This window comes from Mesoplodon mirus (assembly GCF_964341445.2).
Source record: "Mesoplodon mirus genome assembly, chromosome: 17".
NCBI lineage: Eukaryota > Metazoa > Chordata > Mammalia > Artiodactyla > Ziphiidae > Mesoplodon > Mesoplodon mirus.
Genome location: NC_138993.1, coordinates 17,426,786 through 17,715,143, shown reverse-complemented (window position 1 = coordinate 17,715,143; position 288,358 = coordinate 17,426,786). Strand labels below are relative to the sequence as shown.

At 39.5% G+C, this 288,358-nt stretch overlaps 3 protein-coding genes and 4 long non-coding RNA genes across 12 annotated transcripts; 4 read left to right on the top strand and 3 right to left on the bottom strand.

Annotated features, from left to right (window-relative positions):
• Positions 1-4,669: 4,669 nt before the first annotated feature.
• Positions 4,670-56,854, bottom strand: SPRYD7 (SPRY domain containing 7). Of its 2 annotated transcripts, XR_014291795.1 has the most exons (14): positions 56,507-56,854; positions 51,283-51,399; positions 48,941-49,107; positions 44,291-44,393; positions 40,227-40,965; positions 38,638-38,848; positions 37,467-37,564; positions 35,659-35,749; positions 32,223-32,345; positions 22,602-24,114; positions 15,416-15,551; positions 13,874-13,986; positions 10,049-12,019; positions 4,670-4,796 (listed from the first exon to the last, which is right to left on the bottom strand). XR_014291795.1 is itself a non-coding variant. In XM_082602654.1 (5 exons), exons 1-5 carry the CDS (start codon positions 56,610-56,612, stop codon positions 40,868-40,870), a joined length of 591 nt encoding a protein of 196 aa, XP_082458780.1. In that variant the 5' UTR covers positions 56,613-56,854; the 3' UTR covers positions 40,069-40,867. The 2 variants fall into 2 exon arrangements, 1 of the variants encoding a protein (XP_082458780.1); XM_082602654.1 differs by lacking the exons at positions 4,670-4,796; positions 10,049-12,019; positions 13,874-13,986; ... (4 more) ...; positions 37,467-37,564; positions 38,638-38,848 and having other exon boundaries at positions 40,069-40,965.
• A 37,824-nt stretch (positions 56,855-94,678) lies between these two features.
• On the bottom strand, positions 94,679-123,247 carry LOC309792808. The gene is made up of 5 exons (XR_014291802.1): positions 123,048-123,247; positions 121,763-121,821; positions 120,340-120,406; positions 97,120-97,319; positions 94,679-95,692 (listed from the first exon to the last, which is right to left on the bottom strand). It is a non-coding gene; the product is annotated as an uncharacterized lncRNA (long non-coding RNA).
• TRIM13 (tripartite motif containing 13) lies at positions 97,596-108,978 on the top strand. The gene is made up of 2 exons (XM_082602647.1): positions 97,596-97,707; positions 107,372-108,978. Exon 2 carries the CDS (start codon positions 107,380-107,382, stop codon positions 108,601-108,603), a length of 1,224 nt encoding a protein of 407 aa, XP_082458773.1. The 5' UTR covers positions 97,596-97,707; positions 107,372-107,379; the 3' UTR covers positions 108,604-108,978.
• Positions 123,248-137,370: 14,123 nt separating the features above from the next.
• LOC309792806 lies at positions 137,371-207,279 on the bottom strand. 4 transcript variants are annotated; one of them, XR_014291796.1, is made up of 6 exons: positions 207,040-207,279; positions 161,988-162,082; positions 154,656-154,721; positions 142,299-142,380; positions 139,500-139,593; positions 137,371-139,142 (listed from the first exon to the last, which is right to left on the bottom strand). It is a non-coding gene; the product is annotated as an uncharacterized lncRNA (long non-coding RNA). The 4 variants fall into 4 exon arrangements; XR_014291797.1 differs by lacking the exon at positions 207,040-207,279 and adding an exon at positions 168,042-168,277; XR_014291799.1 differs by lacking the exon at positions 207,040-207,279 and adding an exon at positions 167,463-167,754.
• LOC309792807 lies at positions 168,403-196,238 on the top strand. 2 transcript variants are annotated; one of them, XR_014291800.1, is made up of 6 exons: positions 168,403-168,774; positions 182,422-182,545; positions 188,274-188,314; positions 191,081-191,168; positions 192,752-192,847; positions 193,538-196,238. It is a non-coding gene; the product is annotated as an uncharacterized lncRNA (long non-coding RNA). The 2 variants fall into 2 exon arrangements; XR_014291801.1 differs by lacking the exon at positions 188,274-188,314 and having other exon boundaries at positions 168,409-168,774.
• A 539-nt stretch (positions 207,280-207,818) lies between the features above and the next one.
• Positions 207,819-260,631, top strand: LOC309792676. Its single transcript, XR_014291757.1, has 5 exons — positions 207,819-208,111; positions 219,916-219,987; positions 220,301-220,406; positions 253,395-253,488; positions 260,589-260,631. It is a non-coding gene; the product is annotated as an uncharacterized lncRNA (long non-coding RNA).
• On the top strand, positions 211,306-212,953 carry LOC309792467 (uncharacterized protein; the record flags this gene model as incomplete). Its single annotated transcript, XM_082602135.1, has 2 exons — positions 211,306-211,746; positions 212,516-212,953. The coding sequence occupies 2 exons, from the start codon at positions 211,306-211,308 to the stop codon at positions 212,594-212,596; spliced, it is 522 nt and encodes a 173-aa protein (XP_082458261.1). The 3' UTR covers positions 212,597-212,953.
• Positions 260,632-288,358: the final 27,727 nt, after the last annotated feature.

The window sequence follows — 288,358 nt, the reverse complement described above, 5'->3', positions numbered from 1 at the left end:
AAGGCCCGGTGTAACCTAATTAATTAATTAATTAATTTAAAAAAGAAAGAAAGAAAGAAATGAATTGCAAGACATCCCTGGTGGCGCAGTGGTTAAAAATTCACCTACCAATTCAGGGGACACGAGTTCTATCCTTGGTCCGGGAAGATCCCACATGCCAAGGAGCTACTAAGCCCGAGTGCCACAACTACTGAGCCTGTGCTTTAGAGCCTGCAAACCACAACTACTGAGCCTATGTGCCACAACTACTGAAGCCTCCGTGCTTAGAGCCCGTGCTCCACAACAAGAGAAGCCACCACTTGCCACAACTAGAGAAAGCCTGTGCGCAGCAGTGAAGACCCAACACAGCCAAAAATAAATAAACAGGGAGTGGGGGTGGGGAGGGGGAGGGGGAGGGGTGGGGGGAGGGGAGGGGAGGGTGGGGGTGGGGGTGGGGGTGGGGGTGGGGGTGGGGGGGCCTAGCCACCCTACCTGGAATCTGCCTGCACCTAATATCCACTTCCCCCCACTTTCCCATCCTATTTCACGTCAGAACTACCAGCCTTCCTACCAGGGAGCCCTCCCCCTCACATCTTCATTCCACCCCACTTTTCCCCAACCTTTGACTGCCTCAGCCTCTCCGCAGGGAACACAAAGGTCAATAGCTTAAAGGAAATTCATGATAATTGAAAACAATGATGGGGACTTCCCTGGTGGTCCAGTGGTTAAGACATTGAGCTTCCACAGCAGGGGGCACAGGTTTAATCCCTGATGGGGGGGGGAACTAAGATCCCAGACGCCCTGCACAGCCAAAAAAATATAAAATTAAAAAAAATAAAATTGAAAACCATGATCACTTTGATACAGGTAAGATTGAGACAAATCTCTCCTTTAGTGGAACACATTTAATTCCCCACCTGGCCCTTTGCCTTGGGCGTAAGTACCTATAGCCTCCAAAACTATAAGGAGGTAGGGAGGGGGGACGAGGGGACCCTGACACTCAGCCTAATGTTTCATGTCAAATACAAGGAGAGCATATTCCTTCACCAGAGCTATCTCCTTGAGCCTCTTATAATCAAAAAATTGATTCTATGGTTGCTAATCAAACATTTTTGCCCTTAAAGTATCACCCACAAATCTAATGCAAGACAGTGCACTATATGAAGTCACGTTTGGGAAGAGTCCCTGACCTCAGTTTCCTAGTCTGAAACCAAGCAGGACCCTGTTGGGCTCCCAGGTACAAATCCTATCTGTGCCTGAGTTCCAAAGGGTAGGTTCAAACAGTTGCTAGTCAGGGAAAGGAGGGGATGCAGAAACAAGGGAGGAACGGTCAGGAAACAATACTGCAGCCTTGGGGCAGAGTCCTGGTGCCTCCTCAAGGAGCTTACATAACAACATCGTTGAGTTCTCCTGCAAGAACTACGGCCCCATCCCAGTGGAGGATGGTAACTTGATGCTGAGCACAGTTCCTGGAGCACAGCCCTGTTGCCTCACCACTAGCCAATCATTAGAAACTCATACAGGGACTTCCCTGGCGGCCCAGTGGTTAAGAATCCACCTTCCAGTGCAGGGAATGCGGGTTTGATTCCTGGTTGGGGAACTAAGATCCCACAGGCTGCGGGGCAACTAAGCCCGTGTGCTCTAGAGCCCATGTTCGGCAACTACTGAGCCCATCTTCTCTAGAGCCTGCACACCACAACCACAACTAGAGAGAAATCCATGTGCCGCAATGAAGATCCATCCTGTGTGCCACAGCTAAGACCCAATGCTGCCAAATAAATAAATACCAAAAAAAAAAGAGAAGAAAGCCATACACCCTGCAGCTCTCACCCCAGACTCTGCCTATAAAAACTTTTCCCCCAAAACCATCAGGAGGTTCAGGGTTTTTGAGCATGAGCCACCTGTTCTCCTTGCTTGGCCCTGAAATAAACCTTTCTCTGCTCCAAACTCAGATGTTTTGGTTTATTTGGCCTCACTGTGCCCTGGGGACACGAACTTTGTTTGGTAACAAGTCGATCCAGAAAATGCAATTATTTCGAGCCACAAAAACCTTTAGACAAATCTACCTGAATGGATGTGGACCCATCCCCTAGTCATATTAGGTGAGAAACAGAGTATTTATTATGTTACCATTTGTGTAAAAGAAACAAAGGAAAAAAAAAGGAGGGCACAGAACTTTTCTGAATCTGTGACAGATTGGTATAGAGAAAGGAGACATATTTCACTATATACCTTTTTGTTGTTTTGCAATTATTAGAACGTACACAAATCATCTATTCAAAAACTAATTTAAAAAAAACTAAAGAAAGCACTTAGGAAATCAATACTATTCATGTGATTGATTGATCTTGGCCTTCCAAGGGGGACTTGTAGTTGAGAATTGAAGAAGGGAGTGCTTTTAGAGGGATACATTGATCTCCTAGGGAAAGGTTTTAAAGTTGGGGGCAGGCTTGGGATAAGGAGAGTGGAAAAGGTGTCAACACACACCCAGAGACAGTTGCACTTGAAAGAACTTGTGAAGTACTTAAGCTCTCAGACACTTAGGAAACTACACCCTAGCTGTGATACCATTATAGAGGTGAGAAAGAGCTAATTTAGAAAGCCTAGGGCAGTTACCTCCAGTTCTGAAGATTGTCCAAGGAGTCTCCTCTGCAGTCTTGGAAGGGTTGTGTCAACTTCGTGCACATCTTCAAAAAAGGCTGTTTGTCTTTTCCTGAAGGGGAATGGGGAGAATGCACAGAGGTTCAGAGCCCAGGCAAAGAGAGGAGGAGTTGGAGGTTTTAGATCCCCAAGTCTGTGACATCTCATCTCCAGTACTTGCCATCTTGGTGAGGAGTGGGAAATAGAGAGGAACTTGGTTTATTCTTTGGGAAATATCCTGGGGCTGACCCACAGCGTCAGGTCAGCCTGAATTTGGGAGTTAATCCAAATAAAATCTTATTCTGGGAAGTAACCTGAATCTAGTTGTTACTTTCTGGTTGTTCGTTTTAGAATTGTTTTAATCATGTTAAAACCAAGCTGTCCATTAGCTTTGAGTGGAGAAAGAGAGGTAAAGAGAAAAGGAGGGAAAGATATTAGTTAAAACCAAATCACTGATGGTTTATGGATTGCCCTTCAATTTACCCCTCCTATCAATAGCATTTCTAGTGACCTGGATGGGGTTACTGAGTGGGAAAGACCCAGGTTAGCATCCCAACTCTATTATTAGTCCAACAACTCTGGGCAAATTGAACCAGTGTCCTCCTTGGTAAAGGGAGATACTAATGACTGCTTCAGTCTTATAATCAGATGAGAACCTTTGTGCAACTTTTTAAAAAAAATATACATTTATTTATTTATGGCTGTGTTGGGTCTTTGTTGCTGTGTGCGGGTTTTCTCTAGTTGTGGTGAGCAAGGGCTACTCTTTGTTGCGGTGCACGGGCTTCTCATTGCAGTGGCTTCTTGTGTTGCGGAGCACGGGTTCTAGGCTCACGGGCTCAGTAGTTGTGGCACATGGGCTCCAGAGCACAGGCTCAGTAGTTGTGGCACCCGGGCTTAGTTGCTCCGCGGCATGTGGGATCTTCCTGGACCAGGGCTTGAACCCGTGACCCCTGCATTGGCAGGTGGATTCTTAACCACTGTGTCACCAGGGAAGCCCCCTTTGTGCAACTTAATCAGCATCTTTTTTTAGCAACTATCATGTGATGGGAAGAGGGATAAAGCTAAAGTGTAGGCTAGGTTAGGGGGGCTCCCCGGAAAAAGAGAAGCAGGAATGGTTTTCTTGACATAAGAGAGCCCATTTTGGCCTAAGCCATTTTGTGATCTAAGCCTGGCCACAATGCTTGCCCTTGAACAGGTCTCAGTAATTAATGATCTTAAGGGAGGGGATGAACAAATAAGGAAACAATAGTGCAGCCTTGGGGCAGGGTCCTGGTTCAAGGAATATACATAACAAAAAATCTTCAAGTTCTGCAAGAATTAAGGCCCCCACCCAGGTGGAGGATGGAATGGTGTTGACCCTTCCGAATCAATCAACTAAAGCTTGGACTCTGTCAACCTTTGCCCCAATTCTATGCTGAATTCTCTGCTCAAGCTCCCTCGTGAATATGCACGTACCCTTAGCTTAAAACTTCTGCAATTTTGCGGTTGGGGAGGCAGTGTTGGGAAAGTGTTCTCCTTCCTCGCTGCAAGTAATAAATCCTTCCCTCTCCTGCTCTTTGGCTTGGTTGTGTGTATTGGCTCAACACCCACCAAGAGGTAAACCCAGTTTTCTGATAACAAAAGGGTCTCAGTGACAATCTGAGAGGTAAGTGCTAAGCTGTGGATTGATCAAGGGAAAGAGAGAAGGGTGTAGATTTGCAGAAAAAAAAAAAAAGGTCTGTTACAGCAGTTAAAGCAGATTTCCCCCACCCCTGGAACTCTCCACCACATTGCTCTCCTTTATCTTCTTAGCATTTGTCAGTGTTTTGTTTCCATGTTACAGCCAATCCCCCTCCTCTAGAATGCAATCGATCTGCTACAGAGCCCGACCTCTGCCTTGTTTCCTGCTAGGTCTCCCGAGCCTAGAGGTCTTCTCTTCCTTCCTTTCCTGCTTCTTTTTTTCAGGGGTGGAGGGGTTAGTATATTGATTGGATTTTAAGATTATGGTAACCTCATACATGTTTTAGAGACTTTTAGTTTTTTTTTTCCCCTATGGCCTGGAATAAGGATACCTGATCCCTGGGAATCTTCGGGAGAATTGGTTCCAGGACCCACCATGGTTACCGAAATCCACGGTTGCTCAAGTCCCACGTCAGTCGTTTGAAATCCGCGGTTCCGCATCCACAGATTTAAGCAACCTTGAATCATGTAATACAGTATGAATTTATTTTTAAAAATCCACCTATAACTGCACCCCACTCTTAGTTGCAGTTCAAACCCGTGTTGTTCAAGGGTTAACTGTAGTTTAAACAACACATCAATTATCTTTTTGTTAAAGCAGTGCTACCCAAAACGTGATCTGCAGGCACGAAAACGCAAATCAACTTTGTCACTAAATGTACAGTTTATAGTTCAGCCTATTTTTTTGTGTGCCAGACAAAATGATATTATTTATGAAGCCATTGCAACAGTTCTAGAAGAGTTAATGAGGAGGGGGTACTGGAACGGTCATAATGGATGTTCTCCACTATGCTATTTATAATATGTAAAAGTTTAAGGGACTTCCCTGGTGGTCCAGTGGTTAAGACTCTGTGCTTCCACTCCACGGGGCACAGATTCGATCCCTGGTTGCGGGGAAGTAAGATCCCGCATGCCGAGCTGTGCGGTCCAAAAAAAATAAAATAAAATAACCAAGACATTCAAATTATTGACATGGAACTGATTTTTAAATTATGATACATCCAACCAATAGAATATAATTCAATCATTATAAATAATGTATATCTATAACTGATATGGGAGGTCTTTCACATTTTTAAGTGAAAAAAGCAGATTGCAAAATAGTCTGTGTAGTATTTAATTTGGGGGAGAATAACCCTGCCTCATGTCGGCTCATGTACATTTACACGTGAGAATTTTCTCCAAGTATATATCCCAAAATACTAATAGTGCTTAATTCTGAGTGGCTAGATGAAAGTTGTTCTTAAAAACTACCTTTACCCCCCAACCTATAACAACATCAATACAAAGTACAAAACTGCTGTATATACCAATCTCATCAGCTTAGAATATAACAAGGCCTTAACACATTTAATATTCAAATGAATATGCCTATATTCATTTGAAAATATATATCCCAATATACAAAACATTCATTTTGCTCCAGAGGTTCTCTTCTCTGATATTTCCTGGGACCCCCAGGTTGACTTACTCAATTCAAAGGGGTCATTTCAGGACACCATTAATAAAATCAGTTGTTTGTTTTTAGCAAGACTTTCTTGACAAGTAGTATGTTGATGTATGTTCTGGCATAAGCTCCTTATCTCTTTGCAGGACAGTAACAATTTCATCACTGGCTACTTGCAGTAACACTGCATCAAACGGTAGATAGAACCCAGATCTACTGGCCCACTGCTTTTTCAAAGGTTAGATTGAAATCACTCCTCTAATCTCTTCCACGAGTTTTGACTGGTGTAGATGTTCTTATTTTGGGGGGGATCAATTTTGGTAAGTTATAGTTTACTAGGAAGCCATTGATTTTTCTCTATATTTTCAAATATATTGCTGGAGTGTTACACAGATTTTCTTATAGTTCTCTGTATCTCTTCCATATCACTTTTGATTCCTAATTGAGCAGATGGAAGAGCAGGCAGTAAAAGAGATTGAGAAGAAAGGGTCAAAAAGATTAAGGTTGAACCAGGAGAGTTGAATATTATGCTAGGCACTGCAGGTACAACGATATGCCAAAAAGTCCCCCAAAAAACAAAAAGCAAAACAAAAGATATGCCAAGCCTCACGCGGCTTCATATGCTGTCTCTTCCCATTATCCTGAATTACTTCATCACTAATCGCTATTTGAAGAAGTAGCTATTACTCTGCTTCTTCTGCTTATGGGAAATCTAGATAGAGGCTTGGCCAAGGGTTTTTTACTTTTTTTTTTTAAATAAAAAAAAATTTTTAAGAAAGAACACAAACAAGGAACTGCCCTTTGCATTCAAAGCCTGACCTTAAGATTTATACAGTAAAGTCAGTACTTATATATTACTCACTAGTATTAATAATATTAAAGTTTATTTACTTTACTTGCTTTGGACTTAAAGAACAATTCATCAGTTAATCAAAATATTACAATTACTCATAAAATAAATTGGTTCAATTTATATTTGTAAACATCTTGTCTTTTTTTTTTTTAAGAATACATCTATCATTGTATTACAAAACCATTCTTTTGGCATTAGTTGGTAACAGCAAGATACTGTGAGTGTGGCAGAGCAGCTCACATATCCTTTACATACAAGTTGCTTGCAATTATTAACGCTGCAAATCCTGACACATATACCATTTAGGGAGGAGTTGATGCTAAGGGGTTAGAGTAAATGTTGAAAGGCTTCAAAAGTTCCTTTATGGGACTTCCTATTTCTCCTCCCTCCCTCTAATTACCCTGCTTAAAAAGAATCAAATTACTTAGAACTAGTCTGAATAGCAGAAGCTTGTCAGTCTTTTACCCACTGTTTCCATAACATATTCCTTGGCAAGTCTAGCCTGAAGTGCTCTCTCTCCCTCCACCGAACTTTCAGAACTATAATCCCTATCATTTATTTGTCAATTAATTGTATATTGTACTGGGACATCTCTTTCTTTTTGACTTGTTCTGTTTCTCTTCTTTCTTTTTTTAAAATTTTATTTATTATTTATTTTTGGCTCCATTGGGTCTTCGTTGCTGCACGCGGGCTTTCTCTAGCCGTGGTGAGCAGGAGATACTCTTCCTTGCAGTGCGTGGGCTTCTCACTGCGGTGGCTTCTCTTGTTGCGGAGCATGGGCTCTAGGCGTGCAGGCTTCAGTAGTTGTGGCACATGGGCTCAGTAGGTGTGGCTTGCAGGCTCTAGAGCACAGGCTCAGTAGTTGTGGCATGAGGGCTCAGTAGTTGTGGCACATGGGCTTAGTTGCTCCGTGCCATGTGGGATCTTCCCGGACCAGGGCTCGAACCCATGTCCCCTGCATTGGCAGGTGGATTCTTAACCACTGCGCCAGCAGGGAAGTCCCTGTTTTTAAACTTTTAAAATAACCTTTATTTTTTAGGCAGTTTTAGATTTACAGAAAAACTACAAACATAGTACAGACTTCCCATATAACTCCTATCTGGTTTGCCCTGTGACTAACATCTCACATAACATGGCATATTTGTTACATTTAATGAACCAATATTGGTATATTATTATTAACTAACGTCTATACTTTATTCATATTTCCTTAGTTTTTGCTTAATGTCCTTTTTCTGTTCCAGGATTCTGTCTAGAATACCACATTACATTTAGTCATCGTGTCTCCTTAGGCTCCTCTTGGCTGTAACAGTTTCTTAGACTTTCCTGATTTTTGATGACATTGGAAAGTACTGAGAAATACTGGTCAGGTATTTTGTAGAATGGCTCTCTAATGGGATTTGTCTGATTTTTTTTCTTGTAATTAGACTGGGGTTATGAGTTTGGGGGAATAAGATCACAGATGCAAAGTGCTATTTTCATCACATCACATCAAGGGTACATACTATCTACATGATTTTTGACTACTGATGCTGTCCTTGGTCATCTGGCTGAGGTGCTGTTTGTCAGGTGTCTCCACAATAAAGTTACTCTCCCTATCCCCCCTCCTTTCCATACTGTACTCTTTGGAAGAAAGTCCCTATGCACAGCCCACACTTAGGAGTGGGGAGTTATGTTCCACATTGTTTTTTGTTTTTGATGTGGACCATTTTAAAGTCTTTATTGAATTTGTTACAATATTGCTTCTGTTTTATGTTTTTTTGTTTTGGCCACGAGGCATGTGGGATCTTAGCTCCCTGACCAGGCATTGAACCCACACCCCCTGCATTGGAAGGCGAAGTCTTAACTACTGGACCGCGAGGGAAGTCCATGTTCCACATTCTTGAGGGTGGAGTATCTACATAGATTATTTGGATTTCTACATGGGAAGTTTGTCTCCTATCCCCCATTTATTTACTCAATCACGTGTCCTTCTATTTTTTATCAGATAACATGAAAACAGTGTCCAGTTATTGGCCACATGCTTCTAGCCCTCTGCTGGAAGATGGGCATCCTCCGTGGTCTGCATCGTCCTGACCCACAGAGCCAGCCCTGCGGTTGGAACAAGTAGGAGTCCTACACAAACTTTAGCAAAGGGTATCCCAAGAAAAAGGACACTTGAAAGGAAAGTGAGTTTCCAATATCTAAACTGGAGACTGATGACGAGAAAAATTAGGATGGTGATTTGAATCCATGTAACCCAATAAGCTAAGGACTGTATCATCATCATCATCCTTATTTTAACTTGGTATTCAGGAGAATAAGTCCTTTACCCAAAATCCCCCAAAGCCTCTGCCTCCAAATGTTGTGCTCTTTTGCAATCTGTCCAAATTATATCCACTCATCATTGATTTTTTGTTGTTGTTGTTGTTTTTCCTCCTTGGCAGCAGTTAGCAGAACTGAGTTATCTATTGCTTCTGCTTTTGGTCTGTCACTGCCTCTTCGTGTGCCTTCCTGCTCCCTTCCTGTACTGTGGGGAGTTTCCTCATGTTGGAAAGTCTACCTCTGAAGTTCCTTTTCCTTTTTCCTGGACATCTATAACATCCAGAAGAGCTGTACTGCAATAGAAAATTATGCTGTTGTCACTAGGAAAACATTTATAGAGTAACATTAATTTTCAGGCCCTCAGCTTACCCATCGTCACCTTTTCATTGATAGTACCTCCTAAATCTCCCTCAAACTCTATTTCTCAGTACTCTGGAGCCCCTTCATCTCTTATAAGCCATCCTCCATGGGACCATTATTATATGACATATTCACCAGGGTATAAACAGGCACTCTTACAAATTTGTTAACTCAGTAATATTTATTCCATAAGACCTTCTATGTATAAACAGTTGTGCTAGATAACTATTAGATAAAAACTTCAATGTACCATTTTTTCTTATTAAATTTGCATAAACAGGAGTCAAGACCTTTTGGAAAAAAAATACTGAAGGTAGAATTTTAGGTAGCAAACAATGAATGAGAAAAGATTCTAGAGGGTAACAACCTTCCCAGTTTCCCTGAAATTATACTGATCTCTTTTTGAGCATGCCTGGATGAAGGGCTCTGGATGCTACACCTTGATGTGTCTGTTTTGCTCCTGTTGAGACAGTACCCTAAGGTCAAGACCTGCTCATTAATATAAAGTCAATTAGTTGTTTAGTTTGTAAACATTAATATTCAGCATTATGTTCTTGAGTCCACTCAGGTATAAGAAGTACACCACTTTAGGTTCTCATCCTAATTCTGCTTTTCATCACTGAGTGATTCTGGGCAAGTTACTCAAGCTCTCTGATCCTCATAAACCACAGCTGCAAAACTGAGGGCTTGCTCTAGATAACAATAGCTCAGATCTATCAAGTGCTTACCATATGCTAAATACTGACCTAAGTGCTTTTCGTGAATTATTTCATTTTATCCCTATGAGGTAGGTACTATTATTTCTTCCATTTTACAGATGAGGAAACTGAGGCCCAGAGAAACTATAACTTGCTGAAATTTCCTATGAAAAACACAGAATCTAAGTCAAGGCCAAAAGCTAATGCTCTTGGGAGGTACAATTCCAGGGCAACGAGAGTGGGGGGAAAGAGAAGTGAGGCAGAGAAAGTCGAGAAGCAAATGCCAGGTGATGTGTTACCACACTGGCTACTACTTTACCATGAGCCATGAAGCAATTCAACTTGTCTTGCAGCAGGAGCAGCTGCTTGGGCTCCTGGAATGACCTCCACACTGGCTGCATGGAAAAACCACAATGCAAAGGGTCCAGTGGAAGGACAAGAGGAGAGCATTTGCTGTCAGCTCTCCCCTGTCTTTCTCCTACTGACTCAAATTTGCCCCATGGGGAGTCAATAACCCCACACTTCTGGGGTGTCACCTGGCCCCTTTAGCAGTCACTGGGGAAGCTAGATCCTAGCTTTGTGGGTTGGTACTTTATCAAAGCCTGGAAATGGTGGGAGGAACCATAACTCTAGTTATGTAGCAGGTGGTAGATTTGTGTGGGCCATGTATGGCAGCTGAGGCAAAACAAGAGGCTGAAGAGACAAGTGAGGCTGGGAGATGCATCTGATATACACAAACAGTATGAGATGGAGAGATGATCTCAATCCAGCCACTTTGACTCTAGGACTAGAGCACCAAAGATCAGTATGCTACAGATCTCTGAGAGGACTTAAGTGTATTCATTTTTATGTTCAGGTATATATAGGTCGAATGCTTGTCCTCTCAGTGTTCAAGTCTTAGATGACAATATCCCTTCTCTTACCCTTTTTTTTTTTTTTTTTTTTTTTTTGGCTGCACCATGCAGCAGGGACCAGGGATTGAACCCATGCCCCCTGCGGTGGAAGCACAGAGTCTTAACCACTGGACCCTCCAGGTAAGTCCCTCTTCTCTCGTATCTTTCAAGCAAAATCATATGCATTTCTCAAATCCTATTTGGGTAACAATTTTTCTCCTTCTGATTCAATCACTCCCTCCTCTAAATTGTTTTGTGCCTTGTATATATTTCTATTACTGCATATTTGGCATTTACTGGTACATACCTGCATCATACCAGGCTGTGTGTTTACTGAGGGCAGGAATCTGTTGTGTTTTCAGATCCTATAGCCCAGGTCTGCCTAGACAGGGCATTCAATAAATGCCTGTAGAACTAACTGATACACAGTTTTACACTTGAGCAGCCCTTATATTTAATTTTTAAAATTTGGAAGTGTTTCAGATTTACAGAAATATTCTAAAGATAGTACAAGGAGCTCCCACATGACCTGTGCCTAGTGTCCTTTATTATTAATATCTAACATTAATATGGTATTTTGGGGCTTCCCTGGTGGTGCAGTGGTTAAGAATCTGCCTGCCAATGCAGGGGACATGGGTTCGAGCCCTGGTCCGAAGATCCCACATGCCACGGAGCAACTAAGCCCGTGCGCCACAACTACTGAGCCTGCGCTCTAGAGTCCGCAAGCCACAACTACTGAGCCCACGTGTCACAACCACTGAAGCCTGCACACCTAGAGCCCGTGCTCCACAACAAGAGAAGCCACCGCAATGAGAAGCCCGTGCACTGCAACAAAGAGTAGACCCCACTCGCCGTAACTAGAGAAAGCCCGCGTACAGCAACAAAGACCCAACACAGCCAAAAATAAATAAATTAAAAAAAAAAAAAAAAAAAAGGCAGGACTTCCCTGGTGGCGCAGTGGTTGAGAGTCTGCCTGCCGATGCAGGGGACACAGGTTCGTGCCCAAGTCCGGGAGGATCCCACATGCCGCAGAGCGGCTAGGCCCGTGAGCTATGGCCACTGAGCCTGCGCATCCGGAGCCTGTGCTCTGCAACGGGAGAGGCCACAACAGTGAGAGGCCCACGTACTGCAAAAAAAAAAAAAAAGCATGATCCAACTATATGTTATCTACAAGAGACTCACTTTAGATCCAAAGACATAAATATATTGAAGGTGACAAGATGGAAAAAGATATTCCATGCAAATAACCAAAAGAAAGCAGGGGTGGCTATACTAATATCAGAAAAAATATACTTTAAATTTTAAAAGGTTAAAAGAGACAAAGAATGATATTGTATATTAATAAAGCTTTCAATATATCAAGATAAAATAATATAAACATTTACATACTAATGACTGGCCATCAAAATATATGAAGCAAAAACTGATAGAAGTGAAGGGAGCAACAGGTTCTATGACAATAGTTGAAGACTTCAGTGCCTCACTCTCAATAATGGATAGAACAACTAGACAGAAGATAACTGACGATATGGAAGAGTTAAAAAACAATAAGTGAACTAGACCTAACAGACATACAATTCATCCAACAACAACAAATACATATTCCTCTCAAGGGCATGTGGGACATTTTTCAGAATAGATCATATGTTAGACACCCACACATAGATTTTCAAAGACAAATATTATACAAAGTGTCTTCTATGATCAGAATGGAGTACAGTTAAAAATCAATAGCAGAGAAGGAAAATTGGAAAATTCACAAATTCGTTGAAATTAAACAACATTTTTAAACACTAATGGATCAATAAGAAATCACAAGGAAAATTATACTTAGAGACAAATGTAAACTAAACCACAATGTACCAAAACTTATGGGACATGGCACCAGCAGTAATATGGGGGAAATTTATAATAAGAGCTTACATTAAAAACAAGGCAGCTCTCAAACCAACAGCCTAACTTTAAAACTTAAGGGCCTAGAAAAAGAAAAAACTAAACTCAATCATATGTTTAATAAGGGATTAATATCCAGAGTGTACAGAGAACTGAAATTCAACAATAACAACAAAAACCTGATTTTAAAATGGGCAAACGACATGAATAGACATTTCTCTAAAGAAGGCATACAAATGGCCAAGAAGCACATGAACAGATGCTCAACATCACTAGTCATTAGGGAAATGCAAATCAAAACTACAATGAGGTACCACTTCGCACCCATTAGGATGGCTATAGTCAAGAAAAAATTGCTGGAGACGTGGAGTAATTGAAACACGTGTGCAACGTTGATAGGAATTTAAAATGGTACTGCTGCTGTGGAAAACAGTTTGGAGTACCTCACAAAATTAAAAATAAATCCCTATGATCCAGCAATTTAATTTCTGAGTATATATCCAAAAGTACTGAAAGCAGGGTCTAATAGAGGTATTTGTACCCTCATGTTCAGAGCAGCATTATTCACAACAGCTAACACACAGAAGCAACCCCAGAGTCCATTGATGAATCAGTGTATAAGCAAAATGTGGTATATACATACAATGGAATATTATTCAGTCTTAAAAAGGAAGGAAATTCTGTAAAATGCCACAACATGCGTGAACCTTGAGGACACTATGCTAAGTGAAATAACAAATCAGAAAAATGCACACTGTAGGATTCCACTTACATGCACTACTTAGAGTTGTCAAAATCATAGAGACAGAAAGTAGATGGTGGTTGCCAGGGGTTGGGGGGAGAGAGCAATGAGGAATTGCTTAATGGGTAAGACTTTCAGTTTTACAAGATATAAAGAGTTCTGGAGATGCTGGTGGTGATGGCTGCACAACAGTGTGAATGTACTTAACACCACTGAACTGTACACTTTAAAATGGTTAAGATGGTATATTTATGTTACATGTGATTTTGCCACAATAAAAAAATTGGAAAAAAAATGAAAAGGAGAGAATAGGGGGGAAAAAAAAGAATCAACAGTGGTACTAACCCCAATTGAGTCACAGCATTTGAAAAAGGTTGTTTTAGCCTTTTAAAGATTCCATATCCAGCCTTGTCCCGCAATTCCAAATGCTGTCATTGAAGGACTGCCCCCACTGGAGACTGAGGAGGGAAAAGGGTGATGCCTCACAGAAGGGCATGAGGGTGCCAGCTATCAGCCCAGGATCCCGACGGGCATAAACAGTGTTTGTTTGTTTGTAATCCTAGTTAATGGCCTACATTTATAAGTCAGGAGTTTTGCAAGCAAAATCGAATTTCTGGTTTCTTTAGATAAGTGGAAACTCTTTCAACCCTGGGCCTGCAATCTCATGTGACAATGGCAGAAGCTGGCCAGTGGTGGCCCCTTAACCTGAACACATGCTCTCCTCTTGGACACAGCCCCTGTCTGTGGACGCCTGGTCACTCATGTTCCACTGGCTCCAGTAGGCACTGGAGATAAGGAGATGAGAGGGCATGTCCAAACACAGAGGTGGCCCCAAGAACAGACCAAAGGACCCAAGCACTCAGCACTCTCTCTCATACACACACCCTTGCACCCTAAACTCCAGCCATAATGAAATCCTTTAGTTCCTTCCACTTTTTCTCCTCCCAACCTTTGTTCAAATTGTTTTCTTGCCTGAAATGCCCTCCCTCACCCTCTCCCATTCACTTGGCCAATTCCTACACATCCTTCATGATGTCAGTTCCTTTAGGGAGCCTCCTGGGCCTCCAGTAACTGGGTTCAATTAGTAGACATACAGGTTCAGATGGATGCCAGCGAGGCCCCTAATAACTTTGATTTTTAAAAGGCAGATGTTTATTCTCTTTTCTGGGAGGGTCCTGTCTGGCGTGGCCCTCCCCAGTACCCTGGCTCTTCTCTCCAACTGCTCCACCATCCAGGGCTGACGTACCCATTGGGTGGCGCAGCAGGCAGTGCCCAAGTCCTGTGATATTTTTAGGGGTCCATAAAAATGTTTAATTTTAATTTGGTTTAGAATCAGAAGAAAAACATGAGTATTATAATAATGAATATATAAAAATGAATCCAGCCTGGATTACATGTGCCATTATATCGATGCAGTTGTAAAATATAACTTTTAATACTTTTTTATGGAGGAAGGGGTCCACAAAGGCAAAGATGTTTAAGGCTCCCCAAATTCAGAGTGGCCCAGCCGCCATCCTGGGGGCAGTTATGATTGTCTGTATGTCTACTGTGTCTCAGCAGTGCGCTGAAGGGAGAGAAGAAGGAGGGGATGTGACACTTCTCTTTAAAGGGCATAACCTGGGAGTCGCACATATTATTTTTGCAACCACTGTCCAAATCTCAATCCCATGGCCACACCCAGCCATAAAGGAGGCTGAAGATGCAGTCTTTATTTTGGGCTGCCCGGTGCCTAGATAAAAAGTCTCTTGTGAGACAGGAGAGATGCTAGTGGGAGAACCAGCTCCCTCTGCTGCAGTGACCTTTGTAGGTGTTTCCCTGGTCCTCATCCAGCACATGCTGCCCACTGCCATAGCGTCCCCCTTGTAGCCACCTCACTTGTGTACATACCTGATCAGGCCGTTGGCGTTGAGTTTCCCACCTCTGGGCTAAAGAGATTACAGTGTGTCCAAGGGCAGACAAGAAGGTCGGGATGAGCTCTCTGTTACAACTCCAGTACTCAGCATAGAGTCTGACTCACAGGTGACTGAAAAAGAGTTCGGATCGATGCTTCTTTCCTAACATTTAATTTTAAAACTTGGTAGCCATGCACATTTATAGCACTCATTCAGCCTCTGATGGCTCAAGAACCAACAGCCTAAGTTTTCTGCCCTTTCTTTGCACCATATTTCTTCTTAGCCTGATTTCTTTGGTTTTGATTCTAATTTTTGTTTTATGAGACCAGACATGAAGTCTTCTAATATTCAACATTAAAGTTTAAGTTATACCATACTAGATAGGTAATTTTCCACTTGGTTCACAATATTACAATACTGACTCATTTTAAAAAAACTTTTTATCAGGAAAACTTCAAACATATCCAAAAATTTAAAAATTTTAAAGGGAGAGAGAATAGAGTAGTGAATTCCCCTACACATCTATCATCTAGCTTCAACAATTATTAACTGACAGCCAATCTTCTTCAAACATACCTCCACCAACTTTTCCCTACCATCAGATGGTTTTTAAGTCAATCCAAGACAATATATCATTTTATCCATAAATATTTCAGTATGTTTGCCTGTATCAGTTATTCATCACCGTTATAACAAGCCACCCCAAAACATAGTGGCCTATAACAACGATTTATTTGCTCACACTTCTTCAATTTAGGTTGGGCTCAGCTGGGTGATTCTTCTAATGGTCTCCCCTGGGTGATTCATGCAGCTGTGGTCATCTAGTGGCTTGAGTGGGGTGGGCAGGTCTAGGATGGCCTCCCTCACTGTCAGGGGTCTTGGTGCTGGCTTGTCAGTGGTGGCTCTCTCTCCACGTCATCTCTCATCATGCAAAAGTCTGGCTTCGTTTCGTGGCAATGGCAGCATTTTAAGAGCATCTAAGTGGAAACTATGAGACCCCTGGAGGTCTGGGCTTCCGAACTCACATGGCATCACTTCCACTTCATTCCATCAGTCTAAACAAATCAAAACGTCAGCCCAGACACACGCGGTGGGAAAGTGGATGTCTTCCCTTGATGGGAGGAACTGCAAAGTACTGTGGCCAGTTTTTTCAATCTACCACAGTGTCTCCAAGACAAATCCTCTGGTTTTGTAACAACCACGATTACACTGTCAAATCTAAAAAAATTTAACAATATAGTATAATCATTTATTATTGATTTGTAACTTCAGAATTATGAAACAAAAATGGTGTTAATACAAACATAATGGTGTTCTGGGTTACTGTTTTTTTTTTCTTGGTAGATATTATTAATGTGGATTTGAACCTGAAGAGAAAAACAGTGATGTAAATCTCCAAGATTTAAAATTTAATGTGTCTAACTGGCTCCTTGAAAAAGCAATGTAAAAAACAGTAAATGTTTCATGATTAGAAGAATAGGGAGCCTCTTCTGAGAAATTACGTATTTAGTTCACTGCAATTTGATTTCTAATTTGCTGAAAAATAATGCAAATGGACTATGTTTATTCATGTTGTAATTTCTGAGAGTTTAGAGAGACAAAGAGAAACTAACTGGGGCGGAATCCCCAGCCTCCTCAACAATAATCCTAAATGTGCCTTTGTGATAAGCCATGGCAGCTGCGGACCACAATGACTGCCAGGCTATAAGTGGCCCACAAATCCAGAATGCCAGGAAGCCGGCCAGGTGCGGGCTCTGTCCAGCGGACAGGGCTTCCTCCAATGTCATTTTTAATTGTAGAGTCACTCTATTAACAGTCGAGGCCATAATTACATAACTGGTCTTATCAACAGCAAAAAGGATTCAAAACTAATTTACAAAAAAATAGAGAATTTACCCCCCCCCCAAAAAAGTCTAAGGCAACTATGAGCTCTTCAGAGGGCAAGAATTCTCAAGGAACTTGAGAGGCAGCACTGAATAGCAGGAGTCATAAGGTTTAAGAGCCCTGGCTTTTATAGTCAGAGGTGGCTTGGCTCCCTGTTACTGTATGGCCTTAAACAAGTTACTTAACCTCTCTGAACTTCAATTTCCTCATAGTATTGCTTTGACAGTTATATGAGACGATGTGTATAAAGTACTTAATGGCAAGCCTGGCACATTTGATCATGAGATACATAATGGCTATTATTGGGAAACAGGTATCACTCATCTTTATATTCCTAAGATCCTGTCAAAGTGCTCAGGGCAATGTAGATGGTCAGTTAATGCTTGGTCAATTAACACTAATGAACTGACTGAATGTCGTTGTGCTAAAGATGCACATTATTTCCTGAGCGGCACCATTTCTTTCTTGGAAAATTTGCCCCTGCTCCTCCCTTAACCCATCAGGTCTCACTGCGGCTATCTGGCCAAAATTGATTTGCCAACAGTGGACACCAGCCTCAGACGTAGCCCATCAGATGGTACTGGGCCCTGGAGCTGCGATGTCCTGAAGACCCAGAGGTAGGCAATCCATGACTGTGGAGTCAAATACAGCTCACTGCCTGACTTTGTAAATAAAATTTTATTAGCACACGGCCACACCCATTCACTTAGGTATTGTCCATGGCTGCTTGTGCACTACAAAGGCAGAGTCAAGTTGAAGAGTTGCAACAGAAAGCACAGGACCTGCAAAGCCTAATTATTTACTACCTGGCCCTTTACAGAAAAAAGTTGGCCCCATGATGTAGACCAACAACTGGCAATGATGTTTTGCCATTTGTATGTTAAAAGGTAAGCAGAAAAGGTCATCTGCAGAGAGAAGTGGGTGAATGGTACGGACAACAGAGTATTTGGCCACAGAAAGCAGGAGAGCAGAGAAAGGAGTGGCAGAGACAAGAGAGGCTTGAGGAGGACTGGAGGGTCCACTTCCAAGGGGGCTGCTCTCGAGGTTGGCAAGTAGTGGACGGGAGGCCTTTGTTCCTCCCCAAGTGGACCTCTCCCGGGAACTCCTAAGTGTCCTCGGGAGATGGCAGCTGGCTTCCCCTGGGGCAAGTGACCTAAGACAGTGTCTTTTATGATCTAACTTCAGAAGCCACACATACACTGTTGTTTCCACAATCCTGTTGGTTACTCACAGGTCAGGCCTGTTCAGTGTAGGGGGCCTGTGCACCAGGGCAGGAATACAGGGAGGGGAGAATGAATCACTGGAGGCCACCTGCTGACCTTCCATTTGCTGAGGCCCCTCTGAACTCCCCACTGGGATTCAGTGAGACTCTGCTTATAAGAGCTGTCTCCCTCTTTTTCACTTGAAATGACAAGTACATTTCTATATCCTTGCAATAAATGAACCCTAAGAAAGTGATGAAGAATGAAAAAGACATATTATTTGTCCCATCACCTCTTATCAAATGAAGGGGTCTCTGAGGTCTTGGCCTTCCAGGGCCCTTCTTGGTAACCTCTGTCTCTTCCTGGCATGCGGCACTCCAGCCTAGACCTTATTTATGCAACAAGAGTGACTGTCAGGCCCTGGGAAGACGGCCACAGACAAAACAGAAAAAGACCCTGCTCCCTGGAGCTTACATTCCAGTGTGGGGAGACCAACACTAAAGAAATAGAAAACATACCAGGTGGAGATAAGCATTATAAAAATAATTAAAGAGTGAGTGTGTGTGTGTGCGTGTGTGTGTGTGTGTGATTTTATAAAGGGTGGTCAGAGAAGGTCTCTCCACTGAAGCGACATTTGAGCAAAGACCTAAATAAAGAGAGAGTGAGCCATGAGAATACTGGAGGAAAGGGGACCTGGGTGATTTGCTGGGAAGCCAAAAAGTGGGCAGTAGGAGTGGGATGTGGGATCAGGGAAGAGTCTTTTAAGCTGGAACTAGAACATGTCCAGTAGCCAAGGAGCATCTCATGATTCAGGGATGGAGGAGAGAGAGGGATGAAATCCAGAGGCTAATGAAGGGCAATGGCCTCCAGCAGAGCTGGGACCCTTCTCTCATTGTAATGGGAGGGAAGATGGGATGTGGAAGCAGGTTGAAGATGTGATGGGAAGATGAATTCAGTATGACTGCTTCTGGGATTCTCAATGAAGTGTGAGGCTGAGTGACGGGCCACAGGGAGTCAGAAGGTTTGAGGAGAAAGAGAAAGATGATGAATGAATTTCTGGTGATCCAGAAAGCAAACCACTAGGACAGCGCTTCTGAACATTTAATGCGGAAATTAATTACCTGGGGACTTTGTGAAAATGCAGATCCTGATTCAGTAGGTCTGGGTGGGGTCTGAGCTTCTGCATGTGCAAAAACTCCCTGGTGATGTCTGTGCCGTTGGTCCAGGACCACCGCTTAAGTAGGAAGGGAAATATATAGTATTTGTGGGCAGTATGTAGGGACTTTTATGGTCTGTGGCCATGAATTAAAGTGAGAACACTCACCCCAGCTGGTGTTCTTTTTTGGGTGATTGGGTATAGGAATAGCGTAGGGGACAGCTGAGAGTTAGTGGTATTTACAAGGAAGTGCTTTTAAAAATATGCCATTTAACCTAAGCTATGATGGGTGATGAAAAAATGATAAGGCCAATGAATCATGGGCCTTGATGAAGTCAGAGAATTGCTGGGATGCGAGCATTAGAACCAATAAGCCAGAAGGAGAGGAAGAGGTGGTCAGAAGTGAGGGGCTTCACAACCTAAGTGTCCATTGACAGATGAATGGATAAAGAAGATGTGGCACATATATACAATGGAATACTACTCAGCCATAAAAAGAAATGAAACTGAGTTATTTGTAGTGAGGTGGATGGACGTAGAGTCTGTCATACAGAGTGAAGGAAGTCAGAAAGAGAAAAACAAATACTGTATGCTAACACATATATGGAATCTTTAAAAAAAAAATGGTTCTGATGAACCTAGGGGCAGGACGGGAATAAAGACCAGACATACAGAATGGACTTGAGGAGATGGGGAGCGGGAAGGGTAAACTGGGACGAAGTGAAAGAGTGGCATGGACGTATATACACTACCAAATGTAAAATAGAGAGCTAGTGGGAAGCAGCTGCATAGTACAGGGAAATCAGCTCGGTGCTTTGTGTCCAGCTAGAGGGGTGGGAGAGGGAGGGTGGGAGGGAGACGCAAGAGGGAGGGGATATGGAGATATATGTATACGTATAGCTGATTCACTTTGTTATACAGCAGAAACTAACAACATTGTAAAGCAATTATACTCCGATAAAGATGTTAAAAAAAAAAAAAAGAAATGAGGGGCTTCAAATTGGGACTTAGAAGTGACGACAAGGTCAAGCATATGAGCCCCAGGATGGAAAGCTACAGATCACTCAAGGTGAGGTCAGGAACGCAGAGGCCAAAGTGTTAGATGGATCATTCCCCACATAGTGACAGAAGTGGTTGGTGAAAATGAAGATAGTGAGCTCAGTACTCAAGTCCTTAAGGAACAAGGAGGTTGTAGATGAAGGCAATCGGAGGGTGGCATGAACTTTGAAGGAGCTTTGTGCCAGCACAAAGGGATACAAGACAGACACAGTTCCCTTTCTAAGTGCAATGAGAAGCCATGAAGGGTTTTAGACAAGTGCTATAGACCAAATGTTTGTGTCCCCCCTAGATTTGTATGTGGAAATCCTAACACTTAATGTGACAGTACTGGGAGGTGGGGCCCTTGGGAGGTGATGAGGCTCCACCCTCATTAATGGGATTAGTGCCCTTACAAAAGAGCTCCCTCGCCCCTTCCACCATGTGAGGACAAGAGAAAAGACAGCCATCTGTGAACAACGGAGTGGGCCCTTACTAGACACAGAATCTGCTGGCACCTCGATCGTGAATTTCTCAGTCTTGAGAATTGTGAGAAATAAATTTCTGTTGTTTATACGCAACCCAGTCTATGGTATTTTGTTATAGTAGCCTGAACAGACTAAGACAGCAAGGAAGTGATATGATCCAACTGAGATTTTGCAAAGATCTCTCGGACTGCTATGCAGAGAAAGAACTGGAGGGAAGTTCAGTGGCATGTGGAGGCTATTACAGTTATTTGGTTGTCAAAGTGTGGACTCCAGCAGCATCAGAAATGCTCATTCTCAGGCCCCATCCCAGACCCACTGAATCAGAAACTCTGGGGGTGGGGCCCTGCAATCTGAGTTTTAAGAAAAGCTCTCCCAGGGATTAGACACAAGTTGAAGTCAGACAAAAGAAAGTGGTTTGGATTAGAGCAGTGGAGAGAGAGAGCATGGAGCTCTATTTCACTGGAGGAAGGACCAGGACAGAGGAAGGACCAGCACAGAGTACGGGATGTGTGGATGAGGGGCAGGTTTCTAGGAGAAAGAAAAGGACAGATGCAGTGCTGTGCACCGGAAAGGGGAGGATGGAGGAGAAGCCAACTTGCTGGGCAAGATCAAAAGTTCACTTCTGTCCATGGTATGGGGCAAATATGTTCTGGAGAAGTTGCTGGAAGTAAAGTTGCTGGGAAGTAAAGTTGTGGGTAAAAACCACACTAGTTCCCAGCAGGAAGTTGGCGATGTGCTCCTGCAGGAAAGCTGCACTGGCCACTGTGGGACACAATGTGATATGTCATCCGTGGCTCTCTAACAGTCTGGCCAAGTGTCAATATTTCACACTTGTAGTTGGGGGCATGGTGGAAAGAGCACTGAGTTTGGAATCCAGAGGAGTCAAGCCCCTGGGCTCAAGTCACTTCCTAGCAAGTCATCTCACTTCTGTGAGCTCCAACCTCCACATCCCTGCAATGGACATACTATATCTGTCCTGTCTAAAGGGGCACTCTGAGAGTCAAATAAGAATTCAATGATAATTCTAAATCATTTTACAAATGTAAGGGAAGCAGTATTCTACTCTCATCATTATTACGAGATTCTAGTCTCAGAACAGGTCTCTGTTCAGTAGCTGCCCCCTTGCTGGGATACGATGACAGTGGAAAGATGACCAACCCCTCCAAATACATTTTCCTTCCTGGTTATGACCTGCAATCTACTGTACAAGGTCATTCCTTTGACTGGAATTTGTGCCCTGGCAAAATACAGGTACCTCGGGGGAGAAAACACTCTTTACAAAAATGATTTACCACATACCACATGCTTGTGTTTTACACCCATCACTTCTTGTGCCCAGCAGGAATTCTGTGCACTGGACATTACTATCCTCATTTTACAGACAAGGACGCTGGGCCTGGAGACCAGGCGACTCACCCACATGGACAGAGCTCCTGATGGGCGGAGCCAGCCCCTGCCTCTTGTGCTGCCTCCTTCTGGACACTTTGCTCTTCCTGCTCCTGCAGCTTTGGATGGATGGGTGAGGACGCTGGGCACCAGGCTGGGGAAGGGTGCTCGGCCACGCATGGGGAGAAGGAAAGGGTGCTGAGGCCTGAAGATTCAATTCATCAGCACTACCCAAGGCACCGGCATCGTTCTGTAGACTTTCTGCTCTTCTATTATGACTTTCATTCACTAGCACCTTTCAAGTGTCTTTGTTCTCCATGACATCCAGTCACATTTACTTAGATATTGGTGATGGCACGTTTGAACAGGGGCTAGGGAGGGTCTCAGAGGCAGGCAGGCCTCCCTGAGGCCACTAACTTATAGAACAAATGCACAGCAGGGGGTGGGGGGCAGGAAGGCTGTCTCGGCCCTGGAGTCTTTTTTCCAGGGATCTCAATACAGTTCACCTTGCATACAGCATTATGCTTGTGAACTTTAGTGTGGGCAGGAGAGATGTTAAAGTTGTTTCAAAGCTGTAGCAGTTGATGACGCCAGCTTGCAACACTTCTTGCGGAGCACGGGCTTTAGGCGCGCGGGCTTCAGTAGTTGTGGCACATGGGCTCAGTTGTTGTGGCTCACGGGCTCTAGAGTGCAGGTTCAGTAGTTGTGGCACATGGCCTTAGTTGCTCCGCGGCATGTGGGATCTTCCAGGACCCGGGTTCGAACCCGTGTCCCCTGCATTGGCAGGTGGATTCTTAACCACTGCACCACCAGGGGAGTCCCAACACCAGCTTGTGACATGAGAGACCAGCAGAGTCAGAAAGGAGCCTGTGTTCCTTGTTTTACAAACACAGAAGCCAAGGGCCTTGTCCACAGGCTCAATCTGGGGTTGGTGAGTGCAATAGAGAGGACCAGAATTCCAGCCTCCAGCTGCTCCTGTAATCACTCCTATACTCTTAAAAAGAATTGCTACAAGACCAAACAACAAAACGTCCAGAAAGAATTGGCATCTTTTTCATGAGTATGTCCTGCATTAAAGAGTGTTTTCTGAATATGCACTTGGTGCCAGTTCTCCCGTCAGCGCTGCCCTGCTGGATCACAACTGCAGATACCTAGCAAGGTACACTCCTCCATGGTTTGCATGTTGTGGGCCCTGAACTATTGGCAGGATGGATGGGTGGGTGGGTGGATGGATGATTGCAGGAAGGAGCTGGAGAATATCACCTGGACAGCCACAGAGTACAAATTTAGTGACACAGAACATCAAATTAACAGCAGTTATTTTTTCTGGCACAGGAGACCATGTCTTGGAGGAAAAACTCTGCCGTTGGCCAGCAGTGTAGACATCAGGAGTCAATTACATGTAGTTACTACTGTTGTTTTTTAATGTGTCTTGACTCCTTCAATGGAGAGGCAATAAAAAAAACACTTGCTCCTACACTGTCCTATATACTCCTTTGAAGTGACCTATACTCCTTTGAAGTGACCGTGAAAATCAGCCATCCTGAGGGATAGAGAACAGGAGAAAAGAAGGAAAAGGAATTAACCCTCAACATCTTCACTTTCAGAATTACGGCGGTAAAAAACAGATAAATAAATAATAATAAAAAAAATCATCAGTGGATGCAAAGAGAGACAGACATACCTGGGGCTGCAGAAGCAGCAGCAGGCTCTGAGGAGAAAAGGCAAGTATTAATAAAAGCTGTTTTGGCCCTCTTGTCCCTGGGGTCTTCTGCTGGGCCCATGACTAGGCCTGCAAGTCACTTGGCCCCCTCTGGAGAGCTGGACACTTGGGGCTTCTTCTGGCCACAAAAGTGTTGTGGTGCTTTTGGAGTCAGGCAGAGCTGGGTTCTATTCCACTAGCTGTGTGCTCTCTGCCAGGTACTTAACCTCTCTGAGCCTTAACTTACTCATTTGTGAGAAAAGAACAGGACTGTCCAGAGTAAGTGATGTAGCACACTGGGCATCAGGGCGCGCTCAGCGAAGCCCTGGAACGTGAGCGTTTCCGCTTTCCCGAGTCACTGTGAGCAAACTGCCATGGGGAGGAAGGGGGACAGCTGGAGGCGCGCCCTCTGCCGGGCCTCAGATCCGCTCTCCGCGTTCCCTCCGCCCGAGGGGCGAGTCCAGGCCCGAGCTCTGAAGACAGCGCGCCCCCTAGAGGCCGTCCTCGGGAGCAAGGGTTGCTTGCTACACCGGGTTGAAGAGAAAGCTTAGGGGCTCCCTAGGCCAAGGCACAGGGTGGAAAGGGGTTGCCCAGAGCCGGCAAGGCCTTTCACTGTTTTCTGAGGGCCTAGGGCGGATCCTGTCGGTAGCAGGCTGCATCCCCAGGGGGCCGAGCTGACCACAGTCGGGTAAGCTGAGCGAGCTACTTGGTTTATTCAAGCAGGAAAGGCTCAGACTCAGCTAGCAATTTACTGAGCACTTACTGTGTTCCAATGTGGGTGCTGGGTGCTCTTCATTTACCTTATCTCGTTTAAACTTCTCAGCAACCCTGCGAGGGAGGGTTAATCCTCTGTTTTCCTGATAAGGTAATTGAAGCACCCTAAGAGAAGTTATTTGCATAGTTGAAGCATGGCTACATCGGAATTTGTATTATTTTGAGGGGGCTGCTATAACAAAGTACCCAAAACTGGGTGGCTTAAACAACATAAATTTATTGTCTCACAGTTCTGGAGGCTAGAAGTCTGAAATAAGCTGGTGTTGGTTCCTCCCGAGAGGACTGTGAGGGAGGGATCTTTTCCAGGCCTTTCTCTTTGGCTTGTAGATGGCTGTCTTCACTCTCTGTATGCATGTCTGTCTCCAAATTTCCTCTTTTTTAAGGACACCAGTCATATTGGCCCACCCTAGTGAACTCATTTCAACTTGATTACCGCTGTAAAGATCCTATCTCCAGATAAAGTCATATTCTAGGGAACTGGGGGTTAGAATTTCAACATAGGAATTTGGGGGGACACAATTCAACCCATAATGGGATTTTTTTTTTTTTTTTTTTGCGGTACACAGGCCTCTCACTGTTGTGGCCTCTCCCACTGCGGAGCACAGGCTCCGGACGCGCAGGCTCAGCGGCCATGGCTCACGGGCCCAGCCGCTCCGCAGCACGTGGGATCTTCCCGGACCAGGGCACGAACCCGTGTCCCCTGCATCAGCAGACGGACTCTCAACCACTGCGCCACCAGAGAAGCCCAAATATATAAATAATTACAGCAAATATACATGAACTAAATTAATCAGTTTAAGAAAAAGATTGACAATTTCGATTTTTATAAAAATCCAAGCATGGGGACTTCCCTGGTGGTGCAGTGGTTAAGGATCCGCCTGCTAATGCAGGGGACACAGGTTTGAGCCCTGGTCCAGGAAGATCCCACATGCCACGGAGCAACTAAGCCCGTGCACCACAACTACTGAGCCCATGTGCCACAACTACTGAGCCTAGAGCCTGTGCTCCGCAACAAGAGAAGCCACCGCAATCAGAAGCCCACGCACCACAATGAAGAACAGCCCCCACTAGCCGCAACTAGAGAAAGCCCACACGCAGCAATGAAGACGCAACGCAGCCAAAAATAAATAAAATAAAACATAAATTTATAAAAAAAAAATCCAAGTATGTGCTGCTAACATGAGACAAACCTAAAGCATAGGGAAAATGCAAAGGCTGTACATAAATGAATGCAAAATGATACATCAGGAAAATACTAATCAAAATAAAGTTGGTTTATCTATAGTAGTATTAGATAAAATGGATCTAAAGCCAACAGCAAAAAGATGCATAGCATCTATGTATGTAATAAACAAAGGGATGCCAAATTCATGAAACAAAAATGATGGAAGGACAGACAGAAATGGGTAAATTCACCACTGTAATGGGAGATTTCAACAACCTTCTCTTGATTATTGGTAGATTGAACAGACATCCCCCCAAAATATATTTAAAATTCATTGTAGAAAATTAAAGATAGACACAGTTAAGACGTTGGTATAGGGAAAGATATTATAAAGAAGACACAAAAAATATTGACCATAAAAGACTGATAAATATTACTATATAAAATTAAGAACTTTTGTTCATCAAAGTTACCTTAGAGAAAGTGAAAAGTTATATATATAAGATATTCAAAATACATAAAACTGGCAAAGGATTGGTATGAATATGCAAAGAACTCCTACAGATCAGTAAAAGAAAAAAAAAACGCATAAGTAGCCCAACAGGAAAAGAAAAAAAGAAGAAATATAAGGGCAATGAATATATGGAGAAATGTTTACCATAATTATTAGTTTGGAAGTATAAACCCAGACTGCAATGACATACCATTTTACACGCATCACGTTGGTAAAAATTTAAATAGTCTGATAATACCAAGTTTTTTCAATGCTGGTGGGAGTGTACATTTTTTAACTACTTTGGGAAATGGTTTGGCATTTTCTTCTAAATTTGGACACTTATATACTGTTATAGGTTGAACTGCAACCCCCAAAAAGTATGTTGAAGTTCTGACTGCTGAAACCTTATTTGGACTTTGCAGATGTAATTCCCTAAGATGACATCATACGTGAGTAGGGTGGACCTTAAATCCAAAATGACTGATGTCTTCATAAGAGAAGAGACAGAGAAACACACAGAGGAGAAGGCCATGTGAAGACAGAGACAGAGATTGGTCATATTTTTGTATTTCTACCATCCAGAACTAGTAAAGGATAAATTTCTGTTGTTCTAAGTGACATAATTTGTCAAGGTCTTAATTTTTGCTTTAGATGGTGAGTTCATGGGTGCTTATCTATATTTACATCTATATTTATATCTATACCAATATATCATATCTACTGGAAGAGGCCACCTAAGGACCACTGAGGAAAGTTATGTCATAAATAGGATTATGATTAATCCTAATCCATAACTGTATACCTGAGGCTATCTACTTCCCAAAATAGTTGGGCTTGTCCAGATTGGCTCATGTTTCTACAAACTGGTGCTTCTAACTCACTTTGATTTTCCCAAAGGTCTGGAAGTTGGAACAGTTCTTCCAGGCTAACTACGACTAGCAGTATGGTTAATCAAACATGCAGGTCTGGCTTGCAGGTCTGGCTTGCTTAGGAGTTAGTGTGCCAATTTAGTTAGAAAGCTCCATTGATTAAAATAAAGGAATCCAGGGACTGAAAGTTCATTGAGTTCAAGTGCAATCAACATAGTAGATGGGAAAAGGAAAAGGAAGGGCATAAGTTGACGGGACCCTCTTAGATATATAGATACTACATAGCTTTGGCAGGAAGTGGCAGCCAAAAACCACGAAACCACATCCCTGAGAAAATAAGTATTAATCAGAGGGTACAGCAGGGATAAGAACCAAAACCCAGGTGGAAAAGAACAGGAAAATGGAATCTTCACTGCCCATAGATCAGAATGTAATGTTTCAGGTATGTTCTTCTCGGCAAATATTCCTATCATTTGCTTTTGAAATGATGGAGCTGGTTTAAAAACAATATATGTCAGGCACCTCAAGGACCCTACGTTCTGTAGGCAAAAGTGAAGACAGAGTTAACAGAGCACAAATCTGTTTCATCTGACTGTATGAGTTTTACGTTTCTCCTTTAAAGGCCTGGCTACTGTGTGGTTCAGAAGCAGTATGACACAGGGATCTGGGAGGCTTCAGGGGATACCCACACCCAGAGAGAAGTTTGCCAGTCAAGGAGCACTGAATTGTCATGGTGTAAATTTGCAAAACTTGACAGCTTTAGTGATATGGCATTGGTCTTGAAATTCAGTGCACGGTAATTTTATTTGATGGTAAGGAAAAGGATATGAGAAAAGAGAAGGTAGTATACGTATGTTTTTCAAATTTCTCCCCTCTTCTACCCTATAAATAAAAGGGCAAAGATATTACTGAGCAAATGTTCTTTACAAAAATTTGATGTATTCTCATGCTTAGAAATTTTGCTATAGGAAAGTCACTGCTACTGTTTACATGAGACATTCCTACTCTGAAATCTAAACTCTGAAGTATTTACTATGCTTAGATAAATCACATATTTTTCCTTGTGAGTACAGCCTGTTCAGGTTTATACATACCACTGTGTAATTCCCCAAGCACTGTTCCCAGTTTAAAGCGTGATGTTGGATGCATTTGTGGAAACTGATGTGAAAGGTATTTGCTCTTTAAAATACTTGCTAACTGGCCAGTTAAAAGCATGCCTTTGAATCTGAGACTGAATTGAAACTGAATTTGGCTTTGGTCAGTAGAGGCTCCAGGAAAATTGATAAAATAGGAGAAAGAGAAATCAGCTTCTTTTTTAACTTTTTTTTTTGGCCGCGCCATGCAGCTTGTGGGATCCTAGTTCCCCCAGCAGGGAGCGAACCCGTGCCCCCTGCAGTGGAAGCGCAGAGTCCCAACCACTGGACCACCAGGAAATTCTCTCAGCTTCTTCTTCAAGAATGTGAATGGAGAGATCCAAGACTGAGGATGGGAATTTTGTCATAATGATGGCAAATTTTTAAAAAGAAGAGACACACATGAATGCAGCTGAGGAATCCAGAAACTTTCCTGGTTTCTGGCTCTCCTGAGGCTTTGATTCATGAAATACCCTAATATCTTTCTGTAATCTTCTGCCATGTTCTAAAATGTCTGCAAAATCTAAAAAGCCCATATTATTAGGAAAAAATTATTCAATTGTGAACAGAGCCCAGAAGATGGTAAAAAATATTTCTTTACTGTTCTCATCACATCATTGCTCATTCCTGACCCCCAAGCTATGCTCTATGACAAGGCCCAGAGCACATCTCCTTCACTAAAGCACTGAGAATTGGATTCATGAGTGGAGCCCCTGCAAGCTCTCTCAAAGGAGAGCTCTGTGGTTGCTTTCCTTGGTAAGCCAGGTAAAAGGTACTACCACTGATACGGTCTTTCCAATTCTAATGGGGATAATGGATCTCAGAGTGGCAGAGGTAGTGGCAGCACTTAGTCACCAAAGACAAATTGGATGCATCTACTGTGAGGGGTAATCAGAATGCCTAGGCCTGCAGAGATCTTTGATGGTGGTTAATTTATCATGCTATTCCTAGGAATAAAATAGGTAGACAGTCTATTAGAGTATTGCTTGATCTATATGAGAGGGGAAAACTTCAGGTCTGGTAGCCAAACACCTGACTTGAGTCACCACCGTGGACAGTCATGGCATCTTATCCAGTTTCCAAATGTAAGTCAATTCACAGACCCAAAGCTCCTTGATTAAAGAGGAGGCAGGTGTCCCTTGGGGAAGAACCCTGCTGTCTCCGGAACATAACCGGAACACATGGTCCAGAATGAAGGGGTGAAAGTAGGAGTGGCTCTTCTTACTGTTATACCCAATAACTCACTCAGAGGTGATTTTCGCTTCTCATCCTGATGAGAACTCTGCTGGCTAGGAGGTCTTCGTCCCCAAAGAGAAAATCTTTCCACCAGCGGAAATAACAGTGGTTCTATTAGATTGGATGGTGAGGCTTCCACCTGGCCATTTTGGGCTCCTCATGCCATTGAACCAACAGGCAGAAAAAGGGTTACTCTAATGACTAAAGTGATTGACCTTAATTACCAAAGGGAAAGTGAGTTGCTGCTACACCATGGGGACAAGGAGGACTACATCCGGAACACGGGGGATTTTCTGGGGTGTCTAAGATTTCCATGACCAACGTTAAGGGTTAATGGAAACCATAGAAACAAACAAACTGAAAAACAAGATAATTGACTACTGGGTTCTTTTGGGAATGAAGGTTTGGGTTATTCAAGTAGAAACCCCACCAACTGAGCATCTGACTGAAGGAAATATAGAATGATTCTAGTCTACTTGTTACCGTGACATATTTTCACTGTAATGCTAGATAAAACAAGTCTGTGTCAATTTCCTTCTGTTCCTGCTGGTGGAGCATACATGTTATGGAGCCATAAGCATGGTCATGTGCTTCCTTCAAGGTGAAGACTGCCTTACTCATCTTTCCATCTAGCCCAGCCTTGTGCTTGGCACATAGTAGATACTGAAAAATATTTGTTGAATGAATAAGTGCAGTCTTCCCAAAAGAATCAAAAAGAAAATTTACTGTATCATGTTGAGATTTCAAGAGCTTATTTGGGTTCTACCACCATTTCTGAGAAGAGTTATGATAATATATAAGTTATGCCAGTAAGTATGACAATCTTATTTTCCAAAATCCTTAACAAATAGGCAGGAACTGTTTTATAACTAGTGTGACAATTGCTTACAGGAAGATATATGTATGCTTCTAAAATGTGGAAACATTGTTCTTGTGATGAGTTTAAACATTTTCCCTGTAATTTAACTTCTATTATTATATTTGCTTTAAAGTATCCTTCAAAAAAAAATTTTTTTTTTTGGCCATGTCACGCTGCTTGCGGGATCTTCATTCCCCGACCAGGGATTGAATCTGGGCCCCGGCAGTGAAAGCACCGGATTCTAACCACTGGACCACCAAGGAATTCCCCAAACATTGTTTTAAAAAGATGGGCTTCATTGTTTGAATCTTCATAAAGTCTGAATCTGTAAAGTCCAGCAAATACTGAGCCTTTTCTAAAAATGAGTTTAATGGGAGGAACAAGGTCCAGGAAAAAATTCAGGAATGCCAACAGAAGACACGTTGTAGTAAAATTCATTATTATTATTATTTTTTTAATTAACCGCACACGGCACGTGCGGTCCTGTTTCCCCAACTAGGGATCAAACCCTCACCCCCTGCAGTGGAAGCATGGAGTCCTAACCACTAGACCACCGGGAAGCCCCTTTAGTTTAAAGTATTGTAAATTTCTAAGCCTCAGTGTACATAGTCCAATCTAATTACAACAATATAACACAAGGCCAAAAAACACATTTTCTCATTAATTGTCTTTGAGGCCACACCTCCATGTCTGCACATGACCCAGGAATGACAGTCAGTGAATCATTAACTGCTGTTTATTTATGCAAATGGAGAGCTGTCACACAGATAATCCCGAAAGGCAGACATTTATTTCATCATTTTTGGCACCTTTACAAGAACCAGCCACTGAATAAGGGTAATCAAATGTGAATCTATCTAATAGTCTATCCTGGCCTTTGTTCAGTCTCGGACAGTTGTATTAGTATGTGTTTTGTAGGACTGCTAAACTATCTTTCAGGTTCTCAGCTTTAAAACAGATATACTCCTAAATTCCTAGCTTCTATCAAAAACTCTTTAGAAACCTTTCCTTTAGAAATTGTTAACGGATTTGTCTAATCACATGACAGTGTAGAATGAACTTTATACAGTGCCTGAAGGAGTAAGTGCTTATATTTATTTAATGAATATTGAATTACCTGGATTTTACTGTATCACCTTGCCAAAGACACCTAATCTCTCTTGGGCCGCTTTCCCCATGGGGGGAGTGAGGATTTGGACAAATGGTCTCCAAGATGCCTTCTCGTTTAACAATTCAGTTTCAAAACGACATCTCCCTATACCACGTCGCAATCCTGTTTCTTACACAGCATGAAGATAATATGGAGCTTTTTGCCTCTAAATATTCTTTTCCTTAAGTTTCAAGGGTTGCTGCCTTAATTTTTAGTGTTCTGGAATTTGACAGCAAGTCCAAGTTCACCACACCCATCCACACTCACCATGATTTTATAGATCGGGATAACGTTCCTCCTCAGCCTTGACTTCCAGACTGAAGACTGTTGTGTCTCGTGTGCCTTCTCTGGGTCACTCGTGCTCTTCTTCCTTGAGCTTCGTCAACTCACCTTTTCACCAGAAACGCAATAAATGAACCAAACATAGGTCAGGAAGGACAAGTTTTGTGTCTTGTTTCTTATCATGGTTGATAAGATTCTCTGCTTAATTTTCAAAACGCTTTCTGATAATAGCATTTTACATATGCTTTTGATTGTGACCACACACTAGACTGGTACTTCAGAGATCTTTGTGTGACCTTAAATAAGACCTAGGAGACCATCATACAATTTATCCCCAAATATACAATCTCAGTTTCTTGTTCATCACTGGTAAGTCACTTCTGTCTCCTCACAAAACTGTGTGAAACCTCTTATTTACCAAGTTGAACTAGCACTACATTCCTCAATAAACTACAGTATCACCTCCCCTTTTCAGAATCAACACAAATTTTTTTTGCAATATATCATTTTATATTTTATTTATTTATTTATTTATTTTTCCTTGGTTCTTTGCTGTACTTTTTTTTTTTAACATCTTCATTGGAGTATAGTTGCTTTACAATGTTGTATTAGTTTCTGCTGTATAACAAAGTGAATCAGCTATACGTATACATAACACAGTATGCCCTCCCTCTTGTGTCTCCCTCCCACCCTCCCTATCCCACCCCTCTAGGTGGTCACAAAGCACCGAGCTGATCTCCCTGTGCTAGGCAACTGCTTCCCACTAGCTATCTATTTTACATTTGGTAGTCCATGCCACTCCCTCACTTTGTCACAGCTTACCCCTCCCCCTCCCCATATCCTCAAGTCCAATCTCTAGTAGGTCTGTGTCTTTATTCCTGACTTGCCCTTAGGTTCTTCATGACCTTTTTTTTTTCTTAGATTCCATATATGTATGTTAGCATATGGTATTTGTTTTTCTCTTTCTGACTTACTTCACTCTGTATGACAGACTCTAGGTCCATCCACCTCACTACAAATAACTCAATTTCTTTTTATGGCTGGGTAATATTCCATTGTATATATGTGCCACATTTTCTTTATCCATTCATCTGTCGATGGACACCTAGGTTGCTTCCATGTCCTGGCTATTGTAAATAGTGCTGCAGTGAACACTGTGGTACTTGACTCTTTTTGAATTATGGTTTTCTCAGGGTATATGCTCAGTAGTGGGATTGCTGGGTCATAAGGTAGTTCTATTTTTAGTTTTTTAAGGAACCTCCATACTGTTCTCCATAGTGGCTGTATCAATTTACATTCCCACCAACAGTGCAAGAGGGTTCCCTTTTCTCCACACCCCCTCCAGCATTTATTGTTTGTAGATTTTTTGATGATGGCCATTCTGACTGGTGTGAGGTGATACCTCATTATAGTTTTGATGTGCATTTCTCTAATGATTAGTGATGTTGAGCATCCTTTCATGTGTTTGTTGGCAGTCTGTGTATCTTCTTTGGAGAAATGTCTATTTAGGTCTTCTGCCCATTTTTGGATTGGGCTGTTTTTTTGATACTGAGCTGCATGAGCTGCTTGTACATTTTGAAGATTAGTCCTTTGTCAGCTGCTTTATTTGCAAATATTTTCTCCCATTCTGAGGGTTGTCTTTTCATCTTGTTTATGGTTTCCTTTGCTGTGCAAAAGCTTTTAAGTTTCATTAGGTCCCATTTGTTTATTTTTGTTTTTATTTCCCTTTCTATAGGAGGTGGGTCAAAAAGGATCTTGCTGTGAATTTATGTCAGAGTGTTCTTCCTATGTTTTCCTCTAAGAGTTTTATAGTGTCTGGCCTTCCATTTAGGTCTTTAATCCATTTTGAGTTTATTTTTGTGTATGGTGTTAGGGAGTGTTCTAATTTCATTCTTTTACATGTAGTTGTCCAGTTTTCCCAGCACCACTTATTGTCTTTTCTCCATTGTATACTCTTGCCTCCATCAAAGATAAGGTGACCATATGTGCATGGGTTTATCTCTAGGCTTTCTTTTTTTTTTATTTTATTTATTTTATTTTTGGCTGCGTTGGGTCTTTGTTGCTGTGCAGGCTTTCTCTAGTTTCAGTGAGCAGGGGCTACTCTTTTTTTTTTTTTTTTTTTTTTTTTTTCTTTTTGCGGTATGCGGGCCTCTCACTGTTGTGGCCTCTCCCGTTGCGGAGCACAGGCTCCGGATGCGCAGGCCCAGCGGCCATGGCTCACGGGCCCAGCCGCTCCGCGGCATATGGGATCCTCCCAGACCGGGGCACGAACCCGTATCCCCTGCATCGGCAGGCAGACTCTCAACCACTGCGCCACCAGGGAGGCCCGGGGCTACTCTTCATTGCGGTGCGCAGGCTTCTCATTGCAGTGGCTTCTCTTGTTGCGAAGCACAGGCTCTAGGAGCACGGGCTTCAGTAGCTGTGGCTCTCGGGTCCTAAAGCGCAGTTTCAGTAGTTTGGCACGTGGGCTTAGTTGCTCCGTGGCATGTGGGATCTTCCTGGATCAGGGCTCGAACCCGTGTCTCCTGCATTGGCAGGAGGATTCTTAACCACTGTGCCACCAGGGAAGCCCTCTCTGGGCTTTCTATCCTGTTCCATTGTAGCACAAATTTTAATGTGACAAATCCTTGTATAAATCTCTGGAGATCCTGCATCTCCTATTTCCTTGTTTTCAATTTAACTTATTTGGAGACTCGGCAATAGTCTGAATGAACTGGATCACAGAGTTTTAGAAAACATCTAGTTTGGTCTATAACCCAGCGGGAACCATATTTATGAGATCTCTGGGATAGTCATCTAGCCTGTGTATTGATTATATTTTCTTATTTTCTGTATTCTTTTTTTTTTTTTGCAGTACACAGGCCTCTCCTCACTACTCTGGCCTCTCCCGTTGCGGAGCACAGGCTCCGGACACGCAGGCTCAGCGGCCATGGCTCATGGGCCTAGCCGCTCCGTGGCACGTGGGATCTTTCCGGACCAGGGCACGAACCCTGCATTGGCAGGCGGACTCTCAACCACTGCACCACCAGGGAAGCCCTATTTTCTGTATTCTTGATGCTTTACTGGGGCCTTATTGTCAGAGGAGGGACTGCTTCACCCACGGTTAGCTAATTCCTAAGGAAGGCAAACCACTCGCCCCAAGGAGCCTGCCTTTCATTTGCAAACCGACCAATCCAGAGCCCCCCACCTTCCTTACCTGGCTCTTACATTCCGTGTCAATCAATATTTCCCTGTCCTACTCACCCCAGAGCCAGGTACCAGACAATTTGGGACAGCCCCTGTACCCCAGAGCCTGCTGAAACTATTCAAACTAGCCAATCCTGAGTATGCTTACCCTGCCTTGCACATGGAACCACAGGAAGGGCTCACACCCATGCCTTCCCCTTGCTCCTTCTGCCTCCTGACCAACCCTGATGCTTACCTGTGAGTCACTGTGTGGCAAGGTGTGCCCTCTCCTCTTGGGAATTGTAACACTATCTTTTTCAACGGCAGTAGTTTCCTGCTCACCATACCTGAATAAGAACAAAACCTACATTTTAAAAACAACTGTTAAAACAATTCCAGGGACCAGAAGTTCATTTCTTTGCAAGGCAGCAATTTCAGTAGTGAACTAAGTAGGAAAGTTCTTTTCCATCTTAAACTAAAATCTGCTTCACTGTACCTTCTAACAATTCTTCCTCCTGGGCAATAGAGAATAAATCTACCCATTTTTTTTCAAGTGATGAACCATCAAATATCTGAAACACATCTATGACTGTCTTTCCTGAAATACATTTGTGAGAATCACACACATGAATCTACAGATTTTTTTTTTTTTGGCTTTATTTCTAGTCAACTTCTTCAAATGATTAGCATTTCACAAGTCATACCAGCTTCAATAGCCCAGTGGATTGAATACATTCTTCCAACATTCCCAGTGTCAAGGACCATTCATTCATTCATGCATGATTAAGCAGCTGCTCAGCAGCCTGGTAGCCTTTGCTGGTTTATCACTGCCCTTGATTTCAAGTGCAGTGTCTGCTGGAACTGGTCTACTCCACATGTGACTTCACTAGCACTTACTTGCCTGGGTCTGGGGACCCGGTTTGTAGTGGTGCCAGGCATGGCATAGACTAAAATTTCTGAATCCTTTAAGATGAATTGCCATGAAACACTTTTTATCCTGTACTTAATTGTGTTGTGATTCTACTGCAGCCTTTTAGATTTCTAAGTGTGAATGTAAAATTCCCCCATTCTCTAGTGTACAGGGCTTCCTCCAGAATCACGTTCTTTCCTCTTGTTTAAAATTCTTTTCCCCAAAATAGTATGTTTATTGTAAAAAAAATTATCAGATAAATTTGCAATGAAAGAGCTAGATCCCTGTAATCTTATTCCCAAGATATGGTATTTTTGATGTATATATTACATCATATTTTTCCTATACATAAGGCTCTAGTTTTTGGGTTTTTGTTTTTTTTTGGTTGTGCCATGCTTGTGGGACCAGGGATTGAACCCCAGCCCTGGCAGTGAAAGCACTGGGTCCTACCCACTGGACCATGAATCAGATTATACATACATTTCACAACTTTTTTTTCATTTATCAATATATCTTGGGTATTGTAAAGCCATACTTATGAATGAATTACTATTAACAGAGTTCCTTGAGGCCAGGGACTATTGTGTTTAAGTATTTATGAAACACAGCACATAAATGATTCAATTTTTGAATGACTACATTGTAATGATTCCTACGGAACTACAGATTACACATTTCAGCCAATACTGGGACAATTTTTCCTTTAAATTTCTATAGAAGTCTTGGGTGGTGTGTGATTCATTTATATTGCTAATTCTATCTAACGTTGTGTTTATACTCATTATTTCAATAATTTGGTCTCAGTTTTTTTTAAAAGAGCAAGTTGAAAGGGAGTCTCATATCCTATTGCACGTGTTTAATTGATTCTATTGTTTCCACTCATTCACGTGCAGTCCAGTTAGCTCCCAAAAGTATTTCCCTGCCAGGTTGCATAAATAATGCAAATTAATGTAAGTGGTAGTTGATTATATTCCATTTATGAGTACTATGTACAGGGAAACTCCACAGTTTTGATTATAAATTTTCCACTCACAATATCTAGTGTTTTTACATTATGTAAAATAAATTATTGATTTAATGTAATTTATCAAGATTAGTCTAAGATTTCACTTCCATTTCCAGCTATGTTTTTGCTGGTCCATATCTAGACTTACATTAAGAAGTAAACATACAGGGACTTCCCTGGCAGTCCAGTGGTTAAGATTCCTCGCTTCCAATGCAAAGGGCATGGGTTCCATCCCTGGTCAGGGAACTAACATCCCACATGGCGTGTGGTGCGACCGAAAAAGTATTAAAAAAAAAAAAAAAGTTTGGTTAAAAAAGTAAACATACAGTAAAAAAAAAAAGAGATGTGAGCAACACTGTCATACATGTGTCTGTTTTTGTTAATGATTTTAAAAAGCCTTAAATTATATTTTGTACCATTCTTAAATTATAATAGTTTGTAATCCAAGTTGAAAATATATTCAAATAATCTTAACTGATGAGCCAAACGCAGTTAAAAGCCAAATTCTCTTTTTCTGGTTTTTAATAATGTAAATTTTTTATGAGATTTTCATCGTTTCACATATCTAACATTGCAAATCCCTTGCAATGTTTAAATCACTGAAATAATAATATGGATAATAAATCACTGATTAATTTTCAATGTGAGTATAAAAAGCTACACCAGTGGGCTTCCCTGGTGGCGCAGTGGTTGAGAGTCTGCCTGCCAATGCAGGGGACACGGGTTTGTGCCCCAGTCTGGGAAGATCCCACATGCCGCGGAGCGGCTGGGCCCGTGAGCCATGGCCGCTGAGCCTGCGTGTCCTCAGCCTGTGCTCCGCAACGGGAGAGGCCACAACAGTGAGAGGCCCGCGTACCGCAAAAAAAAAAAAAAAAGCTACACCACTGTGAACAAATGGATTTTTGCAACAAACAGAATCAAGACAGTGGACAGTCTCTTCAGCCAGGAACAAATGCAGGTTTTTGTGTGTTAAAATACAAGAATGTTTTATGTCCCATCCATGTCTACATTTAGGTATCACTGAATACTTAGGCTATAGGTATATATCATACTAATGGTCTACTGGCTTCAAGAAAGGCTTTATTTTTAAATTTCCCCTAGCTCAACATAGTTTCTTAAATAGACTTCATTTTTGTAGAACGGTTTAGATTTACAGAAAACTGGAGACAATAGTACAGAGTCCTATGTAACCCCTCTCCCAGTTTCTCCTGTTGTTAACATCTTACATTATTATGGTTCATCTGCTAGAATTAATAAACATATGGATACATTATTATTAACTAAAGTCCATGGTTTATTCAGATTTCCTTAGTGTTTACCTAATGTCCTTTTTCTGTTCCTGGTTCGCACATTACATTGACTTGTTGTGTTCCCTTAGGCTCCCCGGGGTGTGACAGTGTCTCTGACTTTCCTTGTTTTTGATGACCTTGACAGTTCGGAGTACTGCTCAAGTATTTTGTAGGACGCCCCCCTACTGGAATTTGTCTGATGATTTTCCTCAAGATTAGACTGAGGTTATAGGTAATTTTCCTAAGAGAAATTAGATACCTAGAAATTAAAAACACACCTAGACTTCATCAAACTGTTGCCATGGACATAACTCATGTCCCATTTTTAGTATTGTACCTATTCTGTATGATTCGAGGTAGCAAAGATAGTCTTAAGAATATGATGATTAAAAAAAAAGTTTGGCTTTTAAAAAAATAAATAAGAGGTAGATACCATTATAAAGAGAGCAAAGAGTAGTTATATTAATTCTCTTTCCGAAGTAAGCATATTCTTTATGAATTAAAACTACTAGGCCAGAAAGTCAGATAAAAATGCATAAACAATATAGTTAGTTCAATTCTATATAACTACAGAGGTAAATTTGGGATTTATGTAAATAGATGTTACTCAAGTATATACATGTTTTCAAAACACATTGTCACGTTTGTGTCTATCAATTGAACAATAAATAAATATTGTGCAGGATTCTTTTGTCTATGGGTCAAAAATAGTCTTAAATCCTTAGAAAATTTAGAGTAGGCAATCATTCTCAAAGAATTCTCTCCTGAGCAGTGGTTCTCAATCTTTTGCGTGGATCAGAATCACCCGAAGGGCTTGTTCAAACACAGATTCCTGGGTGCTATCCCCAGCAGTTTCTGATTCAGTGGGTCGGGGGTGGGGCCTGAGTGTCCATTTCTAACAAGTTCTCAAGTGAGGCCGAGGCTGACGGTCTGAAGGCCACACTATGAAAACCACTGAGCAGAGTCAACAAAGAAGCTACGTTCATTAATTGCCTACGATGACGAAGGTGTTTTATGTATATAATATTATTTAACTAGTTACAGAATCTCATCAAGGGTATGATTATCCCTTTTATAAATGAGGAACCTGAGCTCAGAAAGACTGAGGAACTTGCCTGAAGAGATAATGGGATCAGGTGGCAAAACTACAATTCAGATCTCCTTCAATTCTAAAGCCCTCTTTTTCTAGTACAACATATTGCTCCACGTTGGTAAAGGAGTGAAACGCATGCATCCTTTGCATGCCCATCTTGAAAGGAGACTGCACCAGATATAGAAAGAGATTTGTTCAGCTTAGTAGGGTGTTATCTAAAGGTCAGGGATTCTTCCTGAAAACTAGGCAAAGGCTCAGGGTCGTGGAGAGAATTCACTTATCTCCAAACTTCTGAAATAATCAAGGGTGAAGTGAATTACTGTATAATTAACAAAACAGGAAGAACATGTATTTAATATGGTACTGAATAGTCCTTAATTACTAATATTTTATTATTCCTTACAGAAAAATGCACATTTAAACAAAAGTCCTTAAAAGAATAATCTCATTTCCACTTAAGTTGAAAGCATGATACTATTCTAAATGTCTGCTGTGTACACTACATCACCAAACAACCACTACTTACTCAGGTGTTGAAGTAACACAGCATGATGGTCTTCAACAAAATACTCTGACAGCTACTACGACACTTATCTCCTTTCACAAAGAAAATCAAAAGCAATGACATACAAACAAAATAAGCAATTTAAATTTTAAGAAAAGTGGTACATTTTATAGTAAATAAATCGCCAAAAATGAAGTTGCCAAAAACATAAATTTGTCACTTTGTTATACTCTATATAAAAGACACTGAGACACAAAATTATTGGACTGCAGACTTAAAATAGTTAATGAGGTCTACACTTCAGAATGACAAAAACCTCCACCCAACTCTGTATCTCTATCAAAACAAATATTTTGCATTAAGAAAGATTCCCTTTTAAATATCTATATACGTATTTCCATTTAATACTGTTAATCAAACCCACAGTCATATTTATTTAAATAAGAATTAAATAAACTGCCCCAAGTGCTGATTTCATTATCACAAAACCTAAGTATTTTAAATCACAACTTCAGGATGGTATATTGTATACATTGGTTCCTTAGATAACATTAACGAGCATATTTTTAAGGATATATTGTCATCTGTAGGTCAGGTAAAGCTTTATTAAATGGTAAACACTTTTAACAGTGCAGAAATACAAGTTTCAAAAACAAATACATTCAGAAGATCTGCTGTTCAAATAATATCTTTTCAAAACCAGGTGGAGGAGTATGATAAAATTCACTGAACTGGCAATCCAAAATTGCACTGTCATCAACTAGAGATAGAAAAAAAGAAAATAAATTAGAAGCAAACACCTTAATTTGAATGAATACATAAATTATAAACTGTTTTCCTAATGCCATAGTATTAATAGGCAGGAAGAATAAACTCATATGCTATCCAGGTTACAAAACATGATCCTATTGGGTAAAAATAACCACAATGAAGAATAAAATCTATCAAGAACACTGAAAGGAAATACATCAAAATATTATTAATAATTATTTCTAGATGATGTAAATATTGGTAATTTGAGTTTTTCCTTACTTACCTACCTGTCTCTTCTCAATTTTATACATTAAGATAAATTACTTCTTAAAAAATATTTTATTAAAAAAATTATAGATTCACAAAGAGTAGCAAAAATAATACAGAAAGTCCTGTGTACCCTTCACTCAGCTTCCCCTAGTGGTAACATCTTACACAACTACAGTATAATATCCAAACCAGAAAACTAACACTGTTCATTAGACTGCAGGCCTTACTTAGCTTCTACACATTTTTACCAGCATTTACTCAAGAGAAATGAATGCATATATCCACACAAAGCCTTGTACATGAATGTTCACAGAACCTTTATTTATAATGTCCAAAAACTGGAAACAACTAAATACCCATTAACAGGTGAAGGGAAAAAACAACTGTGATATATCCACACAATGAACAATACTACTTGCTAATAAAAATCAGTGAATTGTTGATACATGCTACAACATGGATAAATCTTAAAATAATTATGCTGAGTAAAAGCCAGACAAAAAAAGAATACAAATTGTATGATTCTATTTATATAATACTCTAAAAATGCAAGATAATTTGTAGTGACAGAAAGCAGATAGTGGCTGCATGGGGTGGGTGGGGAGAGGTGAGCAGAAAGCATTAAAAGGGGGCAGGAGGAAACTTAAGGGTGATGAATATGTTCATTATCCTGACTATAGTGACGATATGGGTGTTCACTTTATAGCTACTTGTTAAACTGCACATATATGTTTAATACACATTAGTATTTTATACTTCATAATAAATGCAGAAAAAAAGTTAAGTACTGGATTTGACATTCATGAAGTCACTAGTGATTTTAACAAGGGTGGCTTCAGTGAAGTGGTGGTAAAGGCAGCCACACCGGTTGAAGAACAGGTGAACGATACAATATAAACAGTGATGGAAGCTATTCTATAAGAAATGCAGCCATATAAGAAGGGTAAACAGAGGACTGGTGAGGTTATGAGTTTAAGGGAGGGTATTTTGGAATGAGAATGATTCAGAATGTTCAACAGACATTGAAGAGAGAGGTTGATGACATGAGACAGAGACGAAATAATGACAGTAAAGTCCCAGAGTTGGGGAGTTTGAAATCTCGACCAGAGACTGAGTTTTTTGAACATGAAGGGCACCACTTCCTCTAAGATGGGATGGGAAGAAGGCAAGACTGGAGTAGATCCAGAAAAGCTTCAGGAGGATGGGGAGGAAAGCTGGAGTTTACCACTGATGGTCTGTTTCTCTATAAAGTGGAAGGGAAGGTCAATCTATGGAGAATGAATAGGGAATTGAAGAACTACAATGAAAGTCTGGAACGTGCAGAGATGTAACAACACTTTTCTTTAGTGTTACGCAGTGTTGCCTCTCCGTAGGTTGAATGCAAGAACTGACAAAATGAATGACTGGATGGATCTAGGATTAGGGATGGGATAGAAGACAAAGGGTAAGGGAATTTGAATTTTACTTTTATCTTTGATAGTATCTGGCTAAAATATTTGATTTAATTGGACTGATTTATCAATTTCAATTTATAAAATATATTACTATATATAATTTACTACCTTTAACTTTATTACATTTAAAATAATGCCAAATCAAAGAAACTATTGAGAATAAAAATCTCATTTGCTATATTCATTTATAACTCAGTCATTCTACTGGTATTTATTTCATTTCTCAGACTAAACTATTTTGAATATTAAGCTACATTCCCATGTATTTAAGTAAATACATTTCTTTTAGGGTTACCCAATATTGCAAATAAACTAACCTATATCAAGTTTAAAAATACACCTTTACATGCAAAGATATGCAAAGATACAGAAGGCAAAAATCACTGAAAAGTAATAATTTAGGAAAAAAGAAGATAAACGAAAACCTTAAAATAAAGCACAGGCTATGACTGTTATTATCAAATTATTAAATATTTTTATTTGTTACTGTATATTTTTCTGCCACCCCGAACAAACACTGCTACCTTTCTAGTAAGTTACTACAAAAAAGTTAACAATTAGTTTTTATTATGGCTCAAATCCTTAGATTAATTGATTAAAGTAATTAAATGAGAAAATGTTTTTAGAGCAACTAAAACCACAGGCAGAAAAATCATATACCTGTTGATTTAAAGTTGATAACATAAAAAATGAAGAATAGAGTGATAAAGGCACAGTGTTTATGTATATTTTTTATAAAGAGAGACACCTTATTTTTTAGAGATACCAATAAAATAGTTAAGAATAAAATGGTATAATGTCTGGCATTTGCCTCAAAATACTACAAGGAGGGGGAGATGAAGAACGGGAGGACTGCAGGGAGGGGATGAAACGTGACTGGCTACTAGTTGATAACTGTTTGAAGCTGAGTGGTGGGTACATGAAAGTTCATTATTCTATTCTCTTTACTTCTATATATGTTTGAAATTTTCTGTAATAAAATTAAAGTAACTGGTACAGAGTCATCTCTAAGTAACCCAATTCTTGGAGGGATACACTTGTACAGAAACTATAGTACTTACACATACATGGCTATCAAAAGCAAAACAATCAATATGAAACCATTCTAAGTCAATATTTCTCTCAGAGGAGTTTTAACATTTAGGTAATTTTATAAAGGTAACCAATGCTCAATCTACTACATTTAGGTAATTTTATAAAGGTAACCAATGCTCAATCTACATGAAATTCCCATCCCTATTTCCAAAATATTCTTTACAATTACATTTCCTGGCCATCTGACCCTCTCCAACAACTGGCAGAAATATCTTTTTGTAAATTCCATAAAGCTTTTTGGAACTTTCTAGAATATAAGACTATATGATATAAAAGGGAATATGGTTATTGCATATTTAAGCATAATCATTGTACTTAGCAAGTTTATTTTTTAAATATATGGGGAATAAAAACTTTCCTTAGTCTTGCCAAGTGGGATTGTGATAACCTACGGAGTACACTACAGAGGTCCTTATTAACTCGTCCAGCCTTCTGAATGAGTTATAAAGTTAATGAAAATGCCAAGCAAAAGTTAACATATATCTAATAATGTTTAGCAATATTTTAGCTTACCATAAACAACTGGATACACTGTCCCTCGTATACCAGATGCTGGACAATGCATGTTTTTTCCATTCAAATATACATTTAATTCTACATGGTCATATGTAATACCCTAGGAAGCAAAGTAAATATTAAAAAGGGTAAAAATATACATGTTCCATAAAAACCTGAACAGTCAGAAAGCACTGATTGGGGAGCATGGAAACACAAAAAATTAAGCAAAAGGTCACAATAGCTTGTATTAAGGTTTACAATTAGGTAGAATTCACTTGAACTGAGCTAAAAAAAATTAGTGGTGATTATGTGGGGGGAAAAAGGTAAAATCCCAAGAGTCCACATTAAAGGTAAAACTAAATCTTAGTATTATATTCAGATAATCTGGATTTTATATTTTGAATATTAAGATGATATAATTACTATATACTGTAAACAGAAAGACCTTTTAAACTCATATAGAAAACACTGCTCTTTATATATAGAATTTGATCTCAAGGGGGGAAAACAGTGAAGTTTTCACCATTAGGGATTATTATCTGTCACTGCTTTCAATTGTGATGAATTGCCTTTATACAACTTATTTCCAAAAAGAAATGATATATTTCTGTATCTCTTTACCTTGGCTTCAAATATGTCAAGTGTATTACCAAGGTAAAGTGGGTATTTACAACTGCATAAAATTGGTAATTAGTATCAAGTTGAAAAATGGAAAAAACAGCTCAAAAGACTTTAAAAAGACAATAGAATAAAAATATATTACTTAGTACATTATTAATGGTACACAAATCACAATAACAATTATTATTATGAAAATGCTGGAAAACAAATAATCTGTATTATGTACCAAACACTATTCTAGGCACTTCAAATTTACTCATTTAATCCTCGTAAGATAGGTATTTTTATTATCCCCATTTTACTGATGAGGTAGCTAAAGCACAGAGAGGTTAAATAATTTACCTGAGTTTGCACAGTTAGGAAGTGGCAGAGCTGGGACTTAACCTCATGCAGCATGGCTTCGGAAAACTTAATTGCCACGCAATTCAAAACTTCAAAACTTTTAAGAACTTTTATACTTTTAAAACTCCAAGACTTTGTACAATATTTACTCATTGATGACAAAAAGAGAGCTTTACTTTGAAGAATTAAGAATAGACAGTGGAGACCTTTCAATAGAAACCATCACAGACCAAGAAGCAACCACTTCAAGGATTTCTGACTGTGGATAAATTATATGAACCTACAAGCTTTTAAAAGTAGAAAAAGATCTTACAGATGATCTAGTCTTAACTTCCTCACTCTCCAGTTAAGACAGCAAAGGCCCAGATGAGTCAATGTGTTAAGTGCTATAAAAGATTCTCAAATCTTAGCAAAGCCAGGGTTAGACTAAACACAGAAAGATAAACGTTGCTTTTGTTTCATTTCAGTTTACGTACTTATATAATAAAGCTAAGTGATGGGTAGGATTAGCTTTTTTAATGAAGTCGTCTGTTTTCATTTAGAAAACATGATTACAAAAATAAATAAATAACATGATTCCACAAAAAGCAGTGTGTCTCTCCCTTTACAGGATTACCGGGAATCCAGCAGTTCAGATCAGCAGGCTGTAGTCTGGGCACCCTTCCCCACCTGGTGGCGGCATCACCTACTGCAAGCAAGCAAATTTTCAACCCCGCCCTCCAGCACCAATACGCAGCACCCGAGAGAGAGAAGCGAGGATGTGAGAACCCTTGCCCTCCAGCAGCAGAGTTTAAGTTCAAGTATTTTCTAACTTAATCTGTCCTTTTTTTTTTTTTTTTTGGCTGTGCCACGTGCATGAGGGATTTTAGTTCCCCGACCAGGGCTCGAACCCATGGCCCCTGCAGTGGAAGCGCTGAGTCCTAACCACTGGGCCTCCAGGGAATTCCCTTAATCCGTCCTTTTATATGCTCTAGAAACTAGGTTTGATTCTCTCATAATGATACCGAGAAATGTGATGTGTTCTAAGGATTTATCAGTAATTATTTGCAGGTTTGGTGAAGCAACTCTGAAATTAGACTGCCTGAGATCACTCCAAATAAGAAGTTATTACTTAACTTCTAATCTGTAAAATGGTGATTACAGTGCCACCTATTCCACAGGGTCATTAAGAGGATTAAACAATTTAATCCCTGCCAGGCACTTAAAGCCGTTCTGGCCCACGACAGACGCTAGAGAAGTGTTTGCTATTATTATTATTGTTACACGGAATGTTTACGAAACGTCTCTGAAATTAAGCTGAAGCCTGCAATTTTAACATGTAATCTGCGCTTTTCAAAACTATATATAAAAGGAAAAATAAGCATAAGCTGTTTCAGGAATGCCTCCCTGGTGCTGTAGTAGACCCTGTTGGTACTATATGATTACTGTATAAATACAATCATCTGGTTGGATGTTGAAAGCTTGTTTTTCTAGATTCTCCTGAGAGAATGGTATATGACTGAAATTCTACACATATGAGAATGTTTTTCCTGTCTTATAATTCATTCCTCTTTTCCTATGCTATTGTCAGTAATTTAGTGAAATTTGTTCTCAAATGTTTAAACTAGGAAGATAAAGTTAATAGAGTAGGATAATGTTTTACTCTTTCAGGATTCTGCTTATAGTTCATCTTTTTGAGTCCTTTTATCAGAATGGGCATAAAAACTCAAAGTCTAATTTACCTATTTATTTTAATTTTTGGCTGCATTGGGTCTTCATTGTTCTGTGTGGGCTTTCTCTAGTTGTGGCGAGCAGGGGCTACTCTTCGTTGCAGTGTGTGGGCTTCTCACTGCAGTGGCTTCTCTTGTTGTGGAGCACGGGCTCTAGGCGCACAGGCTTCAGTAGCTGCAGCACGTGAGCTCAGCAGTTGTGTCTCGCGGGCTCTAGAGCGCAGGCTCAGTAGTTGTGGTGCACGGGCTCAGTTGCTCCGCAGCATGTGGGATCTTCCTGGACAAGGGATCGAACCCGTGTCCTCTGCATTGGCAGGCGGATTCTTTTTTTTGTTTTGTTTTGTTTTTGCGGTACGCGGGCCTCTCACTGTTGTGGCCTCTCCCGTTGTGGAGCACAGGCTCTGGACACGCAGGCCCAGCGGCCATGGCTCACGGGCCCAGCCATTCCATGGCATGTGGGATCTTCCTGGACCGGGGCACGAACCCATGTCCTCTGCATCGGCAGGCGCACTCTCAACCACTGCGCCACCAGGGAAGCCCTGGCAGGCGGATTCTTAACCACTGCGCCATCAGGGAAGTCCCTCAAAGTCTAATTTAATAATGCTGACAGACTAAAAATGACATTCTTAAATCTGTCAATTTGAGGTATCAGTCACCTCAGGGAATGAGACAGGAAGGCAAGAATAACACACAGTAGAAGTTCAGTACATCAACAAAGAAAAACATTTGTTACTGATTAACCTTTCTTATGTTTGAATTTCATTTTTTAGTGTAAACAGGTTGACGGCACCAACCTGACTTCAAGATTCTCTTCCACGAAATAACCATTTGAATAAGGGTGTTCTACATTATGGGCATCTGGCAATGACCTACAAACAGAGAACCAACTATTCGAAAGGAAAAACAAGGAAAAGCAGATTTTAAAAATGGTTTATGCCTTTAGTTTCCTTTAGTTAATTTAGGAAAAACATACTTTCAATAATTTACCTATTTGAAGACTCTTCTTCACATTTTTTAAATTGCATAAAAGATCAGACCATAATTAAAAATCATTTCCACATCTTCCTTCACTCTCTTCAAAATACTGTCTACTTCTTTAATTCAATAACCTGGATTTACCTTGTTTGTTTTATCTTATTATTAGAAACTCTCTCTAATTATTTACAGATTCCTTTCAACTTGGTATGAGAGCCAGGAACCCAAGGCTCTGCGTAAGGAGACCCAAGAACTCTGTTCTCAGTCAATAGCTAATGGCCTGAACTCAGTGTATAAAAGGTTCTTGGACAACACTGTTTGAGAGGAAGTATCTGGAAAAAGGCAGAAAGGGATCTTTGGATTACATTTTCAATAGGGTGGCTTTGGTAGAGACTTAAATATATCTAGTTGGGAATAAAAACAGAGAAGTCAATAATATGTAACTCCTTCTATCCCCTGCTTTCTAAAAAAAGTTTTCTACAATCAAGCCTTAGAATATTGAGTCAGTTTTTTGAAGAGTTCTGAAAGTGAAGCAAGTTTAATAGGGTTATGTTTAACGAGGACCAACGCTCCTGATAAAATGCTGAACTTCTTTAACAGAAGTTCATGACAAATTAAGCAATAAATGTCAAATTTTTCTCGAGATCTCCAGCTGCAAAAATACCTAATATTTTCTAATATAAGGGTTAGCAAACTTTTAAAATTGTGGGCCAAGATTTCTTTTATGTGAGAGAAGCAGGAAATGATCAGCAGCCAACCTGTCATCAACTCTCCCTTAAATGGAAATAAGGGTTCACACTTATTTTCCTGGCCAGTGGCAGCTCTAGAAAGGACAAGGCAGTTAGGTAAGGCAGCAGCATCTGCATCAAGTGCTCTCTTTGGAAAATGTACTACCTCATTAGATCCAATTCTGGTGCTTTGGAATTCAAACCACAAACTCAGAGGCAAAACTAGAAATACTAAAAGCAGTTCAAGTTTAATAATTAACAGTGGAAAACAACTCCACAAGAAAACTCACCACCACGTCTCCCTCCTGTGGAAGGCTGTTTGCTGGCAGCCTATTTTTCTCCTCGTTGTTGTGATATAGGGCTCCATCATTTCTCATCACCAGACTGTGCACATCTCGGCCAAGAGGGATCTGATTCAAGTTAACTTTCTGAGTTGCAACGCCAATACCCCAGATTCCTAAAAATATAATAATTTAAATGCTCCCCAAATCTGCAGTATACAAATATGAAAGGAGTTGTTTTTAAAGAAAGTGGCGTATTATCACTAAACTATTTTTTTGTTAATCTTTAAAAAAATTCTTTTCAAAGTAGTTTGCAAACTATACCATGTTCTCTTGCAGATGCAGTACAGCCTGGGAGATAAGCGAGTGGGCCCTGGAGTTGCACTGCCTAGGTTTCAATTCTGACTTTGCTATGTCATCTTGGGCACGTTACTTAACCTCCCTCTGCTTCCTCACCTGTGAACTGTGGATTCTAACAGTACTATCCTCTTAAAGTTATTAGAAGATACAGCGAGATAATCCAAGTGAAGCACTTGGAACAGTGTAAGTATTAAAAAAAAAAATGGGTAAGTAAAGCACAGAGGAAGTATTTTTAAAAGATACTAGCTATTGTCATTATTATTATTATTATTATTATTATTCTCTAAAAATATTATAAAGCTACACAATGAATTTAAATGGCCTGGGGTTCTATTTCAAGCACCACCTCTGAGAAGCAGGAATTTACTGTCTTTACTTTTTGCATCTATAATATGTGACAAATAATCTATGACCTGGTCAGTATCATGGAGAGGAGAAAAATAATGATAAAGTGTAAAATCATTTTCTTATCCAATACCTAAGTCCATGAGTTTAAAACCTTTTGGTCTAAATTGATTTTAAAGCAAGCAGCTCTCTTCTTAATCTAACAGAATACCTACAGCTCCTGGTTACATCTCAAAGGGTTTCCTTCTCAGTTTTTATCAAAATCAGTTAGGAGAAATTCTATAGATCGAAGAATGTTTGAAGACCATGTTGTCAATCAATTAATTTTCCTGGATTGAGTGAGACCATCAGAAAGCTACATGTCTGGACTTCACTGTCTTGGCCTCCTAAATAATTTGATTATATAATTTATCCTCCAAGGTGGGACAACAGTGACAACAGGTGATAATACTAATTTCATGGGACAACAATTCTAGACAGGGTTACAGAGTCCCCTTACTCCTAAAGAACTGTGCACACTGTGATACACTTGGGCACAACTGCCTGAAGCTTTTACTAAGGGAACAATGCTACAAACTCCAATAATGCACTTATTCTAGAGATATTATTGAGGATAGCACCCTTTATAGAAAATCCACATAAAAATTTGTATTACATTTCAGGCTCAAGGAACTATTCGCTTCTCTTGAGAAAAGGTATGTTATACTTGAGAAGATTACAGTAACCAGAGACATTATACAGCCAGTGAGTTAACTTACAAAAGAATGGAATGGAGGACAGATTCAAATTTATTTCACACACTTAAGAAAAATCAGTATTTAAAATGAGTTTAAAAAACAAGCCCCAGAGGAATATTTTATGTCATTCAAGTAAGAGTAAGAGCAGAATTAATTTACTCCACTCTAGATTTCCTATTCTGTACGTATATTACTCATGCCATGTTTCACTAGACATTTCTTTATAATAAAGCCTTAAAAAATTTCCCCATATTCAACACTGCCACAAGTTAACTAATTAATAACTATCATAATACTCATGTAGAATTGCTATACAACTCAAGAAACTTCAGAATTAAAAAAAATTTTTTTAATTTTTAATTAAAGTATAGTTGATTTACAGATTCATAAATTTTTAAAGAGACTTTAGACTTCTATCAGAATTCTAAACCTGCCAATTGCTTCAGAAGACATTGAATCAGGGAATCTTAATAAGAGTTAAGGGAAAAACTCAGGATCATAAGATTAATTTTATCCTAAGATAAAACAGCAAGAGTCTACACCTTATATGCTTGACCAAATGAAATGGTTCATCTAGCTGCCACTAATAATTAACCATATTAATAATAATGCTTGTGCCTTAAACTGAACCAGTATGTCGTGTCTTTAAAACACTTTCATACATGCAGCTCATGTGAAGCAGGAAGGGCAGCTCCTGTAATCCATTTTATAGATGAGAAAACTGAACCTAATATAACGAAATTGACTAATTAAACCAGGATCACACAATAAGATGTGGAAGAAAAAGGTCTTCTAAGTAAGAGTTGAGTGTTTTTTTAATTACCTCATTAATCTTTTTCATATATTGAAAATTACTCCTCATATTTAGAATAATTAGGACTTTTAATAGTCAAGTACCATTATACCAACCTGTGGACTGGATTTTGAATTCAAAGTAGCTTTTGTTTTGATGTAAAGGTGCACTGGCTAAACAACCTCCTGTTCCACATATTCTTCTTCCATTTTTTACAATGACAACATCCGTTCCTAAACAAAAGAATATAGACACTGTGTAAAGTTTTATATTCTCTTATCCAACAATCAAGGTTAATTTCTGTTTCACTTTTAACCCTTGGTCTCCAAAAAATAGGGAGACTATATACACTTTGAAATATAAAAATACTGATAAATTATTTAAAATATTTAATTTACTTTTTTCCTGGGAGAACATTAATATTAATTTGTGGCTAGAAATCTTGTTTAATTAGGCAGTTTCAAATAAATAGTAATTCTGAATTATACTGAATATTTTAAACACTTTTAAGGTAGAAGTAGATTTTTTTTTTTTTTGGCTGCGCCACGTGGCTTGTGGGATCTCAGTTCCCCGAACCCTGGACCACGGCAGTGAAAGCCCAGAATCCTAACCACTAGACCACCAGGGAACTCCCAGAAACAGACTTTCTTAAATTTTAGCCAATGAATCAATTTGATGATTTCATAAATATCTTGATTTAAATAAAAACATAAACACTTAAAAGAAACTGGCAAATTAGTACCATTTTCAGTTCAATCTAAGCAAATCAATCTGCTAAAAACTGACTGAATGTCTACTAGGTACAAGGTCCTATGCTAGTGCATTTTGGTCAAGTAAGAATTGAAGATGAATGGAACACGGAAAGGAACATACATCTATATTCTTGAAATAACTGACACGGGGCTTCCCTGGTGGCGCAGTGGTTAAGAATCTGCCTGGCAATGCAGGAGACAAGGGTTCAATCCCTGGTCCAGGAAGATCCCACATGCCGCGGAGCAACTAAGCCTGTGCACCACAACTACAGAGCGTGCACTCTAGAGCCCAAAAGCCACAACTACTGAAGCCCACGCACCTAGAGTCCGTGCTCCGCAACAAGAGAAGCCACCACAATGAGAAGCCCGCGCACCACAACAAAGAGCAGCCCCTGCTCACTGCAACTAGAGGAAGCCTGCGTGCAGCAACGAACACCCAACAAAGCCAAAAGAGAAAAAAAAATGGGGCTTCCCTGGTGGCGCAGTGGTTAAGAATCCGCCTGCCAATGCACGGGACACAGGTTGGAGCCCTAGTCCAGGAAGATCCCACATGCCGCGGAGCAGCTAAGCCCGTGAGCCACAACTACTGAGCCTGCACTCTAGAATCCGTGAGTCACAGCTACTGAGCCTGCGTGCCTAGAGCCCGTGCTCCACAACAAGAGAAGCCACTGCAATGAGAAGCCCGCGCACCACAACGAAGAGTAGCCCCCGCTCGCCACAACTAAAGAAAGCCCGCGCCCAGCAATGAAGACCGAACGCAGCCAAAAATAAATTAAAAAAAAAGAAATAGCTGTCATGGAAAAATGCTAATTTTAGGATTTTTAAAATATTTGTAAGCAGTCATATTGTAAATACGTAAACAAGATTTTAACATCAATGCATTGTATTTTCATGGAAAATTTTAGTTCAAATAACATTTGATAGATGAGAGTGAGAAAAAGTCTCTTGATAATGTGACTCCAATACCAATTCTTTTCCAAATATTGATTTAGGAAAGCTTATCAGAGAGCATGAAGAAAGTTAACAAAATTCTAATACATAAGAAATATCCCGTAACATCGAGGCATGTGATTCCCAAGATCTGTAACCAGTATGACTTTTCTGGTAATAAGTGTACAAGCCAAGCAGATCTGGCTGTGAGAACTGTAGGGAACTCCTCCAGAGGGGGTTAAATAAAACTAGAACATAGTAACAAAAGGTATTGACAGGGAGGCAGGTCTCTCATTAACTCACTGTTGAATTCATACCTAAAAAATTATTTGGGACAAATACATAAGAGAAATACCAAATTTTCAGATTTTATCACAATTCTAAACTGGTTGATTTAAGAAAGACACTCTGTTATTTAAGATAAAACTAAGATCTTATCATATGATTATTAAAAACTTATTAGCATCCTTTTTTTTTTTTTCTAATTACAAATGTTAAACCGCAAATTCTGGGAAAGTGTCTTTATACATAATTTACATCTGGCTGCCCCATATACCTCAGCAGTTTCAACTGGAGAACATCCAGGGCCCAGCTCCTCCTTGATGGCAAAGACCATGGAGTGCTTGGCATCCAGCAGACGCTGGACAAATAACTGATACAGAAATGAATGAATATGCTCTGCTAAGTACTGTGTAGTGGACATGTAGCATCTGTTTTCCCTTTCCCAACAGACTTTGCTCTGGAGATCAAAACAGTTCCAAGGAAGCTGACTCAATCTCTGGTTTCAGGGGTACAGCTTTGACCTAGGTTAAGTCAATCAGTACATTCCACATTTCCTGGCCACAGTGACTGAGTGAAAAATGGTTATATGACCTAAGCCACTACCATCAGAGATAGTCTCAGGACTTTTGCAGAGAGAATGAAGGGATAAAGATTCCCTCAGTCTTGCTGGATCTGAATGAGGAAGCCTACAGCCCAGGGAGAGGCTGCAAGTTATCATGGATGCCAGCCTTCAGGAATAAGCAGCAGAAGACAGAGGAAAGAGATGAAAAGAAGCTCAGTCCTTAGCAGCACTGAGTCTTCCTGAAGACAGTGCTGCTTTTGTACTTTTTAAATTTACATGAACCAATAAATTTCCTTCATTGTTTCAACTGTTTTGAGTTGCAGGTTTTACAGCTTGTAACTGAAAGCATCCTAAGTGAAAAACATTTCAAAGAACTATGCAAATAAATGTTTTTTTTTTCATACCCAGCAATACTTTTTGGTTCTCATACATAACTCTGAGTTGGAACCACAGAACCAACTCTGAATATACTATTATTCTCTTACTTCAATTTCATTTCTTATCTCCAAGGCATTCTGCTAGGTACTGAGATGTTTTATACAGAAAGATGGATATATTCACAGAACATTTTATAGTGTTTGTGAATCACTGGGGAATTATCTTAAGCTTATTCCATTTCTCTTTTTTAAGTACAAAGATATCCTATATTTGGATCTATGTGATTTGTACAGTTTCATTAATTATTAAGATTGCTTAGAAAGCCAAGGCAAATTTGAGTATAGCCAGAACACATATAAACATAGCCAAAGTGTATTTTTTAAAAAACGTTAGACATTTCCAAATGAATGGCATCCCTTTCAAAGTAGCTACCTTGGAAGACATTGATTTCTAAAAAGTCAATTCACAATTAAATACGGAGGTTGTGGTAAAAATGAAGATATTTATAAAAACTACTCCACAGAAAATCCCAAGAGGAATTCCAAATCGTTTTAAGTGATGCAGCATCACCAAAATAAGTGACAACTTTGAAAGAGACAACATTCATTTGCATATGACATGCATAGACTATTTTCTTAACAAAAAACGGCAATCACATTCTTTAGGTGACCTAATACAGCCTTTCACATATCCAAATACATGCATACTCACTCAGTGTGCTTCTCATATTTCAACTTAAGATCAATAGATGCTTGAAACCTGTTCCTAACTTGATGAACCTCTCCTCTTATATTATTTGCTTTCTAAAATCATGCTGCTTCTGTGATTGAAGAATTTGAATTTACTGGAAGACAGGTTAAGAAAAGTTTCCACGCAGAAGGTAATGGGGGATGACATTACTCTACTGAAAGATGCTGGGCAGCTTTGGAAAAAGGAGAACATAGTGGAATGAGTACAAGTGACTGGTTCTTCGTAGAAGAAGAGACCAGAGAAAAGGAATACTTTAAAGAGCAGATTGTAGTAATTCAGGAGTTTGGAAGTAGAGATAGAAAGAGCTAAAGCTGACCATACGCTCCAGGAACTACGTGTGATTTTCCTTTACTGTGTTCCTAGCATCTAAAACAATGCCTACCACATAACATCAGTCAATAAATATCAGTTGGGTTAACGAGTAAGTGAAATGGAAACATTTTCTGAGGGAAATTATAGAATTTGAACATGTCTATAAATGATGATGAATAAGAAATAAACAGATATACATACATATATATTTATGTATCAGGGTTCTAGTTACACTTGGGATATCTAAGAATTAAAATACCCACGTACAAAGTGGTAAACAATTATCACATTTGTGATTTAGTACATGCTACAGACATATAATGAGCAGAGTATTTCCAGATTTATAAAGAATCTGGGCCGGAGAGGGTTTTGCTATAAATATTAAGAATTCCCTTTGTTATTTCAACGCACTGTCCTTCAGCCAAAGAGATGTGGGAAAAACTGAAAGTGCAGATGTATACTTTGAAGAGAATAATCCGCAAAACAAACAGTACTCTGAAATAATTATAGTGGGAAATCTCTCCTTCTAGAACCATATTCCAGAAGCATGGAACTACATGGGACAAGTCTAAGAACAGAAATAATAAGGTGGTGAAAGAGGGTACAGAGGGGAGGAGAAGAACGTTAGGAGACAAGCTGTAAGCTCATTTGACATTGGAAGGAAAAAACATAAGATGCGAAGAAGCAAAGCGCTGTTTTATTTCTGCAATAGCCTGACCTGCTGGGAAGAGGCCGGTCAGGAGAAATGACAACACCTCTAAGCGTGACTAACAGGGGTCGGACAGTGGGAGGTTTTCGTTGAAATGACAGGTTCTGACCTGAGCAGTGGCTTCAGGCTTCTGCAACTTGCCTTGTTTTGACTTTAGGAGATGAGAGGAAAATCATTTCCAATAAAACAACCGATAAATGATGGGCTAAGAGAAAGCTGTCAGGGCAGAGGAAGGAGCCGAGGACAGCTAAAGCTTTCTGAAAATGTGTGGCACTGGACTGGGGCTCGGCAGTGGAGCACTGTAGGAGGAGCACAGAGTCCTCCCCACTCCCCTCGAAGGTGACGTCTTATAAGAGTCCCAGGAGGCGGCAGACGGGAGGACACTGCTGTGGAAACGGGTAGGTCCACACACCCATCTTCCCAAGACAGGAGCTGACAGGGCTGCGCAGCTCTGAACGCAGAGCCGGGCCGAGGTGGGGTCGGCCGGAGTCTGGAGGAGAACCGCGAGGCCAAACCGGGTCGAAGGCAGCGTCACAGGGTGAGGGACAGGGGGCGGAGCCCGGGGGGCCCCGGCAGCGTGCGGTCCTCGTGACTCTAGGCTGACCCCGACCAGCCGCGCCCGACCCGGGGTGGGGCGTTGGGTCTGGGGAAGGGAGAGCCCTTACCCATGTGCTGCGTGTCCAGCTGCACGGCCGGCATCTCCTTCAGAGGGATGTGGCCCGTCCCGCCATCTCTGCAGCACCGCAGGCAGCAGAACACCGAGGCGGCCATAGCTCAGGGACCTCCGACGCCGCCGCCACCGCCTACCGCGCCTAGACCGCGACGACACCACCTCTCACCCCTCTGCTCCGCCTCCCGCCCCCTCCCGAGCGCCGGAGGGCGTCTGAGTGGAGCGCGGAGGCCGGTACCGCGACGCCGCAGGCCGAGAAGGCGCAGCACAGGCTGAGGCGAAGCCCGCCGGGGCAGAAAATACGGAGCACCGGCTAGAGGAGGGGGGCCGAGCCGCGGGGCGGGGCTAGTGGAGGCGAGGCGGAGCGCGTGCCGGACGGGCGGGGAACGGCGTGCGCCTGCGCGCGGGAGACTTTTCCTTTCGGGCCGACCAGTCTGTGTGCAGATACTGACGGCTGCGCGAGCTTGTCTGGTCTCTACAGAAGCTCAGGGGTCTTCGGGTGCTGTATTCTTAAAACTGTGTCCCCCACTTCGACGTTATCTTTAGGGATGAGTTGACAGAGGCAATTCTGCCTGGGGGAGTGGGAGCTGATTTAGAAGAGCCCCACGGTTTCCCCCGCGCGCCCAGCAGTGAGAGAACTTTGCCTCCTGGGAGAGCCTCCGCCACACACCCCCATCACGCCCCCCCTACCGTGGCGGGTTTCTGAAGAGTTTTCTCAAGTCCTAAACAGACGCACAGGGCCCGGGAGTAATGGCTGTTAGTGACTGCACCGTGGATATGCACCCAGCGCTCTAAGTTGTCGGTCCTGCTGCATTTTAGGTGCAGAGATGGGCGTTCCGTGACCTTTGGTGCCGCGCGGTCGCGGGAGCCCAGGAAGCCACCCCGGGAGGGGACCCCTGAGGGGGGGCGGGGCGGGAGAGCGATTCTTGACCGGCCTTCCAGGCTTACCCTGTTCGTGGACAGAGGATTCGGATTCTCATGAGCGTGATGGGAACTCGGAGGCAGCGGGAAGGCTGCGGGGCCTCCAAGGGAAGTACTCAGTTCCTACCGCGTGGTCTTTCTTGCGTCCACGTGGGATCCTCCCGTGGCGAGCGCCTGTCATCTCCGTGCTTACTTAGATCATCCGCCCCTGATCCATTTTTGCATCTTATGATATCATTTGGCGTCTGGAGATGGTCTGGGACAACCTCTAGAATTAACCTGGCTCAAACCTCTGTTCCCAAATAAGGTTTCCATCCTGAAGTCTTCCCCAGGGTTCAAGTCTTGGGAAACCGGATGCGAAATGCCCCCTTAGTATGTAATGGGTTCCTCTACACAACTTTTTAGTGACCTGAGTACAAATATCCTTTATGGAGAATTTTTCTCCTCAGAATAGGAGAATTTTTTCAGGGTCCTGGGTCTCTTTGATGTTTATACAAATGGTGTTTTCATTACAATACTTATGAAAACCTCCAAGTTTTGTACTTTGAGATTTAGTTATCATAGGATTGGTAACCAAGGTGATTACTGAACCCCTCACTGCCTATAAAGTACTTTCTTGGTAATCATTTTACACATGAAATTTTATTTTACTGAAAACCTTGACCAATATTCTGAGAAGTGTTAACGTTCCAGTTTTTTCCATTGGGAAGGAGTGGGGAGTTGAATAGAATGCTGCAGAAACAAAAATTTTCTGCCTGTGTGTGAGGTAGGCACTCATTCACATCCGTATCTAATTGAATTCTTGAAAGGTTTGAGAGTGAATATTGTCTCTACTTACAGATGAAGAAATGGCTTGGAGGGATTAAATAATTTGTGTAGCCTCAGATGACTAGGAAATAAACAAGGTAGGATTCAAAACCCATCAATCTGACTCCTAAGCCTGTATTGGCTCCCCCAGATCATGCTGCCTCAAATTCTGAAGTTCTAACTCTTGCAATTAATGCTACAATCCTCTTAAATGTGCTCTCAGTTCAAAATGCAGATGTGCACTTTATTTTTGTATGCTTCATTAATCTCTAAACTGGCCATAAACTTCCATAACTCATGTGTTTAGACAATAAAATAAAATCAGTTGTTATAAGGTAAAATATTCAGAAATATTATTAAAAGTAGTTAGTACATGTATTAAATATATAATAAACATTCAAGCCATCCAGGTTAGTCACATCTTCAGTGAAAAGCCAGAGTCTTAGATGGCTGTGAATTGTCCATTCCTGTAGAGGCAGAATTGCCCTAGCCTTTCCTGGCTAGAAAAGTAATTTGCTGGGGCACTGCCCAGTGAACTTTGCCCCCATTATAGCAACTCAAGTGTACTCAGCAGTATGAAGCAAGCAAAACTGGTCAACTCCTGAGACAGACTTCCCTGTCTTGGCAGATGAATGCCATCCATGAGCTCGCAGACCTTATTCCTTCTTATATCTGGGATTCTATTATCCTTTCATTATTATTTTCAAAGAAATTAGCCTTTCTTTTTGAAAAGCACAATGTTGGAGCTATTTTGACAGTCTTTCACATCTATCACTTTAAATAACCATCACAAATAAACCCTACAAAAAGTTTCCTAATAGTTAGGAGGTCGTTTATCTATGTCAAAAGCAATAACAGAGAATGACTACTTGAAAAAAAAGTCTGTCTGCTTCAGCGACACATGCCAGGAACTCAAGAACTGATAGGACAATAATGTAAGGCATGTGCTTCTGAGTGCTCAGGGTTTTCTTTAATCGTTTTTTCGCCAGCCAGACAGCTCCTGTTAGTCAATTCTACTCCCTGTACTGGGTCATACAAAATGGTTTCTTTCTTAAACACTCATTTATCAGTGTATTAAGCCAAACTTTTTTTCTTGGAGTAATCCAAGCCACATTTGTGATCTTTTAAAAATCACAAACATTACAAAAACTCAGACTCCTAAAAACTAACAATGTTACTAGAGCCTTGATCTATTCATTATTATAATTTTGAGTAATAGTAACTGACATTTATGTGGTGCTTACTGTTGCCAGGCACTGTTCTAAGTACTTTTTATAAACTAATTTAATCCTTGTAGCAACCCCATGATGTCAAGCTGTCTTCCACTTTACAGATGCAGAAGCTGAGGCAAAGAAAAGATAAGAAATGTGCCCAAAGTCACATAGGCAATAAGGGAAGTTGGACTCAAACCCAGGCAAGTCTGGCTCTAGAGTCTGTGTTCTTAGCTGCTATGCAAACTGCCTCCCTAGGGTGCTACATTCAAGAATAAATACCCAATTTTCTTTTTGTTTCCTTCTCTCCCTTACTTCAGAAGTTGATATTTGATATTTCAATTTACCAGGCAGGGACTTCCTTGGCAGTCCAGTGGTTAAGACTCCTCACTCCCAATGTAGGGTTTGATCTCTGGTCAGGGAAGATCCTGCATCCCACGTGGCACAGCCAATAAAATGAAATGAAACGAAATGAAATGAAATAAAATAAATTTACTTGGCATTAGTTGCACTCACTTAATCTGGGTTTGCTAAATTATGAGGTATATTGCCGATATTCAACAACCAAAAATAAGGCAAATAGCATTGAGACACTTTTTCTTACAACAGATTGACATTAGTCATCTTGCAGCTTTGCTGTCAGCAGCAGCATAGAACATTTTCCAGCAGTGTCCTTCATCGGGTGTCTCTAGATGGCCCAAAGAAAAGGATATTTAGTACTTTCAATTGTTAAGACACTTAAGCCAGGTTGAGATGGAAAATACAGAGATCTGGCATTAGGAAAGAAAAAGAAGATGGGGTAAAATAAAGGAATTTGATAGAGGTACAGAAAAATAAGAATAATAGAGGGTAAAGCAGAACACTTTTTTAATATTAAAAAGGAAGAAAAAGAAGCCAATAGCAAGAGCTCTATAAGTAAGGGGCCAGGGAGTAAAAAATGTGATTTACCAAAAACTTTAGACCTGGAAGAAGTGTACCTTCATCTCCTTCCCTTCTGTGGATGATAAAGCAGGCTATCTTTAGCATGAAGTGCCTGTTCAAGTCTTTGCCTTTTTAAAAAAACTGAACCGTTGTTTATTCATATTGATTTGTAGGAGTTTTTTTTTTTAATGTATTCTGGATAAAAGTCTTCTGTCAGGTATAACATTTTATGAACATCTTTGAAACCGAGCAGGACCCTGTGGGGCCCTCCTGGGAACAAAAGCCTTTCTGTGTCCTCCGTTTTTATATTTGCAGGAAAAAGGCTTCTGTCTCCTCCTAGACAGACCTTCGTGAATACCAAAAAGCAGATTCAAACAGTTGCTGATCAGGGAAGTAAGGGGATGCGGAAACAAAGGAGGAACAATCAAAAAACTATAGTGCAGGATCCTGGTTCCTCCTCAAGGGATACACGTGTAACAATACCCTTGAGTTCGGCAGGAACTAAGGTCCCCACCCAGGTAGAGGATGATAACTTCAGGCTGAGCTGCAAGATTCCTGGAGCACTGCCCTGTTACCTCACCACCAACCAATCAGAAGAAAGTCTCACACCCTGCAGCCCTCACCCCAAATTTTGCCTGTATAAGCTTTTCCCCCCAGACCAGGGGAGTTCAGGGTTTTAGAGCACAAGCCACCCATTCTCCTTGCATGGCCCTGCAATAAACCTTTCTCTGCTCCAAACTCCAATGTTTTGGTTTGTCTGGCCTCACTGTGTGTTGGGCACACCAACTTGTGAACTTGTGTTTGGTAACATTTTCTCCCAGTCTGTGGCTTGCCTTTTTGCTCTTTTAGTAGTGTCTTTTGATGAAGTTCTTAATTATAATTAGATCCAATTTATCAATTTTTTTCCTTTATAGTGAGTGCCTTTTGCATCTGTTCAAGAAATCTTTCCCTACCTATGAGTTTACTCTTAATTTTTAAAAGTCAGCATTGATCACCCCATTCATTGATTTATGGAATCTCTCACTAGGATTTTTGGCTAATAAGCTTTGTTGATAAACAGTGCGGGCTCAGTAGTTGTGATTCACGGGCTCTAGAGCACAGGCTCAGTAGCTGTGGTGCACAGGTTTAGTTGCTCTGCGGCATGTGGGATCTTCCTGGACCAGGGATCAAACCCCTGGTCCCCTGCATTGGCAGGTGGATTCTTTTTTTTTTTTTTTTTTTTTTCTTTTTGTGGTATGCGGGCCTCTCACTGCTGTGGCCCCCCCCGCTGCGGAGCACAGGCTCCGGACGCGCAGGCCCAGCGGCCATGGCCCACGGGCCCAGCCGCTCCGCGGCATATGGGATCCCCCCAGACCGGGGCACGAACCCGCATCCCCCGCATCGGCAGGCGGACTCTCAACCACCGCGCCACCAGGGAGGCCCGGCAGGTGGATTCTTAACCACTGCGCCACCAGGGAAGTCCCTGGTGTTACATTTTAGGTTAGCTGTAAATCCTAAATTTTGATTGCTGATCAGAGTAGCTTAGTATTTCATTTGTTGCACACTCAATAACATTGGGAAAGAGTATACTTTTTCTATGAAATAATTTTTAAGGGTTCACTATTTGACAAACCCTATATGTCTATTGTCAATAAGTTTTAAAATAACATTTTTTTTTATATATATAGGCAGTAAAACCTCATAGTCACATAGGTTATGTTTGTATACTTGTATATTAACTATAATTCATCATACAAGTTATTTTTGACATCTTAATGATTTATTTCAAAGCTGTATCATTGCTTAATGGAATAGGAGAAATTATTTCATGTGAATTTCCTTTAATTATCGTACCAATAATTTATTTTCATATAAATTCTTCTCCAACATTATGTGGCTCTTCCCATTTTGTGATTGTGCCATTCTGTAAGGAACAAGACTTTTACCCTTTTAATTAAAAGATTGAAAAAAATTCCAATCAGAGTATGACGGTTTTCTAACATTTCCTTTAAATATTAGAAATATTATATATTTTGCCAACTTTATCAATATTTCTCTGTAAAATGTACACTTAATCTTGATGGTTTCATTGCTTCACTAGAAAGGCATATTGGCACAATGGGTACTTTATCTGTGAGCAGAGTTATGGAACACAACTTCAAATAGCTAACTGAATGTTACCATCTCTTTTTTTAATATTAGACATTTTGAAATAAGAGCAAAATAAGAATGTTCATATATGTATATATTTACCATATATATATGTATATAAGGATCTTCATCTCAGCAGTTCTCACGACAATGAAAAAATGGAAACTATTCTGGCTAATGCAATTGGATGGGTGTTAATACTAATCACCAAGACACCAAGGTTTCTCATTTGTTGTCTTATTAAACCTTCACAACGGCACTGTAGAAATTGTGATCCACATTTACAAGATGTGGAAATGGAGATTGAGAAAGATTAAGTATCTTAACCAGAGGCATAACTAATAAGTGCTAGAACCAGAAATCAGGACTACTTACTTCTTAAGCAGGTGTTCTTTCAGTGTTATCTTTCGGCATTTGAGGGTATATAGAGTAGAGCTTAGATTAGTCAGACTAAGGCCATGACTATACGTTATGACTAAAATCTTAGATGGATTAGTTGTGGGGGAATTTCTTAGTTACATTAAATGGAGGTGATTATTAGACTTGGAAATTAAGTAACAAAATTTCTGCCCTTAGATTTAATTTAATAAACTCACACATGATGGAGATTAGCTTCCCAGGAGAAGTAAATCAAAAGACCATATATGACCAAAGAACACTCAGGTGAGATGTTCTTGATAAAATCCCACAGAGACCAAACTGGACTGAGTTGAGGAAGAACGGCAAAGGTGGGAATTCCCTGGTGGTCCAGTGGTTAGAACTCCCTGCTTTCACTGCCGAGGGCATGGGTTCAATCCCTGGTCAGGGAACTAAGATCCCATAAGCCGCGTGGTGTAGCCAATTAAAGTTGTTCTGTGTGTAGATCAGTAAATAAAGCTACAATTGGAAAAAAAAAAAAAGAATAGCAAAGGTGCCTGAGAAGAGGCCAGTGAGATAGGATGAGAAGCAGGAGAGATTCTTATGTCAAAAACCAAATGAAGAAAGGGTTTCAAGAAGGAGGGAGTGAACAATTGTGTCAAATGACACTGAGAGGGGCTTCCCTGGTGGTGCAGTGGTTGAGAGTCCGCCTGCCGATGCAGGGGACGCGGGTTCGTGCCCCGGCCCGGGAAGATCCCACATGCCGCGGAGCGGCTGGGCCCGTGAGGCCCCATGAGCCATGGCCGCTGAGCCTGCGCGTCCGGAGCCTGTGCTCCGCAACGGGAGAGGCCACAACAGTGAGAGGCCCACGTACCGCAAAAAAAAAAAAAAAAAGAAAAAAAAAAGCCACTGAGAGGATGGATAAAATGAGGACTGAGAATGGCTGCCTAGATTTAAGAACATGGAGGACCTTGGTGGACTTGATGAGAGCTGTTACTGTAGGGTACAAAAGCCTGACTAGAGTGGGTTCAGTAGTAAATGGGAAGAGAGGAAGTGGACATAACAGGAATAAACAAATTCTGAGTTTTGGGTTTTTTTTTTTTTTTTTTACTGTAAAAGAGAGCAGAGAAATGGCCTGGTAGCTGGATAGAGATGTGTGAGCCCAAAACATTGTGGGGTCTAGAAGTTTTGTTTTAAAGAAGGGAGACACTACTGTTTGTTTGAATGCCGATGGGGAGGGATCCAGTAGTGAAGGGAAGATTCCTGATTCAAGAGAAAGAATTGCAGGAACCATATCCTTGAGCAAGTGAAGCGGTGGGACCTAAAGCATAAGTGGTGGAGTTGACCTTCAGTAAGAGCACGGATGATTCATCCTTAGTAAGAAAAGGGAAGGCAGAGCACAGAGGTCTATACAGTTGAAGTAGCTTTTGATACAGCCACTTAATAACCTCCTTGTCAATCATTTGGTTTCTCAGGAATTCTGATACCAGGAGGAAGGTACCTAGCACAGCAGAAATGGGATATTTATGTTACTGGAAGGGAATATTACATGTTGTAAATTAATAAATCGACATTCTGGTTGGTTAGTGAGTGGCTTTGAGTCCTGACAAAGTACTGCAAAGCAATTTAGACAGCTGACAAACTGAACACAGTCTTGCAATGAATTTTCAAGGAGTTAATACTCTAATATTTAAAGAGCTCCTAAAAATTGAGAGGAAAGAGACTAACAATTCTTAGAAAAATAGGGAACAGACATGAACAGTCAGTCCACAGATACAGAAAAGCCAATGGTCTTAAACATGTGAAAAGATACTTAACCTTACTTATAATAAGAGAAATGCAAATTAAAGTTACTTGGAGGAAATACTATGTTTCATATTAATGATATTTTATACTTAAAACAGTTTTCAGAATAGCTTACAAAAAAAGAAAAATAAATCAATATGCCATTTCTTAACAACTAGATTGTCAAAAGCCCAAAACTTCGATGATACACTCTGTTGGAGAAGCAGTTACTCTCATACACTGCTGAGGTATTGATAAATGCAGAATGATATAATTACTAAGGAAGAGAATTTGGCCAAATCTAGCAAACGTAAATATTCATTTACCCTTTAACTCAGCAATCCCACTTGTGGGAATCTAGCCCAAAGGTACACCAGCAAAAATGAAAATGATGTTTATATAAAACTCTTTGTTGTGACTTTTGGGTTTTTTTTGGCCGCTCTGCGTGGCATGCGGCATCTTAGTTCCCCAACCAGGGATCGAACCCATGCCCCCTGCAGTGGAAGCGCTGGAGTCCTAACCACTGGACGGCCAGGAAATTCCCTGTTGTGGCATTATTTGTAAGAGTAAAAAAGTAGAAACAACCCACATGTCCATCAATAAGGGAATTGATTGAATAAACCATGATATGTTTACATAATGAAATGCTATGCAACTCTAAAAAGGAGTGAGAAACATTCCTATATATTGAAATGAAGTAAACTCCGGGATATATTGTTAAGAGAAAAAAATCAAGCTGAAGGATAACAAAGCATGCTGCCTTTGGTGTAAGAAATAGCAGATGAGAATAAGAATATATATGTATATGACTGCATTTTTTGAAGGAAATAATGAAAGGATAAACAAAAAAACAATAAAAATAATTACTTATAGCAGGAGGGAAGAAACAGGGTGGAGGGGATGACATGGAAGAAAGTGAGGCTTCTGTGAATGTGCCTTAGTATATAGTTTTGACTTGGGGACCATGTAAATATTTTACACATTTAAAAACAAAATTAAAACAAAAGAAAAAAAAGTAATCCCTAAACAAAACAAAACAAAAGCTTGAAACTAATGAACCCAAGTTTATGACCAAACCATGTCCCATTCTGGGTTTGGGGCACCTCACCTGGTTGGCCCTGCTAACCCTGGCTGGTTCCAGGTACCAGAGAGAGACTTAGAAAAGTTGGAAGAAGGAACTCCAAAGTGTGAGGTTCCCTGAAACAAGGGACCCAGAGAAGAAGCTTAAAGGGATGGACTGATTTTAGGGCAACCAGTCAATGATAGAAAGTTCTCCCTTACCGAAGAATCACAGAGGGTAAATGGAAGAAGAATGATACCATTTAAATGTTACCCTTAAAAAAAACACAAATGAGGGCCTCCCTGGTGGCGCAGTGGTTGAGAGTCCGCCTGCCGATGCAGGGGATACGGGTTCGTGCCCCGGTCTGGGAGGATCCCATATGCCGCGGAGCGGCTGGGCCCGTGAGCCATGGCCGCTGAGCCTGTGCGTCCGGAGCCTGTGCTCCGCAACGGGAGAGGCCACAACAGTGAGAGGCCCGCATACAGCAAAAAAAAAAAAAAAAAAAACACAAATGAAATAAAGGATCAGGGCAATGATCATCAATGAATGCTAAAGTTATTAGACGAAATGCTGATGGAGAACTTTATACTGTACTGAAAGCAACTGAATCCACTGGATAGGCTGAGCATCACTAAAACTGGAAAACCTGATGTTATGTCTCCTAACGTGGTGTAATAAAAAGGACACATCACCAATGCAAAATGTTTCTGCCTTAAAAGCTGAGCTTGAATCTGATGAAATGTCTAGATTTGGCTTGCAATTTATAGGCGTAGAGAACAAGTTAAATGACTCCACTAGAGCACCATCAGCCAAATCCAAATATAGGACTGTCAGGATCTGTGCAAGGCCTTGGATTGTACCCTGCTTACAAGCGGTCCTGTTTTGTGGATGCTGGCCGAAGACCCAAAATTCCTGAGTCACAGACAAAGGACTTTATTGCTCACAGCAAAAGTAGTATTCAAAGCTTTATGTTGATTTGTGTTGGTTCTCCATGTCCCACAAGCCCCACAAAGGTGACACAAAGGGTCCATGATGGATGTCTGGGAATGCAGTGGGTTGTACTAGAGGAAAGAATCATGGAGCTGGGGAGATTCTCTGTATAGTAAGTGAAAGCCAGCCTGCTCTTTGTCTGGGAGAGACATTACCCCTTCTTCAAGGTTGCTTGCTACAAATACAACTCTGAAAAATGGCCCCAGGAAAGAAAGGTCAGAGGTTTGCATTCATGGCATACCCAGCAGGAACATGCAGAGACACCCAGGGCCCATGGCAGATTCCTCTCCACCCCTCAGCCTGGAACAATGCAGTCTTGGCTGAACTTGAGTTTTTACTCAAAGTGTGCCACTCCACCAGCTACTCTGATTAATCTGACCACAGAGGCTAGGAGCAAATTCATTTAATTTGTCTCATTCAACATTTAATCAAAACTACTATCAACAGGACTCCAAGCAGCAGGATGGGGCCATCTTGCAGTCTTTACCTCAGTCATATTCTTCCCCACCAAGGGTGCAGACTCAGCCAACTATGAGTAAGTCCCATAGGGGATCAGTAGGTCTTATTTCAGACAGCCAGGATGAGGTCCAAGGTGAAGCTATAATCCATTATGATCCACACAAGGGGGTTTAGACTGACCTTCTGGTCTACAGTGTCATTGCAATAATTACAGAGTGCAATAGTTGGGCCAAAAAGCAATCCCATCTCCAATAGAGAGATTGTGGCCCACACTTTCCCACATACAAAAATATAACCTGAGCACTCCACTTTGAGATTTGTTGCTCAATGTGGTTTGTATTACCATTACTTTGGTTAAGCTACAAAACCAGTGTCACTAAGGAGTTATAGTCTTTTTTTTTTTTTTTTTTTTTTTTTTTTGCGGTACACAGGCCTCTCACTGTTGTGGCCTCTCCCATTGCGGAGCACAGGCTGCGGACGTGCAGGCTCAGCAGCCATGGCTCACGGGCCCAGCCGCTCCGCAGCATGTGGGATCTTCCCAGACCGGGGCATGAACCCGTGTCCCCTGCATCGGCAGGCAGACTCTCAACCACTGCGCCACCAGGGAAGCCCCCATCTTAACCATTTTTAAGTGTATAGTACAGTAGTGTTAACTATCTGCACTTTGTGATGTAACAGATCTCTAGAAGGTTTTCATCTTGTAAAACTGAAACTCTATATCCACTGAAAAACAACTCCCCTTTTCCCCTCCCCCAGCCCCTAGCAATCACCATTCTACTTTCTGTTTCCAAGAGTTTGACTGTTTTAGATACCTTATGTAAGTGGAATCATGCACTATTTGTCTTTTTGTGACTGGCTTATTTCACTTAGTGTAATGTCCTCAAGGTTATCCATGTTGTAGCATACAACAGGATTTCCTTCTTTTTTAAGGCTAAATAGTATATATATGAATAATTATACATATACATATATTCATATATATACATATCTATATATACACACACACACACACACACACACATATATATATATATACACACACACACACATTTACTTTATTCATTCATCCATTGATGTACATTTAGGTTGCTTCCACCTCTTGGCTACTGAGAATGCTCCAGTGAACATGGGTGTGCAAATATCTCTTTGAGATCATGCTTTAATTCTTTTGGAATATATATACTCAGAAAGGAATTGCTGAATCGTATGGTAATACTACATTTAATTTTTTGAGGAAACTCCATATTGTTTTCTATAGTACTTGCACCATTTTAATTTCCCACCAATAGGGCACAAGGGTTCCAATTTCTCTGCATCCTCACCAACACTTATTCTGTTTCTTTGATAGTGGCCATCCTAATGGGTGTAAGTTGATAACTCATTGTTTTGATTTGCTTGCCATTTGTATATCTTCTTTGGAGAACTATCTGTTCAGATCCATTGCCCATTTTGTAATCTTTTTTTTTTTTTGCTGTTGTTGAGTTGTAGGAGTTCTTTATATATTCTGAATATTAATCCCTTATTAGATATATGGTTTGCAAGTATTTTCTCCCATTCTTAGGTTGCCTCTTTACTCTGTTGACAGTTTCTTTTACTGTACGGAAGTTTTAAAGTTTGATGCAGTCCCATTTGCCTATTCTTGCTCTTGTTGTCTGTGTTTTTGGTGTCATAGCCAATAAATCACTGCCAAACCCAACATCATAAAGCTTTCCTTCTAAGAGTTCCATAGTTTCATACCTCATACTGCATACAAAAATTAACTCAGATGGATCACAGACCTAAATATAAAATGCAAAACTGTAAGACTTGTAGGAAAAAAAAATGAGACCTTGGATCTGGTAATTAGTTTTTAGACATGACATCAAAAACACAATCATAAAAGAAAAAGTTGAAAAATTGAATTTTATCAAAATTAAAAACTTTTCTTCTGCAAAAGAATCAATTAAGAGAATGAAATGACAAGCCATAGGTGGGGATAAAATATTTGTAAATCACATATCCAATAAAGAACGTGTATCCAGAATACATAAAGAACTTTTACTCAATAAAACAAATAACCCAATTTTAAAATGGGCAAAATATGTGAAAAGAAACTTCGCCAAAGAAGATATATGGATGACAAATAAACATATGGAATGGTGCTTAACATCGTTAGTCATTAGGGATGTGTAAATTAAAATCACAATGGGAGGAACTTCCCTGATGGCGCAGTGGTTAGCCTGCCAGCGCAGGGGTACGGGTTCAATCCCTGGTCTGGAAAGATCCCATACATGCTGCAGAGCTACTAAACCCGTGCACCACAACTACTGAGCCCATGCGCCCTAGAGTCCGTGCACCAAAACTACTGAGTCCGTGTGCTACAACTACTGAAGCCTGTGGGCCTACAGCCTGTGCTCTGCAACAAGAGAAGCCACCGCAGTGAGAAGCCCGTGCACCACAATGAAGAGTAGCCCCTGCTTGCCACAACTAGAGAGAAAGTCTGCATGCAGCAACGAAGACCCAATACAGCCAAAAAGAAATAAAAAATAAAATAAACAAATAAATTGTAAAAAATCACAATGGGAACTGCTACACACCTATTAGAATGGCTAAAATTAAAAAAAAATAATAAAGAACTGAATACAAAATGCTGCCCATGATGTAGAGCAACAGGAACTTTCATTCATAGCTGCTGGAAATGCAAAATGGTTCAGACAGTTTAGGAAAAAAAATTGGCAGTTTCTTATAAAGTTAAGCATGTATTTATCATATGACTCAGCAGCAATCCCACTGTTAGGTATTTACCCAAGTAAAATGAAAACTTATGTTCACACAAAAACCTGTATGTGAATATTTATTCTTAATTGCCCCAAAACAAGCAATCAAGGTGGAATGAATAAACTGTGGTAACCCATACAATGGAATACTGCTCAGCAATAAAAAGGAACAGACTACTGATTCATGCAACAACATGTGTGAATTTTTAATACATTTTACTGAGAAGATAATTGTTGGTGCTGGTTGATGGGTACATGGAGATTCATTATTATTCTCTCTATTTTTGTGTATGATTGAAAATTTCCATAATAAAATTTTAAAGGACGTTTTAATGACATCATAATGTCCAGGTATTACACAGATGTGGCTAAAGGTTCATATTCTGATGCCATAAGCTGCATCTGAAATGTTGTGCAGCAAACTGCAAGTTAAATGAAGATCAAATCCGGTAATGTAAATAATTATATTTTATTATCTTAAGACATATAATAAGAAGCTTTTTGAATGGTTTTCAACACACAATTTTGAGGGGAAATAAGACATACTGGCTTATTGGTTTTAAGAATTTAATCTGTCTGAGTATTAGAGAAAGTGCAGAAAGCCACCCAGCATAGTCTGGACCATAGCAATGAGACTCAGGCCGTCTGAGCTCCAGGACACAGGCTGGGGATGTGAACTAGCTCTTTTCCTTCTGTGTGTGTGTCAGCGGAGGATGTGAAAGTAGAAAGGTTTGCTACAAGCTGTATGTTTATGTTGGTCTTTTCCTTAACTTGAAGCTGTCTGAAGTTTGAGAATAGCAAGTAATCAATGATTCTCATGGATCTCATTACTGGAGATCATTTCTGAAGGTGATGCTCACAGAGTTCCATTTACTCTTGATATAGGAACACCACTAAGTTTTTTTTTTTATTTTAGAATTTCATTTATTTTTTTATACAGCAGCTTCTTATTAGTTATCCATTTTATACATATTAGTGTATATATGTCAATCCCAATCTCCCAATTCATCACACCACCACTGCCGCTACTTTCCCCCCTTGGTGTAGGACCACCACTAAGTTTTTTCTAGCTATTTTAAGCTGTAATCAGACCACACTGAAGTGCCAACACTTCTATCATCCTCCCCTCACCAAAAAACCCCACAAAAAACAAAAAACCAAAACAAACAACAACAACAAAAAAAACTCTTAAAGATTATGAGAAGTGTCTCAGGGGACAGTAGTGTTTTATATATTAAGAGGGATTTGGGTTATGAAGGTGTAAGCATTTGTTAAAACTGGAGAATTTACACTTATGATTTTGTACTTCATTGTATATAAATTTAATTCAAAACTTAAAAAAAATCAGCAAATCTTTAGCTCTAGTTAATGATATGCATGCTGAACTATTTAGGATAGTTTTTAATGCATAAAAAATAAGAAGGATTGATGATTAGATAGAGAAATGAATAGACATGTGATAAACCAAGTATAGTATAATATTAATGGTAGAATCCAGATGGTAATTACACAGTATTCACTACAAAATTCTCTCAACTTTACTGTATATTGTAAAATTTCATAATAAAATGTTTGAAAAAAATATCTAGAAATTTAATCCCATCCTAGTTCAGCAGGAAATGCAAAAGAGCCCACTGCCATGATTAGACCTGTATTCTGATTTCCAGGTTCTATAGCCTTTTAGATGGAATCTAATTTTCAGGATTCTGATCTTTCAGGGTTTTTATTACTTAAAACTAGTTACTTCATCATCCTTCTATTTTGATTTTCTGGTTTATCTTTTTGTTTATTCATTTTCAAATACTTATCTTCACCTACTGTGAACCAGGCCCTGTTAGGTGCTGGGGATATGGTTTTGTCCCTGTTCCCCTGGAGCTTCCATCCATGGCTTATTTCCAGCAAACAGTACCTTCGGTCTCTTAATTCTATCAGGAAGGCTGGTTCTTTCATCTCTGGCTGAGGCTAAAGCCGACAGAACCATTCTATCCATTGAATACTACAGACTCCATGCCTAGGGCCTAGAAGGTTTTTTTTTTTTTTTTTGGTGGGGTGGTCATATCTCCAATTTACAAAAAAGAAACTGCAAAATCTTCTATACTGCCTAGGCGGCAGAAACAATTCTTAGTCCCCTTGATTCTCCTTTTTTCACAACTCTGGATCCCAAAGGACTGTCAGCCAGCATTTTTGGTCCCAGTGACAAATCCAGCTCTAATGTAGATGCTGTAGGGGAATAAGATATTCCAACAGTAAGATGGGCTATCACAGCCTTATGCCACTGTAGCTTTATGCCTCAGACTCACTTGGGCTGATTCCTTGTTCACCAGGCTACCTTCTAATTCCCATGTAGGTCTGAAGAGAGAATGGAGTATTTCTTTGAGTATTTCTGGTCCTTGTGACAGTGATTTCTCAGGCAAACCAGAAAAGTAGCTTTTGATTAAGAGTTGTCACATCACATGTGTAGAATTCAGGGAGAAAATACACCAATCATTCCTTCATTATCATCATCATCATCATTATTTTGGTTGCTTGTGGGCATAAATTCCTCAGTGTAAATTAAATTGGTAATATAGTGACTAAAAAAGGGGGATGGGGAATATTCTGACCCACCTTGTCATCCAGAGCCTTAGTTTTCAACTGTTCTGGTTGATTCAGTTCTCATAAAGCCTTGCTTTATCTTTTTCTCAACTTCCAGGTTCTAATCACTACTGTTATCCCACTGTTGACTTTACTTGCCCTCTGACCTCATGCAAGGCCCATCTTATCAGCTGAGATCTTAGCTTCTGTTTCTCTACTTTTAGCTGTGTTATTTCAGGGCCCCTTTGGAAAGGCCCAGCCTATCCAGGCCCTTGGGCCACAAGGATGCTCCAGTGGCTGGTGCACACTGCACACCCAGAGCTGGGACCTGTCTGGGCAGCTTTTTGCACATAAAATTCCATGATTATAAAGATTTCCACCTAGTGCATGTTGACAAATAAAGGATATTGGTTTTAAAGACTTTGTTTTAACCAAAACAAACAATAGAACAATGACTTATAAACCAATATCTAGTGAAAACTGAGAGTATATGGAATATTTTATTTTTATTGGTTGGCAATTATGCCTGAATGATTCACAAAATTATTACAACATTCTTGATTTTATGGTTCCCCCAGGAAATCCTTCCCTATTTTAAATAAAGTGCATTTTATCTGTTGAATGCATTTGATACCTCTATCCTGTTATACAATTACAACACTGTAAATAAATATAAAGAGCTATGTGGTTTGACTACTTCAACTATATAGAATTAGCTCCCTAGGGAGAACGGTTTTTTTATCCTTTTCCCTTTAGAGTCAAAAGGCGTCTGATGACAGCTCTTTGAAAGGATGATGCTGAGACGACTGAATCTTCTCAAGCCTTCATATCTCTATTGTGTTGTGTTAATTTGGATAACTATGAACTGACTGAAATCTATATCTCTGCTAGGGAGCCCAAAGAGCTCACTGCATAGGACCTACCCCAGCTTGGCTTTATATTTTCTGCATTTTTCTTCTGTTGCTGTTCAGAAAAGCTATGGGGTTAAAAAAAAAAAAAAGTGTGTGTTTGTGTGTGTGTATGTGTGAGAAACCATTTCAGTTACCATGTGTTTTAGTATTTAGTATTATTCAAATATATTCATCTAACATTAGGACTGCTCTAACTGGCACACAATTTTTATATATACTTATATACAGCCTCATAGCATACAGTTGAAGACTACTTAGCACCTCTGATGTGAAAGGCACTGGGCAATCTTAAATCTCTTGTGCAACAAAGTAGGGTATAAATCAACCAACTAACAAACTATACAGAGATACAATCTGGGCAATGCGATGAGAACTGTTCTAGTCCTAACCTTGCTAGAACGTGGTAGATATTTTAGTTAAAGGCCAAACTCATACTTTAATAATTCATAAAGAATTATTATATAAGGGATTATTACTAAAATAACAACTAGAGCTCTTTTTATAACTGTATGAAAGAGAATCTATGTTTACTATAAATATCTATCATTCATTATTTCTTACATAAATAGTATTTATCATTGTTTCTATAATAGGTAAAGTACTATATGTTACCCATTCTTCAGGATTAACTATTTTATGTTAAAGCTATATGGGAAAATGCTATTTGAACCTCTCTACAGGATGTGTGAAATTCTAACATACCTGTGGAAATTCAACATTTTCATTTATCACCAGGCACACAACATTAGCCTAACACCTTCTCCTCTCCATCCTCATCCTCATTCCCACGGCCACCTCCTGTGAATTAGGACAGAGGAGAGAGATACTGTATAAATACAACACAACTGGGTGAATCTTCCGGTCTGCTTTTATTACCAAACACCAGCTGACCCAGGTCCAGAGAGTGACATTTGTATATTTGTTGTACACACTTTCACTCAGTTTACTTCACAAAGCTTAATGTGCTCTGTTCAAATTCGCTACAGGTACATTCTTAACATTTCAGGCATGCATAAAAATAGAGGTTTTGTTTTTTGCCAATTAAATCAAATAGGGAGGTGGCTGTTGTTTTTGGCAATAGGTCTCACATTTGCTGAGAATTAGGTGAGGATTTTTAGGGGTGGGAAGCCTGTGTATGGCCTTCCTGTGAAGCCATTAGCTGAAAACCTTTGGTTTAAACCACAGTGTCCAAGGCTGGCCTCCAGCAGGTCAGCGTGCAGCCACTGTCTCAGGGTCACACAGCCTCCCACCTGTCCTCACCCCCTTGCACCTCTCCCACCCCTATTAGTGGCTATGCGCTGAGGGCGGGGAAGAGGCTTTCACTTCTACATTATGCTCTCTGCACTGTCCGCATTTTCACATATTTACTGTGTGTGTGTGTGTGTGTGTGTGTGTGTGTGTGAGAGAGAGAGAGAGAGAGAGAGAGAGAGAGAGAGAGAGAATACTGAAGTTCTACTTTCTTTGCCTGCTTTTTTACAAAGCCACGCATTTCTTACACTGAATTACAAATGTGAGGCGCTCACCCTGGTGCAGCCCGCCACCCACACTTGCCCCTTCCTCTCCGCCTCCCACCTCCTCCTCTCTCCCTTCTCACCTTTTGCTTTTTCTCTGCTCTCATGAGCTTCCACTTTTGTCTTTCTTCTTTTGCATAGATTTTTCTGAACTGCACTCTTTGCAGGAACCGTTTTAGAGATTCTTCCAAGGTCCTTATTTGTAATTACATCCACCTTTGGTTGCCATGATGGCTGTCCTTTAGGACCTGATTCCAAGACACTTGTCAGAGTGACTCCTGCGTCAAGTGGCATATTTCTCCGCTTCTTATATTTTTTTCCCCTCATATATTTTGAAAAGAATTTTGAAAAATATGTTCTTCCTCTTCCTTTAAGTCCTTTTTCCTCCTGGCTTGTAGAGCATGTTTTGTTACCGGCAGAACTTTCTCTAAAGTGAAAGGAGACAGAGAGTTAACTAAAAGACACAATGAATTGCTGGGTGTGTCCAGAGTCTGATTAGGTTTGAGAAGAGGAACAGAAAGAATTTTTGTGTTTTAGTAATTGAGGAGGCCTCCTGGCCTAGCGTGAAAAACTCAAACAGATAAAATCCTATTTTAAAAAATCCAGGGCTTCCCTGGTGGCGCAGTGGTTGAGAGTCCGGCTGCTGATGCAGAGGACACGGGTTCGTGCCCCGGTCCGGGAAGATCCCACATGCCGCGGAGCGGCTGGGCCCGTGAGCCATGGCCGCTGAGCCTGCGCGTCCGGAGCCTGTGCTCCGCAACGGGAGAGGCCACAGCAGTGAGAGGCCCGTGTACCGCAAAAGAAAAAAAAAAAAAAAAGGCTTCCCTGGTGGCGCAGTGGTTGAGAGTCCACCTGCCGATGCAGAGGACACAGGTTCGTGCCCCGGCCCGGGAAGATCCCACATGCCGCGGAGCGGCTGGGCCCGTGAGCCATGGCCTCTGGGGCCTGTGAGCCATGGCCGCTGAGCCTGCGCATCTGGGGCCTGTGCTCCTCAACGGGAGAGGCCACAACAGTGAGAGACCCGCATACGGCAAAAAAAAAAAAAAAAAAAAAAAAAGAAATCCAACAAAGTCTAGTTGGGAAGCTAAGTTAGCATCTTGTTACTAAAAGCATCAGAGGTCTTGGTTATATATTTTTAATGCACTTGTTACTTATTAATTTAATATCCAAATGCTTAGATCTCCTCCCGGCCCCGTTCTTAACCTCTGTTCTTTCCCTGTTAAATCGTGACCTTCCCTTGCAGCCCCTCACTCTGAAGAGCCGGCTTTCAGGACTACTCCCACGTAGCCTGGGGCTTCAGGAGAGCACCGATTAGACTTGTCGCTCCCGTGCAGGCCATAGTTTCTGCTCACAGAGAAAGTGCTGGGGTGAGTCATAGTTCTCCTTTCCTAACAAAAGGGCATTGTACTGTGCTGTTTGGTTCAGGCTTTTCCGTGCCACTTGTGGTTGCAAACGTATGGGACAGGAGGCTGGTTCCAGAGACGCACCGCTCAAGTTGTATTCTAGTGCGCTGCTTTGGGCGTGCCCCGATAGACCGTGAGATCCTTTAAGGCTGCGACGCTTTGATTTATCTTCGATCCCCAGCCCTAAATGCACTTGTGCCTAGCTCAGGGAGTGCTAAGCAAGTGTGGCTTGGTTGGAACCCTGCAGGAGAAGGGGAAGGGAGAAAGTTTGCTCTGTGCCCCAGGAGCAGGAGTGGCGCCCTTAGGAAGCCAGCTCACCTGCACATAGCCGGCAGGGGGCGCAATTGCATCAGTACTAGATAGAACGTGTTTCTTCGGCCCCACTTGTTAACTTAAGCCCTACCTGTTTGGTGAACCCAAAGACCTGAGTCCCTAGAAATTTAAACTTAAACCTGCACATACGCATCAGAATATCATCTGTTGTACAGAACAAACCCGCATTATATTTAGTCCAAAAGGCACAGGAATAGTCCAGAGTTAGCTTACAGAATACTGAGTCAGGACATCTCACAGAGTCAGATATAAAGAGGAAAAGTACCTGGTCAGTCTTCCAGGAAATTTCAATAATTTTGAAGTTGGAGTCTTCTTACACTCACTTGCCATCTCATTTCTCAGATGAGAAGCCGAGGTTTATGAAACCAGTTATCTAGGCTCCTCAAGAAGATGTAGCTACAGAAAAATTATACAGTATTTTACTGGGTTTTAGGCATGTGTTGAAAACATGCAGAAAGGTGGCCATTTGGAAAAATTGCACCTACAATCCTCCTTTCTCTCTCTCTCTCTCTCTCTCATATTTACATATGTACATACATGTACATGTATAAAACATGTAACATTTATGCACAAAAATGTATGTATATAATGTGTATTTTATATATAATAAATATATATTAAAGATCTATCTATGTATCTGTCTATTTTTTCAGGCCCTTTAGAGAGGCAGCATAGCCTAGTGACCTCAGCATATGGCTGTGACCCACCCAGACTGTCTCAGTTTGAATTCTTTGTTCTGTCACTTAGCTGTGTGACCTTGGGAAAGTTACTTAACCTCTCTGTGACTTAATTTCCTTGTCTATAAATGAGGTTAATAACAGTATCTGTTTCATTAGGTTATTTTAAGGATTAAAAAAGTTAATCTTTGTAAAGCTCTTAGAATGGTACTTGGTACATAAAAAAGTACTACAATTTTTAAATAGAATTTATATAATTTTGAAAAACACCATTTTAATAATGAATGTAGACAACACTGCAAGGGTACTTTTTAAAAGGTTGGAAGTTGGCTTTTAATATATCTTTTTTAGGGAAAATCGATTGTGTCATAAATGATAGAGGTGTGAGAAAGAATGTGTAGCTAGTGAACCTGCCCACCAGATTGAGTCTGAAGCTTTACAGTATGATTCCAGGCAAGGCTCTGGCTTCCAGTGTGCAGAAAAGTATCTGACTTTTTTTTTTCTCATTTTGGAAAGCTTAAAAAACAACCACCCCAAATTCAAATGCCCAAATCTTCAAAGAATTGTGTGCTTGGAGCATTTTAAATGTACCTGCCCCTTGCAGTCTACTGTTTCAGAGAAATCATGACTTTATTTCTGAAGCTGGCTCTTAACCAGCTTCCTCCCCTTTTCCTGAGTGTCTCCATCTGAGCCAGCCATTGCTGGATTCTGCTTGTCGGTTGGGGCCGCAGGGAGTGGCTGGCAAGAAAGATGAGCAAGGATAGTCTGTCCAGGCCACATGGGACATCTCGACTCCAGGGTTGGCCATGGGAAAGGTGGGTCCCTGCCCTGCGATAGGCCACTAGGATCCAGCTGAGGACCAGATCGGGGCAGTCGGGCCCAGCTCTAAGGGGCTGTCACTGGATAGGTCAAAGCAGCTCTAAGAGGGCAGAAGAGGCAGCTCTTGGATCAGAATTAGAGGCCCTACTTGGGGAGAAGCACAGCAGAAGAAATGCCCTAGGGTCTCACCTGAGGAGAGGAGTGGGGGGAGGTCTCCAGGAAGAGAAAAGAGTCCATAAAAGAGGTCCTTGCTGTGAGGGGGCAGGGCAGAGAAGGTGTCTGGGAAGAAAAATGGCTGGTCTTCAGTTGGGTGGGGGCCTCAGATCACCAATAACCAGGAAGATCTGGTGAGGCAGAAGAAGATGCTAGCAGGAAAGTCCCTGAAGGGCCCGAAGCAGCCCCTAAATTCCCCACAGGCAGCTCTTCACATGCTACCTGGAGGCCACCATTGGGAGGCTTTGAAAGAAGATACCGGGTTACCTATACAAGCACTCGCCAAGCCAGGTGACCCATTGAGAGAAGCTGCTAATTGTAACAGAGGCAAAATGTTATCTGTACTAAGTTTAAAAGAGTTTTCCAGGGGGAAATGAGGACAGGCCAGTGCAGCCAAAAAGAGCTGGGTGTTGGTTTTGCAGAAAGCTAAGTTACACTGACAAAGAGGGTTGCCAGGTGTCCTGTATTGAACCAGACAGCATGGTATTTTGGTTTCTGGTGTATTAGAATGCAGCAAATACCTGTTTTTTAAAAAATCACTATTATTTTGGATATACTTTTTTTTACATTTTGATTGATTTTTAATCAGCAGAGGTTTGTAATTTCAGCTTTTATTTACTCCTGCTAACTATTAAATGGACAAGCACTACTTAAAGGAACCTTATGATCCTTTTGAAATGTGAGGAATTCTTTTAGGTATCTGTGTGCAAGTAAACTGTTCCAAGACTAATGTTAAGTATTCTGTTAAATAAAGTAAATGTCTGTCCCTTAGGAGGGAAGGGTACACGCTACAAAACAATTTTTTCCCTCAGTCTCTGTGGTGTGGATATTTTTGTAATCCTAGGAAATAGTTATCTTTAGGGCAATAAGAAGAGCTAACATTTATTGAGTGTTTAGCATGTGCCTGACACTGTGTGAGCAACGGTCGTCCTCTACCCTCTTTCTCACAACAATCCCGAGAGAGATGCTCTAATTATCCTCATTTTACAGAAGAGGAAACAGGCTCAGAAAGATTAAGTATTGAGGCCAAAAACCTAGATGTTATTCTCTTCTTTTGTTGTTTGTTTATTATTTTTAAAATTTATCTTTGGCTGCATTGGGTTTTCATTGCTGCTCGTGGGCTTTCTCTAGTTGCGGCAAGCGGGGGCTACTCTTCGTCATGGTGCGTGGGCTTCTCATTGCAGTGGCTTCTCTTGTGGAGCATGGTCTCTAGGCACACGGGTTTCAGTAGTTGTGGCTCGCAGGCTCTAGGACGCAGGCTCAGTAGTTGTGGCGCACGGGCTTAGCTGCTCCGCAGCATGTGGGATCTTCCTGGACCAGGGCTCGAACCTGTGTCCCCTGCATTGGCAGGCAGATTCCTAAGCACTGAACCACCAGGGAAGCCCTAGATGTTATTCTCAGTTCCTCTTTTTTTTTCTCAGACGCCTCATTATTAACAAGTTCTGTCAGCTGTAACACCAAAATATATCTAAAAATCTGAACTTTCTTCACCCTAGCTTAACTCCTCATTATCTTTTGATTGGATGTTGCATTAACCTCCAACTGCCCTCGAGGCCACTCTTAGCCCAGGTACAATCTTCCCTCCACACTACAGCCAGAGTGGTCTTTTTAAACTGTTAAGTCAGACCACGTACTCTCCAACGACTGTCCTTCACATATAAAATAAAGTGGGGGACTTACAAGGCCCTACATGAGCTGGTTCCTGGTTGCCGTGTGCAGTCTTCATTCATTTAACAAAAAATTATTGACGGCCTACTATGTCCCAGGCACTGTTCTAGATGCTGGGCATACTGTTCCTGTCCAGAGCTTACATTCTAGTGGGAGGAGAAAATAATCAAAGAAGTATGTAGGATGATACCCGTTATCTTGTAATAACCTATAATGGAGCATAATCTACAAAAATACTAAATCACGAGGCTTTACACCTGAAGCTAGCACAATATTGTAACTCAGCTATACTTCAATTAAGAAAAAAAGAAATATGTAGGCTATCAGATGGTGGTGAGTGCTATGGACAAAAGTGAAGTGGGAAAGGAGAATAGGAAGTGTGAGAGGCCACTGGGTGGCTGAGCAGATGACCAGGAAGGCCTCCTGAGAAGGTGACAAGGGAGCAGACACTGGAAGAAGAGGAAGGAGTGAGTCAAATGGATTCTGGGGGAACATTCCAGGCAGTGGGGATGGCAAGTGCAAAGGCCCCAAGGAAGAGGTGTGCTTGGCATGTTTGAGTAACAGCAAGGGGGCCGATGTGGCGAGAGCAGAGAGAGTAATGCGGGGGTAAGCGGAGGGCAGAGAGGTCCCGGGCATGGTCGGGGAAAGGGCAGACCATGTAGGAACTTGTAGGTCCCTCCCCTGCTCCACTGTAGGCATGGGACTTTGAGTGGGTGGCTGGGCAGCCCCGGGAGGAATATGAGCAGTGCAGTGATGTGACTGGGTAGCAGGGCAGCAGTGGCTGCAGGGAGACTTGTTCAGAGTCAGAGGTGGGAGCGATAAGGGTGGCGTGGGCCAGGATGGTGGCAGTGGAGGAAAAGGGCTCAAATGTTGGTGATGCACCTGTGAGAAGTGAGAATTAACCGTTGGATTTACCACGGTGAAAGATTTAGCAACGGAGGCAGTTTCAGTGGAATGGTGGCTCAAGCTGGGCTGCAGAGGAGAGGGTTCAGAGGAAATGGGGGGAGAGGAAGTAAAGACAGAGAGTGAAAGTGGTTGTGCTGTAAAGAGTGTCAGAAAATGGGTGGTGGCTAGAGGTGCAAGTTGGGTCAAGAGAAGCCTTTATTGAAATGGAAGAAATTACAGTGATTTCTTATGCTGATGGGACTGATGGAGGAAAAGGAAAGAAACTTGCTAGGGCAGGAGAGGGGGTGAGTTTGTGTACCTTTGGAAGGCCTTCAGCCCCCATGATAGGAAGGGAGGTGGGGATACGGGCACAAGCACGGGTGGGTGGGCAGGTGTCGGAGTGGGAGCTTGTGGGCCTCCTTTACTGTTTGCTTCTATTTTCTCAGTGAAATAGGAAGCTCATCAGTGAAGAGTAAGGGTTGGGGAGGAAGTGTTGGAAGTTTGAGGAAAGAGAAAATGGTATGAAGCTAAAATGAGTTGAATGTTTACGCAGGGGAGTGATTATAATAATGGACCTCGTATCTAAGCTGGTTAAAGAGGGATGTGAGGACATGAGGGAGGACGGGAGCAAGCAAAAGATAGTGAAACAGTAGACTATAGGATCGAATGGAGTTGGGGAATTTTTGGAGTTGAGATTGGAAGACGGGAGGTGATGGTGAAAAGTGGGAGGCTTCACGTGCCACCATTCTCTCTCCTACACTCTGTCAGCTCACTAGCCTTCTTCGGTTCTTCCAACACTTCACGTTTGTTTCTGCCTCAGGGCCTTTGCACTTGCTCTTCCCTTCACATCTTTGCATGATTTGCTCCCTAACTATTCTCAGCTTTCTGCTCTGTCGTCACATCCTCAGGGAGGTTTTCTCTGCTCATCTAGGTAAAAGGCAGTCTCTGTCCCCTGACCCTGTTTCATTTTTCCTTGTGGCATTTCTTGCCACCTGAAGTTATGCTATATTCATTCATATGTTTACATTCTGTGTCTCCCACTAGAATGTAAGTTCCACAAGGGTAGGAACATTGTCTTGTATACCACTGTATCCCTGATATGCAAAAGGCACTCAGTAAATAAATAAATTTAAATGAATAGTGAATACATGAACTTCCCAAGGTACTCAGCTAATAGGTGATGCAGCTAAGATTCCCACCCAGCACTCTGGCTCTAGAGCTTTTGCTCTTGAACACTCAACAGAGAGAAAGAAGAACTAGAAGGAGAGAGAAGCTGCTGTAGCCCTCTTGGAGCTTTCAATCTCTGAGATTTTAGGAGCTTCCCTATGGATGGAGTTTGAGGGGAAGAAGAAAAATACTCCTCTACTGGAAGCTTTATTGGAAAAGGCAGAAGGTAAAAAAATAATTTCCTGGATAGAAAAACAGAAGGACAAAAACAAACCAGTAACAATGTACAGGTCTGAGATTGGGGTATTGATCGAAGGCCACTTAAGACTTATTTATGATTTTTTTTCCCAAAGAAAATGCATTAAGGCAGTGCTTTTGGAATTAGAAATTTAAAAATTATCCATTTTTTAAAAGAAAGAAAACTGCAGTCAATCTGGTGGTGAAAGCAAAGGGTAAAACTTTAAGTTCATCTTTCCTGGGAGAGCAACTGGTTTAGAAGATAAAGCTATGCAGATGTAAAGCAAAGATTTTGAACCATCCCTTTTCTGGGTTACACTTACATCTTTAGTTTCATGAAGGATGACTTGAAACAGCCACACTTGTGATGCAAAACTTATTCCTCAGTGTTATTTTCCACTTGCAAATTGGTTGGATCCACTTGAGTCAAACTGTGCTTTTGTAGACTTCGTTGCTTCTTTTGGAAGTGTTCTTTCAAATTAGGTTACAGAAACAAGAGCTGAATTATATACACAGCTGCAGAAATAGACTCTACTTTCAAATGTAAGATGAAAAATATGAAAATTGAGAGAGTTCCTTTAGTGTTGAAACTGCCCAACGTTCTTGGTAAAGTTCTGTTTCTTAACGCAGTCAGAAATTGGTGGGTGGGGTGGCCACATGGCCTGAGGAGTCAGGCAGGCCTCCTTTAGAGCAGAAGTTGCGGTCACTCAGATGGATGTTTGAATCCAGTTCTGTTCCTCATAGTTGGATGACCCTGGTCAAGTCATTTAACCCGGTTACTTTCCTTACCTGCAAGAATCCATGTGCCCAGAGCTCCCTCATGGGGTTGCTGTGAGAATTAATTGAAATGATGTATGCAGTGTCACGGAGTGATTTGCTTGATAATTGGAAGTCATTGTGTAAATTGCTGGCAGACTACTTCTTGCTTTTGTGCACTTGTGTTTTTGTTCTCACTCCGTTCATAGACAGCATGACAATATAATTTAACCTCCACACTGGGACCCTTTTGAGAATGAAAGGGGACACCAAACCAGAGAGAACTCTGGGCTTAAGTCAAGACTCTCCCCCAGGCAAACCAAGATGTTAGGGTCACCCTCCCGAAGACTGAGAAGCCTGTAGGAAGGAGGTGCCTGCCGGAGGGACAGAGAATTAGGGGATGAGGTGGGCAAAGACGGGTCTTGCCTGCATTGGCATGCTGGTTGGGAACTAGTCGTCAGTGTGAAACATATTAAGAACAGAAGACGCCCTCTTTCCCTTCTCTTCTGCCACCTTATAATTTGGCAACGGACCTCCCTCTATTGTGCCCATATTGGGCTGGAGATTAAGCCAGCACGTGCCAAGATGGCATCAAATCACAGGGGTAGGCTGGAGACCCCAGCATGCTTATGAGTAGGCCGTTTCTTTTGAGCCAAACTACGGGGATTTATGCTACTGTGTTTATTTCTCTTTGTTACTTGCCAGCACAGTGATACCCAAACCTGCAGGAATTTAAGGATAACTGGCATTACTTTAAAATACCCATTCCCAGGCCCCCACCAGAGAACTAAATCCAAATCTCCTGACATTCTGTATATTTAAATGAGTGTCTGGGGCAGTCTCTATGACCAGCAAGGTTAGGAAACATGGCCCTTGCCTTGAGAAAAGCTGTTTACCAGTGGTCCCCAACTTTTTTGGCAGCAGGGACCAGTTTTATGGAAGACAATTTTTCCACAGACTGGGTGGGGGGAGGGTGGCTAAGGCGGTAATGGGGAGCAGTGGGGAGCGATGGGGAGCGGCAGATGAAGCCTCACTCGCTGGCCCACTGCTCACCCCCTGCTGTGCGGCCTAGTTCCTAACAGGCCACAGACCGGTACTGGTCCGCGGACCCGGGGTTGGGGGCCCCTGGGTTAAACTTTCTGGCTTTGACTTGATTGTGCCACGGGATATTAAGAAATGTCTTTTGTCATCTCACATATGGGCCTCAAATATGAAAGGAAGAATGGATCTGAGGAGGCTCTGATGGAGCAAAGATGATGAGTGTCCCAAAATACAGACAAATCTCCAGAACAGGGTTTAGGGTTCTGTGGTCTGTCTGCTTCTGGCCCTGCACTCACTGGGGCCTTTTTCAGTGTCATCTTTGGAGGAGCTGAGCCTTATATTTATTATAAAAGCATGTCCTCATGATTCCATGTCCTCATACTTTATTTAGTTATTGCTCTTTCTCTTCTTTTCCCGTCATGCTTCTGGAAAGAATTGTTCATACCTCCTGTCTCCATTTCCTTAATTCTCATTCACTCCTGACTATAGTGGGATGAAGGCTGGCCTGGGTGATCTGCCCTGTGTGATCCTGAGCAGGTTAATGAATCACTCCAGCCTTAGTTTCTCCACTTGACTTCTACACGAGGTAATGCATTTCACGCCCCCTACCCACCTCACCCGCGTAAGGAGATGAACTTTCTCTTCCTGAAAGCATTAGAGACCTAATTGTAAGATTCAATTATTCAGTTGTTTTTCAGGACTCAATTTACTTTTCTCATCAACAGCTAAGACCATACTCAGTTTTTGAAATTCTTATTTTTTCTTACATTTATGTCATTTTTCCCAGTTTTTGCCTCCTGGTTCTTTTTCCTTTACATATACCTTATACTTAGGTGTATTAATGGAATTATGCAGCCATTAGAAAGTATCTCTATAAAGACTGTGGAAAGATGATTACTTGAATGTCTTAAGTGGAAATAGTGCAATGCAAAATGCTACATGTTAAAAATAGGAAAGGTGCTGTTGGTCTTAAGAAGGCATTATGGCCACATGACCAAAGATAACAGAATCTTACCCTAGACTGTGGCCACACCCACACTCACACCTAAGATCCCTCAGGGACACAAAGGGAATGTAACAAATGAGAATTAAAGTATCATTTGCTATGTGTACTCTGGTAAGCTGGGCTTGAGCACTGCTTTGGGCTTCAGATCTGAAGACTTCCTCTATCTTCCAGGCATAAATAAACTCTTACCTCGGCAGGAGCGCATCAGATATGTATGCCTGGTCCTTTGCCTGAGAGGGAACAGATCCTGGTTTCAGCAGTGAACAAAGAGGCAGCAAAAAAGACAAATTCTTGCTTGAGTGTGCTGGAGCAGGCTCACATGACTTGAGAGCTGATTCTGATAACTCTTCCCAACTCTGCAGTCAGCATTCAGTGAACTCAAGTTGACAGCTTGCAGTCAGCCATGGTGGGAGAATTTACAATGTGGAAACTGGTAAACACTGCAAAGTGTGGCTCCCTATCCCCCACCCTTGCCCAAAGCTGCGTGTTAACTGTTGATTAGCACACCACTGGGAGAGGGCAGAAAACATGTTACTCCCCTACTCTGAGCTGGCTCTGGTTATGTGCACCACTCTTTCATTATAGGAAGAGAGAGCAACATCTAGATTCATTATCTGCTAATAATAAAGATGATGACAATGACGATAAACACTTAGGGAGCATGTCTAGATGTTGTGCTTCACTGTACCAAGTGCTTCCCCTGCATAGCCTTAATTTATACTCAAATGACTTTATGAAATAGGGACTGTCATTACCTCTATTTTACATATGAGGAAGTTGAAGACCAGAGTAAGTAATTTGTCAAATGTTCCACTGCTGGTGAATAGAAGATTCTGGATTCCAGTCCAGGCAAGGCCTCTCTAGAGTCTCAGCTCTGATCTCCATGATAACCCCTTCCTGGGGAAAGTAGGAAGAGAGGTTGGAAAGTTTCATCCCCAACTAGCAGTTGACAGCATGTATTACTATGATAGAAACATTAGATGTTATGGAAAAACCTGAATGAACTTTCTGACCAACCCAGTATTTAAAAGATGCATCCTTGTGTATTGTGATACAACTTTTATACAAGATTTTCAAACTTGCAAAATAATACAACATATTTTCATGGATATTTACATATGTGGTAAAAGTGTAAAAACATACATGGAGATAATGTGGGTACCTGGCTATTTTTTATGTTACCACTTTTTTGTATATTTAAACTATTTTGTAATAAAAATTTAATGTATTTCTATATAAGGTAATCAGGTTGGTTTTAATGTGAGATTATAGGTAGTTCTACTCATTTATTTTATTAAAAAAATTTTTTAAAGATGTTTATTTATTTATTTATTTGCCATGCTGCACAGCTTGCGGGATCTTAGTTCCCTGACCAGGGATTGAACCTGTGCCCCCTGCAATGGAAGCACGAAGTCCCAACCACTGGACCGTCAGGGAATTCCCTCTAATCATTTATTTAAAATTTTTAAATATTGTTGTATTGTCCTTTCTTTCTTTCTTTTTCTTGGCTGCATGGCGTGGCATGTGGGCTCTTAGTTCCCCCAACCAGGGATCGAACCCATGCCCCCTGCATTGGGAGTGTGGAGTCTTAACTGCTGGACTGCCAGGGATGTCCCAGTATTGTCCTTTCAATTACAAAAATGTTTAAGAGTGAGTGCATGCTAAAACTGGTAAAACCTGAATAGCCTGTAGTCTATTTAGTTGTTAATGTTAATTTCCTAGTTTTGGTACTGTACTATGGTTATATAAGATGTCATCATTGAGAGGAATGAGTAATGCAATGGATCATTATTATTTTAAATGGATTAATAAATAAAGGTTATTTTATTTATTATTCTCAAAAAGTTCAAGAATCTCGGGGCTTCCCTGGTGGCACAGTGGTTGGGAGTACGCCTGCCAATGCAGGGGACACAGGTTCAAACCCTGGTCCAGGAAGATCCCGCATGCCGTGGAGCAGCTGAGCTTGTGCGCCACAACCACTGAGCCTGCGCTCTAGAGCCCACGAGCCACAACTACTGAAGCCCGTGTGCCACAACTACTGAAGCCCGTGTGCCTAGAGCCTGTGCTCTGCAACAAGAGAAGCCACCACAATGAGAAGCCTGCGCCCCACAACGAAGGGTAGGCCCCACTCGCTGCAACTAGAGAAAGCCCGCGTGCAGCAGCGAAGACCCAATGCAGCCAAAAATTAAATAAATGAATAAATAAATAAATTTTAAAAAAAGTTCAAGAATCTTTGTTTTAATGGAAACTTCCTCTAACCCCCAGGTACTGTTAGATTTTTTTTTTTTTTTATGTTCCATCCCTCTATCATAGCACTAACCATATTGTAGGTTGTTTATATATAAAGTACTCTATACATTTAAACGCTATTCTTTTTTTCCAGGAAACTTTGATGGGCCATAAACTTTTTTCCATATTTAAGAATTGAGATATAATTCACATACCATAAAATTCACCTTTTAAAAGTGTATAATTCAGTGGGTTTTAGTACATTCACAAGGTTGTGTGACCATCACCACTATTTAATTCCAGAATTTTTCATCACCCCAAAAAGAAACCTTGTAACCATTAGCAGTCACTTATCATTCTTCCCTCTCCCCAGTCCTGGAAATCACTAGCTAACTTTCTGTTTATATGGTTTTGCTTCTTCTGGACAATTCATCTGAATGGAGTCACACAATATGTGGCCTTTTTGTCAGTTTCCTTTCACTTAGCATGATGTATTCAAGGTTCATCCATGTTGTAGCATGAATCAGTATTTTGTTCCTTTTTTATGGCTGGATAATATTCCATCGTATGTATATACCACATTCTGCTCATCCATTGATGGACATTTGGGTTGCTTCCTTTTTTTTTTTTTTTTTTGCTATCCTGAATAATGCTGTTATGAACATTCAGGTTAAAGTTTTTGAGTGAACATATACTTTCAGTTCTCTTGGGTATATATCTAGGTGTAGATTTGCTGGATCATACAGTAACTCTATGTTTAATCTTTACAGGAATGGTCAAACTTTTTTCCAAAGCATGGGCCAGCAACTTTAAAAGAACTTCTTTTTTATTACTATAAAAGTAATACATTATATAACCATTATAGAAATGTTCAAAAATTCATTAAAGAATCAGGACAAAATAAAAATCATTCTCACTTTTTACTACTTATGGATAACAACTGTTAATCCTGTGATGGCTTTTTAATATGTGCATATGCATGCACACACATACACACAAATAATCAGTATCATGCTACATATAGTTTTGAAATTTGCTTTTCTTCACTTAATAAAAGAATTTTTCAAGTTGTTAAATAGCCTTCTAAAACATGACTTTTAAATGGCTACATATTATTATTTTGTTTGAATGTACCAGGATTCATATAACTCATGTCCTTTTGATGGATAATTAGGATACTTCTACTTTTCCCTTGAAAGCTCCATAACGATATCCCTGTTATATAAATTATGTTTTTGATTCTTTTCTTAGGATACATTTCTAGAAGTTGAATTAAGTATATATATTTTGAGTGTTTTTGATACAGATTACCTAACTGTCCTCCAAAATGTTGTATCCATCTATGTTGGTTTCCAGCAGCAAACAGGATGGCCTGTACCACTCAATGCTGGCCTACTTGTCATTAAAAAAAGGCTGTATAAGTGTTTTGCTTGGTATTTCTTTATCAATGAGAATGAAATTTTTTTCGCATGCTTATCAGTCATTTGTATTTCTTCTTTTTGTGTCCTGTTTTTCGTGTTCTTGGCTTGTTTTTCTAACTTTTGTTTGATTTGTTATTCATTTGGAAGAGAACATAGTCATATATATTGCATGTATTTGTTCTAATTGAGTTTGTGTTTTTTACAAATTTATATTTTTTCTTTTTTATACAGTATAAAAGTAATAGATGCTCGATATAAAAATACAAAAAATAATAATAATATAAAACATAGATACTGAAAATTTCCCATTTCCATCTTCTCAAGTTGATAACTTGGTGTATATTCCTCCAAATGTTTTTTCCTATCAATATATTATGAATTACATTTCCTTTCAAAATTGGAATCATAGTACATATATTGTTTTTAACTTGACTTTTCACTTACTATATCTTATACATATCATTATACATGTTAATATGTACTGCTTTATAACTTCTTTTAATAGTTATATACTACTATCACTATATTGTATTTTTAACATAAAAGGTTTTTTTTTACATTTTTATTTAGTCATATCATTAAGTCTCTTTTTTTATGGCATATTGCTTAATTTTTATGCTGAAAAAGAAGGTTCCCAATTTTTTATAAGAATTCTCTGATGGGGGCTTCCCTGGTGGCACAGTGGTTGAGAGTCCTCCTGCCGATGCAGGGGACATGGGTTCGTGCCCCGGTCCGGGAAGATCCCACATGCCGCGGAGCGGCTGGGCCCATGAGCCATGGCCGCTGAGCCTGTGTGTCTGGAGCCTGTGCTCTGCAACAGGAGAGGCCACAACAGTGAGAGGCCCGTGTACTGCAAAAAAAAAAAAAAAAAAAAAAAAAAAAAAATTCTCTGATGGACTATTCAAGAAATTATCCTTTTAAAAATTTTTTTTCTTTCTTTACTTTTTTTGACTGTGCTGCACGGCCTGCAGGATCTCTGTTCCCTGACCGGGGATTGAACCCAGGCCACGGCAGTGAAAGCACTTAATTCTAACCAATAGACCACCAGGGAACTCCCAAATTATCCTCATTTTTAAGAGACAAACTCTACTGTAAAAAACTAAAGACTACTGACACATCTGTGTAAGCTATAGGAGGAGTCTGGAAAACTTTGCTTTGCAGATAAAGAGGGAAAATATTGTTTTGATAAAATAAAATATATTAGAGTGCCTATTTTAAGTGAATAAAATTCAGAATACATTACCATTTCAGCTGGTCTTAACAGGTAATTTTTAGAAGTTTGAAATATACCACTAGTCTCTGAAAAAGAGAATTCTTACTCCCTAAAACATTCATGAAAAAACAATTATTATCACTGGGTTAGGTGCTGGGGCTGCAATGATGAGAAAACACGGATAAACACACTCATACAAACGCACACAGTCTCTGACCTTATGGACTTTACAGTCAAGTGGGGAGAGAAACATTATTAAATTATTACACAAATAAATATATAATAACAAACTGCAGCGTGTGCAATGGAAGAAGAGCATAGGATGGTATGAGATGATCATGAGGGATCTGACCTTGGCCTGCAACTTCTTGGAAAGCTTGACATACCTGGGATGTGTCAGCTGTGCTGTGCTTGGGGGATGAGGATGACGAGGAGGAATCTGGTGGCCGGTGAGGGGGTTCCTTCGGGAGAAAAGGGACTTCGGGAGCAGGAATCCTGAATCTAGAAGGAGCAGGGGCCTCGAGCAACAACACAATGGCTAACACAAATGCCTGCAGAGAGGGAGGACTGTGGGAGAGGAAGAAGGGGCATGCCTCGCTAAAGTGTATTTAAATTTAAAAATGGTGTAACTACGGGCTAACAGTTTGTGATCCCTGCTTTACAGGGAATGTGAGAGTCATTAAATGTTAGCTGAAGTCCTGACAGTGTCTTGAACCTGAGTGTTCAAAGAATTACAGAACTTAAATGCTGGGTACAACCCAGCAAGAGTCCCTGAAAGAGTTGGAAAAAGAAAAGCCCGGTGTGAGCATGATGTTACTAAACGCCAGGGAAAGAGGGCCTTTTAAGGAGGAGGCAGTGAGAGCTGCTAAGAGATCAAAGCAAATGAGAACTGAAAAAATGTCCATTGAATTTCACAGCACAGAGGTCAATGACCTTCACAAAAATGCCTAACCTGTGTTCATATTGTATAACGAGTCTCACACATCTTCTGGATTGTCTGTGTCTTTTGCCTGACTGGGAGGGGTGTGGGCTGCTTTAGATCCAGCACAAGTTCCCAGAGATCCGGCCACATTCTAGCAACAACTAGCATAGTGTTATAAACAACAAGACCATTATAAGATAAATACATTTTTGACAAGGCATTTTTTACCACATGCTTTGATATCAGAGAGACTCAGTTGGACTCATGTTAAAAAACAGAAGCATGGGGCTTCCCTGGTGGCACAGTGGTTGAGAGTCCGCCTGCCGATGCAGGGGACACGGGTTCGTGCCCCGGTCCGGGAAGATCCCACATGCCGCAGAGCGGCTGGGCCCGTGAGCCATGGCCGCTGGGCCTGCGCGTCCGGAGCCTGTGCTCCGCGACGGGAGAGGCCACAGCAGTGAGAGGCCCGCATACCACAAAAAAAAAAAAAAAAGAAAAAAAAAACCAGAAGCATGTATTTCTTGTGCAATGCTGTATAGGTAGGTATCTGATAAATTTAGACCTTCAGAGCCAAAGTTCTATGAGATATATTACTGCCTTTACTTAAGATAAAGAAAGTACAGGAATCTGCTAGCTATTGAAAACTATAATAGAAAACTGTTGTACCTTTATTTGTAGAAGAAATGTTCTAAAAACGTCTCATAGAGCAGGGTGAGAGTAGTTTTCTAAATTGAAATTATAAAATTTATTATTGGGCTTCCCTGGTGGCGCAGTGGTTGAGGGTCCGCCTGCCGATGCAGGGGACGCGGGTTCGTGCCCCGGTCTGGGAGGATCCCACATGCCGCGGAGCGGCTGGGCCCCTGGGCCATGGCCGCTGAGTGGGCACGTCCGGAGCCTGTGCTCCGCAGTGGGAGAGGCCACAGCGGTGAGAGGCCCGCATACCACAAAAAAAAAAAAAAAAAAAAAAATTATTATTATAACTGACATTTTTCAAGATAAAACTAGAGCACATAATGATTAGTGAACGCTACACAAAGATTCCAAAATAAACAGTTTCTACAAATCAAGTTCTCTTAAACAACTGCAAATATTTATACAACAGTAGTCTTTACCTGAATGAGTCATTTCTTAAGGCCCTCATAAAGTGACTTTCGTCAAGAATAAAATTCTACATGTATGGAAATTAAGTTTAGAGAACAAATTATTAACATAATTGAGCGTAATCATTGTTAAAAATATCAAAACAGCACTACATTTCAGAGTATATGTAATGATTTTTAAAGCTCTAGTGAGGCGTACTCTAAAATGTAGTTAATGTTTAAGCAACATACTGACTTTAGTCATACAATATAGTTAAGATCATTATATAAAGATAAATTATATAGGATTGATATATATATATATATATATACACATAATTTCCTCTCAGAGGACTTTAGGAGTATTTGTCATTGTTAATTCTTTCTACATTCATTAATTTTATTTACAAATTGAAAATTTTAGTAAACAATACACTTGAAATTAAATGGTTCAATGGAATTTAACCTAGGCACATACGTTGTACTTTTATATACATTACTGCATTAAAAAATCTATAATTTTCAATAACCTCAAAACTATTAAAATAAAGGAAATTTCTTCTCCCTTAAATCTTGGACCCTGTTATCAGATTAGTCTTCCCAAAATTCTGTTTTCATCTTGTTAGTGCCATATACATAATTATTCAGTGGCTTCTCATTTCCTACAGAATGAAGTTCAACTCTTTATTCTGACATCAAAACATTCCACAATTTGGCCTCAAACTTTTTTTCCAAACTAGGCCATGCTCTTCCCTGACTCAGTATCAGTGAAGCTAATTCCCACCCTGAACTTGTGTCCCTCACCTCCAATTCTCTTCCTCTTACCTTCAAATCCTATGATCTTTAATTCTGTTTGACTCCCACCTCCCCTGTGAAATCTTCGTGATGCTTCCATGCCTTCCTCTGATCTTGTCTTCACCACACCACTCACATTGACTCTTAAACAGCCACTGTTACTGAACTAGTTCTTGCTGTTAAGACTTGTCTCTTCAACCAAATGGGAAATTCCTCAGTTAGTGTCATTGGTGCCTAGCACAATCCTGAGTATATAATTATAAGCATATGTTAATATCATCTTAATTACCTCTGACATTTTACTCTTATAACTTATTTTTCCATCTAAACAAACAGCACAACTAAAGGCCAAGTTTACTGTTGCTTAAGCATCTCTCATTCTCTCCCAAGGCTAACTGATCTTGCTGTTTGCTCCATCTAATGCACGATCTTCACTGTGCAATTGAAATATATGCAACCTGTAATTTTCTTCAAACCAAGGCTTAATTCCTTTAATTTCATCAAGTCTTAGGTAAGTTTCGGTCTTTTGTGATAAATATATTTTTACAGGTAGATTCTTTTCCTTTTAATGGAATGTTTTGGATGTTCCAACAATTTCACTGAAATTGTAAAGCTTTAAAAAACACTGCAGAGTCTTCCTTTCATTAAGTGAAATGTTTTTTCCTTTTCCTCTCCTTTCCCTAAGCACAAGGAAGGAGGTACAGCAGTGGAAAGATAAGTGCTTTTAAAAGGCCCACCCTGGGGACTTCCCTGGTGGTGCAGTGGTTAAGAATCTGCCTGCCAATGCAGGGGACACGGGTTCAAGCCCTGGTCCAGGATGTGGAGGAACTAAGCCCATGCGCCACGACTACTGAGCCTGCGCTCTAGAGCCTGCGAGCCACAACTACTGAAGCCCATGTGCCTGGAGCCCATGCTCCTCAACAAGAGAAGCCACCGCGATGTAACAAAGAGTAGCCCCCACTCTCAACAACTAGAGAAAGCATGCATGCAGCAACGAAGACCCAACGCAGCCAAAAATAAATAAATAATACATAAATAAATATATAAAATAAAATAAAAGGCCACCCTGGGCTGGGTGTAAAAAAAGCAGAAATTATGGTGCTAGCTTCCTCTACTGCATAGGCAGTTTAGCTCTGCTTAAGACTATTGTGCTTGAGCCTCACATTACAAATCCAAAACAACTGTTATTCAAAACCAGCATGGTTTTCTTCTCCCATATAGCAGTAGCAACCATTTATTAAGTACCTCCTATATGTCAGATACCATGTTGGTTGCTTTGTATGTTATCTGATTTTCACAATCAAGTGAAACATGATCCCCATTTTACAGAAGAGAAAACTGAGGCTTAGAGATGCTTAGTAACTTGAACAACTTGTATATGGCAGAGCTAGAGTTTGGAAGCAGAATTGGTTCCAAAGTGTCTGCTCTTTTTGCTACACCTTGCAATGTCAGTGCCTTGTATTGCCAGGAATTCTCGTTGGGGAATGTTGGGGCTTGCATTCATGACTTTGGCAGCTATTGGGAAGGGAAGGACAGAATAGTAATGAAATGTTCCAGTATATCTAAGGAGGCTCACCAGCACCCCTCTCCTGCACATAACTGCTCCAGTCTTAATTATTAGACGTTTCCCATTCTGATAATTTACATTTCAGTGTACAACAAATTTGGCACTGTCCCTTTTGTTATGGAACATCTGATCACGTCTTGGTAGGTGGAAGGAATGCTGGCGGATTTCACCTTTATCAAGGCTCAGGACAAAAACAACACCATGAAATATATCACAAAAATAAGAATATATATGTATGTGTGTATATATATATTTCAAATATATAACATTAGAAATTCTACCTGTAAAAATATATTTTTCACAAAAGACAAACCTACATAAGACTACATCTTATTGCTGTGGTGACATATGAATTCCAGTCTTAAGCTTAGTCTGCTTATTTGAAGAACAGTCAATAAAAGGAAATTCCAGTGTGATAAGAATTTTGACAGTCCCTCGGTATGGGATCTAGTTATAGTGTGCTCTTCCAGGAAGGAGGTAGCTGTGTGGGTGGGTTTTAATCCATGTATGTAGGTTTTTTTTATTTTTTAATTTATTTTATTTTTGGTTGCATTGGGTCTTTGTTGCTGCAAGCAGGCTTTTCTCTGGTTGCGGCAAGCAGGGGCTACTCTTTGTTTTAGTGCGCTGGATTCTCATTGCCGTGGCTTCTCTTGTTGCAGAGCTCGGGCTCTAAGGCGTGCAGGCTTCAGTAGTTGTGGCACACAGGCTCAGTAGTTGTGGTGCACAGGCTTAGCTGCTCTGCGGCATGTGGGATCTTCCTGGACCAGGGCTTGAACCCGGGTCTCCTGCACTGGCAGGCGGATTCTTAACCACTGCGCCACCAGGGAAGCCCGTGTATGCAGGTTTTAATCTCTCTTTCTAGTCACACTATATGTGGTGATTCCCTGATTGGCTGTTTTATTAGGACCATGGGAGGGAAAATAGGTTATTCTTCCTTCTCTATTTTTCTGCACTTAAGAGAGTTTAATATATGATGGTCTCTTAGTAGTTAATTTTTTTTAAACAATCTAGGGATTTCTATGCAGATTTAACCAATGTTTTACATTTAGTTGGTTAGAAGTTAATTAATTAGTATCTACCAACAACCAGATACACATAGGACAATTTCTGATTTATGAGTTAATAACCTTTCACTCTTGTATCATTTTAATATTAGGGTATTCAAAATGTTTCTACAAATCAGGAGTTTGATTTTCTTTTAATAACACTTATTTAGTAGGAGACTGGGGTGCAGTTTTCGTTGGCACTGACAGTTACCGTGCTGTAGAAAGACCGTGTACCTGGAATCTGACTTTAGAGTCTCAGCGCTGCCTCTTGTTTTTTGCCTTGGAGAAATCACTTTCATCCGTTTCCTCATCTATAGGATGAAGATCATAATTTCCATTCCACAGTGTTCTTATGAAGACAAAATGACATAAATATAGGAACTGTTCTTCAAAGGCAAAATTGGGTTTAAGGGAGACACACACAAAACTGGATTTATGGGACCCCGGGCATGGTGAGGAACTGGACATCTCAGAAGGGAGTGGGGAGGAGCTTTTTATGGGGTTTGAGCTAGTATTATTAGTCACCGAGTCCAAGTACTGTAAATAGACCTCGAATACCTTTCCCCCCAATTCTACTTCCAAATCCCAGACTTCCCCAAGTGGGGCAGGGGGCGGGGAGAACTCAACCCCAGGGCAAATTCTGTGATTTTTGTCCTTGCTTCACATCCCCCAAGATGGCAAGTTTTGGAGAAGCCATCCTTTCATCTTTGCAATCTTCTTGCAACCGCTCCTTGGTAAGTGCTTAATGCGTTTGCTATTAGAGAAGGTCCCTATACAGGGCGCTGGACGTCAGAAGAGTGAGTCAGGCTAGCGGCTGATAATTTAGAGCCTTACTTGAGATTTTCCTTCTCTCCAAAGAAAAGGGCGGTGGTGTTTTTCCTAAAAAGAAACCTTGAATTGGGTGGCTAGTGTTCGGCCTAAAGCCTGCAAAGAAATACATAGATGCAAGGTGTGGGTGGGTGCAGTAGTTAACTATTTTGATTGTACTGCGGCTGGAGCAGCGCGGGCGCCCGTCCCACCCACCCCCGGTTGTGGGGTGCGGGGCGGACAGTCGTCTCCGTCCCCCCAAGCCGCTGTGGCAGGGCCTCTGGTCCTGAGAGATGCAGATGAAGCGGTGTGAAGGGTTGGGCTTTTTTTTTTGTTCCTAAAAATGCAACGAACAAAAAAAAAAGTACAACAATCCAAACCCAACCATCTTGTTGCGCGCCGGCTTTCTTCCCAGGCGGCTCCACCGGGGACAACGCCGCCTCCCGTCGCCCGCGCTCGGTCCAGGCCGAGCCCGCGGGTCTGCGCGATCCACGTCCCCTTCCCGGCGCCCGGGGCACGGCGCTTCGCGGGCGCGCGCAGCCCCTCTGGAAAGGAGAAAAGCCAGCAGCCGGGAACCCTCCCCTCTCCCAGGCGCACCGCGGCCGGCGGCGGTCGTTGGTGGCGGTTGGAGATACCGGAAGGACTCCCGCCTCCCCTCACCCACTCCCTCCCTGGGGGTAAGGCGAGGCCCGGGCTGGGAGGCGGACCGAGGTGCCGAGGGAGGAGGGCCTTGGGGCGGGGCCCGTCGGCGCCGCGAATCCATTTTGCAGCCGTTCCGGCTCTTAGCGCACGGTGCCCGCGGCTGGAGGACTGGCCGCTGCGCGGCTCCCGGCGGGTCCCCTCCAGCGGCCCCGAAGGTCCGAGATAAGTACCCGCCGCCCGGGTCCTTACGGGGAAGGGGGGTGGGGACTTGCCCTGGCCGGGCAGGCACCTGCGTGAGTCGGGGGGGCTGGCGGAGAGCTCAATCGGCGCTCCAGTCCCGGCTGCACAGCGGAAAGCAGACAGGCCCCGGAACGGGGGGATGGGGAGCAACGGCGTGCGGGTGGGCGGCGGGGGCAGCGCGTCCGGGCTGCTGAAAACCTGGTCCGCTACCCAACACGCCTGGGTTCACTTCCAGCTCCTCGGGATCGCCTACAAAAGAAAAGGCGACCATGAACCGGAGTCAGAGCACGCGACCACCCCCTGGCACTGAACCTGGGGAGGCTGCCTGGCCCCGTGGGAGGGCGCCCTAACCGAGAAGCTCCTTAGCACAGAGATGGCCAGCCTCTCCCATGCTCCTGGCTTTTTCATCAGGTCCTAGCAGGCTGGCTTTATTTGTGGGGGATGATTGAAAAAATTGAGGGTGAAGACTAAGGACCCTGTGCACATAAATGCATAATACCCTCTCTTTCTTTGTTCTTTCTTTACAGTAGTCTCCAGTCACGACGTGAAAAAAAAAAAAAAAAAAAAACCAAAACCTGATTGCTCTGCCCTGGGAAATAGTAACCCTGACCAATACACCTGCTTGCAGGGGACAGAGGTAAACTACAATACTTTTCCCTACGTTAAAAACAAATAAACAAACAAGAACCAACAAAAAAAGAAAGCACCCAATTTCGTCAGGCCCAGAACCTTTCAAAATTGAACTCTGTGTAGAATGTATGTGTTCCCACCCTCATGGATGGTCTTTGTTCTTTTCATATTTTGTCAAAACTCAGAAAAATTGATTCCATACTTGGAAATTCTTTATGTGACAATTATTTGAAACGTACTATAATCCAAAGATTCATACTGCAAAAGAAAAGAGGCTACAACAGCTTTTCTTTCTTTTTTCTTAATAGGTTTCTTTTTCCTTCTGTGTCACTGCTGCTACGGCTTATACAACAGGGCTTCAGTTTTCTGACTCTACAGACCTTTATATAAAAGGTATTTTAAATGCAGAATTTCTTTTACATAGCCACTCCCTCTGGTAGAACTTGATGGAGCTATTGATTAATTGGTTATACTTCTGTCTTGCACAATAAGCACATATGTTTCTTCATGCTCTCCTATCTTTCCCTAAAAATACCATCTTTTTTGCACCAGCTGATGTACTAAACCTCTCTGGCAAGTCCTTCCATAACACCAGGTTATACATTCTCTACATTTATTGGTTACCTGGCCCTACTTCTGCCATAGCTGTTGTTCAGCTATGCCCATTTCCACGAACATGCTTTGTACCTGCCATGCTAGGTAATAGTTACTTTGTCCTCCCTTGAAATTACAGTTCAAGGGAGTCCAACTCTCCTTTAGGACCTTTCTTGGTTAATACACTCATGCTCTAACATAACACTGTAAATGAGTATTTACAATTTTCACAGTATCTGTACACCTATGTAATTAAATCACCTTACACTTATGTAGCTCAGTAGTTTACAAAATTATCACACATTACTTAGTCTTTCCAAGAACATTATGAGGTAGGTACTGTAAAAATCCTCATTCCACGAAGGGTAAAACTAGTGCTTAAAGCTAGGTATTCAGATGCAGGTTCAGTGCTCTTTACCCTTCACTGGAGAACCTGTTACAACCTAGTTTGTAAAAATTATAGAATTTTAGAAGGGATTTAGAGAGCTCATGATTAAATTTCTCCATTTGATGAATGAGGATACTGAATTCCTGACCCACTTTCTGGATAGTGCTAAAGCCTGAGAATTGGGAAACTCAGGTCCTATGCCTTGCTTGTTGTGTGTACAATTTGGGGGAGCAGGGGAGGCTCAGGTTTTTCACTTGTAAAGTTAGGTGTTTAGCTAACTGATCTCTAAGATGTTTTTAAGCCCAGTACTTCTGTTTTATTCCTACCCCATAACTTTTAGCACCGTATATTCTTATATATTGGTAATATGTAGACACATACTAATATTAACTGCCTTAAACTGTTTTATATTTTAAACTTAGGTAGGTATGGTAAAAAAGTGTGTGGTAAAAAAGTATGCCTTTTTCTTATTTTTTTACTAAGCTCTATAAAAGTATGATTCTGTTGTAAGGTTGGGAATTGCATGGAGAGGTGGAGCACTGTCCTACATCATTGGTCAGAATCCAGAAAGTGGTATGCCCTTTCTGGAGGGAAACTTGGCAGTCTTTTCAAGAGCCTTAAGAATGTTCCTACTTGGGCTTCCCTGGTGGCGCAGTGGTTGAGAGTCCGCCTGCCGATGCAGGGGACACGGGTTCGTGCCCCGGTCTGGGAAGATCCCACATGCCGCAGAGCGGCTGGGCCCGTGAGCCATGGCCGCTGAGCCTGCGCGTCCGGAGCCTGTGCTCCGCAGCGGGAGAGGCCACAACAGTGAGAGGCCCGCGTACCAAAAAAAAAAAAAAAAAATTTAAAAAAGAATGTTCCTACTCTTTGACCCACGTAACAATTGGACTAAGACATTTCTACAGAGTGTTCATTAAAATGTTATAATCCCCCCAAAACAAACAATCAATAAGAAACAGCATATCCATAAGATAGACTGTCATGTTTTAGAAGAATTTATAACAATAGGGGAAATGTATATGATAAAACAAATGAAAAAAGTGGATACAAAGTTGTGTTATGCTTCCAGTTTTGTTAAAATATGTGTGTGTGCAAACACACAGGATTGGGAGGAATGTGCCAAAATAATGTTAGAAGAAATATACCAAAATAATAATAATGGTTATTCCTTGCCGATGTAACTATGGGTAATTTTTTCCTGTATTTTCTGAATTTTCTATAATCACAAATTATTTTTATAATTTTAGAAAAACATAGTCCACTTGCATGGATAACCTCTCCAACTTCAGTATGGTGTCAGCTTTCTATGTCCTTTTGTAAGGCAGTTATCACACCTTTTATAGTAACAATACCTTTGTAAATGTGCTATATTTCTGAATTTAGGGCAGGAATTGACTTTTGGCTTATATTTCATCTTTTAAAATATCATTAGATCATTGGATTATCCATTTTTGTTATTCATGAAAGACACTGCCATTATCATTACCTTGCCTTGGGACGCTTAGATACTAGAATGGTGCTAGAGGAATAGTACTCATAACAGTTAACCAAAAACAGGTGTCCTTTGACATACAGAATAGTTACATTCCAGTTAAGCCTTCTGTAAATATAAAGCAAATTCCCATAATGTGAACGCTTTCTAATTCATTTGCATTATAGATGTAAATATATTTCTAAGGAAAAGTTGAGCTGAAAATTTTTGCCAATAGTTTAAATTATTGTCTTTCCTGTGGCATAAGCACCACAAGTATATCTCCTTGGCAGTAACCTGGCTCTCCATTTAAAACTCCCAGAGGAGCTCTTCCTTTCTTCCCCTGCATATGTGCAGTATTGAATATGAGTGAGGAGTGCCAACATAGTATATAGAATATAGCCAACCTAAAACTTGCTTAAAGTTTAGCATAATTAGCTTTCTACTTGAAATATTTTCTAGATCAGTTTTACTTAGAATAAAATGCGTATATAATTCTACATGGAGCAAAAGGAACTTTGTTCAGACCAATTACACTTCCATCTCAGAAGTAAGTTCTTATTAGCAGGTAGGTAGTACTTATTAGTTATCCACTAAATACTTGTTTTCACTTGGCACAGTATTACATACTATGTAAATAATTTCACTTATCTACATAGATCTAGCTTGCTGTGTACTGAATGCTAGACTTTGACAGTACTTTCTGAAAGCTGGAATCAACCTCAAATGCAGAGCTAGATGATGAAAACTTTTAATAGATACCAACCTGTTGGGGATAATAATTTAGGTTAATGATTGCCAAGTTTATTGTTGTGAAAGAAGACAATTTGTTCTAGGGGTAGAATTTTGCTACCTTCATTTAAACCTGTTGACATTTATTTGGGAGAAAAGAAACCAGACATTTCTCGTTTGTAAAACCTTTGCAGAAGTCAGTAGTTCCAATTTAAGTTAATTTTAACTCTTAACGGGTAAAGATAAGTAATCTGGGTTTGGTTCGTACCAGACCAGAAGAATAATTTGGGCTATATGTATGTTTCCTTCAAATTCAGACCCTCATTATATTCAAATTGATTTCATCTGGGTGGGAGAGAATGGGATTCAACACCATTCGGTGTCCTCATAGATTTCTCAGTAGTTGTACAAAAATGGGATAGGGATATCTGATCTAGCTGGTATCCTAAAACTATTGATTTAATGCTGCCGATTTACAGGATTACAGAATATCTTGGGTGATTATCAGGTGACACAGGGAAAAGAAAATAGGGAAAGAAACATAAGAAGTAAGGTAAAGAGGAGGTGTGAGATAAGGAAGGAATAAGAGGAAATCAAAAGATTTCATTCCTTGAAATAGAATGGGGAAGATGAGTTAAAAGAAGAATAAACAAAGGAAAAGTCGAGGCAAAATAGTGGCACAGAGAAGAAAATGAAGGAAAGGAAAAAACTCATTTTTTCCAAGTTTTTCTGGACTATGAAGGTAATGACCTAGTTTTTTTGTTTTTGAGACTGTCACCTTAGTCCAAAAACTTGTGAATTTTCTGAGTAGGTAGGCCTTCCAAGCTGCTGGACCTTCTGTACTAGGTTTATTTTGCCCTACTTATCAGGAATTCTACTAGAAATACCTTGGAGGAAATTTTGACTACTACTTATTCTAGGATAATGCCAGAAAAGGTAAGTTACTTATGTCTTATATGGACACAAAGGTAAATTACATTTTGTTTGCAAGGGCCACATAACAATTAGATAAGCTATTTTAGATGCTATATGTGGTATATTTATTTTATTTTATTTTTATGGCTCAAGTTTTTTTTTAACATCTTTATTGGAGTATATGGTATATTAATTTTAATATTCCTTTTTTAAGTTATCAGAAATTTTGTCTTTTTCTTAATCGCACTTTATCCTGTTTGTATCATATAAGTTTTAGAACAGTCTCTAAAAGCCAGAATGAGGTGTTAGTAACACATTGATATAGAGTATTAAAAAAAAAAAAAACTTGAGGGCTTCCCTGGTGGCGCAGTGGTTGAGAGTCCGCCTGCCGATGCAGGAAACGTGGGTTCGTGCCCCAGTCCGGGAAGATCCCACATGCCGCGGAGCGGCTAGGCCCGTGAGCCATGGCCGCTGAGACTGTGCGTCTGGAGCCTGTGCTCTGCAGCGGGAGAGGCCACAACAGTGAGAGGCTGGCGTACCGCAAAAAAATATATATATATATACATATATATATATATATATATAACAATAGATATCCTTACATCCTCTACCTAGATTCAATAGTTGTTAATAGATTCTTAGTAAGTTTCAAGAAATGATTATTAGTGGATCTCATACTAAAATATCAGTATACTACTTGAAAATACAGTATACAACTTGAAAATAAGATTAACTAGTGGGATGAGAGGAAGTGATTTTTTTTAAAGGTGAGCTCTTTTATTCTAAGCTTTGTTCTAAGATAAGGTTGATTGGTGGCTGTCTGTTTAGTAGAGCTCACATAATTTAGTTTTGTCTATGAAGTGAGTTTCAGAATTTGCTATCTAGTTACTTGTTAGGTATTTAGATACTGCTTTGAAATTCCTGAATTCAGAGATGCCTCAAAGCAGGATGGAAATTTGATTTAAATCTCAGATATAAGGTATAATATATTGGCTTTTCTTTTTCTTCTGTAATGGGATTTGGAAAAGAAATCATGGGTATTATTTTGAACTTTATATTGCTATCAACGAATGAAGTTCAAAGATTTAATAGGAAAGTTTCTTTTAATTAAAAGGGTTTATTTATTTTTAAATAAATTTATTTACTTTTGACTGTGTTGGGTCTTCATTGTTGCACACAGGCTTTCTCTAGTTGCGGCGGGCGGGGGCTATTCTTTGTTGTGGTGCGCGGGCTTCTCATTGCGGTGGCTTCTCGTTGCAGAGCATGGGCTCTGGGCGCATGGGCTTCAGTAGTTGTAGTGCACGGGCTTAGTTGCTCCGCGGCATGTGGGATCTTCCCGGACCAGGGCTCAAACCCCTGTCCTCTACATTGGCAGGTGGATTCTTAACCACTGTACCACCAGGGAAGCCCAAAAGATTTTATTAAAATTACCTTTTAAGAGTGAATAAAATGAGCACCTGTTCAATTGTAATCATTTTGGGTTGATCATATAAAAACAAAAGGGCCTCCAGGAGGGAGAAGTCATATATATTAGCTTTTACTTCTATTTTATGACTCCTTTGTAAGTGTTGGCTTTTCCATTTTTAATATTCTGGTTGTTGTGTTACTGTTTTCATTTGCAGAGACTGTTGTTGCTATATACCCACTCAAGGTAGTATTGATCAAACAGTTTTCATAGTCTTCCTTAAGTGTGGATATCTTGAATGTTTGCTTAAAAATAAATCTGTGGTGGTGTTATACAACTGTGCCTTTGTCAAAACTCATAGAACGGCATACTGAAAGGAGTGAGTTTTATTCTACATAAATTAAAAAGTATATTTTAAAGTATAAATATGGTAGGAAAATGAAGTTGAAAACCAGAGAGGTGGTAGATAACTAGGTATATATTTGGCTACTTTCTTTGTTGGTATAAAACTTGGGAAATTGTTGGGAATTCCCTGGTGGTGCAGTAGTTAGGACTCCACGCTTTCACTGCTGAGGGCATGGGTTCAATCTGGGGAATTAACATCCCAGAAGTCGCATGGCGTGGCCTAAATAAGTAAATACATAAATAAGTAAATAAATAAATAACTCTTGGGAAATTTTTAATTCAAAAGAAGAAATGAATCTTGGAAAACTTATTTGCCTTTATATACTTAATTTGACATTGGTTAAGTTGAAATTTTATCACTGGTGAACAGTAATTTTGTTCACATAAAATTTCTTGATATCTATATTTGTCCCCCAGAAGGGGGGGGATATGTACCTTGGTTTCGTCAAAGGAAGCTCAATTGATTTATTTAGATTCTTATGTGTTAGCCACACTTTAAGAAAAGGATCTATAAGTTCCTTTACTGTGAAAAGCATACCCTTCACTTAGTGAGACTAAAAACCTTATTATGTATTTTCCTTTAAAACTTTTAAGGCAACAAACTTGCCATGGTTTCTTGGGTTGTTAGGCTATATGTCTCCGTTTTCTCTAAAAGTCAGCTGTGGAAGTGGTCACATAGTTTTGTGATTAAAGTTTTGAGTATAAAGCTAAGAAAAGAAAATAGTGTTTAGTTTTAATGTGGATTAAAATGAGAATCTTGAAATTATAAACCAAAATTTTTAAGTTATATCACTAAAAGTGGAACAATAGGATCTACCATGATTTTGATGCAATTTTTTTTAAAAAGGGACTTTCCAAATACCAACTTTTTTCCTCTGGTTCCTTTTCAGAGCTGTAAGTTGATTGTGGCTTTGGGATGACTGTTTATTATTTCTAAATTTTCCTGTGTGTGACATTTTCCTTTTGATCATATTTGATTGCCTTAAAACTCTTCCTGGTCCCTCAGTTTTCTTCAATTCCTGGTCCCTCAGTTTTCTTCAAATTTTCTCTTTGTCTTGGGTGCCCTTTTTCTCCTTCTCATGACAAAACTTGGTATCCGTTGTTCTTCCTTTTATTTACTTACTATGCTTGGATAGGATTCTCTGGAAGTATTAACCTTGCAAGGATGAGTAACTTAGGTTTACTTTAGTGAATGCTGCTGCCATTACTTTCCTGTCTCTACAGTTTACTCCAAAACCTAGCCTTAGCATAAAATTCTTAGGTGAAAGACGACAGAGGTCAATGGAGGTGATAAAGTGTAGAACCCCAGGACTAGTGATGGAAGATCATCAAAAGTTTTCCTTCTTTGCTCTGAAGAGTCAGAATGTTTTATAGCTGCTTGGTAACTTCTTAGAGAGCACACTAACCTCAGTCTCTGTAGCCGTTCTCTTCTCAGTGCTTTTCAGAGGTTGTATGATTTGCCATGTCACAAAAGATTTTTCAGAAAAATAAGCTTCATCACCATTTTTGCCATGTAACACTAAATTTGACAGAATACTCTGCTTTAATTCTACATATATATGTATTGTATATTTGTAATACATATATCTCTCACAACCTAATAGAAAACCATAAACTAATTAGTCTTGCAAGTTCAGCTTATCTTTTAAATACTATTTATCTTCTAGATTGTAGCTCCACTTGTGATTCTTAAAATTACTGTTAACATTTATTTACTTACTGGGACTTCCCTGGTGGCGCAGTGGTTAAGGGGCCCAGGTTCTATCCCTGGTCAGGGAAATAGGCCCCACATGCATGCTGCAACTAAGAAGCCCACGTGCCGCAACTAAGCGGGCAAGCTGCAACTAAGGAGCCCGAAAGCCGCAACTAAGGAGCCCACGAGCCGCAACTAAGGAGCCCACCTGCCGCAACTAAGACCCGGCACAACCAATAAATAAATAAATTAATAAATATTTTTTTAAAAAAAGTATTATATAATAAAAATTACTTACTTTTGGTTATAAGATGGCATAGAGATTAGTAGACCCTACTTTGTTACTTTGGTGGTAATGTGATATGTGTGTGTGTATATATCCCTCAGTAAACTGAATGAGGACATATTTAGCACTATTTGTGGTTCTAAAACTTCAGGGATAAAAGTTTTAAAATGTACATTATAAAAGAATAAACTTGAATTGAGAATTGGTATTCTCTATGGTATTCTCTAGGTCAGAGATCTCAAATATTTTGGTCGCAGGACCCCTTTACACTTAAAAACTAAGGCTCCCAAGAGCTTTTATTTACATGTGTATTATATATAGATATTTAACTGTATTAGAATGTATGATTTATAACATGCATTGGTGATTTGAACCAATTAGTTCACTGTGTAATGTAGATCTCCAAATAGTGACATATTTCATTATACATGATCTCTCCTCTAAAAAAGCCAAAACCCACATGTTAATATCACCACTTGTTTCATTACAAGCTCTTAAGTGGCAAATATATTTTCCAAAATCCAATTTTCACTCAAAAATTCAACTTTTTATCATTGGCGAGAAATACTGTCATTTGTTTCCCTTGAAGTGATGGGTTCATTTTGTTCATTTTCAAAAAAATATCTGCCAGATACCTAAGTCTGCACAGCTATAGTTCGTCATTTGTTGTTTCAAGTAAATATGGTGTTCCATGAAAAAAGCAGCTGATTTAGCTTGTAGCTCAATCACCTAATTGCTTTTCCTCCAGACAGTATCTGCTGGTATGCAGTAGAAATGCTTTGTGGTTACTTCATATTTTGTCACACAAAATATTAAAAAGACATGTCCACAAGGATCAAGATTTAGTAAAATGAGTAATTTTTACTGCTTCATCTAGAACATTCTAAAATGAAACTGGCTGCCCTCACCCCTGCCCCCACCGTGGGTATGTGGTGGTGAAGAATACAATAACCAGGAATCCAGTTTGGTGCTACCTATTGCCTTGTTCGATTCCTGCTAAGCCTCCAGCAGTGTCTACTCACCATTGCTTTTTTTTACAGTGCACTGCCAACATTGTGCCAAAAGTAAATAACATCTCAGTATTACTATGAAAATAGTATTGTCCTCACAGATGCCCTGGAAGAGTCTTAGGGACGCCCAGGTTTGTCCCCACTGGCTTTGATTACTGTTCCAGTGGTTTGAAAAAATATTCACTTAATTCTCTAGGGAAGAATGAATTGCAGCTGTCTCATTTTATGTTTTTACCTCTGATTTTAATAATTGTAATCTAGCCTTTGAAATAGAAAAATATGCCAGTTTTTAATAAAAGTCTACGTGAGAGTGCAGGCTTGGATTTATATTTCTGTGCTGCTTTCTTTAAATAGCATACCATTTTATAATTGTGGGCCCAGACTAAAGAGCTCATTCTCTTCACACACTGAGTGGCTTTGTTTCTGACAGCTAGTAGTCAGCTCTGTTTTAAAACAAGCAGTTGGGTCCTGCTGGCTCAACTTGCAGTTGTCCTAGTCCTAACCCTGTCTCAGCCAAAGACTGTTGTTGGAAAGCCCACACAAAGGCCTTGTGTACAGGGAGCCCTACTAATAAGGAGCGTGTTCTAGTCCCAGCAGATTAAATCTGCTTTGGTGTGCATTCCCTTCACAAATTTCTCACTTATTTCCTTTGTTTGGTTATTTCAGTGAAAAATCATTTTTAATGGCTGTGAAGATGGTTTCTTCTAACTAGTCCATAGTCCAAATGAAGGGGTTACTGGAGTAAAATAAAATGTTTCTTTCTCTCTGGTAGGAGATGTGATGGAGCTGCTTGAAGAAGATCTCACGTGCCCAATTTGTTGCAGTCTGTTTGACGATCCTCGAGTTTTGCCTTGCTCGCACAACTTTTGCAAAAAATGCTTAGAAGGGATCTTAGAGGGGAACGTGCGGAATTCATTGTGGAGATCATCTCCATTCAAGTGCCCCACATGCCGCAAGGAAACTTCAGCCACCGGGGTCAGTAGCCTGCAGGTTAATTACTCCCTGAAGGGTATTGTGGAAAAGTATAACAAGATCAAGATCTCTCCCAAAATGCCAGTGTGCAAAGGACACTTGGGGCAGCCTCTCAACATTTTCTGCCTGACTGATATGCAGCTGATTTGTGGGATCTGTGCTACTCGTGGTGACCACACCAAGCATGTCTTCTGTTCTATCGAAGATGCCTATGCTCAGGAAAGGGATGCCTTTGAGTCCCTCTTCCAGAGCTTTGAGACCTGGCGTCGGGGAGATGCTCTTTCTCGCTTGGATACCTTGGAAACTAGCAAAAGGAAATCTCTACAGTTGCTGACTAAAGATTCAGATAAAGTGAAGGAGTTTTTTGAGAAGTTACAACACACATTAGATCAAAAGAAGAATGAAATCCTTTCTGACTTTGAGACCATGAAACTTGCAGTTATGCAGGCCTATGACCCAGAGATCAACAAACTCAACACCATCTTGCAGGAACAACGAATGGCCTTTAACATTGCTGAGGCTTTCAAAGATGTGTCAGAACCCATCATATTTCTGCAACAGATGCAGGAGTTCAGGGAGAAAATAAAAGTCATCAAGGAAACTCCTTTGCCTCCCTCTAATTTGCCCTCAAGCCCTTTAATGAAGAACTTTGATACCAGTCAGTGGGAAGACATAAAACTAGTAGATGTGGATAAACTTTCTTTGCCTCAAGACACTGGCACATTCATTAGCAAGATTCCTTGGAACTTTTATCTGTTATTTGTGGTAATCATTCTGCTGGGCTTTCTCATTTTCTTCAGTCCTACCATATTCCTAGAATGGTCTTTATTTGATGAAATCACAACTTGGAAAGACAATCTTTCAAACTTTAGTTCCTACCTGACTAAATCAGCTGATTTTGTAGAACAATCAGTTTTCTACTGGGAACAGTTGGCAGATGGGTTTTTCATTTTCAGTGAAAGATTAAAGAATTTTACTTTGGTGGTGCTGAACAATGTGGCAGAATTTGTGTGCAAATATAAACTGTTATAAAATCTGTTTGAAGTACATAGTTCTGTGTCTTTTGTTAGAAATTTGTCAGAATACAGAGTGGTAGTTCAGATTTGGTCAAGATTCCAGTCAGATATTTTCCTCCACAAGTATTCCTTTCAAAAACAATGTCCTACACATGTTGTTGAAATTAGGTAGTATAAAGATAAAAGTGAAATTTAATAGTGTAGTCCTGAACCCTCCTTCCTTTTTAAAGTGCTTTTGAAATAAGCATCCTACCCCTAATACTGGTTGTGTTTATGCTATGAAAAAAGGGGATGTGAGAGAGTACATGATTTAATATTGATGAGGTAGTGTAATAATGATTGTTCTTAAGCATGTAATAAAGACTACTCTTGTAAAGCAACTTTTTTTTGAGAGTGAACATTCTTTACAAAGGGAATAAGATATGGATTGAATTTCCAACTTTTTCTGCAGAGGGTTGATTTCTTTTTTTGGTACAATGTAAATCTCATGTAAACAAAAACTGGCATTACCTTATGTGAAGTTTACGTTTTAAGGAGGGTGGAGATTTATTTCAGCTTGCCTTTTATCTGCTTAGGTTTTGTAAATTTATCACCAGAGGAGTTTGGAGGTAAACTACAAAACTGTTAGGTGACTGTGCAAGCAAAGGCATGGGTAAAAACAAACAAAAAAACACATTGCAAGAGCAGGAAATGGAAAAGCCGCCTTTTTACTGGCAGCTAAGTGTTGTTCCAAAGTATCATGGCAACTGTACAACCAATCAATTCACTTGTTTAAAGAATTTTTTAAGAGTAGTAAGACTAATTTAACGATAGATGAAACAATCTATCAGCTATTATAAAGTACAAAATAATCAGCTAAACACTAAGGCTGTCCTATCTGCTCACATGAGATAAAGATGCCCTGTCTCCCACAGAACAAAAATACTTAATTTTTTCACCTTGTTTAGAATTCAGATGAAAACAAGACGTGACTTTATCTTAGAACTGCTTTCAGTCAACCTTATTTCTGTCATGGGACAAGACATTCCTTGACAGTCCAGAGGGTCTCTACCCAAGTCCATTAATTTGATTGAGAGGAGGTAATACAAGCAGGGACAGGAAAAGAAGGTGGCAACTAAATTTCAAGTACAGAAGAATCATTCTAGTTATGAGAAGAGTAGTCAAAATAAGCTGCTAGTTGAGGTAATGACTGCCTTATCCCCAACTGACAATCCAAGATTAGCCACTAAATTGCTAAAGGGATATAAAAAATTAAGACAATGTTTATCTATAAATATTACCTCTGCCATGAGGACTCATAGTAGATAAGAGGTTTGGAGAGGGGGAATGCTTTTCTTCTCCCAGTATATATATATATATAATTTTTTAATATAGATTTACAAGAGGTTTTTATGAAGGTTTTTTTTTTTTAATGGGATACAGTAAAGGGATCAATTTGACACATGTCCTCAGACATATTGGCAGTTTTCCTTAAACTATGGAGTTCCTCATCTGTTATTTTTTCATTCTGTATACTGTACGTTCCCAGGCAACTCTCAAATTTGTAAACACAGCTATGGACACACTATTTGCTTTAACAGTAGTTACCTGGAAATCGAGGTCTCTGTTTTTGTTATATTCCCCTCCCCTACATTTCTTAATCATATGTAACGTTTGTGGTTACAGGTTGACTTTCAAGTTCCTAAGTCTGTGCCTGATGGTTTGTAGCCTCTAGTGTGAAGCAAGAGGAAAATGAGTAGTCAGGAACTGGTCACTTTGAACGTGGGAGGGAAGATATTCACCACAAGGTCTTCAACCTTAAAGCAGTTTCCTGCCTCTCGGTTGACACGTATGTTAGATGGCAGAGACCAAGAATTCAAGATGGTTGGTGGCCAGATTTTTGTGGACAGAGATGGTGTTTTATTTAGTTTCATCTTAGATTTTTTGAGAACTCACCAGCTTTTATTACCCACTGACTTTTCAGACTATCTCAGGCTTCAGAGGGAGGCTATATTCTATGAACTTGATCCTCTGGTGGATCTCTTAAACCAAGAACACCTGCTACAGCCAAGACCTGCTCTTGTGGAGGTACATTTCCTAAGCCGAAACACTCAAGCTTTTTTCAGGGTGTTTGGCTCTTGCAGCAAAACAATCGAGATGTTAACTGGGAGAATTACAGTGTTTATAGAGCAACCTTCAGCACCGACCTGGAGTAGTAACTCCTTCCCTCCTCAGATGACCTTACTTGCACTGCCTCCACAAAGACCTTCTTACCATGACCTGGTTTTCCAGTGCGGCTCTGACAGCACGACTGATAACCAAACTGGAATCAGGTATTTTGTATTTTGAAGCCTCTATTCTACACCGGTTCCTGATGTTTCCCCTCAAACTTGAAATTTTCTCATTTCAGTTTTGGAAAAAAATGATTACTCAAAATGATTTTTTGTGGGGGGAGTAACCAGCAGAGTTGGGTGGAATGACCAGGTAATTATTGTCCAAACTGGGATACTTTTCAGAGTGAAAGAAGAAGTTGTTATTATGTGGGACAATAGGAATAAATCAAAATTGTCCAGGGAAAACTGGGACTATGGTCATTTAAGTTGTAGGAGGAAACAATTTTATAGATTATGTTCTGTTACTATGGAATGAGAAGTCTTTTTCTCCCCAAGGGTTTCTTTTCGTTGCTGGTATATAGTAAAGCCTCAACAGTTTGTCATGATTTCCTTACACTATGTACAGTTGTTCTTTCAGTCCTTCTGATTTGGCTACTGATTTTTCTCCATTCCACTTTATTTTTAAACACCATTAAGGCAGATATATCTCATGGCAAATCTGGTCTCCTGTTACATTGTTGGCACTCTTACACAACTCAAAATACTGGGATAGGCTGTCAGTATATTAAGGATAGTCGCTTCTGAGTCAGTCACTTTCTCCTCCTGTTATCCTTGGCTGGACCCTAAGGCGGATTTCCACTCTACTGTCACGGACACTTTTTTTTCGCCCCTTAGAAATGTCTTAATGCTGTCCCACTATTATTTTACTGTGAAAGCTGGCTTTAATTTTCAGGAGGGGAAAAAAAAAAGGTCTACATATGTTCTTTACTGACAGTATTTAAATAAGATGCACGTTTTGGGGGTCAAGGTAGACAGACATATTTTGGGATATTTTCTTAACTTCTGCAGTAACCATAAGAAATGATCAATGTTTACCCCTCCCACAACATACCCCTTGGTCCTGCATACCAGCTGAAGAACCCAGTAGGACAGTAGGACAGTAGGACAGTTCTTAAGTTTTTATGCTTTATAATTTCCTGCCTTTCCAAAGAGGCATGAAATGTCATTTTGGGGAAAGAGATCCAGCTAACAGGCTGATTGTGAAGAAAACCTAAGACCCTATCTTCACCTCAAAATGTTTTAAGATACCTCTGGGCACAGTTGGTGGGGTACTAACATAAATAGACGGGAAATAACCAGTTTTTTGTTTTTGTTTTTTAATTTGTGTGATTAAGATCTTCGGGGATTCCTTTCTAAAAAGTTAAAAAACTAAGGAAAAATGGTGTCATTGATTTCAAGAAGAAACATGCAAGATAAAAAGTTATCCTGGAAATACTAAACGCGCTTTAAAAGCTATGCATTTGGAGAAGTTGACTATAATCTTGAAAAACATTAGAAACTCAAGTTGGGATATTTGTGTGTACACAGTGACAGTAGTTTTCCCTTTGCTGTTAAGTGTTTGTGTTTTACAAATAGTACAAAATTTTTTTTCATCTTAATGAGAGAATGACATTATATTTAAATTCCAAAATAGATAATTCCAAAACCAGAAGCTATTTTTAAAACTTTTTCTTGCATCCCCAAAGAGTATTCTTTTCAGTTGTTTGAAGTTTAGAATTTTTTTCAGCTTATAAGTGGTCGTGATTTTTTTCTATAGTTCCAATTCCAAAGTAGAGGTGGATAACCCAAATAAGGTGACATTATTGGGAGTTCAGGTGATCGGATGAAAGCTCTTGGTCTTAAGGGGCCCACCTTAGGTATATAATTATTTAGCTACAATCATTTTTATTTCTTGCTCACTCCTTGTGGTCTGAATCTGTCCATTCAGATGTTTTTCTTGAAGGTGGAAAGTGGAGGAGTGAGCCTGAACGGCCGCTCAGAGCCTGGTGTATCATCCAGCTGTTCAGTATGTTCTACTAATATGATTTATCACTCTGAGGTCTTGGTAACCTAGCAAGTTGCTCAGTTATTATCTCTCAAGTTCACAGTACTAGAAATACTTGGCGCGCATCTTGCAGAGGGCCATACCACATTATCAAGTCAAGTTATGGTCACAGGATTCTAGAGTCTCTTTGGTAGCCATCTTCTATCTGACCTTTCCTTTATAAACTAGCTCAAATGGAAAAGTGTACTTGCCTTTTAAGTTTTAAAAATAAGTTTTGATTTTCCATTTCCCATTAGTTTCTTTTATCTTTTTTTTATGCCTTGAAATCTTCCATTTTTCATTTTGGCCTCTTAGGGAATCAAGTATTTAGGCCAAGTGATTTCTTGCAAGTACATTCCACTTTGTTATCACCTACTATATACTATTTGCATCTTAATTTTGTGAGACGTTCTGTAACATTTTTTCTCTTTGACAAAAGTTTCTAGGTTATAAAATCAAGATCTGGGGTTTGGGGGTAGATGAAATGATTTACTAATGTTAAAAAGTTGCTGTATTAAACATAAATGTGCTTTTGATATGTACTTTGTAGTTTTATAATTCTTACATTTTATTATTGAATTTTTTTCTTTGCCTAGAATGAGTTTCTAAATGTGAGCTACAATAACCACTCTATCAATCATAATTAAAAGGAGGCTAGGGATGACCCCAAGGCTCTTTTTATCCCATAAAACCACAGATAGTTTAGGTTGCTGCCTGGAACTAAAGCCTTTTTTTTTTTTTCACATCTCATAAACAAATGGTGGGAGGACACAAAGGATATAAAAATATCCTGATGGTAGATAAAGAAGGGGCAATATAGCTATATCTTTATGGACATGTTATGTTGACATTATTAAAGCAACATATAGTCAATCTGAAAAGTTCAGGTATATTTTTCTTGAATACTATGTATCTATCGAGTTTTCCAGAAAGTTTTGTCATTTTGACTCCAGAAGCCTCTGGACCCCATGTTTTGCTCTTCAACAATGGACAGTTATTGAGAAAAATTGACAATAAAGTCTTCTTGACATTTAACATCTGCAAAATTTCACATGAAAAATGCATTTGATAGGAGAAAGTCACAAAAGAAAATTTGTAATGTCAGTGCTGGTAATGGGTAAAATTAGATATGGGGGAAACTGTAAATGTATCAGATGTTCATTAAAAAGATGGAATCAATTAATTAAATCGATTAAAACAATATTTAGTAAGTTGAAAACAAAATTTGGAAATAGTTAAATTACATTATATGAAAATTAAGCTAATTTAATTGTTTGATCAAATTGTTTGCTCCAGAAAATAATTTCTCAATGAAAATTCATCAATGTTAGCTATATTCCTAAATGTGGAATTAAAATGACTTTGGAGATCACAGCAAGGTCTCTGTTTTCCGTAGCCTGAAAGTCCTGGCTTGGATTTATAAATGAAGTCTTTAAAAATATCTGATCAGAAAATGGTTTGATACCTTTATTTGAGGTTATAAATCAAATGTTTCTGTTTAGTTTTGCTGGTTATTAAAGGGATGTTTTATAATTGAACATTTTTGTGTGTCCTAGGTATGTTTCTATAAAACCTGATAACCGAAAACTGGCCAACGGAACTAATGTCCTCGGCTTACTGATTGACACTTTATTAATGGAAGGCTTCCATCTGGTCAGCACCAGAACAGTACCCTCTGAAGACAAAACTGAATGCTATAGCTTTGAAAGGATAAAAAAGCCTGAAGCTCTTGCCATGAACAAAACACTGAAACCAGAGACTACCCTCATGCCAGAGCAATCTCAGAAAAAGAAATGAGGTTCTCTGTTCTCTTTTAGAGTAAAAAGAAATTGCCATTTTCTTGTTTGGAAATTCCATATTTAGGGCATATATGTTAGTCAAATATGTACTCACCCTAACTTTCTGGCCTTCTACCATACCATCTTTGGGCAACCACAGCTTAACAGTGCTTAGGCCACACTGACTACACGCTGCTCTCTAAACAACACCGTGCACTTGGTGCTTTGGCGCACATTCCTTCTACCTTCAATGCCTCTTTCCCTTTCTCTTCTTCATGAACACTTATAAAACGTTCAAGAATGGACTATGGAATCAGACTGCTTGATTTCTAATCCCAACTAAGTCACTTACTAGCTATATGGCTTGGGCAAGTCATTTAACATCTCTCTGCCTCAACTTTTTCATCTATCAAATGAGGATAATAAATATATCTCCCTTATAGGATATATGAGGATTAAAGGAGATAATGTAAAGCACTCAACACACTGCCTGGCACATGGCAGGCACTCAGTAACTATCAGTGATGATAATGATGAAGAAGATGGGTGACCCACTTTCAACTGTACCTCTTCTGTAAGGCCTTGTTTTCCTCCTTTCCTAGGCATAGTAATCAGCCCTTTCCTCTATCTAGACTTACATGCCATCATAAAAACAAATTTTTCTCACTTGAATGTGAGCTCAATCCACTCAACAGTTTTAACTCTACTATGTGTAAAGCACTGTGCTGACCACTTGTTGAGAAATACCTTTGTTACCAATTAGCACCTACTCTGGTAAAAAGCTTTTGCATATAACTTCTACTAACATTTAAAATACACATATTACTTTTTTTTTTTTTTTTTTTTTTTTTTTTTTGCGGTATGCGGGCCTCTCACTGTTGTGGCCTCCCCCGTTGCGGAGCACAGGCTCCGGATGCGCAGGCCCAGCGGCCATGGCTCACGGGCCCAGCCGCTCCGCGGCATATGGGATCCTCCCAGACCGGGGCACGAACCCGTATCCCCTGCATCGGCAGGCGGACTCTCAACCACTGCGCCACCAGGGAGGCCCATACACATATTACTTTTTAAAAAATATTTATTTATTTGGCTGCGCCGGGTCTTAGTTGCAGCATGTGGGATCTTTTAGTTGTGGCATGCAGAATCTTTTAGTTGTGGCATGCGAACTCTTAGTTGCGGCACGTGGGATCTAGCTCCCTGACCAGGGATTGAACCTGAGCCCCCTGCATTGGGAGTGCAGAGTCTTAGCCACTGGACCACCAGGGAAGTCCCCTACACATATTACTTTGACTTAGTGAGTCCTCTTGTAGGAATTTCTCTTATACACATGTCTTTAAAATGTTAGGATAAATATCTAGAAAGGGAATCATTAGATCAAAGAGTACCAAGTACTCTGCACATAGCAGGGTTAAAAAACATTGAGTGGAAGCAGTTGAGAAGCATTTTAAAAAGTACCATTCATTCATTCAAAAACATCTGTTAAACATTTGTTGAACACTATACTAACTTTTCAGAATTAAAACATTTACTCATGACAAAAATCCTTATTCTCAAGGAACTCACATTCAAGTGAGACAGTGTATCATCATAACAGCGAAAAATTGGAAGTAAACTCAAAGTGCATCAACAGGGAATGGGTATAAATTATGGTTCATACAGTGAAATACCGTGCAGCCTTTAAAAAGAATGAGACAGCAGTTTATAAACTAAGAAGGGAGGATTGTCAAATATACATAAAGTGAAAAAAAGCAAGGTGTAAGACAATGTATAAAGTGGAAAAATATATTTCCACTTTATATGCAGTACCTAGTTTCCATCTGCGGAAAGATATATGATACTCATATAACTATATTCATGGAATTTTCAGCAAAGATATGTGTCACCTGTAGAGAGGAAACTGGGTGAGTGGGGTTTGGGTGTGGGAGGAAGATTTACTTTTCATCAGACCAGGTAGGTCTTTTTTAAAAAAGGAAGAAAAAGCCATACCTGAAAGATTGTGTGTGTGTGTGCCAGGGTTGGAGGCATGTTATGGCATAGTATGGCCTATTATCTCATACTGACATAAATTTTACTCTTCCATCCTTTCTGTGAAACCCCTACAGTTAGTAAAGAAATTACACTCCAGAAATTTCTAGTAATTACTTATAGATTTGTGTACTAAGTTGCAGGGAAGAAAGGTTTTTAAAAAAAATTTCCTAATAGTACCTCAAAAGATTATGTATAATGGAAAAGTGCAAAATACTTCAAGATTAGTAACGTTAAGGTTAGCAACGGAAAATAATGGCCCAAATAAGAAAAAAAGCCTTATGAATGAGTGTTTTGTTTTTGGTGGCACACATCCTCTCTTTACTGCAGAAAAAACCAACTTAGTTGTTTTAGTCTGTCATCTTAGTTTTGGGGATGATGTGTCTGGCCTGGTTCCCTTGCTAGCATCATATTCGAGGGCACAATATTTCTAGTCTGCTAAGTTTTGGGCACGCGTGTGATTTAACTAGCTGGGTGTAGTTGGCATGGTTATATATGTTACACTGTTTAATTCCGTATAGGGCTTTGCTGATAAGATGATTCAAAACTGATAAGTGGTTAAAAGAATAGTGAAGCAAAAAATACTGTAACTACAGGTTGGCAAGGAATAAGACAGGAAATGTTTAAACTGCTATTATGTGTTCTTAGTCATTCACACTTGCCGGAAATTAGCTTGAGATGAGAAATAAAATGTTCTTTTTAATGTGCTAATAGAAACATGACCCTATGGAAACATGTAATATATACATGTTTAATTAATTCAGTCAGAAAATATTTATTGACATCTACTGTGTGCCAAATACTATTCTAGACACTGGGGAGCAAGGAGCTGCAAGGAGCAAAAGAAGGTCTTCCCTTCTAGAGCTCACTAACTACAGTTCATAACACTGACAATGGGCTTAAATTAAAATAACTTAAGCCTTTAATTAAACAGTTCCTCAAAAGTCATGGGTTCACAATCCAGAGGTTTTTAGAAGGAGATAGATAACCAAAATTTAAAAATGTATATTATTCATTAGGAAAAGTGTACTTTCAGAGTGGATTGAGTTTCTTATTTTAGTAAATATTTTAGAGATGATATTATCTGGAGACACATCTGTCAAGATTATCTAAGTAATAAGCCTCTTGTCTTCACTCCAACATAGAGTGGGGCACTGTAACTGGGATGTCAAGACGTGCAGAAAAGAGTCTTGTTTTAGAAAAGGAGGCAGGCATATGGCTGGAAGAAAACAGGCTTATGTTAGATGCACCACAGGCAAATTTAAACTCTTGCCTGCTTTAGGAAAAAAAAAAAAAGACTTTAACATCTTCATATGAGCATCACTTAACTTCTCGACTGAATTGATTATAAGAAAATCATAAGAAATTATAAGAAAATAATGGCAGAAGCTTGTCTTGGCCAACCAAACTGAAAACTTTGGTCTATCAAATCATATACTCCTATCAATCCATCTCAGATACACAGGTATGAGTCATCACAAAGCATGGTTTGTCAGTCTTAACGATACCAGTGATAGTTGGGCCTCCCCTATTCTTCCACTTATGTTTGTTTCAGCCTCTTTCCATCACCTACAGTTTCATTTCTGATTAGGCACTAAAGATTTTAGCTTATTCTTGAACCTCAACAATGTAACCTTATAAGTTGTTGGAAGTTCTCCCTACAAAGATTTTCTGAAAAGGAGCTCTGGTGTTGAATTTTACTCTCCAATTTAATATACAAGTCATAATTACAAAGAATCTACAAGTCATAATTACAAAGAATCCTTAGGTTATGTTAAAGTCAAAATTAATTCGGGCTGCTTTCAAAATATATCTGAATTCAGGAGCCTGAAGTAATATAAAATGGTCAAGGGAAAGGAGCTTGAGAAATATATGATTTAGGGAATTGTAAGCTGTTTCTATTTGTCTTGTATTCTGTTTACATCTGACAAATGTCAGCTTAGTTTTATAAGTCTTTGTATTGGTTCTCTATCATAAATAACAGAAATGGTCACATTAACAGAGACCTTGCTGGAATAACAAAAGACTTGCTAAGACCTCTAACTATCCTATATTCTACTTTTATTTTTCCTCTGTGCTGGGGAAGTTGACTCTGTAATAGCACACTTAGCAATGTAAAAGCCACTAAGAGGAAATTTTTAAAAAGAAATTTGGGAAATTTTATTACCTTCCTGGAGCCAGTGAACCCGTGGAAAACACCAGTGTGACATCAAACTTAGTGTTTTAAACAAAAGTTCAAGAAGTATGGAGATGAGATGAAAATATATTACTAAAAATACTTAGATTTCTGGAAAATCAACAACATCATAAAAACCATACTTACTCACCAGCTTGGTCCCAGAACAGCTTTGTCATGAATTGTTAGGCCTTCTATTGGATCTATCTGAGATGAAAAGTTATGTGCAAATTTCACCAAAAGACTCATCATCTCAATATTTCTGAGCTCAGAAAATGCCTTAATATATATCTAAGCTATGAGGTCGATCCAACTCCCAAAATATTTTAATAGATTAAAAAGCTAACACCTTACATGGTGAAGGGGAAATGAGTATTAAGCATGGCACAGAATAAATAAGCAACAAAATACAGCAAAACAAATAGGAATTTGCTCCCAAAACTGAAATGTGCCTAAGACTTATTTAATCATACAGAGCTTTCTGCACCTTCAGATTTCACACCAACACCTCAAATCCATAAATCATTGTTTTAAAGTGTTTTTTTTTACTCTATCAGTTGAGTAAAACACACCAACTACCAAGTGTTTCTATTTCATGTTACTTTTCTCATTTCACAATCTGGTAAGAATTTGAATGTCTTTGAGTTCCCAAGTTGGAAGCCAAACAGGAGAGGTTTATCTTACCCTTCTTGTAATAAGAGACCCCAAGAAAGTCTGGCTGAATGTCTGAGGTTCCATGAGTTCTTTTAAGATGAGGACTGGGATTGTGCTTTATATTGGTCTTTATATTCCCCCACAGTGCTGGACATCTAAGAGTCTTAACTGAACTGAACTGAAAAATTTGGAACACTATAGTCTCAGTAAACAGGCACTTGGAAAAACAAGAATTATAGTAGATTCAAAGATAGATGAGGATACTTTACATAAAGAGTCTGAAAGAGTTGATTCAAGTTAAAGACTACAGAAAAAAACCCATGGTATCTTCTACTAGAAGTTTATGTGGGTAATCACACAAAAAATGAGACGAAAGTCTAGATGTATATAGAAATACTAAGTAATTGAAAGTTATGCAAAACTGGACTTTCCTGGTGGGGCAGTGGTTAAGAATCCTCCTGCCAATGCAGGGGACACGGTTTCGAGCCCTGGTTCAGGAAGATTCCACATGCCACGGAGCAACTAAGCCCGTGCGCCACAACTACTGAGCCTGCGCTCTAGAGCTTGTGAGCCTCAACTACTGAGCCTGTGTGCCACGACTACTGGAGCCCATGCACCTAGAGCCCGTGCTCCACAACAAGAGAAGCCACCACAATGAGAAGCCCGCGCACCACAACAAAGAGCAGCCCCCGCTCACTGCAACTAGAGAAAGCCCACGCACAGCAACGAAGACCCAACGCTGCCAAAAAGAAATAAATTAAAAAAAATAGTTATGCAAAATTATACATTTAATCAGAGTAAAATAGCTCAGCCAAAACTGGAATATACCATAATTTGCTAATAAAAATGCAATGCCACGAGTGCTTAGTAATTAAATAAATATTACCGGAATACAAATTCAGAATGAATGTTACATGACTATAATCAATATTAAATCTTGACTTACCTCCATAATTTAGGAGTCATGAAAAGATAGTCGAAGTCATCAGACCAGGCACATAAGTCAGATGCAACTAGGATGGAAATATAGAAACAAATGTTCCCAGTTCTGGATAACCTGCCTTGAAGACATAGGTTCACTGAATTCGGATTAATCAAATGGTTCAAGGATTTAGGTAAAATGGTATAAAAGACTCTGGTATATTCAGAAGACATGTTACTGAGTTTTTTAAAGGCTATTTTGGAGACATAGATTAACATTTTAGGTTTCCTTACATATCATTAAAGTAGAACATATTAGAAATTTAAAACATAGAGTAATGTGGTATTTCTGTCCCATGATGGGCATGTAATTACTAGGTAAACAGATCAAGATGCTTTGACTTTCTAAATAGGAATCCTATAAAACAAGTTTTAGCTCCTAGAAAATCAAAATACTTGCTTTCAATTAATTAAAAAAATTTTTTTTTGTTTTGCTTTGGTCACTTTTTAAACTTCTGGCTACAATTTAAGCAGTACTGAATTCCTATTTGATTTTTTTTGGCTAACACGTTTCTTCAGAAGCAAACCTAATTTAGGGTGAAAAGGAGAAAATGTTTTAGACCTCTTAGACAGAAGCTTTATTTCCTCTTAACTGTGTTTCTCCATCAAAAACAAGTATTCAAATAAGGAATCTCAATTATCTAAACCTATTTTTGGCCATCTTCTGGAATTTCTTGTTATATCTCTTTTGAAATGCCACAGTTGCACTCTTGGAAAACTTGTCTTCCTGGTTTTCAAATTTCTGTTTATTATTACAACTCTTCAGCCAGAATGCCAGGTCTTTGTGCTGTACTGTGTCTTGAAACTGGAGACCAGCACATTTCCCACAGTTCAATTACTTGCTTTTCCATTTGAGAAATTAAAGCCATGTCAATTTTATAGTTTTAACTGACTGAATTATTTGGACTTTAAGTTCTCAATTTCATTCCCTCAATGTAATACTGGGAAAGATCTTTGTTTAATGAATAGAAGCAAAGGTAAGGTTCAAGAATAATTAGGGGCTTCCCTGGTGGCACAGTGGTTAAGAATCTGCCTGCTAATGCAGGGGACACGGGTTCGAGCCCTGATCCGGGAAGATCCCACATGCTGCGGAGCAACTAAGCCCGTGCACCATAGCTACTGAGCCTGTGCTCTAGAGACCACGAGCCACGACTACTGAGCCCATGCGCCACATCTACCGAAGCCTGCGTGCCCGAGAGCCCGTGCTCCACAATAAGAGAAGCCACTGCACTGAGAAGCCCATGCACCCGCAACGAAGAGTAGCCCCCGCTCACCACAACTAGAGAAAGCCAGCGCGCAGCAATTAAGACCCAACGCAGCCAAAAATAAATAAATAAAATAAATAAATTTTTTAAAAAAAGAATAATTAACACATTTTAGTCACTGACCTTCATAACTGATACCAGTGTAGGGTTTTCCTATAGGCACAAGCTTGAGATATGACACTCTAAGAAAAAAAGGAGAGTTTTAATTCCATTTTGGAAATGTTCATTTAAGACAACATGCCTAATCAAATAATTTTTTTTATGTAAATGTGTTTATGTACTTCTTTTTAAAATAAAGGGATATACTGTCTTTAATAAAGAACTTCAGTTAGCTTGTCTACCCTTATCAGTTTTGAGTGGATAACTGACAAATTTACCTCTCCAGCCAGACTTTTACATAGGATTCCAGTTCTGTATATTCAGCGACTTTTTTTTTTTTTTTTTGTGCAGTACGCGGGCCTCTCACTGTTGTGGCCTCTCCCGTTGCAGAGCACAGGCTCCGGACGCGCAGGCCCAGCGGCCATGGCTCACGGGCCCAGGCGCTCCGCAGCATGTGGGATCTTCCCCGACCGGAGCACGAACCCGTGTCCCCTGCATCGGCAGGCGGACTCTCAACCACTGCGCCACCAGGGAAGCCCTTCAGCGACTTTTAATCAAAGCATTTCAAAAGGAATGCCTGGATATCATCTTAAATTCAATATTACAAAAATGGGACTCAAAATCTTTCCTTCTCAAACAAGCTTCTCTTAACTCTCTCCTTTCAGTGATACTATCATTGTCTTTCAGTACAGAAAATGTGTAATTTTTTACACCCCCCCCTTTTATCCAACTCATCATGATGTTCTACAATTTTTTCTTTTGAAATATCTTAAATTTATTCTCTTATCTCCATTCTCATTGCCACCATTCTGTTCAGGTTTTCTTCACTCCTAGATCACCACAGTAGTCACATGCCCAGTTTCTTTGCCAACAGACTTTCTTAGAATCCTTCTATATATAGTATAGCCACATTTAATTTCCAAAAATTCCATTATTTTGTAAGTTTTCATTATTTTGTTTCAAGAGGCCATAATACCTCCCTATTCCTTGCTATATCAAGACTAAGAGTCCTCTAATTGGTTATCTAGGCAAAGGCCCAATAACTTAGTTCTAACCTGGTTATCTAAATTCATGTAACTTTTGTCTCAGGTCTTAAGGCAAAGGTCCCAAGTTACTTTTGGGGGAATACTACATTCTATTTTGGCTGCATTCTATTTCTCACCCACAAACCAGAAAAGTCCACCACTTGACAATTCAGTGCATCTTATTTACAAGCATTCAGGCCACAAATTACAAAATGAAGACATTTTTTTATTGAGTCAGCAGAGACAACTGTCTAGTCCCCCTGCAATTCCCTAAAGTTACTTACAGTTTTGAACTGAGGAGACCATCTCATGTGGCATTTATCGCCCTTTACTAGAGTGAGCTGTTGTCTGGCACTTTGCTCTGTAGGGACAATGTGTTTTCTGCTTCCAGTCTCAGTCCTTTCTCCACATGGTCTAGGTACCCGTGATATAGTCAGTTCTCACTTTTTTTTTTTTTTTGTGGGGGCAGTGGTGATGTCAAAATGAGTGCCTAGAAAACAGGTCATAAAGCAAATCAGTGTAGAGGGGAAACTGCTTCACCGTGGGAACCATTATTTAATTGCTGGTTGAATTCCTGACTTCTGGCTAAATGTTAAGTATAACAAATATGTCAACCTCCCTCAAAGCCAAACCCAACCCAACAGCAACATTAGACTTTTCAAAAAAATGTAATTTATATTTATATAGGTTCTGGAAATCAAACATAAATGTCCTATAGATTTTATATAAAAGCTCTTAAGGATACATAAAAATAAATCCTTATCACATTATAAATATGACTTAAATGTCCTAGCAGAAAACAAATGCTACATATTTGATCCACAATTTTCTTTGCCTTCTGAGATTTCTGAAAGCTTTTTCATGCGACTTGGATACTCTCTTACAAAATTGTCCAAGAAAGTTTATAAGAAAACCCATTTCACTCAATAAGGTAGCTCTAGTAAGCGGAGGGATTCAGAAGCATACAATTAACTTTAGAGTCACTTTAAAGAACTGCAGCAGATGTTCAATACATTTATTTTTGTGATTATGGTAACAATGCTTCTTGAAAAAAATTTTTTTGAAAAGTATTTTTTAATGTAAGGACTTTTCATTCTACTACCATCTCCCATCTCCTCAGAGAGACAACAAATAAAAGCCAATAGGAAACAGTTAAATTATACTTTGCTGGAAAGTTTTAGATGATCAATCAGATCATTTATAACCCTCAAAATTTCATAGGTTTTCCAGCTATTCATACCCCCACCCACAGGTTTCTGGCTTTAAGTTTTTTTTAAAAAAACTTTAAGGTAGCTAAGACTTGAATGTTAATAGGTAGCATAGAATGAGAGGAGCCCTGAGCCCTGGTAAGTGAAACAGTAAAAGGTGGAGAACTTCTAAATGACCAGGCAAGAGCTTGGGCATTTCTATATTTATCTAGCTGGTATTCAGCCTTTCCAGAACATATTAATTTATCACCAAATCACTACTGATTTTCAGCAATCAACTGCCATTTATCAAGCACCCACTATGTTAGACTTGCAGAGTATACAATAAAAAATAAAATAGCTTCTGCCCATAAAGCAGGATGTATTAATTGTTCTAGGTCAGGTATAGGAGCACAAAAGAGAGAAATGGTATTTCTGGGTGAGGAAGAAAAATGAACTGGGAAAACTTCATGCAGGGGCTAGATAGCCTAAGAATATTTAGACGGCTGAAGATGAGGGAAAGGACATAACTTGAGCTAAGGCTTGTATGCAAATTAGAGGTTTGGAAAAGTAGTACAGTGTTTTTATTTGGCTTAACAACAGTACTGTGGTACTTGCGATCATTCCCATAGTGATAAGGTCAATCTCACCTGGGCAAAAAATATCCCTGATAGTAGACTTTTGGCTATGCAACCCCTGCCTCTCAAGATTTCTCACTTGATTTGCTCAGTTAAAGGCTATAGACCCCCAATGTTTCAGGTAAACTCATCTAATTTAAGCCTAGATTCCTTCCAACATTTCTTACAAATCGTGATTTTTCTTCAAATCATCACACCTTGATTTTCGAAGGGCTGCAGGCAATCCGAATATACTCTCATTTTCTTCAATTAGAAATTAGGGCATTTTATGCAAAGGAAGGAAAACAATCCCAAGCATGGTTACACTCATTTCCCTACCTATTCCCCAATACCAATCTGTTTTCAACCCAGTAATTCTACTTTACTCCTTCCTACTTGATCATGCTTTGGTTCATATTTTCTGCACTTGTAAGTCTCCAATTCCTTCATTTCACTGACTTAATCCTATCTATTCTTTAAGCCCAGCTCATTTTCAACCTCCTCTAGGAAGTCTTCTCTGTTGTCCAAATCCACATTTCCTTTGAGCTTCTACTGCACTTCAGGTCAGCAAGACAGACTTTACACTCCACTCTTCTCTAGTTGTTTCCTGTAAGTTAGTATAATATTAACATCTAGGCCAGAAGTTCTTTGCCGACAGTGACCATCTTTTTTAGACTATAGTGAAGTACTGGGCATTGAATAGGTCTTAAATAATAAAAATTGTCTCACTTGAAAAATGCAAAGAGAAAACTTTCAAGGCATTTTAAGTATTATTATAATAACTATTCTTGATGAGATGAAATTATATTCACTCTCATTTACAGAATATGACACCTCAAATTATCACCACCTCAGATTTTTCACTGTTCAAAAATAGATTTGCATATGAATAAAACTGTTCCACTCTACTTTGGTAGAGTATATAACATACATTTATGTACATAACGATGATCAAAACCAGTAGCCATTCTTGGGATTCGCTGATGGTCCAGTGGTTGAGACTCTGTGTTTCCATGGCAGGTGGCACGGGTTTGATCCCTGGTCGGGGAAATAAGATCCCCCATGCCGCAGAGTCAAAAACAAAACAAAACAAAACAAAACACCAGTAGCCATTTTTGATAATTTAGTCCCTTCTGATACAATTTCTGGCAGTAGGGGAAACTTACAAGTACATGGCCTTGCTTACAACCAACAGATTATAACTGAAAGGTTTATAATTTGAATCCTTTAGAGTGTACACCTTTCAAGTGTGTTGTCAAATTATGAATACAACATAATTTTGTTCAGTTTGAAATAAAGTGAAATTTTGCTTAAAGGAGACTGGAATTCTTCAAATTGAATCCTTAGTTAACCTGAATTTGTCTCTCACACTCTACTTCAAGAAGAAAGAAGTTAACTTTAAGAAAAATTATAATCAAACACCCTCTGGATGTTATGGCTTAAAACACACTAAACACCACTCTCCAAACTTCTATACTTATTATTACATAATACTTTATATGACTTGATCCTTACATAAAATTTAACAATATTTAGCATACTGTTTAAGAAAATATACTGAAATACTGTAATTTTTATTAATGTTTTACAAAATATTCAAACAAGGTTTAAGATCATTGTAAATGTCAGTTAACTAAATCATCTGGTACTCCATAGTGTCCCATTAATTCAATTAAATGCTTTCCTTATCTGATAAACATTAAAAGATTTCTTATTTTTCATTTACAGTGAGTGCCTCTCCTTCTTCAAGTTTCTATGGGGGTTGTTTTCCTTTTGTTGGCCATGTCTCACACAGTCAAGGTGACAATCTGACAAAAGGGTAGGAAAAACAAATCTAAATTTTTTCTAGAATGGAAAACTTAAATATATAATATCCAAAATTCTAAGGTGATAACTAAGGTTTCCACATAAATCTACAAGATTATTTAACTTTTTTTCCTTTGCTTTAATGAGTAATATGTCAGCGTACAGAATTATTCATAAAATAAATACATTGGAGGCTGACTCTCTTCTAGGATTATAAAAATTTGGGACGAAAAAGATCCAAGTTCAACCTCTTACTTAAAATTTACAGCTGAGGCTTGGAGAGAGCAATTTGCTTAAGGTCACACAAATTTAAGCCGAGCCAATTTTTAAGTATTTGAATAGGACCACATTTAACTTCTCTAGGATAGGAACAGTTTAAGCTTCTGTTTACATTGTCATTCCTCTGGCAAAGTAACCAAGCTACCTGAACACTTCTTTAGGATAATATTCACAAATTTTATTATACTGAATTATAACTTTTTATTCTGCTTCATTTCATGGTCTTCTAAACCAGTGGGAAAGCTTAAGCTTCTCCTACATGCTCAATTGTCATCTTAATAAAATGCATTTTGATGGCATTGAAGATACTAGTATCAGAGGCAAATACCTCTGAACAAAGTGACTTGTTGAATGAATGAATAGCTGTATACACATTACTGAATGAGATTCAAGTGATGGAAGTTTCATTGTCTGAGACTTTAAAAATGAGGACAAAATGATAGAAAATAACTTAGATTCTCATGTCTAGAATCATCAAATTAATCTAATGGATATTTTCACTTCTAATTTATATTACTTGATTTTCTACAGTGTTCTTAATTCTTGTATGAATTCTTGAAGGAATACTAATCCTAAGTTATTTCTTTAGAAATGCCTATTTTATTGCAATTTCTTTTCCCTAGGAGCCAGTAACAGAACCAAAAACATAGTCTAAAAAGGATTATTTAATCTAAAAAAATATTTTGTTTCTATGAGAAGCTTCATCTTTTCAACTGTGGGAAATTAAATACAAAAATATTGAGTATTAAAAGTAGACACTTTGAAAACACAGAGGTTGAAAAGCTATAAGACTATTTGTCGATAACAGAATTCTAAAAATTCTGACTTACCACCATGTTAAATAAATTAACTTATTAATTCATTCAATATTAATTTAAATGTTTATTGGATATCTACTCTGTGTCAGTTTAATTTTAATGTTGTTCTTTTATGTGTAAGGAAATTATGTTACTTGAAATACATCAGCTATCACAAATTATAAAATTACACATTCTACACATGAATAAATTAATTATGAAAATTTAAACAGCACAATTTCATATAAAAAGATTATCATACTAAGACAGGAAATGAAACAAGATGAAAAGTAAACTTAGCCAAAAAAAGGAATTTCCAACAATTTTAGACTTCTCCGTGGTAAGCAATTAGGCAGGCCTGGATTGAAGATGAGGTTATAAGATGATTTCATCATTCTCATGCTTCATTTCGTAGGTCTCTGGATAAATTCTATTGAGCAATTATCTATTTAAAGCTAACTAACTGTTGACACTGTGCCATGTGTTGTATTTAGAATCTTGATGCCAAAATCCTATACTAATGCAAGAGTATCTTAGGCTTTTTCCTTATTTAAAAATGAGGGTAATGAGTATTACTGGCAGTGAGCAATTAATTTTAGAAAACATCTTAAAGATAAAAACAATCTTAGAGTAGCAGACATATCAGGTATATTATCAATCATACATTTATTAATTATAAAACACTCAAATATTTTATTGACAGGTAGGCCAAACCTAGTTTGGAAGGCATTAACTATGAAGAGCAACAGAGGCCACCATGTGAAATTGATCTGAGAGCAAGCAGAGTATTAAGGCTAGAGCTTCAGTTAATTTGGGAATATACTTGGGTCCTCCAAACAAAAGTAGAGCCCGGAAGCCAGATGATTTCCCAATGTAGGACAAAGCATCTGAATGACATGGATTTAGGCAGGTAGGATTTAGGGGCTGGGTTCTGTGGGTTCAGGAAGCTGGTAAAGTTCAGAGTCTGGGAGATAGTAAGAAAAGAACACAAATACAGTGCTAGGAAAAAAGGTCACACCCTATGACCTCAGCGCGAAAGATTAAAGTGAAAACTATTTCTTGATGAGGTAGAAACAGAGGCAGTCATAAATAGTTGTTCTGGTTGGATTCCTACATACAAGCTGGTATGAATTCACTGGCCTAAACAAGGTTGACTTGGATTTTAAAAGCTGTCTTAAGCAATCAACTGTAGGGTCAGTCAGATGAATGATGAAGTGGGAAAAACAGCAATTAAATAATTTTAACCCTTTTAAAAGCACTTAATATTTTTTAAAAACCCTGAATCTTGAGATGGTAGCAAAGCTAACTGGAATTCCTGACCTCCATAGTGTTCTTGTGACACTTCAGGAAGAACATCTGGGAAACAATTTCAATCTGCTAGACAGTTTTCCTAAGACTTACATAAGGTATACTGTCAAAGTTTCTTTTGTCTCTTACCTAGGAGATAACATATGCTCTGTGAAATTTTTTTTTTTTTTTTTTTTTTTTTTTTTTGCGGTATGCGGGCCTCTCACTGTTGTGGCCTCCCCCGTTGCGGAGCACAGGCTCCGGATGCGCAGGCCCAGCGGCCATGGCTCACGGGCCCAGCCGCTCCGCGGCATATGGGATCCTCCCAGACCGGGGCACGAACCCGTATCCCCTGCATCGGCAGGCGGACTCTCAACCACTGCGCCACCAGGGAGGCCCTCTGTGAAATTTTTTATTCCTTAACTAATGCATCATCTCAGTAAGAGATAAAGAGCCTTCACACTTATTTCACATATAAAACTTACTATTACCTGGCAAGAACTATTTCATGTTTCTCATTTCTCTTTCCTTGTGATCCTTCGATGAAACTGTGATATTTGTGATCTGGAAATTTCACCTAATTGATCCTAGGAGGATTCCACTGAAAAGATCTATCTTCTGGCTATCTAACAAGTGAGTTGTTTTGAGTAGCCATACTAATACTGGTATCAATGTATTCCATGATAAGGAAGGGAAGTAACATAATACTGAGTGCTATGTGCGATCATGGGCTCTATTTACTATATCAGTCACCAAATGAGCTGAGTTAAGATAGTCTGGGCTCAAGCCTATTAAGCTTACAGGTTAATCATAGAGAAATAAGAAAAATAATCACAATATGATGTAACATAAGCAATAATGAAACTACTTTAGGAATGATAGAACAGAAAAGGAAGCTATTAATTTTCTGTGTGTGTATGTGAAGGGGGTGGGAGGAGGTTCCCCTTCTGAGGCAATACCCGAGAGTATTTCTGAAGGCTCAGTAAGAACCTGCTATACTGCCTGCAATTGCTCTATAAGACAGAATGAAGTTAATGATTTTTAAGCCTGCCAGAAGTCCAATTCTTTAAATTAACATAAAATACAAAGAAAATGGTATGTCTCATAGCTTAGGAATAGGTAAACTGCAAAGTAAGTTTACAATTTAAATGTATAATTTGCAGCCTTTTAGTTACAAAAGGTTTATTTTCTTAGATTTTGATTAGCTTCCAGAGACGTGAAGTGAGAGAACAATGCTGTTTGATGCTTTGACACCTTAAAAACAGTACAACCAAGTATGACCTATAGATTATGTAGACTTACTCTGGACAACTAGGTGGGGCAGTTTTCTCAGGGAGGGCAATGCTACTAAGGGCTGACTGAATTCATATAGCTGCATGTATATTCATGGACTACACATACATACAGAAGGACATGGACACATAAACACCCACGTCCAGCGTTACCAAAACACACTTCTCAGAACATGCCTCCTTGCAGTGGGATGGTAGCACCATCATGGAATATCTGAGAAGATAATTTGTGCTTAGTATAGTACTTCCACATACAAACCTATTTTAAAGTCTTAACATTCTTTGGAAGGTATCACGATCATTTTGAGCATTTTAGGGCTTAATATTTAGTTTTCTCTCCCCTACCTTTTGTTAACTATAGGACAGAGGTTGTAGATATAATTATTAAGAGCATGAGCTCTGCAATGAAACTACCTGAGCTTGAATCCTGACTCTCCCACCTACTAGTTATGTGACATCAGGCATGCTATTTCCCTGTGACTGTTTCCTTACCTTATAACATGGGAATAATGACGTATCTCCCCCATAAGGTGGTTATGAGAATTGAAAGGATTTTTAAATGTGAAAGTTTCTGGCAAAGGACAATGTGTCAGCAGTTATTTCTGTCACTAATCGCACCTAAAGCTTGAGTGGTTTCCATATGTACTTAAAAAAAAATTCATCCACAACCCAAGGGGTGGTATTTAAATGTTTTGATTTGATTGATTTGGGTCACTTTCACTAAAATAAGCACTCAAAATAAATAATAAAAATTTACAGGCCTATTTCCCAGAGGGGCAAATAAACATTAACAAATGTGCCAGGGCTGATGTTCCTTACTCTATTAACAATTCTCTCCTATCAAGAATCTCTATATAAATTTGAAAGAGAAGCAGAGTAGTCTGAGAAGTACTTGAACTGTAAAAACTAAGAAGCTTGCATTAAAAGATGTCATAAAAACAATCTTCTCAGCCAAGGTGTAACACTTCTTAATCAAGTCTCAACTATGATTTAGGCTCAAAAGACTGGCAAAGAATATACAGAATGATTATTTCCTGTACATGTGATGACAGAATCAACTAGACCCAGTGCCAATTTCAGAGTGAGATTGATCTTCCTAGGAACACTCCACTTAATAAATAACTGAGCACCTACTATGTGTCTAGTAAGGTAAGAAAAGCTCCAATTGAAGCTGAATCCCCCTATATTTAACTACAGAAAGAGAATTCCAAAAGTGGCAATTCTAAGCCCAAGCTATGGCGCAGCAGTCTTTTGAAAAATCCAAGCACCCTGGAATATAAATATCAGAGAATATCCCATTGACACTATGATTCAACTCTCTTCAAATCAAAACGGTATGATTAAGAATTTCTCTGGAATTGGTTCCTTCCTGTTAGCTTATCCAAATTCTTCAACTTTATTCTCCTTTGAAGTCTTAAGAGGAAAATGAAAACTTAATGATCCAGTTCTATACTGGATTTACCCAACAGCCTTGATAAAGTAATCCTTCTTGAAAACAAATGCCAACTTTTAAGTTTTTAGTATTCAAAAATTATGTTCCAATTTCAGTAACTCATTAATTTATTTTCATAATTTCAGTTTTCAGACAAGTGACACATACTTCTTGAAACCGTGATCTTGAACTTCTTAAGGGAGTACCTTCCTTAGATACTGTCAGTTCTGTTAAAATAAGTTTTCAGTAAAAGCTGTGCTAAAACAAAAAATCTAGAAATATCCCTGTAGTTTCCTTTAGTCAAAAATTGTTAGCACAGTGCGCTCATTTTAAAGGCAAGAATTTGTTCAAGCTGATGTATTGATTTTCTTCATCTCAAATGATGTCTTTAAATCTTATTCCCTCCCCCGCCCCCATTTCATCGCTCTGAGGCCCTTGGTAAAGCAGTCCATTTCCTTAATGCACACACACATCCATAGTCGGTAGAAATCCCTTGCTTAACAGTTTATATCTGCATCCCTGAAACTCAATCTCCCCAGTTTTGCCCTTCTATATTTTGCAATACAGAATAAAAGTCTCAGTATTGTTCTTTTTCAAGCAAGCTTCTTAATACCTCCACCCACCCCTGAGGACATTTGACATCTCATATTTTTTCAGTTCTCTGAATGCCCTCTAAAACTGGTTCACATCCATAGTCTGCATGTGTCCTGACATGAACTATATAAACCAAGACTTTCAATCAACAATGATTTGGGAGAACACGTGTTTATTAGCATATAGCAATAGTTTAGCCTAAATAAATGAAGAATTTTCATGCTAGTTTTGAAATTTGTTGAACCTTTACCTAAATTCCAAACTAAATTATCCAATTTGACTACCCAAAAAACCATCCACAATTCTTTTATAAAAAGGAATTTAGTTTAATGAATACAGAAGTATTGTAAACTCATCACAAATTTTTTCCTGAAGAATATAACTATAAGGAACTTTTTAGAAAGAGTAAGTCATCAATTTTTAAAGATCCAAATTCCTTGGATTTTAGGGGTAAATACATCTAAAGAATTATATTCAAAAAACTGGTCTGATAGCTTAACTATTATGGACCTGAGGCCTTACTTTTGGGTGCTTTCCCTATTATTTCAAAGGATGCAATGTCCACTAGAATGGTGACAAAAGTGGCATAACAGAGGGTCTAACTTGACATCTGTACCATAGGTGAGTTCTGGTGACAAACACCCCTCTGAGTCAGATTTTTAGACTCCCAAATGTTTATTTGATTAGCCAAGTTGTCAGATTCTAAACCTGCCTGTCTAAAACTACTGTTAAAGAGTTTTAAATTATAAAATATTGAAATGTGAGAAAAATAGGTTGAGACATACTATTTTTACATTCTAAATGGGTCACTGTAACAGACAGGTCATACACTATGAATTTATATATGTGTCATGTTTACATTTTGATAACCATAGCCATGTGTTTGAACTGAAATGTCCGTAATTAGTAAATGTTTTTTGAATATCAAATGTGAATTCCACAATTTTAGAACACCAGCTCAGCTTTTTGATAAATTTGATGTGATTATTGGGGTACAAAAGAAGCACATAATTTCTCTAATGGTCTTAGATTTCCTTCAGCAAATCTTGAACAATACATTTTCAGTAATTATTTTTCTTTCTCTCCCAATGAAAACCCTTCAATGACCTCCCTTGCTTCAGAAAGGCTCTCAAACTATGCAAAGGTACGCTTGGGGATGACATGCAGGTGTGAAAGAGGAAGCCAGAGGGTAAACAAGATGCATCTTCTCATGTACTCAAATTTACTAAAATATTTTGAGAAAAAGAAATTTTTAAATGTACGCATTTTTACAGTAAAACATTATGGAACAAATGATAAAATTAGTGGTAGTTTTTGGGTATACAGTTGACCCCTGAACAAGGGGGTTAAGGGAACTGACCCAACTTGCAGCTGAAAATCCACGTGTAACTTTAGAGTTTGCCCTCTGTACTCGCGGTTCCTCATCCACAGATGGTGTAGTATTGTAGTACATACTTATTGAAAAAAATAAGTGGACTCTCACAGTTCAAACCCATGTTGTTTGGGGATCAACTGTATTGTAGATAAATGTAAAGAAAAACTTTTTGAGCCAGGAGCATATCTCATATCTCTTTTCCAGAGGGTGATGTTCTTTCCAGTTTCTGGCATAGTCATGAATTAAGAAATGAATTTGCTAATCCAACTATACAACTAGAAGGAAACAATATACTGCTAATAATAGTTGCCACTGGATGGTAAAAATGTAATTTTTAAAAAGAATTTTTTGCCTTTTTCGAGGTTTCTATGCCTATACATTATTTTTATGCTGGGAGAAATTAAAACAAACTTCATTTTAAACAAAAATCCTTTTAAGATCTGAAAGTCAGTTTCACTGTGCTATTAAATATCTATAACTATAAAATAAACCAGATTTGTTTTCTTTTACAGCTTATTAATATAGTTTCAAAATTAAAATAGGTAACTACTCCTTTTCTTATACTTACCTTTTGAGGTTTTGGGGGCTGGAAGACCGGGGAAAAGACAGCAAAACCTCTCAACAGAGAATTCAAGAAGTGATTCTTGAATTCCTTTTCACCATTCCTTTGAGAACACAGAGTAGATTGCTCCCCTGAAGCTGATTTTAAAGTTATCTGATTTTTGAAATTACCTGTTCAGTCCTTCCCATGATAGTTAATTCTTCATTATCACTTCTAAATTTCCTGAACCCAAAGGAACTTAGGGTTTCCATTTACAGATTTCTAAAGGAGGTGATTAAGTGGTGGTAAGGCTGCTGCAAGTAACTGTTTTTATATATTTCAAGGAGCTCTCTCTCCTTTTCTCCCCCTCACTCACAAAAATCATACATGCTTGTTTATCATCAAGAATAAGCAAGATTTATCTCACATCCATAGTGAACCAGTAATAGCATTTTAGCATATGTATTTTTTTAATGAGTCTGTTCACACTATTTGGTAACCTTTTTTCACTTAATCATGAAGCTTCTAGCTCATTAAAATACTGATTACATTATTTTAAACAGCTGCACATTATTCCACTCAGCATGTTATTTAATCAGTTTTTTATTATTGGACACTTTAAAAACTTTAAATCTTTTAATATTATAAACAACACTATAATAAACACATGGATTACTTCTTAAATGAGTATATTTATTAATAGCTTTTACAGTATTAGAAAATTGAAAGAGAATCCAGTATTCTTTAAAAAAATTTTTTTTTCTCAATCATTCAGCTCTTTATTGAATGCCTTTTTATGTGCTATGATGCTCTAGGTCACTCAACTTTGGCCAGATACAGATCAACTATAAAGCTTTAAAATCATGATGCCTGGGTCCTACTCACAAAGAATTCTTTTAATTCGTTAATTCTTTTAACGTGCTAAAATCCTAGAAATATATCATGACTGGTCCACACTCTACTGTAATGTGATATATATTTTAATATAACTGAGAAAAAATCAACTATATCACTTGTCAGCATAAAATTAATATTTGAACTTTGGGACCTAATATTTAGGCCGGTGTTTTGAAGTTCTGGATGTCTTAGTTCACTTGCTTTTTGTTATTTCTTAAATTTAAATTTTTTCTTCACATTGCCAATACATTTATAAAAGGTTAATATGCATGAATAAATGAGATACAATTAATGATAATGAATGTACTTCCCTGTTAAGTGAGAGAAAAAGGTTAAGAGCTACAGGTATAAACCATTCATAACATGGGAAGGAGGGATAATGCCAGACTGTTAAAGTCAGGAAACACTTAGCACACACAAGAGGTTTGACCTGCTTTTTAAAAATGTACAGGAATTAGTCGGGGGAGAACTGGGGTGGTGAAATGGCATAAATAAGGGCACAGAGATAGAAAAACAGACGGAGCGGGACTAGTTAGCTTGAAGAAAAATGGAAAAACTTAAGGCTGGGGCAAGATCATGAGGTCTAAGTTAAGAAGTCTGAATTTTATCTTATTAGCAAAAGCATGATGAAACAATTACAGGCAAAGAACTCTTCAGCTAAAATGCTAATAGGAATAAGTGAGAAAAATGGCAGCAATTCCTAGAATGGAGGAGTTGAAGACAACTGTGGTTCGTTTGAGTAAATGACAAATGCGAACAAGTTCAGAGTGTCTCTTGGAGCTATTAGCTTTGACTAGCTAAACTGAGCAAGTAAAAAACAATTTCAGACCAATCAAATCACAATTCATAAAAACCTGATCATCACATATACACCTATTAACCATTTAAACATTTTGTTTATGTTCTAAATGGTCTCAGATGGAGGTTCTAACCTTGAGATCCAAAAAAATATTCGATCTACAAAGGTCACATAGGCTGATGCACATACAACTGTCAAGTTTCTCTTAAAGTAAGGAAAATTAAATCTGTACATTAAGCTAAGAACTTGAACAGCCCTAAGATCTGGCTCCTATAAACTTTTTGGGCTATGATTCTCCCTCTTGTATATTTGATCATAGCCATCCAGACCTTTTTGCTGCTCTTTTTGGTACACACCAAAAATGTTTCAGCCTCAAGGTCTCTGTAGTTGTTATTTCACCTGCTTGAAAGGCTCTTCTCCCAGAAACCTAATGGTTTGCTCCCTGTTTTTTAGATCTTTGTTCAAATGTCATTTTTGTGAGGCATTTTTGGACCACACTATTTAAAAACACATCTGCCTGCCTTCCAAACACGTTTAACCCATCCCTCCCACTTCCCTTGCTTTATTTTTCTTCATAGAACTTATCACCATCTGACATACCACATATAGTACTTATCAGTTTGTCTGTTCTATTACCCATGCCTCACTCCCAAAATTGTAAGCTCATAAGGGCTGGAATTTACCTGTTTTGTTCGGTGCTGATCCTCAGTGCCAATATAGTAGAATAAATAAATTTGTAGTCCTCTCTATATAAATGCTTCAAATCTATTTTAATGCTCCTTGTTAAACATAAGCCAGAAAAGACATTTATGGAAAAACAAATTAACATAAAAATCTGCATAGACTATGTTAAAATGTACAAATTCTCTTAAGAAATGATGTACTTAAACTTTCTTTACTTCTAACTATGGGACGACTTTCTACTTCGTTGCTTCATGCTAAAGTGGTATTTTTAACTGATCACATGAAAACTTAAAAAAAATTATCCTATAGTTTAGTATCGTATGCATTAAAGTCCAAACAGAAAAAAAGTTTTAGTGGTTCTATTAGAATTTATATCCCTGAAAAATGTTACTTTCATAAATACAAGCATTCCCAAAGATTATAAAATAATGAGATGTGGAAATAAGCAAACTCTGGAGTGATTTTAAAGTTTCTACTACTTCCTAAAGATATTAATCCATGCTAAGTGCTTAAATTATAAAATGAAGATATACAGAATAACTTTAATAACAAGTTAATCAAATTGAGGACATTTAGTGTAAAGGTGGCTTAAAAATTTTTTTCTCAGCATAATTTCTCAAACAAAATCTAACGCTATAGCATAAGATAAATATAAACAATAACAAGATTCTCCAGGCAGTTTACACTTTTTCAAAACACAAAAGTTCAATCACAAGAATATGATAAGTATCAGATTATTCAAAGTTCCACAGAATTAAGGGGGACCTGTACTCATATATATGTTAATCTAAATGTATTATTCATGAAATTTTTGCATGAATCCCATGGATTAAAAATCAAGAAATAGACCCAAAGAGAAATGAGAAATGTTAAATTTAATTTCAGTGTAATAAAAACAAAAACCCAGCAACTAACTTGTTACCTTGCACAGTAATTTTAACATAAAAAGTTTAAACTTATTTTGCCAACATTTTCTTCATTGCAAATAGCCTAAAAAAAAAAAATCAGAAATCTGTGAGATTTTATAAATAAACAAGGTAAGAATATAAACTCTTAAATTCTGCTGGAGAAATTAATTCTCCATTAAAGAGGCTCAAACTATTAGTAATAAAACAGAAATTTTAGGAAATCCCTTGATAAGAGGTAAGAAAATAAAAAATTTTAGCTGGAAATGTACTGATGATGGTCTCTTACTTCTCCTCCCAGACATGTAAGTATTGGGTTGGCCAAAAAATTCCTTTGGGTTTTAAGTAAAAATAAAAGACACATTTTTCATTTTCACCAAGAACTTTATTGAACAACGTATTCGCCCTTTTGTTCTACTACCTTCTGCCATTTTTCAGGCAACTTCATAATTCCTTCTTCCCCAAATTTTTTATCTTTTTGAGCAAAGAACTATTCTAGGTGCCTTTTATAGTCTTGCAGGGAATTGAAATTTTTTCCATTAAGAGAATTTTGTAAAGACCGAAATAAATGGAAATCCGAAGGTGCAATGTCCGGTGAATATGGTGGATGAATCAGAACTTCCTAGCCAAGCTGTAACACTTTTTGCCTAGTCATCAAAGAAACATGCAGTCTTGCAGTATCCTGATGGAAGATTATGCGTTTTCTTTTTGCTTTTTAAATTTATTCATTTATTTTTGGCCGTGTTGTGTGGCACGTGGGATCTTAGTTCCCTGACCAGGGATCGGACCTGCACCCCCTGCAGTGGAAGCACGGAGTCTTAACCACTGGACAGCCAGGGAAGTCCCAGATTATGTGTTTTCTGTTGACTAATTCTGGATGCTTTTCATCGAGTGCTGATTTCAGTAGGTCTAACTGGGAGCAGTACTTCTTGGAATTAATTGTTTGGTTTTCTGGAAGGAGCTCATAAGAGGGGACTCCCTTCCAATCCCACCAAATACACAACGTCACCTTCTTTGGATGAAGACCGGACTTTGGTGTGGTTCATTTCACTTGCCCCACGATCTCTTCTGTTCCACATTATTGTACAGTATCCAGTTTTCATTGCCCATCACAATTTGTTTTAAAAACGGAATGTTTTCGTTACGTTTAAGTAGAGAATCACAGGCGGAAATGTGGTCAGAAAGGTTTTTTTCGCTTAACTTATGTGGAACCCAAACATCAAAGCGATTAACATAACCAAGCTGCTGCAAATGATTTTCAAAGCTTGATTTGGATATTGTGAGTATGTCGGCTATCTCCCACGTGGTATAACGTTGGTCGTTCTCAATTAATGTCTTGATTTGATCCCTATCAACTTCAATTGGTCTACCCAACCGTGGAGCATCGTCCAGCAAGAAATCTCCAGCACAAAACTTTGCAAACCACTTTTGACACGTTCGATCAGTCACAGCACCTTCTCCACACAATGCACGAATCCTTTTTTACGTTTCAGTTGTGTTTTTACCTTTCTTGAAATAAAGCAATAATATGCCGAAAATGTTGCTTTTTTCTTCCATCTTCAATACTAAAATGGCTACACAAAAATTCACCAATTTTGATAAGTTTTTTAAAAAATGCACTCTGATATGACAGCTGTCACAATACAACCTAACAAAACTGTTTCGAATGAAGTTAAAGACAACTAAGTGCTCGCTACTAGAGCCTTATGGAAAAAAAACCGAACGAACTTTTTGGCCAACCCTATTAATAATAAGTCTAAATACTTACTAGAGCCAAATCTATCTCAAAAGTTTAGGACATTAATTTTTCTCCTTTTTGCTAATACTCAATGGGAAACAACACTTAGAATATAACTTTTTCCATGAATAAGGGATAGTAATATCCACCTGCAAAAGGAAAAAAACATTGATTTAGAATGTCAGCTTCTAAATAAATAAATACATTAACTTAGAAATCATAGTTTATTAAAGTATAATCTTGCTAATCCAGTTATGGCTAACCTGAACATATATCAGTAATGATACCTGGTGGCTTAAAAACACCTCTAATTCTATAACAATTAAAAGGTTACATAATTGAGTGAAGAAAACCTTTACTGTTAAATATGGCATTTAGTCTATGATCAAATTGTTAATTCTACTTTCATATATATGTGATCTTAAGAGACTTGAATTTGAATATAGTATGCAAGCTGAATTGTTTAACTATTAAGATATCCCTCTGACTACCTCCTGAATACTTGCCTGTAGTCCTCTGAGTTAGCTCCAAACTCAATCCATACTCCAAGTAACAGATTTAAGTTGCTCAATATTGGAATTATTTGGCATCAACTTAAACCTGAATGAAAAAGATTAGGATTTTTTTCCAAAGAAGGTGGAAAAAATGAAAGCTTAATATACACCCATATATAGTTATTTCTTCTTTGCAAAAAAATAAATGGCCATATTAAGACTAACATGAAAGGGTATAACTTTTATTTTACTATTTGCTCTTTGTGTTTCAAAATTACACAAAGATGGAAATATATTAACTCTTACAAATAAAACTTTAAGGCCTGTTGAGTTACCTAAATGAGTGTTTCATTAGGTACTGACAGGCTATTTCACCTTCTCTAGTAAGAGACTGGAAAGAAGTTGCATACTGTTATAATGAATTTCAATGCAACAGTTTTTCTATACTTTCTTATTCTCCCAATATTTCAATTTTTCTTTAATCTATTCTCAGGATTGAATTAAATAAAGTTTTTATTTAGCCCCAAATGATCCTTTTACACATCTTGAGCACCTAAGATATAAAGATTTATTTAGTAAATATAAAATGCATTTAGAAGGCAAATTAGACTAAATATAATTTTCTAAAATCTGACTTCAAATATATTAAGGAAAACAAAAGAAAAAATAGAAATCTAATTCCTGGCTTGTTCTGGAAAATACTGGACAAACTCTGTAATTCATTCAATAAATATTTCTAAGCATCTATGTATTAGTTCCTGAAATATTCTTAGTGGAACCAAAAATTACCATATATTTGTTACGGTCTTTCATGAAATGGCTGAGATAAAATAAAGGGAACAGGCTAAAAGCTTGATGAATGACTTTTAAAAGCCCCAAGGCAATATTTCCATGTGAGAGCTGGCATTTGATTCTCACCAATATGGTATACTACTTCTTTATTTTGGGAAAAAAATTTTGCTGGAAAAAAGTGAGATTGTTCTTAAAAATAACAGCTTTGTCTTATATATTTTCTTTACCTTGAAATAAGAATTTAAACAGAAGATGCTCAAATACAACTCCTTAAATTACACCTGAAATACTTTTAGGGTTTCCAACATAGACAATTATAATTGAAATGATTTGTTAAGAACTGCTTGTATTTTATAGATTTCCTGCTTGGTTTCAACTGAAAGGAGTGAGATATTCCTTGTAGGAAATAGGACCAGGAGTATAGTACACTACACTACACTCTTATCCTAAACATCAATTTTTAGTTTAATGACTTAATTAAACACCAACAAATAAGGAATAGAAGGTAAAGAAAGCATTTTCCTTCAAACTCCAATTAAATTAAAAAATTTTGACTGTTTGAATCTATAAAATTAGTGACTATCATAATAATTTTTGGTCTTATGATAAAGTTAAATACTAGATATAAAAAAAAGCAAACAAGGCCTTCATATTTTCGACTTTACTTTCTAACAAAAATCTGTGGTTAAGGATTAAAAAAATTTTTTTAATAAAAACAAGAAAAAAACCAATATGATAGTATAAAGTCAGAAGACATAGGGTTAAAGATCCTAATCTGCATGTGTAGCAGATTACTCAATTTGAGTTTCTGTTTCCTGAACTAACCAACAAATATACTGGTCATTTATAAGGTCTTTCCTACCTTTAAAGTTATGATTAACTTTTTTTTGAGATAACTTTTTTTTGAGACACAGGATATCAGGAATTTAATTCACATGTTTTGATACTTTCCCCTTTCCCTTATAAGAGAATATTTAGAAATATTACTAAAAATTGTCCTCTAAGTTCTGTTCAAAATGTGTATTTTATAATGTACATTTATCTGTGAGATAAGCAAATGTCTTAATATAATTTCATTTTACTAGAGAAATAAAGGGAAAACTAATATTTCCGTTCTACCTGAAGTAAAAATTGAATATTTAGACTGAATACAAATATGCATTAAAATAAATTTATTTGATGCTGTATGAGCTCTTTCAATAAACTTGATGGCATTCAACACAACTATTAAATTGCAATTATACTATTTTAATAAAAACATCTAAAAGTTAGTTCTAACTTATTTTTATTGAATCATACTAAAAATAACAAGATTATCAGTAATACTGAAAATTAATTATAATAAAGCTGAAAATACATTGGTAATATTAATATACATTAAAATATGACTGTAGAGTATGGCCAACCTTACTTCAGCAGCACAGTTAATACTGGAGATAATTTTAGAAGTTTAACGCCAATATTTACGTGCTGCTAAGGCACTGCTGACATTGCTATCATAAGAGCTATGAATAAAAAGAAATATATTTTCTTCAGAAGATCAGATCCTTGTATTTTTGAGGCAGCACAATATGGCCTGCACCTTTTCAAAATCCACAAACCATTATGTGCTGCTACTTTACTCCAAGGTTTTGTTTTTTTAAACACACATTAGCACCTAAAGATACAAAAAAAATTGTCTTTTAGAAAAAGAGGGTAAATACATTAAAAACCCATGTTTAAAGATTCAAACATTAACATAGTATGCATAATTAGTTATTTCTTGGAAGCTTTTGAGTAACATAATAAAACTTATTCCTACATTGAAAATTTAAGGAAAGCCTATTATGTGCGAAGCACCTTGCTATAGGTTAGGAACACAAAGTTGTATAATATGAGAAAAATAAAAGCATTTTTTCTGTGTCAACTTAATAAGTAAATACAATTAAATATTTAATCAAACTTTTGAATGTATTAAATATATGAAGCTATTTTTTCCTTTTATAAACAAAAAGTGAATTCATAAAATTTGGTCTTTACCTTGGTAAAAGCATAATTTACAAACAGCATTTAATTCCTTGCAGTACACCATTCAAATGACATCTTCATCAAGTAGGTAAGACTTCATGTCAAGGGAAAAATAAGAAATGACATACAAGAGCTAAGTTTCAATAAACTTAAGCTAGCAAAATGCAAATATACTTTTAAAGGAAAAAAATCAGAAGTCATGTGAAATATTTTAATACTAAATACAGTAAAAATATACAGAAGGCCTAAAACAAACCAATTTTCTCTTAATTTGTTTTAAAAAATCCAAATATTATTTTACCCTCAACATTTATCTATTAGAATAGCTATTGTTAGACTTGGATATCACTTTATATAGGAAGTAATTCTAAAATATGAACCCTGGAAAAATGAGTTAATTTTGTACCCAGAGATGAGAAATAAAACAGGAACCCTGTGGCTCTTGATCTTCCTAGTCTCTTCCTGTCCCCACTCTTCACCAGGTAAGGAAGTTTACTCCTAAACAGTTTCCACATACTCAGATGTTGGAATGAAATTTCTTCTCTAGAAGATACCAGAAAACTACCACCACTGTAGCTCAAGCTTTGACGACCTCTTTTATTGCAGTTTTCTTACCACTAAAATGGCTATGCTAAAGCTACACTACTTCTATTACAGAATAAGGGGATGTGCACTGAAATTTGCCCCTCCCTTCTAATATCTAATTGTTTATACAAAGCATAACTGTCCTATATTCCGCATTAACTTTTTGTGAATATTTTCCCATTAAAAGTATATGTAGGGCTTCCCTGGTGGCGCAGTGGTTGAGAGTCCGCCTGCCGATGCAGGGGACACGGGTTCATGCCCCGGTCCGGGAAGATCCCACATGCCGCTGAGCCTGCGCGTCCGGAGCCTGTGCTCCGCAACGGGAGAGGCCACAACAGTGAGAGGCCCGCGTACCGCAAAAAAAAACTTAAAAAAAAGTAAATATAGCTAATCTTCTTTTCTTTTCTTTTTTTTTTTTTGGCCTGCCGCTAGGCTTGTGGGATCTTAGTTCCCCGACCAGGGGTTGAACCGGGCCCTTCGGCAGTGAGAGTGTGGAGTCCTAACCGCTGGACTGCCAGGGAATTCCCAGGTAGCTAATTTTCTATTTGAGCAACCAGTTTCACATCTTACTCTATTATTGTCTCAAGTTTCGGCACAGTTTTTAATATGTAACCAAAATAAATGTTTGTAATGACTTGAGAAACACATATCTGTATTTATCAATTATATTAAGGAACTGTCCTTTTAGGCTACCCTCCCTGCTCGAACCCACTTTCCAGACAAAAATGTGAACAGATTTTCAAATATACATAATTTATATATGCAGTTTTCATTTAAAAATATTTTATTGAACATCTACTATGTTCCAGGTACCGTCCCAGTTGTTATGTGAGTCGGTATACTGGTGTACCGAATAGACATAATCCCTTCTCAAGAAAGAATCTAAAAGCATTTAAATTATAAGACACAAAAACATAAAGCAAATAATTGTTCAAGACTGCATATTTTTTCTTTGCCCATGCAAAGTAGACATATACATTAAATGATTATTCCAAAATCAAATGGGTTATTTCAACTCTTATCTTTTTTTTTTGCAAAATCTATTATGTATCTCTCTATATACATATTCAGCAGTGAAAGTGCAGAGTCCTAACCACTGGACTGCCAGGGAGTTCCCCTAAATCTATATATTTTAAACTAAGCCAAGTGTGCCGAACTTGAAAGAAATAATTGTGAATACTGCAAAATGCAAATCGTTTTATAAATCTTTAAAAAACCTTCACAGTGAATGTCTTCACTTATTATTGTTTTATTTTTAAAAATTGTGGTTAAATATACATAATATAAATTCTACGATTTTAAAGTGCATAGCTCTGTGGTATTAAGTCCATTTACTTTGTTGCACAACCATTGCCTCCACCCATCTCCAGAACCCTTTTCATCTATATCAACTGAAATTGTACCCACTAAATACTAACTGCCCAACCCCCCAATCACCTCAGCCCCCGGAAACCACAATTCTACTTTTGAATTTGCCTATTCTAGGTACTTCATGTAAGTGGAATCATACAGTATTTGTCCTTTTGTGTCTGACTTTTTTTACTTAGCCTAACTTTTTCGAGGTTCACCCACGTTGTTGCACATATCAGACTTTCCTTCTTATGGCTGGGTAGTCATTCAATTGTGTATATTACTACATTTTATTTTGTCCACTAATCTACAGACATTTGTTTGATCTTTTGGTTATTATGATAAATGCTGCTATGAACATTTTTTATAACTATCTATTTGAGTCCTGATTTCAATTCTTTTGGGTATATACCCCATTAGGTAACACTGGATCATACAGTAATTCTAATTTTTTGAGGACCTGCCATACTGTTTTCCAATGGTTGTTCAATTTTACACCTCCATCAGCAGTGTACAAAAATTCCAATTTTTCTACATCTTTGTCAAGACCTCTCTTTTTTTGATAATGGCCATCTTAATGTGAGTGAAGTACTATCTCGTTGTGGTTTTGATATTCATTTTCCTAATGATTAGTGATGTTGAGCATCTTTTCTTGTATTTATTGGCCATGCGTATATCTTCTCTGGAGAAATGTCTATTCAAGTCTTTCGCTCACTTTTTTTTTTTTTTTGCTGTACGCGGGCCTCTCACTGTTGTGGCCTCTCCCGCTGCGGAGCACAGGCTCCGGACGCGCAGGCTCAGCGTCTATGGCTCACGGGCCCAGCCGCTCCACGGCATGTGGGATCCTCCCAGACCGGGGCACGAACCCATGTCCCCTGCATCGGCAGGCGGACTCTCAACCACTGCGCCACCAGGGAAGCCCCTTTCGCTCACTTTTTAACTGAGGTTTTTTTTTGTTTGTTTGTTATAGGAGTTCTTGATATATTCTGGATATTAATCCCTTATCGGATACATGACTTGCAAATATTTTCTATTTTGTAGGTTGCCTTTTCACTCTATTGATAGCGTCCTTTGATGCACAGAGGTTTTAAATTTTGATAAGGTCCAACTTATCTTTTGCATAGGCCTGTGCTTTTGGTGTCATATCCAAGAAATCATTGCCAAGTCCAATGTCATGAAGATTTCCCCCTATGTTTTCTTCTAAGAGTTTTATTGTTTTAGTTCTAACATTTAGGTCTTTGATCCATTTTAAGTTAATTTTTGTATATGGTGTGAGCTAAGTGTCCAACTTTTCTTTTGGATATCCAGTTTTGCCAAGACCATTTGTTGAAAAGACTGCCCTTTTTCGCATTTAATCGTCTTGGCACATTTGTTGAAAATCATTTGAACATATATATGCAAGGGGCCTGGGGCACCTAATTTATTTTCTGGGGCCTCTAGTTTATTCCAATTGGTCTATATGTCTGTCTTTATGGCAGTACCATACTGTTTGATTACTACAGCTTTATATTAAGTTTTGAAATCAGGAATTGTGAGAGCTTCAACATTGTTCTTCTTCTTCAAGATTGTTTTGGCTATCTGGTGTCCCTTGAGATTCCATATGAATTTTAGGATGTATTTTTCTCTTTCTGCAAAGAATGTCATTGAGATTTTGATACAGATGGCACTGTATCTCTAGACCACTTTGGGTAGTATTTCATCTTAATACTCCCAATATATGAACATAGGATGTCTTTCCATTTACTTGTGTCTTCTTTATTTCTTTTAGCAATGTTATATAGTTGGCAGTATACAAGTCTTTCACCATTGTGTTTAATATTATTCCTAGGCACTTTATTCTTTTTGATGCTATTGTAAATGGAACTGTTTTCTTAATTTCCTTTTTGGGTTATTCACTGTTAATGCACAGAAATGCAACTGATTTTTGAATGCTGATTTTGCTTATTAGTTACAACAGGGTGTGTGTGTGTGTGTGTGTAATCAAGGTTTTTCTACATGTAAGATCATGTCATCTGTGAACAGAAATAATTTTACTTTATAAATCTTTTATACCTAAAATCGGTTCATAGCTGTCTGGCAATCTTGGCCTATTCATTCATTCTTCTAGAAAAACATCAGACAGGTGTCTCTTCTCTCTTCAAACTTCCAATATCTCCCTTTCATCCTCACTTTCACTCAAAAAACAGAAGCTATGAGAAGAGAATTTCTGCCAGTTTCCACCACACCTATCTACATACATGCATCTGTCCCCATATAACTCTTTCTTTGAATTATGGATGAACAATCACTGTTCATAAGACCAATCTCTTCCCTTTTATACTAGATTTTATCCTCTCTTGCTTACTTAAGGATATTCCTGTAACACTCTCTCCTACATCTTTAATTTTTCTCTCTATTGGATCATTCCTATCAGCAAACATGTTATAATTTATTTCATCCCTTACAGATTATTACTTTCTGTGATAATATTGCAATTTTATCACTGATGTTTTAATAAACGCTCAGAGAAAAATTTTTTCCTATTTTTATTTCTATTTTTAACTCTGAAACAAAAATCATGGCTTTCTATGTGAAAGCCTGATAAATTTAAAATATTAGAAAACATTTATTTCCACATGCCAGAAAAATACGGAAATTCTTTATTTAAATGTATTTATTAAAGTGAAAGATTCCAGTGGAGCAATTCCAGAAATAGGGAATGTACATCTCTCTTTACCTGTGTTCAACAGCAACAATAATCTCTCGAGCTGGTAAGCTTTGATTTTTCCTTTCCATTTATAATAAACTTCTACTTTGGGGTGCCAAAATAGGTTTTATATTATGCCTTCAGGAAGGGGTTATTTTAAACTCAAAATTTCCTTAATCTATAGACAGTTTCCATTGTCACATGATAGGGATATTCAGATGCTAATACATGTCATGAAAATATTTATGCTACTTTGTTGTTTACACATATCCTTTATGTGTCACTAAATTACTTTAGATTTTTCAAATACTTAATTTTACTTTTAATCTGGTATTAATACAATTTATAATAGTAATTACTTTCTTCAAGTATGCTTCAAATTATGCACATAAATCTCTAAGGAGCTGGCTATATATAGCCCCTGGGCCACAGAGTGACTATCCTTGCTCAGGACAGTGGAATACTACACAAGTGGTATGATATATAGATATTATACCTGGAGAAAATAAAATTCACAGATGACAGATTAAAACTTGCTTTTCTTTTACTTCTGTTTTTTGGATACAAATGCTTAAAAACAAGGATTTTATTAACTAGATGACATACATTTAAAGTTCAGTGTTGAGAACAGGCTTGAAATAATATTCAGATATAATCCAGAAAGCCTGTTTTATAATCTAAAAAAAAACTAGTTTTTCAGTTTAAGTGAATATAAATTTGTACTGTTGCTACATTCTCTTGATTTTTTTCTGATGAAGAAATTAATGAATGATTACTTAAAAACTGTGTGAAATGGATTTCAAGCTAAATAATTTACTCCAGAAAAGTCAGGAGATATATATATGTATTTACACAACATATATATATATATATATATATATGGTACAATATATAGAGTTATATATGTTATCACTTTATTAGATATGTTATCATTTTATTATTAGATTTCCTAACAATAGTTTCCTTATATACAAAGTTAAACTACTTACAAGCTAAACATTTATATTGAGTTTTTAATTTTTGATGACTTTACTCCCTAGATATGAATAAATTATAAATATACCATAATGTCAGCCAAGAAATGCAATATAAAAAGTTTAATAAGAAAGTTTAATAAATAAATATGCTGTTTATCTTAACTTTTTTTCTTAGACACATTCTTCTTTTGCATTCAAATTATGGATACTTACCCATTGCTATTCTTTCTTTACAATTTTGATGCTGTGTCAATCATTCCTTGTATTCAGTTGGTCAATAAAACCAACTGACCCTTTCTTTGAGATCGCAATTGATCAATTTCTTTGCCATTCTTAATTTCATACCTTAAAATCAGGTCTAAGTACCTGATAACTAAAATTGCATTTCAGCTTGACTTCCCATGTTTAGTCAACTAATAAACTTACTGAAACTCATATATTCAAGAATAGATCTGTGGTTTCCCAAATGGAGTGTGTACTTCTCTGCCTAGTATCAAGGTCTGTATAATCAGGACCAAACCAATATTTTCTATTTCTCTCCAATGAAAACACTCTACAATTCAAGTTAAAAGATATCTTTTAAATGCCTTATATGGACTTTTTTTTTTTTGCGGTACGCGGGCCTCTCACTGCTGTGGCCTCTCCCGTTGCGGAGCACAGGCTCCGGACGTGCAGGCTCAGCGGCCATGGCTCACGGGCCCAGCTGCTCCGCGGCATGTGGGATCTTCCTGGACCGGGGCATGAACCCCTGTCCCCTGCATCGGCAGGCGGACTCTCAACCACTGTGCCACCAGGGAAGCCCATGTGGACCTTTTTGAAATAATCAGAAATTTTAACAGGAACTAGATATTATTATAGTAAGGGATCATTATTAATTTTGTTAGTGTGTTCAAAGTATGGTGGCTATATACTTAGGGGGAAAGGGTCCCTATAAGTTAGAGAAGCACATGAACTATTTGTGAGTGGACAAAAGACTGATCAAGCCTGATGCTACTGTGGCCACCAGGTGAGTAGCAAGTGGAACAAACACAATTACTCATCATTTGAGTGTGACTATCCGCTCCCATTGAGTGATTTTTCAAGGCTCCCACAAGAACTGAGATGCTTATAATAAATTGTTTTTCAGTTCTTTCCTCCCCTAAGCTGTATATTCCTACCTCATCTTTGAATCTTCACTGAACCTACTGCTGGAGGCTAAAATACTCACTAACCCCTTTTCCACTTATCCCTACTTTTAAAGAAAATTTAAGTCTATCTTCTCTGGTGGATTCTTACTTCAACCTTTCTGAAGGTTTCGGATATAAGTTTTGAATACAGACTATTATTCCCAGGATTTTGTACTGTGCTGAGCAGACAACTGGTTTCATTATTTCATACCTATCCTCCTTTCAAACTGGACTATGTGGCAATGCTTCCAATGGTATGACCATGCCATTTCTCCACTGCTACATCTCAGTCCACTGGCACTCATAGTGCCTACATCCTTTAATCTCTCCTTCCAAGTTTGCTGGCTAAAACAAGAGCCACCTTCAACAAGTAGATATGGAAAGAGCCCTGATGACTAGATGCAAAACCCAAAAAAATAAAGCTATTACAAAAAATCAGAAAATAAGAAGTTCTAGACATGTCTCCTAAGCTCTTAAATCATCCTGAGTGCAGTGGAATTCACTGGTCAATTTCTGCATTTTTAACTTCATCAATGAAATGAATAGTAGAAATAATTTATTGAGGCAGCAATTACATAGAGCAGTGAATTTGAAGGCAGAAGACCCAAGATTGAATCCTGGCTCTGCCCCTTAGGAATCAAGATCTTGGATAAATTACTTCAGTACACAGAGCCTCTGTTTCCTCTTTGTAAAATGGGCCTATTAATGACTACTTCACGAAACTGCAGTTAAGACTGCACAATCTTAAACTTTTATGAGCACATCTAGTAGTGAACAAGTATTCAACAAATACCTGCTGAATCTAAATTTATAGTAGGATTTGAAACACACCTCAGACAAACTTAGGGTTTCAGTGGACTGTGATTCAACATGAACCAACAGTACTGATGACAAAGAGAAAGTGGAATCAGGATGCATTAATAGAAGTATCTTATTCATAAGAGACATACTGTATTTTGTACCTCAAAACACATTGAGCATACTGGGTTCAGTTCTATATACAATATTTTGAAAGGAATACTGACAAAATGTAGCAGATCCAAAGTGAAATACCCAGGATACTAATGGTCTAGAATTCATATTGTGAGAACCAGTGGAAGGACTTGGGTATGGTTAGCTTAGAGAAAAGATACAAAAACTATTTTTAGAAGATAAATCTAGGGCCAAAAATTAAGTTGTATGCTAAACTGAAACCTGCTCTCTTAGAAGAATTTTATTTTCCATGAGTTATTAATGACATAAATACAATTTATAACACTAAGGGAAAAGTCTGTTTATTATGGTTCTAATTCTAAAATAAAATGAATACAGATCAGTTTAAAAATTGACTTTTAGAAAAATTCAATGTATTCTACTAAGCTGTCTTGTTAAGGATTTGGAGGACCAACTGCCAATTTTAAGTTCTGACTATAGGGCACCAAATTCCAGAGGCATAAGAAACAGCTTGTAGAGCCAAATTAAGGAAAACAAACTGAAAAATATTTTAATAAACTTACTGGATATAACAGGAAGAGTGAAACTGACAGTCTAGGCAAAAAGTCAGGTGTGACTGCTGACAAGTGGATATATGTTTATGTCAATCTGCATTCAATTTATTCCTGTTTTTACAGGGAGATAATTTTGAAGACTCAAATTTCAGACAAATAGGCAAAGGGCAAGACTGCAGACAATAGTCTGGGATGTTACCTACTGTACTTATGTTTAGAACTTGAAATCCCTATCATACTAGAGTTCATTATATTTGTATATTCATTTCCTATTTAAATCAAGGCCTGTGCTATTAAATTCTGCCTTGTTTTCATTTCCTAAGAAAATATCCAAAGTAAGTTCACAAGTAATAAGTTTTCTATTATTCTTCTTTGAATCACCCACCTTGAACTGAGAAGTTGTTCAGGGTGGGAAAACAGTGAATTCATTCCCTTTCTATAGTTTTGGCATTAAAATTCAAATTTTATAGCTATAATTCTTGTGAGATCAGAAACACAGCACTGCCTTAAACATTAAAGCTCAAATTTAACTCGTTCTCTTAAACATACATGTGTCAAATATATAAAATTTTGAGGACAGGAACACCTGGCATTTGATTAAGCATTGTCTACTTCTCAAAAATAGCTGTTATTTGAACAATGACTGAAAAATGGCTGTTGCATATTGTCAACTTTCTCTATGTTCACAAAATGTAAAATAATATACAGCTTTAAGGGCTTAGATATGATATGTTTACTAAATTAATATCAATTGATGATGTTATTAAGTTTGCAAATCCTTCTTTACCACCAAATGCTGACAGTACCTAGCATCCTTATAAAATTTTCTGCTTTGGATTATAACACTCTTTACTAATCCAAGTGCCAAAAAAGCAATTTGTTTTTTTCTCTTTTGGCACACATCTTTCTCTCAGAAACATTCACATTATAAAATTATTTAAGATAACTAAAATTTCCCCATGAATGGCATAGGTACAGTAATTTACACCAGTAAATTTCCATCACAAATAAATTAAAAACAGGAGAAATTTCAGCTACATCATAAAAAAAGCATTACATTTTCACTGAAAATACAACAGATTTTATATCATTTGCCATATTGATTGCTTACTGCCCTACTGATTACAACATTCTGGTTTTATTTCCAGTACTTTCAGTCAATCCTACATTTACACTATTTATAATTCAAGAACTGACAATATTTTCTATAATGGTATAATTACATGCCATTGCTATTCTATGGCTAACTTGATAACTTGATTTCTAAAAACGATAACCAGTCCTATGTGAGAAATAGTTGTCATTTCTTTTCACTAGCTTATCTCTTGGATAGCAGGCAAATTTAATAAGTCTCCTGAATTACAAGGTAATTTATCTCCATCACTTTTGTTTACAGGACTACTAACATTGACAGCATTGAATAGTGAATTTTCTGCTTTATCTTTTGTTTCCTATTTACAAAGTCAATCGCTTAAAATTTTTGTTGTTGTAGATTAAAGAGACAGAAGCAATGATATTAACTGCTGACAATGAACCTAAAGATGTTATTTTATTTAGCACCAAATGATACATTAATTTATTTTAAATTCACATAACAGAAATATATAAAAATCAAAAAACATAGCTCAAAAAAGAAAAAGTAGGAAGAAGTGTGACTATTTCTGAATGTTATGTTAAGCAACAAAAGTTTAAGAGCTTAAAATTGAAAAACAAACTTGAAAAATATTTCATCTCTACTCAATTTGTAAAAATGAATAAAAAACACTATCATTATTTAATTTTTACAGTATCAAACATATGGAACACTCATACTCCACAATTTCTGGAACATCCATGTTCCACAAGTGAATAGTTCAAAAAAATCCCTATCTTAAAAAACAATGGGGACTTCCCTGGTGGTCCAGTGGTAAAAGAATCCACCTTCCAATTCAGGGGGCGCAGGTTCGATCCCTGGTTGGGGAACTAATATCCCACATGCTGTGGGGCAACTAAGCCCGTGTGCCACAACTCTGAGCTTGCGGGCCTCAACTAGAAAGCCTGCATGCCGCAAGACTACAGAGCCCACATACTCTGGAGCCTGAGTGCCACAACTAAAGAGAAAACCTGCACACCACAACTAGAGAGAAGCCCACGCACCATAACGAAGAGCCCATGCATTGCAATGAAAGATCCCGCCTGCCTCAACGAAGATCCTGTGTGCCGCAGCTAAGACCCGACACAGCCAAATAAACAAAAAAATAAATATTAAAAAAGAAACAATAGCGTAAAATAAACATAAAAGAGAGAAAGACGGAATACACACACAATCATGAAGAATCAATGACCACTATCACTATGTGCCTATTCTTCTGGGTATTGTTTAATTGGAAACAACACTATTCTAGTATCTAAGATTAAAAGTAACTTCAGGCACGTTACATAGAAGAGACAAGAGTAAGCATTTCAACTATGAAATACCGCAAATGACCTATTTTAAAAGATGCTGGAGAGTATCCAAGCAAGGCTGCTTGCTTAGAAATTTATAAAGGAGATGAAATGAGCTTAAGAATGTGATGTCATCTGTACTTATAAATCTGTTGGAAATTAATGATACCTATTTCTTTTTGAAAAGTGGACTGCCCTCCAGTCTACAGTGAGACTGCGATACCAATTGAAAAGATTTCTTTCTAAGATTTAAGTTGAAGAAAAGCTGGCTTCCAAGGGACCAATTAAGAAAGCCAAGCCTGGGGCCTCCCTGGTGGCGCAGTGGTTGAGAGTCCGCCTGCCGATGCAGGGGATACGGGTTCGTGCCCCGGTCTGGGAGGATCCCATATGCCGCGGAGCGGCTGGGCCCGTGAGCCATGGCCGCTGGGCCTGCGCGTCCGGAGCCTGTGCTCCGCAACGGGAGAGGCCACAACAGTGAGAGGCCCGCATACCGCAAAAAGACAAAAAAAAAAAAAAAAAAAGAAAGCCAAGCCTGGATTATATAGGATTCTTTGGGGATTTGCAAATGTTTCCATTCTGGTTTTCCAGCAACAAAAATATAAAGGGAAAAAATTATAAAAAGAAGTGATCAGTGGCATTTGGTTACTATTCTTCAAACTGGCTCATCACTACAAATTTTCAATATTTAATTGATTCACACCCTACAAACTACTTAATTGAGCTCAATGGCTGATCTATGATCATAAAGTCACTCCTTGACACATACACATTATTTAATAATAATACACATTATTACTGGGTCACTAATGCAATGGTATGAGGTAATGTAAGAGAAGCACCTGAAGCACTAGTTTTCATTTAAACAGGGCCATCCCTCAATATCAAGAACAGAAACAGTAGCAGTTGAGTTTCTTTTATTTAGAGATGTAAAATTAGCTGAAGGAATACATGGAAATGAATCTTTTTGGTAACTGATTTTAGGGTCTCAAATTTAGGGAAATAAGTATCTTGTGCATTTACCATAACCTTGTTTTTGACAGTTTTTCTAGGGGTATGATATTAATTTCAGCTAACTTATTAGAATTATTCCCTTAGAATTTACAAGTTTCTCAAAAGTAAAATGAATCAGGGTAAAAATGTTTCTTATTCTAAGAGGTGTGCATGTGTATATATAAAAGGAAGGAAAAGGGATTGTCTTCCTGTTTTTCCCACCTCTTGAAGTTTAACAGCTAAATTTTAAGCACGTCACAAAGAAGTCAGAAGTGTAATCTAGTAAAATGTAAAAACAGATAAATGAAAAAAACGATTTCTCCAGTGGAGAGGACACTTCCACTTTATAAAACCATAAAATAACTGTCAATAAACCTGAATAATGATGATAATAAAAAAGACCACTACTTATTTGTAAATTCCTTTGAAGGAAAAGGGTTTAAAATTATGATTCTCAGATTTAGAGATGATAGGGCCTGGCTGTAAAATCCTTTTCAAAACAGAAAACTTACCCAAGGCAATGACATTATTTTTGCTCTAAAATGGACTAAATTAACATCGAACTTTAATGTGTTGGGGGTCAGGGGAGGTTAGAAAGTTGTCATTCTAGGATGCTAGAAAAAAAATTCAGAAATAAAGCAAAATATGACACCAAACAGTAACTTTTTATAGCAATGGTAGGGGGACTGTGAGTTAATACTTACAAGGTAAGAATTGCAGGGCTAAGTAGGGGGCTTGTTTTATATAGTCTTCATTTTGTTGTTATTCACCTAGGAAAAAATAAGAGGGAAGACTTAAAAAATTTGATCACGTTATATAAGTTAGAAAATTTTCAACTGAGGTTGACAATCATTGTTTTTTGATCCTTATATAGCACTGAACGATCACAGATTAGAAATACCTAGCAGCAGCATTTATATATTTCAGTACAGAGTACTATCATTAATTTTTTAAATTCACTTTTCTATTACTATCACCCTCTTGAAGTTTAAAAGTCAAATATGTAAGTGTAACTAAAACTCACACTTCAATATCTAACTTGGACCACAGTGAGCCTTCTGGAAGACATCATATAATTGCAGATATTTTAAGATAAATTCAGTATCATACCTCAACATTGACCAATCTCTTTCTCTTTCTCTCACACACATACACATGAAATCTACAAATCTGTATACTGCCCAATTCCATGAATTCTACTGTAATACAGTATAAATACAAAGCTTAAGTTGGAGCTTAAAATGCATGAAGAAATTTCTGAAAACAGTATGCTATGATCTATGGCCCAAAGAAAAGAAAACACAGTCATGAAATTGCCTGAATTAAAGAGTAAACGAAAGAGTAGTGGTAAAAAAAGAGAAACTATTTCCATGGTTGTCCTTTACTTATAAGAGTAGGAAGGATTAAAAGCCAGTATGCAAAGGAAGGAAACAGTATGGCTCATCTTCAAAAAGAATTTATTTAAAATTTTAAAATATCCTAGCAACTTAAGTTGGTTAGAATGTTTGATTTCTGTGGGCCATGATTATAAGTTATAGTTTGTACACCAACTAACAGTTAAGCACTTACTACAAGACATAGAATAGAATAAATCCAATCCATGCCCTTAATGGAGTATTCCAAGTGTATATCTTATTGTAGAATATCTTCACCAAAAAGGACAGTACATTTTAAAAACTTATTTGAAAAATAAATATTTCAAATCCACAGAAAAATCAAGAGAATAGTAAAATGAATCCCCACATCCTACCCCTGGTCCTCCAATGCAGCTGTATTGAATTCTAATATTCTGTCATACTTGCTTTGCTTTTATTTATTTACTTTTTTTTTTTTGAAGAAAAAAAGACTACATATATAGTTGAGTTCCTTTTGTACCATACCTTGGATCCCATTCCCCTCTCTAAGACATAATCATAATCCTGAATTTGGTATTTAATTCCTATGCATCTTTTTACACTATTATTACAAATTCAAATATTTAAAACAATATATATCATTGCTTTCAAGCTTCATATAATGTTATCATACTGTATCTAATCTTTTGCAACTTTTTTTGTTTGCTGAAGACATTCATCTTGATGATACACATAGCTCTCATTTTAATAGCTGTATAATAAACATTTTTTATCACATGACTATGTCACAAATTTGCCATTCTCCTGTTACTTAACATTTACATTGCTTTCAATTTTTTCCTATTAAAAGTAAAAATAAATAAGACTTTACTACAAATCTGTTAGTTTATCTAAAACATCTAGGAATGGAATTGTTGAGTTAAAGCCTATGTATATCTTCAACTTTAGTAGGATGTTGCCACATGCTCTCACAAGCAGCATATGAAAAGTTCTCCTTTCTGTATTTTCTCCAATACATATTTAGAAGTACATTTAAGATGAAGAGCTACTATCTAACTGAAAATTTAAAAAATTCTTAAGTGATCAATTCCCTCTGTTTTCATCAAGTACAGGTTAAATAGAGGTATACTAAATGTTCCAAACAAATACTTAAAATTTGGTCCAAGGTACTTGAACAAAAATAAGCTCTCATAATATAGGTTTTCTTCATATGACTGAAGAAATAGCAAGACTTAATTTAGAGCTACTGTGTTAGAAATGATAAGATTCATAATTAGTTACTGAGCTTAGAGGAAAAAAAAGCAGAAAATGTAAATGGTTTATTAGTGTGAAGAATCCTTCCCCAATTCATTTTGGGCAGTGTTCTCACATGTGGTGCTTCTAAAAAAAAAAAAACTGACTTAGTGTTTATAAAAAACACAAATTCCTAAGTCCAGCTCCAGAGATTCTGATTCAGCACATCTGGAAAAATGCTTTATTCTAGGTTATTCTGGTACAGGTGGTCCACAGATACTTTACACAGTAATTAGTAGTAAAAACAAGGTATTTTCAATATAAAGCATTATGTAACTCACTTATTTGGTTAAGGGTAGGTAAGAGTAATTAATATGTTATCTGTTAAATTACATCAACATATTAATGAAAACACACTGTAGTAGTAGGGGAAAAAACCCCATACCAACCAACCAACCAACAAAACACCCCATGGTTACCTTTTTAAAAGAATGCTATTGTAAATGTTGGACTTTAAGATGGGGCATTAAGCTTACACACTAAAAACACCATTTGTAGTTTTCCACCAAGAATGTTACAAATGAAATCAGAATTGTAACAGAAATCCAATATTCACTTCCCTTTAACTACAACCTATTGGAATTTGGATACAAAAGAGGAGAAAAATATACAGATAGTATTTAGGTTATGCACATCTGTGCAAATTCAAATCATTAAAAATCAAAAACACTGTTTTATACTATTTGAAATTACAGAGTCCTATTTCCAAAAGATTTAGAATAATCTGAAATTTCCATATACAAAGTTCAGATATAAGAAATTATTTTAATAGTGAGAAAAAGTAAAGACTTACGCACTTTCACCTGCAGCCCGTTTTGTCTTTATACACAACACCAAGTAGTACAGGGTGTTGTTCTTTTTAGTTACAGTGAAATCAACAAAAATTTGGCCTTGTTTAGACTGGGCTATAAAATAAAGATAATATGGGGCTTAGCATATGGTCCCAAAGTGAAAGAAACACTCCTATGTGGCCATAGTCAACTTTTCTTTCCTCAAGTGTACTACCTAACTTGTGTTATCAGCAACTAACTATTAATAATTTATTCTAGCCTACCAAAGCATGAAACATACCATAAATACTTTCAGAATCAAGAAGGTTTTCCATTCAAACAGATGGAATTAACCGAATAAAAACTAAATGAACTAAAACCAGAGTAAATAGTAAAAAAACAGTAAAAGTCTAAGAACTATAAGCATCTACTTCTCTCTTTAAGCTGCTTTGGGAATAAAATACCTTTTTGTCAAAGAATGTATTCATTATACTATATATGGATTACACTGACAGTTTGGCCTCTCTCACTTGGTCTGTAAAAGCTGGTGGGTGCAGGCTCTGTTGGCCACCATTACTGTATATTGATGCTATTCTGTACAATAGCTGACAAGCAGCAGCAATCTCTCAGACCCTGCTCCCAACTGTAAAGAGCAAGAACAAGGGCTGTGGTGATACTTGTTTATTCACTGTTGCTTCCACTGAAGCAGCAAGCTGAGAAAAGCATATGCAACTAACACACAGAGGAAAAAATTGGCTCAGCTCAACCTACCTAGTAAGTCTGCTTTTCTCATTACATGATAAAATTAGTTAAGAAGGAATTTTTTCTTTAAAAAGTGGGATAGAGAGAGAAGAAAAGACAAAATTGATGTTTTGATTAGAAATGGAACCTGTAATGTATCTAAGGAAAAAAATTAATGACACATGTAATGACACTTCAGCTCCTAGTTTAGATTTAACTGCTCAATTATCAAAATTCTCAGAAGAGTTTTAACCAGGTTCAGGGTGAATTCATAAAGACTATCTTCCCTAGCCATTCTTGTGGAAAATAAGAAGGCATCTAAACTTTAATCAATAAATGAAATTATATTATGCTTAATAAAGAGCTCCAGTCTCCCAGGTTCCACATATCTAATCACCAATGTTTGACATCAGACACTATTAGCAAATAAGTAAGATTTTAGCTCATAAAGTTTTTACAAAAATTCCAGCTATTAAAAAAAATTTCCACATGTAATTAACCTACTATGAATGTGTAATACAAAGCTAAAAACTTAGTAAGTACATATCAATTGATGACTAACAGAAATAGAAATATTTGTTCTGTCAAATTATCTTTAAACTTAAATGATTCTATTTACGGACTTATAACTTTAAATTTAAAAGAAATTCTTATTCTTTAACATTTAAGTATTTTTGATTCTGAAAAATACTTTAAAAGTCAGAAAAATTAGGAAATCTGTAAATTATTTTTTAAATGCAAGAATAGGCTGATAAACTTAAATAGCTAGTCAAGAAGGCTAGGTTTCAGATAAATAAAAGTATAAAATACAGTAATATTTACAATTCAGTTAATATTTTGTTAAAACCCCCAGTCTTTAATTTTTATCAAAATTGAAAAAGTCATTTTTCTGCTTAGCAGCAGCTCAATAACAAACAATGTTAATAATAAAAATTAAAAAAAAAAATCTGAGGATCATAGGATAACAAAATTACTAAATATATTTGTTTATTATGAAAGCTATCCAATAAAAAAGAATAACAGCAAATATCAAAGATTTTTAAAAATTAAGACATTTACAAACAGTAATAAATTAATAAATGATTAACCAGTCAATTAATCAGTCTCAGCAACTACATTTGAATCAGGCTGCATGTTTCTCTTCCAAGTGACTCTAACCATGAAAATAGGAAAGTAAAACTAAGCCAAATCACATATGTTAATGAAATATCAAAAGTGTGGTTTGTGGTGCTGAGAACTGAAATTCTACTTCAAAATGATATTAAATTAAAAAACTAAGTCCTGACATTAATTAAATATTTCCTTTTGAAAATGCTTATCAGACAATACAATTCTGATGCATTACGTCTTATCTGAAGAAAACTGAAACAGATTAAGGATCTATTTGCTAGTCAGAAAAAGAAAACATAAAATACACACATGTACAAAACTGCCTCAAATAGACATTTAAAATTTTTTAATTAAGAAATTGTATCTACTCTTTAATGAATCCTCAGCAACACCATAAAACCTCAAAGAAAATTTTTATAGCTGACAAACTGCTTAAAATATAAGTTGTCCTTATATACTAGCATTATACATCAACGACAAATATGAATAATTTCAAGTCCCTTCATACATAGATATGTTAAATTACCTCTATTCTAGTTTATCCAAATATTCTTCTCCCCCTAAGGATAACTATTTCAATAAAACTAGAACACTGACAGTATAACTGTATTTTGGGAACAATTAAGAATTTTCCTGAAAATAAACATTATTTAACCCTGAAAATGCACTTATCCAAAAATATAAATATTGTACAAATAAGACAGAAATCTATCACTGTAAAAAAAATAACACAATAAATCCTTTCCCCCAAATTCTGTTATAATGAACTACATGTTAAGGCTTAATTAGATAATCAGGTTTGTAAATTAAAAACAGCCAAAATCCTTACAAAATGTCCTTTAAGGGATAGCCAATCACATGTAGCAGTAAAAGTCCTTATTAACCTGTCTCCTAAAATAACACATACTACTAATTAGGTTAAAGTTTCTTACTCTGTAAGAATTGACCAAATAGAAGAAAACTGTTAATATCTACACCAACTCTTTTAGATGTTAAATTACTTACTAAGCTAAAAATTTGTAAGTTTATAAGCTATCGATGGGACAATTTCATGATGCTAAATACTTGTGTCTAAACAATAAGTTTTGACAACTTCAGAGATCACAAATCATAAACTCTCTAAATCAGGAACAACTCTAATTTATATCTTTTCCACAATATAAATTCAAAACCTGTCTCTCTTTCCCCATTTAACTCATTAAGGCTGTGTATAAAGATATCTGAATTGAAAGTGATAAACTGAACCTGGATTTCCACCCCCCCCACCAGATACCCCGAAATTGGATTTTTCACTTTTCATCTTAATGTTCTCTAACCTAGAAAACACTGGTTAAGTTAAAGGGCAAAAACTGTATTCATTTTCATCCTATCCAAACTAAGCTGCTTTTTTATAACATTCTCAAATCAAAGTTATGAAGACTTTCTATACCTTGTATTTATCTCAAACAAGCACCTTACAGTATAATGACACCAATATCTGAACTCCACCCTTATATCAAACTGATTTCTATTAAATTTTAACGTTTTACTTAACCTTAACTGTCAACGGATTCACATTCCTGGATCACCTAATATCTAATAAAACAGAAATATCTGATTTTTAAAGTATTTTGATATGTATCTCAATGTTCAAACACATTCTTAAATTCGCATCTGAGAATTTACTTCAACATTTTAACATTCTTTAAAGATAAAGGCAGTTCTATGCCCATGGTGATAAATACACTTCACTCTTAAAGACTAAGATTACACTCTTCTTATGAAAACAAACCTTTGTGATTTCCTATATCTTAAGTATATAAAGTAAATATTTTTAGGTGAAAAAAACTTAAAGGAAAATTTATATTGTTATTTTTTAGTAAACCTCACTTTATTTAGCAAATAGTGTTTAAAAAACATATTATGGTTAGTGTTTCATGTAATTTATACTTTACTAATCGAAACTTAACCAATACTTAGTAATACTGTTCAATGAGTTTTCACTACACCAGATTACAATTTAGAAAACAGCCAAAATTTTTATCAGCTAAGTATCTGAAAACTTCAACTAAAACTATAAAATAAATTTATTTCAAAGCAAATAAACATGCTGGAAAAGTGGTTCTGTGATAAAGTATTTTGGAGGTAAAGACCAAAGTCACTGGAAGTTCTGGAATTCTACAGTTTATTTTTAGAGTTTGCAACTTTTGATATGAACAATTTAAATATTTTACTCAGAGTACCTATGAGTAAGATGCTAGTTTCTGCTTAAGAAAGCGGGTTTTTCAGTTTCAACCAACTTGCCACTTCTGGTTAGGACAGTCCTTGGAATACTTTAAATTCTCTTAAAATATTCTCATTAATTTTATCTGATTTTGTAGGGTCTATCTACCACTATACCTGTCAAAGAGCGAAACACCAAATTCCATTTGATTTAAACCTTCCATTTTATAATATGAAAAATCCACTATTTAAGACTTTTACATATAACACTGTAATAACAACGTTAAGAAAAAAAAGAAAGATCATTATATATACACTTATTTTTAGAATAAATAAATTCATTTGTTGGACCTAATACAAGATGATAAGAACATCAATTATACGAAAAAAACCCTGAAGTTTTAATAAATCAAGAGTACTCAACTGTGGCCACTTCGCTGGATGATTTCTATCTATTAGTAAATATTGATTTTAGCTCACCAAAATGTTCTGGCTTTACCAATTGTCTAGCTCAATTATATTGCAAAGATATAAAATTGTATGCTTTAAAAATTCATTAGTATACCTTAACCTCCTATCATGTTCCAATGCATTATGTGAATGTTCAATCAAAGAAGTTAGGTTGTTGTCCAGAATTGGCTCTCTCCTAAAGGTCAAAACCTGCAATAAAAATGTCATGTATTATAGCATGAAGACACTCAACAGATTTCCGCCTCCTGCAGTTTCACAGTGGATCCCTGAACACAGAAGTAAGATCTTCAAAACGACCCCAATCTTGCCTATATTCAAAGAAACCCTAACTTGAAAATATGTTTTAAAAATAGAAATATCTTGATTAGAAACACCTGTGATATGGTTTATCATCCGAAGCCTCTTCAAACAAATCAGATTAATATGTTTCTGCTTTCATTTCTCTTTAGAGCATTCATTTTGAAAGCAGTGTAGATGATTGTGTGTGTTTATGTAAGTAGTTGTAAGAGGGCTGGTAAAGGGGACTACATAAGGAAAACAGAAATATAGTTTGTTTGTGCCTCTAAAACTTATAAAATCCACAGTTTAAGAAGTTACTCAAAGTGATAGAGACAAATTTTGAAATACCTTTCTCCCCAAATTATCGTATGTTTTAATGGTGACAGAAATTACCATCATTTTCAACTTCAGTCTTTTGCCAAGCCTGAGTGAATAATAATACTGATACTTCCAAACGTTTTAAGACATTACAGTCTAACAGAACAAAACTTAGAAATTACTTTTAAAACAAATTAAAATATTTATAAGTAATAAATGGATGAGTATCGGGCCACTGGCTTTTTTAATGTGTCCAAGTAGAGGTGGTGTGACTAAATGTATGTAAGGGTGTTTTCATTTGTTTCACCTGAATCTTAATAATTTAGTGGCAATCAACTATATAAAAATATTAAATTGTTAAATTTCCACACGTTTATAATGTACTATATGTGAACCACAATGCTCTGAGCTTTCCATTTTTATTTAAAATAAAATAACCCTTTATTCCTCTGCAGCCAAATATCTGATTAATAACAAAAAACACACATATGTAACTCACAAACACTAACCCTGAAACCATGACATTTTAAAAAATTAGAATAATTGTACATAGTCTTCCTCAAAAGACATAGACAGTTTTCTATATGTGAGCATACAGTAAAGGAAGATATCTTAATTAAAAAAAAATCACAGGATAATAGAAGAAACCAATATGTACTCCATGGCAAGTGTTGTTTTTAAATAGTAGGGAAACAAAAAATACTAGATAATAAAGAACAAAAGAGGTTCAGATATAAGACAAATATTAAATCAAATGTGTATGATAAAAAAGATGTTAAGAAAACCTTAAAATATTAAAATTCAAATCTCAAATCTATTACAAAATACAGCTTTTTACACTCAGAACCCACGACAAGTCTTTCCAGTGCAAAGATTATTCAGTGAAATATGACAGGATTAAACAAAAGTGTATTTAACTTCTTATAATTTGATAAAAATATCAAGAATATAATTCATATATATATTTAATACTTTTATATATTTCCAATACTTTAAACTTGTCTTTCTAAAAGAAAGATCCTTTAAAGTATCTTTAAGACAGGCAAAGGAAAAAAAAAGGCAAGAGAAAATCATTTCCCTACCAGAAAGCAATATTTCTAGGAAGGCTCTACAGTCATTTGTTCATGCAAATAATCAGAAAAATATATAAACACATATTAGTAATGTGACATTCTACAACTGATGTTACTCCTATAATATTAAGACAATCGAGACTTTAAAGTTCTACTACCATCACTTGTAAAAATTAAATGCAAAAGCGGCTTAATCTCATTTTTGACACTTATTTCAAAGAAAGTAGTAGTTTATTACTGATTTCCTTAAGAGATTTGGAGCTACCAAATTTCAGCAAGTCATAGTTTGAATTCTAATTACATGCCAAAATTAGTTGCCTGGCACACAATGTTTCTAAGTTTTCTGAATTAAAACAAAACAAAATAAAACAACATGTATAGTAATACTCTGACAATTCTTTCTAAGATGTGTTTTCTAGTTATAATCAGACCAGTAATCTGTTTCTTCTAAAAAAGGGTTAAAAAGAAATCAGTGAAGATTATTAAGCTTCATTAAACAAAAGGAAAAAAAGACAAGAGCCAATTTTAGCCCAGTAATATTTTAAAATAAGAGAGACAAATTTTTATAGAATAAAATTTCAAAATCGTGTGTAAATTTATACTCTGATGTTTTTAATTGGAGAAAGCTTATGTATCCTGTAGAAGAAATCTCTAATACAGTCGCTGGGCATTTTTTTTTTTCTTTTTGTAAACCAAATCAACCGACTAATATTCCTGGATTGAAGTTATTTAGTGACATTCTGAACAGTTACTACATACTAATAAGTAAGCAGAGATAAAAATATATGTCTCCACAAAACAAAAAATAAACAAAAATGTAGCACACAAAGCATGATGAAACAAGGGATCCAGAATATGAAAGGTATTTTGAAATTTTCATCCTTAGCTCTAGATAAACATTAAAAGTGATTATTAATCTGATTAGGAAAAAAGCAGTGTTACATACAAACACCTGAGGCTACATTTTGTAAATCTACAACTAATACAACAGCATTAAAACAAAGTCTAAAACCGCATTTTTATAAAATAGTATGAAGAGCAAACAAATGAAAATCAATGCTACCAGGAAGACTGATACCTAACCTTCTCTAGTTCCCTCTCCCCCACAATATGTAAACATAGCTTTGAAAAGAGCTGAGCTACGGTAGCAACACCTTTCTCCACCATTGTTTTCCTGTGGTAATACAAGACTTTTCTAGCCCTTACAATAGAAAATAAATTAGAATTATCCATTTCTGCAGAGAAATATGGATAATATACATGATATAATAATATACATCTGCTGGAACTCATACCTACAAGCCCACAAGTCTAAAACCAAAATCCTCCTCTTATCTAGCACCACATAAAAGGGAAAATATTTTGAATGTTTGTGGATTTTATTTAGGTGCTAGTGTGTTCTCAAGCTTTAGTGTAGTATTTTAAATAAAGGAACCCCTTCACTTCTTTTCAAAATGGCTTATTAAACAAAACAGTCCTTCACCTATCACCTCCCAAAACAAACGAAAAAACCCCATAAACCAAAACACTAAAAAAGTATGGTTAAATTTAACCAGCCTGGTGGAATTTAAAGCCTTTCCCCATCCTACCCTCAAAACTCTCCAAGTCACATAATAATTTGAATGAAAATTAAAACACAAAAACCAAAACAATGAAAAAGCAAAACCCACTGGTTCTGGTATCTTAGGTAAAATTACATTTAAAATAGAAATAGGGTCTTCTACAGTTTCATTAAAGCAAATTTTATAGAGAGGATAATTAGCATCTCTTATGAAATTTTCATGAGATGACTCAAAATAAACAGCTTTGAAAAAAAGCAATGAACATAGGTTGTGTCATTCCAATTCTTGTTTTGAAGGCAACACAAAATAGTATGACTTATAAACTCAGCTATTCACCTTATTAATATAAATTATATTTATAGCTCTACAGAGATTTATAAAAGTCGTAGGATCTTTTCATTTGAATATTTTCTCACAATACACATCTGACCTAATGTGAGAATACAAACTCTAAGTTTCAAAATTTCAATTACTATTAATAAAAGGATATAAATTTCTATTAAAAAATCTTTAAAAAACCATCTACGGCTATCTTGTTTATCAGTGAGTTTACCGATGTTCTTTGAAAACCACACCCGCCTTTTATCAAGATGCAACTAAACGGAATGACAAGCTTGGTAATAAAAAGAAATATATTGACGGCTGTCTTAAGCAACATTAAACAACTGAAAACTAACCAAATAAAACACAACACATCCACACTGTTCTATGCAATATATTTCTTCATAATGAATTAAATCATACACACGCACCTGTGCTACTTACCTGTTGTATTGTCTAAATTAAGCAACATAAATTTATTGCAAATAAGGTTTTAAGTCCATTGCAATGGCTGAATTAGCAAAACTATATATTTTAAATTATATGTGAAAAGTTTAAGAAATGTATCCAATTTTTGTGGAAAATGTGGAATGTGCTCATTCTTAACATTAAGAAAATTGAAGTTTCTTTTCATGGAAATAAAAGAAACAATTCTCCCATAATCTGCATCTAACAAATACATGTAGGTTAAGATGAAAAAATTCTGTCAGAGGAATAAAAAAATCCTAAATCCTAAACTCAGTTTTTAACCAATAGAGAACAGGAGCAAATATATAAAAGTCTTGTAATTTCAGCCAGCAGAATCACAATTTTGCGAAAATCGTCTTCTCTGGGTTTTTCTTTTAATATACATTTCAAAATCACTCGAAAATCCTTTATGGAAGAAAAAATACTAAACACCAGCTTTTTTTTTTTTAAACTCCCCGTCTTAATGTTTCATAACGTGGTTTTCTAAATGTATAATTTTTTGGAAAGCCGAGAATTATAATCTAGTATTCAACATTCAAACCCCCCAGTCCCGCTTCCTTTCAGCCAATCAGTGGGTAACAAGTTCGGTGTTTTGGGAGCTCCGTTAGACACAATTTGAAAAACATCACTTTGCGCTCTCCTACTCTCTTCGGGGAAAGATTCTAAATGAGGGCGGGTCCCCCAATCTTTACAGAAATAAGAAATCAATCAATCGTTACATCAATTCCAGAGGGAAAAACTTTAGGCAGGCGGTCCTAAAGTGTGTGACTAGAAGCCTTATCCCTCTTTTCGAACAACTGAATAGCTGCTGCAAAAATCATCTCCTGCATATTCGCAACTCAGAGTCGCGCGCCCCATACGCAATACATCACACCAGCAAAGGGTTAATCTAGGGTGCCTTCAGCGCAGAAAAGGATTCATGACCCGGTACATCTTTAATGAGGAATTTTACAAAAGCCATTATCTAACTATAAAGTATTACTTAAAGTTAAAGGCGTCACTGGCTCAAATCATTCAAGAGTTGTCGAGTAAAAACTGGTAGAAAGTACGAGAAAAAAAAATCACTAAAGGGAAAGACAAATAGCCCTTTTCCCTCCGCGTCAAAGCCAAGAGAGCTCCCAAGAAAAGGTGGGGATTGCAAAATTACCGTTAAAGTTCTTCGGGTAAAGACTTTTCGGGAGGAAAACATCAATACAGTTTCAAAGATTGCCTTTTTCCTTGCGACACGTTTCAAAGACTGGAGAAGGAAAAAGTCTTCTCAGAAAAGTGCGACTCTGAGAAGGAAATCGCAAGGTCGAAGCCCCATCTTTCATCTCACCCAAGAACACACCCCCGGCCCCCCCCCCAAGAAAGGACGACACCGTGAGAGCAAACGACAAAAATCCTGAGCAAAAAGCGAAAGTCCAGCATCTTTCCTAGGAGCCCGCTAAAACCTCAAAAGCCTGCCCCCGCCCCATCTTGTCCAAATTGGAAAAGCCAGACGCGGTCAGTGCTACCCCTGCCGAGACCCAGGCGCGCAGAGCCGGAGGGCGGCGTGGAGAAACTCACATTGCTAGGGCATCTCATGCTTTGGCATCAAAGACGACAATATACACGACTGGGTCCCGCGGAGGGTACTGTCCGCACGTCGGCCGGGAGGCACCCGCTACTCCGGGTCCTCAATTTTCCGCCGACCTTAAGTTTCTTGTCACGGGAAGACAGCCGCAGCGGGCCGGGAAAACTGCCATAAAAGACTGCTCGGTTCGGCAATGGGGGAGGGGGCGCTCGTCCCCCTCCTCCTGTCAAGGAGCCTCTGCCTGCCGAGCCCCGCCGCGCCCCGTCCCCGGCCCCGGGCGGGGGGTCCTGCTGACAGATCCGCTGGGCGGCGGCCGCTCAGCCGCAGCGCGTCCGCGTCCCGCTCAAACTGCAACTCCCCTCCCCCCACACCCCCGACTCTCCGCGCTCCCGCCACATTCTGCCCGCCGCCGCCTACTCAGACACCCAATTACCCCCAACCCTACCTCCTCGCATTTTTTGCGATTAAAATGAAGGCGGACCCAGTTCCCACTCCCTGCACCCCCCCACCGCCTGTCGGTCCCACCACTGCCACCTCCCGAGTCCCGCTCTGCTACTTCTTCAGGCTCTTACCGGCTGCGCCAACCCTGGCGAAGCTCCGCCAACTGCCCTTTGCTCGAAGTAATTTTTGGCGATTTTTTTAGTAATTTTTTCGGCTGAGTCCTAGTGGCGCTACGCTCTCCGACAGGTTATCCCGTCTCTCCCGCTAGATTGATGAGATCAGGCATCACTCGAAAATGGCGCCGAAAGCGCTGAGGCTCCTCATTCAAATTCGTTAGAGCCAACCCCGCCGCCCCGGGGCATGCCGGGAACGCGGGCTGCCTCCACAGCTGTCAATACCGCCTCCTAACCTCCGTACTCTAGCTTTCCTGACACTTCTGCTCATGCGCAAACTCCTACCCCAACCCCCACGCCTTGAACATGCGCAGAATCATCGCGTGTTCGCCGTTCTGCCTTCGCTTCCTCAGTCGCTGCCCTTCTACCTCTTTTCTTGCGCGTGCGTGCAGCTCCTATGCTCACCCTAAGAAGTGGAGGGGCCGTGCGGAGTGTGGGCCCGAGGGTCCATAGATGACGTTATCAGTCGATAGGCATTTATTCTACTGTTCGAGGAAAACAAATAAGGGTGCAGCTTAGGCGAAAAGAAAAACATCTTATTGCCAGTGTCTAAACTCCAACGGAATGTGTCTGAGGCCGTGTGTATGGATACACGTGTACTTGAAACAGCCCCGCCTGTCTGTACAGCTCTTGCTGTAAGTCAACGCTTTACCGGAGCTATCGCACTTAAGCCTCAGAACAACTTTATGAGGTAGGTACTATTATCATTCTCCGTTTGCAGACCAGGAAACCAAGGCTCAGAGACTTTGTAAGTAATTTCCCTAAGGTAGCACAGGTAGCAAGCACGTGGACGAGTCCGCATCTGTCAGATTCTGGAGCCCGGGCCGTTCTCTACCATGCTGTGCGACCCAACCTGTGTGCGTCTGTGTGTGTGTGTGTTCTGCCTGCCGAGCCCCGCGCGCGCGTGTGCTGGAGCCCGGTTCTAGGTTCCCTGTTATGAAGGCACTTTCACTGAATCTAGTTTCTCTCACCGCGTTCTTGTTCTTAAACATTCTGCTCGATTTTGGAGAGGTAAATGGGTTATTGGGCAGTCTTTGGGATCGCTTAGGGTGATTTTTAAAAAACGGTTGGCAAGGGAACTTAATCTTGCAAAGACGGGTTTCTGTTGTGTCACGCACTGGTAAAGTAATAATAGCTAGATACCATATATTGACTGTACTCTGGGCTGCCATGGTGCTAAATAAACGCTTTACGGAATGATCATGTTTACTGCCCCCATCAGCCCTATGAAGTAGGCATTATCTTTATTTTACACAAGAGGATACCTGAGACTCAGATTAAGAAACTTGCCCCAAAGTTTTATAACTAGTAAGTAGAAGCACAAGACCTAGGCAAATCTGTCCAACGTCAAAAACTGGGCACTATGGTAAGACAGTAGATGATGATACATTTGTCAATACTGGAACACCTTCTTTAAAAATCTCTTTTAATCATTTATTTGCTTGAGAGAATTATCCTACCTGCCACAGCCTAGTTAAGATGGAAAACAAAACAAAACAAAACAAACTGCCATTGATTCTAAATGATTACATTTTAAGATTATTTTAAAACTGGTTGCTTTTTTCCTCATCCCAAGTTACAGTGAATTTTCTAAAGAATCCAACAGTTTAAAATCTGGGGCATTGCTACACTTTTTTTCTAGTTTTTGTTGTAAAACAACTCGTGATGAATCATAACTGAGTGTACAAAGACATACATCATTGTGAGGGTTAAATTAGACAACGCAGGTGAAAATGCCTGAAGTGCTAAGAAGTAAGGAAATGGGAGAAGGCTAGCATGGTTTGCATTATTGTGGGACAGTTGGAAGAGAAATGGATTTTAATAATTTGACATCATCAAGAAGTAACATGGTTGAGTAGTATGGGGCTTACATCTCTATGGTACGTTTGTGCACTGGTTAAGTGAGTAGGCTCTGGAACCAAACTGCTTGGGTTGGAGCTCAGCTCTGCTATTTATTAGCTTTGTGACCCTGCATGAGTTACTTTTTCTCAGTTTGATCTTTTGTAAAAGGATTAATGCTAGTACCTCAACCGGTTGTTGTAAGGATGTAAATGAGCTAATATATTAAAGGTATTTGAACAGTGCTTGGTATATTAGTGAATGTTAGCTATTGTTGTAGGTCAGTTATTAACACTGATCTTTTAAAATGGTTTCTTTAGAGGTATTTTAAAAAACTACAGTTAGGGCCATTAGGAATTAGCATTTGTGTTCAAGAGCCCCTTAAAATGATAAATCAACCTGATGAAGTATTTTTGCCAAATAGAGTAATGATTTCTGTCAGGTGAATAAAGATGTTAAGAATAACCTAAGAAGATGGAATCGTCTTACTGCTTTTTCTAATTATTCAAGTTAAAGGGAAAAGGGAAAAAACCACTCTAAAATATAAAGTAAAAACCATCCAAATTTCTATCATCTACAGATAAATACATATCCTTTGTAATTTAAAAATATACCTGTGGAGAGAATCGGCTAGGTGAAGTCTGGATAAGTGGTATATTTGGGGAATTTATTTGCAAGATTGTACTAGAACATCATGAATTGGTAAATTTTTAAATCCAGTCCCCTTTTAAGATTTATTCTGTCAAGAGAACTCCAAAGTGATAATGATATTAATAAATAATAACATTTATTGAGTACCTACAATGTGTCAGCTAAGCATGCATATCCATTTTCTCCTTGAATCCTTATAATAACTCATGAGGTGGGTGCAATTATTATCTCCATTTTCCACATACTAAAGTTTATATAGAGGTCACTTTTAGAAGACTTAAGTCCCGTTTTAAGATCCTATTTAATAAACCACCAATCCTTCATTAAAGCTTCTTGATTTACTAATATGGGAGAAAACAAAATCAGGTAACTTGGTTCTTAAGCCTGAACCCAACTGGAAAAAAAATGGTGTTTTGAAAATGAAGAATTTTATGTTTGACCACAAGGGGGTGCAAATTCCCGAGTTGAATTTTAAAGAAAAAAAAAAAAGAACTTTTACTTCAGATCATCAGATTCACAGGTAAAAAACTAGCAAGAATACCTTCCTTGAAGTTTAATACCCCACACAGTGATATACTTTATGAGAAGAAAGAACTCAATTATTTAGGGACTCAGCTGGGGTAGAAGTTGTCAACTTTCTTTCATTTTCAATACAGTGAAGAGTTAATCACCCTACCCCCACCCCTTTCCACCCACCCAGTTTGTTTTTCTGCATACTCTTCTTGACTTGTCATAAGAGTAAAACTGAAGTCATAATTTAAAATTTGAGGTTTTACTTGGAAACTGCAGTGCAATCCCCAGCAAATGAATGGTAAATATGGGTAGTGTGGAGAGCAGAGGTCTTGTAATTTCAATGCTTTTTTTCCCTCCTGCTGTTTCTGATGAGTAAGCTGCGACTGATGGAATGTTGGCTTCAACATATTAGCTTATTTAGATAAAACTGTGAAAGCTATAGGTCTGTTCATCTTTTAAGGAAGAATGAAGCCTCTTAAAGAAAAACATTTTGAACAGTAACTCAGTATACACTGGTGAATGTTTTAAAAACAATTTGCATAGATGCAAATTGCATAGATGTAAAAGCTACATAAATAGCTTTTATTTTCCTGTTGGTCTTGTTTTTCTGAGGTGGACTTAGTTTTAAAAAAAACTTTTTTACTTGTAAATAATTTCAAATTTACAAAAAGTTGCAAAAATATAGTTCAGAGAACACCCATATCATTTACTTGCTCTTTTGCAAGGTCTCTGTCTCTCTCCAAATATATATATATATATATATATTTCTTTATATGCAATTTTTTTCTGAACCATTTGAGGTTAAGTTACATACATCCTGGCCCTTGATCCCTAAATACTTAAGTGTGTATTTCCTGTCAACTTCATAAATTTACATTGAGAAAATACTTCAGTCTACCATCCACATTTGCATTTTGTAGGTTGGCCCTTATAGCATTTCCCCCTCCAGTACAGGAGGCAGTCTGGGGTCAGGCACTACATTTAGTGGGTCTTGACTCTAGCTTCTTTTACTGAAACATTTCCACAGCCTTTCTTTATCTTTTATGACCTTGATATTTTTGAAGAATATAGTTTCTCCCTCCACCCTCCTTTCTGATAGAACATTCCTTATTTTGTTTTTGTCTGACGTTTCCTCATGATTAAATTGAGGTTTTGCATTTTTAATTGGACTACTGCACAGGTGGTATTGTGTCCTTCTCAGGGTACCACTTCTGGAAGCACATGATATCCATATGTCCCTCACTGATGATGTTAATTTTGACCACCTGGTCCATATATGGCCCGAATTTTCCAATGTATAGTTACTGTTTTTTTCCTTCCTGGCAAATAAGCAATTTGTGGGGAAATATTTGAAGATAAAGCTTGCTCTTCATCAAAGTTCCCATTTAAATATAGCATCCATTATTGCTGATATAATTTTACCATGATGGTTGCAAAATGATGCAACAAATCTAATACTCCTTTCACATTTACCAGTCAGCCCACAGCATTCTACTGCAAACAAAGAGCCCTTTCTTCTCCTCTATTTATCTATTTATTATCTGCATTAACTTATGAATTCCTATGTTTTTCCATTTCTGTATTTACCTTGTTTTCCTTTATTCTTTCTACTATATTTATATGTGTATATTTTGTACATTTTTTCTGAACCATTTGAATGTAAGTTACACATATCATGACCTTTCACCTCTAAATATTTAAGCCTGTATTTAATTATTTTGGTGTTCAAATTGTCCCAGATTTAGCTAGTGGAAGCACCTTTAGTTTCGGTCCTATGTCTTTGTGGTATGCTTATATCATTTTTTGGGAGTACTTCCTTGCTTTCTGGTATAATAAGATGTTCCAAGTTTAGCTTGTGCTTACCCTGCCCTAGCCCTGGTGTTAGCTTTTTCTCCAGAGCCCTGTTTCCTCTTAGTGGAGAATGGTATTAGAGATCAAGGTTAGGTATGCTCATTGCTGCTTCTTGGACCTTTCAGGAGACAGAGCTAGGAAGTATATACATATATACGCACATTAAAATATGCATTCACTAAGATGTACATATATGTTAATAAATTAAGCTCATGTATATTATTATTTGTATTATAATTGAGAAGATATCATAGCAATATTTATAAAGTTCTGAATAAAGTCAGTGAAATCACAATCCACATTAACAACTCATACAATTTTCATGTTCCCTTAGTAAATGTCTGTACATATAATTTTATAGGGTCATAGTGTGAAATAGTTTTGTCTTTTTCCACTTAACATGTAAGAAGCATCTGAGTTACTATAATCATTTTTACAATCTCATTCTAAATTTCTCTGCTATGTATCATTTAGCAGATTCTACCATTCTTTTATTGGTGGACATCTAGGTTGTTTTCAATTTTTTGTTATTATAAATAATTCTGAAGTGAACATTTTTATGTTTTCCTAATTAACTTTCTTATTTATTCATTTAATTTATTAGATGATTTCTCAGAAGTGGGAATACCAGTTCCCAAAAGGTAGGTGTGTTTTGATGGGTTTGATATGTCTGGCACACAGATTAGTCAAACATTTACCAAAGTCCATATCAGAATTGGATATTTAGAGACAAGAAGTATGTAGTCCCTGTTAGCAAGGAGCTGAAAGTCTAATGGAAGAAAGATAAATTCTTTAAAAATTATAATTTGAAATGCACAGGAAGAACATTAACCCAGGTAAGGAATAGGTGGCTCAGGAAAGCTTTTTAGGAGGGAGGTGGTGGTTGAGCTGTGTCTTGAAGGATACCTTGGTGAAGCCTTCGAGGAACCAGTGTAAAAGAGAGAGCAGAAATAGGCCATAGAAAGCATTTTAAGCAGAATCACTGGAGTGTAAGGAAACAGAGAAGTCAGAAAGAACCTGGCATGGTCAAGAATATTCAGGTAGTTGTGTGATTTGTTGCCTAGGTGCTTTGGAGGAGTTGAGAAAGGTTAGCCTGATCAAGTGGATAGAGGTTAAACCATGAAGGGTCTTACATATCACTTTTATATTGATGCAATTGAAAAATCTTAAACCAATGAGTAATACGATCAGATTTATATTTTAGAAATTCACTTTAACAAGGATACTGGAGAACAGATTAGAAAATGCAAGAGTGGTGATAGAAAGTCCTGCAGAGGGTATTGTAGTATCTAGGCAAGAAATAAAAAAGTATTTGGGCTTCCCTGGTGGCGCAGTGGTTGAGAGTCCGCCTGCTGATGCAGGGGACACGGGTTCGTGCCCCAGTCTGGGAAGATCCCACATGCTATTGGAGCAGCTGGGCCCGTGAGCCATGGCCGCTGAGCCTGCGCGTCCGGAGCCTGTGCTCCGCGACGGGAGAGGCCACAACAGTGAGAGGCCCGCGTACCGCAAAAAAAAAAAAAAAAGAAATAAAGAAGTATTTGAACCAAAGAATTAGAAATAAAGTATAAACAAGATAGGATTTTCTTACTCAGTATTAACTATATAACTATTCCCAGGTAACTATTTAGCACCTACTCTGTGTTATGTATTGTTCAAGGTACTGAGCATATAGGGATGAGCATAACAGCCACAGTTCCTCCCTTTATGGTGTAGTCTACTGAGAGAAACAAGGATTAAGTTAATAATCATAGAAATTACAACTGTGATAAGTACTACAGCAGAAAAACACAGGATGCCCTAAAAGTGTACACCATGGGGACCTAACACTGAAGATTTAAGTAAGGCCTTTCTAAGGCGGGACAGTTAAACTGAGACTTAGGAAGGAAGACCACTCTAGGCAAAGGAGGAGTGTATGTTAATGTCCTGAGCAGAAAGGACCAGTAAATTCAATGCCCATGAGGCTAGACCAGAGTTAGATAGGATGGAAAAAGTTGGAAGGTAAGACTAAAGAGGTTTAGTAGCTTTTGTATAATACATGGAGAAGAGAGAGAGGAGGCATGTAGCAGGACTCCTAGGTTTCTGGTGTGGGCAACTGAGTGTCTCTTGGTACCATTTCCTGAGGGCAAATATAACAGGTTTGGTGGATTTTGATATGTGAAATGTTGATTTTTTTTTTTGTAGTACACGGGCCTCTCACTGTTGTGGCCTCTCCCGTTGCGGAGCACAGGCTCCGGACGCGCAGGCTCAGCGGCCATGGCTCACGGGCCCAGCCGCTCCGCGGCATGTGGGATCTCCCCGGACCGGGGCACGAACCCGTGTCCCCTGCATCTGCAGGCGGACTCTCAACCACTGCACCACCAGGGAAGCCCAGAAATGTTGATTTTTATGTGCCTTTGGGCCAAGTACATCCTTCCATCCTCTGTAGAGGTAACTGGATATTAGGATTGGATTTTTGATTTGGAAGTCTGGAATTTGGGGGAAGGTATGGTTTGCATGTTGTCTGTAGATTTACTAGTTGACCAATTGTAGATGGTAGTTTAAACTGTGGGATTGGATGAGATCACTGAGGGAGGTATGTAGACTGATAAAAAGGTGCAACACAGAATCTTGGAGAACATTGGTAGCTACACAAAAAATGTATACACTGGAAAAAAATCTGCTATAAATAGTGAAGACACATGACAAACTAAAAAATATTTTTAACATATAAAGTAGGTAAAGGGTTAATATCCTCAATATATAAAGAGATAGGTCTATAAGAAAAATAGAGTTAACCAATACACAGTTAGCAAAAGGAGAAAAACAAATACAAGTTTTTCTTGTTTTTCTTTTTCAAATAAGTTCTTGGAAAGGTTTTATTTATTAATCAAACTTTAAGTACTTAAGGAAAGCAGAAGTTATAGAAGTTATAAAATTCTAAATGCTAAATATTTAAGAGACCTTAAAAAGCATCCTTAAAAGTGATTGCTGTTAAAATTTACGAAGACTAACCAGAGTTTCAAGTTGAATTTAAAAGTTAAGGAAGAACTAAGTTTTTTAGTTCATAACTTTGATAAGAATTTAAATGACCCCTGAATATTCTTTTCAATGCACGAAAGACATTTAAAAAACCTCCTCACATTGATGGTATGAGTGAGTATAGGCTGGTGGCAATGTAAATTAAAGCAGACCTTTTGGAAAGTAATTTAGCAATAATAAAAACGATTATAGAAATAGTCATGTTTTTCCTGCCAGAAATTCCAATTTCAGGAATCTAGGTGAAATAAGTCCAAACTATGGAAAAAGATCTATACAGAAAGATGCCCATTCCAGCATATTAAATAAAATATCAAAAAGGGGGGGGGCTTGAAATGTCTAGTAGTAGTAAGATTATTGAGTAAACTGTGGAAAATTCACTGGACTTACTATTAGCATCATCACAAAATGATGCATACCAACTGGAAAAATGTTTGTAAGTGCAAGATGTAGAGGTATAATTAGGATGATTGGAACTGCTTCTAAAAACACACAGAGGAAAAATACAAGAAAAACTTTCAACGCATATCAAGGTTTTCTGATCAAAGCTAAAAAAATAAAAGCCAGTCTAAAATTTGTCATTGTTGACACTGCCAAACTATCTTTCTAAGGAACATTGATAGTCTTATGAGCTAGTCCAGTGATTCTTTTTTTTTTTTTTTTTTTTTTTTTTTGCGGTACGCGGGCCTCTCACTGCTGTGGTCTCTCCCGTTGCGGAGCACAGGCTCCGGACGCGCAGGCTCAGCGGCCATGGCTCACGGGCCCAGCCGCTCCACGGCATGTGGGATCTTCCCGGACCAGGGCACGAACCCGTGTCCCCTGCATCGGCCGGCAGGCAGGCTGTCAACCACTGCGCCACCAGGGGAGCCCCCAGTGATTCTTAAACGTTGAGAATTTGTTGACAGTTACAGATTCTTTCTCTAGAATCATGTGCATATGTGAACTGTTAGCACGTAATTTTAGAGATGGATGATGGTCGATGGAGTTCCTGAAGAAAGGTAGAGGAAAATGATTCATTTATATGATAGGCATAATAGTGGTTCTCCTAAAGATGTCCGTATCCTAATCCCTGGAATCTGTGAATATGTTATGTTACATGGCAGGGAGTATTCAGGTTGCAGATAGAATTAAGGTTGCTACTCAGATGACCTAAAAATAGATTATCCTGAATTATCTGAGTAGGCTCAATATAATTCCACAATTTTTCTAAATGTGGAAGAGGGAAGCAGAATAGTCAGTGTCAGGGTGGTGAGATGTGAGAAAGACTCGACCAGCTATTGCTGGCTTTGAAGATAGAAGGGGGCCATGAGCCAAGGAAGGAGGGCAACCTCTAGAAGCTGGAAAAGGCAAGAAAACAGATTCTTTCTTAGATCCTCCAGAAAGGAATGTAGCTCTTGCGGGATCTTAGTTTCCCGAACAATGATTGAACCCCCCCGCCGCAGCAGTGAAAGTGCTGAGTCCTAACCACTGGACCACCAGGGAATTCCCCAGTTCTGGTTTTGAGAGTTTCATAATGGCCTGGATTCTGTCTGTCCTTGTTCTGTGTCTTCAGCACAGTTACTGGCGTTAATATTTAACGGGAATGAATGGAACTCAGCAAAGAGAGACAGGATCACCAATTGCTCTGCCACCTGAACAAATCTGAGAATCACTTGTTTTACTCCATTATGTTCTGTGCATTCGTATAATCTGTGAGTTCAAACTGCTCTATATTGATTGTTAAGGCTGTTTTCTGAAATAAGTTGATGTTTACTGAGTATCACTTATGAACAAGGTATTTTGTTTTAAGACTGTACTTGTTTATTATCATATATTTAAAACATTGTGCTATAAATAGGTATGCTTAGGATTTTCCCCCTCCAGGAATATTATAACTAGTAAACTAGAAGAATTATAATAAAAGGCAAAAAGAATAAGGTTTAACAATGGCTGGTTTGAAAATGTTTCTAATCTGTGTCATATATCTATAGCTATTTATTTTCTACTATGAGTTTTTAATTTTTCAAATTTTTTTTTCAATTTTTTTTTCAATTTTTTTTTTGCGGTACGCGGGCCTCTCACTGTTGTGGCCTCTCCCGTTGCGGAGCACAGGCTCTGGACGCGCAGGCTCAGCGGCCATGGCTCACGGGCCCAGCTGCTCCGCGGCATGTGGGATCTTCCCGGACCGGGGCATGAACCTGTGTGCCCTGCATCGGCAGGCGGACTCTCAACCACTGCGCCACCAGGGAAGCCCTAATTTTTCAAATTTAATATTTACCTGATAATTTCAAATTAAGCTTCTAATCAGGTTAGTGTATTGGTAAAAATATTGTATATATTGGTAAAATACTAAATCTAAGTATTTTTCTGTACTTTTTTTGTTTAACAAATACATCAAAGTACTTTTTGTCTTTTTTAGGTCTGTCTTGAGGTCAGACCTCAAGACAGACAACAACTGTTTCATTAGGTTCACAGTATCTAGTGCACTAATCATAAACCTGTACAACATTTACTGAAATCTGTTGGGAATGTGGTGAGTTTTTCCCACATATTCACCCATTTACATTCCCTTTTTAAAATGCAAGTGTGTCATTTATTTCAGATATTGACAGAATCTTTGTTCTGTGAAGTAACTTTGGTAGTTTGTTTTCCCTGTAGCTAACTGATACATTAAAAAAGCAATGATAAAATCCTCCTCAGAAGAGAATGGACTTAGGACATGGGGAGGGGGAAGGGTAAGCTGGGACGAAGTGAGAGAGTGGCATGGACATATATACACTACCAAATGTAAAACAGATAGCTAGTGGGAAGCAGCCACATAGCACAGGGAGATTAGCTCGGTGCTTTGTGACCACCTAGAGGGGTGGGATAGGGAGGGTGGGAGGGAGACACAAGAGGGAGGGGATATGGGGATATATGTATACGTATAGCTGATTTACTTTGTTATACAGCAGAAACTAACACAACAATGTAAAGCAATTATACTTCAATAAAGATGTTTAAAAAATAATAAAAAAAGTTACTTAAATGGTTCATAACTATATGCTTTAACTAATTATGTATCAGTTTATAAGTACTTTATTATCCATAAATATTTTTGGATGACCCTTTAAAAATCACAAAAGGCTAAAAAAGAAACTACTCTTAGAGTAGTTTCTTTTTAGAGTATATCCATATTAGTTATAGGGGAGAAAATTTACACATGGATCAGGAAATATACTTCTGTTTGGGGAAATTTACTTTGCATGGTTTAGAGCCCCAGTTTCTGAAAGTCATTTATAACAGATTCGTACATATTTTCAACTCTGATTCTGTTAGGATTATGGAGGTATAAGGTTTTTTTTCTCCTATATAAAGAATTGTTTTGCTTCCATATTCGTGGAACTAATATTATAGGACTGAATTAACATTCATTTACAATTAATAATTGTAATATTTACTGAAGAAGTATGAACTACCCACCTCACAACCCATTACCAATAAGGATACCTGGAAAGGGATAAACCCATTTGTTTATTTACTTTCTAAAAAATTAGTGTGAAAATGCTGGCCTTAAATGATATATTAAATACAGTGTTTTGAAACATTGTTTTAAAATAATTTAAATTTCCTTAGTAAAGGAAATTTAGCCTATTCAGGTTTGGAATCGTAGAATATTAATAGTTAAAACACACCTATTTGTAACTGCCCCCTGGAGCTGCTGAGAACAAACTCATTCCCACCTACATGTTATAACCCCTTAAGTATGACTTCTAGTACTTTCAACCAAGAGGACAACTGAATCTCCATTCTCCAAACATCTATGATTTTAAACCCTTCACAGTCTTGGTTTCCTTCTCTGTTTTTTCTCCAGTTTAACAGAACCCTATCTCAAAAAGTGGCACCCCAAATGGTAAATCATATACCATATATGGTCTAAAATACACAAGCATTGGTTAACTTTTTGTCTGGTCATTAAAACTGTGTGTATTTGGGGAGCAATTTAAGTAATAAAAAGGACTGGTAAATAATAGTCATGGATCTATTCTTGACCCTTTATCAAAGGAAAATTGAATAATAAACCTTACATTGAGTAAAAAACGTTTAAAATGGCAACTCATGGCTTTCTCAGAGACTTTATTGACTTGGGATCAGCCTTGTCCTGGAAGTTGAGGAGGACAGCAATCTATTAACATTTATTTCTTATTCATTTCTAGTAAACAGAAGTAAAATTGGGACTCTCTGGTCTCTAGGAGATATGACTGAGGATGTATGACCTGTTCTCTATGACAGTTGAGCCTCATGCTACATTTCTATTCTTAATATGTAAAAAAAAATTACTTCATGTAGAAAAAATCTATAGGGAAATAAGGAGAATGAAATACAGCACATTCTCTTTTAGCAAAGAAATGCTTACGTGTTTAAAACAAATTAACTTTTTAAGGCAGCTCTGAAGAAGTAGTTTATTTTAAATAGGTGAACAGTTTACAGCTCTTATGGGAACACTTTTTCCTTACTTTTCTTGGTCATAGGATTAGGCTCTATGTTTTTAATTTAACTCCTTTAATTTTTGCTGTTAACATTTAATTTACTTGATGACCTGATACTGTTAACTTTTGACCCAGTGAACTCGGGATGGTATATACAGACCATATACCCGATTTTAAAGAAACTCTTAAAGAAAAATAATGTTTGAAGTGAAACAGAAGATTAAATTCATTTCAATGTTCCATGTAGAGAAGTATCACACATACTTAACCAAATAACTTTTTTCCCCTTTGGAGGATGTATTTTTATAAACATGCGGTTTTTACAATTAGATGTTTATGCCATTGGCAAAACCACCCAAAGCTGATGTGACTGAACTGCAATATTTCTAATAAACTGTAAAACCACTAATACAGTATAGTAGATATGAAACCTTTTCCTGATAAGAAATTCTTACAGCATGTAACTAAATCTAATGGTCCTTCCATCTACCTGTACTTATACCCAATTTCCTTTCCTATCATAAAATTGAAATTCCTAAATTTGAATCATTTAGATGTAAAAAATGTTAGTACATATAGTTGTTAATTGTGATAAAGTTCAAAGCTTCTTCTAAATTACTTGATGTAAAGATACTTTGTATATAACTTTTATTTGCCCTTAAAACTGAACCTGTGGACTTGCTTTTGAACATTTCCTCCCTAATTATAAAATAATATATGATTCCTATTATTTATTGAACTGTTTAAAATGCAGCTTAATAATTATTATGGATATCTTCAAATATGCCACATTTACTTTATTCAAAAATGAACAGATAGTTAAGCAATAACTGCTATATGCTAAACACCTTTATGTACAGGGGTATTAACAAGCCTTCTAATCTCTGGAAATAGTGCAAGCTATATATGTTTCTGTATAAAACTTCATGGTTTGCTAATAAGGTATCATGGTTGTTGTTTCTTAATTTAAATACTAAGGGAATGTTATAAAAGCTGTTTTAATTTCATTTTATTTTTTAAATAAATGGAAGTATTTTTGTGTGTTTTTATAGCCATGGAGGGAAATAATGAGATTTTGCACTAGGGAAGTAATGCTTGGAATAGAGGTTAAAATAAGGTAAGAAAGCAGGTCTTAAGTAAGTAAATGGAGTGAAAAAAGCTGGAGTGGTAAGTGGTTGTGGTCAGAGATCAAGATATTGGAGTCTAAGGCCATGGAGTAATTTCTTGGTGTGTGGCTCTGGGTCTGGAAGGCTGAATGAAGTGGTTGTAAGATGGTGGAGTCAGAGTTCAAGGTTGTTGGATGGGTTGTCTGTATGGACATGGAAATGGCGCACAATAGCAGAAAATGCAGGGGAGGTGGATATTGGCAGCCAAGTGCCAAAGTCCTCGATGAGTAAGGGAGGGAGTGACTGGGCAATTAAGTAATGACAATGAAAGAGAGGAACAAGGAATAAAAAATTTCCAAGACTGTTAATCATGCCCACAAATGAAGAGTCATGAGGGCAAGGACTAGGTCTTATTTAATGCTGCAAATATTTGTTGAATTAATGAATAAACAAATGATGACCTTATCATTTTGAATAGTATTTATTCATGTTGAATAAGTATTTCTGAAAACTTTGTGTTTTTCTATTATAAGAAATTGGTATTAAAGAAGATACAAATGGGCAAGAGGTAGAAAAAGGTGAATAATCCCACACCCAGAAATAACCACTATTAACCCCTGTTATTAAATTTTCACACTGTTTTTTGTTCATATATACTTCCTAGCAGTAAATATTCAAGTATAATGTACTTTAATGACTGAATAAGTATTCTACTATAGAATATAAGGATGTACCATAAGCAGTTTCTTATTTGGGAGTATTTATATTGATGCCTACCAGTTTTTCTCTAGTGGTAAAAGGAACAATGTATCAATAATCGTTAAATTTTTGCCTTATTTATTTCCTTAGGATTCAGTCTTAGAAGTGGATTTTCTGGTAGGGTCTTCATAATGAGCCTATTTATCTTTATTTTAGGTCTACTTCTAACAGGCTTGTTTATATGAATTCTTATTCTATCCTGGATTGGAATCAGAATATTGGACAGTGTTGCAGGTTCTGACTGATGCAGGCACACCGACAGTGATAAAAGTGAGAACTGGTAAGTAAAAGTTCTCCTTCACAGGAATAATGATGGGTGTTTTAAAAACTTGGAATCAAGTACACTTTTCATGATTACAATAAGAAATGATTCATGAGCTGAATAACAGGATATAGTGGTCAGTTCAGAAATACATACTCAAATTAAATAAAAACCTCTATGAATAACGTACATTTGTTGACAGCATCCAATTTTAGGAGAAATTTTTAAAAATCGTGAATAGGGACTTCCATGGTGGTCCAGTGGTAAAGAATCTGCCTTCCAATGCAAGGGACGTGGGTTCGATCCCTGGTCAGGGAACTAAGATCTCACATGCTGCCGGACAACTAAGCCTGCACACCACAACTGCTGAGCCCGAGCGCCTCAACTAGAGAACCTGTGTGCTGCAAACTACAGAGCCCGTGCACTCTGGAGCCCGCGCACCACAACTAGAGAGAGAAAACCTGCATGCCACAACTAGAGAGAAGCCTGTGAGCCACAACAGAGATCCCGCATGCAGCAACTAGGACCCGACAGAGCCAAAACAAAATTGTGAAGAGTCATCAAAGTCACTGCTCCTCAAGACTTTTTCACAAACGTGTGGTTTGGTTAATAGCAGAGAAGAGTGAATAACAGCCCTAGAAACTTGGTCCCAAGATAGAATTTTCTTTAGTTTCACATTTTATCTTAAATTTAAAATGAATGTGCATTATATACCGTAATAGTCCTATGGTTAGTATAAATACCACACCACGTGGTATACCATTTATACCACAGTTAGTATAAATGTTAGCGCGCCACAATTCCTGAGCTTGTGCGCTTCAACTGGAGAGCCTGCGTGCTGCAAACTACAGAGCCCACGCACCACAACTACTGAGCCTGAGTGCCACAATTAGAGAGAAGCCCACATGCAGCAACAAAGAGCCCGCGGGCTACAACTAAAGACCCGACAGAGCCATAAAAATAAATAAATATTAAAAAAAAAGAAAATTGACTGTTTAAACAAAAATAATAACAATGTATAATGGGGGTTACAACATGCATAAGTAAAATATATGATAACAATAGCATAAAGGGCAGGAGGGGAAAAATGAAAGTATGATATTTGCTATATGTGAAGTGGTATAATATCACTTGAAAGTAGGCTGTGATAAGTTAATATATGTAGACTATAAACCCTCAAGCAACCAGTAGAATAATAAAACATTAGGTAATAAGCCAACAAATGAGAAAAAATGGAACCATAAAAAATTCAATCTGAAAGAAGGCAGAAAAAGGAAGAAAGGAACAATAAACAAATGGAACATAGGACAAAAGGAACAAATAGAAAACAGTAAGATGATAGACTTAAATCTAATCATATCAATAATCACATTAAATATAAATGATCTAAAAATCCTTATTAAAAGGCAGAACTTATCAGATTGATAGAAAGAAAGACCCAACACACTTTACGTATGAAAACACAAAAACACTAAGAGTGGAAGGATGGAAAAAGATATACCATGCTGTTGCTCACCCTAGTCAAAAGAAAACTGGTGTGGCTAGATTAACATATAGAAACAAAGCAAGATTTCAAAGTGAAGAATATTACCAGAGATAATGAAGGTCATTTCATGATAATAAAGGGGCCAGTTAATCAGGAGTACATAACAGTCCTAAATGTTTATGCCCCAAATGACAGTAGATTCAAAATATGTGAAGCAAAAAATGATAGAACTGCAAGGAGAAACAGAAAAATCTACAATTATAGTCAGAGATCTCAGTACCCCTCTTTCAATAATTGCTAGAACAAGTTGGAACCTAGCAAGGATATAGTAAACTTAAACAACACTACCCACCAATATTACCTAATTGACTTTCCTAGAACATTCCACTTACAGTAGTAGAATACACATTCTCTTTAACATGAAACATTTACCTAGAGTGAGCATATTTTAGGCCAGGGGTCAGCAAACTATTGCCCTGGGGCCAAATCTAGCCTGGTTTTGTATTGGCCTATGAACTAAGAATGGTTTTCACATTTTGAAAGATTTCTAAAAAAAAAAATTGACAGAGACTGTATGTGGCCCACAAAGCTTAAAGTATTTACTATCTGACCCTCTACAGAAAAAGTTTGCTGACCTTTGTTTTAGGTCATAAAACATGTCTCAGTATATTTTAAAGGATTCAAGTCATGCTGAAGTATGACCTGACCACAAAGGAATTAAATAAGAAATCAGTAACACAAAGCTAACTGGAAAATCCCCAAATATTTTGAAACAAAATAACATGCTTTTATATAATCCATTGATTAAAGAAGGACTCAAAAGTGATATTAGAAAGTATTTTGAACTGAAGGAAATAAAAATATAACATCAAATTTTGAATAAATGAAATGCCTATAATAGAAAATACAAAAAAGATCTCAAATCAATGACCTCAACTTGATGTTAAGATACTAGAAAAAAAGAGCAAGTTAAACACAAAGAAGCAAAAAAATAAATCATGAAATAATAAAGATCAAAGTAGAATGGAATGGATCATAGAAAGTAGAATAGAATGGATCAATGAAATGGAAAACAAAAATCAATTGAGAATATCTGTGGAATCAAAGCCTGGTTCCTTGAGGTCAGTAAAGCTGATAAACTTTTAGCCAGACTAGTCAGGAAAAACAAACAAAAAAAGACACCTATCAGGAAGACAAGTAACCAGGAATGAGAGGAGGTGACATCATTACAAATTCTACAAATACTGAAAGGATAATAAGGGGATATTATGAACAACTTTAGGCAAAAAAAAAAAAAAAAGTCAACAACTTAGATGAAATGGCCAAAGTCCTTGAAAGACATAAACTACCAAAGCTCATTCAAGAAGAAATAGATAACCTGAATGGTCATTTGTCTGTTGAATTATTAGTTTAAAATATTCCCACAAAGAAAACTTCCGGTCCACAGGGCTTCACTGACAAATCCTTCCAAACATTTAGGAAAAAAAATAATACCAGTACACTCTTCCAGAAACGTGAAGAGGAGGGACTACTTCCCAACTTGTTCTTTGAGGCCAGCATTACCCTGATACCCAAACCACACAAAGACATAACAAGAAAACTCAGGCCAATCCCCCTCATAAACATAAGTGTAAAAATTCTAAACAAAATTTTATCAAAATCCAACCATATATAAGAAGGATAGTATTATTGAGTGCGGTTTATCCCAAGAATACAGGATTTGTTTTAACATTCAAAAATCAATGAGTATAATTCACCATATTAAACTAAAAAAGAAAAATTGATCATCTTAATAGATGTAGAAGAAAATTTGACAAAACCCAATTTTCATTTCTGATTTTAAAAACTCTCAACAAACTAGGAATGCAAGGATACTTCTTCAACCAGATAAAGGGTATCTACACAAAACCTACAGATAACCTCATACCTACTGATGAAAGACTGATTGGAGGTTCTGACCAGTACAATCAGGAAAGAAAAGGAATAAAACAATTTCAGATTGGAAAAGAGAAAATAAAACTTACATAATCGTCCATCTATTCCACTTGGTGGAACTGACAAAAAGCTGCCAGAATAAGTGAGTTTAGCAAGATTGTAGGATACAAGATCAATATATAACAGTCATTTATATTTCTATATTCTAGCACCAAACATTAAAAATGGAAGTGCAAAAAGTACAGAACATTTACAATAGCATAAAAAATATGAAGTTCTTAGGAATAAATCTGAAAAAGGCATGAAAGACCTGTACACCGAAAGCTACATATAACACTGAGAGGAATTAAAGATGACTTAAATAATTGGAGAGATTTGCCTGGCTCATGGGTTCATATTGTTAAGATGTCAGTTCTCCCCAAATTGATCTAACGGTTCAGTACAGTCCAAATAAAAATTCCAGTAGGCTTAAAAAAAAAAAAAAAGCTGAGAAGCTGATTCTAAAATTTGTATAGAAATGCAAAAGATCTAGAATAGCCAAAACAATTAAGTTTTATTTTTTTCTTTACTTATTTATTGCTTTTAGGTAACTTTTGGAGGCAAAGTAGGACTTAAGAAAGGTAGCATTGGTGACCACCCAGAGGGGTGGGAGGGAGATGCAAGAGGGAGGAGATACGGGGGTATATGTGTATGTATAGCTGATTCACTTTGTTATAAAGCAGAAACTAACACACCATTATAAAGCAATTATACTCCAATAAAGATGTTTAAAAAAAAAGTAGCATTGGAATCAGACAGATCTGGACTTAAATCCTAGCTCTGCCCACTTACTATCTACGTTATCTTGAAGATATAACTTTACTTGGGCCTCGGTTTTGCCCATCTGTGAAATGGGTTAATAATACCTCAAGAAGCTGTTGTGAATATTAAATGAAATAATAAATATTTGAGCACTTAACACAGTGTCCGACATACAGCATGTACTAAATAAATGTTCCACTGTTAGCTACTATGAAGATACTTCTACATAAATGTAGGAATCCAAAGCCATATTAGATTAGATAATGGTAAGATGCTGAATATATTTTATGATATAATCTTCTGTTTACAGAAATCGTATCACAAAAACCCTTAGTTCAGGGAGGGTCAAACTTGATCCTTTGCTATTTAAAGAAACATGTAGGGTAGCACATTCTAAAATTGAACCTTCTTTAAAGGTGCTTTTTTATTTAGTTCCATAGCCAAGATTTGCTTTGGGGATGGAAATTTATGTTGGCCTGACAGTTTTACATTAAAACCCACATTTAAGGGCTAAAGAGTTTGGATGACTTGCATTAATGTACCTTTTATACTTTTTGAAGCCATATCCTTTATACGGGAGTGCCATAGCCCTTATACGGGAGTACCATAGCGAAGAAAAGTTGTAGGTATTTATTTTGTGTGTTTTATCTTAAGGCACATAATTTGTTTAAGCTGGCTAGGAGGACATTCAATTAAAAATTCAGAACATTGAGTGAGATAATCCAGAGAAACAAAGTCTTTTAATTTTATTCATTCAGTTTGTTATTCTCTCCCACTAAGGGGTCAGCTAAAATGAAGAGATAATGTTTAATAAAGGACAGCTTTGTCTGACCTGAAGGAAAGAGTTCCAGAGCTAGATTACCTCTTTTGAAATTGCTTTGAAATTGCTTTCCTCATCTTACAATCAAAGTTAGTATGCAGCCATTTGATGTTGTTTATTGCATTCCCTTTTTAGCCCATAGGGTTTCAATCTATTTCTATATAATGATGACTTTCACATGTCATCAGTAGCTTATTGAGAAAGCTTGACTCCTCTGTCTTCTAGTGATATCCCACTTAGATCTGACATTAAGTTCATTTTTTTCCTTCAAGCTATTTTTTCCAAATTTCTTGGCTATTATTGGTGACAACACAAACTTTGGGACCTTCAAACTTACAATCTTAGGTTCATTGCCTTCTTTCCCTCCCATAGGTAAACAGTTGCTAAACTTGTTACTTCTTATAGCTACTTCTCTACAGTGGTACTTGATATATCCCTTTTCATTTTTAAAATTGCCCATTTAATCCAAGCTCTTAAATGTCAAGTTTGTATTGTAGCCTCTTGTATTGTATTGTATAGAGTTATATTGCAGCCTCTTGGTATTCTCCCTAGCCCCCATCCTATCTTATCCCCTTCCCCACTAGTCTACACAAAACATAAAATACTTTCCATCAAACACGCTGTAGAGAAGTATTGCTCGGTGAATACGGAAAACCTGATTAAGTAGAAAAAAGGAATTTAACTGGAATCTCCCTTCCTTTCAGTGATTCTACTTGAAGGGAATGGAGGAGAGCAGAACCTTCAGGTATGGAATCACAACTTTGACAAATACCAAATGGGAGACGTGGCTGGCAAGAGACTGATAATATACGATAGAAACCACTGGAAAGATAAAAGGAGCCATAAAATTCAACTTCTGCTAGCCATTCTTTCCCTTTTTGCTGTCCATACACCTCAGCTGGGAATCTTTATATGTGCAGTATTTATTTGGCTTGTGTTATCCTGGTCATTATAAAGTTACTAGGAGGCTAAGAGAGCTGACCAACTGAGAAGGGAAAGCAGTCTGTTCTGACAGTGATGACAAAAGGAGTTCAAGTCATACCAAACATCTTTCTCCCATTTAGAAACATCCTAGTATTTAAGACCTAGTATTTCATTTCTCTCTACTCCCATATTTGTGTTCTCTGTTCTTATCGTGTCTGTGAGATGACCTGCCTATTCCTGCTCTGCAGTAGTTCTGTATATTGTTGCATCTCTAGTGCCTCGAACAGTGCCTAGCACATAGCACATAGGAAGCACTCAGTAAATATTTGATGAATGAATGAATGGTTATCTTTTCTCTCTGGCAATCCAAACCCATTGCCACTTTGAAAAAATCCACATGAGATTTTCCGATTCCACTAAACTTCTGTCCATATCAATCTAGTTTTGAATCACTTCATTTTTCACATCCCCTTAGCAATTATTTGTAGTTTGTACTTGATTAATATACCCTTATTATGTTACTTTTCACATATTCCTATATCTTTTCTATATATGTTGTATTTTCAACTAAAAGATAATGCCTCAAGTGTTAAATACCGTATGTGCTGTTCAACAATGCCTCATGTGCTGCAGAAAGATAGACCCTCAATAGATGGGCAGGCTACCTACCTCCTTTTGAAACATATTCTCTGGATCAGTGTGATCTGCCTTGAAAGGGAGTTTAGATACATAGGTTCTGTTTTTTTGTATTTCACTCATATATTGTGTGACTTTGAGCAAATTCATTCCTTCAGTGTTCAGTTTAAGAACAAATTAAGACAAGAAACAGTTTCCTAAAGAAAAACATTTTAGAGTTACAGAAGCATTTGTATGTTGGTAACATTTCTACAGAAATATTTAATGTAATATACAAGTCTGGACTGGTCAATTTTAATCTTTCCTTGGAATGTCCATAGAAAAGTCCATGTAGCAGAGGCACTGAAATAATGTTATATAGAAAATATTAACTGTAGAAAGAACCATAGCTTCTTCATAGAGAAGAACCAGAGATAATATCCTGGATTTTTGCAGTACTTAAGCTACTGCTTAGTTGTCTCACAAGGGAATTTAGTGCAGAGGAACACATTCAAGGAATTACTGAGGTTCAGAATAAGACTGTACAAAGTGTAAGAGTGTTTTCTATAATAGTTTCTATAATAGTTTTCAAATAGTTAAAGTCATTCATTCTCTGGCCTCTTTCTCCATCTACACTGTCTTCTGGCAACAATAAAGTGCACCCTATACATGAAAGCAACTTCTAACAATGCCAAATCAACAGCAGTTTCTAGGTCATTTCCATTCCTTCCTCCATGAAAATGTACAACATTTAGGTTATTCGATGTATTTCCCCCATGCCCCAAAATTGTTAGGTTGCCAGAGAAAACTGATCAGGTAATGAATTACTGTTTGCCTTAGGTAGTCATTCTAAGTACATACAAAATCAGACATTAACATGAAAATATGAGGGGAAGAAAAACATCAAACCACAGAATTCAGTTTTAGTTTTACTGACATTTATATACCACACTTCCTGTTTATGATTTCAAAAGTGCAGCCATGCAACGCTTCTATTAAAAACTGAGTAATTGGGAACACTTTTGAGGATTAAAATGGCCACTTATTCAAAGGAAAAAAAACCCCACTAAATTTACTGTTTGTGGAATTGTTATCTTTGTTGTGTAAAATGTTGAATATTTTTCAAACATCATTTACTAATAGTGTAATTAAAAGGGAACTTGATGGCCTTGTGCCTTTAAAACAAGCAGCCCAGTCGAGAGTCTTAGTTCTGAATTTGACTAGTTGATGGGATAAGGAAACCAAGCCAACACCCTTCTAATCTATATCTATCTATATCTATATATCTATAAAGGTAGTTCTTGCAAACATTTGCTTCTTTCCCCTCATTTTGAGATTTCAGTTGACTGTTGTTATGCATTAATTAACAATTAGTTCTGGCTGAAGGAGGGAAAGGGTAGAAGTGAATACAATTCTTAAATGAAAGGTCCTTTCTTCCACTACTAATTTATTCTATTTGAAGCATAATTATATGCGTTAATTTAATTTTGGTGATCACTTCAGAATGTGTGTGTGTGTGTGTGTGTGTGTGTGTGTGTGTATGTGGAGAGAGAGTACCCATGAGCAGTGGCTGCTAGCTGGACATCAAAATCCATGTTCTCACTTCTTGGCCATACAGATAAGCTTATTCCCAGCCTCCCTTGCAGTTAGCTGTGGACATGTGACTTAAGTAGCTGTGGACATGTGACTTAAGTTACAGCCAATGGAATGAGAATGGAAGTTATATGTACTACTTTGAGTCCCTGCCCCTAAAAATTCCCCTTCCTATGGGCTGAAAGAGAAAAGACCCCCAGGGAGATCTTGGAACTTTGGTACTGAAAGCTTAGGTACAGAAAGACCTTGAAAACTAAGTACTGAAGTACTTGTTTATTTTAGCAAGAAACAAACTTGAGCCATTATACATTTTGGGGTGATCTGTTAATGACAATTAGCTTACTGTAATTAATTCAATGTACAAAACTTATATTTGCAGTGTCCTGTGATGTACAACTCCCGTGGGCAACATTTACATTGTAATGTATGTAAATGGCATTTCCTGAAGCACAATTAAGAGGCTACAGGTATGTATCCATATGGATATATATAAATGTTCCCCCCAGGGGTTGTGTAACTGTAGCTCTGCCAAACCAACTCCAACTTCTCTCTTGGGTTTTATTTTGTAGGAGCATCTATTTGTGTAAAGGCACTTTCCTTTTGTGTTTGTGGTAATAAATTAAGGTGGAATGGATCATCCAACAAGAATCTTAAGGGGAAAATGTATACTTATGAACCACATCAGACCTCTTTGTTAGATTTATTCAACTGTGTTAGCTACAGACTCTTATAACCTATTACCCTCGGTGTGCATTAGGCCAACAGAGAGTGTTAGCAGCACCCTTCCCCTCTGCCCGCCAAGCTTACTGCTGTGAGTCATAAAAACTTTTCTGGGCTTCATTTTCCTTTTCTGCAAAATGAGAGCTGGATTATATGACCCCAAAGATCCCTTCACTAAAATTCTACTATCTATGACTACAAAGTCCATAGCTATTCGTAGAAATAATTGTTAATGTGAATGTTCCTTCAGATTCCAAATTGATACTGTATAGGTGCTTAAAAGTAACTTGAAATTATAAAAAAGATGTTTAACTTGCACCAGTTCACAAAGAGGCACAACAGAGGTTCTACTCTTCTCCCAAACAAAAACTATTAAATTGAAATGATTTTTAACTCACTCAGGATAGTTTTTAGAGTAATTATAAAGCACTATGTCACCTCTCTGATTTCTTTACTCAGTTGGTGAACTATCAAACCAATGCAGAATTTGACATTTATTAAAACAATATACTTGGGCTTCCCTGGTGGCGCAGTGGTTGAGAGTCCACCTGCCGATGCAGGGGACACGGGTTCGTGCCCCGGTCTGGGAAGATCCCACGTGCCACGGAGCGGCTGGGCCCGTGAGCCATGGCCACTGAGCCTGCGCGTCCAGAGCCTGTGCTCTGCAACGGGAGAGGCCATAACAGTGAGAGGCCCGCGTACCGCAAAAAAAAAAACAAACAAGAAAACAGGAATCAATCTTATTCTTTCCAACATCTGTAGCCTTCCTCATGCCATTTCCTCCCCACCCCCAGTATAAATAAGAGCATAATGGAAGAAAGGTTTTAAGGACAGATGCACAGACAGTGAATTTTAAAGCTTGAAGGGATTTCAGAGATCATTTAGTCAAAATTCATTGTTTTGCAAAGGAAACTGACACTGGAAAATTAAATGTCTCACTTAAGGTCTCTATATCAGCATTGCTACTTGCCAAAACCTGGGTTTCCTTGATCCCCCAAATCTGGCACATTTTACCTTCTACTGTAACATGCTTCATCTGAGGTTGGGTCAGACCAGATTAGAGAGAGTACTTCTGGAGAGGGTGGATACAGGGCACAACGGTAATGGAATGGTAACGATCAGAGTCATAAAATATTTGTGGAGATCATCTATTTCCTAATAATTCTAAATCTTTAACTTTTTTCTTACTCAGTACTGCTTTAAAAATTCTTGGGGGAGAACTCAGATCACTTCTTTGTCTCACATAAATAACACTAAGTAATAAAAGTGACTCGATTACAACTTATCACTTTTACTTTGTTCATTTACTTTTGTCTGTCTCTTCCACTAGAATGTATCTTCCAGGAGGGCAGGCCTATATCTTTTTGCTTACTCCACCTCCCTTCTAGCAAGTGTTTGACACATAAAAGATGTTCAGTAAGTATTGGTGAGTGAATTATTAAATCATAACTACTACAAAGCAGTAATCTTATTTGCTTTGGCTCTATTTCTTCTGGAGGTTTTCCCTAGTTTTGTGATTCCATCACCATTCTAAATTAATTTTAGAATTGGGTGAATGTGCTCTATTCTTCATATGCTCTGAAGTTCAGTCTAGCACAATTGAACTGTTCTATAATATTAATTTTGGTACTCTTAAACTCTTGTGCCAAATTTGCTAAATTTGGGAATGACCTTGATCTGTAATTTTATTTAGGTTTTTATCCACAGATGAATGTGTAATTCACCACCATGAATTAGTGGTGTGCATGTGAAATTAAACTGATGATGAGTCAGGAGGCAACACTATTGGGTGAACAAATTTGGAAATAGGAAAAAAGAGATGGTAAACCTTGAAAAATAGAAATATTAGGCTGAAGTAAGTATACCTTTAAAATTCTATCTCAAATTAAGTATAAGTTTCAAACCTGATAAAAAGAAGTAACTAGTATTTTGAAGAGTGGATTTTTCCTTAAAGGTAAGATATTAAAATAAAAACAAAGCAAAACAAAAACACTGAGCCTAAATTTAAACATTAATCTTAATTTTAAAAGGTAGGCCTCATACCTTTTTCTCCTTAGGTTTATTTTCAATATAAATATATGTAGAGAATTAAAAGAGATATATATTTTTTTAACAGCAAAATTTTTACCAGATGAAGAAGCTTAAAAATGTTGGCCTTGGGGCTTCCCTGGTGGCGCAGTGGTTGAGAATCTGCCTGCTAATGCAGGGGACACGGGTTCGAGCCCTGGTCTGGGAGGATCCCACATGCTGCGGAGCAACTAGGCCCATGAGCCACAACTACTGAGCCTGCGCGTCTGGAGCCTGTGCTCCGCAACAACAGAGGCCACGATAGTGAGAGGCCCGCGCACCGTGATGAAGAGTGGCCCCTGCTTGCTACAACTAGAGAAAGCCCTCGCACAGAAACGAAGACCCAACACAGCAAAAATAAATAAATAAAAAAAAATGTTGGCCTTGTAGTCTATTTCTAGGAATTCATCCTAATTTAGGAAATAATCTGAAGTGCTAAAACAGATTTATGCATAAAAAGTTCATAGCAACATTATTTATAAGAAAGTAAGGAAAATAGCTTAAATGACCACTTAAGGAAACACTGCTATACACAAGGATCATTAATGCAGACATTGAAAATGTTTTTAAAGAGTTTTAAATAACTTGAGGAAACATTTCTGATAAATCGTTATGAAAAAAAGACAGTGTACTCAAGCAAACAGTTTAAACTTCATAAGCTTAAAAAACTGCGTGGAAATATGTCAACCAATAGTCAGTTACCTCTAAATAAAGGAATTATTGGTTGTTTTTTTTTTGCTGTCTCTTTAAAAAATATTTTTTCTTTATTTAAACATATTTTCAAATTTTTCTTCACTTACATGTACTACTTTTATAATCAGAAAAAGAAACCTATTACTTGGCGTAGATATGTGTTTATGTCCCAATGATGTGTTTTCAGTATCACCATGAGTATAAATATTGTTGCCCAAAAGAAAAGTTTGATATTGATTTAAATCCAAATAATGGAGTTTCCAAAACAAACACTGGTACATATCCTATAACTTGTAAAATTATAGTGGTTTAGTATAATTTATTAATTATTTCGACATAGGCTCTTAGTATGTTCGTTGATGATGAGATGGTTAGAGAAGGGATACCTCAATTAATTTACCAAGTTCCTTGAATCTGTCAGTTAGCAACTCTCCCACCAAGAGATTAATGATATAGTCCTATGTTAAAAAGCTGTCCATAAAAATCTCCCTTAGTTTGTGTGGTGCACTTTTGCAAACTATTATTTTGTACTTCAAAAAGAACAGTCTCTTAAGTGCTAATTTTTTACAGACACAAAAGGGAGAAAAATTGATTCTTACCTTATTATGTTGGCCAGCTATGAGCTTCAAGTAAGATTCTGTGATCTGTAAACCACCAGTAAAAAAGGCTTCTTGTGGAAATAACTGGCAACAATACTTACCTTGTAAGGTTGTTATGTTTTAGAAATCATGTATGTAAAGTACCCAGCATGGCACCTAGGCATTCAGTAAATGGTGGCTATTATAATAATACAATATATAATATTACTATGACTTATTATCTGTTATATATAGGTTGAGTTGAAAAAATATGAAGTGCAGTCTATTTTAAAACATTATTCTAGACTTTCAGATAAAGATGGGGAGTGAAGGCTGATCACAAAATCTTCCTGCCCAAATACTTTACAAAATAGTTCGTGTGAAACAAAGAACAGTAAAAACTCCTTTAAAAACCTTACCAGGGACCTCCCCGGTGGCGCAGTGGTTAGGAATCTGCCTGCCAATGCAGGGGACACACGTTTCAGCCCTGGTCCGGGAAGATCCCACATGCTGCGGAACAACTAAGCCCGTGTGCCACAACTACTGAGCCTGTGCTCTGGAGCCCGCGAGCCACAGCTGCTGAGCCTGAGTGCCACAACTACTGAAGCCCGTGTGCCTAGAGCCCGTGCTCCGCAACAAGAGAAGCCACCGCAATGAGAAGCTTGCGCACCGCAACGAAGAGTAGCCCCCGCTCGCAGTAACGAGAGAAAGCCCGCGCGCAGCAACAAAGACCCAAGGCAGCCAAAAATAAATAAATAAATAAATTTATAAAAACATTACCAGAAGCAGCGAGAAAAAAGAAAAGTCTGCAACCTAAGCCAATGAAGGCCAAAATAGTACTATTATTTCAAAATAAATAAATAAATAAATAAATAAATAAATTTGGATCAGCAAGAAATGAAATAAGCATGGCTGGGAATCAAATTCTCACCAAAAGAAAAGACTGGCAATCCCAGCACATTCCCTAGTCAATTCATCAAGATGATTATGCCTTGTCTCCACTCTCCTAAATCTCCCACATTTCCCTGCTCCTCACTTCAAACTCTCATTTTATTGATAAATAGAAGCTATCACAAGAGAAACTCCTTTTTCCCACGTTATACCTATCAACCTGACTTCATCTGTACTCATCCTTTATAAAGGGTCAACTCTCCCTGCTCTTATCTAAGGCAAGCCCCTCTACTTGTACCCTGGATCCCATCTTTTCTTGTATAGTCAAGGATTGTGCTCCTGTGATTACCCGCTCCATTTCCTGCATCCTCAGTTTTTCTCCTTACTGGATTATTCCAATCAGTAAACATACTGTAGTATTTCCTTATAAAAATACCATCACCCTAGACCCCATATCCTCCTCCACTTAGTTGGTGAGTAGGAGCCCATTTTTTCTGCTCCCTTTTATAACAATCTTTTTTTTGCGGTATGCGGGCCTCTCACTGTTGTGGCCTCTCCCGTTGCGGAGCACAGGCTCCGGATGCGCAGGCTCAGCGGCCATGGCTCATGGGCCCAGCCGCTCTGCGGCATGTGGGATCTTCCCAGACTGGGGCACGAACCCGTGTCCCCTGCATCGGCAGGCGGACTCTCAACCACTGTGCCACCAGGGAAGCCCCTATAACAAACTTTTAAAAGGTTGTCTGTACTTGGCAGTTTCCACTTCCTCACCATACATCATCTCTTCAGTCCATTCCAATTAGGATTATTGTCTCCATAGCTCCACTTAAACTGCTCTTGTTGAGATCATCAGTTACCTTCTTGCCAGATCATTTTCCTTTTCCCAAATGTTTGGGACTCCCAGGCATATTCCTCACCCTTTTTTTTCTTCACCATAATATTAATTTCCCCCTCAGTCATCTTATCCAATTTTTCTGATTTTAACTATTGTCTGTGTTCTTAGGACTCCTGAAATTTGTATTCTATCCCTAATACCTTTGTCGAGCTCCGAACCCCTATCTACCAACTCCATTCAGATGTCTAATAAGGACTGCAAAGTTAACTCATTCAAAACAAACATACTGATTTTCTTCTCCCTCTCAATTTACTTCTCCCCAAGTTTCCCCCATGTCAACAAGTGGCATTATTTTCATCCAGTTGCTCAAGACAAAAACCTAGAAGTCATCCTTAATTCTCTTTGTGCCAGTTATTAGGCTGTTATCTCTTAGCAATAAACCATTCCATACTCTGTGATGCTGGGACTGCGACTCTGCAAGCTACATTTCTATACTTTGCCAGCTGAATCCTTGCTACAGTCTGTCAGTAAGCGACATTAGAAAAAAAGACTAAAAGTCAAGAAGAGGGAAGAAGAACTTGCTCCTCTTTGTTGGCTTTCTGCACCTGCCAGCATTGCCCCAGTTATGGACCTTCACCCTCACAGCAGCAGTGAGCCCCAAATTTCAACTATTTTCCACTTTCCTAGAACCAGCCCCAGCATAACTCTCAGAGGCACCAGCAGCAAGTGGGCAGCACCCCCTGCCCCAGGTCAGGGTTCCAACTCTGCTGGGTCTCCCCTCCTAGCTCCGGGGTTCTAGTAACTTCAGGTCTTCCCAAGTTTATCCAGGACTAGGTTACTTCCTGAAGTTATTATATTATCTCAGTGCTCCCCTTTTCCTTTTTTAGTTAGATAACACCTGTCTGACCAATTCTTTATACTCAATTTATTGCTGTTGAAATACTTAGCAGCAGCCAGAGTGACTCCTCTAAAGCATATATCATCTCCTTGCTCCTCATCACAGTTGGAAAAAAATTCAGCCTCCTCTTTCGGACCTTCGCCCCCTTTTGTGACCCGGCCTATCCAATTTTCTAGTCTCACCTCTCACCAGTTTCTGATTACTCATTCAGCTCTAATCATTCTGTCTTGAACACACCACTTTTCCACTGCAGGGCCTTTGTACTGGCTCTTCTCTACATCTGGATTGCCCAGGTCTTTGCCTATCTCACAGCCTCGTTCCATTCACGTTTATTCTCAGATGTCATCTCGGAGAGGCCTACTCTCACTGCATTATCTAAAATGCACAATCCCCCCCCCCATTTCCTTACCTGGGTTTCTTATTCTCACTACCTGACTTTGTTATGTTTATTTCTCCCTCCCCTATTCTCAAGTAAAAAGCTTCATAGCTTCACATAAAGGAAGGGATGTGATCTTATTTATCACTGGTGCTAGTACTCAATAAATTCCAGTTGACAACTGAATTTAATAAGTGAATGCAGAAGAAAAGTGGACCAAAGTAATTGCAAACAAGATAATATGCAAGTGAGACAAAGACAACATGATATAGCCTAATTCAACTCCCTGAGTACATAATGCAACAAAGGAATCAGAAAAAGCACTTAAAGATGTAACAGAGAGAATTTCCACAAAATCATGAAAGAACTGAACCTGCAGAATAAAATGTTCAAAGAAAAATGGACATATACTATTCATATCAAGGCATATACTGGTTAAGCTATTAGCCATGAAGAATGAAGGAAAAACTTCAGACCTCCAGGCCGAAAACTAACTTATCAGAGGGAGGAAATCATGCTGGCCTTAGACTTCCTCTAAGCAATATTCAAAGCCAGAAAACAAAGGAAAAATGTTTGCAGTCTTAAGGCAAAGCCAGCATGACCCCAAACTATGATATCTAAGTAAGTGACATTCAGAAATTGATGAAAAAGGCAAACATAACATCCACGAATCCATGTTAAAAAAAAAAAAAACTACTTAGTGAAGAGCAGATAGCTAAATGATGAATCAAAATTAATAAGTAGGAATTGAGAACTGAGGTGTGTTGCGACCACTGGATTTTAAAATAGAGATCAAGACCAAATGACCAAAGGAATTAAGGTTACAAAACAGGAACATTAAAACCTTTACTTTAAAAAATAATGACATAAATAAAAATATATCTTTTTCATAGCAGAGTCAACTTGCATTTCTAAATTGGAAACATACAGATAAAAAAATCTCCAAACTCTTAATTTTTTAAACTTTGGATATTTTAGGACATAAGGTCTCTTGTGGCAAAGAAACATTTTTCTAGAGTTCAGCAATTCCTTCAGCTTATCTTACTAGTACCAAATTCAAATAATTTTAACACTTTAAAAATTTAAAAAGTATGCACATTCTCATCTTAAATAAGATTATCTTATTTGTATAAGTGCATAGAAATATGCCTACCACGATGGTCACTTAATATTGATGGTAAAATCTGGGATCTGAGGAGATTTAAAAACCTTCCTGTAACTTTCTATATTGTTTGAATTATTTATAAATGAACATGTATTGTTTTTATGAAACCAATAAAAACACTATCCTTAAAATACTATTATATACAACAGTGTGAATATACTTAATACTACTGAACTGTACATTTTTAAATTATTAAGATGGTAAAGTTTGTTATGTGTTTTTTTACCACAATTAAAAATAAAAAATACTATTACAAAAATTATGATATAGGTCCAGCCATTATGGCTTTACAGATGGATTTTGACTATCCCAAATTCTCCTCAAATCAATTTTTTCCACCAAAGATTACCCCTCAAATTATACCCTTCACACAATACCCTGTACTTGCTTATCTAATTTAATTTTAGAAACAGAGACCATTCACTGGCAGACATTGTTATAAGTAATGCAAAATGAAAAGATGCATGTAAAAAGTAACTAATATGTTGTATTACTCTATTAAATATCTTAGTGTTATGAAAATGTAAATATATGTCATTTGATTTACATATTTTGGTGGAAATCTTTTAATGATTTTTTTCTGATTGTTAAAATATGTGCCCATTTTAGAAAATATGAAAAAGAAGGTAAAAACCACCATAATTACATAATATACTTTGGTATATTTTTTCTCCCAACCCTTGAGGAGAAATAGTTTTATAACCTAAAAGATTTATCTGTACATTAAATATTAGTGTTTCTCTGTGGCATTAAGTATTTTTAGTGGTTGCAAAAATTCCATTAGATTGATGTACCATGGTTTATTTAATCACTCCTTTACTACTGAATATTCAGATGGTCTCCTCTCTATAGGTGCCGTAATGACCATATATAAATCTTTGACTTCATATCTGACTAATTTTTTTAGGATTGGTTCCTGGAAGTGGAACTACTATTATCAAAGATTTGGACACTTTTGACTCCAGAAAAGTAATATAGTAATAGATGAGTTTGTAAATTTCATTGCATTCTTAGCAACACTAGCTGTTAGCACTTCTTTTCTTTTTTTCTTTTTTTAACATCTTTATTGGAGTATAATTGCATTACAGTGTTGTGTTTCTGCTGTATAACAGAGTGAATCAGCTGTATTTATACATATATTCCCACATCCCCTCCCTCTTGCATCTCCCTCCCACCCTCCCTATCCCACCCCTCTAGGTGGTCACAAAGCACCGAGCTGATTTCCCTGTGCTACGTGCCTGCTTCCCACTAGCTATCTGTTTTACATTTGGGAGTGTATGTATGTCAATGCAACTCTCTCACTTCACCCCAGCTTACCCTTCCCCCTCCCCGTGTCCTCAAGTCCATTCTCTACATCTGAGTCTTTATTTCTGTCCTGCCCCTAGGTTCTTCAGAACCACTTTTTTTTTTTCAGATTCCATATATATGTGTTAGCATACAGTATTTGTTTTTCTCTTTCTGACTTACTTCACTCTCTATGACAGACTCCACATCCATCCACCTCACTACATATAACTCATTTTCATTTCTTTTTATGGCTGAGTCATATTCCATTGTATATACGTGCCACATCTTCTTTATCCATTCATCTGTCGATGGACACCTAGGTTGCTTCCATGTCCTGGCTATTGTAAATAGTGCTGCAATGAACATTGTGGTACAGGACTCCTTTTGAATTATGGTTTTCTCAGTGTATATGCCCAGTAGCAGGATTGCTGGGTCGTATGATAGTTCTATTTTTAGTTTTTTAAGGAACATCCATACTGTTCTCCATAGTGGCTGTATCAATTTACATTCCCACCAACAGTGCAAGAGGGTTCCCTTTTCTCCACACCCTCTCCAGCATTCATTGTTTGTAGATTTTTTGATGATGGCCATTCTGACTGGTGTGAGGTGATACCTCATTGCAGTTTTGATTTGCATTTCTCTAATGATTAGTGATGTTGAGCATCCTTCCATGTTAGCACTTATTTTCAATCTCTGTCAATCTGATGGGAAGACTTTCTGTAATTTAGTTTGATAAAGTTGCATTTTTGCTGATACACTCATATTAATAACTTTACTATTTCAAGGACTTATAATTCTTTGTCTTCTCCATGATGCTTAACAGAGCCTTGCTGAGATACAGAAGAAATGTCTTTTTTTATTGGCTTGGCAGCATTTCTTTTAAAATACATTATATCTTGAACACATAGAAAGGTGAAGAAAGGTAACATCAAAAAGGATCCAAATTATTTTACTTAATAAAAAGTAAGATTGTATTCAATTCTTAATGTAATCATAGAGCATTATTACTATAAGCCAGCAATATCATATTTTATTTATTGAAATCATATTGAATTTATTGCTTAATGTGCCATTTTTACTACAATACTTTTCAAAATGCTTCAAAATGCTTAGTCTATAAGGTTAAGAAAAACATTCACTAGATAACTACTTTGAAATAATTTCCTCAACTCTGCCTTCATTCAAGAGGCCTAAAAACAGACTGGCCCACTTCCAACTTTCTTTCATGTTATCTTTGCTATGAAGTCATTCTATAGATAGGTTAATAAGCATTCTGGCATACAGAAAAATAGTTTCTGTAAAACTATATTGCATAGTTTGGCTGGGGTTGTTCCTCCTTCAGAACTGCATTACGTAATTTTAAAGTGTTTACTTAAGCTCCTTTGGGCTGCCTCCATGGTAGCTATGAAGTCACTGAGAATTAGGAACAGTTTGGGGGCCTGATAACAAAGTCTATTAGTTTAATGTGAACACTGTCAATTTTTTTTTATCACTGCCATATAAGGAACTTTAAAAACAAGGATATTAATTCATTTTATTTTTGTAAAAAGTTTGCTACTTCAAAAATCATTAAGAAATACACACACAGACACAAAAAGGGTTCATAAATGTACATTTGCTCATTACCTAAATGTACTTATTTTAAAACCCGTACTCTATAGCATGAATTCACAGTGTGATTTTGACTTATAAATAATTATGCAAAATTACCAAAATGTATAGAGCACAGCCTTTAAGAGAGTATGAATTATTAAAACGGCCTAAGCACTATTTCTATCTGTAAGTCATAAAGGAAGTTTTCTATGAGAACATCAAAGATATATAAATTATAATTGTATCAGCTTTGGGAGAATTTTAAAAGATACTAGGTTATAAGATTATTTTATCTTGATTACACAGAGAAAGGTAGTATCTTCAGTTCCTTAGAGAGAGAACTCTTGAGCTCCTTTACCAACTAAATAAGAATGTGTCATGCAATGTGCATTGTACAAGGGGGATAAGAGTCATTCAGATTTTGTATATTAATCAACTATTATATCACCTCAAGGAAACATGCAAATTCTTATAAAATACCTAAAATCTCAACCATCACTTTAAAATTACTGAGTTTTATGAATCAACAAGCCCAAGTAAAGTCAAGATCCTGACATCTGGGACTTCCCTGGTGGCACAGCGGTTAACAATCCGCCTGCCAATGCAGGGGACACAGGTTCGAGCCCTGGTCCGGGAAGATCCCACGTGCTGCAGAGCAACTAAGCCTGTGCGCCACAACTACTGAGCCTGTGCTCTAGAGCCCACGAGCCACAACTACTGAGCCCACATGCTGCAACTACTGAAGCCCACGCTCCTAGAGCCCATGCTACACAATGAGAAGCCACCACAACGAGAAGCCCGCGTGCCACAACGAAGAGTAGCCCGCACTCACCACAACTAGAGAAAGCCCGCGCGCAGCAACAAAGACCCAACGCAGCCAAAAAAAAAAAAGATCCCGACATCTAAAAACATGCAACCCTTTAAATGTCATTTTGTTTTAATTATGTAACATGAGTTTATTATAAAATTACTTATAGGAATAATCTTGATAGCATTTTGTTTTTTAACTTTGAGAAGTCATTGATGGCCTTGCCAATGATCTAGTGAGGTCCAAAGTCAGGGACAATTCAAGGAGGGAATGGAAAAACTTTTAGGACCTGATTACCTCCTTGAAGGTGCAGCCACTGTGGGTGTCCTACCTAGCTTGGGAGAGAGAGAAGTGTCTGTGTACAGGAGGCCTGACCTGGAGGGGAGGGAATGGTCATGGGGGAGAAAAATGGGGGACAATTATGAGACTGCCCATTCAGATTGGCTCTTGATCTGCTTTGCTGTAATGATGAAATGTTTGGGTTTTTATATTCCATTCTAATATCAAAAAGAGGATATTTATTTGGTTTCTTATGTTTAAACATTTTTCATATACAATATATTATTTATACATCTATTTATCTGAAGTTAATATGTGTGATTTTAAACACGTTGCAAATTCTCTTCCCATTAAAAGGTAGAGTCTGATTCTCCTGTCTAGAATTGGTATGGCATTAGTGATTTGCCTCTAGCGAACAGAATGTGGATAGGATGCTCCAGACGTCTACGCTTAGGTCATAAGTGATACAGTTTCACCTGGCTCTCAGTCTTGGGACCCTTGGAGCCCAGAGCCCTGTTGTGAGGAAGCCCTTGCCACAAGGACAGGCCATGTGCAGGTGTTCTGGCTGAAAGCCCTAGCTAAGGTGCCAGCCATACATGAGTATGGATTGCTAGGCGTGGAATTGAACATGCCTTCGGATGATGCAAGCCTTCAGCCTATGAGCTGCCCCAGCTGACTCCCAGTGGACCGGAAACAAGCTGTCTGCAGAGCCCTACCCATACTGCATATTCATAAGCAAGTAGTGTTTTAAACAACTAAGTTTTGGGGGTGGTTTGTTTCGTATTTGAGTCCCTGCTTCCATTAAATCTCTAGCTCAGGTTAGCTGTAACAACTAGGAACACTTTCCCTCCACTTTTCCTTGTTTCCCTAGCCAGACTGAGATCTTAGCACCTCCAGGTACTAATTGTGGATGATTAAGAGTGGTTTTGAAGTGCTGTTAGGAACAAAACCCACCATTATGGGGACCCATTCTAGCCAAAGTCCTTTTCCTTGAAGGCTTAGTGGTTGAGCAGGGGAAAAAGAAAGCTTGATGCTCTCCATCTCTCTTCTTCTTCACTAGGTATCCCTAGTTTTAAAAAAGAGGGGAAAGCAAGATTTAATCTTCACCTGCCCTCATCTCCCTTCTGAATTCCAGTCTTTGGAAAGGTGCTTTCTTTTTCACTGAAAAGGTACACAGCCTTTTCAGTCTTATAAAGGGACCAAACCAGCCACAGCTTTTTATTCCTTATGAAGGAAGCAAATCAGAGTTCCTCCTCCTGAACCCGAGGCCCACATCTCCTCCCTTCCCAGACCAGAATGGGGATGGATCCCTTGCTCTGGCCCCACCAGCCAGTCACTTTCCCATCCCACCAACTCTTTCAAATTACCTTTCTTGAACCCCTCTTCTCTCTATCCCCACTGCCACTAGGTACACAGCAGTGGTTCTAGTTGATTCTTACTTAGATCACAGGATATTTTATTTTCCATCTTCCAGTCTCCAGGACCCCAACTGGTGTAATCTTTTCAAGGACCTGTAATCTTTTCATACCTGACCATGCATTTCCACTAAAAAAAAAAAAAAAAAAAAAAAAAATCCTTTCATGGTTCTCCCTTTCCTGCAGGTTTCAATCCTGAGGCCCAATAGTCATTTACTCACAAAGCAGCCTAAACCCTTGAAATTGTATGCAAAATTGTAGTAGAGGTCTATAGGTTCCTTTTTTTTCCCCTGGAGAGAGACCAGATTGCTTTCCCTAGGTTCTCAAAAGGGTATGTGTTCCCCCAATAGATAAAGACTTGTAGGTCTCAGGCTAAAGTCCAAACTCCCCAGCATGGACTACAAAGTTCTGTGTGACCTGGCCATTCTTCCAGCCTCCTTTCTTTCCCTTCTCTTTACCCCTTTCACATCCCACTCATTCTTACTTGGCTGTAGTTGTTCACTACAGGCCTTTGTACATGCTGCTTTGCTTGCTCAGCTTGGGAAATCCTTTCCTCTCTTCTTAGCTGGTCTACCTTTTGCCCATCCAGGAAACTGCCTTCTTTAAGAAGCACCTCAGGCCATGCTACCTACAGAAATCTGTGCAGGCTAGGCAAACTGGGTGTGAACTCTTGCCTCCCTGAATCCAGCCTAGCAATTGCTCTTTCTTTTAGCATCTACCTCCTGGATTTCCAAACTGGGGTGGGGGGTGGGAGAAAAGAAGATAAAACGTAAAGTAAAACCTGTAAAACAAGCAGTGACTAATAATTGTGCAGCACTTATACAGAAGAAGAACCCCAGGCTGTAGTATACATTTCTGTAGTGCTTTCTTGGGAGGGTGAGATTGGGGTAGTAAATGTGTAGTTTATAGTTCCCTCAGAGTGTTGATGATAAATACAACACACACCTTCCTGTTAGAGAATATCCTATACGAATTTTCAACATCATCCAGCCATCCAGGATTTAACAAATACTGAAATTAATAAACAACATAGTTCTGATATTCTGCCATCTACTAGGACTGCTGGGTCATTAATCTGAATTATTTTTCCTTGGTTCACGCAACACCCCCCAAAAAAGACGGTCTAACGTCATGATGTGTCCTTAAAATTCTCCATCTACCCAGGAAGATGTTCCAACTTTTTGAGATAAACCGTGTACTAAGTCTGCTCGTGAGACCTGCTTTGTCTTACAGCACAGGCTTTAAGTCAACCCTTTACTCTTTCAAAAAGTTAAGTCTTTTAATTGTTGCCTCGAAACAGAGCTCTTTGCCCTTCTTGGGCGGACGTATCTGAACGAAGTGTATTTCCCTGCCACTAACGCATAAACTTATAAATAGCGCTTACCGCGCTGAGTCACCAAAACCCGGAGTTTCCCCAAATAGCTTATAACGACTGCTGGAATCGAGTCCTCCAGAGCGGTGACAGGCTCCTATCACACACCCGCGAGGCTGGACCCTAGGCGGGTCCCCAACCACCCAGCTCCCGGAGAACGCGGGCAAAGCCACCTATTCCCAGCCAGGAGTTGAGTGTCGGACCTTCTGAGCGCGGATGGCGCTCTCGGGACGCGGCCGGACTTGGCCTTGACCGCTCAGGGACCGTCTCCGCCCCCTCCGGAGCTGGGAGCCGCAGGGGGCCGGCACAGGCCTCCGCCCTGCGCCGCCTGCTCACACAATGGGGCGCGTCGGGAGAGGACGGCCTCGGCACCCGCTCTGGTCCAAGGCCCAGGACTATGGGCAGCTGGGGAAGCAGCCAGGAGCTAGGGCGATAACGAAAACCCCCGTCTCCCCTCTGCCCACTCCCACACTTCGAAATGGCTGCAGCCGCTGGTTTGGGGGCTGGGGGAGCAGGGCTGGGGGAGGGAGCGGAAGTGCCACCCCCTGCAGTCAGGGGATAGTGACGTCACCCCTACTGTCGGCCTGTAGCGGGGGCGTCTGCCCGTCACGTGACCCCAGCCCCCCCACTCGCAGCCGAATCCCGCGCGCGCGCGCGCTCCCTCCCCCAACCCCTTCTCCCCAACTTTCGCCCTCCCCGCTCCAGCAAGGCTGTCAACAGCGCCAGCTCCGCCCCCTCCCCCGCGCCCAGTGTAACCGCCACGGCGGCGCGGCGGGCGCTCGCGCTCAGGTCAGGGCTCCTGGAGGAGAGCATGCCTTATGTCCTCACCTAGCCCCCAGCTGACGGCGCGCTGTGTGCGTGGGCACCGGAGCCAGGGTGTGCGGTGGCGTGCGGCGACAGCGCTTCTCCGTTCAGCCCTCCCACAGCAACCGCAGGACGAGGTGGAGACGCCAGGTCCGAGCTCAGAGGGGGCGAGTTGTGCTCAGCAGCCTCCAGGTCCTGGCACGTCTCCGCTGGGGGTCGGCCCCCAGGCGGGAGCGGCAGCAGGGAGTCCGCCGTCGACCCCCTGCCCGGCGGCGCGCGCCTCCGCGGCGCTCCCGCCTCCACTCTCCCTGCCGCCTGGGCGGCGCACGCTACTCCTGGCTTCCTCGCGGGCCGCGGCGCGGCCACGGGCTGTACGACGAGGGGCAGGCGCGGACCATCTCCTTGAGCCCCCTCGGTCACCCCGCCGTGCACTGCTGGGGTTCCAGATTGGGTGGCTGTCACTGCTGCGCCTCGTTCCATTTTTTCCCCCCTCAATTCTAAGTAGAGGCTTGGGGGAGGGAAAAGAAAACCCAGTGTAGAAAGGGGCGGTGCGGACTGACCTGTCAACGGCGGAGGAGGAAGCCCCTCGGTCGGGGCGAGCTCTCGAGCCCGCGCAGGGACCGGAGCCCTGGGTTCGCGCGGAGAGGCGCGGCGCGGCGCGGCGGGCAGCAGCTGTGCCTCAGCCAGGTGTCCCCTCTCGGCGGGGCCCGCGCTGCCGCGCCCGCCCCCTCCCCTGGCGCCGCGCTCCCCGCCCCATCGCCAGGGACCAGGGAACCCCCCAGCTCGATTTTTTGTGCAGTTTCAGCAAAGCTCCGAGGAAGTTGGTCCTTTTGTTCCACTATTTATAGATTGCGTCAACATTGCGAAAAGGAGAAGGCGGAGCGGTGGCCCCTCCCCCTCCCCTCCCTCCGCCGGCTCCTGGGAGAGAAAAGCCCCAGCACACGACCTAAGTACACAGCGCGCCAGCCGCCCGCCCGCCTCCGGCCTCCTGCTCGCCGCTTCCCCCTCCTCCCTGCCCGGGGCAGAGCGCTGCCAACCCCGTCACGTGCCCGCCCGGGAAAACCAGCTCCCCGGGGCTCCGCGCCGCCCGCCAGGCTCCGTGGCGGCGGCGGCGGCTGCCTCACTCAGCTGTGCGCCCAGCTCGTGGGCTCCGGCCGTGGCCCAGGCGTCGCGCACAGCGTGGGCACCCGCACCCTAGTCACTCGGGGGGAGAGCCGGGGTCCGCGACTCTTGGGTGTGCTCACAAGCCTTCCGTGCTTCCGCCCTCCTCCCCCACCCCGCCCAGTCTCGGGAGCGCCACCGCCCCGGCGCGGAGTGTGCGCGCGTTCGGGCCTCGCTGGGAGACAGGGGCCTGACTTGTGCTTCGCGCGGCCGCTTCCCCAGAAGCTGGGATGCCAGGCCCCCCAGGCCCCCGCACGACTGGTTGTGGGCGGGGGACTGAGGGACGCCGGGGTGGCTGGCGGCAGCTCGAAGGCTGGCCGGCGGAGCGCGGGAAGTACGGTGCGGCAGTGCCGAGACGCGCGGAGACGTTTTCCCTCCTCCGCAGGTGCAGCGGGGCGTTGCGCGAGCTCACTTAACTGCTTCCCGGACATCTGCGGACCAAGGAGTTTGCAGGCCTGAGCTACAGTGGGGGTAATATAGTTTTTGAGGAGTTACTGGAAGTTAGATCTGTGACAACAACATTCGAACTTTTCTTTAAAACCTGATGACGAAATGATAGGCCCCGCCATACGCCCCGAAATGAAACTGAGCTCCCTTGCCGGCCTAAAGCCTCTGTTCCTGAGCTCGATGTAAACAAGGAGGGCGGTAAATACGAGAGGAAGGACTTATTTTAACAAAACCAAGTGCAAGTAATTGGTTTGAGTGTAATTTACCTTCGCAGCTTCCGGTCATTTCCCTAAGTGATTTATTTAGATAGCAGTTTAACTTTACAGTGTCGGAATAAAATAATTTAGCCCTTCAGATCACGGGTGGAGGAAAGCCCGGGCTGAGCTGGGACGAGTGCAGGAAACGCGTCGGACCTTTCCGGGCAGCTGGACAGTGTGGTAAACAGTCTGGAAGACTAATGTTATTTTCTAAAGAGTTTGGAGAGACTTTTCCGTTGCACCCCTCCTCGTTCGGGCTCAAGTGCAGGCCGGGGGTGGGGGCGGGACTCTGCATGGGCCCTTACGCGGAGCCGTGCTTCCTGGCCCTGCACTGGGAGCGTGCAGTCCTAGGGGAGCTTTCGCACGGGCCACACGGGGCAGCAGCAAGCTTGCCTCTATTTGAGAAACCTTTCCAGGTTTGGCTTTTTTTTTTTTTTTTTTTTTTAATAAAGGGGGAGACCTTAGGCCATGGGTTCATCGATGTAGGATACGTGTGCTTTGCTCGCCATAAAGAGGGAGGCGAGATGAAGAAAAGCGAGCCTGTGCAGTGGTTGCTGGGTTTCCAAAGCGCAGAGCTGAGTGGACCAGCAGCAAATGGAACTGGGCGTTAGTCCCCTCACACCTGATGGTGCTCAGGGCCTGGTATGGGAGCCGGATCCCGGCTGTCGAGCCTTCTCTCTCGGTTTCCTTCCAGTTTAGTGAAAGGCCCCGGCCTTCTCTCTTCCCGCCTTTCTACCCTGCCTATTCTTCTGTATTTGAAAGGCACAGTCCTAAGAAGGCGAATTCGTTTCCGCGCCAATTTTGTTGCATCAATATCTACAAATCACGTTTCTTTGCGCGAAGAAAACAAGCCAGGGCCTCCTGGCTTTTCTCGCCCCTGCAAGGGAGAGGGGTACCCAGGCCTCAGCCTGAACCTTCCCCTCCCCCCGGCCCGCTTCGGACCGAACAGCGGTGTACCCATCACTTTGTCAGGACACGCGCTTTTCACCCCTACTTTGTTCTTCTGCAGTCTTCCCAGCTGCGGAGAGAAAGGAGCGAAAGCAAAACGAAAGCACCCGGGGCGCATTAGTCGCGGCGGCTTCCCTGAGCGCGGCGGTGGGAGGCCAAGGTCTGGGGTCGGGAGGCAAGGGTGGGCGCGGGGGCTGCGTGGAAACCGGGTGGCGGGTGGTCCCCGCAGGGCCCCCGGGAGCTGCCGGGAGCTCCATCGCTCCTCCTCCCTTGGGAAAAGCCACCGCGTGTGAGAATATACCGGCCCGAAGGAAAAGTTTCGTCTGGGTTTTGAGTTGAAATTCGAGACTGATTGGGACCGTGCGGAGGGGTCGCAGAGGCAAAGGAGGGTGGCGCGGGCACGAGCGTTGGCCCCCGGCGGATGATCCCGGGGAGAGGTCCGGGCGAGCGGGAGCGCAGCGAGGGCGCGCAGAGGCCGCCGGGGAGTGGAGGCCCACGGAATTGTTGCTCCACTGAGGTTGGATAAGCAGCCCGCTTCCCCGCAAAAACCAGAGTTCTACGCGGTATAAGGACTTCAGGGAACTTTGGTGACAACCTCCGCGCCCGCCCTCCTCCCTCCCGGTAGTCACTGCGGGGACAAAGGCGGCCTGCGCAGACTTGGACGAGGCGCGGCCCGTGTGGGCGGCCTTAGCGGCCGCAGACTTTTTCAGTTAAGAGAAGGATGAGTATCTTTATGAGGTGAAGGTAACCTCCACAACCACCCCTCAGGGGTGACAGCCACAGTCTGATCAGCTAAAAGGCGTCCTCGTTCCCCCACCTGCCCCCGCAATGAACAAACACTGGGAGATTGGCCTGCAAGATGCTCGCCCTGTCACTCCAGTACATTTGTGTAGCCAAATGCCCGAAAAGCCCCACCTTGCCCACATAAACAGCTAACTTTATTCCATTGCATGGTACCTTTCTTGTAGCAATAGCTGTGGGTTTTGGCAAGTGTTAAAAAATCATTTGATCCTAAATGAGTCGAATGTGGAAACATAGTTTTCTGTGCGAGTAGTTTGGGTTTGTGCTTTCTCTCACTGGCACCTAATGCACGGCGCAGCGCATAGCTGTTACACCTCTACCTGTGCAGGGGTGCTTTCGCACCGCGCCCTTTCACTCTGTAAATAAGTAGACTTGGAATTATGTACATGTGTGCATTGTTTAGATTTTGCATCTCTGGTTATTCATTTTACCGAAAGGACTCAAAAACGGCTATAATTTTAAAAGATGCAAAATTGAATTCTTTTAAGCGAATCTCGAGAAGGCAGTCTTGGTTTCCTGCTAATGTTATGCTGGTAACAGGCAGCAGTCAATCCCAGACTAATTTTGTTCATTTTTATTCCTTCCCTCCTCACCACAACTGCAAATACCAGAAAGTTCTGTGAAAAACATGGCCCACTCCACCCAAATTTCTTTATACAATGATGAGAGGAGACCTGCAGGTGAAATAGAAACGTAGGCTATTACTTTTGGAAAGACTCTTCTATTTCTTTAAAAAAAAATCAGCAAAAGCTATTTTTGACTCAACAGACTGATTAAAATGCCTGCTTTCACCATGCTCGCCCTTTGGTTTCATATGTGGCCACTGTTCTCACTTTCTTACAAGTTTTTCCTCTTGTAACTTATTTTCGTGAAACAGAGATTCCATCAGGTTATCTTGCTAAACTGGGCGTCTATAATTATGAAGTTGGTCTTTTCTCCTCCGCCCCACTTAAAAAGTACACACACGGCCTTGAAAGCCCGCAGTTGTCTTTACTTCGCACCCCCTCCCCCCTTTCTTTTTATTTTAAATCTTCGCATTCGCAAATGATGCTTTGCCTGGGCTAGGTTCAGACTACAGCATCTAAAACGTTACCCGTCCGGGTAGTCCCTTAAGGCATCGAAAGCCCAACCTTGCTCAGGCCACTGCAACCCGCACCAGAAACCTTGATCTGGAGTCCAGTTTGGAAACACATCTGTGCTTTTCGCAGTAAAATGGTAACTTGCCCAAGCGATGCATCTGGCTTTAGATTTTATGCGGAATATGATCTGGAAAAGGGAACGCCTGTTTCAGGCGCGGCAGCATGCCCCGCGCGGATCCCCGGGGGCTCCCTCCTGCTTAAGAGCGCGCGGGGCCTCGACCCGCAGGGCCTCAGCCAACCTCTGGGCGCCCTGGTTTGGGTTAACCCCACACTAGCTCTCTCCCTTGCCGGCCTCGCCTGGGGTCGCTCTCCGCGGCAGACGAAGCTTGTAGACGAGAGGAGAAAGTTGGAGACTGAAGATCAGATGTCCTTAAAGGGGCTGGGGAAAGGGAGAAGCTCTTCGCAGCTAGTGCCAAGAAAGTCGGACACCCCGCGCTCGCCCCGAGGCGAAGAAAACTGTCCTGAGGGAGCACAAGTGTTCCCGAGACTTTGCCAAAGATTCGGGAGTCCGGAGGTAGCCTGTCCCCCACCCGCGCCCACCACGGGGTTGTTTCCTCTGGGCCGCCTTAGGTGAGGACCCGGGCGGGGTGGCGTGGGGGTGAGGTGAGGTGAGGATGGCGGCCCTTCTCTGTTTCCCGCCCTCTTCGCAGCGGAAACGTCCAAGGGGTTAAAATGGCGCGGCGGAACAGGCTCGAGAAGCGGTGCCAGTGTTCGGCCCCGACGGGCGGGAGAAGTGGGGTGGGGGTGTGGGATCCCGGAAAGGGCTGGGAAAGCGGGGACCAAGGGGAGCTGTGAGGCAAGAGTTTCTGCCCTTGGGGGTTGGGTCCAAGGCAGTTGCCGGCGGTAATGGGGACGGCAGCGGCAGCAGGAAGGGAGCCAAGCGATGCTTAGTGCACGTCTTGGCCCACCCTGGGCAAGGTTATGTCAGGAGAGCGCTCTGGCACCGAGCTCTGGCCCGCGGAGAAGATACTCCCCCCTCGGGCTCTCTCCGCGAGCGGGGCTGGGCGGGCGCGGAGGGGCGGGCGGTGCGCCGCGCGAGCCCAGGGCGCTGAGGTCGGCAAGTCGCGTTTGGAGCGGGCGGCGGCCCTTCTCCGGTCTACGTGGAAAAAAATCATCTAAAAGAGCACCCCCTCGGCAAGCAGCCCTTTAGCGCCGGTAAAGAAGATAGAAAGGGACTCAGGGAACGAGGGAAGCTCAGTTTAGAACTTCCAGAGTTTCCAGGTTTGTCCAGCGAGTGGGACTCTTGATAGCTCTCGAAGAGCTGAGCCCATTTTCCCTTCCAGAACAGAACTAGAGGAGCATTCCTCCAGAGGAAGGCTGAAGTTCAGGCCCCACGTGGAAACCGAGCAGCCCCCGCCGCCTGACCTCGGGCTCGCTTCTCCCAGGGCGGCGGGGAGCGTCCTTTCTGAACAGCCCCGGGCGGGAAGCGCGCGATTCGGAGCGCGCTCCGCTCTGGGCCCCGCTGCGGGCTCGGACGTTAAGGCAGGAAACGCCTCGTCCCGTTTTCAGTCTCCCAGTCAAAACATTTGGCTGAATCTCGAAATAAGTTTTTTGATAGTCCGGAAAAGAAGCACGACAAATGGACTCACCATCAGCCTTGCGTCAGCGAACCATTTCCCCTGGACTACAGTGAGATTGGTTTTTTCATTAGTTGCAGGAACTGAATTTTTGATGATTTACCTGGCTGCTCAGGCTCCTGGGTGTATTCTCCTCCCCTCCTTTCCCACTTCATCTGACTGTCAACTCCCTTCTCATTTTTTTTTTTTAAAGCTCCGCATACGCAATTGCATCGTATTCTTTGTAACATATATAGCCTCTAGTCTAACTCAGCCTCTGTCAGTGGTCAGCACAAGCCACAGTGTTTGCATAGCCCTTACAAAACGGGTCATGTTTTCGGTTCCTTAGATCCACAGAGACGAAAAACTTTTGCTTTGCATTTCCCTCCCGCCCCCCCGCCACCGCCATCGCTTTCAGTGACAGTGCTCTCCTCCCAGTTACAAGTTCCTTCTCCTCCCGAGAAGTTAGGGATTTTTACAGGGACCTAAAGAGTTAGGAGAAATTCACCGTGTGCTGACTCACCTTCACTTCCCCACCCCGAACCCCCCGCCCCAGACAGGATTAACACTAAAAGATGTAATCAGTTAAACCAACAGACTTTAATATCATTAAACATGGATCTCTCCACTAACCTTAGCAGTTACGTCACTTCGAAGAAGGAAGTAATAAAAACAAACTTCTTGCAAATAAAATAAAATTATGGAAGCTGTCCCTTTGAGGTCCGGATGCAGAAGAAAGTGTTTGGTCTTTTTAAAAAGAGCTCTTATTGATAAACAATTATTAATATTAAATAAAATTTATAAAGCCAGCCCTATCAGGGTGTCTGCACATAGTAGGTACTCAATGAGTATTTAGTCTCCCTTTCTTCTTCCCATCCTTGGAATTTTGGCAGGAGATTCAGACTTCCCAGTGGCTAAGAAAATTATGCTCAAACTTCGCTTCTGGTTCATGTAATCTCCACTCACTCAGACAAAAACAAAAACAAAAACAACCAAACAAATAAAACGCACACACAAACCCCCCAAAAAACCCCTCACAAAATTTACCCAGAGAACTTTGATAGCTTATTAAAACTTAATGGAAATAGCTAGACAAAATAAAAAGTATGGTGACTACATACATATAAATCCGAAACACATTAAATTATTCCGAACTTTTCAGTGGCTGAAATAGGTAACCATTACCATTTGATTTCGTTTACCAATTTCTACAGTAAAAACGAAAACTGTGGGCTCCCGCTCACTTCTCGAGTTTCTGCTAGAGCAGCCTTCACCCACGCACTGATCTATCTCGACTTCATATTTTTCATAGCGCAAATTTTATCAGACGCTATTCAGCTATCCATTTTTAAGACTTGTGCGTGCGCGCTCTCTCTCTTTTTAATTTAAAAAAATAAAATGAGAAGATAGAGAAGGAGGTTGTAGCACTCAGGGGTGGAGGAAACCCACCTGCCCGCTCCCCTCTCCCCGGTCTCGGACTCGCTGCAGGAGAGAGTCGCCGGGAGCGGCTTTGCTGATCTCGCCAGGTCACCTGGTCCAAGCATATTTTCTTTGCGGCCCATTCGCAGGAGTAAAAACGGTCACGTCGTAGTGAGTTTCTTGGCAGCTTTGCATTGCTCTTCAAAGAGCAGAGAATTATCGCACGTTCGTCTCCGCTTACAAGGCTCCTGCCTCAAACTGTCAAGTACTAAAAAAGCGTTCCGAGCAGCCCTTTTGCCCTTTCTCCTTCTAAATGACGAGGCCGGTCACGGCGGGTGACTTTGGCGTCTGCCGCAGGTCTCAGCCCCTTGGAGCCGGGCTGCCCCGTCGGCTGAGCGGGAGAACAGGGGCACCTAATTAGTCCGTGGCTCCCGCCAAGGTGAGCGCGTGGGCGCAATGCGCGCTTCGCGAGAGCTGCACCCAAGTTCAACCCAACGCGCCTGAGGAAAACTTGGGGCACCAAAGTTCCCTCTTTAGACAAGCGCCCGGAGGGGATCTTTGGAGAGACCTAGGGGCGCGGTCGTGGCTTCCGGACCAGGACTTTACTGTTTTGAGATCTATTTATCTCGTTCTAGAAAAATACCCCATACATGAATCCATACGAATACGTCCCCGCTCTCCCCTCCAGTGGTCTGCAAGCCCCGGATGCGAGCGTGAATCCTGAGTCCCGCACCGGGTTCCCGCTCGCGCAGAGCCCAAGGCCGGCCGCTGAGGTCACAGTAAGTTCAGAGCCACGGATCCGGGTCAGATTTGAAAAAAAAAAAAAAAGAAGTATATTCCAAGTCCGGCCCGGAGCTGCTGTCTGGGGCTCAGCCCGGCTCCCCCTCAGAATCCTTCCCAGAGTGCAGAAGTTGGTGATTACTTCGTGCAAACTGGACGTCGCGCCTGAGGGGCCGGCGGAGCCACCGGCTTGCCTTCGGGGGGTTCCTGGCATCAGTGGGACCAGGACGTGTCATTATTGTTGCAAACGGAGACGTGAATGGAACCCCCATCCTCCACCACCCCCGCGGCCCGGAATAACTCCAGGGCTCTCTGGTTTGTATGTCTAGGGGTCGGAAGGGCCACGGCTCCCAGGACCCCTGGGGTCCCGATCGGGCCTCGCACAGAGGAGCGCGGGGCAGCGGGGACGGCTTCGCGCGCTGAGCCGGGGCCACCGAGCAGCGGCGGCCCAGGGCAGTCCACGCGGGTTCCGGCGCCGCAGCGAAGTCAGAGGCGCTTCCAAGCTCGGCCTGGAGTGAGGGGCACGCAGGGGGAACCGCTTCTCGAGCTTCGTGGCGCAGGCAAGTCTGGCGGGGAGGGGAAGGCGGGGAGGAACTCTCTGTTCCTGAGGGTCTGGTCGGTCATAGGAAGCGCTTGGGGTGCGGGTCGCAGGATTCTGAGAGCTCGAAGCGGCCGCGCTGGGCCTGGCCTGAGCGACCCGGCGGCGCTCCCATCCCAGGCGGCGCGGCGGTCTCCGCCTTCTGCGTGCGGGCCGCAGTCGGGCCACAGGTCGTCCAGTTGGGGCCGGCCTAGCCCTTAGGGAGGCCTCTGCAGATGGCCGGACGGCAGGGAACCCCCAGGCCCCGGCCTAGACGCGGAGAATTCACAAGGGTATTTCCAGGCCCCAGCGGCCTCTGGGCAGGGGTTAGCTCAGAATCAGGTTTCTGCTTCCACCAAAAAAGAATTACACAAGTTTTCCAGATCTGCAGTGATCTCAAGGCCGACTGCTTTCTTAGGAGCCTATAGGTATTTTTGCCTGTAGAAGTGAATTTGAACCATTCCTCTTTCCCTCTTGTGAGCTGGTCACAGGCCTGGTAAGGATTCATCCCAGGCACATTCAGGTCTGTGCCTCCTTCTTGGGACGTGGTGTGTCCCACACACTGCTGGGCCTGCGGGGTGGGTTGGGGGAGGAGGTCCTGCGCTGTGATGGGGAGGTGAGCTTCCCTGCAGGACTAGTCTGATGGGGGTGAGAGGCCTACCTGGAGGACGGCAGGGGAGGCACGGAAAGGAGGAGGAGACAGGCCCTGAGCTGTGTGTGGAGGGCTGGAGGTGGTGAGGGTAGCCCTCTACCTAAGAAAAAGAGGCCTGTGGAGTTTTGCTGCCTGGACTAAGAAGACAGGGGGGATACGCCCAGTCTAAAGGTGGATGGCACAAGACTCCCAGCTCCCAGAGACCAAACTAGGATGGTAAATCTATATTTTCCTGGCTGATCCTTGTATTTTAATCCTTTCCCATTTGTTTTCTGTTTACTCTTTAGTCAAGTGTTTCTGAAAATCTTGCCAAAAGGAGGTCATTCAGTTAACCTATTTATTGAGAGCCCACTGCATGCCAGGAATAGGAATGGGATAATTAATAGGACATTTCCTCACTTCACAGGGCTCACAATCCAATTTTCTCTATAGAGAAAAAAACAGGCAATTAAAATATCCTGTGAAAAGGGACACATGGGCTTATATATGGTGAAGTGAGCATGGCTGTTTAGGGCTACTTACAAGAAATTCAACATTTCTGGAACATAGAGGGGAGAGGACCGGGTGGGGGTGTAGAGAGACAGCCTTGGGTGATTAACCTGGACCCAAAAGAGGGGTTTAAAGTGTGAGCAGTGCATCATGGGGCCTTCATGGTGGTGGCAGGAAATGATGCTAAGGGGGGCATGGTGCTGCACAGGTTCAGATGCCCTCTAGATTTCCCTTCTGGTGTTAAGATTTGAAGATTCACTTTTATTTTATTAAAGGACCTGGTATTCTGTGCCAGCATCTGCTGAGGCATGTATAGATTTAAAAAAAAATCTATGCTTATTCTACCTACATGGTTAATATTTCACACCTTGAAAAGAAAAAAAACCTAAAAATGAATTTAAAAAATTTTGAAAAAAAATTTTGGCTGTGCTGTGAGGCTTGTGGGATCTTAGTTCCCTGACCAGGGATCAAACCTGGGCCCTCGAGTCCTAACCACTGGACCACCAGGGAATTCCCCTTAAAAATTAATTTTAAGAGAACTCATCTAGCAGAAAATTTTGTGAAGATACTGCAGTTAGAAAATTGACATTTGAGATGAAACCTAAAATAGTGAAGAAGACACTGTCCTGACCTCATGGAGTTTACAATCCAGTGGAAGATACAGAGAAATAAATACAAGTTGTTCAGCATCCCTGGAATATAAAGGGCACCAGACAGGGCAGGCTTTAAACTCTCAGAAAGTCAGATCATGGGGGTGGGGCATTTAGCTCAAGGTAGCTCAAAGAAGTCCAAAGGGGAAATCTGGAGAACATTCATAGGAAAGAGAAAGCTTTCCTGGGTTGACACAGCCCTTATCCTCTCTGGAAATGCCGGCGCCTTCATGACATTTGTGAGTCTCAGGACTGCTATAAGCTAATGACTCTTCTCTAGAGGGACAAAGGAAAAGTCTTGCAAATAACTAGACTTTAAAAAAATGTTAGTTTGATGTCTTAATGATTAATTATGAAAATACCTAGATGTTGCACTTTTAATTGGAACCACTGAATCCGTTTGTAGCATTTTGGTAGGGGCAGGAGGGACAATAAATTGAGTCCCTGCTGTGTTTCATAGGCACTTCACGTACATTGCCTTTCCTAACCCTCATAGCAACTCCATGAAGTAGGTGTTTATATTTCTATTATATTTCCATTTTATAGATGAGGAAACTGAGGCCTAGTGAGTTTATTATGCAAGGTCACTTGGTGAGTAAAAGTGGCAGAGCTATCTGACTCCAAGTCTGTGTTCTGTTCACTCTTCTCATGAGGGCTTTTTGCAACCCAGAGAGTGATGATCCTTGAAAAGAAAATCATATTAAGAGTGTTCACATTTGAGGACTTTCAATCCCTGTGGAAAAAATAAGGTTGAGTGAACTTATAGTATCCCTATAAGTTATTTTAGGGTTGCCAATATAAAAATTAAGGAGATCACAATAAGTAGGAATGTTTTATACAGATTGAATTCACACATGTGATTAATTTGTCTTTACCATCCTTGCTTGCTAGAAAAATTTCAGAATAAAGAGATGCTGATGTATTAGTTTTGTTTTATTATACAGAGAAACATATGTATAGTCTTATATTTAAATGGAAACTCCCTCTTTATTTCACAGTTTGTAGTCTCTAAGTCACTCTCCCTGGGTTGTGACTGAATATAGCTTGTCATTAGTATGTAGACCATGTGGGGTTTGTGATTGGGGGAGGGATTATGGTAATATTATAATTTTATAGATTGATAGGTAAAAGGAAAAGACGTTTGTATTTTTTTTAATCCCAGGATTACATTAATTGATCAATTCAATAAATATTTGTTGAGCACATACTACTGCCAGGCAAAGACAAACCGAGTCCTTGCTGTGGAGAGTGTGTCAGGAAGGAAGGAATACAATGTGTGCTCAGCTCCTGCTATGTGCCAAACACTCTCCTAGACACATTTAATGCTTCAGACAAACCTGCTGTCTGTCCCTGTGTATAGAGTACATGCATACAAAAAAGGGAGGCTCAGAAAATTTAAATAACTTGTTCAAGATCACACAGCTTGTAAATGGCAGGGCTCCAATTCAAACGCAGCAATAAAGAGTATGCTTTTTCACTACAACACACTGCAGTTTTGCCTGTGCAAATACTAAAAACTGTGAGTACTTGCTAGTCATTTTATCCTTCCTTGGCCTGTGTCCTCAGCTAAAACAGCTGGATAACTATTCTTATCCTGTTTACCTCATGGAACACTCTTAAAACTCAAACTGTAAGAAATTTTTTTAAAAAACCTGTTCCTAATTGTTTAGCTGAATTGAATCTCACAGGAGAAAAAAACATATGAACTCTAATAACAGGTTTATTAATAGTAGTCTATTGATGGAAAAAAATACTTTAGTCCAGTAGGATCAGAATTTGATGAATGATTGCTGTTCTTTGTTTTATTAATTAATTTAATGCCAAACATTTATTGGACATAGTAGAACTGCAATGAGCCAGTGGATACAGAGACTATGGCAAGTTACTTTTCCAAAAGGGGCTTCAAATCTAGTGGGTGAAACAGAATATATAAACAGGTAAATAATGAAAATGTGCTATAACAGATGCCCAAGGTTTCTTGAGATCTAACAACATTCTGAGCCTCCCTAACCAAGGCTAGAATCTTTGTCTCCAAAAGTGTTTATCAAGCTAGAAGACACCTGGGCAGCTCGTTAAAAACATAGAATCCCACTTCACTCTCATAGAATCAGATTTTCTAGAGGTGGGGCCTGACTCTCCATTTTAAACAAATTCTCCAATAGTTCTTATTCTAGTTCTAGATCAGAATTTGGGGAAAAGAGCTAGAGCACTTGATTATAGTCAAGTGGCCTAAAGAAAAACAGTCCCCTGGTCCCTAACTGGGATGTGGTTATACTCTACCAGCAAAGGTTAAGAATTCAAACCCACTTAAGGAATTTGGTGTGCTAAAGGGTGGGAAAGGTTGATGGGAAATTTTCAAAGCAGATGATGATAACATACAATTATAACACATCATATTGGGGGTGGGGAGCATTTGGGCTAATAGTCTTACCCATGAGTTAATTTAAAATTGTGAGTGGTTGCCACTCAACTCCGGAGCATCTAGTTGATTAAATAAGAGTAGAGCAGAGAGTTCCAAATGTTCTTTTATTTTTTTAAGCCAAGGAATCTTTTATTCCAGTGAAACTTTAATGGAAGGCTGACACCTAAAGAAGAACTGCCGTGGCTGAAGAAAAGGATGGGTGAGGAAGAGGTGGGTGCCCTGAAAACCACAAGTGCAGCTGTGAATTCAGCAGCCTGTGAGGGATTTGAGCCAAGGACCAGGCTTGTGTTCCAAGCCTGGCACCATGTGGGCACATAAGAAGTGCATAGTGTTTGATGACTTCTATGGACTGAATGTGTCCCACCCCTGCCAAATTCCTATGTTGAAACCTAATCCCCAATGTGATGGTATTTTGAAGATGGGGTCTTTAGGAGATGATAGCTTATGAGGGTAGAACCCTCATGAATGAGATTACTGCCCTTGTAAAAGAGACCCCAGAGAGCTTCCTTGCTCCTTCCACCAGGTGAGGCTACAGTGAAAGGACTTCTGTCTATAAACCAGGAAGCAGACCCACACCGGACACTGACTCTGCTGACACCAAGATCTTGGACTTCCCAGCCGCCAAAACAGTAAGAAATAAATTCTCTTATTTCTAAGTTACCCAGTCTATGGTATTCTGTTATATTAGCCCAAATGGACTAAAGTGACTGAATGAATAAATGAATAAAATGCCATCATTTCTGCTTCAAAATGTAATTGAAGAATGCAAAGCTTGCTAATATTTTTTATCAGTAAAGACTAAAGTAAATAATCCATTTAGTGGCTTATTTTCATCACCAAATTCTTTTGGCCACTTATGGTCTTACTTGCCTTCTTTGAACATGAATTTATGAAGCATTTGGTCTTTACAGTCTAATTTCCTCCAGGACTGTTTCCACTTGACTTAATCAGGAAAAGAACCCAGGTGAAGTCAGGAAAACTGGCGAAATTCAGGCTGTTTTTTTTGGGGGGGTGGAGGTGTAGGATAGGACAAAAAGGAAGAAAGGAAACCATTTCTCTGTAAGAATGACATGTGATTAATTTTAAAAATAAAATTTATTTTTTACCTGATGATGAAAATAATATATTTTCACTGTAGAAAGTATGGAAAATATAGTAAAGCACAAAGAAGGAAATAAAATTTACTTTTCCTATCATTACCCAGAGATAATGCTGTTATTGGTGTCTATCATTCTAGTCATATCTTTATACAGTAGTCTTTTTTTTTCAAATTAGGATCACATCCTAATGTGTTTTAAACTTGCTTTTATCATTAAATGATATACATGAATATCTCCTATGTCATTAAGTATTGTTCTATAACATCATTTTAAAATTTCTACATCATAATCGAAGAATATACCACATTTTGTCAAACTAATTTCTTATTGTTGAACATTTGGGTTATTTTCCATTTTTTCACTAGTATGAAGTGTGTGACATTGAGTATCCTTTAATCTTTGTGTGTGTGTGTCTGTGTCTCAGTATTTATGGTATGTTTATTTTTTAAGGCTTTTGACCCTCCAGAATGGTTAGACTCCTGCTGAAAATGGATGCAAGTTCTTGGTCCTCACACTGCAATGACAATCTGGCTATTTATGATCTGTACTGGTTATTTGACAGGGAGCACACCACTTTCCTAGATTTGGGAAGGAAGGGAGGGTATTAAAACCCCGGGTGTAGTATAGGTATTTCCCAGATATTTGCAGTTAAAAAGCTATCTCAATATTTTGTTTTTTCTTAAAAAGCACCATAGTCTGAAGAAGGAAGGCTGATTAGCTGGCTCCATGGCCGCTGCCTGATGCCTGCAGGGTGTTCTGAGTGTTTTCTTCTTCAGAGCCTCATGGTTGTGCCTAACTGAGACATTACCCCAGAAGAACCTCCACCACCATGACCACCACTACTTCGGAACTGAGTCTGTCATTGGCTATAAATTTGCTTTGGAGACTTCTCTAGAAGTTAAATTTGTTTGTGTGGAGGCTGAAACTAGTCACTTGCCCACATGTGTAACATGAGCCACATTAGAATAAAGATCTAGGATGGTGGTAAATTGTTCTGCCTAAACCAAATCAATAATGGCAGTGGATATTAGCACTTATAACTTACAAATGATATCTTTCCCAGTCCCTCTCAGTTCAGTCTGGGTTTGACTTTTTTTTTCATGACCTATACACGAAGGGTGTGTGCACGTGCACGTGCGCGCGAGCTATTTTGGAAATTTTGAACAAGATTTCCATATGTTATTGTGGTGTACTGCTATAACCAAGTGTTAATTCAATACACACACACACACACACACACACATTACTTGTTTGGGGAAATACACTGACTTCTCTTGCTCACAAAACTGAAAAATTGGCAGAATCTTTAACTTGTAACTTGGCAGTATTGCAATTTACAGGCAAGAAAGGCAAGCTAAATTGGGTGAAAATTGTTTGAAAAAAAGTTTTGAGTCTTAGACAGTGAAAATCATGTGGCTGAGTGTGCACATTCGGATGTTTTCTGCTTGATTTTTAACCACATCCATTGGCACTGCCAGAGGCAGTTAAAGCTTCCCAGTGAAGATGTGTGATGTCCAGGGGAAGGTGTGGGGATTTATGTCTATCCTGTCCATGCTGTTAATGTTAAAATGACTGTTGGTTTACTTGTTTTGAAATATTGATTAGGGAAATATGAAATGTGATTTTATCGAGCTTCATAAATCCACCTTAATCATGAATTATATAAACACAGACTTAGGAGTTGGGAGGTCAAAATCAGACATGTTTGCAGGCCTGAGCTTTTTCTGTGGGTTCCTGGAACATTCGTGGTGACTGAGACGCAGCAGGAACCTGACAACTCTAAGAACAGGCTTTCTCTTCTGAATGCTGGGGGCTTTGAAATTGTCTTCACGATGAGGGAGGATTCATAAAGTAATGAAAAGCTGTTTCCTTTTTAAAACGTTCAGACAGCAACACAAACATCTGGGAATTTATTTAAGTACTCTGGTTCCCTGAATTACCCATTTCCTTAACATATACTTTACTTATTTTTCCGAGAGGGGGTAAATATCCACTTTGTGTTTTTCCCAGTTCAACTGTGTAAGGCTCCTCATTTTAGCATTTAGTTTGCTTGATATTTAAGAGTACAAAGTAAGACCCTATCACTCGAGCTATGATTTGGGGGGCAAGGGGGAGTAGGATGTTATCAGGTGTGTGGGGCAAAGTGATTTTTGTGTGGTCAAGTTTCATTACGTTATAGTTTCACTTCTTATAAATCAAATAAAGGAATAGATGGCTAAAAAGATCTAGTGTATCTTTTAAAATATAATTAAGCAACAATATTTTGCTCAATACTTGAATTAAGCAAAACTTCCATTCTTTTCTCCTTTTCAGAATTTAATTCCTCTTTCCAACTTCTGAAGTCACGAGACTTCTCTTTCTTTCTCTTTCTTTCCCTCACCCTACAATGTCTCAAGTGGTGAAAATGCATGTGTGGTGAAGGGAGGTGGGGAGTAGTGGTCAGAATTCTCAGAAAGCTAGGATGAGAGGACCCAGCTTGATTTCTACACTTGGAAAAATAGTTTATGTCTATTTAGGGATGTGAGATCTGGATGGATATAAAAATTGGGACATACTTAAATATTTCAGTATGTAATATCAGATGATGAGACGGTGCAGCATTTATAGCTTCCTGGGTTGTCAGTGTGGTTTGGTCTCTTCTTCTGTTTTACTTGTCACATTTGTAGTAGGTAAAGTCAGTGTGGTTTTAAATGTTCAGGACTGGGCTATTTTTAACTAACTGGACTATATTATCATATGTGGCTTGCCAGTTTATAATCAATTAAAATATGAGAAAAAATATGAGATCTATTGATTAACATGACTATACTAAATAGAATTTAATTTAGTTGATTTATTTAGTAAGCATTTTAGGACATCACAGTTACTACTGTGAACTTCAATGGCTTAGAAGCAACAGTTGCTACTATGCAGCATTGGACATGGAAATGTGAGGACTGGGCTTAATAGATACACATTTAGTGGTATAACCTGGCAGTTGCCTAGTTTAATATCCTGTTGCCAGTTGAAATGCTATTCATTTACCCTTGTCTCATAAAAGTAGGTTTCAGGACATATTTTTAAAAATTCTAGCTATATGAACTGGTTAGTTTATTTATTTAAAAAAATTTAAACAGTAGTTAATTGTGATTTGTGGGTCATTCCTTTCCCCCCCATTCATTTAATCTCTGCTTCCTTAAATAAATGAACGAGTATTCTGGATGTCTCCTTCTCCACCTCAAATTTAGGAGTATTGTGAAGTGAGACTAATACACTCGACTATGGAAAGGTATAATATATTTGCACCGTATTACCTGGGTTCTCCTCTCAGTGTCTCTTTCTGGTTCAGATGGAATTATCAATTTTATATCTAGGTCTGGTGAAATAAAAACTGAGGGAGAGGGACCTCCCAGAACCCCATTTTCTGAAATGTCATGTTGCCTGACATGAATGAATACACAGTTACACTCTGGTACCCTGGGACTGTCAGTGAATATATGCACAGATCCCAACTAGGAGAGGATTCCCTGTGAGGAAAAGATAGGCCTAAGGTCCTCTAAGTATGAAGATGTGTTGCAACAAGTCCCAGAAGTAGTTCATCGTTGAGATCCAGAATTACATGTTTGGGTTTGTGATACATGGAACCAAAGTGAGGCTTTCATTAGCAAAGGTGAAAATGCCTAATTCTGTTATATCAAACTTAGTTGATTAATGAGAGGGCTGACAGTTTTGGATGTTTTTGTTTGTTTTGGTGTGTGTATATGTGAAGAGGGTGTTTGGTGAGAGCCAGGCAGTGTGAGAACAGTTCTAGGGGTCTGATTCCTTTGGGAACAACCCCAAGTTTCTCATCTGACCCTGGTCATCTTTGATTATCATTCAGCACAGTACCTGGCTCTTAATAAATGGGTCTGTTTCATAGCTGCAATAGAAATCGATCCCTCTACCATGTGGTCACCTCTTCCCTGTCTCTACCCGCCTGCCCCCAAATTTGGCCTTTCATCTTGAGATTTGGGTCACAACCTTTGTGGAAGGGTGGAAAAAAGCAGAATTGGCAGTTATCCCAGTGATCTGCATTCTAATAAATTAAGGTCTACTTTATTCTACTCTTTTGGGGGGAATTGTGCCTGTTGGCATTTTGTGGGAAGGATGCATTTCTTAATGACTAACTCTACCTCAAACTTTTTTTGGACCCAAGAGGGGATATAAAAAATAAATTGTTAAAAGGGGCACAACTGAAAGTGTAAGATTTACACTCAAGCCAAGAACTTTATTTGCATATCAAATAAATGACAGAGTCATGCTTGTAGTCTCAGAATCTCTAGCTATCATAATCAGTAAAGAAAGTGAAACCAGATGTTTTCATTTAAGCTTTGAATTGTGTTACTATTAAAATAAAAATCAAGTTTCTTTAAGTATTCTTCTAGGTCCAATCTAATCATTTTTTTCTACATAGAATTCTTGGAAAGGCCAATGGCATTTTGAGAGTGGAACCTGGAGTTTTGCTGGATTTAACAGCTCTCCATGAAGCTGCATACAAATTTTGTTCATTTGCCCTTTTGCTGTATATTTCTTAAAGCGCTATTTTTGTTGTGGTTTCAGTGATTCTCATCCAAAAACATAGCAGCCTCATGTCATGGAAAAACACTGGACTGGGAGAATCAAGTCTCATCTCAGTCCTTCCATTAAATGAAAAGATTTGAGCTTTTGGAAAACCACTTTAACTCTTTGGACCTCAGTTTCGCCAGCTGCGTGTTGGTCTGCCACGTAAGGTCACTTCTTTTGTCTAATGTTTTAAGTCTTTATTAGAACAAGCACATTACAAGTGAGCTACAAGGATACTCGTCCGTAGAAATTAGACATCTCAAGCTTCAGAGTAACACTGCTTAGCGTTTAAAGTGAGTGTCATTGTTGGCAGAGTGTGTAAATCTTAGCATTAGAAAAGCAAATACCATTAACTTATTGAACTGACAGTTTGGAATATTTTAATGTATTAAGAATAACATTTAATGCTTTTTCTGCTATGCTAGTAATTCACGTTCATTGCAGAACATTTATGAAATTCAGAAAAAAATTGATCTTAATCTCACCACTCAGAACTAACCAGTAATATTTTGATATATTTTCATTCCTTTTGGCTCTTTATATTTCTCTTACATTCTATGCCATATATGATTTATTTTTACAAAGTTTGTAAAATATTTTTAAATTGTTTGTGCTATTTTGTATTTTTTTTCACTTGAGAAAACATTGTGAGTTGCTTCCCATGTCCTTATTGTGAAACATGATTTTTGGAAGCTTTTTATTTTTGTGACTATAAAACATATATTTACCAGATATAAAGATTTAAGCAATAACTAGTTTTATAAAGCAGAAAATTAAACTTTCTCTCTCTTCACACACTGCCAACTCACTTTGTCTCAGTCATATTCCCTGGAGGCAACTCCATTTAAAGCTTGGGGTATATTTTTATGGTCATTAAAAAGTGTAAGTATATAAATGTATATGTATGTCCGTGTGTATGAGTTTTTTCTTAAGTAAGGTCATTCCACTCAAGCCACTTTACACTTTGTGGTTTTTCAGGCAGCATCGCAGGTGCATAGTTTATTTTTTCTTCCAGTTTTATTGAGGTATAATTGACACACAGCACTGTGTAAGTTTAGGGTGTAGAGAATAATGCTTTGACTTACATTGTGAAATGATCATCACAATAAGTTTAGTGAACGTCTATCACCTCATGCAGGTGCAAAATTAAAGGAACAGAAAAAATTTCCTTGTGATGAGAACTCTTAGGATTTAGTCTCTCTTTTTAAAAAATATTTATTTATTTATTTATTTATTTTTGGCTGTCTTGGGTCTTCATTGCTGCGTGTGGGCTTTCTCTAGTTGTGGCGAGCGGGGGCTACTCTTCATTGCAGTGCACGGGCTTCTCATTGCGGTGGCTTCTCTTGTTGCGGAGCACGGGCTCTAGGCACGTGGGCTTCAGTAGTTGTGGCGCACGGGCTCAGTGGTTGCGGCGCACGGGCTCAGTAGTTGTGGCTTGCGGGCTCTAGAGTGCAGGCTCAGTGGTTGTGGCGCACGGGCTTAGTTGCTCTGCGGCATGTGGGATCTTCCCGGACCAGGGCTCAAACCCGTGTCCCCTGCGTTGGCAGGTAGATTCTTAACCACTGCGCCACCAGGGAAGTCCAGGATTTACTCTGTTAATAACTTTCATATATAACATACAGCAGTGTTGATTATCTTTATCATGTTGTATATTACATCCCTAGTATATACTTATAACTAGAAGTTTGTACCCTTGGACTGCTTTCATCAAATTCCTCCTCTCCCCACTCCCACCTCTGGTAACCACAAATCTGATCTCTTTTTTTCTGTGACTTTGTTTTTGAAGTATAATTGATCTCCAACACTATGCTAGTTCCTGTATGCAACATAGTGGTTCGATATTTCTATACGTTTCAAAATGATCAGCGGGGTGGATATTTTCTAGTGGGTATGTACAGCCAGAATTGCCCCACCACAGGGGCTACACAATGATTCCATTCATGGTTGACCAATTTTATTTAATCAATCTCCTATTGCTGGACATTGTGGTTGATTTGAAATTATTTTATTTTGCTTTTAAAAGTGTTGCATAAATATCTTGTATGCAAATTTTGGGGTCATCTTTGATTATTTCCCTAGAATGAATTCCTAGATGTAAAATGACTGGGTCAAATGTTATATACGTGTGATTTGGGGTACATATTGCCAGTTTTCCTACAGCAATATCTTCCTGGTTTACATTCCTGAGAGCCATGTATGAGAAGCTTTTGTCCTGTCCTTTTCCAATTCAGAACTCGTCAAAATTTAAAGTAAAATTTTCATCATCACTGTGTCAATTTTTACCTCAATTTTAGTTCAGGACATTCCTTTCAAAGTATAGGATAAAAAGTAATTCAAAATCTCTGGTGCCTTGATCATCTTTGATTCCTCTGGTGAGACTTTATAAAGGACCCTTGGGAATTTTAAGTTCTACTATACTATATTTCTGTTTTTATTTAGTATCATGAACTCACAGATTAATGATTTATATATTTCGTCTTTTAAATTTTGAAACTGGCTGGCTTAGATTTCCTCTCCTATTAAAATATAAAGTCCTTTAGGAATGAAACCTATTAAAGGACCTTGTCATTTATAGCTCAGTAACTAGAGTCTGGTCTGATTGAGCTTCTAAAAATCTTTGTTAGTGGGAGATGAAGAGATCCCAAGATTGGAGGATAGGGTGCCTTATCTAAGGGGAAGTGTCATTGCTGGAAGAGGGAAAGGGGACCAGTGGAGATTCAGTGTAATGAATAGCAATTTAAATACATTGGAGTTAAAATTGCCAAGGTCCAAAGCTTTTTCTTAAGCATATAACAGTAAAGGTAACCATATTTTATTTGTATTGAAAAACACGCTTTAACACTTTGGTTTTAGCAAACTGTGACCATTAGTAGCAAACCACAGTTTCATTCAGTCTTTAAAGAAATGTGTGTTACATCTTAGTTGAACATTTTCCTGGTCTTTAGATTTTGTGACTGGAGATACATTCGAGTTATTGCTATGCTTTTTTCCTAGAAAAGAGTACTCCCAAATGGGCAGTGTTTTGAAATATACCCAGCACCATTTCAATACAGCACTCTACCATGGGGTTCAGTTTATGACAATGGAATGCAGCAATAACTAGTCACAAAGGAATTGAGGTCATAGTATAATGGGGAGCAGGTTCAAGCCTAAGTCAGGATGCTTTTGTTTGATTCCTGGCCCTGGATTAATTAATAGCCCACATTACGCTGGACAGGTAAGGTAGGTCATGACAGTATAGGCATTTAATAAATAATAGTGTGAGCGAGCAATGCCGCTTAGGGTCCTAACCCTCCATGATATCTTCACTAAATCAGGTGGTCAAAATACAACTGGAACAAAGAACACCTAACCACTGAGTTCAATTTAAGCCATACAGACAGGACTTTTCTTCCTCTTCTCCTGAGTTTGTCCAGCTATAGCAAAATATTGGTGCCAGTAAGATATAATCTAGAATCTGTGACTTTTTTTCTTCATTCATTTATTCAGCAGAGGTTTATTGACTATGACTATGAGGCAGGTCCTGTGCTACTCACTTAAATTTACAGTGGTAGGAGTCAGGGGAGTCAGACTGGAAGGTACACAGAATAGGAGCCCACCCTACATCTGGCATCCCTCGGTTCTGCATTGAGATGCAGATGCTTGGGCCTGTCGAGAACTTCACCACTGGCTCCCCTGTGAGAGATAAGAACCCGTCTTTGCAGTTATTGCTGCCTGACCCTTCTTCAGTACGCAGAGGTTGGAAGGGGAAAAAAAGCAAAATTTGAATATTAAAACTCTCCCTGTCCTCATAGATCTTGATTCTTGAATTTCACTGTCATACTAGTATCTTGAGTCATTTATTTCATAGATGGTAGTGATTTGTTTTTGATAAGTAGCTCAATACCTTTTCAATCATCAAAAGACCAACTTGTCCACACAACAGAATAGTAAATTAAAGACACATTCTAAATATACTTTCACATACACCGTTCACAAATGTATGCAGGAACACGCATACAACTGTTAAAGCACCCTGCCTTGCTGGTTCTTTTTAAAATTAATTTATTTGGTTGCACCGGGTTTTAGCTGTGGCAGGCGGGCTCCTTAGTTGTGGCATGTGAACTCTTAGTTGTGGCATGCATGTGGGATCTAGTTCCCTGACCAGGGATTGAACCCAGGCCCCCTGAATTGGGAGCATGGAGTCTTATCCACTGCACCACCAGGGAAGTTCCCTTGTTGGTTCTTAAGAATAGAATTAGACCGACAGTTGTGAAATACAAACTGAACCACATATATTTGGGGAAAAAATTATACCTTAAGAAAAAAACAAGTTCTGAGGCAGAAATGTGCTATTTGAGAAACAAGAACTTGTAAAACACCACACTTTGTCAAAACTGGCTTAATGGAAGCAGCATCTTGCCAAAGTGTATCTAATCAGTATTTCACTGTATCGAGGCCACAAAGTAGGGAAGGTTTCATCTTCAGTTTGGCAAAAAACATTTTTTTTCTTTTTTTTAAAAAGTATCCTGTCGTGATCAAGAGTAAAATATTTAACTTCTGGATACATTTATTGGATTCTTATTTAATAAAAATTGAGAAAAAGACTTGTAAAGAAAACTCTTGGTGTATTAAGCGTGGCACGTTCTCTGAGGCACAGGAACCCAGGGTGCTCTAAGAAACACTTTGACATTTTCAGGACTTTCTGCCGTCTGGGATGTAGATCAAACCTGCAAGGCATATCTGACCATCTCAGGACAAGGAATGATCGTCTCAGGTATCGATCATGCACTATGTTTGATGAAAGATTGGGATAGAGTCGAACCATGCATTTCAGTGTGGGACTTTAATATTTGCATTTGGCATTTATTAGCTGATGAGTTTCTGGAGATTGGCATTCTTTTGGACAGCCGATATTATCTAGCCATTTAATTGCGGCCTAGAGGTGTACGGAAGGGTGCCTCGGACAGCATGTTTTCTGAGTGTTGGGCAAGACTGATGTTCACAAAACTTGTAGCTGAATGTAACATTATCCAATGCTAGTCTTGAAAATACAATGACTCTGCAAGAGATTGTGGAAAATTTAGAATAACTAAGACTTACATTTCCAAGACTACCTTGGCTTTATGAATTAAATTCCAGTACCTTTCTCCAGTTTTCTCTCTGTCACCCCCTCTGACCATCCCTAGACCCTGTTTAACAATCCTCAAACCCCTTCCCCAGTCCACTTTAATGGACTCAACATCTCAGATTTCACTTTTATTTTTAAATTAATTTTTTAATTGGAGTATAGTTGATTTACAATGTTGTATTACTTTCTGTTGTACAGCAAAGTGAATCAGCCATACATATATATATATATATATCCACTCTCCTCTAGACTCCATTCCCATATAGGTCATTACAGAACACTGAATAGAGTTCCCTGTGTTATACAGTAGGTTCTTATTAGTTATCTTTTATATATAGTAGTGTGTATATGTCATCGGATTTCACTTTTAGTATTCTAGGAATTTATTACATAAATTAGAGCAAGAAGCAAATACAGAGGAAAGAAAAAAATTGATCAATAGTGTGGAAAAATAGGACTATATGAGGGTTAAAGGAGCCAGGATTATTTAGCTTGGAAGAGAGAAACTTGTGGGTAGCTTAATAAAACTTTTCAGGTATATGAAGGGTTATTGTATGGAGACTGGTGACCAGCTGTTCTCTTTGCTGCTGAGAAGAGAACAAAAGGAAATGGTCTTTAACTTCAGCAGGGGGTAGCTAGGTTGAACATAGGGAAGAATTCCCCCGAAGTGAGGTTTGCTAAGCATTGGAATGGATTACCGTAGAATCTCTTTCTGGAGATGTTTGGAAATAAGTCAGAAACTGATGTGGGAGGAATGGTTTAGGTAGGTGGAGCCTTGCTTAAGGCACTGGAGAATCAACCAGATGACCTGCCCTTTGCTGGTCCCTTGAGTCTACACCAAGCCAGCTGGACCTCAGTCTGACAAGGTATGGAGGAGTGCCAGGCTAGTTCATGCCTTTGACTGTTTTAGCAGATGCTGAGCCAGTGTTCACGCTGCCACTGGCTTGATTTTCTTGGTATCTAATTATTATTTGGTGGGAAGTAGTGATCGGGGCAGGGGTGGAAGGAGGTTAAGAATACTGCCTTGTCATAGGCGAAAGTATACATAGGCCCCCTTCAAAGAATTCTGAGTGAGTAAGGGCAAATTCTATGAAGTGTGAGAGGCCCTTGTAATTTTGTTCTTTTTTTTTTTTAGGCCTCAAATACTTTTTTCCCCTCAGCAATATAGCTTCTATGTGTTCATTAAAACTGCTCCTTCCTTAAAGCTTTTGAGATACAGAAGTATGTGTATGTCTCTGAAGAAGTGTTCTATTTAGTTCTTGTTAATAAACTAATTAGAATAGTAGAATTTTAGGCTTGGTTGGAATCTTGGAGTGACTATCTCGTTTAAAGCAGTGGAAAAGTTTTTCCAACCTTATTAATAATCCCCAAATTGTATTGCCATGACAGTAATAAATAATATAAATATTACCACAAGAATTAAGTAAAATCACATTAACCAAAATAACTTAGTGTGTTATTTTTAACTAAGCTGTAAGTATAATACTTTTACTGAATTGAATTTTTCTATTTTTTAAAAATTTAATTCATCATTTAGACATGGCTTAAGAGATCTGACAGGGCTTCCCTGGTGGCGCAGTTGTTGAGAGTCCGCCTGCCAATGCAGGGGACACAGGTTCGTGCCCCAGTCCGGGAAGATCCCACATGCTGCGGAGCAGCTGGGCCCGTGAGCCATGGCCGTTGAGCCTGCGCGTCCGGAGCCTGTGCTCCGCAATGGGAGAGGCCACAACAGTGAGAGGCCCACATACCGCAAAAAAAAAAAAAAAAAAAGAGATCTGACAACATTTACTCAGTTTTAAGTACTAAAATTTTGAATACTGGCTAATAAAATATTCTTGGTTGCTTCAAACATGATTATTACAATAGAACCACAGTAAAAGATTGAATCAATACTAATAGCTGATTATAAACACACACACACAATCAAATGTAAACCTTTTGTTACTGAACAGTTAAGATGAAAGATTATACTACTGCAGTTTTTAGCCTAGAGATTTTTCTCTTTCAACTATTTTAAGAAGTTTTGAGATTAAAACTGTTTTAAACTTTACTTCTGACATCGTTCTACAAAAATGTCATTAAAGAAAATGAAAGTAACATTTTACTGTGCAGCATCAGACTCATGAACGTGGTGTATTCTTTCTCTTTTAGTCATTTCCTTTAATGCTCCATTCACAAAGATTCATAAAGAAGCAACTGCATCGAGGATGTGCTTTGGCAGGCAAGGAGAGGACATGTGTTCAATTTCCCACCCCGTTGTCTAGCTTTGAACTATTAATATAAAGCCCAGAAACCCGAACTCTTATCTTTCCCTTCCCTAATAGGGGTGACCAGACCTATTCATATTAACCTGGTGAAAATCCAAAAAATTACTGGGTCAGTCTGATAGTCTTAGGGCTTCCTAAATTTTCTTTGTTCTTACAAGATATTCAGGTCTATAAAACCTAATTTATTCTTAGGGACACCAGCAGACTGCTTGAAGTCAGATATTTCATCTAAAGAATATGACAAATGGGGAAGTAAGGGCAAGAAGCCAGAGGGAGCTTGATGCTTCTGGCCCAGGTAACACCTGATAAGGTCAAGTCAGCAAGTCTTTCAGCTTTACTAGTAATGACAGCCTGAAGCTTGGGTTTGGTCAATAGCCTGTACATGCCCTCTCTCTAACTGGAAAGGTCATATGTCATAGAATATTTTTTCAGTTTTAAAAAATCTGCTGGAAGTTCATCCTGATTTCTTGACACAGTTTTGGAAAGGAGCAAAGCTAGAATATTTGATGCATCTCATGGGTCTATGGTAGAGTTCGACACATGTGCACGCACACTTGTTCTTAAGACTTCTGTGTGGTCAAGAGAGCTTGCTGTTCAGAACTCAAAGTTGGCCTAAGACACCAGACTACAGTACTTGCTTTCTTTGTTCTGTTTGACTGAACTAAATGTCTTCAAGTTTCGTTTTCAATTTTCATTGTAAAAACTGTGAAGGCAAGGTATTTGCTTACTGCTGGGATTTGATTCTATCTTAAAGACCTGGAGCAGAAGTCTTATACAGGTTTCAGAAAGCTGGTGTTTTATGATACATATATAGTACAAGGTATAAAAATGTAAAGTAACCCAGTAAGAGTAAAAACAACATAACAAAAACTAAAAAAAAAAAATCCAAAGTTGAATACTTAGTACACCTCTCACAATAGAAACCCAGACTTTTAAGTGATTGCAGCATGCATTTAACGTGAGGAATCTGTGAACGTTGTTCCCTAACAGTTAAAAGATCTGATGGGGTTATATGTTTCTGTCCTCTTATTCATGTTGGCCAGCTATTCATATATTCAGATGCAGTAGATTCATGGGAGAATTTCTAGCAGGAGTTCTGGTATATTATTCTGTGTTATGCTTTCTCTATCTATTTTTTATGATGCGCATCCTGTTGATTCTGCTCATGATGGTAGAAAGGACTTATTTTGGATTATGATTGCACTATTGATATACATTTGATACTTTGTCTAAGATAATCAAAAATCAGGTAAAGGCAAGAGTATTTTAGCTTTTTAATTAATATATGCATTTCCCACCTGCTCAGCCTAAAAACTGTCTTGTAGGATTAAAGGGAAGGGGAGTGTTCATGGGAAATCATTTTTAAAGGAAAAAAGAATGACACATAGAGTTAAAAAGCAACAATATAAACTGTTAAAGGACCAATGTTTCAACACAAACAATATCCAAGTTATATAAAAGCCCTGTGTATGATATGTTTATTGTTATTAATTTTTAGGCTCTATAGTCTTTGGGGACTTTGCTGGCCTGGATATCTAGTTCAGTAGAGTACATTCAGCTGCACTGTGCATTTTGAGTTCTATGGAACTGTTGTGCTTCATCCCTATTTACCTCATCCTTGTGGGCAAGCATCTGCTTTTTCATCTTACTGCTAAGAACTGCAGCTGGATTTCTGGAATTTTGTGGCTGTCTGGTATTTTCTTCTGCATATTAATATGATTAAATTGTACCAATGGTTCTCTTTTGATCCCTTCAAAATGAATATACTCCTAATATTTTTAGATTATGAAAATAAGATAGCTTTGTTGGAAAATATTCTAACAGTATAGGAAAGTACAGAAGTTAACAACAAAAAAGACCCCAAGATAACACTGGTATTATGATAACACATTGGTGATCATCCTTACAGATGTTTCTCAATGTACGTATATTCACATATAAAAATGTATAAGTAAATACACATGCACTTTTACATAAATGAGAATACTAAACAAACTGTCTTGTAACCTTTTCCCATACTAATAACTACAGATATACATCACTATTTTACTGGATGCATTATGTATAATGTGTATGGAATGCTGCCTGGCATTCAGTAGGCCCTCAACTAATAGTTGTTGAATGAATAAGCAATAATTTATTTAACCAATCTCCTATAAATGGACATGATTTATTTCCAGTTTTTCAGTATTGTAAATTACGTTGCAATGAATATCCTTTTGCATCTTCTTGGGTCACATGTGCAATGATCTATTTAAGGAAACTTCTTAGAAGTGGAATTGCTGGGTCCAAACGTAGAAATATTTAACAGTTTGACAGTGACAAACTTGCAGAGTTGCTAAATTTATGCTAAAGTTGTTCAAAATTATACCATCAGCAACAGTACACGAAAGTGTCTGTTTACACACATTCTTCCCTGCACTCTGATTGTTATCAGTGTTTTAGAATTTGCCATCCTGATAGAAAAATTGCTGTACTGGTTTTATTTGCATTGTTCACATTACAAGCAAAGCTGAATATCTCTTTGCATATTTACTGGCTGTTATTCATTGTGTGCTCTTTGTCCAATGATTTTCTGTTGAAACACCAGAGACCTGTTTTATTCTGCTGAAGGCATCTAATTTTGTAATCCCCAAATATACCCCAAACAGGTAATAAAATACTTCCTTCAGTTGGGTATACTGGTAAGTGAACATGTGGAACCATAGTCCTCACTTGTCAGAGATAGCAAAGAAGAGAATTTGGAGATTTTACCACTTAGTGTAGTGTCTCTTTGTCTGAGGACCACTACCAAAGTTTTAAGAGATTTGTTAAAGAGGCAATAGTCACCTGGAACAAAGATTATGTTGTTCAATATCTGGATTCCAAAAAGTGGGGAAAAATCAGTTTATAATTTATGTATATTAAAATGACACACTATTTCCAACTGCTAGATACAACGTTCACCTTTCTTCTGTTTTTGTTTTTTTGTTTTTGCTTCATCAACAGGCTTCTGAAATGTGTGTGTGTGTGTGTGTGTGTGTGTGTGTGTGTATTTAATTAGAGAGAAACTCATTCCTAACTTCATATGTAGTATTGGGACCAAAACTTATTTAGTGAGGCTAATTTTTTTTCAGATCAAAGTTGCTGCTGAATTCCCAATATGAATAAATCACAAGGTTTTAGTACCCTTCCAGAAAGTGATAATAAAATGCTTGTTTTTAAAAACAGTAGGTATGTTATGTCCAGTGGGGTTAGTTCAATTCTTAATTTTCCAGACCAAAATGCCAGAAAATGAACTTCGGTTTCTTGGTGAACTGACTTCCAGCAGAGAGAGTGTGAGACTTGTGACGTGCCCCCGTACTTCCCCCTTCTTCAGCCTCCTTTTTCCACTTGGCACACCTTGCTCAGCCCTCTAGCCTTACTTGGAAAAACGTCCTCATCAGTGAGTACTTGTGGGGTTAGGGTGATAAGGATTCTAAAGGAAAGAGTGCCTTGTTTCAATTCAAATAGCTTGATTAGTCACAGGGATACTTAATCCACTACAAATAGTAGAATCCTCCAGCAAGCTTCTTTGTGTTCATCAGAGTATTTTGTACTTGTTTAAGGGGAAAAAAATGAACAAATGAATGCAAACTATGCAGGAACTGTCCAGTTAACAGAGCTCTAATTTTCCTGATTCTAAATTGTGTAAGCATTTGGATATTTTTAAATTTTAATTTTTAACATATTTTAAAATTGTCTTTAAAAGGTACATAACATACAATTTACCATTTTAACTGTTTTAAGTGTATAGGTCAGTGGCATTAAATACATTCATGTTGTTGTTTTGTGGTCGTCACCACCATCCATGTCCAGGACTCTTTTCATCTTGTAAAATTGAAACCCAGTACCCATTAAACAATAACTGCCCATTCTCCCCTTCCCCCAACCCCTGGCAACCACCATTCTATTTCGTGGAGACTTTTTTGAGGGATATTATATTATATCTCCTTCTTTTAAAAATAGGATAGAAATCCAACTATCAGGAATGGCTTTAGTTGCGTTCCTGCCTGGACACACAGTTGGACAGTCCTATAATTTAATGCATCTTCCTGAAATGCGTTTCAGGTCATTTCTACACATAACTTTAAAAAATACTTCATATGAGTACTAGAGGTTCTTGCATCTCTTATCCCACTAACTTTTTGCAGCCATAAGAATATCTTATTAAGGATTATGCAAAATAACCTCCTACAAATCCTGATATTATTACACTGCCCAAAAAACTTCAAAGCATCAGGAAAGTTTTTTTTTTTAACTAAACCAGATTCAGCTGGCTACCCCAATTGGCTACAGAGTACTAAAGAAGAGACTGAACTTGATCCTGCTGCCCTTGCATACACAACACTCCCATTGACTCTAGAGAAGACTTAAGTGCATGAAAGGATTCCAAGATCAAAAGGTTAGCTCTACGGGGAGCTGTGTCTGGCTCAAGCAATCCATTTTTTTTTTCTATTGACAGAGAAAACGTTTTATAGTTCTTTTTCAAGGTTTTTCAAACTTTTACAAAAACAGGCTACTTGTGAAAAAGTGAGAAGGCATCTAATTGAACTATATCCAGAGGAGATCATGGCAGAGACCAACCGGGAGGAAAAAATTTCTAAATCAGAGTGATATTGGCCAATCACTTGTATTAAAAAAAAAGTTTTTGAGGCACCAGCTGAGGGAAATTTTCATTATGAAACCTGGTTGGGCTGTGAAGCAGAATGTGAGATAAATTAAAACCCAAAGTTTGTGAGTTTTTACCCTTGTCTGTTAATGACAACACTTTCAAGGTTATATAACCTTTACATTTTATGAAATCTGTGAAATAGGAAAAAATACATGCTGTGGGCAGATGATCAACCATCATTTCTGGGAAGATAAATGCCTTCAAACATTTCAAAAAGAAATATCCTTTAGGAGAGTAAATAACAAGCAGGAGTAGTAATAGCATTTTTGAGGAAAGTGAGATACGGTTCTACATGTGAATTTTCTACATCTATTGGAGCTCCTTAGTATATCTAAGAATTTATTCATTTATCAAACATGTTTTTGGGTGCACTTACTATGTGCCAAATGTTAATCTAATAGTTTTCCAAAACTTCAACTGAACAAGTATACAAGGAAGTGGATTACATTTAGTAAAAAAGGATCGACAAAATACTTGAGACAAGTACTTTGTATTCTCAAATCACTCTTCGTTAGTAAATTTACCTCAAGAATTTTCTCCAGCTTCACCTGGAATGTACAAATTTTTATGGCAAATGGCTTCTGTGATCTGTCTCCTAGGAATAACTGTTCTAATGTTTATCCTAATACAGGTACCAGGACAGAGAACAGTACATTGAACTGACTTGAAAAGCATGTTTTATAATCAGAAAACCGATTTAATGCCATTAAGTTGTTGTTGTGTTTTTTTTTTTTGACATTAAGTTTTGATCTTAAGCATCCTCCATTGTATGAGCAATGGAAAGCCTTGGTGAGGAGCTTGTCTGAACAGTTCTCTTGCATTTTCACATAATTGGACTTGACAGTTTTCTGCCATTGCACAGGATAACTGCAGTTGATGGTGTTCATGTTTTTACTTAAGGGCCATTGAATTGTATTAGAAACTTTATACTACTCTCTTGTAATCCTGTAAGTCATTTTTGAGTTGCATGATTGAAAGTGAATAATAATGTACCGCAAAACAAAAATTACTCATGCAGTTAAAGCTTTCTGTGTGTAGTTTTAGAAACAACCAGTCCACAGAGAATAGGGCTCATGAAAGAAATGAAAATACATGTTCATCCCTACCCACTCCTTGTTGCCTAGGCTTAGTTAGATCTGGTGAAAACATTAAGCCACTTACCCTAAGTGGTATTGGATAGCTAATTTATTCAGCCTCTGGAAAGTACTGAGTTGATGCTTACAGAGGCAGGATTTAAAATTTGGGAGGGTGGAGGAAGGTTCTAGCAAACTCTTCCACGTGCCCAAAGGCCCACAGAAATCATGTGCTTTTTTTTTTTTCAATTACCTTAGGTTTTCTTGGTAATTTTTAGGTGTTTCATGGGTCATGTTCTTGTATAGTGGTTAAGTTGGCTTGCTGAAATGGATCTAAAAAAACGACTGAGAGAGGTGACTGGTTGAAAAAAGAGTTTATGAGTGGGTACTCAGAAAATTGAGGAGGTATGACTCCCAAATTTCTCTTCTAGCCAATTAACACTAAGGTCTGAAACTTTCCCCATTAGTGTCAGTCAGGCCATTGTTTCCAAGAAGGGGCCTGCTAAAATTCAAATATGTCCCTTTGGAGCATTAGCACATTAATTTAGGTGATTTTGTCAGGCTAGCTAAGCCATTATCTATGGAACTAAGAAAGAAGGGTCCAGGAGGAGTAATATGATAGATACTCAGGTATTAATAGAGAAGGAAGTTGGAAGAAGAAAGGTCCTGAGAATATAATAACATCTGTTGAATGCAGTCCAGGTGTAGGCACATAGCACGGAAATTTGGCAGCTTGATGTGGCATAAACATCCTAGAATGATGGCTTTGTTGCAGTTGGGGATATTAGAAACAATGGAGTCACTCTGGTAAAGAGGGTTTAGGTGTCACTGAAGACAAATGCAACCTGTTTCACAACCTGATTTGGAGTTTGGTTTTTACAGTAGCTCTTCATAGGAGATTAAAAAGCCTTAGCCTGTATACGGAAAAAGGCTTCATCTCAAGTCTTCACTCTGCCTGATTGAGGCTGCTTGGGTTGGGGTGCTGGGTCAAGGAGAAGTTCTGAAGCCAAGTCCAGACTCAGGGGAAGGAATTCTATCATTTAATGATTTCTGCCATAGGTCCCAGGGGAACAAGTGGTCGGTTATTGCAGCCTTAGATTCTGCTGCATTTTTGAGAATTAAGTACATCAGCAATGACAGTGACAACTCAGTCCAGTCCTGACAAATGTGAGAAGAGCTTGGGGACATCCAGCTAATGAATCTACAAGAGTTCTGGGCAGCCTTGATGGGCCGAAGTATTCTCCTTGCATATTTGTATAAACCTGGAAAATTGCTTCTTGAAGAGAAAAGGAAGTGATATTTTTAGACTTGGATCAGCATTTCCAGCACATCTATTGATGGGCTAGCTCTTCAGTGTGTACATGGCAACGGGATGAACTATTATTAGTACTGCTCACATCATGGGGTATCAGAATGCTTTTTGCTATACAGATGAGGAGGTTGAGGGCATTGATTTATTGAAATTACTGTTGACATTTTGGCTGTGATTCTTACTTTTTTCTCTAATGTCAGACTGTAAATTCTCATGCTCTTGAGAGGAGATTTTTGAAGACAATAAAACACAGACTCATATTTAGTGGAATGAGTTTTTCTTGAATGTTTGCTATGTTTTTGACACTGTGCTGAGTGCTGTGGGGATACAAATGAAGGAGGGAATACCCTCAAGGAAGTTATCATTTATTAAGAGACCCAAGGCATTCCTGGACCACTGAAATAATGACAGTATATGATATATATATACTTATAATGATTTAGTAGTTTAGAAAAAGGAAGGAACAGTGGGATTATTTAAAGAGCTAAAATACCATAGTCTGCTTCTCTCATTGAGTGGTCAGTAACTCTGGAGTTCTGTGAGAGAGGGGGTAAGGAGAATGGAAGAAGGCTTACTCATCTCTTACTTCCTCACTCAGCAGTGTTGCTCTTGTAAAATCAATGTCGACGGAAATTTGGGGATTGATGGGAAAATTATTTTCAGAAATGGAGATGAAGGTAGTAATGGTAGAATATATATTTTTAAAATTAATTAATTGATTTATTTTTGGCTGCGTTGGGTCTTCGTCTCTGCGCGCGGGCTTTCTCCAGTTGCAGTGAGCGGGGGCTACTCTTCATTGAGGTGCATGGGCTTCTCACTGCAGTGGCTTCTGTTGCTGCGGAGCACGGGCTCTAGGGTGCGTGGGCTTCAGTAGTTGTGGCTCGCGGGCTCTAGAATTCAGGCTCAGTAGTTGTGGCACATGGACTTAGTTGCTCTGTGGCATGTGGGATCTTCCTGCACCAGGGCTTGAACCGGTGTCCTCTGCACTGGCAGGCAGATTCTTAACCACTGCGCCACCAGGAAAGCCCTGATGGTAGAATATTAACCAATAGTAACTCGTCTTCTGTCCACCAACCCAAAGAGCTGAGTGCATATACGTACTCTTCTAGGTACTGCAGCCCATTCCTGGATGGTCACAGGTCTGTCTGAGGTCACAGGGACTCACCTTGATTTCTGGTTTTCCAGTCAAATGGATGTTTCAGGCAGGGAGAGGCAAAGAGCCATATATGGATTTCCTTTCTTCCTCATTGCTTCTTCCCTCCTCTCACCTCCCGTCCCCATTCCTTGTGTTTTTACGGATTTCTTTCTCTCCCTTCCTCCTAGTGGTACATCTACTTTCCCCTAGCATTCCTAGTTTCTTTTTCACAGCTGTTCATGGCTGTCTACATGCCATTGTCTCTGTCTAACTCTGAAGAAGGAAAAAGAGAAAGAAACAAGTGTTGCTAAGCAAGACCCTTCCCTTCCTTGCATGTTTGGAAAACCACCTCATGGAATATAGCTCTTGAAGTAGAGGGGTTGAATTATCTTTGTTGTTCTGTACACATCCCAGTGTGCTTAAGTCATTCCATAAAGTTTAAGTGAGAACAATAACAGTCACCTATCTTATACAAGACATTCTGAGCTTCATCCTACATAGGTGGTGCATTGCTCTCATTCATTCATTCATTCACTGAATAAAGAAAGAGATAAGCAGAAACCAGATCCTGTTAGGCCTTCTAGGTCAAAGTGAAGAATTTAGTTTTGATTCTAAGAACTGTGGAAGACCGGGAGACTGACACAGTCTCACTGGGGTTTTTAAAAGATTTGGCTGCAGTGTGAGAATGGATGAAAGAGGTCAAGGGCAGGATGAGGAGAATGCTCCTCTGAGAGGCTATTGCAGAATTCCAGGCTAGAGATAATGATGGCTTAGACTAGGCTGGAGTAGAAATGGGGAGAAGTGGACCAATTCTTGCCAAAATGTGTATTTGCAGGCCCAGTCCTATGTCTCACACTGCTGTAGACTTCATTTATGGCTGGGGGCTGGCTTCAGCATTCACATGCTTAGGTTAGTGTCTGAGCAGCTGGGTTAGACCCATAGCAGCCAGGCCTCATTGGATCAGATGTAATCTTGACCCACGAGCCATTCATGCGTATCGTAGGGGCCTGATGCTGCTCAGAATGTTTGTTTGACAACTTGATTACTACATTCCACTGGCTTAAAATATTTTTTAATAAAAAAGAGATGCTGGAACTGGTGGTTTAATAAATTGAAAAATGCTTCTCCCACCCATTTCCTGCTTTATGTGCATTGTCATGTGAGTTATTTCATCCAATCAATCTGCTGAGATAAGAATTTTAATATTTGGGGCATAAGGATGCCAGTGTGGCTTTGGAAAACACCAAAAAGCACTGGACACGGCAGGGGTCATTTTCACAGATATTTGCTAAGGGTTGGGTGTGTGCAAGATAAGAAAAATGATGTGGCTTCTGCTTCCAAGAGGCTTGAGAAGAAGAAAAAGTAACAAAGTTACTGAGTATCTTTTAAGTTGCTGGCCTTTTACAACCTCCACCCGTTCAACCTGTGCAGTGCCTCTGAGGTGGGTGCCATTCTTACCCCTATTTTATGACAAGGAAAGAGGCACTGTCATCTGTCTCGGGTCACACTGCTGTCCTGTGCAGAGCCACAAGCTAAGCCCAGAGCCCATGGTCTCCCCACTCCATGCTGCAGGTACCACTTCACAAGATGTCAGATATCTTCTGTTTGAATACTGCCCCTGCTGCTTTACAGCTACAAGATCTTGGGGAAAATGCCTTACTCTCTCTGAGCCTCAGTTTCCTTATCTAAAAAATATGGATAATGGTATTTACTCAAAAGGGTATGTGTGAAGCACGTATGAATGTTCCTGGCACGCAGTAGCCAGGAAGTAAATTTTGCATTCCATTTATTTTGTGAACCAGCATTAGGGCAAGAGGAAGTGTGATGTGATTCCGTTGTAGAGTACTAAGCAAGCATGGCAAGAATTTTTATTTTTTCAACCTCACAACTGTCAGAAAAGTTTGCATTAGGCATTTGGGTATAGGGGTTAGGAGAAGGATGCAAGACTGTGGGATTTGTGTGCAGAATATCTGTGGGAAGAGAGGCATTCCCAAGCATCCTGGATCATCCTACCCAATTCAGGTAGCAACAGGAGGGGAAAGAGGCATTGTTTATATAAGACATATAAATGAAGGCCTCACATCCTGTGGGAGCAGTTTTGTGTGTCCTTTGGAGCTGAAATTAATGGATATTTCCCTTTGAAGGGTCAGCTCTACAGGCAATATCAAAGGGACCTCATACTGTCTTTTTGTGAGGGATCATACTTATGTTTTCAATATGATGAAAACCAGTTTGCCCCCCCCCAAAACTAGACATGTAAGCTTTGATAAGCTGACAAGAGGGGAAAGAAGACAACAACCATAACCTTTCAATATATAGCAGGCTCTTAAAAATAATGTGTGAGATAATAGTCCTGCTAAGTTTTCTACAAAGTCACCCATCATATGCACGTGAAGAAGATAAGAAACTACCACCCTGGGAGAAAAAAAGGGCCAAAAGGCTAATGTTAATCACTGAACTGTACCACCATATTGGTCCAAAGTTTTTTTAGAGTAGATCATGGAGGCCACATTTGAGGGGGGGTTCTCAGTCTCACTGGCTGACTGTGCTTTATTAAAATCATTGAAGCATAGATGATTGCTGGACCTTTACTCTTCTTTCCTTACTTGGCGTCTGCTTTGAACCAAATCTTATTGGATATATAGGAGCACCCAGAGCCTTTGTTAGACTCATCAGTGTCCTCTCCACCCTTGGTTTCCTTTTCTTCCAATGCTGTTTTCCTACCATGTGGTCTATTCCACACCAGCGGCCAGTCTCCAGCAATCGAATAATGAAAGCTCTGTAAAAGGTGCTACCAGTGTGTCCACAGAATTATGTGTTTCTAAGTCTTGCAAAAGCAGGATGTTTTGAGTGCAATCACTCAAGATCACCTTCTCTTTCACTCTGACTTCCTGCCCATCACAATTTGTCAGCTACCATCTGAGTGATGGGCATATTTTGGATCTGGCTAAAAGGAAGTTGAATTGGGGATCAAAGTAGTTTAGTGGAATAGTTTTAAGTAGTTTGCAGTCCCTTTTGTAACCGTCTGGGTGAGGAATGGCTTCTACAAATACTCCTACCACATTGGATGGCTCACCAGCATAGACGGGGAGATCAGGTGAGGGCCAGAGGTCCTAAGGATGTGAGCCAGTCCTATGGCATTCATCACAGGAAGTAATGGGGGTAGGTGGAGGGGAAAAAAGTGTTGAAGTAAGGTTTGAGAAGCTCAACTGTGGAAAATACTTACTTCAGCAGACATAAAATTGTGAGCAGAATACTGATGCCTAGCCAAGTATATTCGCTCTTGTATGGAATATGCTTGATTATGTCAAATATCCAATTATAAACTCACTATATGTACGAATAATATGGAATAGATTTGATCAGAATTCTTGTGTTTGTAGAGCACAGGCCGTAGGCAGTACAGCAAGAATGTCTGTGTGAGAAGATGCATGTTTTTGGCATCGCATTCTGGATCTCGTCTTATTGTATCTGTTGCATCTTGTCCCAACAAAATTTGGTGGTTTCAGGGGGGAAGGATGCACAAAATTGCCACCAAAGCACGAGAAACGCCCTGAGAAACAAGTGTTCTGGTGATGAAACTCTCACACACATTCATCAATAAGCCACAGTATGTGGCATAAGAGGAATTCAATTATCCAGTTATGTAACTCAATGCAATGTAGAAGCATTAGAATTGTTCTTGTGTATGTCATAATTTCAGATTAGTTTTGTATTTTTTCCAGAATTATTGTTTATACAAAAATTCAGATGTGACAGGAAAGATGTATCTCTATTGAAAGCCAAAAGTGAAAATTGAAAGAAAAAATTTGCAGTACTTGTCATCTTTAAAAGAAAATTGTAACTTGTGTAATTTCTTTACTCATTCTCCATAAATATTCATTTTTGTATCGAATTTTGTATTTTATTTTCCTTAAAGAGGGTCGCAACATTTGTATAAGCTTTAGGCCCTGTAAAGCCTGGATCCGCTGTGCTCCTTACCTTTGCTGTTGTGTGGGCGTGTTCAGTAGCTGCTGGGCAGCTGGAGGAACGTGTGTAGAGGGGAAGCAGCATATGCTGAAATGGAAGGAGAAAACTTGATTCTGCCACCTACAAGCTGTGTGGCTTCAGCAAGTTCCTTAGCCTCTCTAAACTTTAGTTTCCTCAGCTGTAAAGTTTGGATGATCCTACTTCACAGAATTGCTGTAAAACCTAAAGGAATACTTAACACAGTGCAGGGCCTGTGATCAACACTCCATAAATATTTTTACCCCTTTTTTCTTCTTCTCTCTTGAACGGTTCATGGGTTTATCTTAGGTCAGGGACCCAGGGGAGAAAATATTTTGTCTTCAAAATGAATTTTGATATAAAGTTATTAAAAAGAGAGCTGGGGTTTTCCCTGTGATTCTTGTCTTTAACAAGCCCTAGACAAGATGAATCACCATGGTATTTTCTCTGAGTATAAAGCAAAGAATGAAGTGCTTTCATCAGTTATGTAGAGTATTGGGCCAAAAGTTCCAGTTCAGTGTGTCTGCCACCACACACACACACACACACACACACACACACACTCTCACAATCATTTGATATGGCTCAAGAATTAGATAATTCTGAATCACTGAAGTTTTTCTTCAAAACTTCATCTGTCGGTCAAAAAATATTGATAAGCAAAGCGCCAAGTCATATGCTATATTCTCATGAGATGTAGGATTCTGGGAACTTGGGTTTGCGACTTGTGGGGTGTCCTTGTGAGCAAATAGCTTTTTGTGGGGTGTACCCTTCAACAAACAGCACAACCTTTCTGATAGGTTTGCTTCAGCCACATGCATGCAGAGATAGTCTCTGTGTGGGGGAGGGTGGGAAGTGGAAACATAAAGTTCGCTAAATACTGACTTGCTGTCAGGGTACGAGTTAGTCTGCAGAGCAGACTAGACTAATGTCTGTGATGCTGGACTATGAACTCTTTTCTTCGAGGGCAAGATACAAGAATACTTTTTTTTTTCATTTCCTACCAGTGCTAGTACATAGTAGGTGTTTGTAGTATGCATCGAATTGATTTATAGTCTATCCACATACAGTAAAAGTAAAAAGAAAGACTTTTAAAGTGCCCAAAGGGTTTCCCTTTATGAAAGAAAACTGCAGCTTTTGATTAATAAGCATGATTATTACGTCCCTTGTCATGAAATTTTAGAAGAAGGGGAATGTTCTTCAAATGGGGAATCAGAATTGGTCTATTTCACACACTTTGCTGATAAGCTCTTCCTTCTCTGTGTGGAAGAAACCAAATGTAAGCAAGTCCAGGGACGTCTGAGAAGTTAGCATACATGTAAAGACCAAACAATCACAAGTAGACTGTCAGCTGAGTGAAGACAGGTGTGGACTGTAACCTGCAGGCAGTTAGAAAGAAAACTTGTTCTGAGACTACCTGTCCCCCTGTAACTGGCACACATGACTGGTTTCTAGTGAAGAGGAATTGTTGGTCAAGTAGGAAAGAGTCTATGTAATATGTGTCCTAATGAGTTATTCATTTGCCCTCGAATTAAGAAACCTGTGTGCGTTTAGCTTATCCATATTTTATTTGAGGCCATCTTGGTTAATTTTCCTGCTTTCTAAACTACTGAGTGAAGTAAACTCACTCAGGTGTTGTCAAAGTGAACCCACCAAATCTGGCTGATATCTTGGTGGGTGGGTGAGATCTACCTGGGATGTAGTCTATTTGGCTGCTAACACACACACACACACACACACACACACACACACACACTTGCTTAGAAATATTTATCCATGCTCACTGTGTGATAGGGGTGTGAGCAGGCACGATCCTGTCCCCAATGCAGAACAAATGAGCACATGGCCATGTCACTTATTTGGCTATTGCAGAAGACCTGGGCCTTATCCTAAGCTTCTAGCAGTGTTTCCAGAGGTGGCTGGGCTTGCTCTCCCAAAGGATAAGACATGCAGGTTACCACTGAGACAAATGCCCCATCCATTGTCTTCTGGGCCACTTAAACCTTGATCTATTAATTAATCATATGAAACAATAGAAAAAGTTTAAGAGAAAGATAGTCTCAAATAGCCATATTTTAAATTTAGAATATTTAACAGAAGTTAATTGATAATTTTAAGGCCCTTAATAATAACTACCCTAATTACATCAGTTTGCTTTGGACTGAGAATCCTGGGATAAGTCTTATTTCTAGTTGGAAAAGAGCATTGAAATAGTACTTACCTTATATTGTCAAATTTTTAGTGCTTGGGTATTTGGAGTCACACAGATGTACTCTTTGTGAGTTCAGGAATGTTAGTTATTTCAGACTGCACCATGACTGGCTACAGCTAGTTGAATAAAATTCCTGCAGTTCATCCATTCTTCTTCTACCAGCAGGTGTCATTATGGAAATATGAAAATACTGTAAATTCCAAAGTTGTAGGAACTGGCTGTAAGAAAGAGCAGTAGCACTTTGGATATTAAAAAACAAAAAGAAATCATTTGGTGCTAACCAAGGGCAGCATGTTTAAGTACTAATTTGGCAATGTTCTACAATATAATGTAACTGGCACAGGATTTCAAGGGACATACGTAATTTATTTTAATTAAATTAAGCAAATGTTTATTAAAACCTACTCCAGGCTCATAGGAGTCTCAAAAGAAAACGAAGACAATTTTTATCCTTAAGGAGCTGGCATGATATCTGGGGAGAAAAGGATACATTCACGAAATTATAGTGAGCAGAATGAATTAGTCCTTTTTTTAACATGCTGGATTGAAGTGCATAGCTAATAAAGGTAGCAAAAGTTCCAGTTGGAGCAGCTATGTAGTATTGTGGATTCTGGGCTCTTCAAAGAATATTTTTTACATATTTAAATAGAGAGGAGCTTCAAAATTATTTGGAAACTAGGTGGCTCATTCTTTCCTTTCTTGTCACTGCTGTCACCTATCTTTCTCCATACATCTAAAGAAATAATTACAATAATTACATATGTATTGGTTAACCAAGCATGTAGCAACTGGTTGTAATAGTTTGCTATAATCAACTGATTAATATGATCAAATCTTTCTAAAAACTAAGGTAAACACTACAAGTGGGCATTTTTACGGGGAGACTTACGCCAGGAGCCTGGGTAAGAGTATTAGTGTACTAGATCAGGAGCAATGCTTCATCTACTCTAATTCCCCCTCTAGACTCTGAGTTCTTCCAAGGCATGGGATATGTGGCATTCCTCTTTGCATTCCCGCTACTCTAATTCTGTATCAGTACATGTTTGTTGAATGGCTAGATGAATGATAATATCACCAAAGAAGAGGGTATTGGCACTCCTTCCTACGTTATGTTGTTAGAATATGTGTTGATATTAGACTAAGAAATCTCAGATTGAATAATTCAGAAAACTGGATTGAAAAGTTGAGAGCATAGATCCTAAAGTTTTCTCCTTTGATTCCATTAGTCCACCCAAGGAAACTTGTCTCAAAAATTATTTCCGCATACTCTATAAAGGACATTATAATTCATCTAAATAGAATGTGCTTAATTTTAGACCAAAGGATGTATGTATTATTCTTTATTTCATAACCTCTTCAATAGCTTGTTTCTGTGGTAGTAATCAATATTTTTCAATGAAGGCAGCATGTTTACTGTACTCATACTAGTTCTTTTTATTTGAAGGTCATTGTTAATTCACCAGCTGCTACATGATGAGGGGGATGTTCTCAGCCTCCTTTGGTAGAATGAACTAGCTATCATTTTTGCCTCACTTACTTAAATCCCTAGCTGTTTACTGGACTTTCCCATCTTGCTTTTTTCTCGTCACCTCCAGCTTAACATGTAAAGAGGGAAATCATTTTAGCTTGTAAACCACTTCCTTCTGTTAGTCATACCTTTTCTCTTAATGGTACCATCATTTTTCCAGTTGCAGGCTAAAAACTTTGACGTTTTCTTTTTGTTAAATCCCCATCCAGTCAATCAACAAATAATTTATACTTCCTTTGTGTTGCTTTGTTATAAGTTCTTTTCTTCCTTTCTATTTCCATTACCAGGACTCTGGGTTAGACCATGCATGGATGAAATAGCCTCCTGGATCATCCTGTTATGTTTCTCCTCTTTTTTTTAACTCCATCAACGACTGTGAACATTTTAGTTAGAATCATTCAAGCATCAGCACGAAGTCCATACTCTATCAGAGTTGCCATGGCTCCTCATTATATGCTATCTGATAACTACTCTAACTCAAATCTTGTATACTTCAATTGCTTTGCTCCAGTCATGTAGAAAAATGCAATCTCCTAATCCATGAATTCTCTCTCCGACTTCTAGATTTTTTTTTATTGTGGTAAAATATACATACCATAAAACTTACCATTCTAACAATTTTTTTTTTTTTTTTTTTTGCGGTACGTGGACCTCTCACTGTTGTGGCCCCTCCCGTTGCGGAGCACAGGCTCCGGACGCGCAGGCTCAGCGGCCATGGCTCACGGGCCCAGCCGCTCCGTGGCATGTGGGATCTTCCCGGACCGGGGCACGAACCCGTGTCCCCTGCATCGGCAGGTGGACTCTCAACCACTGCGCCACCAGGGAAGCCCCATTCTAACAATTTTTAAGGGTGCAGTTCAGTGGCCTTAAGTACATTCACATTGTTGTGCAACCATCAGCACTGTCCATCTTCAGAAGTTTCTAATCTTCTCAAACTGGAACTCTAGTCCCAGCAGACAATAACTCTCCATTTCCCTCTCCTCCAGCCCATGACAACCACTATTCTACTTTTTGTCTTTATGAATTCAACTACTCTAGGTACCTCATGTAAATGGAATTATATAATATTTGTCTTTTTGTGCCTGGCTTGTTTCACTTAGCATAATGTCTTCAAGGTTCATCTATGTTGTAGCGCGTGTCAGAATTTTCTTCCTTTTTAAGGCTCAGTAGTCGTCCATTGTATGTACATACCATATTTTGTTTAGCCACTCATCCATCAAGGGACATTTGGATTGTTTTAACATATCTTACTAATTGCAAACAGGTTAATCTTCCTATACCTTACTTCAGTCATGTTACTTGACTGCTCAGAAGTCTTCAGTGAGTTCCTTCATACAGACAGGATCAGCTGCAGCTTTCACAGCCTACACCCACTGCTTTCCCCTGTCTGGGTCCTGACCTATGTATAGAATATTATCATCTGTTATTAATCTTCAACACTTATTTATGAAGCAAATATTTTTTGAGTGTCTGGTATATGTTGGGCCTTGATATAAGTGCTGCTGACACAGCAGTAAACAAAATAGACTCAGTGCCTCTCCTCACGTAGGTGACTTCAGAAAATGATGGAGACACATCTTTTAAAATAAAGTATATCAATGTACATTCTATTAGCCAATCTTTTAGTGTAGGGTCAAGGCATTTTTTTGAAAATGGGCCTGCTGATTATTCATATCATCTCTTACATAAACCAAAGTGAATCACCTATGATTTCCAGTTTCAGTTTCTTTAAATAGGAGCAAGATCTTAAAGATACTTGTGATATAATGAGTGCAGAGTCCTTGTGTATTTTTATTCTTCTTCCCTGTCATTAGCAGTTATATCACTCATAGCCAATTTAAGAGGAGATTTAGCAACTCATCTTTACTGATTCTTTAAAGTAATTTGATTTGCTTTTTCAAATATAACTCTCTTTTCATACTTTATCAGATAACATAATATTTAATTGAATTATATAATTATAATAAGTACAAGTGGCACAACGTTACTACCAACTGACCCTTGGAAAGCCTACCATGCAACTGATGGGAGAAGAAACCTGCAGGCTTATGACAGAGGATCCTGCTGGCCATGAGCACTAATGATGCCGTGGTGTCAGCTAGTATGTTTTCCTGAGGCCGTAGGGGACTCTATGTCCTTTGTATGTATAGGACTTTAGTGCAGGTTAAATATATAGTCTTTAGGGCAGGTGGCTAGAAGGACTTTTGCTGTATTTGTTCATTCTTATAGACAATGGTGTATACATGCTTACTATCTTATAATACAGCAAGCGTTGAGGAGAGATCTATCAGAAATTGGTAGAATTTGTACAGTAGAACTGCACAGAATCGGTAGATTTCCTTCAGGTTCAAATGCACAAATCCTTTCTATTCAAATAACAGGAACAGGCAACTTTTACATTTGATGTAAATTTACACAGAGATCCAGCGCCTGTGGTAGTGAGGGTAGAGGGTGACGAAGGGGCAGCGTCTTCGGCTGTCACAATTGGCCACTTTATCTCTGGGTGGATGAATTTCTTCACACGGACCATCTCTGCCAGGAACTCCACTGCTCCACCCAGAGTTGCAGCCCCCTGTGAGGGGGGCTCACTTCACGTGTCTGCCCATCCTCTGGCTGCCATTGACCTCCTCTAAGTGTGTGCCAGTGGTGTTCTGTCAGGGTCTCCTCTGCTTACTTCTGTACGTGTGTATAAGAAAGAATTGCATGTGGAGGTGGGAGCCGGGATGCAGGCCTTGTGCCTCAGACGTGTGTCCACCAGAAATTCCTCAACAGTTCTGAGAGTGGACGCTCCCTCCCTACTTTCCAGTACTGATGCAGGCTTCTCTTGTTTTTATATTCCATTTGTCATTTCCATGGAAATCCATATTTAAGGGGTTGGAAACCTCTCATCTTTTATCCCAAAGCTCTCTTCCTCTTTACCTCAGACTCTGCCTTTTAGGCTCTTGGACCCGGCTTAACAGTGTGTTTTTCCTCTGCTATTATCAGATGATAAATAAACTATAGGTCAGAGTTAGGCAACCAGCAGCTCTTTATTTCTCAGTGTTAGTGCCGTTAAGTTATTCTTCCTATTCAGACTCAAGGCAATGGAATAACCATACTGATAAGTTATTTTAGGCTGTACTTGATGGTTTTACTGTGCTTTATTGCTTCATTTAATGAGATAAATAACCAGACTAGTTGAGAGGGATGTTTTTGGAACAGAACATTAACTGAGGTAAGAAAGGAGTCGGATTCTACTTTCCCTTTCTGGCAGTCCTCATCTGGGTACTTTTTAAATTTTATTAGTATAATTTTTTATTTTTGGCTGTGTTGGGTCTTTGTTGCTGCGTGCGGGCTTTCTCTAGTTGTGGCAAGCGGGGGCTGTTCCTCGTTGCAGTGCGCAGGCCTCTCACTGCAGTGGCTTCTCTTGTTGCGGAACACAGGCTCTAGGCACATGGGCTTTGGCAGTCGCAGCATGCGGGCTCAGCAGTTGTGGCTCATGGGCTCTAGAGCGCAGTCTCAGTAGTTGCGGTGCATGGGCTTAGTTGCTCCGTGGCATGTGGGATCTTCCTGGACCAGGGCTCGAACCCGTGTCCCCTGCATTGGCAGGCCGATTCTTAACCACTGAGCCACCAGAGAAGCCCTGCATACTTTTATTTTTTAATTATTTTTATTTTTATTTTTATTTTTTTTTGCAGTACGCGGGCCTCTCACTGCTGTGGCCTCTCCCGTTGCGGAGCACAGGCTCCGGACGCGCAGGCTCAGCGGCCATGGCTCACGGGCCCAGCTGCTCAGCGGCATGTGGGATCTTCCCGGACCGGGGCATGAACCCATGTCCCCTGCATTGGCAGGCAGACTCTCAACCACTGCGCCACCAGGGAAGCCCCTTGGGTACTTTTAAATCATCTTGTCTCAGCTTTGTCTCACACAAGTACAGGTACATCAGGACATTAGCTTATCAATACACACTGTTATTTTATTTTTCTTTTAATAAATATAGTTTTTGATAGAACAGAAAGATCAATAAACAATGTCAAGGAGAGCAAAGACCTTAGTCTCAGTCTTGAGGATAGCTTTCAGAAAACAGTGGCTGGGATTTCCTTGTCTTTGATCTTGTTTCCTAACTGCCCAAATCTGCGTTGTCACAGATGGGCATACTTTTGCAGATCAAGGAAAAGATGAATCCTGTGGCTTAGGAACAACAGTTTCTTCAATTCCTTAACTGCAGGCAGGATACAGTCTTTTTGAGAAATGGCAACTGAACTGCAGGCATCTTTCTTCCCTCAGAAGAAGAAATGGATCCTCAGTCAGCCTTACCATATACAACCCTTGCTTTATGTTAACCTGTGTTGAAATCTCATAGATTCTCTCCTCGATTTCTGAACTCGAAAATCTCTTGTAATACTATACATTACCCTTACTGGCTTCCTTTTTTGAGCTCTAGTGAATAATCCAAGTGTTCTCAAATTTCTGATATAAATATGTTCCTCCACGGATCTGCAGTGAAAATGAAGCGTTGTTTTACCACTGAATACTGTGTGAACCCAGTCCCTGCTTTGCTTTTGAAACTGACCATATTTGAGGCAATTCTCCTGCTTACAGCTATGGCTGAATTCTCTTCTTCTTTTCATTGCCTCCAGGGCTGGGAGCCTCTGATTGCTTGAAGGTGGGGTGAGAACTGTGACCTGCCATAAGAAAAGGAAAAGTCGGTGCTTATTCACCCAGTGAACCAGGGTGAGTAAAGAAAAGAAAAATTCGAGAAACCTTGAAGAATAATGTAAATACTTCCAGTGCCCTCAAGAAAAAGGGCAGTGGAAACAATCCCCCCTTAAGACAATCAAACATAAGAAATGCACAGCAGAGTGCTGTGCACATAATAGATGCTCAATCAGTATTTGTTGAATAATAGATGGATGCAGCAGAGGGCAGCAGTCATGCTACTCCCAGCTCGGCCTCTTTGGTGGCAGCCTCCATCTCTGTTTATCCTCTCAGACCTTAGTTCTTCATCCCTTGCCCTCTCATCGCTGCTGTCCCATTGTTGCTCTGGCTTATCTTCTCTAACCCAGGGGAAAAGACAAGGACTAGTTTGGGAATCTCATTCTTAGGCAGGACTGGACTGATGGCAATTAGAGGACATAAAATGAGGATGCTTCAGAATCAGATCCCTATGCAGCTTCTTTCAAATGCAGACATAGACACCTGCCTCTACCTTGGGCTTTCCTGTCCTGATGCTTCAGTAGGTGGGATGGTCATTGGTGGCCAAAGGGCTTTCGTGGAAGAGTGACTATTCAGTGTCCAAGTTGGGCTTCTAATGCTTTGTAATCCAAGGGGTTTAAAATCATCTGTGTTCACAACACATCTTATTCCAGCAAGCTTTGGATGAATTGCATGCTGTTGACTCTGGAACTGGGACATGTTCTCCTCTAGCTTCTCACCTTTTTAGAACATGGTTTGTGTCTGTCGTGTTGTGTCACTTCTGGCTTTCATAGAGCCACAACTATCTGTTAAGCAGTGGAAAACCGAGTGTGGCTTTTCTTCAACGCTTCTGGGGGCAGTGTCTACTCTGGAGGCGGTTTCTCTTTTCTCCACCTTTAGGATAATTCTGAGAATTCAAGGAAATTTTGGTATCTTTTGGACTTTCAACAAAGTGTATTTGCTGGTAAGACTAAATATTCATGCAGATTTACTGTGAGTGACACTGGGTCTTCAGTTGTAGGGTCAAGTTCAACACTTTGATTAGGGTCAAGTTCACTTCGATGTGTCTTCTTTCCCACTGTGTTTTTTCTTCTGACTAGATTGGAATCTTATCAACTGTATGTTTAGCTTAAACAAATACAATTATACTTAGATAATTTTGCTCCCTACTCCAACCAGTGAGTGCTTGCTTTGGGGCACACAGGAGATGATGGAAAAGAGCCTGCCGTTCCCTGTGTTGTCTTAGTTCCCATGTGCTGCTCATGGTGTGAACTTTTCCTTGTGTTGAGAGTGATTTTAATGTTGATTGGTACAACTGCTGTTGTTACCACATAGTCTATAAACAGAAGCTAGGTCTCTGGTTTTAACCAAAACCATGGTCATCTGTTCTACCTTTGGCGGTATGGATGTGTTGGCCTGAACTGAGGGACTGTGTGTCTCCAACATGGTGCCCTCCTTAGGGATTTTCAAGGGTCTTTTTTTTTAAGCATCTTTATTGGAGTATAATTGCTTTACAATGGTGTGTTAGTTTCTACTTTATAATAAAGTGAATCAGCTATACATATACATATATCCCCATATCTCTTCCCTCTTGCATCTCCCTCCCTCCCACCCTCCCTATCCCACCCCTCCAGGTGGACACAAAGCACCGAGCTGATCTCCCTGTGCTATGCGGCTGCTTCCCACTAGCTATCTGTTTTACATTTGGTAGTGTATATATGTCCATGCCACTCTCTCACTTCGTCCCAGCTTACCCTTCCCACTCCCTGTGTCAAGTCCATTCTCTACTTCTGTGTCTTTATTCCTGTCCTGCCCCAGGTTTATCAGAACCATTTTTTTTTCTCTTTCTGACTTACTTCACTCTGTATGACAGACTCTAGGTCCATCCACCTCACTACAGATAACTCAATTTCGTTTTCATTTAGGGCTGAATAATATTCCATTGTATATATGTGCCACATCTTCTTTATCCATTCATCAGCTGTTGGACACTTAGGTTGCTTCCATGTCCTGGCTGTTGTAAATAGAGCTGCAATGAACATTGTGGTACATGATTCTTTTTGAATTATGGTTTTCTCAGTGTATATGCCCAGCAGTGAGATTGCTGGGTCTATTTTTAGTTTTTTAAGGAACCTCCATACTGTTCTCCATAGTGGCTGTATCAGTTTACATTCCCACCAACAGTGCAAGAGGGTTCTCAAGGGTCATTTTGATCATATGTAATTTTAGCCCTAAGCACTGGTTTTAGAATCTGTCCCCTAAGATATTACACTATAGTAGTGTCTGATTTCTCTTAATGGTGCCTTTTGTGGCATAATTCAGACTGGTGACAGTTTGTGTTCCTTTTTTATTGTAAAACATTTTCTAGTCTTCCTAGGTGATGAGAATATAGTTGGAGCTGGTATTTGTTGCCTTCTCTACATGTGCTATATAGGGTCTATGTAACCTTACTGTTGATCTGGGATATTATGGAGGAAACTTAGGGCCACGCCTGGAGTCAAAATATTGGACACATCCCAAGTTGCTTTTTTAGAGTTAATTGATGGATGCTGATGCCACAGGATACTAACAGTCATAAAAGTAAGCTAAGATTTCACCAAAGCTCAGTCTTTCCACATTTTGCTTATTGTGGATCATAAGTTGTTATAATAAAAGGAAAGGTCTGCACTGAAAGGGGCTTGGGAAATATGTTGAAATCTGAAGATGGACTTTGCCTAAATGAAACTCACATAAAGCCAGGCTTCCTTGTATAGGTCTCATCTCTTGTAAGTGCAACTTTCAACAACAGTCTAATTTGAGAAAACTTGAAGAATAATGTAAATATTTACCCTAAGGTTTACTTTAAAAATATTGCAGGGCTTTCCTGGTGGCGCAGTGGTTGAGAGTCCGCCTGCCGATGCAGGGGACGCGGGTTCGTGCCCCGGTCCGGGAGGATCCCACGTGCCGCGGAGCGGCTGGGCCCGTGAGCCATGGCCGCTGAGCCTGCGCGTCCGGGGCCTGTGCTCCGCAGCGGGAGAGGCCACAGCAGTGAGAGGCCCGCGTACCGCAAAAAAAAAAAAAAAAAAAAAAAAAAAAATTGCAGTATAGGGATTTCACGTAGTGAAACCATACAGAAAGCTTCCTAAAAATTCCCTTTGCACCTCTTTCCTTCTTGCCAGTTTCGTACTCAGGACAACTGCGAAAATCTCTCTCTTGTTCTGCGAAGAGTGTACTTCTGGGTGGCTCTCCCATCCTGTGCTCTCCCACACCACACACTGGTCTCCTCTGGAATGTGTACTCTCTAGCTCAGGCGGGTTTTCTTGTGAGCATAAGCTACCCTTGCTCCAGAATTCTGGTGAATGGAAATTTCAAATCAGTATGAAAGTTTTGCTCTTATTTACACTTTGATCTTGGCTTGAGACATACCGCTTGTTCTTACATTGATATAATGTATTCAGTCAAGTCCTCTAAGACCCTGCAAACCAGATCAATCTGCCTTCACTCTTTCATTAAATTGGTGGGGCCACTAAGAGGGGAGGTGTACAGTTATAGTTACAGTATATACCAGACGGTGGGCCCAAAGCATCATTCCTCCCTTCCCCTCTTGGTCTCTCCTTAGAAATTATGTTGTTTAATACAGCCTGCTTCCAGAAGGCTGTATGAAGGTGGTAGATTTAGATGTAAATGGCCCTGACTGAATGTGGCAGCTCTGAATATGGCGGTGTCAGTGGGGACTTATTTCCTTTTAAGTCTGTGTGTGACTTTTACTCCAGATCATTCTTTGAGTTACTGCCAGAGCAGGACATATGGCTGTGGGTCAAGGGGAGAGGCAAACAACTAAGTCTACTTGATATATCTTTATCTTCTACACAAGTTTGCTATAAAATTTATAGAAGCATCTGTATTAGGGTTCTCCAAAGAAACAGGATGTGTGTGTGTGTGTGTATGTGTGTGTGTACAGAATATATATATATATGTGGCTTATGTGATTGTGGAGGTTTACAGGTCCCAAGATCTGCAAGATGAGCTTGCAAACTGGGGACCCAGGAGAGCCAGTGATGTAGTTTTAGTCTGAAGGCTGGCAGGCTTGAGATGATGTTTCATTTCAAGTCTGGAGAGAGGGAAACACTGATATCTCAGCTTGAAGGCAGTCAGGTAGAAGGCATTCTTTCTTACTCATCCCTTTTGCTCTATTCTGTCCTTCAACTCGTTGGATGGGGCCCCAGCCACAGCAGTGAGTGCCATCTGCTTTACTCAGTCTACCCATTCAAATGTTAATCTCATCCAGAAACACCCACACAGACACACTCAGAATAATGTTTGATCAAATATCTGGGTGCTCTGTGGCCTGCCGAGTCAAGTTGACACATAATTTTTTCCATCACAGTATCCACAAGATTGTAGGAATATATAATTTACAATTCAATTTCCATTCATATGTATGGGTATTACTTGATGGATATGATCATACTTTTAGACTTCCGTAAAAGGAAAGGCATGGGAAAGTTGTAATTTATTTCACGTTTTTCTTGAAGAGTTATATCGATCCATAGATCTTTCCTCCACTTCATTTAACAATTTAGAGTATATACTTTATATTGCTGTCCTGACATCAGGAAATGATAAGAGAGTTCTTTCTCTGTTCTATGAAAAGATGACGCTCTTTTTCTCTATAGAAGGTGTTTATATCCACTCCATAAAATCTCTAAATGGTTTACCCACCTCAAAAGTAACAGTCAGACCAGAGTTTCTGCGTGAATCATAGCTTAAAGAAATCCTGTGGTTTTTTTTCCCATTCTCTTCATCTAACTTGGGTTGTCTCAAAGAAGCCTGCTTGAGCTGACTCACCTCAATATTATGCCTTCTGGGTTTTGTATTGTCAGCTTTCTTCATCTGAGAATTTGACTGAGAGACAGGTCTGTCAAAAGATTACAGCTTGATCCACTTGGTGGAGTTATTTGGGCCACAGTGCAGGGAAACACCTGTTGGGTGGGATAGGCTTTCTGGGTGAGGGGTTCTTTCTTTCAGAGGTGGCTTATGCCAGAGGGGTGAAAATATAGCTCCTAACTTTCTTAATCCAATTAACTGGGAGGCAAAATACGCTGTAGTGGTGTTATTTCTGTGGTAAACCTTCTCAGAGGTCTTTAGACCAGTAACTGGCCCAAAAGAAAGAATAAAGAGAAAGACTGGCTTTACTTGAAGTCTATGGTCTTTCTTATTGCTGTCCTTTGTACCTTCAAACCAGACTCCCTCCTTGGTCACCCGATCCCTCTCCCACCCATGTCATTTCCTTGGTGTGGTTTGCTGCTGGTACAAGTGTGCCCTCATTGTTCCAGACCTTCTCCTGGACTGTTCTTTATGCCCATCCAACTAATATCTCAAACTTGACCTTTTTTTTTTTTTTTTTTTGTGGTACGCGGGCCTCTCACTGTTGTGGTCTCTCCCTTTGCGGAGCACAGGCTCTGGACGCGCAGGCTCAGCAGTCATGGCTCACGGGCCCAGCTGCTCCACGGCATGTGGGATCTTCCTGGACTGGGGCACGAACCCGTGTCCCCTGCATCAGCAGGCGGACTCTCAACCACAGTGCCACCAGGGAAGCCCTCAAACTTGACCTTTGTCTTTTCTTTCCAGCTTTGTGCTTGCCCCTTTGGGTTGATGAGATTTTCGGTTTCTTCCACTCCCGACTCGTTTCTAACTCTTCTTATTTCTAGGCCCTTGAAATAAATACTTTTTCCAAACCCACACTGGACTCTGGGGCCTCATCCTGTGCTTCCTTACCCAGGCCATGGTGGGAGGGGTCGAGGAGGAGAAATCCGACAAATACCCTATGAGGTCCAATTTTCAAAAATCCTGCACTTAACCACAGCAACTTTAGAAGTAGCAAGCTCATTTTATGGGATTTGGATTAAATTTATTTATCAGATAAACAAAAATAAATATATATATAATTATTTCATTCCAAGATTATTTTCTTTCCAGGCTTGTGCTTGCTCAGATCCGAATTTTACTCCTGTAGGACGTTAATAGTAAATCACCAAGGGAAATGTAAACTCTGCCACTAATAAACAGCCTCTAACATAGATGGGATAGAGAGCTAAGCCAAAGGGAGAAAAATAGGAAATTTGAGAAATATCAGTTTTGGAATGGATAATTTTAAAATAATATATCTATCTAGTAAGTTCCCAGCATTTTAAGGGGCAACAGGAGTTTGATGACAAAAGAATTAGGTGATTAAAACATACAGGAAGCGGGCCTCCCTGGTGGCGCAGTGGTTGAGAGTCCGCCTGCCGATGCAGGGGATGCGGGTTCGTGCCCCGGTCTGGGAGGATCCCATATGCCGCGGAGCGGCTGGGCCCGTGAGCCATGGCCGCTGAGCCTGTGCGTCCGGAGCCTGTGCTCCGCAACGGGAGAGGCCACAACAGTGAGAGGCCCGCGTACAGCAAAAAAAAAAAAAAAAAAAAACATACAGGAAGCCAATCCTAGTAATTAGCCGTATTTAGGTATCGCAGTGTCACTTTGCTCAGGGACTCAAGCAAAAAGTCTGTTTTCAAAACTTTTCTAAATGATAAAACATTGTTATAATTGAGTAAATTTTTTCTACTGCAAGAACACTCTTTGTCAGAAGGAATTAAGAATTAATTATCCTCATATAATTGGACTCGGTTTTTCTCATTAACAGTAAAAATTGGTGGCAGCTTGTATTGTTTTTACCCTGGGGCTTACTAGTCATATAGCACTCTAGAAACAAATTAATTTGTAGAGCTTATTCTGACAAGAAGTAAATACAAAGGTAAAGTATAGTTTGTATAGTACTATTATCATGTCAGTCTTGGGCATAATTTATATATAAAGAAAATAAAAGAGCAAACATAACTTTCAAGCTGATTGCCTGTAAAGAACTTAATTGAAAACAGTTTTCTCCTTTTAAAAAGTGATTTATTTTAAATGTGCTTTTAAAAACAAAGGTCTTATTGATAACCATTTTAAGTATATTATCTCAATGTGGGATTTAAGTAAAAGGTCAAATCTTGTAGAAGTATTTTCGGTATGACTCAGTTCTGTTCACAGACAGACTTTATCAAGAAAATGAAATTAGTTAACATTTTCAGGCCTGAGTACTTGTTTAAAGAGGCAGCAACTGTTTTTTTTTCTTCTCACAGATAAAGAGTTCAAGGAGAGAACTTCGATTAAGAAACATGGGAGGGGCTTCCCTGGTGGCGCAGTGGTTGAGGGTCCGCCTGCCGATGCAGGGGGCACGGGTTCGTGCCCTGGTCCTGGAGGATCCCACATGCCGTGGAGCAGCTAGGCCCGTGAGCCATGGCCGCTGAGCCTGCGCGTCCGGAGCCTGTGCTCCGCAACGGGAGAGGCCACAGCAGTGAGAGGCCCACGTACCGCAAAAAAAAAAAAAAAAAAAAAAAAAAAAGAAACATGGGAACTGAAAAATTCAAAACACTGTTGTGTACGTGTTCTTTAAATAAGCTGACACTATGTAAGAGGGGAAGAGCGCTGGCTATGCTACACTAGAAGAAGGAACTTAATTCACACCTGTAATTTTTACAGTGTGGACAGATGAATCTCATATTTTGTGCTTGAAATTATTTATTCAACTTGTTCAACTAAAGAGCCTACATTTTATTTGTTTTTTTTTTGTTTTTTGTTTTTTTGCGGTACGCGGGCCTCTCACCGCTGTGGCCTCTCCCGTTGCGGGGCACAGGCTCCGGACGCACAGGCTCAGCGGTCATGGCTCACGGGTCCAGCCGCTCCGCGGCATGTGGGATCTTCCCAGACCGGGGCACGAACCCGTGTCCCCTGCATCGGCAGGCGGACTCTCAACCACTGCACCACCAGGGAAGCCCCATTTTATATCAGAAAAGCTACTGTGGAACTTTTAATTTAAGTCCTGTCTAGGAGTTAGTCTTTCACCCACCTTGGACCCTATCCTGAGCATCTATGACTTGCCTTTTCCGGGATCTAGTATGATTCCTACAAATGGCCAATGAGAGTCATGCACCCAGTCACAGTAGGGCAGGCTCCACTTGCTGATGGGCTGTGTGACTCAGTGCCCACAGACGTTTAGTCATTTAGCTCCTTTCCCACGGAATAAGCCCCAACCATTCAAGTAATTAACCTTAGCTAGTCCAGAGGTTCATGAGAGGCAGGGAAAGAAGGACCTTTTCACTTTCCTTCTCAGTCCTGCTGCTCTCCCCAGCTCTGTGAGTGACACCTGAAGTGTGTACTTAGCAAAGAGCACGTGGGACTCAGGTCCCTAGAAAGCACTGCTTGGTAAAAGCTCTGAGCATCCTGAAGTATTAAGCAACAAGAATCTATTATTCCCTAATTTTCCCTGATGGGGAAACCTCTTTAGCATTGAACTTCATTTTCTTTACCCCCATTTCCTGCTCTTGAAGTGGCGAAAAGGAAAGCTTCCTCTAGGAGTCTGAGGGGACCACTGCTCAGGCGGCTAAGCCCTCCAAGCCTCCCTTCTGTTTGCACCCCTAATAACCTCTGGTTAGATATGAGAGATACTGCCAGGCTCTTCCTGCATTTCCATCTTAAGCTCTGGCAAACAAATGCCAAATCTTGGCTCTTTTCCATTTAAAATAATCCTTCCTCTTTGCTATGTGAATTGGGGTTAGAAATACTGACTTAAGTTGTGCCAGGCTTGCTTCCAGCTTGCCTGTTTTCCATCACCCCCTTCTTCCTTGCTAACAGAACCCGATTTTGTTCATTATTGGCAGCAACATGCCCTATCCCGGGCAGTGGATCTTGACTGGTCTAAGCCAACAGGGATATCTTTCCCAGTCTCCCTTGCAGGTAGGGGTGGCTGAGTAACCTAGTTCTGACCAGTAAGACTTAAGCAGTCTAAGTGCACTGGGAGGAAGTGAGTGGGGAGGGGCAAGAGAAGGCAGATTCCTGGGGAAAGTTTTTGTGCTCTTGATAGAAGGGTACAGAAACTGCTGGGCTTTTTGCCCCTTTATCTTGGCTTGTCTGCAAATGTATTGCTTGGAGCTGGTGCAGCCATTTTGTGACCATGAAGTATAATCTTGACTCTGTTATGTGAGAACAATAAACCTACATCCACATAAGTTACTGTCATTCCTTCCACTACTGGGTACAGAATTTTTAATTGACACACACCAAAATGGAGATGTGCAAGGAAAATATAGTTTCTTTAATTTTTTTGTAACTGATTTCATTTTCTTCTCCAGCCTTCACATTGGAAACGATGGTGGTGGAGGTAGTAGTAGATACTGACATTTATTAATTAATGATAATTTAATTTATTTGGGTAAATGACTCAGTTGTTTGATTTTTCTTCCACTAACCCTATACCTCTCCAAGATGATATTTGGAGAAAATGGGCAGGGTTTTTTAAGCAGTGGCATGCTCTAGCTGGCTTGCACTGGCTTACCAGAACTGATGGTTAAATCTTGGGGAATTTTGTAAGTCAGTTTTTAAATACAGTCTTTATTAATAACTAAGTTATACAAACTTACAATTAAAGAAATAATACTGACAAGAAAGGTAATACTCATAACTCATCACTTCCTAATTATTTGACTATATTTTACTGTTATCTATGTTACTGAAGTTATGTCTCTTGTATCTGTAAGTGGAAGTACTATAAAATTGTATGCTTCTATGAACCTCATCTCTTCCCAACTCTAAGTTCAACGGTACAAAGGTGAAATCTTCCTTGGTGGCAGTATTTACACCAAGAAAATCTCTAAATGCTACAAACCAGGGCTTTTCCTCTCTGGAGAGTCTGTTGTTAAACATATATTGGAGCACCACTGGTATTAAGTGACCTCAAGGTCTATGCAGAGACTTAGGCCTTTGCGCTGCCTTCTGTTCTCCACACCAGTGTCACTTCTCTGCAGGTCGCTGACCATCTGCTGGTATCTGCTTCTGATGAACCTGGGCCTCTCTCTTATTCTGGTTGGGCCCTGGTGGTTGGTCTTCCCTAGATGACCTGACCCACCTCATTTCTTGTTGACACCATATACACTCCTGTGGTCTGTTGGGATTCTCACTTATTTCCAGACTGGGTGGTTTGTTCTCTGGGCCTTGGCTACAGGATCTTTTCACTTTTGCCCTGGCAACCTCCTTGGAAATCCCCAGGAAGCTCTCCATGGGGCACATGGGAATTCTGGATCCCTTCCATGCCACAAGGGAGCTGAGGAAGACCTTGGGGTGCTACCTCAGACCTTCCTCTAATCATACCATTTTCCCTCCCGGGAGACACCTCCATACTGGTGAGGAAGTTATTCTGGGATGAGGTTGCTTCTTGGAGTCCCAACAGGAAATGGGGGCAGAAACCCCTCTACTTTTGACTTTCCCCTCAACTTTTACCTAACAACCTCTTACTTTGAGAGTTAGGCCCAAGGCAAAGAAACCATGCCTTACCTGTCTCCCTGCTTATGTCTCTCTTTTTTTTTTTTTTTTTTGTGGTACGCGGGCCTCTCACTGTTGTGGCCTCTCCCATTGTGGAGCACAGGCTCCAGACGCGCAGGCTCAGCGGCCATGGCTCACGGGCCCAGCCGCTCCGCAGCATGTGGGCTGTTCCCGAACCGGGGCACGAACCCGTGTCCCCTGCATCGGCAGGCGGACTCTCAACCACTGTGCCACCAGGGTGCTTATGTCTCTTATTTTGAAGTCACCATTCACTGGAAAGTTTAATTTCCCCTTCTGGTTGGTAGGAAATATTTCTAAGTTATGTCCTTTCTGCGGAAGGAGTTGCTTTTCCCCTTTCTCTGAGGGCATATGGTGGAAAGGCTGCAGAAAACCTGATTTATAGGAGAGAATGAATTAAAAATACAGCTTAACGTATATAAAAAAAGATCCCCATCGTGCTTATCCATATGAGTCGTCTTGCCCAAACTTTCACTCCTCAGAACTCCGTTAACTACTCCAAGGTGCCCCAAATCTGAGAGTAAGGAGGAATAACTGACAGACATTTGTCACTGAAAAAGCACCAGAAAAGAATGAGTAGTTGCATTATCCTTTATGTATAAGTACTTAAAAAGAGATCTTTTGTAATTAATAAAATCTTTGAATCTTTTTGGGTACTAGAAATAAAAGTGGGTGTAAAAAGAATAAAATGGGCTTTAAGATGTTAAAATATACTGTTGCAGGGGCAAATTAGGAACAAGGCAAAGACTATTGCCAATGCTTTGCTACTCCCACTTGCAACAATTCTTTCAATGCCCCTGGCATCTCTCTATGACTTCAATTGAGTCCCAGCCATTTGTCAAGCAATGTCTCCCTTTATTGTTTTTTTTTTAATTTATTTACTTTTATTTTTGGCTGTGTTGTGTCTTCGTTGCCGCACGCAGGCTTTCTCTAGCTGTGGCAAGCGGGGGCTACTCTTTGTTGCGGTGCCGCGGGTTTCTCATTGCGGTGGCTTCTCTTGTTGCGGAGCACGGGCTCTAGGCGTGCGGGCTTCAGTAGTTGCAGCACGTGGGCTCAGTAGTTGTGGCTCACGGGCTCTAGAGCACAGGCTCAGTAGTTGTGGCGCACGGGCTTAGTTGCTCCGCGGCATGTGGGATCTTCCCGGACCAGGGCTCGAACCTGTGTCCCCTGCACTGGCAGGTGGATTCCTAACCACTGCGCCACCAGGGAAGCCCCCTTTATTGTTAATAGTTTAAGGTGTCACCACCTCCTTAATTGAATTTAAAAGCTTAAATATGCTCTTATTCTTTCTGGTCATAAATAATTCATGTTCATTTTAGAAAATACAGATAAACATAATAAAAGTCATTGTCTAGAGACAACCACCATTAATACCTTGGTGTACATCCTTCATTAATCCTTCTACAAATTACCTTAAATGGCTGCACAGGATAGGTCACGTTCATTTTTATCAGTTATAAATAACAACTTATTTGTGGCCTAACAATAACTTCAAAACCATTAACTGACATTCAGAACCTATTGAAAAGTCATGGGGAAGATATCCTTGTTGGGGAGATCTTCCTGGTGTACCTTAAATCACTCCATGCCTTTGTCATTTTGCTTCTGAAACTCCGAAGTCTTTTCCCCCTTTTACATTGACCAAAATCCTCCCTGTCTTTCAGGGTCCCTTGAAGTTCTACCTGTTTAACCTCCTTCAACTATCCTGCTCACAGTATTCTTCCCTTTCCACGAATCCCTTATTACACGTGTTGTTCATTTAGTACTCATTTGTACATTTTCTCAAATTATTGCCAAACTGTTTAATGTCTTGTAGAAGTGTTTAGGGCCAGAAAGCACTTTCATGATCCCCCAGTTTATTTGAAAGAGATCTTGTTATTACAAAGATTCTATAGCTGGGATTAAATCCCTGTTCCCCTGACTCCCAGTCTGGCTTTTCATGATCTCAGATTGCACCTTTTCATTGACTAAGCTAGCTAATAAGCCTTAAATGCTAGGAGCTACTATTAGCACATTCTCCATTTTAGGGATGAGGAAATTGATGTGCAGCTAAGTCGAGTAATTCAACTCAAGGTCAAAGAGTTTGTAATAGGGTGGAAACCGACTGCACCCAGACCACCGACTGCAGGATTCCTGCTATTAATCCCACTTGGTATCACCTCCTGGCTGTGCTGTCACTTCAGAAAGGAGAGTTGGATGAGAACTGAAGACTGGGTTTGACAAATAGGAAATTTTTTACTTTTGCCTGGGAAACTTCCATATAGGAGTAGGACTGGGAGCTCAGTTACAAGAAGCTGAAGAATGAATGGGAGGTGAGGCGGCTGAGGGCCTGAGGACCACAAATAGGCTTGGTGGTGAATGCAAGGGCATACAGGGCGGTGGTTTGAGGAGTAGGTGGAATTGAGGGAAGGCTGGCGTTATTGATTGATTGGTTGGATGGAAAAAGCTCAGTAACTGATGAAACATCCTAGAAGAGGAAAACAAGGATGGGATCAAAATGCAGGAGTGACTGGCCCTGGAAAGGAGTAGGACACTTTTCTTTTTGGACAAGAAAGACGTGGGGAAGATGAGTGGAAATAAAACCTGAAAGGTGGAAGGCATGGAAGTTGTGGATAACTGTTTTGTTTGGAAGTTAGGGGCTGAGGTTGGGGTAGGGGACTCAAAGAACACAGAGCAGCTTTGGAAGTGCTGCTGTAGGGAAAAACAATAGAGGAATATTTAGGGCAGAGCTGAGGTTGGAGCTCTTAAATTTGTAATTTAGGTAATCAATAGTGCTTTGAGATTCTCTCCTGTAGTACCAGAACACTTAGAACTGAGGAAATCAGAGAGCTGCTGGGGATTGTTGGGGAGAGGTGACAGGTCAGGACAACGGGGCAAGAGAACAGATATGTTGATGAAGATGTTGATGTGACTGACCAAGTATTATTGTCTGTATTGTTGATGACCAAGTGTTCAGAACTTGTTATGAATATGTCTCATATACTTTTACATTTTTTTTTTTTTTTTTTGCAGTACGTGGGCCTCTCATTGCTGTGGCCTCTCCTGTCGTGGAGCACAGGCTCCGGACGCGCAGGCTCAGAGGCCATGGCTCATGGGCCCAGCCGCTCCACGGCACGTGGGATCTTCCCGGACCGGGGCACGAACCCGTGTCCCCTGCATCAGCAGGCGGACTCTCAGCCACTGTGCCACCAGGGAAGCCCTACTTTTACATTTTTGGTATGCCTAAGGGCAAAGAACACACAGGCATAAATACGCTTTCACATTAAACAACAGAAGTCCACTGAATTCACTTCTCAACTCCCCCTGCAAACTTTGGTGCTGGAGAAGAGGGAAGGGAGGTCTCTATTGAAGAGTACATTTTATCACCCATAGTGGTGAGTATATGTTGATGGATGGTAAGGGGAGTGAGGATTTCTTCCAGCCACCCGTGGGACCCCTAGAGTGCTGAGTCACTGTCTTCAGGATGGAGAGAGACAGCCTGTCTTTTAGTGGATGCCAGGAGTGACATAATGGTGAGAGTGCTTCTGTTAGACCAAGAGCCCCAGGAAGAAGCACAAGGCCTCATTTTTACGGGGCTAACTGGGAGTAGCCATGGTTCTTATCAGTTGCCACCTGCCATCAGCTGTTTTCTCTCTACTTGGTCCCAACCAGTCTAACACACTTATCATAAGTTCAAACCAGCACTTACATCACCAGCATAACATTGCTTACAATTGTAGGCCTAGAGGATTTTACTAATTTAATCAGTAGTCTGGTGATCAAAGGGAGAGGGTTCATAACGTGGGCATTGGGCCAAAGAAACAGTCTCACAGGGGTTTTCCTGGCATTTTCTCTGGCCACAGGTATGGAAGGAAGAAGTGTCAGGAAGGGTTGATTAACTGGGAGAAAAGGCAGGGATTGAGGAGTTGGATGTTTGGTGAGGCAGAGGAAGAGGTTTAGTGGGAGAGGTAGCAAGGGAAGAGCACATGGACAGAGGGCAGGATCTTCAAGTTTATGATTTAGATGCATTCTGATGCAGGGCTGGAAAGAGAGGAGAGCATGAACTTGGGAGTCTGACCAGCATGGTTTAGAATCCCAGCCCCTGTTATCTCTAAACAGGGGTGCTATAGCCAAGCTTTTGGCTTGTTGCGAGGGTTATAGAAAACGATGTGAAGTTACTGGTATAGTGCCTGGCATTTGCCGAGTACTTGGGAAATTGGATTGGCCAAGTCATCAAGGAGAACACTGAAGTTACCCAGATGCTGGCAGGAGTCCAGGGGTGAGAAAGACCTTGGAGCCAGATGCCAAGGCCTTCAGACACACTGGGTGAGTGGATGGAAAAGGATGGTATTACATGATAGATGCACATGCTTCAAAGGAAGAGGCTCTCGAGGAAAGACAGAACAGCAGTGGTTTGGAAAAGACAATGAAGAGTGAGGGGACAGCCTTTTTATGGGGTGGGCCTGGAGGAGTATGTCACCTCCACATCATTCAAGGCTCTTCTACTGTTAAACCCCAAGGCCAATTCAGAGGCTCATCCTGCCTCTTATTTATTTTCTTCTTCTTCTCTGCTACAGCCTCCTGGGATAGAATCTACTTTTCTTTCCTTTTAGCAATGGCTAGCACTCCTTCTTTCCCTTAGGTTTCTGATCTCAAAATTAGCTGTGAAGTGGGACACATCCACCTGGTTACCCTTCTTTTTTCTTTATTGACCCTGAAGATTAGCAAATACCATTAATTTTTAAAAATTGTGGTACAACACACGTAACATAAAATTTACCATCTTAACCCTGTTTATGTGTACAGTCCCGTAGCATGAAGTACATTCACACTGTTGTGCTACCATCACCGCCATCCATCTTCAGAGCTCTTTTCATCTTGCAAAACTGAAACTCTATACCCATTAAACAACAATTTCTTATTGCCTCTTCTCCCAGCCCTTGGCAAACCCCATTCTACTTTCTGGCTCTCTGAATCAGCAAATACCCTTTTTGTTTTAAGGACTTCAGAGCTCTTTACTACAAAGGAGCAAACAGAGGGGAGAGAGAACAACCGTAGGAGTCAGCCGTGTAGCTCCTGTGTGGCAGGAGCTGCACCCTTCTCCTCTCTCCAGGGTGTTCGTTGTCAGTCTGCTGTAGCTAGGGAACGTCAGGACGTGCAGTCTTGTTCCTCTCACTCCTGGGCGTGGGGTGTCTTGGCTGCTGCTGCACTATAGGTCCCCCCACCTCCCGCCCCTGCAGCTAGTGATATCCGGGTCTCCAGCTCTCCTCCACAGAAGGCCCATGCTTTGCCATGGATAGAAGACCCTGAATGATGACATGACCATTAATTACCCCTTTTCTCTAGGACCTCCCTCCTTGCTGGTCTTCCTCAGGCAAAATCCACCCAGGACCATTATGAATTCGACAGGTTGATTTACCTGCTCGGTATAGAAAAAGGGGCAAAGGTTGTGACTTGATCCAATTTACGCATTAGATTGTTCCCTACAGATGTTTTCTTTGGGAGAACACAACCACTCCTCTTCACTACAGCAGGCATCCCTCCTTCCTGCCTCCCTTTCTTGTTCCCACTGGATCCTTTTCTCCTCCTCCCCCGGCCCCACTTCAAGCTCCTTGTCCTGGTGACCCACACTTTCCCTTAGGAAGTGCTGCTCCCATCCTCTGGAGGAGGAGAGGCTGCTCCCTTGTCCCTCTTTGTGTGTTACACACTTCAGCTCATCAGGCTTGTTGACAGCTAGTGGAGTACCCTTCCTGGGAGAGGGGTGGGCTCTGGGTCTTGTTGCCTGCAGGAAGCTTATGGGCTCTAGAAGTGGGGAACTCAGCAGTCCCTTCTCCCTTGGGACTGGGTGGGCTTGGCTGAGCGCAACTTTGAGGAGAGCAGCTCTCAGGCTCTCCCTCAAAAGGCTGAGCAGGCCCTCTCCTGGCACTCACTTCACAGTGCATGCTGTGTTTTGTTTCTCATCACTAGGATCACTCTGTAAGAGAAGCGCGTGTGTATGTGTGTGTGTGTGTGTGTGTGTGTGTGGTGTGTGTGTAATTCTTAGAGCTGCCCCGTTGGTTGAGGCATAAAACTGAAAACCATCACAAGCTCAGATTTGTATTCTGAAGTCAAAGCTAGTCTGGTAAAGCCATCTTTTGATTCAGCCACAGCTTTGTTACAGTCAGGCACTGATATACTTTACTTCTCCTTTACTGAAGTGAAAAGGTGAAGGCAGATTAAGAATTTATGGAAAAACAAACTATTGGAGGCATTAGACTCACTAGAATTCCACACATTTAATTTTGTTATTTTTACTTTCTTGCATCAGGCCTTTTAAATCTTGGAAGGAGAGCAGATGTTTGGGATTTCTTTTTCTTTTTTCTGTTCTGTTTGGAAATAAATTCCCTTAGTGTGACAGTTCAGACAAGCTGTTTGGACTGCCACTGTGGAATGCTCCAGAGGTGGGCAGGGAGGAGGCGTCTCGATTCCATGATTAAGGCGTGACTGCACTGGGAGCTCCACTCAGCCATCTCCAATGAAATACCATGAGAAGGTACAGTTGGAATCTGACCCACAAGAAATAGCCTGAGTCCTCAGGCCAAAGTCATGTTTTTAGATTTGCTTAGTTATTTAAACTTGGTTCCAGAGGCAGGCTGTGTATCATTTGAGCAGGATTTGTGTACCTGGGATCCTCAAGTGTGCCTGGTGGCTCTAGAAGGCTGGCCTGTTAGAGCTACTGATGTCTGCTTTGGGCACCTAAGTGGAAACATTTGCTGTATCTCAAATGAGCTGGCAGATTTTTAAATTTACTACTGTATGTTTTTGCCGAAATAATAATACCCCACATCACATATGTGATTTCCCTGCATAGTACAGTGGTTAGGGAAAAAGCCTGTGGGGTTGGCCTGCCTGGGTTTGGATACTGGTTTTGCCTTTTGGTGCCTCTGGTTTTCCATTTATGGAAGAGGGATAGTGGTACCCACTTTTTAGGATTGCTGTAAAGATGAAATGAGTTAATGCCTAAAAAGTGCTGAGGGTAGTAGTTGAAATGTTGAAAATGCTCTGTAAATCTGCTATTACCATGACATGAAAAGGCACTTAAGGGATATAGCTCTTACGAAGGTTTTTCTTTGTGTGTGGGCAAGATGGGGGGACAGGCTAAGTTTGAGCTCGAGTTCTTTTAGATAGGCTGTCTTTTATCAACCTCTTCTATGTGGCATCTCTCCCCTACGTCCAACCCAGGGTACTGACACTCTTGGTCCTCTCAACCCTCGGCGGCTCTCGAGATAGGTCAACTGCCCTGGGATGTTCATTTCCCAGGGACCTATGCATTTCAACAAAGCATAAATGGATGAATGTAATTGAGGAAGGAATTTGGGAGACTGGTTAGTGACTTAGATCACTGACCAGAAGTCAGACCCTTTGAGAAAGGGGATTTGGGAGAAGAGTGGGAGACGTTGCCCAGAGTCATCAAGTAACACCCCAAATGCACCTTCCTGAAGTTATCTGCCCCATGCACTCGGCCAAATAGAGATTCTTTGGTTTACCATCTCCTCAGGTATGTGTATGCCTTATGTACACGCTTGTGTAAATTGCTTTAGATACTCAAATGGCTTTTTTTCCTGAAAATCTAGTAGAGATCTGATTCTGAAGGCCTGGGAGTTTTGTTTGTGAAGGAAGATGAAATTTGGAATATAGTTCCTTGGAGGAGGGGTGGTTTGGGTAGGGCCTTGGGTATCTGAGGGCCAAAGAGAGGTAAAAAGGAGATGGGTTAGGGCTCAGAAGAGAGGTGAGAGCCTGCCCAGGAGAGCACAGGATGGAATGACTATCTTTGAACAGGCCTGGGTCAGACTTCAGATCTTTCACCTAATAGCTCTGAGAGCAAGTTATTTCATTCCCTAATCACATTTTGTTTTTTTTCTCTTTGGTGCCCTAATCAAATATCTGATGCTACAACTTAATTTCTGTGGTTTAGCATTTTATATTGCCAAAGAGGAGCAGGATTTTGGAAATCGAATCCCTTTATTTTTTGGTGTTTCACACTTTTTTCTTTCCAGTGCTAAACGTGGGTGGAGAGGTTTATTAGTTTTCTAGGGCTGCTGTAACAAAGTGCCACAAACTGGGTGCTTTAGAACAATGGAAATTTATTGTCTCACAGTTATGGAGGCCAGAATTCCTAAGTAAAGATGTCAGCAGGGTTGGTTCCTTCTGAGGGCTGTTGAGGGAGAAATTTGTGCCTCTCTCTGAGCTTCTGGTGGTTGTCTTCTCCCTGTGTCTCTTCATGTTGTCTTCCCTCTATGCATGTCTGTCTCTGTGTCCAGATTTCTCACATTGGATTAGGGGCCGATCCTACTCCAGAAGGACCTCATCCTAACTTAACTAATTACATCTGCAATGATCCTATTTCCAAATGAAGTCCCATTCTGAGGTGCTGGGGGTTAGAACTTCAGTATATGGATTTTGGGTGGGGCACACAATTCAACCCATAATGGGAGGGTTTTTTAAAGTAGTCTCTGTGCATCTGGGCTCATATAGCAAGGACCAGTTTTCTCCAGATTCTATTCCTTCATTGGAGTGATATCCGCATGTCATATGTTTCCATCCTTCCCTCCAAGGTGTCTGTTTACATATCTGGCCACCATTTGATAATCTTTTCATCTTCATGTGTTTTGAGTATGGAATGGCTATGATAATTCTCTGATACTAAGGCCTTATCTGGTGAAGACTGTAAGATTTATTTCTCCATGGGTCATTCCTCTTGGGGGTAGTTGTATAATTTGAAGCAGAAAATGACTTGCCTAACTAATTTACAAATATACTTTAATATTACTAAGTGTCAGATGACAGGATAAATTCTGGGATGCCTTTGCCAGCGTCTCCATGGTATGGGCAAATGTAGCCTGTGTCAAGGGAGTCTAACACCAGCCCTGGGCTCCAAAAGCAGCCATTTCTTTCTCACACATTTGACTTTGTCATTCCTGGGCCCATGTGCCTGCATAATTGTACACTCAAAATAAGGACAGGGGCTTCCTTGGTGGCACAGTGGTTGGGAGTCCGCCTGCCGATGCAGGGGACACGGGTTTGTGCCCCGGTCTGGGAAGATCCCACATGCCGTGGAGCAGCTGGGCCCGTGAGCCATGGCCACTGAGCCTGCGTGTCCGGAGCCTGTGCTCCTCAACGGGAGAGGCCACAGCAGTGAGAGGTCTGCGTACCGCAAAAAAAAAAAAAATAAGGACATTAAGCAGACTGTGGTGGAGGGAAAGGCTTTTCAGTTTACCCAGATGTTTCCAGTTGTTTGAGCCTATGGACTACTCTCCAGAAGAGGGCATCTTATTGGAGTAAACGTGAGCATGCTCACTACACTTATGATCTGAAAAGGTGGTTGGTGCCCATAAGCGACCAAAAGAAGCCAAAGGAAATCCAGAACCCCTAGAAAATGTTGGTAAGTTTAAGGAGACATGCTGCAGAAAAGAACATGGAAGAACCATTTGCAAATTTACCTAATTTAATCTTATTATAAACTTGTTTCCAGTAAGAAATTCCTTCTAGTGAGTAGAACACAGCAAAATTTGAAGCGCTTTTCAAGTTTCTTTGACTGAAGAATTGCATTGCGAATTTATCCCAAGGAGATTACTGGACAAGTAAATATGGATTTATGTATAAGAATGTTCATTTCTGTGTTCTTTATAACAACCAAAACTAGAAATCATTTAAACACCCAATATTAGGGGACCAATTGAATACATTATGATGGCATGTCCATTTACTGGAATATTATGCAGTTGAATGATCCTGTAGAATCTATTGACATTGACACATATTTATAATATATAGTTAAGGTTACAAAATAGTATGTATAAATGAAACATTTTTATAGGAAAAATTGTTTTCATAAGCCTAGAAAAAAGTATAGAAGGATATAGAGCAAAATATTAATAGTGATTATCCTATGAGATTGAGTTATTAATTACCTTCTATTAAAATTTTTTCCATATTTTCTGATTTTTTTCAATAAGTATGCATTACTTTTATAATAAAAATAGCAATGAATCAATATGAAAATTGCTTTTGGAGGCTCTGGATGACCACTTAATATCTGGAAGTTTTGCTTTTTCCAACTCCATAGTTCTTGAACAATTAGCCCCATTCAGATTCTGACATTATAAACCGCCACACTTTTGATCAAAAGGCTTATATTTTGATCAAAGCTCAAGGACTGTTTATTGCTACCAAAATGTTTAAAACCCATTCTACCTCGTAGGCTCTGCTCTTCCCTAGTTTGCTGACCTTGATTAACCTTGTGAGCCTGAGCTCATCGGGGTGCATCCAGAGCAGAGTCTACCCCATTTTCGAAACGCATCAGCATGTCACCATGTGCTTGTGAGGTTTTTGAAGCATATGGATCAGCTCACAGCACCAGCAGCCCCGGCCCTGCAAGAGCATGTGCCACCTCAAATTGTCTGCTCTTCATCACCTTCTTCGAAGCTTTGCTGAGAAAAGTGATATTTATGGGAGATTGTTTAGAATTCATCTTTTCCTCTAGGTGCTACAAGTTCTATGCTTGAATCAAGCCAAACCGATGGAAAGTTCCACTCTTGGAATATATTTTCTAAGCTTCTCTTGAAATTATATTCATTTAAATATTAGTCTAGAAAAACAGGAAGTTTATTAAAAGGACACAATGCTCTTGTCTCACAGAACTCTCTGAAAGAATTCCCCCAGGCCACAGGGAGGACCAGAAAGAAGACCAAAAATCAGAAAGACTCTTACTTGCACCTCTAGTTTCTGCTTCTTACTGTGTCAGTTTCATTCTTTTTTTTTTTCTTTGTGGATCCAGCCTTCTGAGTGTCTCTGATCCAGGAACCCACATGTCCATGAACAGAATAAACAAGGTGACTTGAGCACCCCCTCAGCCCCAAGGGTGGAGGAGATTGGCCAGGGTAGGGGAGAGGAGCAGTAGGGGGAATTGGGTAGTTTTCACCGAAAAGGCGTCTATTACATTCTAGCATTTTTAAAGAAAACAGTATTGTCATGTTTTTCTCATTTATAGGGCATAGACTATGACATAAAGCCTTATTTTATTTACTTCTATTTTATCTACTTCTATCTATTCCACCACCTTTGGAGGTGGCATATATTTCTATTACCTGGAATTCCCTTTACTAGAAGTTCTTTCTTTGGGAATAACCATTCTTATGTCCTAGATTTTAAAATTGAAGAACGTGGGAATTCCCTGGTGGCCCAGTGGTTAGGACTCGGCGCTTTCACTGCTGTGGCCCGGGTTCAATCCCTGGTCGGGGAGGGAACTAACATCCTGAAAGCCATGTGACACGTCCAAAAAATAATAATATAAAAAATAATACATAAAATTGCAGACTGTTACAAGAAATAGGTATAGAAAATCATTTAGTGCATTTTTTGGTAGGAATGGTTTGAGGTGACTGTCAGGGACATCACTGCAGCATCTCGATAATGTTCACATGACAAAATTGCTTTAGAACATTGTGATAAATATTAGATTAGAAAATTAAATATAACTAATTCTTACTTTTCTCTGTGGCTCAGAGACAAATGTGAAGCTCAGCTGTAGCTATTATCCTAGGCTCCTATGTTGTGTATTTGTGTTTTTCTTTTTGTTGGTCTAAAACCCCTACTTTTGTTTATATTTTCCCTGGTCCTGATGCTCTTCTTCTTATTTAGTTTTATCAACTACTGCATGTATTTTTATTGGAAACACCACAAAATCTTTAGGAGGGAAGCCAGTCATAAATAAAGACCAAATTGTTAATATTCAGTAAGAGTTTAATTCCCAGCCCACTCCACCATGCACCTTTCCACCTGTCAAAGTTAGTTTTAAAATTGCTGCTTCTTATCATCTAAAGGGGTTAGTAATGTAGAAAAGTGATATAGGGATAGACACAAGGAGAGATGTAGGGGAGCTTTTACTGTCACCCTACATAGAACATTATGTACCAGTTCCCTAGAATATCTATCCATAAGGTTGGTGTCCAGGATACTTCTGTGCATACTTTTTGCATGTAAAACTGTGTCTCGATAGATAAAAGTTGTCTTCATGTTAACAGGAGTCAGCTTGTGCATGTGATAAAATAAAATCTATTTGATATTGTTTGTTAATTCATATGATGCCTTTTTAATCACTATTATTTTAATATAAAACACAAATTATATGTATGTGTGTCTGTGGCATATGTACACTTATAATAGCTGTATTATATGTATATCTTTTATAGATATGAGAGTCAGATATAACACCTGTCCCCATAAGGATATACCTAAATATGAATTCTCATTCCCAGTAACACTCATCAAGCGCTTTTTTTGGCCACTTCATAATAAAATTTTCAAACTCTCAGAAAAGTTGAAAAAATTTTGTAATGAACAACCATATGCCCACCATTTAGATTCCATAATTAACATTTTACTATACTTACTTCATCACATATAGATATCTACGTACCTATCCCTCTATCCATTCATCAGTACATCTTATTTTTTTGGATATATTTTGAAGCAAATTGAAAACATCGAAACATGTCATCTTGAAACACTTCAACATGCATATCTTCAGCTAGAGTTAAATATTTTCTATGATTTTTTTTCCCTTTGAGGTAAAATCCACATACAGTGAAATGCACGTACCACTGGAAAACTTTTGATAAATGCATACAGCTGTGTAAACCACTATTAAAATATAGAACATTACTATCATTCCAGAAAGTTCCTTCCATGCTCCTTCCCAGTCAGTCCCCATGCCCAAACCCCTAAGGCAACAATAGTTCTGATTTTTTCCTATCATAGATTTGTTTTGCTTATTCTAGAACTTACAACTAGAATTATATAACTGCTTTTGAGAATAAAAGGGAATTTTTCTTTTATTGTTAACACTATTTAAATTTCTGCGATACTGATACATGGCCCTCAGGGTCCTAAAGTACATAGAATCATAGATTATTATCAGTGGGATATTAAGCAGGGCAGAGCAGTAGTTTACCCTTGGATCTGGTTGACAAGAGATAGCTTGGACTATGTTCTTGGGCAAGTCGCTTCCATGAAGTTTTTTCCTTGTGGTCTGAAAAAGTGAAGAGCTTTTGGAAGAGAGTCTAGTGAGCAATCAAATACCCCAAAGTCTGCAGGTGTCTGGCCAAAGATTGTTAGTCAGCTCAGAGCACGGAGACACTCTGCTGGCTGGCTGCCCCCAGGGATGGGGACACATCCTGCCTTGAGGCCCCCAGCTGGGGGGAGGGGCAGAGGAAGAGCAGCGAACCCCAGGAAAGGATGGGCAGCTCACTCTCGACCACTTCACCCCAGACACTTCTTTTTTTTTCCTCTTTTTCTTCCATTGCCTCTCTGTCCTCTTGACCTTTAATTTCCTTTCTTTTCACTCTCTTCCTTCTCTGCCATTCCCCCGGAGCAGCCCAGCCTTCTGATCCCGTGCTCCAGGTCTTGCTTGTAGCTCCCAGCACCCGCCAGACGCTCTTTGGGGTGTTCCTTCCCAGAGCCCTCCCGAGAGCGTGAGGACAGTTCCTCCACACCCAGCGCTTGCTTCGCTCCGTTGCCCCACTTAGCAGGGCTGGGGAAGTGAGAGCTGCTAACCCGCCGAGGCTATGAGTCAGCAGTTCTCCCCTTGGACGCGGGCCTGGGGAGAGACCCTGGGAGAGGATGTGGAGGAGGCGCGCTTTCCTTTCCCAGACTGGAGATCAGACGTCCCCAGGGGCGGGGGTGGGGAGTTGGGGGCTGGAGGGCCGGGAGCACAATTGTTGTAGTGCTGTGTTCACGTGCTTGTACACATCACTGGGTTTGTTTCTGTGAACTAGTGTCACAGTTCTAAAATCTGTTCTTAAAGTCCTTAGCTCTTAAAAAAATTTACTTGAAAATAAATGTTATATAGGTCTCAGAAGTTTGAGAAAATATACCTACTAAGTGTGAGAAGGAAAAAAATACATACAGGCTAGTTAAATTAATCATCATGTCAAAAATGTATAATGTGATTTTCAAAACATGCTGAACAGTAAGACATCTTTTTCTTTATGTTTAAATTTTCAGTTTGATGTTTGGAAAAAGCTTTATACAAACTAGGCACATGATAGGTATTCAGTAAGTTTTTGTTGGTCACAGGAAGTGCAATAAATTAGAGATCATAAGAGATTACTCTGTATTTAAAGGATTGAGATTTTCTACTATTTTTAGCCAAAGAACAATGTGCACTTTTGAATTCAAAGATTCCTTATTACTGATTGGGAGTTTGGCTGTTTTGCAAAAACTGGTTTCCACATAATGTTATATGATGGTGCGATATCTTCTTAAGTTTAGGCTTGATATATAGTGAATTATGTGGCTTTTCTCCAATTTTGAGTAAACACACTTAAAAAAAAACCCTCTGGTTTATTTATCTTCATGTAGCTTGCGTCACAAAGTTTATTTCAGTAGTCACTTAAAACTAAATTCTTGAATTCTCACGTTGTATAGAAATATCCCAGGAACCCTTTCTCGGTTGAACAAGACTTGTATATCAGTTCATGAGGCATAGTGTTATATTCTTGTAGTTGGCTGTGGCTATAGCCAGTTTGCATTTCTGAATATGATGACACAATTTTTAATTAGTTACAGCCACTGGTGAGGATAGTTGACTAATTTAAAAAAAGGCTCGGCAAACACTTGGGCATTGTATCCTGCTAACACTCTTCACAGATTATTCCCTTTCTAAACTAGATTTCTCTTGATGAGATTTAGACTCATCTCTTGTTTGGCCTTGAAAGGTGACTAAGGCCAGCTATACTCCAACCTCTGAATACAGCTGGAGCTCTGAAGCCTGGTTTCTGTGTCCTGGTCTTCTCTATGGGGAATAAGGAATTGCTTTCCCTGGGAGTTGATTATAGCTTAAGCCATATTGCATCTCTCAGTGGTGTGATTCATCAGGCCTCTGGTGAGAAAGGTAGACTTCTTTCAGGAAAGAGTAGCAAACATTTTGGCACCTCTGTTGTCACTAAACACCACAAGGTAATGGAGTACTTCACATACCCTAGAGATCCACATATGCTCTAGATAGAGCCAAACTATTAATCAGTGCCATATGAAGAGGATGTCTGTGGAAACAGCCTCTCTCTTCCATGTCAGGATTTTTTCAGTTTAACATGAGTGTATGTGTTAAGAGACATATCATAGAAAGTGTCGAGAGACTAGAGGGTCTATTTGAGTAACTAAGAGAGTTTATATCTAGAATAATGGAATGAACTCTGTCCTAGGCCATAAATCCAGGTATCTTTGTTCTGAAATGAAACAATGCCCAGTTATAAAGAGTTCATTTTATTTTAGAGCAATATGAGACTGGGGAAATTCTTTTTCTGCAAACCTCCTTGGAAATCAGGATGGGGTTCAGCTTCAGTAAAGTGTTGCTCAGAGACTTCCAGGGAGAGTAAAGTAAAATTTCAACAATGATCCTTCAGCTGCTCTGCAGAACACTGATGTTCTTTAGGCAGGGCCAAGGAGTTTTGCCACTACAATATTGGAAAAAATGAGTGCCTTTTCTTGATTGAAAAATAATTTTCCCAGCATTATATGTTTTTTTATTCCAATACTTTCTTAAGCTTTGATATCTGGTTTGTGCTAGAATCTAGTGTAAGAGAGTATTTAATTAAGCATAGCACATTAACTTTTAAAAGTTTAAATGTATCAATATTTCATAGTGTTTTGTGAAAATACAATTACTTTCATGTTACCCACCACCTGAAAAACTCTGAGAACCATGGCTACCGTATAAAGAACACTGAAATAAGTGTCAGGAGAACCACATTCTAATTCTAGCACTAACATTAACTAGCTAGGTGTCCTTGGGTAAGTCAAGAGAAGCTTCATGAAGGAGGAAAGATTTGAATGGGACCCTGAAAGAAAGTCAGATTTTGAATAGGAAGAGATGGATAGGGGAAGTTATTCCAAGTGAGAGAGAGGAAGGAAAGGGGAGTAAAGGCTGGAGAAGGATAAGGTGTATCTGGGTCATAAGAGAATACATCTGCTTCTCACAATTTTTTTTTTTTTTTAGTTTGTTTAGGCTCAAATGCAGGCTTAGTGTCTCTGTCCTCTGCTGTGATTTTACATGGGAATGTATGTCAGTTTATCATGCCATCATGGATTAAAAGATATTCACTGGTGGAGGGGAACCCTAAGACCAGAGACATGTCATGAATCACATACTACACTGTAATTATACTATATAACAATAGACATATAGATTGATGGAATAGAATTGAGAGTCCAGAAATGAATCCATGCATTTATGGTCAATTGGTTTTTGATAAGGGTGCCAAGATAATTCTATGGGGGAAACAATAGTCTTTTCAACAAATGATGTTGGAACAAGTGAATGTCAACATGCAGAAGAATGAAGTCAGACCCCTACCTTATACTATATATATTAAAAATTATATATATATATATATATAAATATATATATATATATATACACTAAAAGTATTATACTATATACATTAAAAAAGTATCAAGGGCTTCCCTGGTGGCGCAGTGGTTGAGAGTCCGCCCGCCGATGCAGGAGACACGGGTTCGTGCCCCGGTCCGGGAGGATCCCACATGCCGCGGAGCAGCTAGGCCTGTGAGCCATGGCCACTGAGCCTGTGCGTCCCGGAGCCTGTGCCCCGCAATGGGAGAGACCACAACAGTGAGAGGCCTGTGTACCGCAAAAAAAAAAAAAAAAAAAAAGTATCAAAACCTCAAATATGAGAGCTAAAAGTATAAAACTCCTAGAGAAAAAACAGGCACAAATCTTTGTGACATTGGATTAGGCAATGGTTTCTTAGTTGTGACACCCAAAGCACAAACAAACAAAGAAAACATAAATAAGTTGCATTTCATCAAAATAAAAACTTGAACTTTGGAGGGCAATAGCAAGAAAGTGAAAATAAACTCACACAATGGGAAGAAATATTTGCAAATTATACATCTGATAAAGGTGTAACTAGAATATTTGAAGAACTGTAATAATTCAAAAATAAATAGGTAATGAACCTAATTAAAAAATGGGCAAAAACATTTGAATAGAACATTTTTCCAAAGAAGTATACAAATGGTCAATTAGCACATGAAAAGATGTTTAATATCATTAGACATTAGGAAAATGCACATCAAAACTACATTGTGATATCACCTAGCACCCAATAGAATGGTTAAAATAAAAAAAGACAAAAAGTGTTGGTGAGGATGTGTAGAAAATGGAACTCTTATACATTGAGGATGGGAATGTAAATATTGTAGTTGCTTTGGAAAACAGTTTGGTAGTTCCTCAAAAATAAAAACAGGTGCTTCCCTGGTGGCGCAGTGGTTGAGAGTCCGCCTGCCGATGCAGGGGACATGGGTTCGTGCCCCGGTTCAGGAGGATCCCACATGCCGCGGAGCGGCTGGGCCCGTGAGCCATCGCCACTGAGCCTGTGCGTCTGGAGCCTGTGCTCCGCAATGGGAGAGGCCACAGCAGTGAAGAGGCCTGCGTACTGCAAACAAAAACAAAAACAAAAACAAACAAACAAACAAAAAAAACCCAGCAAGGTTGGGATGAGTTTAAAAAAAAATTTTTTTTTAAATAAATAAAAACAGAGTTACTGTATACAGGCCTGGCAATTCCACTCCTAGGTATGTACCCAAGAGAATTGAAAGCAGATGTTCACACAAAAACTTATTCATGAATATCAGCATTATTCACAAGCTAAAAAGTAGAAACAACCCAAATGTCCATCAACTGATGAACAGATAAGCAAAATGTTGTATATCCATGTGATGAAATATTAGGGATCTATAAAAAGGAATTAAGTGATGGTATATGCTACAACCTTCAGGAACTTACACTAAATTAAAGAAATCAGACACAAAAGGCCATATATTGTATGATTCCATTTATATGAAATGTCCAGAATAGGCAAATCCATAGGGACAGAAAGTAGATTAGTGGTTGGCTGGGACTGGGGGGAGGGGGAAATGGGAAGTAACAGCTAATGCGTGCTAGATTTTTTTTTAAGGCAATGAAAATGTCCTGGAATTAGATAGTGGTGGTGGTTGTACAACTTTGTGAATGAACTAAAACCACTGAATTGTACTCTTTGAAAGAATGGATTTTATGGTATATGAATTATATCTCAATTTAAGAAAATGCCAATTGAGGGACAGTATACAAAATACCTGTTCAGTAATTCTCAAAATTGTCAACGTCATAAAAAACAAGGAAAATCTGAGAAACTGTCACACCAATAAGAGTCTAAGGATATCTGACTCGTAAATATAATGTAGTATTCTAGATGAGATCCTGGGTTAGAAAAAGGACATTGCAGAAAAACTGAGGAAATTTGAGTGAAGTGTGGACTTTAGCTAAGAATAATGTATCAGTGTTGGCTTATTCATTGTGAAAAATATACCATTCTAGTAGAAGATGTTAGTAATAAGGGAAACTGGGTGAAGGGTATATGAGAATTCACTATATTAATGTCACAATAATCTAAAGTATTGTAAAATAAAAAGTTATTAAGAAAAAAAGTAAGTAACAGGGGGAAAATGTAGTTAAGAGCCCATTGGGTTATTAGACATTAACTCCTAGAGGTAAATAAAATCTTGAGTCCTTCTAACTTTAGAAATGTGATTTCCTGTACAGTTTGGCCAGTTGAATTTGGGGCTGTAAGTTTCACCAGCCAGCTTCTCAGCCAGTCTTGGATTAATCATCTGTTTGTGGACTCAAGGGAGAGAGAAACACTGAGGGAGGAGTGTTCCCATCAATGGAAAGCCCCCTCTCAGACCCTCCCCTCAACCGGCCTCCTGTGCAACTTTATTCTTTTGAACTGTTATTATATCACGTAAAGGTGATGCAGTCCCTTTGTGGCAAGTATTTGCTGCGTGCCCATTACATCAGGCATCTGGGAGAGACCAGGGTGAACACAGGCACAACACCACACATTTGAAGCTAATTGCACACGTAACTAAGTACATTGTGATAATGAACATGATGAACAGGGTACTTTGAGAGTATATAGCAGGATCTCACCTGGTTGGCAATTGGAAAAGGTGACGGAGGGAGTGCAGTTTACCTGAGGGGGGGGCAGTAGGAGTACTTGGGGTGAAGAAATAGGAGGGAATGTATGGGCAGAGGGAATGGCATTGGGAAGTGTCTGAAGGGGACAAGGATTCAGGAGGGACTGAAAGAAGACGCCCATAGCCCTGAGGTGTAGGGGCAGGTGCTGGGGTGGAGGGTAGAGCAGGAAGATGAGTGTGTGATTAAGCTGGACAAGTAGGAAGGGGCCATTAGAAAGTCACTGACAGTTTTTAAGGCTGGAGGTGTCTTGGTCAGACGTGTATTAAAAAAATAATTCTCTTTGCAGTGTATAGAAAGGACAGAGGGAGCAGCAGTGGAGTGGGGAGGCCTGTTAAGAGGCTAATACTGAAGCCAGCGGTTACAGGGGCCTAAACAGGGTGCTTGTGGTGAAGAGCAGTCAACTGAGTTGAGAAAAAATTAGGAGATGAAATCAAAAAAAAAGATTATGGGGCTTCCCTGGTGGCACAGTGGTTAAGAATCAGCCTGCTAATGCAGGGGACACGGGTTCCAGACCTGGTCCGGGAAGATCCCACGTGCCGCAGAGCAACTAAGCCCGTGCGCCACAACTACTGAGCCTGCACTCTAGAGCCCGCGAGCCACAACTACTGAGCCCACGCGCCACAACTACTGAAGCCCGTGAACCTAGAGCCCAAGCTCCCAACAAGAGAAGCCGCCGCAGTGAGAAGCCTGCGCACCACAATGAAGAGTAGTGCCCCGCTCGCTGCAACTAGAGAAAGCCGTGCACAGCAACAAAGACCCAATGCAGCCAAAAAAAAAAAAAAAAAGATTATAGAGTGATAAAGAACATTATTTATACATACAGATAACATAATACAAAGACCGTTTTACTAAAAAAATATCAACACAACGTATTTGTTAAAAAGCAAGAGACAAAGCAACAACCTGACTAACGAACACAAGGAAAAATTAAAACCAAGGCTCTGGTAAGAAAAACCAAAAGGCCAGATATAATAATGAAATGCCTGGTATTTTTTTAAAGCACAATTATTCTTTCAAAATAGCCACTACAGTGTTTTTCGGAAAGTTGGCTTGCTCTTTATCAAATTACATAAGATTTGTCACATATGATTTGTGTCTGTTTTTTACTTTGCCAGTGGTTTGGAGAGTAGTGATGTGTCTTACGAAGTTAGACTAAAGAGACTGTTGATTTGAAAGGAACTCTCTGAGGCAGGCCTGGCTCAGTCGTCAGTGCCCAGTGAGACGGATTCAGGACCCTGTCCCAGTGAGGGTGTTCAGTGACAAGGCAGGCCAGCGGCAGGGTCAGCTGTGACTCTGCAGACAGGCTCACACCCACAGCGTCTACAATACCCACAGCTGCCGCCTGGCTGCATTACAAAGGTGTATCGGCAGAAGAATTTTGGCTGTCTGAACACAGCCTTCACATAATCCTTAGCCTATATTTTACAAGTTCATTTTCTAACACACAGGCACGCTTTTTATGGCATCTGGAGCATTTTGCTGAATGACTCGGTAGTACACTGCTGACCAGACAGCACATTTCCAGATTTAGATTATGAGAGAAAAACAGCAAGTGGTAAGTTCAGCTGCAGGTCATTGAATACTTATACTGCAATTCTCTCCCCAAGCCCTGGGCTACTTTATCCCATGGGGACCAGTACTGTAAAGCACTTTAGACAGAGATGGTCCTAGGTGTTTGCTTTTATGACCGTTGGTTACACTCTCTCTGAGACTGTGCTGTTATCACATTGTAAACATTATTCTTAATATAAGAAAGAAAACTGGGGGGAGTGTCAAGAATTGGCACGCAAAAACTATGATAGAATGGCCAGTGGATGGTCTTACTATTTTCTGACCACTCATGAGCCGCAGGAGGTAAGTGCAGCTTGTAAAAAACAGAGGTGGTGAGAGACAACCAGTGTTTATTGAGTTTGCTTCAAACTGTGTGCATCCTACATTTTTTAGGTTCTTGGTGATGTTGGCATAATTTGGAGGGGACATAATGATGTTCACCGACAAATAGCTTTCTGAAGGAGCTGAGAGTTCATACACTGTTCCACATGGATCAAAGACTCCCAGAGCTTTTCAAATTATGATCACATTTACCATTTAAGGCTTTTGCCCAATTTGTCCAGTTTGACTTTTAAAGATGAGGGAGGATTATATGTCAATTATGTCTCAATTAGAAAAAAGAATGAGGGAGATTAAAAATCATAGTAGTGTTAAATATATGAAACCTTAATTTTAAATGGTGGCTATTAGCAAGTTTGCCCTCAGTGAGAACAAAAATTTAAAAACATTTGTACTGGAGGTGCCAGGCATTGCTTGCCCACCCCCAGTCCCTTAATAATTATGTTTTATACTTCACAATTTCACCCCGTCTGTCTAGACCTTGGTGGGCTCTCGATTTCACATTCAGGGATGGCTCCAGCCAAGACCAACTCGTTACCAGGACCTGTGTACACTCGCCTACGAAGACCTTATGGGTCCTTCGGAATCAGGAGATGGGAAACAGAAGTCTAGGCCAGCTAGCTAAAAAGGTCATGTGGTAGATTTAGCAAAAGGAGGCCACTTTGGTCAGGTGCAAGCTGAAGTTACAAAGAGGCCAGTTGGTAAAGGGAAAAGAATGAAACTAATGTGTGGAGAGGGAGAGATGTGGTTAAAGAGAGAAGGAAGAGTAACTTTCTATGATCCTGATGTTTTCTGAGCCAGGTCTAGCCCATTTATCTTTAAAATAAATCTGATTTTTCCTTGAGGTAATCTGAATGAGATTTAATCTTTCAAAGAGAAATGATCATTTTCAATGACATCTGCCTGTATGGTTGGTGAACAGTTAAAACTGGCAGCAGGAGGGATAAATCCCACTCGTAATCAAATTTAGCTATGAAATTTGGTTTTAAATAACAGAATATTTTAAAGATTGCTACTTCCTTGTTCAGTCCGGGTTACTTTGGGGGCAACCATCATTATCTCCATTCATCCAAGGCATACTTGCCTATATATAAGTTTTGTCTCACCTTTTGTGAGATTTCCTTAAAAAAATACTCTAACTGTTATGGCTTACTCTTTGGCTTTCATGAAACAAAACACCAACTACACAAAACCTACCTGGGTCCTCTGAGGTTGGATTGAAACAAAGGGGGAGGTTGTGAGACCCAGCCATGTGCCTGATGACTAAGATGGAACCCATGTAGGAGTTAAGTCAGTAATAACATGCCTATTGCTGCAGCTCAAGTTGCCTGCAAACTCTCCACACTTTTTTTTTAGCAAATATTATTTTGAATGTCGTAGTGCACAGAGCTGTTCTTGAGGGTTGGGCTAAACTTGACTCTGTGGGAGAATAAACCTAGAATTCCAAATGTGGTGATCCCAACAGTGTATGTGATGCAAGACCAATTTTCCACTTGTGCCGGGTGGGTTTGTTCAAATCTCACACAGAAATGAGAGATGCCAGACAGAGTGTTGACTTGCCCCAAACATAAGGTAGTAATTTAGGTTTTATTTTAAATAGGCATTAGAGTCTGGGTAATCCAACATTTTAATTTAGGAAGGAGCCTGGGAGAATAGCAGAGGACAGGAGCTAGGTGGCCCTCCGATGAGGGGCGGGGAGTGGAGGAGTGGAGGCCGCACGTGCTTCCGTCCATTTCTGGAAGAGTTATTTTGTGATAAACTCAAGACAAACTCTAAGTCTAGGTCTTAATATGAGTCTGTAACCAGACCTAAAGGAGATTCTGGCATTGTGATTTGGCGTAATAGTTTCTTTCTTTAACATGCAGATGATAAACTTTAATGATTAAAGCATTATGGGCTGACTGCAGTGTTTAAGCACTGACCCAGTTTCGACAGTGACCTTAATCAGGGTGGCCTGGGAGAAAGGGGGCTTGGGGAGAAGCTTGGAAGAAATAGGTCAGTGGGATTTCTCCCAGCTCTTCTCAGGGAGTCACAATGGGCTTTGTGTTCTTATTTTGTTCTTTTTAAATTAATTAATTAATTAATTTTTGGCTGCATTGGGTTTTCGTTTCTGTGCATGGGTTTTCCTCTAGCTGGTGTCGAGCAGGGGCTACCCTTCATTGCGGTGCATGGGCTTCTCATTGTGGTGGCTTCTTTTGTGGTGGAGCATGGGCTCTAGGCACACGGGCTTCAGTAGTTGTGGCACACGGGCTCAGTAGTTGTGGCTCATGGGCTCTAGAGCGCAGGCTCAGTAGTTGTGGAGCATGGGCTTAGTTGCTCTGCAGCATGTGGAATCTTCCCGGACCAAGGCTCGAACCTGTGTCCCCTGCATTGGCAGGCAGATTCTTAACAACTTCGCCACCAGGGAGGTCCTGGGCTTTGTGTTCTTTAAGCAAAGCCCAGGGGTTGCTTGAAGAATTCTCATCCAAAGGCTGCTCTAAGCAACTTACACTTGGTTCAAGTTGATGCTTGTGATGCTGGGTCATTCTCTTGGTTTGTAGAGGATGTATGGTATATTCATTCAATAAATATTTATCGAGCACATACTATATCCCAAGAACCATGCAGATGGCTGAGAATATAGCAGTAAAAAAAGCAAAGTCTCTGTTCTCATGAAGCTTGCTTACTAGTGCAGAAAAGCCTGAGTTCAAATCCTGACTCCACTGGTTATTAGCTTCTTGGGTTATTTAACCTTGATTAAGTTAACCTCTCTGTGCCTCTGGTTTCCGTATCTGTAAAATGGGGTGACAAAATGGTACTTTCTTCCTAAGGTTGTTTTGAGGATTAAATGAGGTAGTACATGTAAAGAACTTAACAACAATGGATGCATTGTATTAAGGACTAAATATAAACCATTACATATCAAATGAGCTTCAGCTGCTATCCAAGGGCAGGGAAGAGCAAGAAAGCTTTCATGCATCTGGTTAGTACAGAGCAAGTGTTCAGATGAAGTCTTCTGCTGAACGTGGTTATTGGATGTGGAGTTCAAAACTTGTGAAAAGCAAAGGGACTCAGAAACTTTCATTTAGGTAAACATTAGTCTTTGAAAAAGAAGCCTAAGTGAAAATGTAGTATAGAAATCCATTGACTGTTCTTTCCACAGGGCTTCAGTGATCACAACTGTAGTCAAGAGATCTTGCTTGGAATTAGTAGGTAAAATTAAAAATTTGGACCCCTTTAGGAGAGGAAATGCTCCCCAGCCCCAGTGGAAGATGTGCTATGTGGATTTGCTGTTGGGTCACCTGGTGTTCTGAAACATTGATACCACACTTCTGCTTTGTATGGGGGAGAGTGATTTGGTAACTCAGTTTTTATAAGAAATCTGAGAATTCTGTGATTTCGAATCCTGGCGTTAACAAAAATCAGGCTGTTTGAGCTCACCTGTCATTCTACTACCTCCTAGCTCACTTTATCTGCAAAACAAAGCAAGTTCAAAGAGTAACTTTTGGTTAAAGCAATAGGACTTAGGAAGCAGTTCTACATGAATGGATGCCCACATGGGTAGGATACCTGTGATATCGTGCAGCAGAT

Bases quoted from the DNA above. Each gene is read 5' to 3' on its own strand.
- SPRYD7 (XM_082602654.1), bottom strand. From the start codon at position 56,612: ATGGCCGCCTCGGTGTTCTGCTGCCTGCGGTGCTGCAGAGATGGCGGG. The intron at 51,400-56,506 runs GTAAGGGCTCTC...TCTTTTGTTTAG, and splicing joins GCTGGACACGCAGCACATGG to GAACGGATGTTGTCATTGTA. The intron at 49,108-51,282 runs GTTGGTATAATG...TTATATTTTTAG, and splicing joins ATTCAAAATCCAGTCCACAG to GAATCTGGGGTATTGGCGTT.
- TRIM13 (XM_082602647.1), top strand. From the start codon at position 107,380: ATGGAGCTGCTTGAAGAAGATCTCACGTGCCCAATTTGTTGCAGTCTG.